This window comes from Lethenteron reissneri, chromosome 44, assembly GCF_015708825.2.
Source record: "Lethenteron reissneri isolate LAM-NWPU_2019-01 chromosome 44, ASM1570882v1, whole genome shotgun sequence".
NCBI classification, from domain to species: domain Eukaryota; kingdom Metazoa; phylum Chordata; class Hyperoartia; order Petromyzontiformes; family Petromyzontidae; genus Lethenteron; species Lethenteron reissneri.
In genome coordinates, this window is record NC_083822.1 from 1,576,632 (window position 1) to 1,817,566 (window position 240,935).

General features: G+C 47.9%; 5 protein-coding genes across 5 annotated transcripts in view; 4 read left to right on the plus strand and 1 right to left on the minus strand.

Annotated features, from left to right (window-relative positions):
* ATP5PD (ATP synthase peripheral stalk subunit d) overlaps positions 1-3,485 on the plus strand; it is a 6,406-nt gene extending 2,921 nt beyond the window's left edge. Inside the window, exons 2-4 of the mRNA XM_061569703.1 lie at positions 997-1,068; positions 1,783-1,845; positions 3,214-3,485. Coding sequence (XP_061425687.1) covers positions 997-1,068; positions 1,783-1,845; positions 3,214-3,345 — 267 coding nt within the window. The 3' untranslated portion in view covers positions 3,346-3,485. The remainder of the gene's footprint in view (positions 1-996; positions 1,069-1,782; positions 1,846-3,213) is intronic.
* Positions 3,486-31,108: 27,623 nt separating this feature from the next.
* LOC133353673 (protein sister of odd and bowel-like) lies at positions 31,109-60,994 on the minus strand. The gene is made up of 9 exons (XM_061570103.1): positions 60,886-60,994; positions 58,088-58,626; positions 50,741-51,931; positions 49,770-50,185; positions 47,139-47,298; positions 43,592-43,773; positions 41,820-41,903; positions 38,930-39,016; positions 31,109-37,766 (listed from the first exon to the last, which is right to left on the minus strand). The coding sequence occupies exons 2-9, from the start codon at positions 58,618-58,620 to the stop codon at positions 37,516-37,518; spliced, it is 2,904 nt and encodes a 967-aa protein (XP_061426087.1). The 5' UTR covers positions 58,621-58,626; positions 60,886-60,994; the 3' UTR covers positions 31,109-37,515.
* A 2,717-nt stretch (positions 60,995-63,711) lies between these two features.
* On the plus strand, positions 63,712-199,605 carry LOC133353672 (von Willebrand factor A domain-containing protein 3A-like). Its single transcript, XM_061570102.1, is given in 35 exon segments — positions 63,712-63,933; positions 66,285-66,377; positions 74,655-74,779; positions 78,287-78,364; positions 80,547-80,601; positions 82,061-82,162; positions 83,762-83,868; positions 88,478-88,603; positions 96,627-96,735; positions 98,360-98,425; positions 100,774-100,905; positions 102,343-102,471; positions 102,473-102,485; positions 105,530-105,633; positions 108,023-108,103; positions 109,323-109,417; positions 113,693-113,812; positions 124,054-124,128; positions 125,890-126,019; positions 134,422-134,626; positions 152,345-152,415; positions 160,878-161,102; positions 162,801-162,924; positions 164,617-164,760; positions 172,950-173,047; positions 173,984-174,136; positions 177,729-177,837; positions 179,963-180,107; positions 183,692-183,836; positions 194,877-195,031; positions 195,694-195,797; positions 195,800-195,822; positions 196,213-196,310; positions 196,940-197,001; positions 199,472-199,605. Coding segments are annotated over 34 exon segments (3,600 nt in total). The 5' UTR covers positions 63,712-63,921; the 3' UTR covers positions 196,989-197,001; positions 199,472-199,605.
* Positions 199,606-206,617: 7,012 nt separating this feature from the next.
* Positions 206,618-233,752, plus strand: LOC133353674 (E3 ubiquitin/ISG15 ligase TRIM25-like). Its single transcript, XM_061570104.1, has 6 exons — positions 206,618-208,327; positions 223,962-224,057; positions 226,058-226,291; positions 228,113-228,135; positions 228,804-228,958; positions 229,644-233,752. The coding sequence occupies exons 1-6, from the start codon at positions 207,710-207,712 to the stop codon at positions 230,183-230,185; spliced, it is 1,668 nt and encodes a 555-aa protein (XP_061426088.1). The 5' UTR covers positions 206,618-207,709; the 3' UTR covers positions 230,186-233,752.
* On the plus strand, positions 215,833-221,701 carry LOC133353677 (uncharacterized). The gene is made up of 2 exons (XM_061570107.1): positions 215,833-216,895; positions 220,701-221,701. The coding sequence occupies exons 1-2, from the start codon at positions 216,035-216,037 to the stop codon at positions 220,713-220,715; spliced, it is 876 nt and encodes a 291-aa protein (XP_061426091.1). The 5' UTR covers positions 215,833-216,034; the 3' UTR covers positions 220,716-221,701.
* Positions 233,753-240,935: the final 7,183 nt, after the last annotated feature.

Here is a 240,935-nt window from a genome sequence, read left to right on the forward strand (position 1 = left end):
TTGTAATTATTGTCATCATCATCAATAGAAAGTCAGTTTGTAGGGGGGGTAACGCATTTGCCGCTTGTTGCAGAGACAGCCCTGTATCGCGGGAGTATTCACAATAAAATTACTACGCGCCGTCTGCCTCACAGTGGACGTTAAAGATCCCAAGTCCGTCATTTGTAGAAGAAGATCCAAATTTGCCATGCTCGAAAAGTTGACCCCGCACAATGCAGTGAAACCCGGATTTACGTCCTCTCCCGCTCTGCGTACTTTCGCTGTAACGCGCTCGGCTTATTGATACCCAGTCCCGTTTTACGTACTGTGGTCCTTGCCATAGCATGCTCGAGATTTACGAACTTAACCATTAGACGCCACGTTTTTTTACTTTGTATGGAGAATATTCTGGCGGCAGATGGCGCCCGAACATTGGTGTCCCTGACTGGCTAAAGTCGCTTCATATTTTCTTCCCCGCATACTGTACTTTTATAGCGACTTTTTATACCGGTGTAAGCATTTTTTATTTTATTTTTATAAACGACGAATAATCATTGTAGACATAGTTAATATATCTTAATGTATCAATAATATACACTTTTCACACCGGAGGTTGTTACAGTACAGATGCGCAATGGCTTACTGAGCGTCCTCTATCTGGGTACAGCCTATACCACGTTACGATCCACGAGAAATGCTTCGATTTAGGTACCCGTGATTTACGTTCTGATTTTCAGGAACGCATCCTGGGCGGAAACCGGTGTATGCCTGCACTCAGTTGGGATTATACGTGGCGTCATCGCCCACAACTACAGATTATGTGAATTGTGGTGCCTTCTTGATAGCTCTGCGTTTATAGGAATGGAGTGAATACCAAATGCTTTGATAATCATAATGTTTTATTGAAATTACATCTGTATGGGTTCTAGTCATATGTATTTGCATGCATGCATGTGCTAATATTCACTTGCTCATGAGTCTATAATTCACTCTGTTTTCACCTTTTCTTTGTTTTAGTTCAATGCTTTTAAGGTCCCTGAGCCTGTGGACAACTACTCCTCAAAGATCGCGATCCAGGAGAAGGAAGCCGTGAGTGCCGTTACTTTCACGCGTGCATTCACTATTTATCTATTAACCCTTTCCCATTCCGGAAGAAAAAATAAAAATGAAAAAACTTTATTGGTACCTGAGGCTCCCAAAAGGCCACGCGGGAAGGTGTGCGGCACAGTTTTGGCACCGACTATCGTAGAGTGCGGCGATCGTGTTTGCTACGGTTCTCCGTGGTGAGTAACAACGTCCTTGAAAACAACGGCGCTGCTACGCCTCTCTAAATAAAGTTAACACCAAGCTGCTCTCATGTTCTGAGGTTCAGCACCACACCCTGCTGCTTGCGGACGTCTTGTTATTATTGTTATTATTATTGTACAGGCAAGACCAACACACACGAAGGGATTGTTCTTGCCATAGGTGTTAAGGATTACAGTAAAACCAGGTGTGACAGTGCACACCTGTGATACTGTGCGCTGGTAGCAAGGGTTGGTGGATCACATAGCACTGTGTAACTCCCAAACCGGCAAACCGGAGAGGCGACGGGGAGGTGGTCGCGGTGCACAAAAGGGAATTCGTGAACCCATCTCTGAGGGCATTAGAGTGTTCTCTCCTTATGGTGCGTAGATCATCTCGGGCTCCTCGGGTTTCTGAGACTCGCAGAAAGAACTGCTGGATTCAGGACTGTTGTTTGGTGCTTCGTGAGACTATTGTTTTTACGACATCCCCCACCCCCCCCCCGTGGATCGGTTTCAGGATAAATCGGCACAGGAATACATTCAAGCTTCCAAACAGCGCATTGCTGGGTACGAGAAAGAGGTAAGCATAGTGCCCAGGTAAATTAGAATAACAAAACAAATAAAAAATGTACTCTCTCATGGTTAATATATAATTTCAATGATGTCATCTTGCTCTATTTAAGACTGGACAGAAGATAGAGCTCTTCACAGTTCTGGCAAAACCGCCAATGATGCTGGATGTAATTACCAGCAAAACGTTGTGCTGAAATTTTAAATGTTGTGGGTTTAATCTCCAACACACTGATAGGTTGAAATATTAACCGTTTGGCACGTTTTGTTTACGTGACAAACCTTACTAATTGGCTGTATCGGGTGGTGGCGAGTTTAACGACACATTTATATTTACGCGATCTTGCCCAAAAAAAACCTTTATTATGAATAATATTGGTCGAGAAAGCCTAAGTGTCAAACTGATATGTGAGTGATGACACCTATATAACAAGCCGGGTCAGGTGTGACATTCCAACTTCCTGGATTGCTATCACTTACTGGATTTTGTCCTGAACATCTCAATGTAGTTTCAAAACATGTTGTTAAATTTCGTTATGAGAATTGTTTAACTTACCAATGAGCTGAAATAATGATTATAATTGGCATGTTAAATACTTGTACAAGTGACAATTTATTTCTTTGGCTGTGTGAGTTGCTGGAGGGGTCTTAATGACACAAATCATTGAATGGTAAAACCAAAAAAAAATCTGTTATGAATAATATTGGCCTGCAAAAAACCCACCGTGTTAAATGTTTTAAGGCTTCTGTTGGGGAAATTTGACCTTAAATATATACATTAAAATGTGCAGTGTGAGATGTGGGGATTCTTCAATAACGGTAGCTGCTGGAGAGGCAACAGATAAGGAGGAATGTTACGCACGTGGCGTGTAAGATCCTCGCCATGTAATCGTCCCTCGTCGTTATAAAATGTCCGCAAGATGTAGACGCGATAACGCCGATGTGAACATGGAGCACAAAGCGATGCATCGGTGGGCTCATTGCCCAGCGCTTGGTTACAACAACGTCAAAAACAACTGTCGTGTGCAATGTGCATCTCCACGCCAAGGCGAGACGATTGTAGCAAGTCCGGAGCTTGTAATTTGCTGACGTTTTTAGTCTCTTCCAGGTCACTCTTGCAAAATTACTGTCCTTGTCTCTTAGAGTTCTCACCTGGTTCAAGAAAAAAATCAACTTGAGCGACAACTATGTTCGCTCAGTGTTTCACGTATGCATACTTATATTTGCGTCTGTAAAGATGGACCCAGGCGACTTAAAACGATATGCCTACGGTGTCGAGATGCAGGGCGGTTCTTTAAACATGATGTTGAGGAGATGGGTTGTTTTTTTATTGCCGGTGTTAATGACGAGAGGGAATGTTTATCTATTTTTTTTTAAGCTGGAGAAGATGAGAAACATGATCCACGTGGAAGAGATGACCATCGATGACTTAAACGAAGCCTTCCCTGAGACCAAGTTGGACAAAGTCAAGCACCCGTTCTGGCCGTTCAAGCCCATCTCCGCCCTCTAAAGGTGCATCCAACGAGCCGCCGTTTGTTTGAGAAATGTTGGCCCTCGGTGTGAAGATGATGGCACGTGGTAAATGTTCCATACCCTTATTAACTGTAAAATAAATTGGCATACGTCGTAAAAAATAAAGATGCAACCAGATGTCGTTTCTTGTTTTCTCTTTGTTGCGTTTTGATTTTTACAGGGTGAAACGCTTTGTTTGGTGTGACAACACTGGGTGTGCTTGTGTGTGTGAGATTCAGAGCAAAAATGTATTAAAGCCAGTCTTGTTAAGAAGCAAGTGATTTCCTTTTTTTAATGGGCAATCGTGCCTTTGCAATTGTAGACAGCTAAACTCTGGAACTCCTTCCCCTTCGAGGTCACAAGTTCCGAGACAAATCTTCAAACCTCGACTAAGAAAAACATGTTTAAAATGAATTTCGATTTAAAGCTTTCGTGACTGCAGGGATTCATCTTTTTGGTTCTTTCGGTAAAGTCACGTAGAAGGGAAATAATAAAATAATAAAAATAAAACATAATTAAATAAAATTCTCACGACGTTTCGGCCACAACGCAAGCAGCTGTCCTCAGGTGAAGAACAGGGTTGTCGGAAAGACAGCGTCCGAATGAACACTACTAAGCTTGGCAGCGTATATTTAATCTGGGTTAGAGAAGGAGAGCGCCTTGACAAAGGAATTTACATATCAACAGAGGAATTTAGCATGTTTATGGAAAATGCAGATATGGGATTAGTCACTACTTGTGCAATGTGTAGATGGTGGGGGGGGGTCTCAAAGTCATATTATGCAGCTCTTTACTATTAAAATTTCCTTCCCTTTATTACTGCTAATCCTACTTCTTCCCGTTATGACTGCTAATCCTACATAATACACGAGCATAATATAATGTTTTATTTTTATTATTTCCCCGTTTAAAATGGCTTTCTCTAGTTATTTTCAAACATCTTCTTTTCCTGGTGGATGTTAAATTATTTCTGCCTTTTTCACGCATAGCGTCCTGAGAATGGTTGTTTCAGTGAGCCCTTTTAAGTTTTAAATTATTATGATTTTTATCAAGGGTGAGTCTATCCATAGGACCAACCACTTTTGTCTTCCCTATAAAAGTGGCACTAATTGCATCGATCCCAGAGGGACAATAGGCTGAGGAGTCAACCCCCCCCCCCCCCCCCCCATATGAGGATTTGAACTCAACATTCCGATTGCAAGAAGCTTACTCTAGGCTGGCAACGTTTAAATGGTGATTGCGTTGAGCACTGCAAGCTTGAGGGAGAAGCAGTGGCGAGGAGATGTAACTCCCTCGCCTGGTACACAGGAGGTCATGGGTTTGATCCCGACCCTGACGCCTGCTGTATATTTGGAGTTTGTGTATCCCCCGTGATTCCGTGGATTTTTCTCCAGGTCCTCCGGTTTTCCCTCCACATTTAAAAACGTGCATTTGGAGTATTTGGCTGCTCTAAATTTCCACAGGATCAGCCACTTTGTTGAGCTACCATTTGTGGCCATGTCGCTTCTGAAAAACAGCTATATAGCACAGTGGGCCTTACCTGGTAAAATAAAAGTTTAGTTTGAGTGGCTCTTATTCATATTGAACTTCTTTCGCACCATACGTAGCCAACCGTGCTAATCGGATGTGTGAAGGAAGGACAACGAACTAAACACAAAAAGCAGTTTTAAAGAAATGTGATTTAAAAGTACGTAGCTCCCAGTGGCTTCCTCATAGCGGAAGAATGTTCCAGAAGGCTCAGGAACGCCAGTTGAAAAGTAACTTGCTGTTTTATAAGCAGACGAGATTTTGAGGGAGTTTGTGATCAGCGTTTCATGCGGCCACCGCTGATGATACCCAGATTATGGTTACACATGCACCACGTCAATTTGAAAATTCAGGGGAGCCTCGCATCACGCGCCGCACGCATTACCTGAAAAGAGACGCCCATTTTCCTCGCGTCTCCGATGAGCGTGGTTAGCTACTTACGGTGCGAATGAAGTTCAACATATATTTCCCATTGAGAATATGGGGGATGCGTTACTGAAGAAAAAGTTAAGTTTCATTATTTTATGCCTGGATTTACAAAATACTAATAAATGTGTGGTGAGTTCAACTGAGTCGCAGACGCACTTCTTGGAGGCAACACATTTATTATACCAAACTCTCGGGGTTAACAAGATAACAGCCTATGGTGGTGGACCACCAGGCTAACTGTGCTAATTACTCTGTAACTTAGCTACAACAGACCAGACCCCGGCCTGGGTCCGGGTCCACGTGTTGGTGATTCTTCAGGACGTTGAACGTAGACTTCTTCAGGATACAACAGCAACGCCGAACCCCGGTCCCTCTGGAGACCCGGCTTATATCCTCCCTGGTCGTGACTGGCTCTGCCCTTGCCACGACCACCTCGAATCCTCTAGCAGGATCTCGCCCCGACACGTGACCACCCCTCGCCCCCCACTTGGGGCCCCTGTGTATACTTTACCAGTCACGTGTCCTCCGGGGTAAACCAGAGTGCCATGGCCTATAGTAACTCCATTCCCTGGCCGACACTCTCACACCCCATCCTGTAGGGGTCTGCACTGCACGCCAAGCGTGGTGCCACTCAGCGCGATGACTCAGCGCTCACCGAGCCCCTCTGGGGCCAGTACTACACCCACATATACGGGGTGTCCCCGATGTGAGTACATCGCACGCCGTGCCTCTCCAGGGACGGCATTACACAGTGACACCCCCCAATGTCACTACATCACACCCCCCCCTTCGTAGCACTCAGTCGTCCCGGCTGTCAACTCCCTCGTAAAACGAACAAAGCGAATAAAGTGACAAAAAGTGAGTAAAACCCCAATGTGTGCCTCAACAATAACAATTACCAAATAAATACCCCAGCCCACCTATACAATACTGTATATACACTCATCTTCTTGGTTCTTTCGGTAAAGTCACGTAGAAGGGAAGTAATAAAATAATAAAAATAAAACATAAAACAATTCTCACGACGTTTCGGCTACAACGCAAGCAGCCGTCTTCAGGTGACGAATGAGACACTATCCACAAATGTACAGTAACAGACGGGGAACAGGGTGGAATTACAGAATAAAGCAAGGGAAGAGAGTGAGTAGAAACAAAACAATGCAGTAAAACACGAACGCTCGGAATCTCCTCCATCACCAACATCTCCCACCCTCACCGTGTAACAACACCCACAAGCACAATAAAGGCTAGGTTCAGCCAATAACCGATACGGCGTGCCAAGTGCGGCAACCAACTGATGGTGTGGGAGTGTGTGTGCATGGGGATGGGCTCCCTCTCCCTGGAGGTCCGGGGGGGACTATGCAAATGTCCCGTTAAACACGGCTCCTCACGAAGAGCAGTCGGCCGGGTTGGCGGGTTTTCCTCCCGAATCCAGTAGAGACGGTGCAGGCGGCGGCTCGTGGGATGTTAGACGCGTAGCACCTGAGGACGTGATCACATGATACCTCAGATCACCGGACAGTCTGACACTCGGCCCCTACGGTGTGGAGATGGATCGAACTCACGCGGAGCGATTAAAGGGCTTGAGGCGTAAGGGATGTACAAATCAACTCGGCCGACCCAAGCGAATCTGAACATACTGGTTGAACGACCCGAATCATCAACCGGCCCCCTCCAAGACAGAGGTCAATGTCATTGACTTCTCCAAGACAGAGGTTCTCTGCAAGCCATCTGGCTATCATGAGAGATTCGTTCATGAGGCGATCCACATATACAAACAGAGACAACTACACTATGGGGACCTCATTTGCCAGTAAAAATATGATAATTGGTTCTTTACCCTTCTATCTGGCAACAAAACTGACACCTTTTTGCATTCTCTTGCACATTATCAGAGTTATGTCTTTTGTTTGTATTTATGACTGCAGGTATTGCGGTCTATGCAAACATGACTCCTTGCAAAAAGGTGTCAGTTTTGTTGCCAGATAGAAGGGTAAAGAACCAATTATCAAACAGAGACAATTTCAACCGAGAAGATGGATTCTGGCTTAGCAATCATTGGAAGGACGTAATAAACCATTTCGGATTTTAACTGATTGTGTTCACGTTTACGGTGACTCTCAGACCGCGTTCCACTCACTGGCATTGTATTCTCCGCAGAGAATGGATTCTTTGCTCTGCTACTCCCCCATTCTCATATTTCGTTGCTGCCTCTTAGTATCTTTCACACGACGGTCAATGGTACAGTGTATAATAACAAATAGTATAACATTTATATGCTTAATACAATGTACAAAGTAATATATAGTATCGTAATTGTATAGTGAATATATATCAGTGTGATATACATTAGGGTGGGTAGAATAATACATAGTGTAATATAGGGTGGTGTATAGTAATACAGTATATAATTTAATGTTGGGTTTGTCTATGGCAGCATATAGTACTGTGAGACCTGTTTGATGCTAGGGAAAAAAGTTTAGCTGGAAGCATATTATATTTTTTGCGACATAGAATTGTAATGTATTACTTACTGTTAGTAGCTCAGCTTATTGGAGAGTATATTTAGTATACTGATGATACTATGAAGTTTATACTTTAGTTTTTTACGTGGTTGTTTGGTTGCTGCAGCTGCATACTATTCACATTCCTTCCCTTTGTTGGTGCTGCCCCTGCCCCTGCCCCCTCCCTTTGATGCTGCTAATCCTGCATAATGCATGGGCACAAAATGACTTTGAAAACCCCCCGCCCACCTCCCACGCATTTCACAATTAGCACTATTCGCATTCCTGCATTTCCCATAAATATGCTAAATTCCTCTTCAAATGCAAATTCGTTTGTCAAGGCTCTCTTCCTCCTCCCTCACAGCTTAAATAGACACTCCAAGCCTAAGACGTGTCATTTAGACTCTGTCTTATCGACAGACATGTTCTTCACCTGAGGACGGCTGCTTGCGTTGTGGCCGAAACGTCGTGAGAATTATTTTATTATGTTTTATTTTTATTCTTTTATTACTTCCCTTCTACGTGACTTTACCGAAAGAACCAAGAAGATGAATCCCTGCAGTCACGAAAGCTTTAAATCGAAGCATTTATCTAATTACACTTGCACTGCTCACATGGGTTGCCCCTAGCAACGCACACACGATCGGCACAAATTTAAATTCGCCTTACACATGCAGCAAAAACACACGAAACACGTACATTCTTCACAGTGCGATGTCCTCTTCTCCCCACCCCACCCCAATCATACCCCAATGCGTCCTCAAACTACTATACAGCCGCTACATATCATTCTTAGAGCGCTTACATGCCATTATTGTTGTGTGGCTGGGGGGCGCGGCCCAGCCCCCAGCCTGCCAAGGTGACACTTCGAAGGGCCTGGAAATGTAGGCGAGCCTGGGGGCTCTCCACAGCACTAGGCCTCACCACGGCACTGTCTGCTTACTACTTTGTGCTATACATTCGATATATACTGCTATACAGTCGGCATGTACTACTGTAGTGTAGCAGGTACCACCGCAGTCACTATGCACTGCTGTAATCATTTCAGGTACCACCACTATACTCTTTGGTTCTTTCGGTAAAGTCACATAGGTGAAAAAATAAATTAAATCACGACGTTTCGGGCGCAACACAAGCGCCCGTCATCAAGTAGGACAACCACAGCAAGAAAACAATTGCTGAAGTGGTCAAGAGAGCTGCAGAAAATTATTTATTTATTTTTTCACCTACTTGACTTTACCCAAAGAACCAAAGAGTATGGATCCTTACAGTCACGAAAACTTCAAATCACTGTCGCTTGCCCTGCTGTAATCATAGCAGGTTACACCACAGTATGCACTGCTGTAGTGAAAGCAGGTACCACCAACGTTGGTATGCACTGCTGTAGTGAAAGCAGGTGCCACCACAGTATGCACTGCTGTAAACATAGCAGGGACCACCACAATATGCACTGCTTTAATGATAGCAGATACCACCACATTCAGTATGCACTGCTGTAGCTAAAGCAGGTACCACCAAAGTATGCACTGCTGTTATCATAGAAGGTACCACCAGTCAGTATGCACTGCTGTACTGATAGCAGGTACCACCACAGTATGCACTGCTGTATTAATAGCAGGTATTACCACATTCAATTTGCACTCCTGTAGTGAAAGCACATACCACCACAGTCAGTATGCACTGCTCTGGTTATACCAGGAACGACCACTGTCAGTATGCACTGCCTTTGTAATATCACGTTACACCACAGTCACTAGGCACTGCTGTAGTGATACCAGGAACCACCAAAGTCGATTTGCACTGCTGTAGTTAAAGCAGGTACCACCACAGTAAGTATGCACTGCTGTAGTGATAGTGCATACCGTCGATGTGTGTGTGCGTAAGCCGATGTGTATGTGTGTTAGTCAATGTGTGTGCGTGGTGTGCGTGTGTAGACAACTACTATTTTTACATTAAGTTACTTCTTTTCACAAGAATAATGCCTGCGTCTAATTCCATGTGTGCGTGTGGGTCGATGTGCGTGTCTGCGTCGATGTGTGTGTGTAAGTCGATGTGTCTGTGTGTCAGAGTCGATGTGTTTGTGTGTGAGTCGATATGTTTGTGTCAGTCGGTGTGCATGTGTGTTGGTCGCTGTGTGTACGTCGCTCCATGTGAGTCAGTGTAAGTCCATTTCTTTCTGTGTGTTTGCGTGTGATTCCATGTGTGTGTGTCTGTACGTACATGTGTGTGTGTGTAAGTCCATGTGTCCGGCAAAACAACCCCCTACCTCCTCGCGGTGCCGGACGGGCAACGCTGTCGTGGATAGGGCTGTGGGTGGGAGGGCCAATTCCGATTGGCTTTTCACCTCATGGCGTCTGTGATCACCACAGTGGCTAAATGGGGGCTCTAGACGGGTGCGAGGGGCTGCTAACGCCTCCATCTTCAATAAATTACCACTAAACCACGTGAAACATATTTAATTAATAAGCTTGTGCCGGAGGCTCCAGGGGGACAGGCGTTTATGGCATCTCCTGGCCAAACCCCATCTGGCGGAGCCAGGAGGTTGAATCTCAACCCTCGGCGCTCCTCCAGAAACAATAAAAAGCCACTACGTGTGGCCACGTGGAATGTTCGAACGCTCACTGCAGAGGAGAGGCTGCCACTCCTCTGTTGGGAGCTGGACCGGTACCGACTGGATCTCTGTGGCGTTCAGGAGATCCGGTGGACCTGCTCTGGCTCCTGCCACCATGAGGGGTGGACAGTCATCTACTCGGGGCAAAAGACTGCCAAACAACAAGGTGTGGCTCTTCTTCTGAACAAAAGAATGAAGGGGGCCTGGGAGAGTGGCGGTGAGGTGTGGGAAGCTGTAAGCCCCAGGCTACCGAAGACGAACATCCGTGGAGGGATGCAGGCAAGGCTGATGAGTCAGATGCCTTCTATGACCTCCTGTCACAGGTGCTGGCTAAATTGGCCCCTCGGGATTGAGTCATCTTGTTGGGCGACTTCAATGCCCGAGTTGGTCATGATGCTGGCACCTGGTCTGGAGTGATTGGAAGGCATGGGCCAGCTCAGCTCAATAAAAACGGTAGGAGGCTGCTAGATTTTTGCGCAGCCCATGAGCTTGTAATTACCAACATGCTGTTCCGGCATCGGCGCATACACACAACATCATGGATGCATGCCGGTTCCAAGTGTAATAAAGCTCGTTGAGGCGACTTCTGGAATTCGTCTTTTATTCAACTTATCTTACAGTTACTCCACGCTACTGCTAGGCAGCGTGAAGGGACAGATATAGAGAGACGCACTGCCACGTGGCAACTCGGAGCCCCGCTCCCGCGTGGCCTCCCCCCTCTGTGCGTTCCCGTTCTGACCACGTGTCGTTCGTCTCCACCCCTATTTAATACCCGGGTCACGTGGTACGTTTCCGCCAATCCTCGTTAGCCTGCATGGAATGTTCCAGGCTCCCTCGTCATCTCCCGGGACCACGCCCCTGACTCATCTCTCCATTGGCTGTGGCCAAAGCCAGCAGAACCAATCCTTATAGCTGTCACCTTTCGATCACGTCAGGGCCATGCCCTCAGGCTTCCCCCCCCATTGGCTGTAAACCAGGACCGGCAGAGCCAATTACCATGACGAGTTGTGATACGTCAGTGAGCCGGATATATCCTAATATTACACAAGCAAGAACATCTGCTGGACTACATAGTGACGGACCAGCGGATGCGAGCCCATGTCCTTGACACCAGGACCCACCGTGGAGCTGATCTGCCCTCTGACCATCGACTTGTCATCTGTAAGATGCACCTGCCATTCTTCCACTCTGGTGGTGGGTGTACACCCAGGACCCCATTCCAAACTAAGGTGGCCTGGTCTCAGCTAGGTGATGGAAGTTGCAAGTTAGAATTTCATCATCGCTTGCGGCTGGGGTTGGCATCGTCCCCCACTCCTCCTGATGTCGAGGGTAAATGGGCGAGGTTTAGGGCTGTGACTCATGCAGCTGCAATGGCTGCTTTGGGCATGCGGTCCAGACCTCCCCAGAGACCCTGGCTAATAGAGGACGTGTTCAGGATGGTTGAGAAAAAGCGACAGGCCTAATCTCATCGGCTACAGCATCCCACGTCAGAGAATGAGGAGGCTTACCGCAGCCTTCGCATGGATGTTCGGAGAGCCGTGAGGAGCTGCAAGGATGGGTGGTGGTCGAGGAGATGGAGTCTGCCTCAATGGTCTGGGATCACAAATCCTTATTTAACTCCATCAAAAAGTAACCTGCAGCGCCACACCTATTACCATCATTAGGGGGGAAAACCACCATTTGCAGATTTGCTGAGCATTTCTGTGAGGTCCTGGGGGAGGGGAAATCCCTCAGCCAGGAAGACATCGTGGCACAAAGTGGGGATGACCCTGCTGAGGCTGCGGTGCCTCAACTAATGGAAGAAGTCACCCCCTGTGAGTGGCTGGCTGAGGTGCCATGTGTTGAGGAAGTACTGAAGGCGATCCAGAGTCTGAGACCAGGAAAGGCACTGGGCAGAGATGATCTCCCAAGCGAAATGCTGAGGGAGGGTGGCGTTTGTGCACAGACTGCCCTACATGACATCATAACAACAGTCTGGACCACTGGACAGGTTCCGCAAGACTGGAAGGATGCCTTGGTGGTCCCCCTCTTTAAAGAGGTGGAACCGCACAGACTGTAACAACTACAGGCGAATCTCATTCCTCAGTGTACCGGGAAAGGTCCTGGCAAGGATTATTCAACATTGCCTTGCTAGACACGCTGAGGAGAGGCTTGCAGAGCCCCAATGCGGTTTCAGGAAAGGGCGGTCCTGCAAAGATGCCATATTTTCTGTCTGTCTGCTACAGCAGAGGTGTAGGGAATTCCAACAAGACCTACATTTCTGCTTTATTGACCTGGTCAAGGCCTATAATACCATCAGTAGGCCTGGGCTCTGGGTTATTCTTCGTGTTTTCGGAGTCCCTGACCCTCTGCTAACGATCATTAAGGACCTTCATGATGGTGAGCGGGCCAGGGGAAAACTACGTGGCCGGAAGTCAGAGCAATTTTCTGTACACCTTGGGGTGCAACAGGGATGTCCTCTGGCTCCCACATTATTTAACATCTATTTTGACCACGTAGTTCGTGAAGCCTCCAAATGCTGTAACGGGGGAATTTCCATTTGGTACAGATATAATGGGAGGCTGATCGATGCCCGGGTGCAGTCAAGGGATGGCTCCCTATTGGTCAACCACATTATGTATGCCGATGATTTGGTAATTGCTGCTCATTCAGAAGAGGAGCTGGAGACGCTACTGCTGAAACTGGAGCGTGCCACTAAGAGGTGGGGCCTTGTTGTATCTATGCCCTGTTTTCCGTTATTAATATTAAGAATAATTAAGAAAAAAAAACTATTTCTCTTTTTATTATATCTATATATACCTTTTAATTAAATAATGAAAACAACCCACTACAAACACACTAGGAATCTGTGAAACGGCCATTAAACTGGTAAGAAGTCGGTGACAGAGAGGTCATAGACATCCAGATGGACAAAAGATGTATGGACTAACCTCCCAAAGACATCTGGAGATGCACAGATAAGGTGCAGAGCAAACAACGGTTGAAACTCGCGTTTTCTTAACGTTTTCCTTACCGAAAAGTAGAAACTTAACATAGATAATTAACCAACAAACAATAATTTTATTATTAGTAATTCCCTTATATTCACCGCATACATATTATTTAGAAGTATATGTTTCCTATCTACACGACCTTCCGAAAAACTAAAGAGTACGAATTCCAGAAAGCTTAAGTGCATGTGCACTTAACCTCAGGACATAAAAAAAAATTAACTCAGAATAAAACACCAATTTCTGGAGAACTAAACTGGGCGAAGCCCCAAGGTAATAATGTGACGAGGAGCATTACGAATATTCATTAAACATAGAAGAATGATAACCACGATACTAAGACCGAAGGAACTCATAAAATATAATTCAAGAATAAATGTAACACACAGGACCACATAAATGTATTGCAAACATCTCCTCAGCCACCTTTGTCTTCCAGCGGGGTCTGACAAGCAAGGAGGGAGCAAAAAGGTCACAAAAGGGGGGGTTTGTGCTGACATTGGTTGTTTTCTCTCGCAAGAGACGCGGAGAGAGGAGTGGGTGCTCGCGTGTTTGAGTTAAGCACGGCCACCTTTGTCTCCCCGCAGCACAAACAGATGGCCCATGAATACTTGGAGGGTTAGGAAGGTCGCGAGGAGGGGACGCGGTGATGTCTGCTTATTCTCGCTCTGTTTTAGTTTGTTTTTCTCTCGCAAAAGAGAGAAGAGGGTGATCACGTTTTGAGCACAAACAGCAAGATTTACACACGCAAGCAAAATAACATTCCCCACCCCTCCTCCCAGAATGGTTACACCGCTGGGTCTTTACTAAAAAACACGCATACGACACACGAAACACACGAACGCAGATGTGTTCAACCCACAGAAAGATATATGACGGCCTTCAAACAACTCGGGAAGATTGAGTGGATTTTCTGAATATAAGCCGGGGAAAAATCCATTCAACTCAGATCGCCAGGGGCTCTGAGCCCCACATCGTCCGGGCCACGGGCCCCACCAGAAATCGTCAAGAAGTTTTCGTCATCCAGAATGACGAGGTTTGCGGGGTAGCGACGTGCCGCTACAAGCCGAGGTCTGCACCACCTGAGAAGAATCGCTACCCTGAGTCGCCGAGTTGCGAGTGAAGCCAACAAAGACGCCAACGTCCACCCTGCCACGAACGAAGCATCGCTACTCGTCAGAGTGACGACCAGCGAACAACCCGCAGGAAAGGTGGAGATCGCCAAGCGTGCGCCACCGTGCGCCACCGTGCGCCACCGTGCGCCACCGTGCGCCACCGTGCGCCACCGTGCGCCACCGTGCGCCACCGTGCGCCACTGTGCGCCACCGGGCGCCACCGTGCGCCACCGAGCGACACTGTGCGCCACCGGGCGCCACCGTGCGCCACCGAGCGACACCGTGCGCCACCGGGCGCCACCGTGCGCCACCGTGCGCCACCAGGCGCCACCGTGCGCCACCGAGCGACACCGAGCGACACCGAGCAACACGAGCGACCGAGCATCTTCAAGGACAGCATCGTGCCAACTCGTCATCGAGCAGTGGAGAGAGAGAGAGAGCAAAAGCCGAGCGACACGCCGAGCGAGGGAGCAGCACGACTCGATGCGGCCACGCCCCACCCAGAGGAAGCTGGCCGCTGTTCGTATCCTCCCACACCACACAAGCTAACAACACAACTCCCGACTCTAAGAATTAATTAATATTACAAGGGGACAACGCACACACAGCACGCACACGAATAAGACTTTAAAAGAAAAACTGTCTTTGCATTTCAAAAAGGGTTGCCATTTCGAGGTGGTGCGTTCAATATCAACTGATCGTGCAAAGCAGTTGCTGCCGTCGAGTTACATGAATAAGAAATGTTTTAGTCATTCATTTTCGTTAACTGCATAATCGAGTTACATGAATTTATTGACGTATACCTGCTTTCGCATAAGAGAGTGTCATGTGCTTGTTTAGAATTAAAATTACTTAACACCAACTGTTCGAGTGCTTCTTTCCAAGTCCATGCAAAACTATCTTATTCTTGATAACTGTATCCTGTGATGAGATCTGAACCTGGAGACCTAAAAATAACAAACACACTAAGATAATCGGTAAACGTTTAATCGATGATAATCGTGTTATCCTGATTGATATAACCCTGGATAAACGAAACCAAGCCTAATTATCATAACTGCACACAGTAACATAATCGCAAGCATCCGCATAAATTACTACGATTATCTCCGTGATTATCATAATTTATGCATATAATCACACACATTATCATAATTTATGCATGTTAATACACACATTAACATAATAAATGCGATTTGCGCATTTTTCGGAAAATTATTAATTTTTATTATTTTTATCAAAATTTCATAACCCAACACATACAACATAATGGGTGGCTCGTCCGGGATCTCTCACAGACAGTGTTTTGCATGGATGATGGAATGAATCACCACGTGTTAACCAGAATATCGGGACCAAACATTGCATTGTGATTGTAAACGGGCGTAAAACAAAAAAAAACGCCCTCTGAGGTTAAAATCCAGAATAGCAAGTTGAAACAAAGACAGTGGAATTTAGATAAATCATATCGAACCGATTGTATCCTGTGATAAATGGTGTTAGAGGTACGCACTCTGAATCGGAAAATAACAGAATAGATCGAGCAAAAACTGACCACACTCTGTGAGATAACTGTTTTATATGCACTCTGAAAGGAAATGTCAAAGTAACTCTTGCCATACTTAAGATGCTAGGATTAAGAATAATATTTGAATGGGTTACGGGATACTGGGAACTCGTATTGAAACATACCGACCGATCTGTTACAAAGCAGTACAGTCAGAGAGACATATGGGAAGGGAGCTGTATCGATAACACGAACACACCTCGGGGGAAACTAATTGACTGGATAAAATGTAACGAAGGCGAACACGATGCAAAAACTGCAGAGAAGGCAGGACAGGACTCATACCTTCTCACACAGGCATACAGACAGGGATTGTGGAATGAGGAAAAATTTGGAAAGGAAACGGGAGAGAAATCGTCTCTAATAAACGAGGAGAAATGTCCCCACACCCTCGAGAGGGATGAGAAATCAGTGCTCGCGACACCAGCGAAACTCACAGACGTTGATCCACAGAATAAATATGGAAGTAACAGTAAATCACACTCTTGGGTACGTGGACAGAGTCCAGGGACTAATCGCACAAAAATTATGGATATCGAACAAAAAATCCTTGACAAAGGGAAACCCTCACAATTCGAGAGAAGGGATGGAGAGATACATATGCAAACAAAAACATGTGAGACTGACAACTTCACAGATAGAGGGAGGAACAATGTTAAAGTAAAGTCGACAGGACATGCTCCACTAAGGGCAGAGGCAAAAACTGAAGGGAAATGGCAACACGAGCGACACGGCACTGGGCGCGCACACAGAAAATGCACACCGCTTAATCACGCCCGACACAGTACAGATCAAAGTGACAGATTGCCTGATGATAACTTGTTTGATGATGACGCTGTCGGAAATCAACTTTCGGAATACTTATTCAACAGTAAAACCCTTAAATTGATGGACAAGGCTCTAGTTAGAATTCCCGATTTTGATCCACACAATAAGTCTATGGATATCCACACACATATCGCAACAGTAGAAGAGGAGGCAATGATTAGAGGGCTGAGGAGACGGGATGAAAAAGCGAGTTTGTTGAAACGGAGCTTACATAAAGAATCTATCCCATGGGTAAAGTCACTGCCACACAAGGTTAGAAATGATTTTAAACAACTGAGCCTGGCAGTGATTCGGAAGTTTGGAGAATATTCGACACTCACTGAGGGGTTTTATGCTGTAAAATCGATGACCCAGGGCATGGACCAAGATCCACGTGACTACCTCGTACAATTTAAAAGAGCGTATTACGCAGGCGATGTGAATCAATACCACGAAGGAGATAAAATGTTCAAAATTATGTTTTTTGAATCCTTGAGCCCAGAGATTACAGAAAGGGTGAGAATGGTTTTGAATCCAGAAACCGCATCCTTACGCCGCATAGAGAGCAAGGCGTACATGGCATGGTTATACAGAGCTAAGAGTCATAATTCGGATCCAGAACACAGGGAGAGGGATAAGGAACCCAGCCTCTCAGAGAGAAATAAAAATCACCGAGCAGTCCCACGATGCAGGGAGGAGCAAAAACGCACGCACACATGGCAAAATAAACCAGAGAGAGGTTGGCACGAGAATGAGAGCGGCACAAAGCCGAACATTCAGGAGAATCACAGAATGTGGAGGCCAAAGGCAGAATCATATCAACACCCCATGCCCCGACACACGCAAGGTCAAAATTACCCACAGGGATGGCGAAGTAACGATCCAAAAAAAATTTGGCACCCAAATGGGAGAAACACTGGGCCAAAAGTGTACGAGAATCGTAGGAGGGAGAGGTTCAGAACAGAACCATATCAACACCCCATGCCACGACACACGCAAGGTCAAAATTACCCACAAAAATGGCGAAGTAACAATCCAGGAAAAATTTGGCACCCAAATGGGAGTAACACTGGGCCAAAAATGTACGAGAATCGCAGGATGGGAGGTCAAAAACAATCAGTCCAATTACGACCAATTCCTCCACCGGCTATACCAGGAGGGAATAGAGGAATAACACAGAATGCGGTCCAAATACATGATAAACAACCCACAGTGAGCGCGAGCGAGCGGCCAACACGCGCCCCACCCGCCGAGGTTTTGTTAAACCCTGAGCTCAATGAGGAATACAAGCAGGCTGCAAGTGACAGGGCGGGCAAAAACGCGGACAGTGCTCCCGTAAATGACGCGCGGATCGAATACAAGGACAGGGTTGCATTGAAGTGTGATCGGACAGTAAAAAACAGACAACAGAGACAAAAACAGACAGCAGGGACACGCCCTGAGGAGTGCAGGCGCGAGCCTTTGAATGAAAAATATCCAAGGGAAACCAAAATTTATGCGGATCGGAGTGCTGAAATGGAGACGAATGTTCATGACATATCGGGAATGGTGTTGAAATCTAACACACTCGTAAAAACAAAGAGGGCAACATTACGAGACACAGAATTAAATCGACACACTGACTCGGCAAATGTGCATGTAATCGCAGAGAGAGCGAATACCACGAACCAAGTGTCAAAGTGGGTTGTGTGCGCGAATTATGATTATGTACAGCACAATTTTTCACCACACACTCCCACGACGCGAGAGAGTGAGAGAGGAAACTACAAAAACGAACCCGATCGAATTATCAAAGTGATAAGTGGTAAACCAGGCAACATGAGGAAGGTAACGCATAAATGCGTTCGAAACCGCTACCTAGCGTTTCCCAGGATTTAACAAACACAAAAATGAATATTCGTCGGAGTTATGATGTATGAGAACCATGTAACTGGTGATATCGATGTTAACGTGTTGTTATTTTCTTTGCTTAATTCAAATGTAACCATGTTAAGCAAAAACAAAAATGAATATTCGTCGGAGTTATGATGTATGAGAATCAATGTAACTTGTGGTGTTGATGTTAAACTTTTGTTTTATTTCTTTGCTTATTTCAAATGTAACCAGGTTAAGATTGTAATACGTACGCGCGCATTGTAAGAATAACCGCCGAGAGTGAGGGCGGCTGATGGATTTATAACAAAACAAAAAAACAGGGCATTTACTTTGTTTGAAAATTCGCCAGTGGCCGAATCAACCACTGATAATTTTCAAAAGGGCGGATTGTTGTATCTATGCCCTGTTTTCCGTTATTAATATTAAGAATAATTAAGAAAAAAAAACCTATTTCTCTTTTTATTATATCTATATATACCTTTTAATTAAATAATGAAAACAACCCACTACAAACACACTAGGAATCTGTGAAACGGCCATTAAACTGGTAAGAAGTCGGTGACAGAGGGGTCATAGACATCCAGATGGACAAAAGATGTATGGACTAACCTCCCAAAGACATCTGGAGATGCACAGATAAGGTGCAGAGCAAACAACGGTTGAAACTCGCGTTTTCTTAACGTTTTCCTTACCGAAAAGTAGAAACTTAACATAGATAATTAACCAACAAACAATAATTTTATTATTAGTAATTCCCTTATATTCACCGCATACATATTATTTAGAAGTATATGTTTCCTATCTACACGACCTTCCGAAAAACTAAAGAGTGCGAATTCCAGAAAGCTTAAGTGCATGTGCACTTAACCTCAGGACATAAAAAAAAATTAACTCAGAATAAAACACCAATTTCTGGAGAACTAAACTGGGCGAAGCCCCAAGGTAATAATGTGACGAGGAGCATTACGAATATTCATTAAACATAGAAGAATGATAACCACGATACTAAGACCGAAGGAACCTCATAAAATATAATTCAAGAATAAATGTAACACACAGGACCACATAAATGTATTGCAAACATCTCCTCAGCCACCTTTGTCTTCCAGCGGGGTCTGACAAGCAAGGAGGGAGCAAAAAGGCCACAAAAGGGGGGGTTTGTGCTGACATTGGTTGTTTTCTCTCGCAAGAGACGCGGAGAGAGGAGTGGGTGCTCGCGTGTTTGAGTTAAGCACGGCCACCTTTGTCTCCCCGCAGCACAAAGAGATGGCCCATGAATACTTGGAGGGTTAGGAAGGTCGCGAGGAGGGGACGCGGTGATGTCTGCTTATTCTCGCTCTGTTTTAGTTTGTTTTTCTCTCGCAAAAGAGAGAAGAGGGTGATCACGTTTTGAGCACAAACAGCAAGATTTACACACGCAAGCAAAATAACATTCCCCACCCCTCCTCCCAGAATGGTTACATCGCTGGGTCTTTACTAAAAAACACGCATACGACACACGAAACACACGAACGCAGATGTGTTCAACCCACAGAAAGATATATGACGGCCTTCAAACAACTCGGGAAGATTGAGTGGATTTTCTGAATATAAGCCGGGGAAAAATCCATTCAACTCAGATCGCCAGGGGCTCTGAGCCCCACATCGTCCGGGCCACGGGCCCCACCAGAAATCGTCAAGAAGTTTTCGTCATCCAGAATGACGAGGTTTGCGGGGTAGCGACGTGCCGCTACAAGCCGAGGTCTGCACCACCTGAGAAGAATCGCTACCCTGAGTCGCCGAGTTGCGAGTGAAGCCAACAAAGACGCCAACGTCCACCCTGCCACGAACGAAGCATCGCTACTCGTCAGAGTGACGACCAGCGAACAACCCGCAGGAAAGGTGGAGATCGCCAAGCGTGCGCCACCGTGCGCCACCGTGCGCCACCGTGCGCCACCGTGCGCCACCGTGCGCCACTGTGCGCCACTGTGCGCCACCGGGCACCACCGTGCGCCACCGAGTGACACTGTGCGCCACCGGGCGCCACCGTGCGCCACCGAGCGACACCGTGCGCCACCGGGCGCCACCGTGCGCCACCGTGCGCCACCGGGCGCCACCGTGCGCCACCGAGCGACACCGAGCGACACCGAGCGACACGAGCGACCGAGCATCTTCAAGGACAGCATCGTGCCAACTCGTCATCGAGCAGTGGAGAGAGAGAGAGAGCAAAAGCCGAGCGACACGCCGAGCGAGGGAGCAGCACGACTCGATGCGGCCACGCCCCACCCAGAGGAAGCTGGCCGCTGTTCGTATCATCCCACACCACACAAGCTAACGACACAACTCCCGACTCTAAGAATTAATTAATATTACAAGGGGACAACGCACACACAGCACGCACACGAATAAGACTTTAAAAGAAAAACTGTCTTTGCATTTCAAAAAGGGTTGCCATTTCGAGGTGGTGCGTTCAATATCAACTGATCGTGCAAAGCAGTTGCTGCCGTCGAGTTACATGAATAAGAAATGTTTTAGTCATTCATTTTCGTTAACTGCATAATCGAGTTACATGAATTTATTGACGTATACCTGCTTTCGCATAAGAGAGTGTCATGTGCTTGTTTAGAATTAAAATTACTTAACACCAACTGTTCGAGTGCTTCTTTCCAAGTCCATGCAAAACTATCTTATTCTTGATAACTGTATCCTGTGATGAGATCTGAACCTGGAGACCTAAAAATAACAAACACACTAAGATAATCGGTAAACGTTTAATCGATGATAATCGTGTTATCCTGATTGATATAACCCTGGATAAACGAAACCAAGCCTAATTATCATAACTGCACACAGTAACATAATCGCAAGCATCCGCATAAATTACTACGATTATCTCCGTGATTATCATAATTTATGCATATAATCACACACATTATCATAATTTATGCATGTTAATACACACATTAACATAATTAATGCGATTTGCGCATTTTTCGGAAAATTCTTAATTTTTATTATTTTTATCAAAATTTCATAACCCAACACATACAACAGCCTTACCATCAGCCCCACCAAAACTAAGCACCTGCCTGGGTATTTTGTACCATCGGATACTCCACCCCCACAACTCCCAATCGGTGATGGGGCAGTTGTGGAGAGAGTGGAGAGTTTCTCATACCTTGGCAGTGTGCTCATGACCGGCTCCGGTTTAACAGCAGAGGTCTCACTCCGAATCAGTCGAGCGGCAATATCTTTTCATTGGTTGCATAATGCTGTTTGGAAGCTACCTGGTCTGTCGCTCCGCACGAAGCTTCAGGTCTTTTCGGCCACGGTCATTCCCTCCCCTTTCTACGCTTGCAAAACGTGGACCCCCCTAATGGAGCATCTTCGCCGGTTGGAAACATTTAGGCTGGCCTGCCTACGATCCATCCTGGGTTTAACCAGGCTGGATTGTGTGAGGAGCTCACAAATCCTTGAAAGATCTGGGCAAAGTCCCATCGGTGAGCTTCTCCGGCAGGCAAGGCTGCGCATGCCCAGCCACCGCATGCCTAAACAGCTTTTGTTCGGCCAGATAGAGGGGGCTAAACGGGCGCGGCACAGGCTAGAGAAGAGATGGAGTGATGTGGTACAGGAGGACGTGGAGCTGAGTGGACTTGCCGATGACTGGTACCACCGGTGTCAAGATCGGCCTCAGTGGAGGAGGCTCGTGAAGGACGCTACTGGGCAGTTGGAGGCAGTCGCCCTCCAACAACAACAGAGAGCGAAGGAGCGACGCTCACAACGAGCGTAGCGCCGGGTGGCTAAAGCACAGCAAGTTGGCACAGTAGGGGGCACAGGTGGTGCATCAGCCAGTCATCTCAATCATCTCAGTCAGTCGACCTGTGGCACCTGGGTCTGCCCCGTGACCTCCTGCCAGCGGGCGTTCGACACTTCACGTGGCCTCAAGGTGCACATGGCCTGGCACAAGCGTGGTGGTGACGTCACTGCCACTTGGTGGCGAATGGCGGTTGTTGTTGTAAGTCCATGTGTGTGTGGCTCTATGTGCGTGTGTGAGTCCATGTATGTTTGTGTGGGAGTCTGTGTGTCAGTCGATGTGTGTACGGCAATGTGTGCATGTGAGTGACAGTCCATGTGTGTCTGTAAGTCGATGTGTGTGCGTGGCTTCATGTGTGTGTGTAAGTCCCTGTGTGTGTGTCTTAGTCGATATGTGTGTCTTTGCAAGTCCATATGTGTGTTTGTGTAGGTCAATGTGTGTGTGTGTGAGTCTATGTACCATCGGACACTCCACCCCCACAACTCCCAATGGGTGATGGGGCAGTTGTGGAGAGAGTGGAAAGTTTCCCATACCTTGGCAGTATGCTAATGACCAGTTCCGATTTAACAGCAGAGGTCTCACTCCGAATCAGTAGAGCCACATTATCTTTTCATCGGTTGCGTAACGCTGTGTGGAAACTACCTGGTCTATCACTCCGCACGAAGCTTCAGGTCTTCTCGGCCACGGTCATTCCCTCCCTTCTCTACGCTTGCGAAACTTGGACCCCCCTAATGGAACATCTTCGCCGGTTAGAAACATTTAGGATGGCCTGCCTACGATCCATCCTTAAACAGGCTGGATTGTGTGAGGAGCTCACAAATCCTTGAAAGATGTGGACAAAGTCCCATCGGTGAGCTCCTCCGGCAGGCAAGGTTGTGTTGGCTGAGTCATGTAGCCTGCATCCCCAGCCACCGCATGCCTAAACAGTTTTTGCTCGGCCGGATCGAGGCTAAATGGGCGCGGCACGGGCTAGAGAAGAAATGGAGTGATGTGGTACAGGATGACGTGGAGCTGAGTGGACTTGCCGATGACTGGTACCAGCAGTGTCAAAATCGGCCTCAGTGGAGGAGGCTCGTGAAGGACGCTACTGGGCAGTTGGAGGCAGTCGCCCTCCAACAACAAGGAGGGCGGAGGAGCGACACTCAGAACAACAAGCGGAGCGCCAGGTGGTTAAAGCACAGCAAGTTGGCACAGTAGGGGGCACGGGTGGTGCATCAGCCAGTCATCTCAGTCAGTCGACCCGTGGCACCTGGGTCTGCCCCGTGACCTCCTACCAACAGGCGTTCGACACTTCACGTGGCCTCAATGTGCACATAGCCTGGTACAAGCGTTGTGGTAACGTCACCACCACTTAGTGGCGAATGGTGGTTGTTGTTGTTCAGTCTATGTATGTGTAGTGGGTTCGAATTAGGTGCACACACACAGTTTGGAGTCAACACTATTTATTAGAACGGTAAGTAGTATAACACTGTACATAAGGTGGTGACCACCTTCCTCAACTCACTAACACTCTGGAACACTTTACAGCGTGACCCAGGCAGGCAACGGGCTGCCTGGTCACGGACGACGACCCAGGGACTTGAGGACCAATTATGTCGTCTTCACTTCGGGGTTGAACAGCCCCGCTCTGTGTTCACACCCCGCTTATAACCGCTCAGGCGTGGCTGGCTCTACCCAGAGTCCTCCACCACGTGACCCTCCAGGCTCCCCCTTGGGGCCCCTAGCCCTCGTACGGGCCGACACAGTAGTGACGTCTTATGTCACTACATCACCGCCCCCCCCCCTCCCTGTATAAACACACAGCCGTCTCGGCTGTAACACTACTGTGAAACATTGAAAAGGTGTGCCTCCGAACCAGTAACATCAATAAATAACCGGCGACCGATAATAAATACATCACGCAATATAAACAAAATCGACGAGGGTAAAAGGAGGGGAGAATGCATGGAAAATGGGGAATTAACAACAACAAATATACATGGAAATGGGCTAACCTGCTTACTCCCCAGCACAGCCTCCCCGTGTAAGAATCACACATTCACCGACATGTGAGTGTGGCCGTTGGAACGACGGCAGAGGCAATGAGCAAGGTGTGTGACAGCAATATAGAGCAGCCTGTCTTCAATGAGTCCATGTGGCCGGGCCTCCCAGGGAAGGTGCGCACGCACCCCCTGGAGGCCCTGGAGAACTATAAGCGGCCCAAAGGGCATGGCCCCTCCCTAGGAGTCAAGAACAGGAGGAGCAGGAGTAGCTGACGTATGCTCCACTCCCTTCCCCCCAGTCCACAGTCGGTCGGCACAACCGGTGACTCCAAGGTGCCTCTCCACGAACACTCGCCTCGGCTCGTTGGACACGACAGTCACCTGGCCCCTGGGCAGTGGGGATGAGGGGATTCTGGCCGGCGCGAGAGAAGAGAAAAAAAGAATAATAAACGGATTCAGACGCGTTGGATGCACAACCAACACGGCCACGAAACCAAATATGTACACCTTCACCCACACAACACGGATGGCAGGGTTCCCCGACCCACAGCTACCATTCCATCCACTAGGTTGTGATTGAGCGAGGACAGAACAACTGCCTAGCGCTCACGCACTCACACACCTCAATACGGACGTCTTCCGACATCCTGGTTCGAGACGTCATGTGTCAGAGCCAACCCATGTCCTGGGGCGAAGAAGTCGCGCTTCAGGGACGCCCCCAGGATCTGCATTTTAGGTAAAGAAAAGCATTTGGCGTGAAAGTTGGCCTAAATGACGACCGCACGCGTGATCCGCATCTCCGCGGCCTCCTGCGCTGGTATGAAATGGCGGCTGCAGGCGCGAACAGCATCTCCGCGGTTTTCCGCGCTCACACAAAATGGCGGCCACACACGCGAACCACATCTCAGCAGATTCTTGCGCACATACAAAATAGCGACCGTACACACGGTTTCCCGCGCTTGCACAACTTAGCAGCCCTCCCTTGAGGCCCAACCCAGACATCTCATGCCACTCTGTATCACTCCCCGCCTTTCCGACGCGCACGCGTCGGCCGTATCGGGGGAATTTAACCCAGTCTCTCTCCAAGACTCGCATTGCAGCATATAGCTGTACCGACCGAGCTGAGACGACCCATCGTTCACTCACTGCACAACATGCACCCTAACAACTGAGGGATACAGTCCCAACGTAACAGGACAACTACACCTGAACACTACGAATTTCTAGCCCACTGTTTCAATGCGCCTCGGAGTGTCTCAATCACCGGGCCGCCAAGGCGAGCCTACAGCTCCAGACGCACCATGGAGGATCTCAACCTCCGAGCCGTCAGGCCAAGCCGTCAGCCATAGCATGACGGGACCACACTCTCCGAGCCATGTGAGCGCACAGCCCACTAGGCTAGACATGCCACGGAGTGTCTCGATCTCCGGGCTGTCAGGTCAAGCCGTCATGACGGGACCACAACGTTCATGTTAGACACGCAACACTCACTGGGCAATCCTGGTCAGGATCTGCGCCCCAAGATAGGCGACAGCCAGCACCACAATTCCAAATCCCTGGCAGCATGTCACCATCTCAATTGAAATGCTCCATACCAATGACGGCAGAGCCACAAACCAAGGCAGTCATCCCCCACACAATCGCAATTTAACACCATCACAACACATACAATTTGAATTAGGATCCCCCACTGAACTGATCTAATGCCGAACAGGTACGCACAATTTGTGACGATCCCGAATACCCAATGGTCACAACAATACACCTCAAATCCCGTATCCGTACACATCATCTCCGAGACTCGCATTGCAGCATGCAGCTGTACCACCCGAGTTGAGAGAGCAACGCAATTTGGCGGAAATTAACAGAAACGCACCCCCATCCATGTAGAACACAAGGGGCAATCCCGCACAAAAGACATCATCTGTGCAACAACGGACAGGAACCAACCAGTGAGTTTGAAACACACCGAACCTGTCATTTCAAAATCCCCTTCAACATTAACCATGGGACTCAGGGCATTTAAATTTTGAGAGCAAAAAAACTAGAGACAAAACCCAAGAATCGCCGAATTGAGTAATACAGTATATGTGTACGACTGACGCGACAGCTTCTTTGTCTCGATTTAAAGCTTTCGTGACTGCAGGGATTCATCTTCTTGGTTCTTTCGGTAATGTCACGTAGAATGGAAATAATAAAATAATAAAATAAAACATTATAAAATAATTCTCACGACGTTTCGGCCACAACGCAAGCAGCCGTCCTCAGGTGAAGAACAGGTTTGTCAGAAAGACAGCGTCTGAATGAACACTACCAGGCTTGGCAGCGTATATTTAAGCTGCATTTCCCATAAATATGCTAAATTCCTCTTGATATGCAAATTCCTTTGTCAAGGCGCTCTTTCCCCTCCAACCCAGCTTAAATATACGCTGCCAAGCCTGGTGGTGTTCATTCAGATGCTGTCTTTCTGACAGACCTGTTCTTCACCTGAGGACGGCTGCTTGCGTTGTGGCCGAAACGTCGTGAGAATTATTTTATTATGTTTTATTTTTATTATTTTATTATTTCCATTCTACGTGACTTTACCGAAAGAACCAAGAAGACGCCTATAGTTCACATCTCCTCCGTCGGCATCACCCAATGTCCCTCCATTCTCTCCAACGCACAACTCCCCATCCACATCACTCAATGTCCCTCCGTTCGCTCGCTCCGCTGGCTTCGCTCGCTCTCCCTCTGCTTCCCTCCTCCAGCGACCTCCCTCTCTGCTTTCTCCCTCTCTCCAGTTCGGTCGCTCTTTGTTCTCCCTGCCGTTTTACTCCGTCGTAGCTTCTCCTCCAAGGTCCGTTACTCCGCTGCTATCCTATACTGTATTCTCTTTATCCGTTGCTACCATCACTATCTCCCTCTGTCCACTGCTACCTTATACTATAAATCTTGTCTACTGCTACCGTATACTATACTTTCTTGTCTACTGCTACCGTATACTATACTTTTTCACCTGCTGCTCCGTCTCTTCCTCTATCTGTCTCTTGTCCCAGGCACCAACCAACTCCCGTTTCTCCCCACGCTCTTTGCCTTTATCCCCGAACCAATTTGCCCCAATCAATTAGATCATCCCCCGCTTCGCTACTCGCCCCCGGCCCCCAGCGTCACGTGATGTTGTTGTTGTAGACACCGCGGCGCCAATCTCAGACACACCTCTCGACCAATCACCGGCCTGCGTCCTCGATTACCCCGAACACCTGCAGGCCTTCCCTTAATTACCTTACCACCTTAATTGGCACAATAACAACAGTATGGCGCCCCGGTCCCTGTGTCCCCATTTGCCCTCACTGTTCCCCCGCGTGACCGTATTACAACCCAACGCGTGACGTGTGTTTTCTTAAGTCCTACATATGCAGTCCGCATATAGTCAACCATCTCGAGCAATGCTCCATACAGCCCCGTACATCATTCCGTACATCGTCAACAAGCTTAACTCCGTAACAACAACCAAAAAAATGTCACAACACGAATCATTAACACGGCAACCCACGGGATATTAAGGGAGCTCGGGACACCTGACGGAACAAAATTAATCATTAACTGGCCCCTCAAGATAAACAATCCCAACGCCGTAATTAAAATGAACAATGTTACACGCGGACACCCGACACGAACGCCGCGACCAGACGCAACTTATAGAAAGCAAATTGACGCCCCGCAACCCGGCGAGAAAAATAAACAAAAAATAACACGAACCCCAACCCGGCGCACGCAAGGATGGATGAAGTGTTAATAGGGGCCGGGTGTGTGTAGTATCACGCATCGCCTGGCAAGCTGTGAAGAGCAGAGGGCAGCTAGGTGGAGTACCGGGACGCCCCGAAGAATCTTGCATGGTGAGCGCGGCCTCCTCTTGCGAACCGCAGCCGCCACTCGCACTCGAGCAGAAGACGGGGGCGCCACCTGAACGTGTGGAACTCCCCCTCCACAGGCGTTGATGTCAGCGGGAACGGCATTTTAGCGGGAACAGTGCCCCGGCCAGCCGCCGAAATGGCGGCCCCTCTGCGTGGCCCTCATGCCCGGGCTTCCCCAGCAGTGACAACGGCGTCCTCTCCCCGCGGCTCCGGCGCCCCTTCCCAGATGGTGGTGAAGCAGCGGTGCGATGCCAGTCCTGCCACTCCGTGTGCAGCGCCATCACTCTCACTGTCACCGGGGCTGCCATCCCCGGGGCTGTTCGAAGGATGGTCGTGACGCCGTCCTCGTCGCACGAAGGCGTCCAGGTGAGTTGTTTTCCTCGTGTGCTCATTTTACTACCCTAGGATAACACATAGCAATATTTATTTTCCCGCAACTTCTTGACACCAAATGTAGTTCGTTCGAATTAGGTGCACACACACAGCTTTGAGGGAACATTATTTATTAGAACGGTAAGTAATATAACACTGTACATAAGGTGGTGACCACCTTCCTCAAATCACTAACACTCTGGAACACTTTACAGCGTGACCCAGGCAGGCAACGGGCTGCCTGGTCACGGACGACGACCCAGGGACTTGAGGACCAATGATGTCGTCTTCACTTCGGGGTTGAACAGCCCCGCTCTGCGTTCACACCCTGCTTATAACCGCTCAGGCGTGTCCGGCTCTGCCCAGGCCACGCCTCCCTTCCCCAACCTCTGGGAAGGTCCGGGTCCTCCACCACGTGACCCCCCAGGCTCCCCCTTGGGGCCCCGAGCCCTCGTACGGGCCGACACAGTAGTGACGTCTTATGTCACTACATATGTAAGTGTGAGTCGATATGTGCGTGTAAGTCTATGTGTGTGTGAGTCGATTTGTGTGTGTAACTACGTGTGTCGAAAGTCTATGTCTGTGTGTGAGTCCATATGTGTGTGTGTGCGTGTAAGTCCATGTGTTTCTATGTGTGTGGGTCGATGTCTGTGTGTAAGTTCATGTGTGTCTGCCCTTTTCGCCAGGGCAACGCCGGGTACTTACCGCTAGTAAGAAATATTTTTAAACTTTTGAAAAAAACATTTTTGAAAGCACATATTTTATTTATAAATGTAAATTTTCATTATAACTTTTTTTTCTCGAGTACGGTAATTGTGAAACGCATGGCGTACGCATGAAGTGTCCATAAAAGGTGAATCGTGTAACTGAGAACTTGTGCTATGAGAGGGAGGCAAGCGCCTTACGCGAGGGATGGCCGAAACAGCCAACGTATCCGGGCTTCATTTATCTTGCTGAACAGAGATGTTAACTACCTCGCCTGGTATACAGAAGGTCGCGAGTTTGTTGGCGATGCTGACGCCTGCTGTATATATCGAGTTTGCGTGTTCTCCACGTGGTCGCGTGGATTTTTCTCCAGGTCTTCTCTCCACAGGTAGAAACGTGCGTTTCAGAGTATTTGGCTATCCGCATGAGCCACTTTGTTGCGCTATCATTTGTGACAGCCAGGTCGCTTCTGGCAAACAGCCATATAACTCAGTGGGTCATTAACTGGTAAAATAAAAAAAAAGTGTTTATGGTTTAAAGCCAAAGCGAGAGGTGGAGTGGATGTGGTGTGCCGGGTCTGGTCATCATTTCCGAGTTGCAGATGTCTGGCTGTAATGAAGCCCTGCTTGTTGCGTGTGTAGTGATATGGAATAGGTAACCACACCTTGTAGCGCTGGCTGCTGGCAAAAAGCTCAGCTGCCATGGCAACCCTGTCGGCTAGAGGTGGCGGGGTAGGCGGGAGGAAGGGATGTGGGGACGGAGGAGGTACGGGAGAAGCCCGGGAACCTTCTAGGGGGTTCTAGAAGGGGGGCGTAGCCAAGGGGGGACGAGGTTGCGCTGGGGGGATATAAGGGGGACCCCGGAGAGGACTCAGGGCCGTTGTTGGAGTGGACCCCTGGAGCCCGTCAAGTCCCATCAAGTCAAGTTCCGTTAAGTCTCGTCAAGTCTTCGTCATCGACAACATCGTCTTACCCTGGTCTCATCGTTGTGGGTCACGCAGCCCGTTGCTGTCCTGACCTTACTATAGTATTCTCAGTGGCTGCGAATGCTATAAATAGAGCGCCTCCTGATATCGTGTCTCTCTCGCCTGTCACTACACGTGTACCGAGGCAGTTCCTGAAGGCAGACGAGGAATTCGGTGCGCGAGAGCAGGTTGGAGTCTTTTTGGCAGACATCTCTTATCTACTGCTGGCCGATCGCCCCATCGTGTTATTGCCATGCCCGATTACGGACTGTCAAATGACCTATCTACAAAGCCTTAAATTGAAGCACCAATCGTAAACGTGACACGCAGACACCTCCGATTAGCACGGATGGCTATGTACGGTGCGACAGAAGTTCAACATATCAACATCTATAAGCCGCTAAAACTCAGGTCTGATTACGGATACGTTCAGCACAAAAAAACAAGTTGTGGCAATTGCTACGTTATAAAACTCCACTATCTACGGTTTAACGCGGTCTGTGAACGGCATCATTGTTTACCGTCAATGTATTTCCTTTTCATAGCATTTAGTTTGCAATGATGACACCTGCACTCGAGCAAAGGTTTTTTTCATCATTTCGTAGACCAGGTTACTCCTTTTTATTCAAGCATTTGTTTTATTGATTTATAACCAACAACATTTCTTGCCTATAAAGTAGCACAGCTTCAAAGGTACTTGATTGAAGGTTACACAAACCTTTTGGGATAAACCGGCATAAACACAACGTAAACACATCGTACGTGCACAGGCACAGTCTCACACAGCCGATCAACTCAAATGTATCGCTCCGATGATTACAATGAACCAAGTGCAGGGTGATCCATTTATTGTATTGATCACAGAGAGATGATGGGCTGAGTCAACCTCCATCCAGGATTTGGTTGGCGAGATGTTAACTCCCTCGCCTGTTATACAGAAGGTCGTAGGTTCGATCCTGACCGACGCTTGGAGTTTGCATATCTCTCTCCCCCGTGGTCAGGACTTTTCTCCGCGTTTAAGAGTATTTAAGCTGCGATAAAATTCCACATAAGCCACTTCGTAGAGATATCATTTGTGGCCAGGTCGTTTTATAGCTCGAATGGGCCTTATACCTGGTACAATAAAATAACATGATTTAAATTAGTTTCATTTGATAGACCGACAACACCCCGACCGAGTGCCCCATTCTGGTTTGCCAGTTCCGATGAAACCCCCGATTGCTCAACACATTCTTACCCGCCCAAAACGGACACCGTTCACGGCAGGAAAGCGACCTTGCTCTGCCGGAGCAGCCCTTAACGCGCGACATCGATCCCGACAGCGATACCATCCACGCCTCGCTCCCCGTGCGGCAGCGTGCGACTGGGTTACAAGGGGAGGTTGCGTTGGATGGACCACCCCCAACACCCTCCCCACCGCCCCCACCCTCCCACAATGGAACAAATTGGGGTTTATAATCAACGATTTTTGGGCTTAGATCGCGTTTATTTATAAATGTGTCGTAACCCTCCACCACCCGACACGGCCAATCAGTAAAAAATGTGTCACGTTGACAAAGACAAATAGTTCACTGCTTTAGCCCACCGGTGTGTTGAAGCAACAACATTCACAATTTGAGTACGACGTTTCGCTGGTAATTACAACCAGCATCATCGGGCAATTCGCCAGAGGGTTACGACACATTTATAAATAAACGCGATCTAAACCCAAAAATCGTTGATTATGAATAACATTGGTCGCGAAAGCCTACGTGTTAAATTGGGGTTTGGCCCCCCTTGCACGAGCTGCGACGCGCGCACGCGTGTACGATTGTCTGTTAATGGTTATCGGAATTTCGCATTTGAACGTAGCTGCTGCCCCCCACACATTTGGAACCTGCCCAGTTTCGTCTCTTGGCACATCTCCGTATGTGTGTGTCCTCATTTAAACTATCCATTAGATTTTTTGGGTTAGATCGCGTAAATATAAACGCGTCTTTTAACTCGCCACCACCCGACACAGCGAATTAATGAGGTTTGTTAGGGAAACAAAACGTGGAAATTCGTTACTAATTGTAAATGTTGTTGTAGCTTTACTCTCCAACACACAACCGGTGTGCTGTACTAGTAACGAATTGGCATGTTTTGTTTACGTGACAAACCTTACTAATTGGCCGTGTCGGGTGCTGGTGGGTTTAACGAGATATATATTTATGCGATCTAATCCAAAAAACTATCTTATTGATTTCGTTGGTCGCGAAAGCCTCATGTGTCCAACCAAAAACAAATCATACTGGCTAGGTTGGCAAAGTGCACCAGGCGAGATGTAAAACAATAACGTACACTGTATTGAGATCGGAGCTTCGCATTCAAATGCCGTTTTCTTAATACAAAAAATATCCCTATTATTTTAGTGGGGGGGGGGGGGGGGGGGGTATCTATAAATGGATCACCCTGTGTTTCAAACTTCAAATGTACAACGAAGCAGATCCTACCATCAAAACTGATGCATTCACCAAACCAGATGCATTAACCGAGGTTTACCCGAGTTCATAGCGGCCCTGAGAACGATTGTTAAAGGGCGCTTTATAAATTTAAAATATTAGTCATTCACGTCGCATGCACGGGTCAATGTACAGTTTGAACGAGTTTCTTTAGCTGTATTATAAGCGGTTCGCAAACCATTTGGCATTCCGTCAGGTGGCACTACACCGCGTTGTTAAACCGCTCTCCCGAGTCCCGAATGATCAATACGGTAGGGTCCCTCGGTTAACGATGTTAATGGGTTCCACGAAAACCCGTCGTTAATAGAAATAATCGTGAATCGAATGTAGGAAATGCACATTTAGAGGGCTCCATTTGTTCCGAGACGATCAGAAGTTGACCTTTTTTTCCCACCCTAAAAATATTCTTTGTAATATTAAAACACGCAATTTTAATAAATAAACGTTATAAGAACATGTTAAGTATTAAAGAGAGCTGTGTTTTTCCATAAACAACACACATCAAACATTGAAAAGCCAGCAGCCAGTTGCTCCCAAAACGCTCATCGTAAGGGGACGTCGCCGACTGGCTGAGGTCTGCTGCAGAGCCCACTTTAGGAGCGCTTCGATTGGCCGAAATTGGCGGGGCCACGTGACACCGTAAAACAAAAACGTTAATCGAAAATGTTCCGTTAATAGAAACAATGGGGACCCCTTACGGGGAGAGGCGGATCTTTAATCAAAATCTCGTTAATCGATTGGCATGGTAAACCGAGGGGGCTACTGTACAAACGACCTTGGATGCTATCAAACGGGCTCAATGTATGCCTCAAAATGCCCACGAAGAGACCGCTACAGGTACAATATTGCAAGGGTTCCTAGCACCATTCCAACACCGCAAGGCAAGGTATAAGCGGCCCCCCGCTGGGCTCAAAGAACGGCTACAAAATGCAAGGTCAGAATATTTGTGGGGGGAAATAAAAAATATTAATCACCTTCATCGTTTTCTGTAATTCAATAAACGGCTCCCGTTGATGACATGCGAGATAGTTGCTCTCTCTGGTCGATGTAGTGCAATGACTGGCGTGTTATCGTGCCAAAACGAGTCTCGGTAGGGACATTACCGGCCCAAGTGTTGTTGCTTGATACCCCGTCGAGCTGAAGTAACTTCCGAATGCCGTACTATTAAAAAAACTTTGGCAGTTTTTAACATTGGTGATATTTTTTATGTAAAGTATTCGCTGGCTTTGCACGAAAGGATTACATAGCTGTCAACCCATACGGTTTACCCCATATTCTTGTACAGGGAAAATTAATTTTCAGGTCCATACGGTGTACAGCCGTTTCAATACGGGAAACAACAAAATCACGTCTGTTTGTTTTCTCCCTTGTGATGGGACTTTATAGGATGAACGTTGAAATGTATAAGGGCACGGGGTGACCAATAAGGCCTGAATTGGTCTGTAGTAAGGTAGGCAACTGATAAGGGATTGACAGGCATGGGATGATGGGCGCAGGTCAAGTGTACCTCCAAATGACAACCGAAAAACAAAGCATGGTGAGAACATGCAAAATGAACAATTATTTAACAACAAAAATTGTTAAATAATTTTCCTATTTTGACACAAAAGCATTGGGCGAAATTGCCGTGAGCAGTTGGACTGCAGTTTTACGTTTAAGACGACACAATACCGCAAATGATGCAGTGCCACTTGATTTTAGGCGATCACCTATCAAAACTACTAATGTAAAATCATACACAAGTCAGTATTTTTTTTTTACAATCTAACCTTGTTTTACTTTGGTCCAATTATAAATACATTCTATCTCAATGAACTGTTTACGTTAAACATGCAAACCTTCGCAACCAATGGTTCACGATCGATGTTTGGGTCAGACTGCTTAAGTATGTTTGCCGTACATCATCCTCCACCTGACGCGGCCAATTCATAATAAAGTCGTCGCACGTGAACGAACGTCCAAACTTACTACTGCTTGAGCATGGCGGTGTGTGAGCGAACAATCCACAACATTTATAACTTGGTACAAGGTTTCGCTGCTAGTTACAACCAGCATCATCTGAACACTTTCAGGATTTCTGGCAATTGCCCGCCGCTTGTTCACGTAACTTCATTAATTTGCTGTCGGGTGCAGAAGGGTTTACAACACACATTTTCCCTTGAGAGCTGTTTTTTGTTGTGTTTAGTTTGTTGTCCTCCCGCACCTCCGATGAGCACGGTTGGCTACGTACGGTGCGAAAGAAGTTCAACAGACATAACTACACGGTCTAACCCAAACATCAAATATGGACTGTATACGACATAAACAACTAATTGTACGCAATTGATAATTCTGTGAAGTTGATTATGACGAGCCAAGCGGTTTCCTCCATATAAGTGGGATCGCAATGCTGTCTCCACAAGGTCCTGGCTCGTCGGAACGCAACGGGGGGGGGGGGGGGGGGGATTTCACGAGTTTCTCTCAGACCTCCGTGATCCACCAACCCCTGCCTGGCAGGCTTGCGCCCAACGAGTGGCCTCGCTCTGCTGAGCCAGCGAGTGTAAATCAAACATTCCTATGGGTTCAGACTACTCTATAAAATGAGCAATATATTAAATATATCCTTTGATTACATCTTACTTAAAAAGTTGTAGTCCTTTATGTCCTCATTTTTGTATGCGTACGGTGCTGTTTGAATTGCATACTTGGAGGTGCATTCAGCTCAGTGATGCTACCCGTCTTCCTCCAAGATGACATGAACTCTTATGTATGTGTAGTACAGGGTGCGTCAAATTTTTGTTTAACACTTCTGAGAATTGCAACAATACCACAAGAAATGTGCCTCCGGGCTCTGGAAACCATCTGGAGAAGATTCCAGGCATGTGTTGACAATGATGCGAACAAATGGAGACTGACTTTTTGAAGCTATTAACATACATTTGTTATTATTCCATTAAAAACAATAGTCCCATATAAGTGAAAATATTTTTTTGAAGCACCCTGTACATTGAGGGAAAACAAAGTTATTTTCCTGCGACAGTAAACTGCGTGAAATCATAGCCAGGATATAAAAGAGCACACAACCTTTTATTTAAATTCACGATCGTTTGCCTAAATTAACGCCTTCCGAGATCACCGAATTCTCGGCACCTGCATTGGCAGCGCTTTCCCATCACGTCAGGTGCTGTGCACTTGGCATCCTACAGAGAACATCTGACGGGCAGCCACTTCACCTAATGCGCAAAAAGCGCTTGAAACTCTGCCGCGTGCAGTGTTGTCGCGCGATCGGGGGGGGGGGGGTCTCTGCCCCAATAGGTGGCATTCATTGTTCGTCTTCACGAAAGGATTATTGCGAAGCCATATATCGTGGTCACACATTGTGTATACACACATTCCCAGTTGATAAAAAGCAGGCATCATGCTCTCCATGCATCACTGGCGAACCGGCTAAGGAGCAGCAAGGGGCGAGCTGCAACCTCGCATTAAAAATACCAGACCAGCTACAAAGACGACGACCTCAATTGAAACAAATGTTGAATTGTAAAAGATGCACGATAAATATATAACGTCCTATGTAGAAATTACTTCCTTCTACATATGAAGGCATGCAAGGTCTTTACATGCCAAACATTACATTACTGACCGAGCGTTTGGCAAAACATGGGAAATATTAGTGAGCACAAGAGTCTCTCATTTGTTATTTACAGTTTTTCAACAACTGAAAAAGTTTGGTCCGAGAGCGTAAACCGTCAGTCATTTCAGAATTTGCGGGTGAAAAACTTTAACTCGGTAGATTTGTTATTCTGCAAGGACAATGTATGCTAATCTTGGAAACTAACCTTGGAATGGGGACTGACATTCGTGTGGGACGTTGGAGATCGTAAAAAAGAACAACGCTCAAATTTTCAATTTCCTAACAGTGCTTCGCGCACCACCGCGGCTACAAAGCACGAAACAAGCCAACGGCTCTCTCGCCGCCCACAAGAACGTTGGCGTTTTAACGGCAGCGCGTAGAGGCGGATGCCAGCGTGTCCCCGACGGCACAGATCTACAGTGCCACGCCAGGAATCGGCACCGCCGCACGCATGACCCCCCCCAAGCTTCGCGGGCGAGAGACTGCCGCGCGTGGGGTCTCTCGTGCCGCTCGTTCCGATTCCGCTTTCATTTGGCACTCACCAAATTGTAAATGCTGTGGGTTCACTCTTCAACACACCGGGTGTGCTGAACTAGTAACAAATCGGCACGTTTTGTTTACGTGACAAACCTTACCAATTGGCCGTGTTGGGCAGTGGCGGTGTTTAACGACAGGGATCTAACCCAAAAAAAAACCCTCTTGTGGATAAGTGCTGCACGTTTGATCCCAACTTCAGTCCTGTCCTATATTAAATACGAACATTTCCGTAAAATCACGCATTGCAAGTTTTCACATTGAACCACGTTTGTTTACATTCCAAAAGGCGAAGCCTTGTTTCGTACACCGGCCATTTATAAAAGGAAAAAAAATGGTTTTTAGTTTTATTTCAATGCCGACGTTGAATCCGTGCCTGTGCCGTAGCCTGGCGCGTACACTCAGGCCTGGTCGCAGTACAGCTGTGAGGCGAGGTACACCAGGTGGGCGTTGGCCTCCCCCGTCGTGATGGTCACAGACGCCTGCCCTCCTCCGCCGCCGTCTGTGACGATCACCTCCGTGGGAAGGTGGGATGTTGTCATGGCAACCAATTGCTCTATGGGTAGAATATCGGCCTCAGATTTCGGTTCTGTTTTCAGGTATGACGTGGAAGAGTCCTCCATGTCGGTCTTCTTATTGGAAAAATTTTCACCTGTGGAAGAAAAAAATTCGAATCAGATCTGCATATGGATATACATACGGTTTAACATGTAGGCTTTCGCGACCAATATTATCCATAATAGGTTTTTGGGTTAGATCGCGCTAATATAAATGTGTCGTTACACCCGCCACAGCCAATTTGTAAGGTTTGTCACGTAAATAAAATGTGCCAATTAGTTACTAGTGCAGCACACCGATGTGTTGGAGAGTAAACCCACTACAACATTTACAATTCGAGTACCATGACGTTTCGCCAGTAATTACAACAACAACCAGCCTCATCAGGTGACTGCCAAATCTAGTTGTCACCTGAAGGCTGTGTTGGATTGTGACTGGTTTAATGACACATTTATATTTACGCAATCTAACCCAAAAAAACCTCTATTATGGATATATACATATGTTGTACTTTTCCGCACCGTACGTAGCCAACTGTGCTAATTGGAGGTGCGGGATAAAGACAACAAACTAAACACAAAAAGCAGTTTTAGAGAAATGTGTTTTCAATCGAGATGATTTAAAAGTACACACAGCTCCTGTGGCTTCCTCATATCGAAAGAGCATTCCAGAAGGCCGCAGAAGTGCATCTCAAAGCGCGCGATACGGTAACTGTCTTTGTTCGATGGTTAGCCAAAAGCCACTGTGAGGATGACCGGAGTTTGCTTGATGGTTTATGCAATAAACATCACCTGAAAGTGTGATCTGTATGATAGTGGTGTGGGTCCTGTGATTACAGTAAATCATTTCCTTTGAAGTTGCTATTATTCTGATGCTAGTTTACCCTGCTAAAGGCACCACGGTGGCGAGATGTTAACTACCTCATCTGGTGTACATCTTTCGGATGCGCATCTGTGGCCGTCTGGAACGCTCTTGCTTACGATATTCGGCTCATTGGAGCGATGCACTTTGAAATCAACATCTAGATTGACAAACTAATTTCTTTACAACTACTTTTTGTGTTTAGTTTGTTGTCCTTCGATTCGCATGGTTGGCTATGTACGGTGCGAAAGAAGTTAAACATATACACGTATAAGTGTTACAGCTCTGCAACACTGCCGCCCTAATGCAGCGTTCGAAGGTAAATGTTTAGAAAGCCGTGTATGCTGCGCTGGTTTTATGTTCACCATTCAATCCTTGCAGCCTACGCCAGCTTACCCAAATGCACGCGGTTGAGGTGCTTGCGCAGATTTTTTGCATCCGTGTACAAGTTTCCACATATTTCACAAATAAACGGCCTCTCGCCTGCAGAAAACACAAAAATGTTACACATCTGTATTAATATACAAACAATGCTGCTTTAAGCTAGTGACCAATGTTTAAAACCATAAATATCAGTGAATTGCGGTTAAGATCCCAAGTGGGAAATAAAAATACTATAAACTGGTTGGTGAAGTGGAATTGCTATTAAATCTTGATTTAAAGCTTTTGTGACTGCAGGAATTCATATTCTTTGGGTCTTTCGGTAAAGTCACGTAGAAAAGTTCAAAGTAAATAACAAAAATAACAAATAACTACGACGTTTCCATCGCAATGCAAGCGGTCGTCATCAGGCTGAAAAATGAGAGGAAAGCTGCTGAAGCAGACTGTTTTAAGGTTTTTAAATGGGTGTAGCCCAAGGGTCATAAACGAAGTGGGCGGGGCAATTGATGTTAATGTATGATCGGAGGGCGACCTCCACAACGAGTGCGCGGAGATGGCCATGTTAATGTGAGAGAAATTAGCATGTTAATGTCAGATCCTCAATTTGAATCCATCTTCTCGGTTGAAGTTATGTCTATGTTTGTATATCTGGATGGCTTCATGGACAAATCTTTGGTGGTATCCAGACGGCTTGCAGAGCACTTTGGTATCGGAGAAAACAATATCATGAGAGCCCTCAGCGTTGTAGCAGTGATCAGCCACGGCGGAAGAGTTCGTCCTGCCGTGTTTCAAATCTGCCTTGTGCTCGCGAATACGGTCTGATACATGTCGTTTCGTTTCCCCCATGTAACAATCACCACAAATGCAACTCAGTTTGTAGACCCCAGAGTACTGCTACTCAGGAATGACATCTTTTACAGATGGGATCAGATCACGGATTTTGTGTACTGGACTGAATCGGACCTGGATCTTGTGTTTGTTTAAGATTTTGGAAATCTTTTTGGTAATGCCTGCTATGTAAGGTAATGTGATGGTTCTGATCGGAGTCTCAGGGGGTTCTTTCTCCATGGTTGGAGAAACAGCTTTGCGGATGATACGGTCCGAATATCCATTCATCTTAAGGATCCGGTGTACATGTTCTAATTCACTGGCCAGGTGGTGTTGGTCAGAAATGCAGTGGGCCCTATGGTGTAGTGTTTTGATGAGGGAATTCTTCTGTGCCGGATGGTGGTGGGAATCAGGTTTCAGATAGGAATCTGTGTGGGTAGCTTTCCTGGAGACAGAATGTCCCAAAGAGCCATTAGGCCTCCTCTCAAACAGAGAGGAGGCCTAATGGCTCAAACAGAGAGGAGGCCTAATGGCTCTTTGGGACAAACATAGATAAAATAGACATAACTTCAACCGAGAAGATGGATTCAAATTGAGCAATCATTGGAAGGATGCTATTAACCAAGTTAAACATTAGCTGCCTTATAGTTTGTATTCATATCCGCATCTCCAGTATTTTACTCCCAGCCCTGCTCACTCCCATCACTTAGAAATTTGCCGTACAGTGTTTCGAGCCTGCAGAGCGCTCCCCCACCCCCCAACATGTCACAACTTTAGGTCGTGCTTTAGCTTTTAGGACCATCCTTGCCGTTCTCCTCCAGCCCACGCCCCGTCCCCACACTCACCCTGGCTCCTCCCCCCCCCTCAGCTAAATAATCCCTTGTCACAGTCATCTCTTTGGCATACTTCAGCGATTGTTTTCGCTGTGGTTGTCCCCACCTGATGATGGACCGAAACGTCGTGTTTTGTTTTATTTTATTTTCTCTACCTAAGTGACTTTACCGAAAGAACCAAGAGTATGGATCCTTGAAGTCACGAAAACTTCAAGTCTAGAATAGCCACCTCCGCACGCTCGTCGTGGAGGTCGCCCTCCGATCTGACATTAACATGCTTATTTCTCACATTAACATCAACAGCCCCACCCACTTCGTGTATGACCCTTGGGCTACACCCATTTCAAAATCTTTAGAACAGTCTGCCTCAGCAGCTTTCCTCTCTTTTTTCAGCCTGATGATGACCGCTTGCGTTGCGATTGAAACGTCGTAGTTTTTGGTTATTTTCTTTGAACCTATCTACGTGACTTTACCGAAAGACCCAAAGAATATGGAATTGCTATTCTCACTGTCTATCATGATAAAATAGTTAGAGGCTTAAACAATCTAGTGCTGGATGACGAACTTCCCATGCTGTACCAGCAATGTGGATTTCATTTTACAATACTTCTCCATTCTGGTCAGCGTGTGTGTAGAGGGGGTTGGGTGGTGGTGGCCAGAACGAGTTTATATTTGCGCCATGATGACCAGATGTTAACTACCTCGCCTGGTATACAGGAGGTCGTGGGTTCGGTCCCGACCCTGACGCCTGCTGTATTTATAGTCTGCGTCTCTCTTTCCCTGTGGTCGTGTGGATTTTTCTCCGGGTCCTCCGGTTTTTAACTCTCCACATTGAGAATCAACATCATGTGTTTAGAGTATTTGGTTGCTGCTAAAATTTTTCCACATAAGCCACTTTGTTGAGCTATCATTTGTGATCAAGTCACTTCTGAAAAAGAGCTACATAGCTCAGTGGGGGGGTCTGACCTGGTAAAAAAATATTTCTAGATTTGAAGCTTTCGTGACTGCAATGATTCATATTCTTAGGTTTTTTTCGGTAAAGTCACGTAGGTAATAAAAAACCTAAGAATACAAAAATATTTACTTATTTCAGTTTTTATTATTTAATTTGTATCACTCACCGCCGATATTATTCGTAGCTGGGAATCAAACTCAGGTCACCAGGTTCACAGTGCAGTAGTGTGCTAACCACTGACCGTGCGGCCATTTATACACATATGTTCACAGTCATTCAACAAACTCACCAGTATGCGAGCGCGAGTGTTTTTTTAACTCCCCCGAGGAGCAAAAACATTTCCCGCAGGTGTTACATATGTAGGGCTTTTCACCTACGCAGGGGTAACAGGATATTGTTTACACTGCATTGGTTAAACAACCACTTGTAAACTCGTACAGTACAACAAAATAAACTCCCACATTCAAATGAGCTGGACAGGACATTGCTGGACCTTCACCAATGTTCCAAGCCAGTGGTGGAAATTCCACATTCCCTTGACAAGGGCCAGTATCTCCACTTACATGTTACAAAGTGGTCCTCGTTTTAATTGGCCCGGATTATTGCTAAAACCATTTTTTAAAAGATTAATATTTTTTACAACAAAAGTAAATACATATAAATGTTGAAAAAGACAATGACAATATTCAGCTAAACCGGAAGCTGATTAAATCACGAAGACAAAGGAAACTGGATATAAAACTAGGGTTTTTGCTTCCTCATTCAAACTGTGCCGTTGGTCTCTTCTCATGACATCAAGATACGTCTCCATATGGGGCTCTCACATTCAGCACCACCCGAATTGAAGAATGCCACCCTGCCCCCAAAGGAGAACATTACGTAACTTCTTATCCATACGAGGGGAACCAATCTTTGCAGACCTAGGGAACAGTGCTCGTTGGCGTGTCAAAACCAACATTCTACAGAGAACATGAAAAATAAAATGATTCTGAAAATATACGTACAGTAGAACCCCTCTTAATGACCACCCCTGTTAATGACTAATCGGTTAACGACGGGCCTCCATAGAGCCCAATGTGTAGTGTATAGTGTAGTGTAGAGTAGTGTATAGTGTAGTGTATAGTAGTGTACTGCCTCCATAGAGCCCAATTTGTTCGCTTACCGACCATTCCCCAGTTAACGACAGGCTGTTGTACGTACAGTAAATATTAATGCGTGTATTTATTAAGCATGTTTATTTAAATATTGTGTGTTTACAATGTTGTTGGTATCTTTATGTGTTAATATCCATTGTTTCAATATTAGAACGTAAGTTGTTTGGGTGAAAAAGGGTAACTTTCGATGTTGTCGGAACAAATTAATCCTTTAACGTGTACTTCCTATACTCGCTTAACGACCAAATCACTTGATGACTCCTTTCGTGGAGCCAATTACCGGCGTTAAGAGGGGTTCTACCGTATATTACTTCATCAAATCGTGTTCTCAAATCGTCTTGGCCCAGTCAGAGATTTGGACTGAGACCAACTCCTCAAAACAATCAAGAACCCGGCTTAACCACTTTCCCGTTCCGAGACGTCTGTAAGTCACAGTGTGTGGCGGTGTCCCATTCACCGCTGAACCACTGAACGCGCGACCGGTAATTTTTTATTTAGCGAGGCGTAGTAGTGCCGCTGTTTTTAAAGACGTTGTTACTCACTGCAGAGAACCGTAGCAACACGACTGCCGCACTCTACGATAATCGCCGCCAAAACTGTACCGCACACCCTCCCGCATGGCCTTGTGGAAGCCTCGGTACCGATTAAGTTATTTTATTAAAATGTTTTATTCCGGTTTCGTTTTGATGATGTACACATACGCACGTCATAGGTTACGGAATCGGAAGAAAAACTGATGACGTACACGTACGCCTGTACGGGAAGACAGGCTGGCCGGGTCGTTCCTGCCGTCGTCCCCTTCTAAGAGGCAGAAGAAAAAGAGGAAGAAGGAGGAGAAGGTGAAGAGAAAGAGGAAGAAGTTGAAGAAGAAGTTGAAGAGAAAGTTAACAGGAAGAAGGCGACGCACCGGTGTGCTTGCGCGCGTGCGTGATGAGCGAGCTGGACACGGCGAAGGTCCTGCCGCACACGTTGCACACGTAGGGGCGCTCGCCCGTGTGCCGGCGCACGTGGTAGGTGAGCGTGCTCGCCTGAGCGAACCGCTGCCCGCACGTGTCGCACATGTACGGCTTCTCTCCGCTGTGTTTCCTGCTGGCAGGGGAACGAGATGGCCCCTTAAAAGTTGTTTGCTTTTACGAAACGGCGCTTTTCATTGCATACATTTAATCATCGTATTTTGCATTTATCGTTATCATGTATGTACGTATGTATGTATGTTGAACTTTCGCACCGTCCGTCGTCAACCACGCTAATCGTGCGGGGGAAGGACAATAAACTAAACACAAAAAGCAGTTTAAAAGAAACGAGTTTTTCAATCTAGATGATTTAAGCGTGCATAGCTCCAGTGTCTTCCAAATATCTTCACGATTCATAGGCACACAACCCCGTAGGTGTCCCCTGCACATTTCGTCTTGTAGTGGCAGTATGCTCAAGTGGTGCCACATCTTTCTGGCAAAAACCTCTCTGATGTCGCCGTTAATCCATTCTCTATTTGGTCTTCCCCTCTTCCGGTTAATTTAAGACTTTAATTTTACATTGCGTCATTCATGGCAAAAGTATCCTACACCGCTGTACATTAATTATATATAAGGACTGAATCCCGTACACATGGTTGGCTACGTACGGCGCGAAAGAAGCCCAACGCACACTCACACCGAGCAAATGAAAACCCCCTACTACTACTACCAAGCAAAATCAAGAAGGGAATACACAAATTAAGAAATGGCACTGAAACAGAAAGCACTAACAAACAACAAAAAGGTTATTAGAATCAAACCCCAAAAAATCAGTCGTCCATTACGGCGCTTAAATGCCTCAGCATTTCAAAACACCTCGCATCACGTCTCGAACATTAGAAGGACAACCCTGGTCGCTGCTGTCCCTGTGCGGAAAAAGGGGACTTTTCCACCGGCTTGTGAGCAGGCTTTAGTTTTCCAGGCGTGGTGCTGGGGAAAGGGGAGGATGATTGCCGCAATTCAGAAATTTTCGGGGCGACATTTTTGGGAATTTGGCAAGTTTGGACGATGGCACCAGCGACACAATGGCCTACTCGTATCCAACGACGGTCACGGGTCCTTTGACGTGCGGTGAACCAGTGGTTATCAACGATTAGATGAACTGTCGGATATGGCTATTGTTCACAATTGCACCCAAGAAAAAAATAAAAACATATTAGTAAAAAAAAAATTAAACAAAAATTTATATAAATAATAATAAAAAATAAAAACCTCCATTGCGAAGCAAGCGGGGCCAGTGCATCGTGTGCATGATTTACCCGCAGCGTTAACCAGGGTGGCCTGCTGGAAATGAAACGTGAATCTCTGCAGCGAACGGCGAATGCGCCGCTCCTGCTGTTTGAGTGCCCGCTGACACACTATTTTACATGCTTTTATTTAACTCACTCTGTCTGTTGTTGTCGTTGTCGTATCCTCAAATCTTGTAACTCAATTTTAACCCACTTCCCAATGCGGTATCGACTGCAAACTTGGTATACTTATGTCATACTGATGACAAAACTATATTTTATAAAAAATAAAAAAGTATTTTTAAACATTCATTTTTATATGTTATGTTTCGGCTTGGGTCTAATTTTCCATGCTCAACTGATGTTAGCTGTAAATCACCACGGTCCCTTACGTTATGGCAAGCTTTGCGGCCACTTCCTGGAGTCGTGGAGTTCTGCCATTACGAGTACAGTACATTTATTAAAGCGTGTTTTTTGTAAAGTATTTTTAAATATTACTTATTTCAATGTCAAGACGCTTCTCATTAGATGCCATTTAATCAATGGAATACATATAGCTTGGGAGTATCAAGGTAAAAAAAATGTTGCAATCAACGCTTTGAAATACTGTACAAATATTAAATATTAACTTTTTATATCAAATGTACTACGACGCAGAGGCGCGCACACGAAGGGGACGAGCATCTCTTTAAAATATTCACGCGGCCCAGTTCATGCATCCCTGGTGCCGTTTGACAGGCCGGTAGTGGTGGTGGTGACGGCTTAGACCATTGCCTTGTACAGGACAGGCGAGGTTGTTAACATCTCGACCACAGTGCCGACATGTTAACTTCCTCACCTGGTATACAGAAGGTCGTGAGCTCGATTCCGACCCTGACGCCTGCTGCATATTTTAAGTATTCATGTTTCTCTCCCCGTGGTCGTGTGGATTTTTCTCCGGGTCCTCAGGTTTTTCCCTTCACATTTAGAAACATGTGTTTATCGTATTTGGCTGCAATACATTTCCACGTGAATAGCCACTTCGTTGCGCTATCATTTGTAATAGCCAGGTCGCTTCTGAAATAGAGCTATATTGCAGCAGCAATGAGGGAAATCTGCAGAACTCTGGAGAAAACTTGCGCTTAACGGAACATAAACTCCATGCAAATAGACGCCCGAGTCAGGAATCAAACCCATGCCCTTCTTGCTGTAAGGTGCAAAGTGTTACCACAACGCCAACCCTGTTGCCCCAAAGGTGTTCATGTAACACTCACGTCAACGGGATATTCTACAGAACCAGAGTAATGCCAAGTGTTGAATAACGCGGAACGGAACTGCGTGACCGTAGTGAGCGAACATGCGAGCTCTGATCTGTCCGTCTAAATATAAACTTGTCATTCATCCCGCCACAACTGTGTTATCACCTGTGTTGTTATCAACTTGTGATCACCGTTGTTATCACCTGTGTTATCACCTGTGTTGTTACCAACTTGTGATCACCGTTGTTATCACCTGTGCGCCGTTGACATCAAACAACCTGCATCTTCCGAGGAATCATCCTCCTGAATTCCTCAATATCACCACTTCTATCATCATAAAAGCATCAAAGGTAATAAAAAAAACACATCGCTGTTAATTATTTATTTTAAGTGATTGTTATTAATTATTTACAATTTCCCCCCCATGTTCACTCGAACCAGGAACCGTAACTCCATTTTTCCCCAGTGGAACAAGGTTTTCTTCATTCGTGAATTCTGCATTCGCGAGCGTATTCACGAGCGTAACCCTTGCAGATAGAGATGGTTTAATGTACTTACATAATTAAAGAGGGCATGGTTGCAGCCGAGTCACTGAGTACCGTTTAGCACATTTATCACATCTTAAAAAACAATATTTATTTATTATTATTATTCCCAGGGTAAGGCCCACTGAGCTATGTAGCTCTTTTTTCAGAAGCGACCTGGCCACAAATGATCGCTCAACGAAAGTGGCTTATCACGTGGAAATCTACAGCAGCGCGTATCTAAATATGGAGGTAAAAACCGGAGGACGCGGAGACCGGAGGATTCGACGACAGGGAGAGAGACACCGTGGACACCGTGATCTCCGAATATACAGCAGGCGTCAGGAGCGACATCTAACCCACGACCTCCTGCATACCAGGCGAGGGAGATAACATCTCCTCGCCACCACGTCGGTGAGTGCTGCAATTATCATGACCCGCGATACATACCTCACGTGAATCTTCAGGTTGCTGGATGTGGCGAAGCGCAGCCCGCAGACGTCGCAGCCGTACGGCTTCTCGTCCCCGTGGTGCATGCGGGTGTGAAACACCAATTGACACTTCTGTGCGAACGCCTTTCCGCACACTTCACACACGTAGGGCTTTTCACCTGCGCGCGTGCAACACACCAAGGCGTGGACCGTTTTTGCATGACATTTACGAAATGAAAGTCGCCTTGTTCAATGCGACAGCTGCTGTGTCGGTGGAGAGCATTTTTAAAATGCAAATGTGTACAATGAGCTCTGCTATCCCAGGTGACGTTTTGGGGATGTGAGAGAATATAGGAGGGGGGTCGACTTTTTTGAAATTCAAGAAACGGAGCAGGAGTCCTGAAGACTTGATTTGAAGCTTTCGTGACTGCAGGAATTACTCTTTGGTTCTTTCGGTAAAGTCACGTAGAAATAAAATAAAATAAATAATAGAATACGACGTTTGATTGCAACACAAGCAACCGTCATCAGGTGTGAATGCAAGCTCGGAGAGAGACAAATATACAGAGAGAGAGACAAACACAGACACGGAGAGACACACACACAGACATGCTAATTTCTCTGCCCCAACCCCCCCCCTCTCTCTCTATTACCCTGTCACAGAGGCATTGTTTCTCTATCTCTGCGTGCGTGTCTCTCTCTCTGTGTTTGTCTCTCTCTCTCTGTGTCTCTCGCGTTTAATTCTGAGGGTTGTGCAGGCTTTGTTGCCATCATTATTGACTCGGTAATTTTCTGACCGCAGCTCGAGTGAGTGAGTTGTGATAGGTATGCGGGTGCGGGCGATGTGCGTGTTTTTAAAAATGGTGTAAGTGGCGCATTTTCAGTGGAATGTGTATGCAAATGCTGTGCTAGTGGAGTTAGAAAGTGACGTGTATATGTGTAAGTTCTGTGTGCATGCGCGTGCGTGTGTGTGTACGTCGTGAGGAGCGGTAGTGCAGCTGTTAGCGCGCTGCGCTACGAAACTGGCGACCCCAGTTCGATTCCGGCTCACGGCAAACACCAGTGAGGATTATCTTAACGGTCCTGGGCCTCCCCTAGGTCGACTCAGCCTTAAATGAGTGCCTGGTGCGGTGTGTGTAGTGACCATCACCACTGGGCGGCCGTGTGTGGTGCTGGCCACCCATCCCCTCATGTGCCATGCCGGCCTTGATAGGTGCTCGCTAACAGCACTTGCTCCGACAATCTGTTCAGGCTATGTGGGGGAATATTTGTCTTTATGTACGTCGTGTAAGCGAGTGGTGTGCGTAGACCATGTCTTTGTACTACCTTCATCATCTCACGCCTCGTGGGTCAAGTTACGTGACCAATGGTGGAGCCAGGATATTCAGGTAGGGGGGGAAACCCCTCCAGCAATGAAAAATGATAGAGGAGTTGTTAGTAAGTAAGGACTTATCCCTTGCTTTTTATTTGACGCGTGTGCGGCGATGGCGCAGCCATCGATCAAGGGTCGAATTCGAACCGTGTGTGATCGGCATCGCACTCACTGAAGGTGAATGCCTTCAGGGAAGTCGTATACTGTATACGCAACTGCGCACAATTCTGTGAGTCACTTATAACTGCTTTGCCGTTATTTATTGCCAATTATGGACTCAGACTATTGTCCTATCATCTCATAGAGTCCCAGGCACATAATAATACTGTAAGCTACACGGTAGCAGTGGGGGTCGCAAAATACCGATTTATTACTAATAAACACCAATGATCCGACCGAAATTAGGGATTTCGATCGGATCATTGGGGGGGAACGTGCCACCCCACCCCCCCCCCAACTGGCTCCGCCAGTGTACGTGACCATACTTCACCACGCTGGTCAGTGCGGCTCTGTGAAGGACCATAGACGTACAGTGCAACAATGGCTTTTGCCGCGACATTTTTTCATAAAACTGCGGTACTGCAGGTGCCCTCAAATGCACTCAGTGCCCAAGCCAGGGAGAACAACACTGCAACGTCATAGGTATTAAACATTTACCATTTCCCCCCCCCCCCCCAACTCGTACCAGGAACGGAACCCCAGTTTTCGCGTTGAACAAGGTTTCTGCATTAGCGAATTCTGCATTTGCGGGCATTTTCACGAATGTAAGTCCCCGTGGATAGTGGGGAGGGTTTACCATACTCAATTTAAAGAGGGCATGATTTCAGCCGAGTCGTTCATTAAAGTCTGTTCTAAAACGCTAATTGGACATATCGCTGCCTCTGCAGACAGCTTCGCCCTCAAAATGTGAAAAGCTGCGCCGCTGCAGGTGCCCCCAAATGCACTCAGTGCCCAGACCAAAACTTTGGAGAACAACACAGCAACGTCAAGCGTCAACAGTGAAAGTAAAACCTTTCTTTTCTGATATCCGACACAGACGAATGTATTGAGAGCCTGCCAAAAAAAACAAACAACCGTGGTGGTGCTGGTGGTATCATAACGGCGGTTTCTTCCTCGTCCCACATTTACATGCCCTAATTTTTTTTTTAAGACTTTTCACACGACCGTTCTCCGGCTCGAAGGAACGGGGCCGAGTGGAGTAAAACGCTGCGCTGCCGGGGTGAAATCGTTCAGTACACCCAATGCAAAGGGGAGGGGGGGGGAGAGGCCAGCTCGCACCTGTGTGTATCCGCATGTGGGTCTTGAGCTGGTTGCCCTGCGTGAACGCCTTGTCACACAGCGAGCAAACGAATGGCCGCAGGCCCTTGTGGATGCGCGCGTGGCGCCGCAGGCTGCTCGGCTCCGAGAACTCTTTACCGCATGTTTGGCATATGGGCTTTCTCCTGGAAAGGCGCACGCTGGCCGGGTCGTTCCCACCGTCATCTCTTTCCAAGCCCGTAGGCGTCCACGTGTCCGGCCAGCCGCCCGGCGCGTTTTCGTGCCGGCCGGCCTCCTTGCTGGCCTCCTCGCTGGCCTCCTCGCTGGCCCCCGGGGGAATCTGCTCGGGTGCCTTGCCGTTGCTTGCGCAGCTGCTTCCGGTCATCTCGGAGGTGGCGTGTTCGGCGTCCGAAGGTTGGGTCGGAAAGCCGGCATCCCTGAAGAAAAGAAAAAAAAGAAAATTCGCATGTGGTTAAAAGATAAGTAGAAGTAACCGCAATACATTTCTACGGCTTTTGTTTTTTTCACACAGCCGCCGAACTCGTAGGCACAAAAATGTCAAGCGGCCCGGCAAAAAACAGCGCTATCAAGGTTGGAAAAGATAACGAGTCAACAAGTTTCCTGAAGTGCGTGAGATTATAAGAGCTTGGGGAAAAGACACAATGGGAGGGAATTCCAAAGTGGAGTGGTGTGAGGCCAGAAGCAGAGAGAGATGAACGTCGTGACCTGTGGTGTAGTGCTTGAAGTGTGGATGTGATGAGAAACCATCTGGTAGACCAAGACGCTTGAAAGGAAGGTAATGTTATAGCGACAGAAAACAAGCTATATTCCGAAATATGCATTTTCACTTGAAGAATGGCTCTCCATTCATTGTCGACGGTAGAGAGGCGGTAACGTATGCCCGTGCGCGCGGCATTGTCGAAAAAAACAGATTTTTTTTGACAGAATGAATTAAAAGCGGTGTGTAATTTTTTTTTTTTAACAGCACCCACATCCAGCTCTCCTTTTCACCGACGTGCCCCGTGGGGGCCCTTGCGGAGGCCGGGGTGCTGTTTGTGCAGCAGCGCCCGGCGGCCTCCCCCGCTGGTACGCTCCTCTCCACCGCTGCCGCCGACACTGCCACCTTGGGAGCAGCCACACGCCGGATTTTCTTGCGCGCTGCCTTTCTGTCGGAAGCCACCGTGGGGCCCCTTTTGCCACCGCTTTTTGCACAGCGTGGCCTCTCGTACCGCCCTTCCGAACTCCCGTCCGATGACCGATCGGATACGCTCGAAACGTCCCGTTCCGCCTCGGCACCGTTCCCTGGCCACAATTCCGACGTCGTCGTCTCCAATCTTTGCGCCCGCCTCCTGCGGTTCGCGACGTTGGCCCGGTTGCGTCTGCGGAAGCTGGGTCGCTGGCCTGGAGACGACCAGCACAGATCGGTCTGCTTCACTGGCAGGCGTTGTTTACGCTGGTTTTTACGCGCCTCTCTCTGTCCCGACGCCGAACTGTTCCCGCCATCACTCAATGTCGTGTCTCCTGCTCCATCCACGCTTCTGCATTCTGCTTCTGATGTCTGCTTCGATTCCCTTTCATCTACTGCTGCCACGCTTTGAACATCACCCACATGACAAGTCAGAGGCGCGGGTGCTGAATCATTTACCATAGCACCTTTTACGACATCCGTTACGCTGCCGTTGCTGTTACGAATCCCATCGTGCTCAAACTCTTTGAAGCTGTTCTCCACCAGTCTCCCGGTTTCACCGGTGCTCTGCGCCGGGGTATCGGAGTGCTGCTCATCTTCCAGTTCATCCGAAGATAATGGTGGTGATGAGTGGCACGGCGACAGAGAGGACACCGGAGTAACGGCTTTAGAAGCAGCGTCTTCTGCCGATGCCGCCACAGGGCTCAGACCCTGCTCCGCGCTTTGGCGAAGCAGAAGCTCCTCCAGCGCGTCCGAGCGCGGCCGGCTTGGCACGGCGAATCCACGCCTTCGCGAAGACGACAACGCCGACGCCACCGGTACCCACGCACCATTGCTGGACGTAACCGTCGTCGCTGCTGCCTCCGGGTGGGAGGGGCTGGGTACATTCTGCTTGCACGTGGGAATCTGTCCGTCCATCCCTTGCGTGCGCAGGAGCGTCGTGAGAGCTTCCACCTGCATATGAAGCGCCGCGGACTTCAGCTCCTCGGCACTGCACCTACACAATGAGAGAGATGGGAAGACCGTTCACGTGGTCTCTACGCATCAGGGGTTTCTTATTCAACTATAAAAATAAATATAGCTGCTAGTTTACATCGATTCAAACCTTACATCAAATCGTATGTCAGATATCGTTCACCACCGATGTTAACCAGAGCCTGAGCTTTAACTCAGGTTGTCTGTCGGGTTTAGGGTTCAGTGCACTAACCGCTGCACCACCGCTCCCCCCAATGATGTTGGTGTCTCACTCTTGGTGCTATTAGGCTACAGGGTACCAGTGTTCACCAGGGGCCGAATAATATCCCATGCGTATGCACGTAAAAGACGTGTAACAAAAGGTAAGATTGGAAAAAGTTTTAAACATAAAGATCACTTCAAAAGAAAACAATATGAAACATTACATGCTCAACAATAAACTAAAAATCATGAAGGAAATAAATCGAAATAGTAACACTCAGCATTAAATAACAAGTGGGAAGGTAATTAAAAGCAAGATAAAGTATAAAAAAATAAGAATAGGTTTACCCTTTCTGGCAATATTACAGGTGTTAAGATGTTCAAGTAGAAACCTTTTTCAAGGAATCATATCTACATTAACCACACATACTCATGGTGAACATGCAAACCAGAGAACGCCAAAAAACGCCAAAATGCGTTCTCTGGTCTGACACTGGTGAGACTAGGCCCGAAAGAAGGATTCTCTGATGGAGACCAATCAGTTTCAAAGACAATGCATATATTATCAGAGCATGTTGTTTGCATGTTTCACCACAAGTGCCGTGTGTGGTTAATGCAGACTTGATTCCTTACAAAATGTTTCTATTTGGTGTTTGAACATCTTAACATTTGTTTTATTGGCAGAAAGGGTAAAATCTATTCTTATTTTTTCAAACTTTGATACTGGCTAAAAAGATCCCATTTTTTAAAAATATGGATGTATAGTGACTTTAAAAAGTTTACGAGAGCCCTTCCCCTAAAAGAGGCACCCCCCCAAGATGTGACATCCAACACACAGCCTTTTGCATCAACCACTCACATTTGTTACGATGAACCGAGCCAGAATTTACAAAGCGCAAACTGTGTAAGATCAACATGGCACAATGGCCGATGACGTTGTGGATAACAATGTTGATGCCACATCATCTAATCATAGCCACGTGTCCCGAATTTGTTTAACTCTATATCCAAAACCAACAAGAGATGAGAATAGGGTTTTCCCCTTTTATCTGGCAACAATACAGGTGTCAAGTTGTTAAAACACCAAACGGATGTCTGCATTAACCACAATACTTGTGGCCAAAAAGCAAAAAAAAAATACTCTGATAATATATGCATTGTCTTTGAAACTGTTTGGTCCACATCAGAGACAGCTTTCTTTTGAGCCTCGTCTCAAACGGTGTTAGACCAGAGGACGCCAAAAGGCGTACAGCACAAAGACAATGCACTATCAGAGTAATGAGAGCTCGGGGTGAGCATCTACATCATGGGACCTCCTTTATCTGGCAACAAAAATAAACAAACTAACAAGCTTAAAAAAAATGCAACCGTCATTATTTTCTATAAACATATTTCCCAAAAAGAACATTTTAGAGAGAAAAATAAACAGTAAAAAAATGTAATACTCTTTGGGTCTTTCAGTAAAGTCACGAAGATTGAAAAATAAAAATCACGACGTTTCAATCGCAACACAAGCAATCGTCTTCGGGTGACTCCAGTGGCCCGGGTGCTGCTGCGGGGTCCACTTTCTGCCCTGCTTCCTCCCCCCCCCCTTCTCTCTCCCCCCTGCAGCCGACCTCTCCAGTGCTGCCGCGGTGGCCCACTTTACCCGGGTGCTGCTGCGGGGTCTACTTTCTGCCCCGCCTCCTCCTCCCCCCTTCTCTCTCCCCCCCTACTGCCGAGGTCTATATAAACTCGTGCCACGGCAGATCTCTCGCCTATTTCAGCAGTTTTTTCTTGCTGTGGTTGTCCCACCTGATGACGATTGCTTCTGTTGCGATCGAAACGTCGTCATCTATTATTTTTCTACCTACGTGACTTTACCGAAAGAACCAAAGAGTATGGATGCCTGCAGTAAGGAAAGCTTCAAGTCAAGATTGAAAAAAATGCAGCAGGCGAACTGCTGAGGCAGGAGAAATATAGCGGGAGACCTGCTGCAGCAAGAGGTTATATAGGCCTCGGCAGTAGGGGGGGAGAGAGAAGGGGGGTGGGAAGGAGGCGGGGCAGAAAGTAACAGGCTAAATGTCTCACTAACATAGCCGCTGCTCCTTTTTCCTCCATGTGGCGGTGGTTCTCGATGTTTAATAGGCTGAATGTCTCACTGGCATGGCCACCGTTGCGGTGGTTCTCTTGCGTTGACATGCTGGTCTCTCAGTGCAGCGGCCAACGCCGCAGCTTTTGTTGCCCACGAGGTGGCGTTGTGTCCGGTTCTCTGACACTGACATGCCAATCTTCTAATTAACATAGCTGCTGCTGCGGGAGCCATCTCACATTGACATGCTAATCTCTAATCTCTAGCAATGCAATAGCCCCCTCTTCAGCACCGTAGTAGTGGGGTATATCAGGCTCTCCGATCTTACATTTACATGCAAATTACACTCTTTGGTTCTTTCGGTAAAGTCACGTCGAAAGAAAATAAATTAAATAATAATAGAATACGACGTTTCGATCGCAACACAAGCAACCATCATTGGGTAAGAATGAATGTGAAAAAAAACATAGTAAACTTAGAAATATAATGCAATACAACACAGAGAGTCGGCTATCACAACAGTCAACACCCTACCTGGTTGATTACGTTCTTCCAAAGATTGCTAAATTTGAGAGAGAGACAAAACACAGACACGGAGACACATGGACAGACACACAAGCAGAGAGAGACACACACATAGACAAACAGAAAGAAAATGCCTATGTGTCAAGGCCTTAAATAGAGCGAGAGTGGAGGGGATTGGGGTAGAGAACAATGAGAGTTGTGTGGAAACGTCATGATTTTTCTATCTATGTGACTTGACCGAAAGTAGTCACGAAAGCTTTAAGTGAAAAAATGTAATCTTAAAAAAATCCAATGTGTCACACACTGGTTCCGCGGTGCAAAGTGGAGGGAGTTGCGACCCTGCATCGCATCCACGTTCACTCCACGGTGGGAAATAATGACAACGGCCGCACCTGCCGGGAACATAAAAACGACCCTGATGCCCGCTAGAAAATTGAAGTGATGAGATATAAGCTTACGTGCTGGATTGAGATAGGTTCTCACCACCCATGCCATGGTAACGGTAGCTAGAAGATATTAACTACCTCGCCTGGCATACAGGAGGTCGTGGGTTCCATCCCGACACTGAAGCCTGTTTATTTGGAGTTTGCATGTCTCTCTCTCCCCGTGGTTGCGTGAATTTTTCTCCGGATCCTCGGTTATTCCCTCCATATTTAGAATCAACATGCGTTTAGAGTATTTGGCTGCTGTAAATTTCCACATAAGTTACTTTTGTTGAGCTATCATTTGTGTGTGGCTAGGTCGCTTCTGAAAAATATCTTTATAGCTCAGTGGGGCCTTTAAAACATAGTTTATACTTACATTGGTTTTTTGATAATTGAGAGCTAATTGACCTCGACAGTGGATTTTTTCCGTTGCACTGAGTGCCGTGCAACACTTGTTCACATGGGAGAATGTCATACCCATCGGTTGTGATGTCACGAGTTTGACCTCGTGTTCCCCCACCTGAAACGCTGCAATAATGGCTAGACGGAGTCACCCAATATCACGAAGTAAATGCTAGTATTGAACTCTGGCCCTAAATATGTTTTTCTCGGTCAGGTAATTAAAAAAAAGTTTCAATCTACTCATCACAATGGTACAAACCGTGCGAAAATGTATACATGCAATTAGCCATACTGAGCTGCACATGATTGAATGTTTACATTCACAAATATCCCCCTGTTATCGACTAAAATCCTAGATTGTTGGATCAGATAAAAAAAACATAAATCAGGAAGATGTCCACATAAGACATATACAAAGAGATGTTCAGCAAGAAAAAAACACACACGCACCTACACAAAGAATTCCGCTTGTACAAATACCCATAGCAATGTATATTGCCACTCACAAATTTAACTGCCATGTAGCCAGCACATTTTAATTAGAGCATGTGATATCTTCGATTATATTTACGATTATTTGCAAACTAAACAATGAATTAATATCGTAATATGGGTGTGGTTTTGTAATACTTTCAACACTGATTTCCGATTGTATTTATGACTCGTTCATAGAGCCTGTCTTTGCCAGGCAAACGTTTTCAATAAATATAATGAAGCTGATGTGATTTTTTTACAATTTGTATCTACGATCAGAAACGAACAACTCCAAAAATGTGTATTTTTCCAGAAAAAAACAAAAAAAAATTGTTGACGACTTGATTCAACTTCTATTTAAAGACGTACCCATCGGAAACCGCTCAATGTAAAGATTAAGTTGTTTTATTAGAACGAACATTTAATTGACGTAATGCTCTACGAGGGGAAGCTCCTATCTTTTACCGTTTTCTAATTATTCAGATTTGACCATCATGAAATGCATATTCATTCAATCAAAACCACTTGAATACAAAATATCTCAAAAACAATAAAAGATAGAACCCAATGGTTCTTGCATTAACTTTATTTGCTGTTTAACACTCTATGAAATGAAAACAACCCGGCAATGTTATATTTTGAACGGTTTCTGAATGACACGCACAAACATGTTTATGGGCACTTAAAATCGAGATATGGGGGGCTTAAAACGAAAAATCTCGGATTTTCAGATTTCTCCTGTTGTTTGTATCCTAAAAGCTACCTATGTACCATATTTCAGCTTTCTACCTTGTCGGGAAGTACCGAAGAGGTTTTTGGGACATACAGATTAGGGTCTTTATATAGAAGATTATATGCAACCTAAACAATGAATATCATATATATGTGTGTGTGTGGTTTTGTAACACTTTCCAACATTCTAGATTTGAAGTTTGCGTGACTGCAGGGATCCACACTCTTTGGTTCTTTCGGTAATGTCACGTAGGTAGAAAATATGAAATAAATTAAATCACGACGTTTTGGGCGCAACACAAGGCAGATCTGAAACATGGCAGGACTAATACCTCCGCTGTGGCCGACCATTGCTATAATGCTGTGGGCTCTCATGATATTGTTTTTTTCCGAGACCAAGGTGCTCTGCAAACCTTCGGGCTACCATCAAAGGTTTGTTCAGGAAGCCATCCAGATATATAAACATAGACAATGTCAACCGAAAAGATAGATACAAATTGAGAAATCATTGGAAGGATGTTATTAACCAGGTAAAACCTTAACTGCTTTATAGTTTGACTTCATATCCGCATCTCCAGTTTCTTAAGCCTCCTACCCCTCAGCCCCGCTCACTTCCCAGCCCCGGCATTTTGTTGTACCCGTGTTGGATCTTGCACTTCCCAGCCCCCGACATTGTGCTTTACTCGGTGTCAAGCAGACACTCCTCCCCCATTCCCCCTACCCCCACCCTATCTAGCTCTCCTCCCTGACTCCTCCCCCCCTCCTACTTATATATAACTTCTTGTTACCAGCAGTCTCCTCTTGCCCATTTCAGCAATTGTTTATTGCTGTGGTTGTTCCACCTGATGACGGGCACTTGTGTTGCGCCCGAAACGTCGTGATTTAATTATTTATATTTTATACCTACGTGACTTTACCGAAAGAACCAAAGAGTATACTTTCCAACACTCTGTGGTGTTTATTTCGCAATAATGGTGATGCTTGTGCCATGCATGCTGGAAGCAGTAGATCATCCTCCAAGCCATGATGAGACAACAGCATCTCTAATGAAGAGGGCACGGGCACCCATGTGATAAATTTGGCTGGTTTCTACAGGATAAATGCTCAAGAGCAACACAAATTTACTACTGGACATCTGTACAAAAAAAGCTTTATAACTCATCAGATTCCTCCAGTATAAATAAATATTCTGATTCCAATTACATATTAACTTGTTTTACAAGTTATTTTGCAAACCCCCATTACAGACCGAGCTAATTTGTTGAAAGCATTCAAAGGATGTTATCTATACATAGCATAAACAATACAGAGCGATGGTGAGTAATTATGAAATAATCACGTCCCTTACCCATTCAGCCTAACTTGTCCAGAATAGATGAAGTCCAAGACGGCAGCGATGGCGCAGGGGCTTATGATGTTATTGTTCAGAGTGACCACAGCGATGCCAGAGCCACTCTGTGATCCAGTCTTTGTTGCCATTGCTCTTCTCTGACCGCTCATCCCAGCGGTGTCCTCCATTCCGTTGGCCGCACCATTATCGAAGCGCGAATCTCCTGTCGACGTGGCGCTTTCTTGAGCCATAATAACACGACAGTTACCGTGCGTGTACGTATCTGCTATGTTGCTTCCTGAAGGAAAAGTGTCCTCCTTGGGCGTCTGTCCTCCCCCGTTGGGCGGCGTGTGTAGCTCAATGATCCGCGATGGGAGGCTGTCAGAGACACCGCAGCACAGCGCCGCCAGATGGGGACTGAAGGCAGCGAGAACAGCGCGGTGTGCTGGGAATGTGGTTCCCCCGGAAATTTCAAACATGCAGTCACATAAATCTCCGCGGGCACGCTGCGCACGGAGCTGTGCTAACAGTGACATCGCGTGTTCCTCCATCTCAGCCTGTGAGGTTGACAACAAAAAAACAAAAGAGTGGTCAATTATCATTACAATGAGCATCACTGTCAGCAGAAATGACAGTTACCTTGTGATTGTAATTCATTACAAAAATTACATAATTACAATTGAAATTGAACCCAGGTCTGCAGAAGATATATTCCACTGTCGGATAACTTTCAGCCGAAATATGAATATGCATATTCGAAAAGTTTTGCTGGATGGCTGGCTACTTGTTTGATGTCACCGCCCCCATCTGCGTGATGACGTCACTAACATCCCACAGCGTTCGGCCAAAGCTCCACTCTGGCCGTGTATCCCGTGCAAATGAGTGGGCCGTGCTAGTTTTGTAACAAATACTATATATACAGTATAAAGATACGAAATGTTTGCTGCTTAACATCTGGGAATAATCGTGGATCAAAAATCCAGAGCGGCTCAAGTGTTTACGATTAGGTGAAGGTTGAAAGCATTTCTTTCTCTTAAATAAATCTTATAACGTACATATGCAACCAGGAACAAATTATATTATCGTGAGCTGCAGAATACGTCGAAGTAACTATTCCTTGTCGCATGTTTATAAAATGATTTAAGGTGGTGGAAGGGTTTAAAAATGTACTGATATGTATGTTCACATAGGGGGTACGACGCATCATTAATAATTCTGTGCATTCCTAACGTCTATAATCTGGGTTAGCTACAGTATGCTCGGAGTACACACGTACGTTTAAGTGCATTTTATATATAGTTTACCTTTTGTCATAACTCTGTAATCTGGTTAATATGGAAAATCTTTACTTACAAGTTCACGCATACTTTGCCAATTGCCTTTACAGTCTGTTTTTACTCATAAAGGGGGAACTGAACCGTACATGTACACGTTCATATGAACAAAGCAAACAATGAGTAACATTTTCCTAACCATACGCTTAAATTACACTCAATCTGGGAAGATTTAAAAGGGCGCTTTTGTAGTGCGCAGTTGGGTTTTAATTTAAAAAAATGGGGTTTGGTTTACGAGGTTTAGATTTTGACTTCGGAGTCGTGAGTTACTAGGGTTGGAGTGGGGTTGTAAGCGAGAGTTTTGTGGCTTGGGGTCATTTAGGTGCACTGGTGGCATTCTGGTCCAGATAATTTAAATGGCCACATGTCATAGCTGTCAACCCATATGGTTTACTCCGTATTGTACAGGGAAATAGAGTTTGCAGGGCCATACAGCGTACAGCCGTTTCAATAGCGCAACTAAAAATGTATACGGCCAAATAAAAACAAAAGTTGTTTAACCATTCGTAATTTTCTGTGTTTATTTCTGTACATTTATAACATGAGTGTGTGCATCCACATATCAAGCAAGCAGCAACATAAGTAGTATTGACACCAATGATCAAAATGAATACATAAAACAGTTTTTGTTTAGTAACCCAAATGTTGTCTATTTGTTTGTGTTCTCCCTTGTGATGGAACTTTGTAGAATGAACGTTGATATTTATAGGGGCACGGGGTGACCAATAAGGTCTGAATTGATGTCATTAGGTTCAAGTTAATTTTTTTTTAGGTAGGACACTGATAAGGGGTTGACAGGTATGGAATGTGCAGGGAACACACACATAATTAAATGAACACACTGTAATCATTTTAAAAGTCACACACAACTTAATTGTATCACAATTCACGAGCAGTTTGTTTCTCGGTAGCTGAGGGTGTTGATACGGGTTTGAGGGGAGACATTGCTGCGATGAGTTCACTTGTGTTTAAGATCCTGAGTGTCGCGTGACTGCGATCAGCGGGGGTGAGAGGGGGAAGGGTGTTAGGATCAAGTGCGCTCCGTGTCGTGTGTTGTTTCAAAGCGTGACAATACGTGTAAGAGATGCAAACGGGAGTGTTGACAGCGGGGGTAGCGCAAGACTGCGGGGGTCGGAGCCTCTATCACTTTGCTTTATATATTCATACATATTCCTCATGTTTGTTCTATGGATTATCCAGATTGGTTCGGACGTCAAAGGGCACAAATTCCGTACACGCGCTTAACCGGTATATTGCAGTTTAAAGCACGAGGCCCGGCTCTCGACCGATGCGTGCCCCTCGCCTGAATCATCCCGCCGCCTCTGGCCCGCTTCTTCGGGCTGTGCGCGCCATGCGAGGGGCCAGGCTCGTGCCACGGCACAGGCCTCGGCCCGGAGTCACAACAACCACCACCACCACCGACACTGCGTCTAATCGCGAGCTTCCCACCGCCACCCACCGCGTTCCATACGAGTCTTGCACCTTGTGGGTTAAATGTTCTCCGCGGAGATGAGATCGCCCGTTCGGCACAGGCACCGAGGGATCGCAGCCGCCTCGGAGTTTATCCGCGGCAGACTCCGGCAGGCACTCAGCACCTCGCGCGGTGGACACCTCAGGGGGGGGGGGGGGGGGTCCTTGCTGTGAGATTGCGGAATCGATTCCAATTTCCGGATCGAGGGATTCGAATCGGACCTCGCGATCGATTCTCTCGCGCGTGCGCTGCTGCTGTTCGTGGTAACCGATCGCGATTCTAGCGGAATTTGAATCGTTATTTAGATTAATCCGATGAGCTATTAAGCTCTTTGTATTTTTTTTACAGACGTCCAGTAAGGGTCAGCAAGTTATAAAAAACAACGCAAAACACTGACGGGAGTGCAACGGTATAGAGAAGCTAAGCAAGTCACTAAAACGGACGAGTAAGTAATACAATTCCGGATATAATTACAACTTAAGCTTCAAATAAAGTACATTCCTGCTGATTTGTCAACACCAAATGCAAGCTTGGCACAAAGCAGCGGCGGCTGCACTGTGTCCAAGAGCTGTGGGTGCCAAAGTCGAGGTCTGGTGGACACGAGAGGGCTTCAGGAGTGGAGAGTTCGTGTCGTGTTTGCTGTCCCTCCATAGAAGGAGAGTAGCTGAGCGGTTTTACTGTAAAGGGTTCCACAGGTGGTCTTGTGACACCCAACTAATGGACACCCCGAACATTGTCTTTCCTTTGAATGTTCGGGTCTGTTTTAATGAAAGCTTACAGACAAAAATATGAAGTTTTTGAGAATTAAATGTGGGGGTCACAAGATATCCGGACCACACTGCAAGAAAATCACCACAACACCCACCACAACACCCACCACAACCACAACACCCACCACAGCCACAACACCCACCACAACCACAACACCCACCACAACCACAACACCCACCACAACCACAATACCCACCACAACCACAACACCCACCACAACCACAATACTTACCACAACCACAACACCCACCACAACCACAACACCCACCACAGCCACAAAACCCACCACAGCCACAAAACCCACTACAGCCACAACACCCACCACAACCACAACACCCACCACAACCACAATACTTACCACAACCACAACACCCACCACAACCACAACACCCATCACCACAACATCCACCACAACACCCACCACAACCACAACACCCACCACCACAACACCGACCACAACCACAACACCCACCACAACCACAATACCCACCACAACCACAACACCCATCACCACAACATCCACCACAACACCCACCACAACCACAACACCCACCACCACAACACCGACCACAACCACAACACCCACCACAGCCACAAAACCCACTACAGCCACCACAACACCAATCACAACCACCACCACGACTCTCACAACCACGACCACCACTCTCACAACCACCACCACAACTCTCACAACCACAACTCTCACAACCACCACCACGACGACTCTCACAACCACCACCACAACTCTCACAACCACAACTCTCACAACCACCACCACGACGACTCTCACAACCACCACCACCATCACGACTCTCACCGCCACCACCACAACTCTCACAACCACCACAACGACACTCACCACCACCACCACGAAGACTCTCACAACCACCACCACCACAACTCTCATAACAATCACCACGACACTCACAACCACCACCACCACGACGACTCTCACAACCACCACCACTCTCACAACCACCACCACTCTCACAACCACCACAACTCTCACAACAACCACAACTCTCACAACCACCACCACGACGACTCTCACAACCACCACCACAACTCTCATAACAATCACCACCACCACAACTCTCACAACAACCACAACTCTCACAACCACCACCACTCTCACAACCACCACTACCACCACAACTCTCACAACAACCACAACCCTCACAACCACCACCACCACTCTCACAACCACCACCACAACTCTCACAACAACCACAACTCTCACAACCACCACCACCACAACTCTCATAACAATCACCACGACTCTCACAACCACCACAACGACTCTCACAACCACCACCACGACACTCACAACCACCACCAAAAAGACGACTCTCACAACCACCACAACTTTCACAACCACCACCACGACTCTCACAACCACCACCACCACTCTCACAACCCCAAACTCTCACCACAACCACCACCACCACGACTCTCAAACCACCACCACAACCACCACTCTCACAACCCCAAACTCTCACCACAACCACCACCACCACGACTCTCAAACCACCACCACAACCCTCCTCCACCACCACCACCGCCAATCGCGTCTCACGCTCGCGGCTTCCGCGGCGTCGCCAGGCAACGCGAGTCAACACGGGGAGTGAGACCCACGCAACCCCGAGTCGCACGCAACGCCGAGTCGCACGCAAAGCCGAGTCGCACGCAACGCCGAGTCGCACGCAACGCCGAGTCGCACGCAACGCCGAGTCGCACGCAAAGCCGAGTCGCACGCAACCCCGAGTCGCACGCAACACCGAGTCGCACGCAAAGCCGAGTCGCACGCAACGCCGAGTCGCACGCAACGCCGAGTCGCACGCAAAGCCGAGTCGCACGCAACCCCGAGTCGCACGCAACACCGAGTCGCACGCAAAGCCGAGTCGCACGCAACGCCGAGTCGCACGCAACCCCGAGTCGCACGCAACACCGAGTCGCACGCAAAGCCGAGTCGCACGCAACCCCGAGTCGCACGCAACGCCGAGTCGCACGCAAAGCCGAGTCGCACGCAACGCCGAGTCGCACGCAACGCCGAGTCGCACGCAACACCGAGTCGCACGCAACCCCGAGTCGCACGCAACGCCGAGTCGCACGCAACGCCGAGTCGCACGCAACGCCGAGTCGCACGCAACACCGAGTCGCACGCAACCCCGAGTCGCACGCAACGCCGAGTCGCACGCAACGCCGAGTCGCACGCAACATCGAGCCTAATAAACACGGGCAGCGAGTTCCACGCAACGACGAGTCTTACGCGGAGCATGGAGGAGAAGGTGAGTCTCGCTGACAGTAGAGTTGCATGTTTTCTCTATGCGATATTAAATGTAAGTGAGTTGAACTTCTGTCGCACCGTACGTAGCCAACCGCACAAATCGGAGATGCGGGGGAAGTACAACAAACTACGTCTCTCTGTGTGAGTCTATGGGTTTCTGCTGTGCGAGTCTCTGTGTGAGTCTATGGGTCTCTGCTGTGCGAGTCTCTGTGTGAGTCTATGGGTCTCTGCTGTGCGAGTCTCTGTGTGAGTCTATGGGTCTCTGCTGTGCGAGTCTCTGTGTGAGTCTATGGGTCTCTGCTGTGCGAGTCTCTGTGTGAGTCTATGGGTCTCTGCTGTGCGAGTCTCTGTGTGAGTCTATGGGTCTCTGCTGTGCGAGTCTCTGTGTGAGTCTATGGGTCTCTGCTGTGTGCGTCTGTGTCTCTGTGTGAGTCTATGGGTCTCTGTTGTGCGAGTCTCTGTGTGAGTCTATGGGTCTCTGCTGTGCGAGTCTCTGTGTGAGTCTATGGGTCTCTGCTGTGTGCGTCTGTGTCTCTGTGTGGGTCTATGGGTCTCTGTGTGGGTCTTTGGGTCTCTGTGTGAGTCTGTGGGTCTCTGAGTCTATGGGTTTCTGCTGTGTGAGTATATGAGTCTCTGTGTGAGTCTGAGTCTCTGTGTGAGTCTATTAGTCTCTGATGTGTGTGCGTCTGTGTCTCTGTGTGAGTATATGGGTCTCTGTGTGAGTCTATGGGTCTCTGTGTGGGACTTTGTGTCTCTGTATGAGTCTATGTGTGAGTATATGAGTCTATGTGGGAGTCTATGTGTCTCTGTGGGTCTCTGTGTGAGTATATGTGTCTGTGTGAGTCTATGGGTCTTTGTGTGAGTCTATGGGTTTCTGTGTGAGTCTATGGGTCTCTGTGTGAGTCTATGGGTCTCTGTGTGAGTATATGGTTCTCTGTGTGAGTGGTCTATGAGCCTGTGTGAGTTTAGAGTATTTGGCTGCTATACATTTGCACATAAGCCACTTCGTTGAGCTATGATTTGTGATTGCCAGGCCGCTTCTGAAAAAGAGCTCTATAGCTCAGTGGACCTTACCTGGTAACATAACACATTGTTTAGTTCAGTAATAGCTGCACTTGATTTCTGGGTGAGACCACTTAGTGATCTGACCAAATTTGTGTCGTTATGACCCTCCACTACTCGACACTGCCAAACACATTGTCACGTACGCAAGCGTTACACACGTACATTTTTTTTATTGTTTCAGCTCAGCGGTAAGTTGAGGAAAAATCAAGTAATTCCAAGTGCGGCATTTCACTGGAAACCGCATTAAACATCATCGGTCAGAATAACAATCCGGGAAGTGAGAACGCCTGCTCGTTGGCATCGCTGTATAACGAGTCGTGTGGACTATGCGTGTGCTCGCCAACACCACTTGCCCCAACAGGCTATTGACTTTACACGGGGGATCTTTGTCTTTGTGTGTCTGTGGAGCGGTTGTGGGGAGCGGTGGTGCAGCGGTTACAAACATGGAAACTCGGGTTCGTTTTTCGCTCACGGCCAACACCAGTGATGATTATCTGAACTGGTCCTGGGCAGGGGCGGTTTCTTCATTAGGGCGATTGGGCGACGCACCACCAATGTCATTCAACCACAGAGTCACGCTAGCCGTCACTGTCAGCCTCTGGATATAGTCCAATCAGCGTCATGTCACGTTCTGTGGAGTACCGCCTCTTTTGGGGCGATTTCACTCCGGCTGAGAATCGCCCCGAGTGGCCCCATAGACTTACATTCAAAGATGTTTTTTTTCGAACGGGGGCGCTCCAATGCATTCTCTATGGCTCCGGGAGGGCAAGCCCTAACGTGCTTACGTCATCATACGTGCTTACGTCATCATACGTAAGCACGTTTTATCCAACAATATAATTTATCGCTACCTAGTGGAATCTTTAATAAAATAAACTTGAGTGGTTTGTTTTAATAGTGAGTATATAAACAAACAAGATGTATTGTAAGAGTCACTTTATTTTCCATTAATATTAAAGAAGTGAAGTTGCCTTTACATGCTTAAGCTGTTAATTTATTCATTGCATGGGTGGACCTTATCCTTATCAATCATCCAGACATTTGCCCCCCCTGAGAGATTTTGCAGGAGCCGTCACTGGTCCTGGGCCTTCCCGAGATCGACTCAGCCTCAAATGAGTACCTGGTGCGGTGTGTAAACATCGTCACTGGGGAGACAAAGGCGGTCGGGCGTGGTGCTGGCCACCCACCCCATCATGTGCCGTGCCGGCCTTCGGAGGTGCTCGCTAACAGCACTTTTCCCAAAAGTCTGTCAAGCCTACACTTGGGATTTTTGTCTTGTGTGTGCAGAGGCCAGCGTGGAAAGATGTGGAGTCTGCAAAGGTGCAGCACGCCAACTCGGACCTGCTCGTGACTCACGTGAACCACACGCACGACCTCCTGGTGCGCTCATCATCGGCACCACAAAGTCACCGACACGTTCCCAGCAGATACCGTACATTGCAACAGATTGCATAGACTGCAACAGATTTCATACATTGTAACAGATTACATGCATTGTAATAGATTGCTTAGATTGCATACATTGCAACAGATTGCTTACATTACAACAACAATTGCATATATTGCAACATATTGCATACATTGCAACAAATTTCATATATTGAAACAGATTGCATATATTGGAACAGATTGCTTACATCGCAACAGATTAGATATACTGAATTGCCATACATTGCCTTACATTGCGACAGATTGCATACATTGCAGAATTGCAGAGCAGGCCGATAGCTGCTTTAGTGTTTGCTCCACCGCACCCCAACTGGTGTAGAGACGATTGCAATGAAAGTGAGCTCTGTCGCACGCGCTTCGTTTGTCAGGGGGATCATTGCGTTTCCAAGGTCTCTCTATTCGGGTTGTTAAAATAGTTGTGTTACCGGTAATTGCACGCGCAAGGGAGGTGAACTATCAGATGTTCATTGCTAACCACCCATGTCGGGACGTCCAGTCGTAGAGAAGGCTGCACAGTTAGGCTCTGTATTAATGAGCAACAGAAAGGTCAGGTACAACAAGTTAACTAACTATAACTATTAATTAACAAAAAAATATATTTTACCAGCTAAGGCCCACTGAGCTCTTTTTCAGAAGCGACCTGGCCACAAATGATCGCTCAACGAAGTAGCTTATCAAGTGGAAATATACAGCAGCCAAATAGTCTAAATGGGTGATGTTGATTCTAAATGTGGAGGGAAAACCCGGATGGACCCGGAGAAAAATCCTCGCGGCCACGGGGAGAGAGACACCGCAAACTCCAAATATACAGCAGGCGTTACGGTCGGGATCGAACCCAGGACCTCCTGTGTATTAGGCGAAGTAGTTAACATCTCCTAGCCACTGTGGCGCCCAAGCTCACTCAATAGCTGGAAAGCAACGCAGAGTGCGTGTGTGTACCCAGGGCAGCTATTGAAGGCAGTCCGGGATATACATTTATGAAATGAAAGAGGTGGACAGAGAGTGGGTTTGAGTGATTTTGAAAAACTTAAGTGGATAACACAACGCAACGTACTGTACCTGGATAATCTTTTTTTGTGTATCAGTGTACGTCAGCTGTTGCGACATGTCGATTAAAAATAGACATTTACAAAGACAAATGGAATAAACACTCAAAGGTGAATAAAGGAGCCGTGGAGAGATGCATGCTTGGAATTATACTGAGAGGCAGATGTAACATATAGGCCAGAGAAAAATAGGTACCGTACCTCGGGTAGCAAACCTCAGAAGTATTTATATGGCCAATAAGAATGCATTTTTGACAACTCACTCATTTCAAATGCTTATCATATAATTTACTGTTATATTGACCACGTAAAGATATTGGAACTATTAAATCGATGCCACACCACGGGTGATATTAACAAGGGAAACATCCGGTCTGGGGCAAATGGACTGACATAATGCACCCAGGTTAAATTAGATTTTTTTCTGCACTGCTCTGTTCACAATGTAGCACCCCCCCTGCAGTTGGGCACCACGGTGGCTAGATGTTAACTCCCTCGCCTGGTATGCAGGAGGTCGTGGGTTCGAATCCGGCCCTGATGCCTGCTGTACATTTGGAGTTTTCGTGCCTCTTTCTCTCATCATCATCACGGTGGCTAGGAGATGTTAACTCCCTCGCTTGGTATGCAGGAGGTCGTGGGTTCGATCCCGACCTTCATGCCTTCTGTACATTTGGAGTTTTCGTGTCTCTCTCTCCTCCCGTGGTTGTGTGGATTTTTCTCCAGGTCCCTCCGGTTTTTCTTGCCACATTTAGAATCAACGTTACGCGTCTAGGAGTATTTAACTGCTATAAATTTCCACGTGATAAGACATTTCGTTTAGCTGTCATTTGTGATAGCCAGGTCGATTCTGAAAGAAAACTGTATAGCTCAGTGGGCTTTACCTGGTAAAATAAAAAAATATATAGTATTTTTTTACGCGTATAGTTTGGAACGGGAGGTTCACCGATTGGGCTCTGCGCATTGGGCCTCCGAAACCGCTGTTGGGCAGTACAACAATGGGGTCTCTAGATGTCACTACAGAGCTGCTGCTGTCTCTTCTGTAGATGTCACTACAGAGCCACCGTGCAACCGGGCTTCACAACACCAGTCTGGGGAGGCACAGACATCAAACGGTTGGAAAATCCTGGCGGTTTATATTAGTATTGTCTTCTATACTCAAGTGTATATTATCTTATATAGACGGACTGCATAAAGCGCCGCATTCCTAGGCACTTTACAACTATTGCAAATTTGTACGTAAGGTGATCGTGGTTGAGATAAAGAGTGGGGTTGTCATTTATAGTGGTGGTGTTGCCGTGGTGACGGGAGGAGAGACGGGAGTGGTTAAGGAGGGGTTGAGGCAGTGGCGTCACTTGGGTTTGTGTCACTCAGTGTGGGTAACTCATGGTTGGTGTCACACCTCATGGACCTCCGCCCGTACTAGACCATACAGAATCCTTAGTAATGTTTTTTGTACTAATGTTACTCGTAAATCGTAATTCTCGTATATCACTGAATGTAATGGCAATAGCTGTGACGTAAACAACGAGCAAAATTAAAATAATACCTTCAAATTACAATATTTACTTGAATTACTACTTAATTCTCAAAAAAGTTATTGATATAGGTTCACATAATAATTACCACAATATTGTAGCTAAAACACCATAAAATTTGATAGAATCAGCGACTATAAAAACACCAGCAGCAACGAAAACAGCAGCGCGTGCAGACGAAACCACTTGACTCGAAGCTATGACCGGAGCGCATTAGAAGGTTCAAAAAGTAAACTAGCATAGAGTTTTAGCCTTGTAGGTATATTGTACATGTAATCTTGGTTTACAATATTTTTTGTTGTTGTTATAACTACAGTGAGGGAAAAAGTACATTTGCCCACTGACAAAGAAATTATCAGTCTATAATTTTAATGGTAGGTTTATTTGAACAGTGAGAGACAGAATAACAACAAAAATCCAGAAAAATGCATGTCAAAAATGTTATAATTGATTTGCATTTTAATGAGGAAAATAAGTATTTGATCCCCTCTCAATCAAAAAGATTTCTGGCTCCCAGGTGTCTTTTATACAGGTAACGAGCTGAGATTAGGAGCACACTCTTAAAGGGAGTGCTCCTAATCTCAGCTTGTTACCTGTATAAAAGACACCTGTTCACAGAAGCAATCAATCAGATTCCAAACTCTCCACCATGGCCAAGACCAAAGAGCTCTCCAAGGATGTCAGGGACAAGATTGTAGACCTACACAAGGCTGGAATGGGCTACAAGACCATCGCCAAACAGCTTGGTGAGAAGTTGGTGCAATTATTCGCAAATGGAAGAAACACAAAATAACTGTCAATCTCCTTCGGCCTGGGGCTCCATGCAAGATCTCACCTCGTGGAGTTGCAATGATCATGAGAACGGTGAGGAATCAGCCCAGAACTGCACGGGAGAATCTTGTCAATGATCTCAAGGCAGCTGGGACCATAGTCACCAAGAAAACAATTGGTAACACACTACGCCGTGAAGGACTGAAATCCTGCAGCGCCCGCAAGGACCCCTGCTCAAGAAAGCACATATACATGCCCGTCTGAAGTTTGCCAATGACCATCTGAATGATTCAGAGGACAACTGGGTGAAAGTGTTGTGGTCAGATGAGACCAAAATGGAGCTCTTTGGCATCAACTCAACTCGCCGTGTCTGGAGGAGGAATGCTGCAAGACCACCATCCCCACCGTCAAACATGGAGGTGGAAACATTATGCTTTGGGGGTGTTTTTCTGCTAAGGGGACAGGACAACTTCACCGCATCAAAGGGACGATGGACGGTGCCATGTACCGTCAAATCTTGGGTGAGAACCTCCTTCCCTCAGCCAGGGCATTGAAAATGGGTCGTGGATGGGTATTCCAGCATGACAATGACCCAAAACACATGGCCAAGGCAACAAAGGAGTGGCTCAAGAAGAAGCACATTAAGGTCCTGGAGTGGCCTAGCCAGTCTCCAGACCTTAATCCCATAGAAAATCTGTGGAGGGAGCTGAAGGTTCGAGTTGCCAAATGTCAGCCTCGAAACCTTAATGACTTGGAGAAGATCTGCAAAGAGGAGTGGGACAAAATCCCTCCTGAGATGTGTGCAAACCTGGTGGCCAACTACAAGAAACGTCTGACCTCTGTGATTGCCAACACGGGTTTTGCCACAAAGTACTAAGTCATGTTTTGCAGAGGGGTCAAATACTTATTTCCCTCATTAAAATGCAAATCAATTTATAACATTTTCGGCATGCGTTTTTCTGGATTTTGTTGTTGTTATTCTGTCTCTCACTGTTCACATAAACCTATCATTAAAATTATAGACTGATCATTTCTTTGTCAGTGGGCAAACGTACAAAATCAGCAGGGGATCAAATACTTTTTTCCCTCACTGTAACTACAAGGATATTTTTCTAAAAAAGAATACCTTTCTGCTGAAAAACTGCACAAAAATTGTATAGTCATTTTGGTGTCACCCCCTCTGATGGTGTCACCCAGTGCGGTCCGCACCCCCCTCGTGACACCACTGGGTTGAGGTAGGCCTGGTCATAGCTGGTTAGGGAGTAGCAGTGGGGGTAGTGATAGGGGTAGTGGTAGGGGTTAGGGCAGCGGTGGGCAAACTTTTTCACTCGCGGGCCACAATGGGTTCTAAAATTTGAGAGGGGCCGGGCCAGGAACAGATGGATGGAGTGTTTGTGTGAACTAATATAAATGACATGTAAAAATCATTACATGAAGGGATTTGGCCTTTAACAGGTAGCAAAGCATTTATTTGCAAGGAAATTTAACAAATTGCACGAACATGAACAATACAAAAACATGTCGTAAAGTGACTGATGAAACATCATGAAAAGATCTGAGGCCTGCGCCCAAACCAATTACCTCACTTGAACTTCTTTATTATCTACATTAACAGGTTAGAGCAGCCACGCAGGCTGTGTGATGGAGATTTGGCTCCAACCTCGCTGCAGCAACAGATCATCACTTTCAGTTTCAGTGGGAATAGTGTTGTTGATCTCCCATTTTTGCCAGTGAATCCAAGTCTGCAGTTATTTTGGTTGTGGCAATTCTCAGGATAGATCTGAGGTGCTGATCCGTTAACTTTGATCTGTGACGGGCTTTGTTGGCGTTCATGACGCTGAATGTCTGCTCATACACATAAGTCGAGCCAAACAAAGTCAGTATCTTCTGTGCAGTCCTCCGGAGGTTTGGAAACGTGGCTCTGTTAAGTGAAGCATAAAAGTCATTCAGTTTAACAGAGTTGAACTTCTCCTTTAGGACGGAGTCAGACTGAAGATCTATCAGTTCCAACTGCAGCTCCTGTGGTGCTGTTTCAGGGTCTTGTGACAGGGGACAGGACACCAGCTGAAGTGACTGTTCAATGTTTTCGAAATCAGAGAACCTACGGCAGAATTCTCCGTGCAGGTCCTCAAGCGATTTGCTGTATTTTTTTGCGTTTCGCGGTGCCTCTTCCTGCATGGCAAGTGTGGGGAAATGAGCGAAAGATTTGTTCGCAATTTGTCCGGAGAACAAAGTGAGCTTGGATTTGAAGGCTTTCACATGTTTGTACATGTCGTGAACAAACTGATCTTTCCCCTGCAGTTTCACATTCAGCTCATTCATGTGTGAAAATATGTCCACAGCAAACGCAAAGTCACTAAGCCAGTTCTTGTCGCTTAGCTCAGGGAATTCGTCAGATTTCTCCATCAACTCCAAAAATGCGATGATGTCCTCTTTCAGCTCCCACAATCGTTGTAACACTTTCCCCAAACTTAAACAGCGGACACCAGAGTGGTACAGCAAGTTTTGATGATCCGCATCAGTTTCCTCCAGGAACGTAATAAACTGACGGTGCTGAAGTCCCCTTGCTCATATAAAGTTCACAAGTTTTACGACTGGATTCACGACATGATTAAGCTGCAATACAGACTTACACAGGGATTCCTGATGGATGATGCAGTGAAGGAAAATAAGATCCTGGACAGGGTTTTCCTCTTTCAATTTATCCTGGATTCTTTTCAGCAGCCCAACATTTTTTCCAGTTAAATTTGGCGATCCATCCGTTGTGACATTGACAAGTTTACTCTGAGGTAGCATCATTCTTTCGATGACAGCAGATACCTGGTTATACAAGTCCTCTCCTCGCGTTGTTCCTTTCAGGGACTCCATGGTCAAACACTCCTCTGTTATCGCAAAACTGTCGTCAATGCCTCGGATAAAAATGAGGAGCTGAGCAGTGTATTTTACGTCCGTACTTTCATCCAGTGCTAGTGAATATAATTCAAAGGAATCAGACTTTTTGTTTAATTGACTGGCTATATTTTTATCAATCAGTTCCACACGGCGAGTCACAGTCCTGCGTGATAAACTGACTTTTTCAAATTAGCTTTTGATCTCCGGACACAAGATGTTTGCTGTCTGTACCATGTATTCTTTTACAAACTTGCCTTCGGAGAAAGTGGTAATGAGTGGTAATGTTGGTGAGAAGAAGTTTTTAAAGAAAATTTAAATTGAAGTGAAGAAGGAAATTATTGAAAAGTTTGTATAATTAATGATTTTTCAAACTATAATTATGTTTTCTGTGCTTGAAACTCTTTAAAAACTGTGCGGTCTAGAATGGACTCGTGAAATTCGGAGAGAACTCGGAGTTAAGTTTTGTTTGTTTTGTTGGATTACACAAAGTGCGCCATCTAATGGGGAAATGGGGGCATTACAGGAGGAAGGTAAAATTTTATTTAATAATAATATTTGGACAAGTTCGGCGGGCCGGATTAAAAAGCCCAACGGGCCGTATACGGCCCGCGGGCCGTACTTTGCCCATATCTGGGTTAGGGTATGGGTAGTTATCGGGGTTGGGGTAGTGATCGGGGTTCTGATAGTGATAGGGCTTAGGGTAGTGATAGGGGTTGAGGTAGTGATAGGGTTTGGGGTAGTGATATGGGTAGTGATATGGGTTGGGGTAGTGATGGGGGTTGGGGTAATGATAGTGATAGGGGTTGGGGTAGTGATAGGGGTTGGGATAGTGATAGGGGTTGGGGAAGTGATATGGGTTGGGGTAGTGATAGGGTTTGGGGTAGTGATAGGGGTTGGGGTAGTGATGGGAGTTGGGGTAGTGATAGGGGTAGTGATAAGGGTTGGGGTAGTGACAGGGGTTGGGGTAGTGATAGGGGTTGGGGTAGTGATAGAGGTTGGGGTAGTGACAGGGGTTGGGGTAGTGATAGGGGTTTGGGTAGTGATAGGGGTTGAGGTAGTGATAGGGGTTGGGGTCGGCCTGGTTGTAGCTGGGAGGTGGGGCAGGGAGTAGCAATAGTAGTCGGATGGGGAAGGGAAAAGAGATGGGGGTTGTTTTAAGGGAGTGTAATGAGAGAGCGCCACCTAAGGGACAACCAGGGGTTTTGGATAATAACTGCTGGGTTACTTATATCCAATTAGAAGGAAGGGTTCCATCTGGGCCAAAGCTCGTGGGTATGTACGGGAAATATTTGGAAGATTCCACGAGGGGCGTGGCTCGAAGTGGAGCCTAGCTCCGCCGAGAGCAATATAAGGAGAGGCGGTGAGAGGACTTGGGGTCGGTGTGGGAAGCCTGGTGTCCGGACTGCATCATCGCCTACCTCTTCTCGCCACCGGCCAGCGAAGTCCTCTCTCCTCCCAGCGCGCCGCCAGCCAGCGGCGAGTGTGGAGAGAGAGAGACGCGCCGCAACGGTGGACGAGGGAGTGTGCGCGTTACGGCAAGGAGAGAGAGCGAAGCCATCCGGAGAGAGAGAGCGGAGCTGTGCAGTCCTTGTTAAATAAAAGACACAAGTCAGCAGTCGTCGTGGATGTGCTTTATTACAGGAGGAACAGAAGCCGGTAATAGTAAAGACGATTGTCCTATGTGCAGTGGAAGTTTGTTTCAGTGAAGGGGAGCAAGAAGGGTGAAGGAACGAGGTTGAGACTCAGCGCGGGGGCGAGGGAGGTGCAGAAAGTAGATCGGGAGCGCGCGCTGTGTGAATGTTATACAATGTAACAGTTGTTATGCTTCGAGACGTAATCCAGGATACCAAGCTCGTGCCCCAAGGTGCAGGCGCGGTGCAACGCCCTCCGTTTAGCAATCCGCAAAGGCCCTCTCGTTGCGAGCTACTGCGGACGCGTTTTTTTGTTTTGGGTGCCTGTGACAGAGAGCTGAGGGGATGGAGGTTTCGTGCAGCGACCGACAGAACTCGGCGCAGTGGCTGAGAATGCGCAGCCTGGAGAGCCACCGCCTCACCCTACCGCACCTCCTGCACAAGGGCACCGTCGTCGCGTACGCTCTGCACAACCTCGACGCTGTTGCCACCGCCACTTTCACGCCAACTAAATTGCAGCCCCTTGACATTCCACTGCGGGCTGAAGCAGGATTACTGAGTTCTTCCACGGGGTTCTTTAATGTTATTCACTGTGGTTATAATGCACAAAACGCTGCTTTCAGACACCCTATGACCATATCTGTCATCCCCAATTCAGACCTTATTGGTCACCCCGTACCCTTATAAATCTCAACGTTCATCCTATGAAGTCCCATCACAAGGGAGAAACACAGACATTTTTTTGCCCGTACTGAAATGGCTGTATGCCATATGGACCTGAAAACTCAATTCCCTGTACAACAATACGGGGTAAACCGTATGTGTTGACAGCTATGCATGACCAAGGCCGTATTATCCAATAAGCCACAGTAGGCACGATGCCTAGGGCCTACGAAAAAAAAAATGTCACCATGGTTTTTTTTGTATGATAAAACATGTAACCAAGATATATTTAAATATCAAGAATAGGCAACTGTACATACTAAGAGGCAGAGTCAAGTAGATGTCAATAGTTTTTTCTCATAAGGTGAGAGCGAAATTAACACCGTAGATGAACTTTCGGAGACTTTTTTCATTGCAAAATTATCAATAACATCCAAAGGTGTTTTTGCACAATCTCATTCTCAATAGAGAGCAGTGCAAGGGAAGACAAAGGCGTTGTCGTCTGGACGAAGTTACACATGAGACAATCGAGTGACAGCGGCGGTAGTAGTGACATGGGGCAGCAGCAGTATCAGCTGTAGAGAGTTAGTGCTGAAGGCCGACAAGAACCTTAATCAGGGCCTCGGCTAAAGGCCTTCCACTATTCCACGTTGGTCGTGACGGGTGGGTTGACCTTAAGTTAGGTCATCCACACTGGTCAATCGTGGATTGGTGAATTCAGGGGAGAGCGTTGAGCTGTCACCGCTGACACTTGGGTTCGAATCTAGGCAGCTGCTGCCATGTGATGAAAGTTTAGTTTGCAACCGTAGCGAGTCGATGGCCTCAGCCCAGTCACCGATGACTGCCAAAAAAAAAATCCCATCAACATTCAACTTAGTTCTGCAACTTCATTTTGTGTACATTCCTGTTCTGAGAATTAAAACATAGATTTTGACGTACGCATCACACAGCAGAGCGGGTGGGAAAGTGCTGTGGTCTACCGCTAGAATGAATGACAGCAGATTGAGACTGGTGATGGAATGGCAGCCAAAGGAGGGAGCACTCCATACGTAATATGGATTGTATGTGGCACCGCAGGACCGTGAGGGATAGTGGTGATAATCAGAATCAGAATATTTATTTATACTGCAGGAGGAATCTGATGAGCTTTAAAGCTCTTTTTCACAGATGTCCAGTTGGGGCACAGGGTCAGAACGTTACAACAACAAACAATACAAAAACACGATAGCGGTACAAAGTATGGGAAATGTAAGCAAATCACTAAAAAATTATACTAATAAAACTAAACTTGTGTTTTACCAGGTAAAGCCCACTGAGCTATTAGCTTCTTTTTCAGAAGCGACCTGGCCACAAATGATAGCTCAATTAAGTGGCTTATCATGTGGAAATGTATAGCAGCCAAAACTAAATAACCTAAACGCAAATTTCTAAATGTAGAGGGAAAAAACAGGACCTGGAGAAAAAATCCACACAACCATGGGGAGAGAGACATGCAAACTCCAAATATACAGACTTCAGGGTCAGGATCGAACCTCCAACCTGCTGCAAAACAGGCGAGGAAGATAACCATTGGATTGCCAATGACGAATTCCACTCGGAGACACTAATACGTAGCGTGTACAAGTGGAATTCACACTGTGCAAGTTGCAGAAACAAGTTACGGGACAAGTTACATACTGTGCGCGTTACAGGACATTTCATACATTATTTCCACGCTGCCCATTCCCTCGTCAGTACCCAGTACCATGTTGCTGACATTGAAATGCCCCTGAGTGCTAGCGACCATGACGTTTAACTCACCTATGCCCTGCCTGTGTGTGAACTTGCCTGCTACCTTAACAATCACCCATTGTACTTCCACATCGCCAGTGGGCACGGTAGCAGTCATATACGGCAACAGACGACCGGTGACATCCAGACACGGACAGATCAGAGCTCGTAGGTTGGCTCACTACGGTCACGCAGCGCTGTTCTGCGTTATTCAACACTTTGCATTACTCTGGTTCTGTAGAATATCCTGTTGACGTGAGTGTTACATGAACACCTTCTGGGGCAGCAGGGTTGGCGTTGTGGTAACACTTTGCGCCTCACGGCAAGAAGGCCATGGGTTTGATGCCTGACTCGGGCGTCTATTTGCGTGGAGTTTGTTCTGTTATGCGCGAGTTTTCTCCGGAGTTCTGCGGCTTTCCCTCATTGCTGCTGGTATTCACCAAACATCTCACGCCGAAAATGTACCAGCAAGATACTAAACTATTTTTTATTTTTACCAGGTAAGGCCCTCTGAGCTATATAGCTCTTTTTCAGAAGCGACGTGGCCACGAATGATACATCAACAAAGTGGCTTATCATGTGGAAATGTATAGCAGCTAGATACTCGAAACGCATGTTTTTATATGTGGAGGGGAGAACCTGGAGAAAAATCCACATGAACATAGGGAGAGAGAGAGAGAGAGAGGGAGACGTGCAAACTCCAAGTATAGAGGCATCGTCAGGGTCGGGATGGAACCTCCTTTATATCAGGCGAGGTAGTTAAAATCTCGCCACTGCAACGCCCAAATTGGGATTACATAACATCGCCCCCCTTCTGCAAAAACATTGCAGCATCCTCCTGAAAAAGAGTCTTGAGACTCTGTGAGGCTTTCCGGATGACCCAGCAGAACATTAAAAAAGACATGTTCCAAAAAGGTGCACATTTTTGTGATGACATTAATTCACAAAGGCCTCCCACCATGTCTGGCCAGTGCTCGCCGAGCTGCACTGGCTTCCGGTTGCCAAACGAATTCGTTATAAGGTCGCAATCCTTACACACAAAGTGCTTGCCACAAATGAATCACAACACCTTGGTGATCTCGTTAAGGAATGTAAACCATCACACAACCTCTGGTCATCCTTACAGCGGCGGCTTTTGGCTGGCCATCAAACAAAGACGGTCACCGCATCACGCGCTTTCAGCGGCCGTCTGGAACACGATGTTAGGAAGCCACTGGAGCTATACACTTTTAAATCATCTAGATTGGAAACTCATTCTTTTGACCCGCTTCTTGTCTTTTTGTTTATTGTCCTTCCCCCAGCAAGTTTGGCTACGTATGGTGCCAAGAAGTTTAATGTAGATAGATTATAAAAGTTAGCTGGTAGTAAAAAAAAGGAAAGACTGTGCTTGCAATACTTTTTCTGACTTTTTATTTTTAATTACATATGCATCCAGTTTGCTGTGTGACAGCTCGTGCGCCTGCAATGCCGCCGATGAACCGGGCGGCGGGTGAATCTTCTGCGCTGTCATTTCCTGTTTTGTGTTTCAACAGGAGCCCTGGGCCAGACATGCAGGAGCATTTACACTTCAGTGCTGCTGTCATTGCGGAGTTCGAAACCAAACTGCACCAGTAAGTGAACTGCATTTGTCTTCAACTAAATCGCGCATGATTAGGCAGTGATACTCATAAGCCGTCTGACATAATTTGTCTAATTTTGCATGACGTTCAATAATGTGTTGGACAAAAAAAAATGTTGCGACAGACAATTTTCTGTATGAATGGCAATTTGAACCCTTTCCCGTTCCAATAACATACTTGTCATCGGTATAAAAAAAAGAATATATTTTGTCCTTTCTGGCAATAAAACAGGAGGTGTTAAGATGTTCAAACACCAAATAGAAACCTTTTGCAAGGAATCAAGTCTGCATTAACCACACGTACTTGTGGTGAACATGCAAACAAACGTGCTCTGATAATATATGCAGTTTTTCTTCCGATTCCGCTCCGGTGACGTATATGTACACATCATCGGAACGGAACCCGAAGAAAAACAAAAAATGAAAAAACTTTATCGGTACCGAGGCTCCCACAAGGCCGCGGGGGAGGGCGCGTGGCAGTTTTGGCACCAGCTATCGTAGAGTGCGGCGGTCGTGTCGCTACGGTTCTCGGCGGTAACGTCTTTAAAAACAACGGCATGACTACGTCTCTCTAAATAACATTAACGTCGAGCCGCTCGCGCGTTCCGAGATTCAGCGGTGAATGGGACACCACCACACCCTGCGACTTGCAGACGTCTTGGAACGGGAAAAGGGTCAAGAGCATATTTAATATTGTATATATATACACACAACTTTCTACGATAAATCGTACATAAAGCCACGTTATTGTGCTGATGTCCAGTTGATTGCTTGTTTTGATAATCATCACCAGCTCCATCAATCCATTATCATCATCCATGGCCAGTGATTGTGAAAGGCTTAGATGAATGGAGGCATTGCCTGCACAACTCCTTTTATTCATGAAATGGCTGCAGACAGTCGGGAGTTTCCGTGGATACATTTTGGCCGTGCATTAGTTTTTATATATGTTTGTATATTTATATATTTTTTTGTGAAACAAAGCATACCCGATTTATGTCTCTCCCTTTGATGACGTTTCGCAAATCTGTCGTCGCGTTATTATGAACACCGCTACCTGATTTGCGTCACCTCCACCCCACTCACGTCGCTGACAGCATCATTGTTCATCCTGTCTCGTTATCTGTAACCTCTCAGCCTTCGCCTCCACCTGGAACTGCTTTGCGTCGCGCTTAAAGAAATATACTGAACTGTAGAGTACAATATATTATTTATGTACGGTATTTTTATTTGTTTTTATAGTGAACTGCATCTTATTGTACTCTAAGTAATTTGTGTTTAAGTTTACTGCGTTGAGTGCGGTATTTTTGGTAATGTAACGTTGTGGGTACGTCTAGGATGAAGACGCGAGCATTAACACAACGCGTCACCGCAAAGCTTCCATTGTCTTCGATTTGATTGATGTCGCTTCGATATTCCCCATCGAGGTCGCAGCTTTCAGGAATGCACCTTCCCCCCGGATTTAAACCGGGGTGCTACTCTTCTGTATTGGCAGTGGTGCACAAGCAACTAACTCAACATATTTGTAAATAACACTGCCTTAAAAAGAAGAGATTTATATTTTTAAGTAAACTCTTTATTTTTGTAAGGCGGTATTTTTTTCATTAAATATGGCTCGCCATTACCTGCGAGGTGTGGAGATGTGGCTCATTGACAAGTGCGATGAGGTGACAGAGCGGAGCACTGCGGTTATGGTTAAGGGCAAGTGCCGGTTAATACGTGTTAACTAGTTACTAGCCGGAAAGCCTCTTCACGATCGTCTTCATTGATACGTTGTACAAAACATCGCACAATGTGCCTTTGAAAAGCATTATGGGCACAACATGATAATTAATGGTCAATCATTTCCAAAAAATAATTAAAATCAATTATTGGCTGAAAGATACAAATATTATTGTTCGTCAAAGTGATCCTGGCTCAATCGAGCGTTAAGGTGTTGCTCGTTTCCTTTTTACAACCCTGAACCAGTGATGGAAATTCCATATTCCTATGATGATTTTATTCATAGAACAAGTGTTGACTTCAAATGTCACGACTGTGACTGTACCAAAAGGAGTTATGCAAGTAAACATTACATTTCCCTAACACGTTTGGATGTGCGTAGCGATAATCATTAACGTGAGTGCGATTGAGTGCATCGATCCTCACCGTCCAGTGTTGATTTTTATTTTCAGGATGATTGCCCTTTATCATCAGAGGATCAAGTGGCTGTTGCAGGACAGCAGGAAGGTACTGTGTATTAAATGTACACCTGCTTCCTGTAACAGGCAGAGGGGATGGGGGAAAGCGCTCGCCACCGTGTATCCAAACGTACATGCAGCACGCCTATCCCGTTGCGAGGGCCGTTTGGGAAATGTTCACGATTCATTTGGTGAAGCGATGGCAGGCAAGGAAAGTCAATAAGCTTGCAGCTGTGTCGCACGAGGCCTGCTATTTTGTCACGGCTGACAACAAACGTCAATAAATAAATAAAATACCTGTTGAGACCTCTGGAACATCATGTTCATCGTGATAGAAAGATACACTTCCCTTCTATGTCACCATCATTATCAGCCATTGTCTTTCACACCGATGGATGAGAGCCCCCATTTGCCTCTGTCGTTTTTTATGGTCCTACAACGCTACACACTACCTAAAACTATTTACGCAATTTTTATTTTTACCAGGTAAAGGCCCACTGAGCTATGTAGCTCTTCGATTTAAAGCTTTCGTGATTGCAGGGATTAATCTTCTTGGTTCTTTCGGTAAAGTCACGTAGAAGGGAAGTAATAAAATAATAAAAATAAAACATAATAAAATAATTCTCACGACGTTTCGGCCACAAAGCAAGCAGCCGTCCTCACCTGAGGACGGCTGCTTCTACGTGACTTTACCGAAAGAACCAAGAAGATATGTAGCTCTTTTTCAGATGTGACCTGACCAAAAATGATAGCTCAACGAAGTGGCTTATCACGTGGAAATTTACAGTGGCCAAATACTCTTAAACGCGTGTTCTTGATTCTAAATGTGGAGGGAAAAACCGGAGGACCCGGAGAAAAATCCATGTGTACATAGAGATATTCATGCAAACTCCAAATATACAGCAGGCGTCAGGGTCAGGATCAAACCCACGACCTCCTGTTTACCAGGCAAGGTAGTTAACATCTGGCCACCAATGCCATCGTGAATAAACCAACTCATAATAGAGATGCATTGTAATTTATCTGACTACATTAACCCCCCCCCCCTGGTCTTTGCACCTGATTGACTCACAGTGACGACATCACATTTACTCCCACCTCTATTTAAGACCAAAACAGGAGGATGATTTATCCACATTTTTGGCTGTCGCCTGATGATGCTGGTTGTTGTTGTAATTACCGGTGAATTTACACGGTACTCGAATTGTAAATGTTGTAGTGGGTTTACTCTCGAACACAACCGGTTCGTGCTGAACTGGTAACTAATTGGTACGTTTTGTTTACGTGAAAAGCCCCTTACTAATTGGCTGTGTCGAGTGGTGGTGGCGGAGTTTAACGACATGTTTATATTTACGCGATCCAACCTAACAAAAAAACCTCTGTTACAGATAACAATCAAGTTTGTTGGCGGTGGACGGTGTTACTACATCAATTATGTGTTCTCTTGCGTTTCCCCGTGCCCCCCCCCCACCGCCCGCCCCCTGCCGGTCACGTTTGGAACCGTGCAGTTGTTTGGCCTGGTGCAGGGCACTCGCGTGGCCGTCATTGTGGATGCGTCCGATGCTAACTGCGTACCCGGACGCCTCGCGGATCTCAGGACGTCGCTTCTGGTAACCTCTCTCGACGAGCACAGCCAAGGAGAGTTTTGTAACTTTCACGCATTTTGCTTTTTCGGCCCGGGTTATGACAATTTTGCGTCGGGATAACGTAAAGCCTTGCCCCCCCCCCCCCCCACTTTTCATCGGGGGGTACCCTCCAAACCGCCGCCGTGTGTGGGTCATTGCGACATGAACCAGGAGCAACGTGGTTGGATTCACTCGTCGTCTTCGAGTGCGTGGCTGCATCGCCTCGGGCTCCAGACGGGGTTTTTCTTCAACCGTGCGGTCTGGCAGAGCGGCCTTCACTCAGGTTGCCGACTGCGAGGGTTAAAACCCACAATTAAATTCTGAGTTGATTTCCAGTTCGAAACGAGCATTTAGAGGCACTGCTCGTCTCCCCGTTTGCAGCCACGAGTCAGCGGTGGAAATTCCCCATTCCGATGGCAGGGGTGAGTCTCTTCATGAGACAATAATAATTAAATTCATGAAGCGCCCTAAAACAACTGTTCTCAGGGTGCTATGCATGAAAAGGCGGAAATTGTTAAACATCAACCGAGGAAAGAAGACGCGAAAAAGACGTTTGAAAATAACTGAAGAGAGAAGGCCAACCACTGTTGACTTCCCCCACAAAGTATTGCCTATTTTATTGACCCCGAGAGGGATGATGGGCCGTGTGTCAGCCCCCAACCAGGATTCGATACAACACATTCAAAGGAACTTGTTTTTGTCTGAATGGGCTGGTTTCATCAGCTTGTTAAACATTTTAAAATCTGGTCTCAGTGGTCAAACGAGTGAATAAATAACCGCCATTGATGAGAGCCCATTGAGACAATTCACCCGGGGGTTTCTTTTCGGGCACGTTGATGGAGGAAAATGTCACGACGTTGAAACAGGACCCGAAGTTTCCTTTTCCCACTGAGTGAAGCCCATTGAGCTCAGAAGCTGTTTCCCGGCAAAGGGCGACTCGGCCGGCAGACAAACGTCAAAGCAGCGTGTGGAACAAACCGCACACGTGCCTGTGCATAAACGGCGCTATTCTAGTGCTGTATAAATGCGTTATACGTCAAGAAAAAGGTTATTTGAAAATTTAAATCTATAAATTATACAATAAACTTTTTTATTTAACTAAGTAACGCCCACTGAGCTATGTAGCTCTTTTTCAGATGTGGCCTGGCCACAAATGATAGCTCAACGAAGTGGATTATCGTGTCGACATTTACAGCAGCCAAAGAGTTTAAATGCATGCTTCTAAATGTGGAGGGAAAAATCGGAGAAGGACCCGGAGACAAATCCACGCGAACACGGGGAGAGAGACACTGCAAACTCCAAATATATAGGTGCCAGGGTCGCGATCGAACTCACAACCTCCGGTACACCAGGCAAGGTAGTTAACATTTCGCCGCCGAGGAACCAAAGTGTCAACAGAAAAAAAAAATGAATAGTTATCACCTTCACATTTTAAATACAGCACATCGAGTGTGGCGTCACGCGTGGTGTCTTGAGTGCATTGCCGTCGTGAGCTTGGTTTGCGAAGTGGAATTACCTGCGTATGTGGGTGTCATGCTCCTGGAGTGCGATTGTCGATGCATTCCTGTGCCGATGTCACCACAGCAACTGGTGGATGAGCAGCTGTGCTACAGGAAGCAGCTGTACCTGCTGAGCTGTGGAAGCAAAGAGAAGCCACTGTGGGACACGGCTCGACACGTCAACCTGCGCATGTGAGCTCGCCCGCGTCACTCCGGGATGTACAGGCATCCAGCTAGAAGTTAGAAAGCATCCCAGCTTGAAGCCACGGTGGCGACATGTTAACTACCTTGCCTGGTATACAGGAGGTAAACTATAACCAGGTAAGGCCCCCTGAGCTGTAGAGCTCTTTTTTAGAAGCTACTTGGCCACAAATGATAGCCCAACCAAGTGGCTTAGCACATGGACATTTAAAGCAGCCAGATGCTCCAAATGCACGTTTCTAAATCTGAGTGGAAAAACCTGAGGACCCAGAGTTTTCATGGGTTCGATCCCGACCCTGATGCCTGTATATTTGGAGTTCGCATGTCTCTTTCTCCATGGTCGCATGGATTTTTCTCCGGGTCCTCCTCCGGTTTTTCCCTCCACATTTAGAATATCACGTGTTTAGAGTATTTGGCTGCTATACATTTCCATGTGATAAGCCACTTCGTTGAGCTATAATTTGTGGCCAGGGTGCATCTGAAAAAGAGCTACGCAGCTCAGTGGGCCTTACCTGGTAAAATACAAAATTGTTTAGTTTAGATTCAGTTTAGAAGTTGATTTCCTCAGTAAAGCCCGTAGAGCTAAGAAGCTCTTTTAAGTGTGACTCAGTCGGCAGACAACAAAGCAATCCACAATTACAGATACAAATTATGTTGTAATCTTACATTCACACTGAAACATGAGTGATTTTAATGGAGTCATTTTAAATGAGGACAGAGATAACAGAATGCCAAGAGATGAAACTAGGGTGGGGTTCAAAACACTTTTGGGCAGCAGCTACATTGAATGCTTTTGATACAAATTGGGTGCGAAATATGACCATCTGTTATCTGGCACGTGATTATCTGGCTTCCAACATTACCCGGCGGTCCCGGGCTAATCTGTAACCAGTCTGGCTATCGGTACCGCGTGCGTGACAAAAAAAAGTAGCTATGCTTGATTCCATGTCAAATATTATATACACAACATACAACTTAAACAATTAATATACTGCATGTATATCCATCTTTCGTGACTAATAACTACAGTAATAAAAACAGAAATTATACACGGTGCGATCCGGCGAAAAGTTGCGTGCAATTCGGCGTTCGCCGGAGCACCGGGCCTGAAGGCTGCATCACTCCGGCGATTGTCAAACACGCTTGGTTGTGTTGATACAAGAGCATCGTGGTGCTACGTGCATCATCACAACATGATGCAGTTTTTCAGATTGGAGTGGTAAATACAGTACAGTAAATACGTGAACCTTTTACAGTCATTTTGGTCTACTTGTATGTTTATGACAATTTCACATGGCAAAATGTTAAACACTAGCAAATAAAGATATACACAACACCTAAAAACGTAATGTCATCCAAGAATGTGCAAAAATAAGCAATTTTAAATGATGACGGGTGATCATCCGGCGTTTTTGGAAACCCGGCACCCCTCCCCCCGAAACCGCCGGATAATCATCGATGATCGTCGACGATCGACTGTGTGAATAAACAATCAGACGCGGGCCACAGCTTTTTAGGAATGTCCGATGGTAATAGCAACAACAGGTCAGACAAATACAGAGTGCGGATCTACGGACAACAGCCTTGTAAAATGAAACATATCCCGGCTACGCTGCGCACTGCGTCATAACAACAACAGCCATTCACTGCCCCTTTGTCAACTCATGGATGGATGAAGATTCCCCCATGCCGTTGTCGGACATGGCTGCTCGTGTGGCCATCCATCACCCCTAGAGTGGTCAGGGCGGATTAGTGTGGAGGGAGGGGCGGGCCCAGGACTGGTGCAGAACTATCACTCGCCACCGATGTTAGCCCTGGCCGTGAATCGAACTCGGGTGATCGGGCTCAAAGCGCAGTGCGCTAACCCACTGCGCCACCGCTCCACTCTGCTTGCACATTGCATGACCGTGTCATGACCGAAGCATGACCGAGGCAACAGACCACTTACCTGACATAGCGTGCGTGCGTGCGGAGAGTCTGGAAGTTAATCAAGGCGTCTGATTGGTGCAGGGAGGCCTCAAAGCCGATGGGTTAGGGTATGAGATTCAAAGGGGATTGGAGGAGAGATTCAAACGTAAAAGGCGGGAAACGAGGGTTGATTGGAGACGACCATTGGAGGACGAGGATTGGCTGAGTGAAATGGGCTGAGCGAAGCTTCCAGAAAGGGGGCTCGGAGGATATAAAAGGGGATAGGAGAGGCGACGCTTTGGGGAGAAGGGGAAGTTGGTGCATCAAGAACCGAAGTACGGGCTTCGGGATAGTGCCGTGTCCGAATAAAGGCTCTTAAGTAACGAAGAAACCACGTGTGTCGCACGTTATCACAACTGTATAAAAAAAGGTCAAGTTCTTCATATCCAGTAGAATCTGATATTCCAGAACTTTATGTGTAAACATTTATTAAATAGGCTCACGATGCATTACTAAAAACAATCAGTCTCACTTATTGCTAAATGTTTTCTGGAGTAAACTCATGGAATGATGGTTGCATGACGTCATCATTTTATTAGCTCGTGTAACTTAACCGCTTATTTCTTCGTGTAATTGACAACTTGTGCGTTATAATAAGCACGAGAGATTATAACGGTAAGACATGTTCATGGCAGGCTTATGTTTTGGTTAATTGCAGTTGAATAACTTCTAATCTCAATTTACGCTGGAAGTACTACAGCTAAGCACAAGCACGACACAGTAAGATTGCGTAACAAAATGCGAAGTTATGAAATTTGATCTCGTAGTATGAATACAAAATATAATATCGCGGCAACCCGAGTATGTACACGAATGGAACCCTGCCTCATTGAGTGTGAAGGACTGCTTAACTCGCAGGGAAGGAAAACTGACACCCATCAAACGTTATAATAAGAGTTATTATAGTTAAACTGCAGTGAGATGTACAGAAAGGTGATGAGACGGTTTGAGGGTAAAAACATATTAAGAGGCCGTCACGACAAGCGAGGGTATAAAGTGGACAGACGTAAACTGAACTTACTCGGCTGGAATGAAAATAAGTGAAGCGAAGTGCAATGACACGCTATGAAAATAAAACTGATATAAACTGCAGTATGTTAATGCTCATTACAGCCAGATTCGTAAACGAAACACATTTGTAAACAGTAAATAAAATGAAGCTTGTACGTGCTAACACATGTAGCTGTATGTATGTTGAACTTCTTTCGCACCGTACATAGCCAACCGTGCTATTCGGAGGTGCGGATAGACCTTTAAAGGAATTCATTGGCGATGATACACGCTTTTACAAGTGATGATTTCCTTTTTCGGTCACTCAGTGATGCAATATTCTGATTTAATCTGCCATACGTGGTCAAAGTAAAGTAAATCCTTGGTTTCATTTATTCACTGTGCCTTTCGGATCCTGCAATACAAATCGGTTATCGTAACGTAATTATATTGAGCCGTTCCCGCACAACGATTTAACTTGTAGCCTATCTCCAGCCCGCTGTGAATGTCATCGTGCCACGTGTTACCGATGGTGGCTCTCAAATGCCATTCTGCGAGCGTACACTTCGGATGATATACTGTCATCGACTTCCGAATGAAAAATTGCCACAGATTTTTACAAACGATGCTGTCAACCTTATCACGCACCGAAAGCACACCGTGGCCTTTTTTCCCACGTAACATCTTAAAGCACACGAGAATGTGCTTGGCTTAACTTCACGACAGAGTCTCTTAATGCAGTGTTAACCCCTCTCCCATTCCGATGACTTACGTATGTCATAACTATTGATACCGAGGCTCCCACAAAGCCATGCGGGAAGGCGTGTGGCACAATTTGGCGCTGGCTATCGTAGAGTGCGGCGGTTGTGTCGCTACAGTTCTCTGTCGTGAATAACGTGTTTAAAAACAACGGCAATTCGCCTCTAAATAAAATTGACGCCGAACCGCTGGCTTGTTCCAGAGATTTAACGGTGAATGGGAAACCCACCCTGCAATTTGCAGGTCGTCTCAGCGGCACGGTGGCTTGGGTTCAATCCCGACCCTGATGCCTTTATATGCGGAGTTTGTATGTTCTCCCCATGATCGCGTGGATTTTTCTCCGGATTTTCCCTACACATTTAGAATTGACACGCGTTTAGAGTATTTAGCCGCTATAAATTTCCACATGGTGATAAGGCACTTTGTTGGGGTATAATTTGTGAGAGCCAGGTCACTTCTGAAAAACAGTTACATAGCTCAATGGGCCTTACCTGGTAATATAAAATAATTTATAGTTTACCTCCTATATACCAGGTGAGGTAGCTAACATCTTGCCATTATGGCAAGATATATAAGTTAATACCTCAGTGGGCTTTACCTAGTGAGATACATTTCTGTTTAGTTTTATTTGTATATTTAAAAAAAGTAATTTTTTAACCTTTCCTATACTTTGTATTCTTTTTTATAGTCCCGGAAACGGGAAAGGGTTCATTTCCAACAAAGAATGCGTGCATATAGCTTCCATCGTGACCATCATCCCTCACGCCCCGGATGTCATTCTGCGGCGAGCTCCTCGTGCATGGCAGCGATTGCGCGACGCGTCTGTCTTCGTCTCACGATCACGCTCAACGCGCCCTCCTCCCCGCGTGTGAACGCCCTGCAGTGTGAACGAGGCACGGCAGTGGGCGAGCGAGCTGGCGGGCAGCGGAGGAAACAACGTGCTGGCCGCGGTTAAACGGGCGCTGTGCGCTCCCGACGTCTCCTCCGTGCTGCTCGTCCTGGGCTCGTGGTGAGGAAATCGAGAATGGGGGTTTCACTCCTGTGGAGCTGACGGAGTCACGGTGACTGCGGTGGCGTGATTGAAGGGTGCTTGGCCCCCCGGGGGGTTTTCGATGTTGGTAGTTTAGTTTTCTGGTGACTAGGGGACGATTTTATCTTGGTTTGAAACGTCCCTGTGGATTTTCAGTTTACATCGATCGGATTTTTTTTTACAGATTGGGTGAACGGGCCACGGAGATTCATTATCGCTGTTATGAGGTGGACCCCTGTGTGTGTCCGTAGTTTTTTTGTAGGGTCCTCACGTTGTAGTGGTTTTGTGTTTTGAGTTTTATGGTGGAGATTTAAGAATGTTATGCCAGCAAAATGTCGTTCATGAATTGCAAGGCAGCCGTGTCGAATTGGACGATTGACTGCCTTACGAGCTAGCATTTTCTCCAGGCCACACGATTCTCCATCAAATTAGGAGGAGAGTGAGAAAGTAAAATACAGAGTATTAAATGTACAACTCTGTAATGTAGCTACAGTGATAGGTGCTCAGAAGCTCCTGGAGAAAACCTGCCATGCTTTGCATGCCCTCTGATAATTATCAGGCTTAGAATATACCTTCGCATGCCCAAGTGATAGGCCTACTTCGTTGGGCTATGATTTGTGACCAGGTAATTTCTGAAAAAAATATTTGTAGCTCAGTGGGTCTTACCTGGTAAAATAAAAGTAGTTTATAGTTTACCTCCTGTACCCCAGGTGAGGTAGTTAACATCTTGCCACCGTGGAAAGATAAATAAGTTGATACCTCAATGACTTTTACCTGGTGAGATAAAAGTTCGTTTGGTTTTATTTGTATATTTTAAAGTGATTTGTTTACCTTTCGTATACTTTGCACTCGTATTGTATATCAGTATTGTTTGTTGTTGTAATGTTCTGACCCGCGCCCTCTACTGGACATCTCTGAAAAAATAACTTTATAGTCATCGGGTTCCTCCTCCAGTATTAAATACATCTGATTCTGATTATCACGATTCTTATATCAGCCTGACTGAACGAAGGCAAACACGGGAAAAGGCGCAGCCCCTGCAATTGCTCTGGAGTGCCCCGCTTCAGGGTACTGAGGCTGACTCCTCCACGCTGACGAGAGACGTCTCGAAAGGGGCGGACGTGCCCACGCTTTACCCCATCACGCACACCACTTTACAGTCGACCGGCGTGCTCATTAATACTGCTGGATGTGAACCCCTAACCCTGAGCCTTTTACTTGGAGTGGGACCGTGGCCTTCTCTCTCGAGCAATCCAACAGTATTCCCTGACCCTAACGTTTGCCCGCAGTAGAACCGTGACGTTCCCTCCCTAGCTGTTCACCGGCATTCCCTGACCTCTAACCCTGACGCTTACCTGGAGTATATTCGTGACAATCCCTCCCTAGTGGTTCACCGGCATTCTCTGACCTCTAACCCTGACCCTTACCTGGAGTATATCCGTGACAATCCCTCCCTAGTGGTTCACCGGCATTCCCTGACTTCTAACCCTGACCCTTACCTGGAGTAGAAACGTGATCTTCCCAATATAGAGGTCCACCAGCAATCCCTGACCCTAACCCTTACCTGGAGTTAGAATTGTGACCTACCCTCCCTAGCGGTCCAACAGCATTCCCTACCCCTGACCGTTACCCTTGCCTGGAGTAGAACTAAAACAAATACTGCTGAGTGGACAGAGAGAGGAGGAGGGGATTTAAGAACTATTTTACTATTTTTATTTCACCAGGTACGGCCCACTGAGAGATATAGCTCTTTTACAGAAGCGACCTGGCTATCGCATACAATAGCTCAATGAAGTGGCTTATCATCATCGTGTGGAAATTTATAGCAACGAAAAACTCGAATCGCATGTTCATTATAAATGTGGAGGGAAAAACCGGTGGATCCGGAGAAAAATCCACACGACCATGCGGAGAGAGACACGGGGTCGGGATCGATCTCATGACCTACTGCATACTGGGTGAGGTAGTTAACATCTCGCCACCACGGCGCCCCTATCAGACACAGACACCATTGGATACATGTACACCATTAGTGTTTCTATCAGGGCCCTGCTCAAGCATCACTAAAGCCTTCTCGTGTGCACCTCGCACACAGAAGGGAAACGACCGTCTCTCGGCCATGAGATCGTAGAGCGGTGTTCTTCACTAATTTTCAGAGGGGGCTACTTTTGCTGATAAGACAGCATCAGTTTGTTGGCCGCTACACATTCGAAACCATTGGTGACAGCAGGACGACGTGGTGATGGGGGGGGATTTTCACACTTCCGTATTGTCGGGAGGCCGCGTGTCAGGGGCTGGCACTAAAGGCCACTCAGGGACCTTGCCAGTGGCCCCGCGGTGGCCTTGCAACAAACGCTGCCATAGACCCTCGCAAAGTTCATGCTCACTTTACACCCCTTGTGGAAGTGTACCGTATGATGGGCAGCATGTTTATCCATAATAATTAGCCAGTGCCCACTTCAGCATCAGCCACGTGTGATGGGTTTAATAATAATGCAATTTATAACGCGCGCAAATTTGCGGATGTAACGGCCGCAACTCAGAGGCGCGGAGCCAAGCTCAGAGTCGCTCGAAAGCATGGTTATAGAGGTAAGTTTTTAAGTCTCTCTTGAAGGAGGTGATTGAGGTGATGCTGCGAATGTGCAGAGGGATAGCTTTCCAGACTGTTGGGGCTGCCACCGAGAAGCGGCGCATAGACATGACCATCCTGGATCTTGGTATCAAGAGGAGGTCGTGAGTCGCGTTGCCAGGCATCTGCCGTGTACTGAGCTGCAAGTTGTCAATAATGAAGAAAGGTACGGCGGGCAGGCAGATGTAAAGGCAACGTGGCAGAGGCAGGCGATCTTGTATATGAACCTACTGGCGATGGGTAGCCAGTTGAGGGCACGGAGACAGGCAAGTGAGTCGAGACGGGGATGAGTGTGGCCAATGACGTGTGGTAGGTTGTTTTGTAGTCTTTGAAGTTTTTTTAGGTTGCCAGTGGAGGTCCGGACTAGGACGGAGTTGTAATAGTCAAGGCGAGACCCAACTATGCAACATGCCAATGTGTTGGCAATTTCAGTAGAGATGAGAGGACGTAGGTGTCTGAGAGCCTTGAGGTGAAAGTTACATAAACTGATGATATGGTTGGTTTCACGGTCGAAGGATAAAGTTTAATCTAGGATGCCACCGAGGAAGCTGAAGTGAGCGGTGAATCTGATGCTGTGACCGAAGATGTGTATGTGTGTTGGGAGTGCTGATGAGTTGAGACGTTGCTTGGTACCTAACATGATGGCCACTGAATTTTTCGGATTAAGGGCTAGTTTGTGTGCAGTGAACCACTGTTTCAAGGCAGTCTGGACCACCGGTCATCCCATTCAAGTCCATTTGCTTTCCTTCACAGTCAACATCTTATCTTTAACGTGTGGGTGTATGTTCTCTCATTTGTTTCTTGTCCTGTATCTCAGTCTAATTCCAATTCATGCACCTCCACAATTATTTTATTACTTTTTAAAAACTTATTTTCTTTCTTAATTTTCTCTGCTAAATGTCAACGTGTCTGCTCTTAATGTCATGCAGGTGATAGATGCCAATGTTTTATTTTTATTTTTGTCGGCACATTCGAGTGTTTGTTGCCTTGCATTATCACATTAAAGAGACGGAGGAGAGTGCACTGGAGTGCTTTAAAAAAAACGACACATCACGATGAAAAGCAACAATTAATTTGGAAAACTGCGGATTTTTACAAATTGTCTTGTCAGGATAAAAATCACCTACGCAATAAAAACCCTTCTGCCACGACCGAGCGAGCGACCAACTGAATGACCGACTGACCGACCGACCGACTGACTGATTGACGTAAATGCTGCGAAACTGATTGCCAAAGCAGCTTAATGTGTAGTAAGTAAAAAAATTGAAATTGCTGCATGAGGAAAACATGAACATTTCCTCTCTCAAAATTTTCACGGAGCCAAGTTTTGCACTGTTACATGCCAGCGCTTCTTACGGGGCTCATAGAGGGAAGGGCCACTTATCCGTGGAAAATATGGCATCTGCGCACGGGCAACATTATTCTTCAGAAACACAGGGGGTGGAGGGTGTACACGAGTGAGCTAACAGCGTGTGTGTTGTTCTGCGAGACGCGCCACATCCACCATCAGAAGGTAACGATGCCATGAGGGAGGAGGATGGAGGATGAGGAATTATTTATATTCATTATTAAGGCGACAGAGCGAATTGCTTCATTCATTCATGGGGGGGGGGGGGGGGGGAGGTGGGGATGATCGGTGGCTTGCACTCTCGCGATGAAGCAGGGAGGCCCAAGTGATTCACAATAGGGAGACTGCAATAACCCATAAGTTGAATGGGGTCCAAAACATTTGCAGGATAGGGACAAGGTCTGAGTGATTTACAGAGAGTATGGAGTTTGTGAGGGGCGGAGGGGGTGGGGGGGGCAGCTGAGTGATTTGTGTGAGGAAGGAGCCGCTGCTCGGGTGACAGGTGAATATGTGAGGAATCCGTTTTACATTTTACCGCTTAAAGTGAGTTGTTAATGTGGGGACGGCGACCTGCGGGGCTCCGGAGCCGCACGCGTTGGCTCTTGAGGGACTGCAGTGCGGCTCTTGAAATAAAATAGGCTCTCCTTCTTCTTTTGGTTTCCGACCCCGAACCATGGAAGTCCAATTCACCATGGAAGTCCAATTCACCATGGGAGTCTAGTTCACCATGGAAGTCCAGTTCACCATGGAAGTCCAGTTCACCATGGGAGCCCAGTTTACCATGGAAGTCCAGTTTCCCATAGGAGTCCAGTTCACCATGGGAGTCCAGTTCACCATGGGAGTCCAGTTCACCATGGAAGTCCAATTCACCATGGAAGTCCAATTCACCATGGGAGCCCAGTTCACCATGGAAGTCCAGTTCACCATGGGAGTCCAGTTTACCATGGAAGTCCAGTTTCCCATAGGAGTCCAGTTCACCATGGGAGTCCAGTTCACCATGGGAGTCCAGTTCACCATGGGAGTCCAGTTCACCATGGGAGTCCAGTTCACCATGGAAGTCCAATTCACCATGAGAGTCCAGTTCACCATGGGAGTCCAATTCACCATGGAAGTCCAATTCACCATGGGAGTCCAGTTCACCATGGAAGTCCAGTTCACCATGGAAGTCCAGTTCACCATGGGAGTCCAGTTTACCATGGAAGTCCAGTTTCCCATAGGAGTCCAGTTCACCATGGGAGTCCAGTTCACCATGGAAGTTCAGTTCACCCTGGGAGTCCAGTTTACCATGGAAGTCCAGTTTCCCATAGGAGTCCAGTTCACCATAGGAGTCCAGTTCACCATGGAAGTCCAGTTTACCATGGGAGTCCAGTTTACCATGGAAGTACAGTTCACCATGGAAGTCCAGTTCACCATATAAGTCCAGTTCACCATAGAAATCCAGTTCACCATGGGAGTCCACTTCACCATGGAAGTCCAGTTCACCATGAGCAGGGGTCAGCAATCTGCGTCTCCGGAGCCACATGCCGGCTCGTTACGGACCGCTGCTGCTTCGTGACGTTATTATCTATTCACGAAGGACTCGCCACCGTCTCAAATAGAATTCGATCAAAAATAAACTCCTTTTAAAAAGTGTTTTAAAAGCAACGGTTTTATTCAACGGTTTGTTTAACTCAGGTCGAGAAGTACGTCAATAAAGCCTGAGACACGCGGCGCCTGCCTTTTGTGCAAGCCGATTCCACAGTTTAAGGACCGCGGCGTTTTTAACCTACACATATATATATAAATAATAAGGCGCCCATACAAAATGTAAATTGCTTTAAAGTAGCGAATTAATTGATTAATTTTGATATAGGCATGCATTGTCACCGGATCTGAGTACGTATGCAAAATGTGGAATTGATTGGACAACGGGAAGTGGATGAAATTTTGATTACAAGATTTGACCACGGCAAACAGAGGAACCAAGTTAAGTAAAACCGTTGAAAAATGTCCCTTCTTGTTACGCGAGTTACGACGTTTCGATTGCAACACATTGTGTTGCAATCGAAACGTCGTAATATGCTTTTATTTTAATTTATTATTTTATCTTTAGACGTGACTTAACCGAAAGAACCAAAGAATATTAATTTTCCTTAGTGCTTGTGTTTCCTCTGTACTCTGAAAACCCTACCATGAGATATCTGCAATAGTTGCTCTCTTCTTCTTCTCTTCACAAATCAACTTGTAACAGGAAATAGCATTGTGAACAGCTGCCGACACCTTAGCAAACATTTCAGTGTTTGGGTCCTAAGACTCAAACCAAGCCGGTGCTTGACACCGAACAACCACCGCCACCTATTGCGCGGCAGTTGAACTTACGACTCTCGGTCCGAACAGGCAACTGGACATATGGGACAGGTTTGTATCTCTGAAAGTTCGTAAGTCAAATGTTCGTAAGGAGGAGTCCCTGTATGTGAAACTCGCGAATCCAAAACCCGCGCAGGGAGAGTGGTTTAACTGTACTCGGCCCACTTCCTCAACTCGTGTGTGTGTGTATATTTGATTTCCTCGTGGGGAACGGTAGATAGTGGTTACCGCACTGCATGACAAACCTGGTGACCCGGGTTCAATTCCCGCTCACGGCCAACACCAGTGACGATTATCTTAGCCGGTCCTGGACCTTCCCAAGGTTAACTCAGCCTCAAATGAGTACTCGGTGCTGTGTGTATAAGTATCGCCACTATGGAGACAAAGGCGGCCGGGTGTGGTGCTGGCCACCCACACTCTGTTGTAACCCTGCCGGCCTTTCAACGTGACTTTACCGAAAAATCCAAGAATAGGGTTGATATTGCAAATTTGATGCATGAGCGATATAGACTGATTTTTGTAACTGTTGCTTGAAGCTCAATACATGTTGTCAATAACACTGTGGCCTTTAAAAGGAAAAATAAAATATATAATAGGTGACATTTCGGGCTACGGCCCTTCCTCACAGCTTACAAATATTTAATTTCTAATTTAATTAGTTTTATGTGTAGAGGAGTAATTTGGGGACGGGACGTCATGCGCGCTGTCCAGTGCGATGACGTCTTTGGACGTGACGTCATGTGCGCTGGGCAGGGCGATGACGTCATGTCTCCTCTAGGTACCTAAGGGGGACCCCCGTGACGAAAGCGGGGTCACTGCGGGAGCCCGGAATAGAGAACGGTCGAAGAGCCAGGCAGGGATAGAGCTCAAGGAGTCCGGAGAGAAGCCGGCAGTCGTCATAGCAGGTGCTGCTCTCCTCGGTCGGTCGGTGTTGGCTGAACCCCCGATCCGACTTGAGGGAGAGAGCTCTGGAGCGAGCCGAGCTAAGAACAGATCGAGTGAAGGGTCGTGTGAAGGACCCAGTATAGGACCCCTACCCTTGGGGAAGTGATCTAAACCCTTAATAAATAACCGGTGCAAGCCCTTACCTGAAGACCTGCCTCTGCGTCGTCATTTGCACCTCAACATATTTGTGATTAAGGACCTCCTGCTTAAAACGTCACCGACTATATATATTTCTATTTAAGGCCGCAGTGTTTTTTGACGGACGTGTTGGTTTGTTTTTGTGTTGATTGTGCTTGTGCACCACTGCCAACGCGAATGCAGCGCAGCAGCAGCAGCGTCACAAAACTATTTCTCACTCTCGCTTTTTGCCACGGCTACTGAACGGCTTATTACACGCTTTTTCTTCGCTTTGTCAATTGTATCCTCAAATCTGGCAACTCCATTTTTACCCACTTCCCAATGTGGTATCGACTGCAAACTTGGTATACTTATGTCATACTGATGACAATACTATATTCTATCATTAAAAATAAAAAAAATTTATATTTTGTTATGTTTAGGCTTGGGTCTAATTGTCCACGCTCAACTGGGCTGTAAATCACCATGGTCCCTTATGTTATGGCAAGCTTCGTGGCCACTTCCTGGAGTCGTGGAGTTCTTCCATTACTAGTACGGTACATTTAATTAAAGCATGTTTTTAAAAAGGTTTTTTTAAATATTACTTATTTTGGCAGCCCTGACCAGAGTCCCGAGCTGGTGTGTTGCTACGTGGAGGAGAGTCTGCTGGGCAGGAGTCTGCCCTTTCACACGGTGGCCTTCGACTGCAGCAGCCACGACGCTCAGGTGCCGCATGCTCGCTCGCTCGCACGTTTGTCCACTCAGTCGCTCAGTCACTTGCACGCTCAGTCGCTCGCCCGCTCGCCCGGTCACTCTTCCATGCCGTAGCCTCAAGGAATTATCGCATGGTCTTGTCACACACTGATGGCTACTGGTGTCAAACACCAGTTGCTTCCAAAAAGACGCAGTGTTAGCTAACCTGCTTCCGTTTCTCCATTTAAACAACCCCCATCGCTTTTACCCTAGCCCAGCATCATCATCCTGCTGCTACTGCTACTCCCTGCCCCCCAGCTATGACCAGGCCTGCCCCTACTCCTATCACTACCCCAACCCCTATCACTACCCCAACCCCTATCACTACCCCAACCCCTATCACTACCCCAACCCCTATCACTACCTCAACCCCTATCACTACCCTAACCTCTGTCACTACCCCTATCACTACCCCAACTCCTATTACTACCCCGACCCCTATCACTACCCCTATTACTACCCCAACCCCTATCACTACCCCTATCACTACCCCAACCCCTATCACTACCCCAACCCCTATCACTGCCCCAACTCCTATTACTACCCCAACCCCTATCACTACCACAACCCCTATCACTACCCCAACGCCTATCACTACCCCAACCCCTCTCACTTACCCAGCCTCCATCACTACCCCTATCACTACCCCAACCCCTATCACTACCCCAACCCCTATCACTACCCCAACCCCTATCACTACCCCAACAGCCTATCACTACCCCTATCACTACCACAAACCCTATCACTACCCTAACCCCTATCACTACCCCTATTACTACCCCAACCCTCCCTTAACCACTCCCACCTGTTCTCCCGTCACCATAACTACACCCCGACTTTTAATAACCCCTATATTTATTTCAACCACGATCATCTTACGTAAAATTTTATAATCGTTCTACAGCGCCTTGTAAAGCACCTCGGAATTAGGTGCTATATATAAATCTTTATAAGGTTAGATAATTACGACACAGATACATTTCCTAACATGGAGAGACACACGGATTAGATGAAGTGCAATTAATAATTCATAAACCGGTATTTGCATCGTCGCCACTATCAATTTAAACTCTTCTTCTTTCGTATGGATTAATAGCGGCAGATTAATAGATGTAATTGTAGATGTTGCTATCCACTCAGTTTCCTGTTCAGATGCAAGAGTGGATCTCGCCCATTCCTCCTTTAAAGGAGTGAAGCTAGCAGCAGCGGCGGAGTGTTTACGATGGTGGTCGATGGTTTGAGATTCGTGGCCGCACCGCTTGCAGGCCGCCAAATCTTTGACGGTGCCATTTGTGCATCGGCTGGTCGCATCCGCCACGTGCCCGGTCCCGATTCTGTCGATGGTCGACCATTGGCGGCGTGGAAGGTTGAAGCTGGGAAGTTCGACGGTCGAAGTGTCCTGCATTAGATGATTCTCTTTGATGTCAGTCGCAGTACAGACTCTCGCTTCCACCTCTCGCATTCCTCTGTGTTTGTGGCGTAGAGTGAGGCCGCTGCTGCGATCCAGAAGGGGTGGCGTGATTTTTAAGCGTCAAGAGCGGACCGAGTTACGTCTCGCGTTTTTTCAAACCTAACACTCGCGATGATTTGCTTGCAGACGCTGCTGGGACGGTTGGCCAAGATGACGGGAGGCCGGTACCACTGTTACAGCTCTGGCAGTCAGGTGATCAGAATAAAAACATTTATTCATGCTGGAGGAATCCCATGAGCTATAATTCTTTTTTCACAGATGTCCAGTAGGGGCACAGGGTCAGAACGTTACAACAAACTATTTATAAACATTACAATAGTGCAGAGTACAAGAAATGTAAACAAATCACCCAACACATACAAATACAACTAAGCCATCTCTCATCCTGGAGGCAAAGCCTGCTGAGTTATCAACTTATTTTTCAGAAGCAACCTGGCCACAAACGATAGTAGCTCAACAAAGTGGCTTATGATCGCCTTACACTGCTGCGTTCCCCAGCACTCGGGCTCTGCTCACAAACAGCTCTTGTGCTCACCGGTCCCAACACAAAAAATCCATTGGTAAATTCCAAAACGTCAAAGTTCCATTTGAACTCATTTGGTGGTACACCGGCAGTGGTGCGTGGAATACCTTTTTGTTGTTGTTGCAATACATATTAATTTTCCCGCGATTCACAACCCCCTACTGTGTCAACATCGGTTCTCGTGATGCCGAAGCGGTGGCAAGACGAATGTTTACATGACCGGCTGTAACATGAAGCTTCACACGACCTTTTGCCATATAGCAGCACCCAGCCCTGATGACGATTGGCTGGCTCCATGCTCCAAAGGCAAAAGATTTGACTCCTCGTGCCCTCGACTTGGGTTGATGGTCATTCCTTGATTCATTTCCGGAATGATTTCTTGGGCGGACCGTGGCATCAAATGATTACGACTCGTGGTGGTGGTGTCACCGCCACGCGTTCGAATGGGAAAAACGGCTGCTGAATCTCAATCTGGCAACGTCTGACGGAGAGTCCTGCAGCTCACTCAGGGGGCAACAGCGACATCGTAAGACTGCTTTATGAGGACCAGTGTGTTGTTATGCTGCACCGGTGTACCGCCAACATGTCCATTTACCATTGCACGTTCTTACGTGTAAAAAAAATAAATAAATACAGAATATAGAATACAGGGAGAATCATTTTGGTGTGCCTTCAAGGATAGCCTGGTTATCCTTATATACAGACACTAGATGAAGATTATAATAATAAAAATAATAAGCTTCATCCTTTCCAGCAATAATACAGGAGGTGTTATGATGTTCAATCACCAAATAGACACACCTATTGCAAGGCATCAAGTCGTAAAAAATGTGAACAAACATGCATCGCTAATGTACGCGTTGTCCTTTAAACTGATTGGCTTACACCACAGTCAGCCGCAATGTGGATTTGATGTCTTGCAAAATCGGTGTGCCTATTTGGTGTGTGAACATCTTCACACCTCCTGGATTGAAGCCGGAAAGGATAAAGCCTATTATTTTTTTCATCATCTTGATACTGGAAAAAAGGGTTCCATAGACTAGATGATGAAGCCTTGGTCTATTTATAAGGGTTTTTTATTTGCTGCAAAAAGTTTGGTTTTGGTGTTAAAGGCAGGCTCTGAATATTTTTTTTACAGAACTGGATATCTATGGGACCTTTTTTGCCAGTATCACAACGGTGAAACAATAATAATTATAGGCTTTACCCTTTTTGGAAATTAAACAGGACATGTTAAGATGTTCAGAGACCACAGACAACAAATATTACAAGGCATCATCAAGTCTGCAAGGCATCAAGTCTAATACCCACAGCGAGTGATGAAGGACCACTGCCCGACCCGACACATCAACTGCTATAAATATCAGTAATAATAGAGTTTTTTTTGGGTTAGATCGCGTAAATATGAACATGTCGTTATATCCACCACCACCCGACACAGCTAATAAGTAACGTTTGTCACTTAAACAAAACATGCCAATTCGTTACTAGTTCAGCACAAACGGGTTGTGTGTTGGAGAGTAAACCCACTACAACATTTACAATTCGAGTATGAATAACCCAACTAATAATAGAGATCCATTAGAATTTATATAACTACATTAACTCCCCCCCGCCCCCCCTCTGCTCTTTGCACCTGATTGGCTCACATCGACGACATCACATTTATCCCCCCTCTATCTTAGACCGAAACAAGAGGAGGATTTATCCACAACTCTGGCTGTCGCCTGATGAGGCTGGTTGTAATTACTGGCGAAACGTCACGGTTAATCGAATTGTCAATGTTATAGGGGATTTACTCTTCAACATACAACTGGTTAGTGCTGAATTAGTAACAGATTGGCCACGTTTAGTTGACCTGACAAACCTCGACACATTTATAATTATGCGATCTAACCCCACTGCCAAATGCGGTCTCACCAAATAAAAAACACTCACCATGTTCGTTTTTTGCGAGCAAGAGAGAAACGCTCAGCGTTTGCCGCGTGCATGCGCCGCATCGATTCTGCTTCAACAGGAGGCGATGTACAGCAGCACAGACATTAAGTTGCTCGTGCAGGAGTCGCAGACTGCGATGGACATCCTGGGCAAGATTAGAGAGATGCGGCAAGGGATTCTGGGAGAGACCATCGTTAGCATCATGCAACAGGTGAGTGCCACTATTTCGAGGTCTGAGAACGCCTGCTGAAGGATCCTTAAAATGATGCACTCTCACTGTGACCAGATCACCCAGAATGCACCCAGTCTCATAGGATCTCAGAAGCTTCGCAGGGTTCAGGCTGGATCGTGCTTGATTGGGTGACCACCACACATGGGTGCTGTAGGTCCGATGTGGAACAGCATTGTCATCAGAGGGCATCACAGTAAAATCCATTGTTCTACTGTACTATTCCCATACATCTATGCCCCCCCTCGTTTTCACAAACTTGTATGGTGAAGTTCAACATATATACACGTATGTACGGTAGCGTTTGGTGGGACGCGAGACAGGCATTGGAGTGGTCTCCGTGAACACCTCAGGCCAGATGATGGGAGGCTGTCAGGGCATATTGTGGAGGCTGTGTGCCGACTGCTGAGCAGCCATGGGATCTGGCAGAGGGTAGAGAGTGTTGGTAGCGACGTGTGGTGACATCAATGCAGTGGTGCAGTCGTAACGACATCAGCTCAGCAGGGTGTGAATGAAGTTGAACATACATACAGGCGTACCTCAGTATAATTGCTCCTTAGGGACCAGAGCACCGCAATAAACCGAAAATATCAGTAAAGCAAGTCACATGCTTTTTTTTCACCTACGAATGCATATAAAAGCCTTAAAACATGTTTAAACTACACTATATTCAACACGCAATGCAGCTACAGTATGCCTAACTAAACGATGCACGTAAATAAATATAAAAGTTTAATTATGCCGACTCACTCGCTAAGTTCACATGCAAAAAGCGGGAGTTACAGATGATGATAAGCCAATCAGATTGTAAATGTACGTACGTGATTATTCATTCAATCTTATTCTCTTGCTACGTTGAGAATCTTGAGATGCGACATTTATCTTGAGATCTGATGAAGCGCAATAAAGCGAGGTGCGCCTGTACATTTGTCACTTCGCACCTAGAGGCTATTATACATCGCGGCCTCCTCTTGCCCCAAATTCATCGTCATTAAGTTGACGGTCTCGAATATTTAATGCCGCAGGGGGCACTCCCGTTTCTCGCAAAATACAGCCGCTACAGCTCCGTAGCAGTAGTAGTACCTCTTTGCAATATTAACGTTACAGCTCTATAATTAAATTCAAATAAAACGTCCAATGTAAATTAAATCTTTGACACTGTTGTTGAGAACAAATCTCACCGGTGGTGGTCGTCAAGGAGGGCCCCCCTCAGCTCGTAGCTTTGGCCACCGGTGGGACTGGGGGGGGTGGTGGGAAAGGCACCTTCCTCGCCTGCCTGGCTGCCACCCCACGCTAAGCTACGCCACACGCACCGACGGCTTTGAGCCACGACGACGGTGTATACTTTTTTATTTTTTGTCGTGGATCGATTTTGCGCGGAGTTGATTTGAGCGTGGAGAGGGCACCGCTTTGCTGCAGGTTTCCCTGGAGGCGGAGCGGCTGCCAGCGTCGCGCTCGCTGCCACGGCCACCCGGCCACGAGAGTCCCCTCGTCCTGGCGCCGGCAGCCACCTTCCTGCCCAGCACCTCGGCTCAGTGGCTTCAGCTGGCACGGCCTCAAGGGTGAGGAACAGGGTGGGGGCTCTGCGTGACTCTCGCGACTCTCGAAGCGAAACCTACCTTCGGGATGATCTTGTGGCGCAGTTGCAAAATGTGGCGTGGTTAGATCGCGTAAGTGATAAATGTGTCGTTAAACCCGCCGCCACCCGACACAGCCAATCGGTGAGGTTTGTCATGTAAACAAAACGCGCGGATTAGTTACTAGTTCAGCACCACACCGGTTGTGTGTTGGAGAGTAAACCCCACAACAACATTTACAATTCGAGTAACCGTGACATTTCACCGGTGATTACAACAACAACCAGCTTCATCAGGTGACAGCCAGAATTGTGGAGACATCTTCCTGTTTCGGTCTTAAATAGAGGTGGGGGGTAAATGAGATGTCATCACTGTGAGCCTATCAGGTGTGAAGACCAGAGGGGGGTTAATGTGGTCATATAAGTTTGAACGGATCATGTTAATCTGAGAAAATGCAGTACCTATTATTGGTTGGGTTATTCACAGTTAATCAACATATACAATGCATGTACATTATGTTTATCTCAGTGTGCAGAGAATATGTAGTATTTTCATTATCGTTATCATCATCAGTCATGACCAGTCCACTGCTGAATGAAGGCCTCCCTGAGCTAATGCCACCTCCCACGATCCTGCAACAATCCATCCAGCACCTCCACACAAACGGATTTATTTTAGAGATCTACAAAATATCGATAACTTTAATTTAGAAACATTTATAATCGTTTACATCGTGAATAAAAAGCCTCTACATCACACGTAGGCATCAGACTTGCTCACTTTTATTTGAGGAGTATCAGGTACCGATTCCGTGTTTCTGCCAATTACCATAACTTTGCTCACTTCGAGAAACGAGTTAACCCTCATCTATTACAACTTCAAAAGTGCTGTTCATTACTGGCTGTTTGACGTTTTGGACCTTTGCACGTGTGCTAAGCAACTGTGATAACAAAAATAAATGGAATAAAATATAATTTTCATAGGACTTCCCATCCTCACGAATACAAATATAAAATGTGCGTTACATGAAGTGTACGTTGTTAAAAGTAGACATCTATGTGTGTGTCAAAGACCCATTCTGAGATTCTTAAGAGAGAAACGACCCGGTCGTTGTTTTATCCAGAAATGGTGTCCCACCTCGTCGAGAGAGGTGGGATAATCAAAAGATTCCGTCCCGAATCGTGGTTCCACGTTTGTGATGCTCACAGCAGCAGTGGAACTCTGTGGGTCGAGCGACCCCAAAGCATCGTCCGCCCTGGGAAATTCACTCAAAACTATATATTTTTACCAGGTAAGGCCCACTGAGCTATACTTTCAAAAGTGGACCTGGCCACAAATGATAGCTCAAGGAAGTGTGGAAATGTATAGCAGCCAAGTACTCTAAACGCGTGACGTTGATTCTAAATGTGGAGGAAAAAACCCCAAGGACCCGGATAAAAATCTACGCGGGGAGAGAGACACCCAAACTCCAAATATACAACAGGTGTCAGGGACGAGATCGAACCCACGACCTTCTGCATAACAGGCGAGGTAGTCAACTCCTCCTAGCCACGAGGAGAGTCACCGCCATCTGCCGCCACCCTCTTTTCAAATTTGAAATTGACCTTTATGTCTCTTTGACGCTGTGAAAGCAAATGTGTATTACCTTACTTTGATTTAGTAAGGTAATACTTTTTGGATTATTGAAGGGTTTGTCTTTTATCCAATAGCTACTATTAGGTAATTATTCTTATTCCAATTTAAAACTGATTATCAGAATAATTGTTTTTTTTTATCCATTCTCAGGCTTCTCTGTGTGCCATGAAGAAGGGCCTATTATTTTAGGTACATACTTGCTTTCTATTAAGGCAGGGTGTTAGTGATGAATGCATAGCGTTTTTTAGCACGCGACACGCATGCCAACCAATTACAAGTTGTTACAAACATACAGTACCAGCCTCCTGTGTACAGATTGCAACTCCTCGCATGGGCTGCACAGAAATATTCCGCAACAAAAGAACATGACTCAACAAATCTCTGACATCGTTAAACTGTGAGATGTTGCAATAGCAACCACATCCAATCATCGTTTTATTGAATTTGGACTGATACCAATTTAAGAATCACTCCTCACCATTTCATTAGCTGTGATAAATGTGGCCGTATAGCATTTGGCCGGTAACTGGACGACTTGGCAGAATCTGGCCCTTACAACGAATTGCTATAATCCGACAGTCACGACTGCACAGTGAAGATTTATTCATGGGCTATTTTGAAAAAAATCTTGATATAAAAATCAGATTGGCCTCGGAATTGAATTCTGTTTGGGCAGTCTTCAGTGGTAGCAGCCATCGATTGGATGCATGCAGACGTGCCAAGCGTCCTGCATGTAAGAAGCTAAAATGTAAAATCGTCGCGATCATGCCGTTGGCTGGCCTGTGAGGGTTTGGCTCATTTTTAATATCGGATGAGTGAGGAGTTCTGATTCATTTTCTCTCCCATGCAATTCCTTCAATACTTTTATAGGACACTGATGCAGATTTTATCTTTTAATCGTTGCTTTAACGGCGACAGAACAAAGAACGATAACTCTATGCAGAATACGATGGATCTTAACAAGATTTGGAATGTGTTAACTGCGCCTTGATTTGTTATGTGTGCTATTTACGCACTTTGCATGAGGACGCGAACCAGCTCTAGCGGATAATAATTTCTTGACAACCAACTCATCAAAACTCTCTGGCGACAGCAACAGCACACATTTACATAACCCCGCATGGGCGACGTCTGAAATATAACGACATTCAATGTCACCGTTTGTGTGTTGAGCTGTTGTATGCTATCCATATAATATGAGACCGTGTGTTGTGTACATGTAATGTGTTTTTCATCACATTTGAAGAAGTCAAGCGGCCAGCATACGTTACGGCACTGTCAGAGCTGTAACGTATAAGAGCGGGAACGCGTTTCTTCAAGCAGAGTAAGGTTATCAGGGGGCTTGGTAAGAGACGATGGGAGAGAATCCCTAAGCCATGACTCTTGTCCCACAGGGCAGAAGCTGGGCCTGTACCAGGTGCTGGCGCCCAACGCGTTCTCCACGCGGCACGGGTTCGTGCCGATCCTGCAGAAGAGTGTCACAGCCACGGTGCACGCAGTGAGCGCCCCCCCACTTCGTCTCCCAGTCGTCACATCCTGCCCACATCTCCCCGTCTCCCCTCCTGTCTCCCCCCCTCGCCCCCCCCCCATCTCTTGTCTTCCTCCCCCCCGTCTCCCCCTCCCCCGCCATCTTTTGTACCCATCTCCCATCTCCCCGTCTCCCATCTGCCCCTCTCCCCATCTCCCCCCTCGACACCAACTACGACGCGATCCTCACCCTAGCCGCTTCTCAGACACTCTGTGTACACACACACACCTGAACAAGAATCGTTATTGCGACTGGAGGAGGAATCTGATGAGCTATGAAGCTCTTTTTCACAGATGTCCAGCAAGTCACACCAATCTTAAACATACGACCAAAGACTTCTCACTCTAAAATAACAGTTTACACGAAACCGTGAAGTTGCAATCATTTACTCAGTTATTTTTAGAAAATTAAACCTAGTAATTGGATGCATCTGTTAGATGCATGTGTCCTTGTGTGTGTGTCTGTGTGGGGAGTGGTAGTGTAGTGGTTAGCGCGCTGCGCTATGAACCTGGCGATCCGAGTTCGATTCGCGCTCACGGCCAACACCGGTGACGATTATCTGAACCGGTCCTAGGCCTCCTCTAGGTCGACTCAGCCTAAAATGAGGACCTGGTGCGGTGTTTAAACATTGCCACTGGGGAAATAAAGGCGGCCGAGCATGGTGCTGGCCACCCACCCCCTCGTATGCCGTGCCGGTCTTCATAGGTGCTACTCACTAACAGCCTTAGGGTTTCGATTTAAAGCTTTCGTGACTGCAGGGATTCATCTTCTTGGTTCTTTCGGTAAAGTCACGTAGAAGGGAAATAATAAAGTAATAAAAATAAAAAGAATATTTATTATTTTATTATTTCCCTTCTACGTGACTTTACCGAAAGAACCAAGAAGATGAAGCCTTAGGGTTGTTTTTTCGTGTGTATGTGAGCTTATGTGTGTTTACATATATCTCTAGAAACTAATATATGCATGTATGTTTTAGTCACCTGATGTTATGGTTATCCCACTTTGCTACTGCTGCAGCCACCCTGGTTCTATTCTTGTCGATGCATGACAGTGGCATTTGCTGTATGGTATCTGGCCTGGCACGGAGTTCGCCTAGGTTGACTCAGACTAAAGTGTCTGCCCGAGGCTGTTTATCAACAGTTATGATGACGTGGCATACTTGCGATGTGTGTCTCAATAGATGCACTGCTCCAGCAGTTTTATAAAGAAGTGTCTACCCATACGGTTTACCCGTATTCTTGTACAGGGAAATTTAGTTTTTAGGTCCATACGGCATACAGCAGTTTCAATACGGGCAAGATTTTTTTGTCTATTAATGTTTCTCCCTTGTGATGGGACTTTGTATAATGAACTTTTAGATTTATAAGGGCACGGGGTGACCAATAAGGTCTGAATTGGTCTGTAATAAGGTAGACACTGATAGCCCCTTATAAGGGGTTGACAGATATGATTTTATGAATACCGTACAGCATTAACAGACGTTGCTCAAAATATGTGTCTCGAAAGTGCGTGTGATAAAGGAGGGCGGCGCGGTGGCGAGATGACCCTGACGACTGTATATTTAGACTTTGCATGTCTCTCTCCTCGTGGTCGTGTGGATTTTCTCCGGGTCCTCCAGTTTTTTCCTCCCCATTTAGAATCAACATCACGCGCTTGAGATTATTTGGCGGCTATACATTTCGACGTGATAAGCCACTTCCGTTGGGCTTGTGATAGCCAGGTCGCATCTGATAAAGAGCAGCATAGCTCAGTGGTCTCTACCTGGTAAAAAATTTTATAGTTTAGTTTTTAGTTTATTATTTACAACATATGAAATTAATATGCAAGTGATAATGTGATGTTCCATTTGAGACAGTGGAGCAAACAAACTTCACAGACAAGACGTGTGGTGCTTTCAGATGCTCTTCTGCGGCCGTCTGGAATACTCTTCCTACCGATATTAGGAAGCCAATGGGAGCTACGCACTTTTAAATCATCTACATTGACAAAACAAATTACTTTCAAAACACCATTTTGTGTTTAGTATTGCTTTCCTTCCCCCACACCTCCGATTAGCGCAGTTGGCTATGTATGGTGCGAAAGACGTTCAACAGACGTACATGCATGCAATAAAAGCAATACTAGATGTTGAAGTGAGAAGCACACTCATTATTGAATAGAGATGCGATCGTGCCTGTCAAATTGATGGACGCCTCCATACGGCCGACCAAGCAGGGCGTCCGTGTCCTCGTTTTGGCGATGGCTCGTTTCTCCGTGACTTGTTGTGATGGGAGGATGGCAGGAATGCCCCCTTTGCGTGACAGCGTGCGCACGGTCGTGTGTGTGTGCGTGTTCACTGGAACGCGTTTGTGCATTTCAGAAAGCAATGACGCAGTTCGAATGGCACAATGGAACGGTGAAAAACATGCACGTGGATCTCCCGACGCTCCACAACTACCAAGTACGACAAATAACGGCTGATTTCTACACGCCGCCTTGCAGTTCACCGATACCATGGAACCTTTGGAATCCGTTGACAATCTCTCGCACCCTGTTGACCTCTTCACTTGTGCGCGCAACCCGTACGACGTACTTCGTCTCGTTCTTCTGGCCGCGGTCTTCGCCTTTTTTTCCAAGTTGCTGCAGTTGTTGATCTGAGTTCAGGGGTCGGCAAACTTCCAGAGCCATTTTTTTGTTTTTGTCTTTGACCAAAAGTTATGAGAGCCGTATCACACCACGCAGCACACCACGCATCACACCACGCAGAGCTACTTGTACACATCAGACACAGCAGGTATACAGCAGATGACAACACACATTCTGACTTAAAAAAACAAAATAGGTGATGGAATAAACTGTTGTCTATTTAGTTCTTGTCCTCCCTTAGTTATTTTTGAACGACACAGTTTGGCTGTTGCACATTTTGTCGTGACCAAGACATTCCACTGTGACCCCATTCCCTGCCATATTTAATCAGTTATCTTTACGTACAATTGTGTTTAAGATTTTTTAAAATATATATGGCTGCCCGCAAGGGGGCAGCCAAAGAGCCGCATGCGGCTCCCGAGGCGTAGGTGACCGACCTCTGATCTAGTTCACGATCTAGTTAATGATCTAGTTCATTATCGAGTTAATGATCTAGTTCATTATCTAGTTAATGCTCTAGTTCACTATCTAGTTCATTATCTAGTTAATGCGAATTTCACGTAGTAAACTAATTTAAAACACAAAAAACATACAACAACACCTAAAAACATGTCATCCAAGAATGTGCAAAAATAAGTTATTTTAAATAATGATGAGGAGTGATTATCTGGCGTTTTTGAAAATCCAGCACCCCCCCTCCCCCTCTTCAGATAATCGATGATCTGCATGATACAAATCTCACAGGTGCAGCCTCGGCCCATTAAAGCAGAACCCACACATCTCGGCAGCCCTAAAGTAACTGATGACCCATCGCCCTCTTACCCATTACCCAAAACACCGAAGTCAATCGTGAGCAGACAATTTAGTCGCTTACCACACATACACACACACACGCGTGCGCGCGTAAAACACCACCAGAGTTTTGTAACACGGAGACTGATGGGAGACGTATTTGGGCTGATGGGAGCCCTGGCCCGCTTTGGACCACAAATGCTCTTGTGTGCACACGCCTCTCTCTCTCTCTCTCATCACAGAAGCGGCTGGGCCAGGCCGTGAGGACCTACGAGCAACGCGTCAGCTGGCTGTCGTCCGGGAGTCGTCGCATCTGGGGCACAGTGTGTGAGATGAGGTGCGCACGGCCGCGGTGAACGCTTCTTCTCAAAAAGTTATTACAAAGTATCCTTCCGTCTATTGCGTGTGTAGATGTAGTGACATGGTGCGGGCCCGGGAGGGCCGTGGCGTGCGATGTTCCTACGTCACTGTGTGGGTTGCTGTGTGAGACTGGCTCTCGCACAGCACGGCGTGCGATGCACCGTCATCGCCTACACCCCGTAGATGGGTGTAGTACCAGCCCTAGCGGGGCTTGGTGAGCGCTGGGATAGCGCGGGCACCACGCATGGCGTGTAGTGCGGGCTCCTACAAGGGGGAGCGGGAGAGTGTCAGCCCAGGGACAGGGTTGCCCCGGGCCATGGCACTTCGGTTGACCCCATAGACACGTGATCCGGACTATGCACAGAGAAGGCCCCAGATGGGAGGGCTAGGGGGTGATCATGTGTCCAGGGAGAGCTCTCGAGGTTGATGGAGAGTGAGCTAGAACGCTCGAGAAGTAGGGCAGGGCCGAGGGCGGAGCCGGCCCCGACCCGGGAGGATATAAAGTGGGTCCCTGAGAGGTACCAGGGTCACTTCGTTCTGCAAGCTGGAAGCTATACAGTGAGGGAAAAAAGTATTTGATCCCCTGCTGATTTTGTACGTTTGCCCACTGACAAAGAAATGATCAGTCTATAATTTTAATGGTAGGTTTATTTGAACAGTGAGAGACAGAATAACAACAACAAAATCCAGAAAAACGCATGTCAAAAATGTTATAAATTGATTTGCATTTTAATGAGGGAAATAAGTATTTGACCCCTCTGCAAAACATGACTTAGTACTTGGTGGCAAAACCCTTGTTGGCAATCACAGAGGTCAGACGTTTCTTGTAGTTGGCCACCAGGTTTGCACACATCTCAGGAGGGATTTTGTCCCACTCCTCTTTGCAGATCTTCTCCAAGTCATTAAGGTTTCGAGGCTGACATTTGGCAACTCGAACCTTCAGCTCCCTCCACAGATTTTCTATGGGATTAAGGTCTGGAGACTGGCTAGGCCACTCCAGGACCTTAATGTGCTTCTTCTTGAGCCACTGCTTTGTTGCCTTGGCTGTGTGTTTTGGGTCATTGTCATGCTGGAATACCCATCCATGACCCATTTTCAATGCCCTGGCTGAGGGAAGGAGGTTCTCACCCAAGATTTGACGGTACATGGCCCCGTCCATCGTCCCTTTGATGCGGTGAAGTTGTCCTGTCCCCTTAGCAGAAAAACACCCCCAAAGCATAATGTTTCCACCTCCATGTTTGACGGTGGGGATGGTGTTCTTGGGGTCATAGGCAGCATTCCTCCTCCTCCAAACACGGCGAGTTGAGTTGATGCCAAAGAGCTCCATTTTGGTCTCATCTGACCACAACACTTTCACACAGTTGTCCTCTGAATCATTTAGATGGTCATTGGCAAACTTCAGACGGGCATGTATATGTGCTTTCTTGAGCAGGGGGACCTTGCGGGCACTGTAGGATTTCAGTCCTTCACAGCGTACTGTGTTACCAACTGTTTTCTTGATGACTATGGTCCCAGCTGCCTTGAGATCATTGACAAGATCCTCCCGTGTAGTTCTGGGCTGATTCCTCACCGTTTTCATGATCATTGCAACTCCACGAGGTGAGATCTTGCATGAAGCCCCAGGCTGAGGGAGATTGACAGTTCAGTTGTGTTTCTTCCATTTGCGAATAATCGCCCCAACTGTTGTCACCTTCTCACTCAGCTGCTTGGCGATGGTCTTGTAGCCCAATCTTGTCCCTGACATCCTTGGAGAGCTCTTTGGTCTTGGCCATGGTGGAGAGTTTGGAATCTGATTGATTGCTTCTGTGAACAGGTGTCTTTTATACAGGTAACAAGCTGAGATTAGGAGCACTGCCTTTAAGAGTGTGCTCCTAATCTCAGCTCGTTACCTGTATAAAAGACACCTGGGAGCCAGAAATCTTTCTGATTAAGAGGGGGTCAAATCCTTATTTTCCTCATTAAAATGCAAATCAATTTATAACATTTTTAACATGCGTTTTTCTGGATTTTTTGTTATTATTCTGTCTCTCACTGTTCAAATAAACCTACCATTAAAATTATTGACTGATCATTTCTTTGTCAGTGGGCAAACGTACAAAATCAGCAGGGGATCAAATACTTTTTTCCCTCACTGTACGTCCTACGAGGCATCAGCACGTGAGGGTCCGACTCTTCGTCGCTGTAACTCCTACGTATAGTGTAGTTAGCTGGGTGGTCACCACCCCAGGCTGTATCTGGTAAAGGGGCAGTTACCCCTTTGTATTTACGTGTTACAATACATGTGTTGCCTCTGAAGAATAATGTATGTGACTCAGTTGGACTCACTACATATATATTCAGATATCTCGAGCATAGCAAAGCGGTCAGCGCAGTTGGCTACGTACGGTGCGAAAGAAGTTCAACATACATACATCCACCGACCCAAGTTCGATTCCCGCTCACGGTCGACACCAGTGACGATTATCTGAACCGGTCATGGGCTTCCCGTAGGTCGCCTCAGCCTAAAATTAGTACCTAGTTCGGTGTGTAAACATCGCCACTTGGGAGACAAAGGCGGCCGGGCGGGGTGCTGGCTATCCGCCTCCCCGTGTGCCATGTCGACCGTCATAGGTGCTCGCTTACAGCACTTTCCCCAACAGGCTATTAACGGCTATATGGGAGATCTTTGTCTTTGCCCACAGGGTGGCTCAAAGTAAACACACATCGGATTATTATATTTATTTTAACAAATTACATTTGACTGTTTAATTTAATAAACATTAATTCCTGCATGAATTATCTTGTGAAATTAATTTTAAGATTACAGGTGTGTAACCTTTGAACATTCATCAATTATGTTTGTCTCAATTAATTTAGCGCTTGATTTGAGGTGACCTCACCGAAAAATATATATAATGATAACAGGTAAAATTTTAAAAATAGGTTTTTCCATTTTTGCTGGCAACAAAACTGAAACCTTTTTACGAGGAATCATGTCTGCATTAACCACAATACTTATGGTCAGAATGCAAACAAAAACTTACTCTGATAATAAATGCATTGTCCTTGAAACTGATTGGTCTACACCAAGTAAAATATTAACTTAAAGAATAAATAATTACAATGTTTTAAATGCCAGTGTTAAGATAACTGAAATAACCCTACATGTCCTGACTTTTTGGGCCACCCTGCGTATTTAGAAGTGGTGAATGTTAGAGCTTTGTATGCTGTTGACACGTGTAGCTTAACACTATTGTTTGTACATGAGAGCTGTCGTCATACAAAGCCATCCCACCCACAGGGTCAGGCTTTGATGTCAGTTGTCCATCATGAAGCAAACTTCCCCTTAAAATGTATTAGACACAATTGAAGAGTAAGCTTCAAAGCATGTCAAATTCTAGACAGTCCCCCAGTTGCCCTTAATTACAGCATGCTTAATTGTATGCACCTCTGAGGTACACTCAGCAAACAAATCTCTCTCTGATTAACACGTTGTAGCAGTAGGCTTTTTGCGACCAATATAATTCATAAGAGGTTTTTTGGGGTTAGATCGCGTAAATATAAATTCGTCGTTAAACCCGCCACCACCCGACACAGCCGATTAGTTAGGTTTGTCACGTAAACAAACGTGCCATTAGTTACCCGTTAGTTACTAGTTCAGAACACCAGTGTGCTTAACTACCCCCCCCCCTCTCTGCCCCACCCCCCCTCTCTATTTAAGGCCTCGACACAGAGGCGTTGTTTCTCTGTGTGCCTATGTGTGTGTCTCTCTCTGTGGGTCTCTGTGTTATCTCTTTCTGCTTGTGTGTCTGTCTATGTCTCCATGTCTGTGTTTTGTCTCTCTCTCAAATTTAGCAATCTTTGGAAGAACGTAATTAACCAGGTAGGGTGTTGACTGTTATGTTAGCCGACTCTCTGTGTTGTATTGCATTATATTTCTAAGTTTATTCGGTTTGTTTTCTCATTCATTAGTACCTGATGACGATTGCTTGTGTTGCAATCGAAACGTCGTATTCTATTATTATATAATTTAATTTCTTTCTACGTGACTTTACCGAAAGAACCAAGGAGTAATTCATGCAGTCACGAAAGCTTTGAATCTAGATACATTTATATTTAGGCAATCTAATCCAAGAAAAACTTATATTATGGATACCTCTGTCTTTTAATCAAACGGTTGTTAAAGTGCAGCTTTGGAAGAGACACTGCGAATCTGATATTCTCAGACGTACCCAGGAAATTGACAGGGTGTGATATGTGTGTGTGTGCACAGGCTGGCAGTGCTGGTGGACCTATCCGAGATGAATGCCGATTACCTGGTGCATGTCCAGCACTCGATGCGTCTGCTACTGCAAACGCAGCTCACTGGCAAAGAGTCGTTCAACATCATCACGTGGGTCGCACACTCGCACCCACAGATACGCATATAAACTAAAACTGTAAAAACTATATATTTTACCAGGTAAGGCCCCACTAAGCTATACAGCTCTATTTAATAAGCGACCTGGCCACAAACGATAGCTTCAATGAAGTGGCTCATCGCGTGGAAATTTACAGCAGCCAAATACTCTGAACGCACGTTGATTATAAATTTGGAGGGAAACACCGGTGAACCCAGAGAAAAATCACGCGACCACGGGTAGAAATACATGCATGCGTTGGGGTCGGGATTGATCTTTTTTTTTGGGACAAATTCTACACGGCTTGTGCATGCGTATGTCAGATTCGGACACAGTTTGTTATGTCTGTGAAGTGCCGTGCACGCCGCTGTTTTAGTGTTGCGTTTGGCAGCTGCGGGGCACGGCAGCATCGGTTGCTCACGCAGAGTGAATGAACGCCCCCAATCCCAGTGAACGCCCCCCACTCCCAGTGAACACCCTCACTCCCAGTGAACACCCCCACTCCCAGTGAACACCCCCATTCCCAGTGAACACCCCCATTCCCAGTGAACACCCTCACTCCCAGTGAACACCCCCATTCCCAGTGAACACCCCCACTCCCAGTGAACACCCTCACTCCCAGTGAACACCCTCACTCCCAGTGAACACCCCCATTCCCAGTGAACACCTCACTCCCAGTGAACACCCTCACTCCCAGTGAACACCCCCACTCCCAGTGAACACCCTCACTCCCAGTGAACACCTCACTCCCAGCGAACACCCTCACTCCCAGTGAACACCCTCACTCCCAGTGAACACCTCACTCCCAGTGAACACCCTCACTCCAAGTGAACACCCTCACTCCCAGTGAACACCCTCACTCCCAGTGAACATCCCCTCTCCCAGTGAACACCCTCACTCCCAGTGAACACCCCCACTCCCAGTGAACACCCTCACTCCCAGTGAACACCCCCACTCCCAGTGAACACCCTCACTCCCAGTGAACACCCTCACTCCCAGGGAACACCCTCAATCCCAGTGAACATCTCCACTCCCAGTGAACACCCTCACTCCCAGTGAACACCCCCACTCCCAGTGAACACCCTTATTCCCAGTGAACACCTCACTCCCAGTGAACACCTCACTCCCAGTGAACACCTCACTCCCAGTGAACACCCTCACTCCCAGTGAACACCCTCACTACCAGTGAACACCCCACTCCCAGTGAACACCTCACTCCCAGTGAACACCCTCACTCCCAGTGAACACCTCACTCCCAGTGAACACCTCACTCCCAGTGAACACCCTCACTCCCAGTGAACACCCTCACTCCCAGTGAACACCCCACTCCCAGTGAACACCTCACTCCCAGTGAACACCCTCACTCCCAGTGAACACCCTCACTCGCAGTGAACACCCTCACTCCCAGTGAACACCTCACTCCCAGTGAACACCCTCCCTCCAAGTGAACACCCTCACTCCCAGTGAACACCCTCACTCCCAGTGAACACCCTCACTCCCAGTGAACACCCCCTCTCCCAGTGAACACCCTCACTCCCAGTGAACACCCCCACTCCCAGTGAACACCCTCACTCCCAGTGAACACCCCCACTCCCAGTGAACACCCTCACTCCCAGTGAACACCCTCACTCCCAGGGAACACCCTCACTCCCAGTGAACATCTCCACTCCCAGTGAACACCCTCACTCCCAGTGAACACCCCCACTCCCAGTGAACACCCTTACTCCCAGTGAACACCTCACTCCCAGTGAACACCTCACTCCCAGTGAACACCCTCACTCCCAGTGAATACCCTCACTCCCAGTGAACACCCCACTCCCAGTGAACACCTCACTCCCAGTGAACACCCTCACTCCCAGTGAACACCTCACTCCCAGTGAACACCTCACTCCCAGTGAACACCTCACTCCCAGTGAACGCCCTCACTCCCAGTGAACACCCTCACTCCCAGTGAACACCCTCACTCCCAGTGAACACCCTCACTCCCAGTGAACACCCTCACTCCCAGTGAACACCCTCACTCCCAGTGAACACCCTCACTCCCAGTGAACACCCCACTCCCAGTGAACACCTCACTCCCAGTGAACACCCTTACTCCCAGTGAACACCTCACTCCCAGTGAACACCTCACTCCCAGTGAACGCCCTCACTCCCAGTGAACACCCTCACTCCCAGTGAACACCCTCACTCCCAGTGAACACCCCACTCCCAGTGAACACCTCACTCCCAGTGAACACCCTCACTCCCAGTGAACACCCTCACTCGCAGTGAACACCCTCACTCCCAGTGAACACCTCACTCCCAGTGAACACCCTCACTCCAAGTGAACACCCTCACTCCCAGTGAACACCCTCACTCCCAGTGAACACCCTCACTCCCAGTGAACACCCCCTCTCCCAGTGAACACCCTCACTCCCAGTGAACACCCCCACTCCCAGTGAACACCCTCACTCCCAGTGAACACCCCCACTCCCAGTGAACACCCTCACTCCCAGTGAACACCCTCACTCCCAGGGAACACCCTCACTCCCAGTGAACATCTCCACTCCCAGTGAACACCCTCACTCCCAGTGAACACCCCCACTCCCAGTGAACACCCTTACTCCCAGTGAACACCTCACTCCCAGTGAACACCTCACTCCCAGTGAACACCTCACTCCCAGTGAACACCCTCACTCCTAGTGAATACCCTCACTCCCAGTGAACACCCCACTCCCAGTGAACACCTCACTCCCAGTGAACACCCTCACTCCCAGTGAACACCTCACTCCCAGTGAACACCTCACTCCCAGTGAACACCTCACTCCCAGTGAACGCCCTCACTCCCAGTGAACACCCTCACTCCCAGTGAACACCCTCACTCCCAGTGAACACCTCACTCCCAGTGAACACCCTCACTCCCAGTGAACACCTCACTCCCAGTGAACACCTCACTCCCAGTGAACACCTCACTCCCAGTGAACGCCCTCACTCCCAGTGAACACCCTCACTCCCAGTGAACACCCTCACTCCCAGTGAACACCTCACTCCCAGTGAACACCCTCACTCCCAGTGAACACCTCACTCCCAGTGAACACCTCACTCCCAGTGAACACCTCACTCCCAGTGAACACCCCCACTCCCAGTGAACGCCCTCACTCCCAGTGAACACCCCCACTCCCAGTGAACACCCTCACTCCCAGTGAACACCCCACTCCCAGTGAACACCTCACTCCCAGTGAACACCCTCACTCCCAGTGAACACCTCACTCCCAGTGAACACCTCACTCCCAGTGAACACCTCACTCCCAGTGAACACCCCCACTCCCAGTGAACGCCCTCACTCCCAGTGAACACCTCCACTCCCAGTGAACGCCTCCACTCCCAGTGAACGCCCTCACTCCCAGTGAACACCCTCACTCCCAGTGAACACCCTCACTCCCAGTGAACACCTCCACTCCCAGTGAACACCTCACTCCCAGTGAACACCCTCACTCCCAGTGAACACCCCCACTCCCAGTGAACGCCCTCACTCCCAGTGAACACCCCCATTCCCAGTGAACACCCTCACTCCCAGTGAACACCCCCATTCCCAGTAAACACCCCCACTCCCAGTGAACACCCTCACTCCCAGTGAACACCCTCACTCCCAGTGAACACCTCACTCCCAGTGAACACCTCACTCCCAGTGAACACCCTCACTCCCAGTGAATACCCTCACTCCCAGTGAACACCCCACTCCCAGTGAACACCTCACTCCCAGTGAACACCTCACTCCCAGTGAACACCTCACTCCCAGTGAACACCTCACTCCCAGTGAACGCCCTCACTCCCAGTGAACACCCTCACTCCCAGTGAACACCCTCACTCCCAGTGAACACCTCACTCCCAGTGAACACCCTCACTCCCAGTGAACACCTCACTCCCAGTGAACACCTCACTCCCAGTGAACACCTCACTCCCAGTGAACGCCCTCACTCCCAGTGAACACCCTCACTCCCAGTGAACACCCTCACTCCCAGTGAACACCTCACTCCCAGTGAACACCCTCACTCCCAGTGAACACCTCACTCCCAGTGAACACCTCACTCCCAGTGAACACCTCACTCCCAGTGAACACCCCCACTCCCAGTGAACGCCCTCACTCCCAGTGAACACCCCCACTCCCAGTGAACACCCTCACTCCCAGTGAACACCCCACTCCCAGTGAACACCTCACTCCCAGTGAACACCTCACTCCCAGTGAACACCTCACTCCCAGTGAACACCCCCACTCCCAGTGAACGCCCTCACTCCCAGTGAACACCTCCACTCCCAGTGAACGCCTCCACTCCCAGTGAACGCCCTCACTCCCAGTGAACACCCTCACTCCCAGTGAACACCCTCACTCCCAGTGAACACCTCCACTCCCAGTGAACACCTCACTCCCAGTGAACACCCTCACTCCCAGTGAACACCCCCACTCCCAGTGAACGCCCTCACTCCCAGTGAACACCCCCATTCCCAGTGAACACCCTCACTCCCAGTGAACACCCCCATTCCCAGTGAACACCCCCACTCCCAGTGAACACCCTCACTCCCAGTGAACACCCTCACTCCCAGTGAACACCCCCATTCCCAGTGAACACCTCACTCCCAGTGAACACCCTCACTCCCAGTGAACACCCTCACTCCCAGTGAACACCCTCATTCCCAGTGAACACCCCCATTCCCAGTGAACACCCCCACTCCCAGTGAACACCCTCACTCCCAGTGAATACCTCACTCCCAGTGAACACCCTCACTCCCAGTGAACACCCTCACTCGCAGTGAACACCCTCACTCCCAGTGAACACCTCACTCCCAGTGAACACCATCACTCCAAGTGAACACCCTCACTCCCAGTGAACACCCTCACTCCCAGTGAACACCCCCACTCCCAGTGAACACCCTCACTCCCAGTGAACACCCCCACTCCCAGTGAACACCCTCACTCCCAGTGAACACCTCCACTCCCAGTGAACACCCTCACTCCCAGTGAACACCCTCACTCCCAGGGAACACCCTCACTCCCAGTGAACATCTCCACTCCCAGTGAACACCCTCACTCCCAGTGAACACCCCCACTCCCAGTGAACACCCTTACTCCCAGTGAACACCTCACTCCCAGTGAACACCTCACTCCCAGTGACCACCTCACTCCCAGTGAACACCCTCACTCCCAGTGAACACCCCCACTCCCAGTGAACACCCCCACTCCCAGTGAACACCCCACTCCCAGTGAACACCTCACTCCCAGTAAACACCCTCACTCCCAGTGAACACCTCACTCCCAGTGAACACCCCCACTCCCAGTGAACACCCTCACTCCTAGTGAACACGCCACTCCCAGTGAACACCTCACTCCCAGTGAACACCCTCACTCCCAGTGAACACCTCACTCCCAGTGAACACCTCACTCCCAGTGAACACCCCCACTCCCAGTGAACGCCCTCACTCCCAGTGAACACCTCCACTCCCAGTGAACGCCTCCACTCCCAGTGAACGCCCTCACTCCCAGTGAACACCCTCACTCCCAGTGAACACCCTCACTCCCAGTGAACACCTCCACTCCCAGTGAACACCTCACTCCCAGTGAACACCCTCACTCCCAGTGAACACCCCCACTCCCAGTGAACGCCCTCACTTCCCAGTGAACACCCTCACTCCCAGTGAACACTCTCACTCCCAGTGAACACCTCCACTCCCAGTGAACACCTCACTCCCAGTGAACACCCTCACTCCCAGTGAACACCCCCACTCCCAGTGAACGCCCTCACTCCCAGTGAACGCCCTCACTCCCAGTGAACGTCTTCACTCTGTGTAAGAAGTGCAGCTGACTTCCTGTCCGAGTTGTATTGCACTTTCGGCATGGTAACAAAAGATTTGAGTATAATTTGAAAATAAATCGTGATTTGACATTTGTTGTTGTTGTACAAACTTTATCTCTGCCTTTGCACTCGACGAGGGCAAATGCTTCCGAGTTTGTGTACAATTTGGTGTGGTCTGGGACTGTTTTTGCTGTTGCTTTACTGCCCTTTCTGAAGCTTTGGAATTGATGATGATAATAATTATCTTATTCTTGGTTCTTTTGGTAAAGTCACGTAGAAGGGAAATAATAAAATAATATTAATATAAAACAATGAGAATTATATATTAATATTATTTTATTATTTCCCTTCTATTTGACTTTACCGAAAGAACCAAGAATATGAATTCCTGCAGTCACGAAAGCTTTAAATCAAAATAATTATCTTATTTTTAAAAGGGAAATTTGTGGATATGTGTGTCTGTTCGAAATGTTTAGCATACTTCCCAACATGCTACAAACTTTAAATTTGGCACGTGTGTAGCTCCCATACTGAATACAAACGTATAAAAATAGGCTTTTGTATTTTGGGGGGGGGGTGGGGAATGACCATGAAGTGTGTGGCATCAACCCGCATACAGGACTGGTGAGAATCGATATCTGGTGAGCGTTTGTGGTATCGATTAAACGGGAATAGGCCGATTCTAAAGAAATCTACAACCTTCGATTCCTTTTTTTCTTCTTCTTCTTGGTTCTTTCGGTAAAGTCACATAGAAGGGAAATAATAAAATAATAAAATACAATTCTCACGACGTTTCGGCCACAACGCAAGCAGCCGTCCTCAGGTGAAGAACAGGGCTGTCGGAATGACAGGGTTCGAATGAACACCACCAAGCTTGGCAGCGTATATTTAAGCACGGGTTAGAGGAGAGCGCCTTGACAAAGGAATTTACATATCAACAGAGGAATTTAGCATATTTATGGAAAATGCAGATATGGGATTAGTCACTACTTGTGGAATGTGTAGGTGGTGGGGGGGGGTCTCAAAGTCATATTATGCTCGTGTATTATGTAGGATTAGCAGTAATAAAGGGAGGAAGTAGGATTAGCAGTAATAAAGGGAGGGAAATTTTAATAGTAAAGAGCTGCAGCAGCCAAAAAAATGTGATTCCTTTGTTTTTTTTCTCACTGCGCGTTGGGTTTCATTTTAATTAACCGGATAATGATCAAAGTTTTATTTAAATGTATCATTACATTGCTTAAAAAATATATAATAATATGAATTATAAAGAATAGGGTTGTGTGCAAACTTTACATGTAGTTCGTTAAACGTTTTCCCGTCTTAACTGGGGTTTACATTTGTAACTTAAAAGTAGTTAAATTGACAATTTAGTACTATTAATTATTATATTACTATGCTGAGCGCGCGCCAAAGCACGCATCTTCGCATGCACGAAACGTCGTGGTTTTCATAGCAACGCACACGCGCGATCGGTGAGGGACGGGGAAAAATTCTCATTTGCTTTGATGCCAAAAAAAAAGACACAACGCTGAGGTAATTCTTCAAAGTGTGATGTTCTCTTCTCCCCCTCCCACCCCAATGTGTGCAGTTACTACTATAGTCAATATATACTGCTGCAGAGTTGGTAGATGCGACTATAGAGTCCGCACGCCGGGTTTTTACAATAGCTTCGTATTTGTGTATGTATATGTTGTGTTTTTAAGTTTTGAGAAGTTTTTAAATATATTTTTCCCCCGGGCAACGGCAGGTACTTCCAGCTAGTTCCATGTATATAGCACTTTTCATCAAGGATCTCAAAGCGCTGTGCAGGACACAGCAGCAGCAGCAGAAACTCAGCATAAAACGAATTCTATTTTAAACATATTTTAAGAATCCATTTACTAAATTAACTAAAAGTCAAATAAGGGGAAGCATATAAATAGGTTCTAAGACGCGTTTTAAAAATGTTCAAAGACTCAAAGATCGTGGAAGAGCATTCCATCGTCTGGGGGCTACACGGGGAAAAATCTCGGTCACCCATAGACCGAAGAAGCCTCAACCTGAGAATGGAGAGAAGATCTGCATCATCCCCCAGATCTTAGGGACCTTGAGGGGACACATGGGGGTGCAGCATGTCAATGATGTAAGCTGGGGCAAGATGGTTTTGTAAGTTAACAATAGGATTGTAAGCTGTTTTTAATGCGAAACTGGAAGCCAGTGCAGGGAGACCACAGCGGGTGTACGATGTGAATAAGGTGTTCTGGTTAACACCCTAGCAGCCACATTATGAACATGCTGCAAATATATCAGCACCTTCTTAGCCACGTCAGGGAGTAAGACATCGCAATAGTCTATGCGAGATAAGATGATGCAATTTGAACATATGTCTAGATTTGAAGTTTTCGTGACTGCAGGGATCCATACTCTTTGGTTCTTTCGGTAAAGTCACGAGGAGCCAGGGAGGAGAGATAGAGAGGGGGGTGTGGGGTAGGGGGAGTGGAGTGCTGCAAGCTAGAGGGATATAGCCTCCTGTTACAGCAGCCCTTTTGCCCACTTCAGCAATTGTTTCTAGCTGTAGTTGTCCCACCTGATGACGGATGCTTGTGTTGCGCCCGAAACGTGATTTAATTTATTTTATACCTACGTGACTTTACCGAAAGAACCAAAGAGTATTGAATGTGAATGTGTTTTATTTATTCCAGGGGCGCCACGTTGGTTGTGATGTTATCTTGCTCACCTGGTATGCAGGAGGTCGGGGCTTCGATCTCGACTCTGATTTCTCCACGTTTAGAATCATGTATTGAGATAATTATTTAGATAATTTTGCTGCTATAAATCTCCAAATTATATGACACTTTGTTGAGCTATTATTTGTGGCCAGGTCGCTTCTGAAATATAAGTTAATACCTCAGTGTGGTTTGCGTGGTAGGATGGGGATGGTATAGTTTTTTGTGTGTGTTTGGGTAATTTGTTTACCTTTATTGTACTTTGCACTACTTTTTTTGTATTGTTTGTTGTTGTAACGTTCTTACCCCATGCCCCTCCTGGACATCTCCTGGACATTTGTGAAAAAGAGCTTTATAGCTCATCGAATTTTCATCCTGCAGCATCAATAAATATTCTGATTCTGATAGCTTCGCACTGCAGCGTCTGTGTGTGCTCGTGTAAATCCAAACGCACGTCGTGACATCCGCGCGGGATGCCTCTGGTTGACTGCCGTAGAATCAAACACTCGTGGAGGGAAAGAGACAGATTCCTACTGCGGCGTTGCATATATAATTGAAATGTTCCAATTGTGGACAAAAAAAAACGCCAATGGAGACACATTGGTTCCTGACGGCTTTAAAAACGTGGATTTATTGAGCCTAAAGTTCACGTTGCAATCCAATCTGGAAGTGAGAGTTTAAAGCCAAACATTCTAAATAGTGTGCTAATTACATAATTATGTATGGGGCCGTCCATAAATAACGTCACGCGATTTTGGACGATTTTTAACCCTCCCCCCCCCCCCTTCGTCACACGGCGTCACAAAAAGTCAGACCCCCCCCTCAAATATGACGTTACAAAGCTCTGCCCCCCCCCCCAAACCATATTTTCAAATCGCTTTAACTATTGTCATTGTAGTGTGTATTTAATGTGGCGATGCACTCTGATGTTGTAGGAGAAAACATTTGTTAAAAAATCAATTTAATTAAGTAGAACGTGTTGTCTATATTTATTCAAAGTTGCGCATTTTGATGTGACGTCACATTGCTCAAACCCCCCCCCCCTCGTCACACATCGTCACAAATGTCTGACCCCCCCCCCCCAGGTGCGTGACATCATTTATGGACGGCCCCTATGTATGTTATACATTTTTACTGTGAATAACCGAACGAATAATAGATATCCATTTTAATTTATATGACTACATTAACCCCCCTTCTGGCCTTCACACATGGTTGGCTCACAAGTGATGACATGACATTTATCCCTCTGTTTAAGACCGAAACAGGAGGAGAATTTCTCCACAGCTCTGGCTGTCGCCTGATGATGCTGGTTGTTGTAATTACTGGCGACATGTCACGGTACTCGAATTGTAAATATTGTTGTGAATTTATTCTCCAACACAAAACCGGTGTGCTGAACGAGTAACTAATTGGCACGTTTTGTTTACTTGAGAAACCTTACTCATTCGCTTTGTCGAGTAGTGGCGGGTTTAATGACACATTTATATTCACACAATCTAACCCACAAAAAAACCCTGTTATGGATACTTCTCATTCGTTTTAGCTATTTAAATATAAAGTTCCTGCTACTGTGTTGCACGGTTACAAAAGAAAACATTTAATTATTCAGCCTTAACGCCGTGAGTTTCAAGTCTGATTGCATTGATGATAGCTACATTGTGGACGTGCCCGTGTGTGCGTGTGCGCTACCCACAATAGCTTCGGGAAGGAAATTCAAGCCTTTCGTCCTTCGCCGGTTCCCCCAAGCCCCGAAAACCTGCAGGCGGCCTGGAGGTGGGTCCACAGCGCGCGCGCCTTGAAATCAGTGATAGCTACCTTGAAGAAGCGGTGGAGAATGAGAGCTGTCAAACGCACACACACGCCTCCTCAAACACAGCTGAGGCAGACGTCACAATGCGCTTGATTTGCGGCTTTCTAATGCGAGCGCTTTGCCTTTGAGGTGAAGGTTCGCTGATTCGAGTCACCCTGACTGATTCCTTTGTTAGATGATGTTGATTTTGCTATTTTACTTCTACGCAACCAAATGGTGTCTGTCATTTATATATAAAGAAATTGTCGCTTAACCGTGTCCCTCGCCATAGGGAGCCCCCACTTACACCGTCAGTGTGGGCGCTGTGAACGCCCTTCCTGTGGGGAGGAAGCGTTGGGGGCGGTAACGCGGGGGCCCAGCGGTAGCATGCCGCCACGGTGGACTACCTCGCCTGGTATACAAGAGGCCGTGGGTTCGATTCCGACCTTGACGCCTGCTGTATATTTGGAGTTTGCATGTCTCTCATCATCATCACGGTGGCTAGGAGATGTTAACTACCTCGTCTGGTATGCACGAGGTCATGTGTTCGTTCCCGACCCTGACGCCTGCTGTATATTTGGAGTTTGTATCTTACTCTCCCCGTGGTCGCATGTATTTTTTTCCGGGTTCTCCGGTTTTTCCCTCCACATTTAGAATCAAAATGTGTTAAGAGTATTTTGGCGGCTATACAATTTCCATGTGATAAGAGCTGTCATTTGTGGCCAGGTCGCTTCTGTAATAGAGCTACCAGGTAAGGCCCACTGAGCTATCTCAGTGGGCCTTACCTGGTAATAATCTAAATATCGTTTATTTTAGTATAGTTTATTATATAGTTTGGTTTTATATATATATACAAAAAAATATATAGTATAGCGTATGAATTTGCTGTGGTTAATACTGCAGTAGCGTACGAACCATAAAATACTACTCCCCGTCCGCTTCACAGTGGACGTTAAAGAACCCATGACATCATTTGAAATTAATAGACCATTTTTGTGCCGCTATCACGATCCAAATTTTTCCCAATATAAAAAAAATTGCCCGCACATTACTGAATTGGGATTAAATAGCATTATCATCGTCATCATCGTCTTCATCATCGTCTTTTACTGGCAGACTAATGCACATTGTGTCTGTGAAACACTGCACCTTCGTGATGGCCTTGCACTATGAGAATGGCGCGAGTACAGAATTATTTTAAACATATCCACAATAGAGATTTTTTTTGGGTTAGATCGTGTGAATATAAATGTGTTGTTTAACCTGCCACCACCCAACACAGCCAATTACCAAGGTTTGTCACGTGAACAAAATGTGCCAATTAGTTACTAGTACAGCACACCAGTTGTGTGTTGAAGAGTAAATCCACAACATTTATAATTCGAGTACGACGTTTCACCAGTGATTATAACAACAACCAGCCTCATCAGGCTATAGCTAGAATTTACTATCCAACACACCAGTGTGCTGAACTAGTAACAAATTGCCATGTTTTATTTACGTCACAAACCTTACTAAATGGGCTGTGTCAGGTGGTGGCAGGTTTAACGACACATTTATATTTACGTGATCTAATGCACGAAAAAAACTTCTTATTATGGATAACGTTGGTCGAGAAAGCCTACTACTACGACTACGTGTTAACTTTATTATCAACGGTCGTCCAATCGTGAGACCGGCCGCGAGCGATCACCGACGTGTGAAGTGCGCGGCAGCATCAGCCGTGGTTGTGGATCTCACGGCAGCTGGGTGCTGGAGTGGCGGTGCGGGGGTGGCCGGGACTTACTGGGTGCACTGCGCCTGGTACTGGAGGACCCTGAGGGGCTTCCTGAGGGCATCTACGTCTTCACCAGCGGTGTGCCCGACCAGGATCTGGTATGGCGGAAACCGTCTTTTATTTTGTTATTCGTGTTGCTATTATTATTACAGTTGATTATCGATTTATCCAGCACGTGATTATCCGGCTGCTTCCAAAATTATCCGGCGGTCCTGGGGAGATCCGGCGAAACCGGCAAAACTGCTCCAAAGGTTGTACCAAGTCCGGCGGATTGGCACCACGTGCATGGCAAAAAGAAGGAGCTATGCTTGATTTCAGTGTCAAATATTTTTCCAGTACATTATACACTACATACATACAACTTAAACAATGAATATACTGCACGTATATACATCACCCCATGATGCAGAGTCTTCGAGATTGGAGTGGTAAGTACGGTACAGTAAATATAGTCACGTTTTACAGGAGGATATTTATTACTTGCCTATTTGTTTATTTATGCCAATTTCACATAGTAAACAAGTTTTTTAAACACTACAAAAAAACATAGACACCACAGTAGCTAAAAAAAAGCTATTTTAAATAATGATGATGAGTGATCTTGGATTTTTCTAAATCCGGCACCCCTCCCCAAGCTACCGGATAATCGGTGATCGACTGTATTATGATTATTATTATTGCTTCGCCTGTTTATCCAGGAATACCTCGCCGAGTTCTCAACACTCAGTAGTGGGGTAATGTTGCTTATGTGCAATTGAGTAAATTGAACTTTTCAGCATTGGGATTGTTTGACTAATACCAGTTACGTAGTATGTTTTTGTTGTGTTGCTTGTTATGGGAGGAAAGCGGGGGAACCCAGAGGAAGCCTGTGTAGAACAGGGGGGGGGACATACAAGCTCCACACAGAGGCACCCGAGTCTTCCGCAATCATCTTTATATCTTTCGTAGACAGTTCCTTTAAGGTGCTTTTCAGCGTTTCATGGAATTCTTCAATATCCTCTTCTGCGCTCTCCAATGTTGGTGCGTATATTTGGACAGACGTATTTTTAGGGGTTGCCCATTAAATCTTGCTACAATTGCTCTTGGACTAACAGTCTGTATCCAAATAATGAGGCTTTGGCTTTTGTGCTCAACAAGAACTCTAACTTCTCTGGTGTTCGCTTTATCCTCCCCTGACCAGATCACTTCACCCCCGATAATAGTTTTTTTACCCTTTTATCTGGCAACAAAACTGACACATTTTTTACAAGGAGTCATGTTTGCATTGACCACAATATCTGCGGTTATAATGCAAACAAAAAACACAACTCTGATAATGTATGCACTGTCCTTGAAATTGATTGGTCCACACCTGAGACAGCTTTTCTTAGAGCCTAGTCTCACATGGTGTTGGACCAGGTGATGCCAAAAGGCACACAACTCAAAGACAATGCACCATCAAAGTTTGAGAGCTCGGGGTAAGCATTTACACCATTGGAACCTCCTTTGCCAGTAGCAAAATATGATAATTGGTTTTTTACCCTTGTATCTGGCAACAAAACTGACACTTTTTTTGTTGCCAGATAAAAAGGCTATAAAACATCTGTTATGGGTATTGGCCAAAAAACATCTGAAATGCTGTAAAATTTAGTACAAATCACTCACTTGGGATTACACATGGCAGGACTGTTCTGAAAAAAAAATTTCGAGACTCGGTGAGGCTTTCCTGGGGAATAAAAATAACAAGGGAGAGGAGGCCTTGGGCTAACTAGCCGTGCTGCTTGGAGTAAGGCCACTGCACCAGAGCGGCGGAATATGGTAGTGCAGGAAGTACGCCATCAGGAGGAGGCTGCAAGGTGGGCCAAGGCAGTCTCTCTTGCCAAACAAGGACAGTGGACTCGATGGGACAGTGTGGAGAAGAGGAAGATCAGCTGGAAGGATCTGTGGGCCATGGAAGCGAGGCGGTTGAGCTTTTCCATCAGAGCAACATATGACATCCTTCCAACACCAGTTAATCTTCACCAATGGTATGGTGAAGATCCGGACTGTGCCCTCTGTTCCATGCAAGCCAACCTCAGGCACATTCTTACAGGGTGTAAAACAAGCCTCACCCAAGGACGCTACACTTGGCGTCACAACCAAGTCCTTAAAAACCTTGCGTCCGCCCTGGAGGACAAGCGAGCTGCCACCAACTCCCTACCACCCCCAGCAGCATCACACCCCTTACGGACGACCTTTGTCCGCGAAGGGGCTAAACCACCGAAGAGCGGCTCTACACCAATAGAGCGAGACCAGCTGCGCTTGGCCCGCGACTGGAAAATGCTAGCTGACATTGGCCGGCAACTTGTGTTTCCTCCGGAGGTCGCAACCACCACCCTAAGACCTGACATGGTGCTCTGGTCACATTCGCTCAAGAAGGTCTTCATCATTGAGCTCACAGTACCCTGGGAGGACTCAGTAGATGAGGCTTATGAGCGAAAACATCTGCGCTATGCCGATCTAGCTGCCGAAGCACGGCATCATGGCTGGAACACAGAAGTCCGACCAGTGGAGGTGGGCTGCAGAGGTTTTGTGGCAACATCTACAACCAGACTGCTTAGAGACCTGGGAATTAAGGGCCAGAGCCAGCGTTCGGCAATCAAAGCTGTATCGGAGGCGGCAGAAGGCAGCAGTCAGTGGCTCTGGATGAAGAGGAAAGACCCCAGCTGGGCCCCAAAGTGAGAGGGCCAGGAGGTATGCAGTCAACAATGCTTGACTCAGGGAGGAGGACGCCCCTGCCATGCATAGTCCCATGGGATGTTGGCTACCAACAACAAGGCAACTCCTATGACTAATTGGGAATGGGACGCAAGCGTAGGATTGATCACCCTGTCGCTGGCCGCCTTTGGGGAGGGTGTATAGTATGAAAGGCCGAAACACCCTAGGAACCAAAGGGTCACTACTGACGATGCGCTCCCCAAATTTCACCAGGCTCACTGTTCATGAACTCTTGGAAGTGCTTGCACAAAGGATAGTAACATCTCATCCTGTGTTCTTTGGAATCTGAATATCTGGACTTGTCCAGTGACTGCTGAGAAAGATCAGCTGACAACAGGGGAAAGTCCTTGTGGCGGCACGGAGAGACGGTTGACAGGAGGGAATAGACCCCACTGGGACAGTCATGGGTTAGCTTCCCATTTCTGTAGTTTCCCATGCTTCGCAGTATGTTGGAAACACCCGATTTAGCTACAGAAAGTCAACATACGAGAATACCCCTAGAGTCTGCGAGAGCGGGGGCGGAAGATGACTCATCGACTGACAACATGGTAACGACTGGACCGGAAACGACTACGAGTAATGAGAGCACAGCACAAGAGAACACCACAGCAACTGCCACAAGTTCCGCTGCAACAGCAGGCCACAAACAGATGCAGGTATGTGTCTGTGGTTGGAGGAAAGTTACATCACACCATGGGTTGAGGATCCACCAGGGGAAGAAGGGGTGTTTGGGTAAAGAGAGACAGAGGCCTCGCATTGATTACTTTCTGCGAAAGCGATCAAATCAGTCGAATGAAGCACAGCAACTGGACGCAAACCATAGTTTGCAGTGCATCAGTACCACTGTCATGGAGGACGTAAACTCAAGCACCGAAGTAACAACTGAGGTGGAACCAACAACAGGAGTGGAACTCACCCAGCCTCCGAGACCTGCAATCGAGAGGAGACTACCAGGGCACAGACCGTATGTGAAGTGGCCTGGCGCCATTGACAAGAAGTTGTGGGAAACAGTGAATACTGACCTTACCTTGACCCTCGAGAAACTTCGAGGCACTGTGGAGAAGAAGTTGGAGAGGATGGGGGACATCATCTATGAGTACGGAGCAGAAAGCTTTGGAGTGCAAGAGGCAAAAGGCGGGAGAAAGGTTCCAACCCCACCAGTTTCCAGGAGGCAACAAGAAATCAAGTGCCTCGTTCAAGAAAGGAGACAGCTTAAGAAACAGTGGAAGAAAGCCTCGGAAGTGGAAAAGGAGGGCATAGAGGCACTTCAGGCTGACATCAAAACCCGGTTGGCATCCCTCCGTAGAGCAGAGAACCTACGGAAGCGCAGAAGGAAGAAAGAACAAACTAGAACTCGATTCTATAAAGATCCCTTCAAGTTCCTTAAAAGTCTCTTCACGAAGGAAAAAAGTGGAGTTCTAAAAACAACAAAGAAAGACCTAGAAGAGCACCTGAGAACAACAAACTTTGACTCAAAGCGACATGAACATCTGGCCATCCCATCAGATATCCCACCCATTGAACCCCCGGAACATCATATTGAGACCAGCCCTCCGACATGGAAAGAGGTGGAAAACACAGTTCGAAGGGCAAGAACAGCATCAGCCCCGGGGCCAAATGGAGTCCCGTACAAAGTGTATAAGAACGCACCAGACGTCCTGAGGTTCCTCTGGAGGCTTATGAGAACAGCTTGGCAAAAGAAGATAATACCCAAAGTGTGGCGTAGGGCAGGCGGGGTCCTGATCCCTAAGGAGAAGGATGCAGTGAACATTAGCCAATTCCGCCCAATCTCCTTACTGAATGTCGAGGGTAAAATCTTCTTTAGGATCATTGCCCAGAGGATGGCCGAGTACCTGCAAAGGAATGCGTACGTCGATACATCTGTACAGAAGGCAGGAATATCAGGGTTCTCTGGCTGCTTGGAACATTCCAGCATGATCTGGCACCAGATCCAAATGGCCAAGGTGGAGAAAAGGGACTTCCATGTAGTCTTCCTCGACCTCGCCAATGCATTTGGCTCTGTGCCCCATGAACTCCTGTGGTCTGCCTTCAGATTTTTCTACATACCGGACACCATCACAACCCTGGTGAAGTCGTACTTTCAGGATCTGCAGTTCTGCTTCACCACCTCAGAGTTCACCACCTCATGGCAATGCCTGAATGTAGGTATAATGGCGGGATGTACCATTTCTCCATTGGCATTCATAATGGCAATGGAGGTTATCATCAGATCCTCAAAATGGGTTGCTGGTGGACAGCGAGTCGACTCTGGTTTTCGCCTCCCTCCACTCAGAGCCTACATGGACGACATTACAACATTGACCACCACTGTCCCATGTACCAGGAGACTGCTCAGAAAACTCGAGGAGAACATCAGCTGGGCCCGTATGAAGATTAAACCATCCAAGTCACGCAGCATCTCGATTGTGAAGGGAGTACTCTGTGACCTGAAATTCTTCATCGGAGATGACCAAATCCCAACAGTGTCTGAGCAGCCGGTAAAAAGCCTTGGAAGGTGGTATGATGCAAGCCTGAAGGACAAAGACCAGGTGCAACAGCTGCGCAAAGACATCAGTAGTAGCCTACAGTCCATCGACAACACCCAGCTACCTGGAAAGTTAAAGGCCTGGTGTCTGCAGTTTGATCTCCTACCCCGGGTGTTGTGGCCCCTAGCAGTGTATGAGGTTCCAATCTCAACAGTGGAGAAGATGGAAAGAGGAGCCACGAGCTACTTAAAGAAGTGGCTCGGAGTTCCACGATGCCTTACCACCATAGGCCTCTATGGAGATGGTGTCCTCAAGCTGCCCCTCACCAGTCTAACCGAGGAATTCAAGTGTGCAAAAACCAGGCTCCAGATGACACTGAATGAATCTCGAGACCCAGTGGTGAGCAACAACGCGCCGACCTTGGCAACTGGGCGCAAATGGAGGCCAGGAAAAGCAGTCCAGGAGGCAACAGCAGCCCTCAGACATGCTGACATTGTGGGTCATGTTCAGCAAGGGAGAGGAGGCCTTGGGCTAACTAGCCGTGCTGCTTGGAGTAAGGCCACTGCACCAGAGCGGCGGAAGATGGTAGTGCAGGAAGTACGCCATCAGGAGGAGGCTGCAAGGTGGGCCAAGGCAGTCTCTCTTGCCAAACAAGGACAGTGGACTCGATGGGACAGTGTGGAGAAGAGGAAGATCAGCTGGAAGGATCTGTGGGCCATGGAAGCGAGGCGGTTGAGCTTTTCCATCAGAGCAACATATGACATCCTTCCAACACCAGTTAATCTTCACCAATGGTATGGTGAAGATCCGGACTGTGCCCTCTGTTCCATGCAAGCCAACCTGAGGCACATTCTTACAGTGTGTAAAACAAGCCTCACCCAAGGACGCTACACTTGGCGTCACAACCAAGTCCTTAAAAACCTTGCGTCCGCCCTGGAGGACAAGCGAGCTGCCACCAACTCCCTACCACCCCCAGCAGCATCACACCCCTTACGGACGACCTTTGTCCGCGAAGGGGCTAAACCACCGAAGAGCGGCTCTACACCAATAGAGCGAGACCAGCTGCGCTTGGCCCGCGACTGGAAAATGCTAGCTGACATTGGCCGGCAACTTGTGTTTCCTCCGGAGATCGCAACCACCACCCTAAGACCTGACATGGTGCTCTGGTCCCATTCGCTCAAGAAGGTCTTCATCATTGAGCTCACAGTACCCTGGGAGGACTCAGTAGATGAGGCTTATGAGCGAAAACATCTGCGCTATGCCGATCTAGCTGCCGAAGCACTGGCATCATGGCTGGAACACAGAAGTCCGACCAGTGGAGGTGGGCTGCAGAGGTTTTGTGGCAACATCTACAACCAGACTGCTTAGAGACCTGGGAATTAAGGGCCAGAGCCAGCGTTCGGCAATCAAAGCTGTATCGGAGGCGGCAGAAGGCAGCAGTCAGTGGCTCTGGATGAAGAGGAAAGACCCCAGCTGGGCCCCAAAGTGAGAGGGCCAGGAGGTATGCAGTCAACAATGCTTGACTCAGGGAGGAGGACGCCCCTGCCATGCATAGTCCCATGGGATGTTGGCTACCAACAACAAGGCAACTCCTATGACTAATTGGGAATGGGACGCAAGCGTAGGATTGATCACCCTGTCGCTGGCCGCCTTTGGGGAGGGTGTATAGTATGAAAGGCCGAAACACCCTAGGAACCAAAGGGTCACTACTGACGATGCGCTCCCCAAATTTCACCAGGCTCACTGTTCATGAACTCTTGGAAGTGCTTGCACAAAGGATAGTAACATCTCATCCTGTGTTCTTTGGAATCTGAATATCTGGACTTGTCCAGTGACTGCTGAGAAAGATCAGCTGACAACAGGGGAAAGTCCTTGTGGCGGCACGGAGAGACGGCTGACAGGAGGGAATAGACCCCACTGGGACAGTCATGGGTTAGCTTCCCATTTCTGTAGTTTCCCATGCTTCGCAGTATGTTGGAAACACCCGATTTAGCTACAGAAAGTCAACATACGAGAATACCCCTAGAGTCTGCGAGAGCGGGGGCGGAAGATGACTCATCGACTGACAACATGGTAACGACTGGACCGGAAACGACTACGAGTAATGAGAGCACAGCACAAGAGAACACCACAGCAACTGCCACAAGTTCCGCTGCAACAGCAGGCCACAAACAGATGCAGGTATGTGTCTGTGGTTGGAGGAAAGTTACATCACACCATGGGTTGAGGATCCACCAGGGGAAGAAGGGGTGTTTGGGTAAAGAGAGACAGAGGCCTCGCATTGATTACTTTCTGCGAAAGCGATCAAATCAGTCGAATGAAGCACAGCAACTGGACGCAAACCATAGTTTGCAGTGCATCAGTACCACTGTCATGGAGGACGTAAACTCAAGCACCGAAGTAACAACTGAGGTGGAACCAACAACAGGAGTGGAACTCACCCAGCCTCCGAGACCTGCAATCGAGAGGAGACTACCAGGGCACAGACCGTATGTGAAGTGGCCTGGCGCCATTGACAAGAAGTTGTGGGAAACAGTGAATACTGACCTTACCTTGACCCTCGAGAAACTTCGAGGCACTGTGGAGAAGAAGTTGGAGAGGATGGGGGACATCATCTATGAGTACGGAGCAGAAAGCTTTGGAGTGCAAGAGGCAAAAGGCGGGAGAAAGGTTCCAACCCCACCAGTTTCCAGGAGGCAACAAGAAATCAAGTGCCTCGTTCAAGAAAGGAGACAGCTTAAGAAACAGTGGAAGAAAGCCTCGGAAGTGGAAAAGGAGGGCATAGAGGCACTTCAGGCTGACATCAAAACCCGGTTGGCATCCCTCCGTAGAGCAGAGAACCTACGGAAGCGCAGAAGGAAGAAAGAACAAACTCGAACTCTATTCTATAAAGATCCCTTCAAGTTCCTTAAAAGTCTCTTCACGAAGGAAAAGCAGTCCCCCTCCTTAACGCTCTTCTGTTCCTCTCTCAAAGCCTCACCTCTTCTCTATCATCGCCCATTCCCTTCCTCTTCGCTCCCCTTCCCTTGCCCCTCCACTCCTTGCCATCCCTCCCCTGCGTGCCCTCCGTTGCGGTCACTCACTCACTCCTCGGCCCCCCTCGCACCGCCCCTTTGCCATCTTAACCACTACCGTTGTCGTGACCGCTTTTTAAAAGACGTGCAAGCGCCTCGAGTTAAGGCACTCTCTAGATAAATGTAAAATAAAATCAACAACAATGCGCCACTGAAACATATTGCGAATAATGGCACCCCCTGTCGACTGTTGTGGCAATGCAGGCGGCCGTGTGCGGCTATGTGGAGGAGGCCAACCTGGGCCAGGAGGTGCGGCTGCACGCCTGCCTCTTCAGCGCGGGGGGAAGTGGCAGCGGTGGTGGCGGCACCAGTGGCCCCGCCTGCTATGCCAGCGGCGCGGAGACGGCCGAGGCTCTGCGGGCGTTGGCACGCGCCGGCAGGGGCCGTTTACACTGCTTCAGCGAGCAAGGTGCCATGTGCACGCGCGTGTGTGCGTGTGTTGGCGTGTGTGCGTTGCGTTGTCTGGAAAAACAAACCCCTACCTCCTCGTCGTGTCGGACGGGCAACGCTGTCATGGGCAGTGCTGTGGGGGGAGGGCCAATTCCAATTGGCCTTTCCCCTCATGGCGTTTGTGACCACCGGCCAAAAGGGGGCTCTGGACGGGTGCGAGGGGCTGGTAACCCCTCCACCTTCAATTAATTACTGCTAAACCACGACGGAAAATTTTAATTAATAAGCTTGTGCCGGAGGCCCCGGGGGGACAGGCGTCTATAACGTCTCCTGGCCAAACTCCATTTGGCGGAGCCAGGAGACTGAATCCTTACCCTCGGGGCTCCTCCAGAAACAACAAAAAATCACTACGTTTGGCCACGTGGAATGTTTGAATGCTCACTGCAGAGGAAAGGCTGCCACTCCTCTGTCAGGAGCTGGACCAGTACCACCTGGATCTCTGTGGTATTCAGGAGGTCCGGTGGACCGGCTCTGGCTCCTGCCACCATGAGGGGTGGACAGTCTTCTTCTCGGGGCAGGAGACTGCCAAGCAACAGGGAGTGGCTCCGCTTCTGAACAAAAGAATGAAGGGGGCGTGGGAGCGTGGTGGTGAGGTGTGGGAAGCTGTAAGCCCCTGGCTACTTTGGGCTTGCCTTCCCATCAACCAGAGGCGTGGAGCGGTGGTCGTGGTTACTTATGCCCCCACTTGAAGACGAACATCCGTGGAGGGATGCAGGCAAGGCCGATGAGTCAGATGCCTTCTATGACCTCCTGTCACAGGTGCTAGCTAAAGTCGCCCCTCGGAATAGAGTCATCTTGTTGGGTGACTTCAATGCCCGTGTTGGTCATGATATTGGCACTTGGTCTGGAGTGATTGGAAGGTATGGGCCAGATCAGCTCAATAACAATGGCAGGAGGCTGCTAGATTGTTGTGCAGCCCATGGGCTTGTAATTACCAACATGCTGTTCCGGCATCGGCGCATCCACACAACATCATGGATGCATGCTGGGTCCAAGCAAGAATATCTGCTGGACTACATAGTGATGGAACAGCGGATGCGGGCCCATGTCCTTGACACCAGGACCTACCGTGGAGCTGATCTACCCACTGACCATCGACTTGTCATCTGTAAGATGCGCCTGCTATTCTTCCACTCCAGTGGTGGGTGTACACCGAGAACCCCATTCAAACCCTTAGTGGCATGGTCTCAGCTAGCTGATGAAAGTTGAAAGTTAGAATGTAATCATCGCTTGCGGCTGGGGTTGGCATCGTCCCCCACTCCTCCTGATGTCGAGGGGAAATGGGCGAGGTTTAGGACTGTGGCTCATGCAGCTGTAATGGCTGCTTTGGGTACATGGTCCAGACCTTCCCAGAAACTCTGGCTGACAGAGGAGGTGTTCAAGCTGGCTGAGAAAAAGCGACAGGGCCACTCTCATCGGCTATGGAATCCCATGTTGGAGAATGAGGAGGCTTACCGCAGCCTTCACTCGGAGTTTCGGAGAGCCATGAGGCGCTGCAAGGATGGGTGGTGGTCGCGGGTTGCTGAGGAGATGGAGTCTGCCTCAATGGCCCTCGATCACAAATTGCTCTTTAATTCCATAAAAAGTAACTTGCAGCGCCACACCAATTACCATCATTAGGGGAAAGAACGGTGATCTGATCCAATCTCCGACCCCCAGGAACAGGTTTGCAAATTTGCTGAGCATTGCTGTGAGGTCCTGGGGGAGGGGACATCTCTCAGCCTGGATAACAACGTGGGACAAAGTGGGGATGACCCTGTCGAGGCTGCGGTGCCTGTGAGTGGCTGGCTGAGGTGCCATCTGTTGAGGAAGTACTAAAGTCGATCCAGAGCCTGAGACCAGGAAAGGCACCGGGCAAAGATGATCTCCCAAGAGAAATTCTGAGGGAGGGTGGCGTTTGTGCACATACTGCCCTACATGACATCATAACAACAGTCTGGACCACTGGACGGGTTCCGCAGGACTGTAACAACTACAGGGGCATCTCCCTCCTCAGTGTACCGGGAAAGGTCCTGGAAAGGATTATTCAACATCGCCTTGCTAGGTACATTGAGGAAAGGCTTGTGGAGCCCCAATGCAGTTTCAGGAAAGGGCTGTCCTGCACAGATGCCATATTTTCTGTCCGTCTGCTACAGCAGAGGTATAGGGAATTCCAACAAGACCTACATCTCTGTTTTATTGAAATGGTTAAGGCCTATGATACCATCAGTAGGCCTGGGCTCTGGGTAGTTCTCCGTGCTTTCGGAGTCTCTGACCCTCTGCTCACGATCATTAAGGACCTTCATGATGGTGAGCGGGCCCGGGTAAAACTACATGGCCGGGAGTGGGAACCATTCCCTCTACACCTTGGGGTGCGACAGGGATGTCCTCTGGCTCCCACATAATTTAACATCTATTTCGACCACGTAGTTCGTGAAGCCTTCAAATAGCTGTACTGGAGGAATTTCCATTTGGTACAGATACAATGGGACGCTGATGGATGCCCGGGTGCGGTCAAGGGATGGCTCCCTATTGCTCAACCTTGTTATGTATGCCGATGATCTGGAAATTGCTTCTCACTCAGAGGAGGAGTTGGAGGTGCTGCTGCTGAACCTGGAGCTTGCCACTAAAACGTGGGGCCTTACCATCATCCCCACCAAAACTAAGCACCTGCCTGGATATTTGTACCATCGTACACTCCACCTCCACAACTCCAAATTGGTGATAGGGCAGTTTGTGGAGAGAGTGGAGAGTTTCCCATACCTGGGCAGTGTGCTCTTGACCGGCTCTGGTTTAACAGCAGAGGTCTCCCTCTGAATCAGTCGAGCGGCATTATCTTTTCATCGGTTGCGTAACGCTGTGTGGAAGCTATCTGGTCTGTCGCTCCGCACGAAGCTTCAGGTCTTCTCGGCCACGGTCATTCCCTCCCTTCTCTACGCTTGCGAAACGTGAACCCCCCTAATGGAACATGTTAGCCGGTTAGAAACATTTAGGCTGGCCTGCCTACGATCCATCCTGGGTTTAACCAGGCTGGATTGTGTGAGGAGCTCACAAATCCTTGAAATATCTGGACGAAGTACCATCGGTGAGCTCCTTCAGCAGGCAAGGCTGCATTGGCTGGGCCATGTAGCCCGCATGCCCAGCCACCGCATGCCTAAACAGCTTTTGTTCGGCCGAATCGAGGGGGCGAAATGGGCGCGGCACGGGCTAGAGAAGAGATGGAGTGATGTGGTACAGGAGGATGTGGAGCTGAGTGGACTTGCCGATGACTGGTACCAGCGGTGTCAAGATCGGCCTTTGTGGAGGAGGCTTGTGAAGGACGCTACTGGGCAGTTGGAGGCAGTCGCCCTCCAACAACAACGGAGGGCGGAGGAGCGACGCTCACAACAACGAGCGGAGCGCCGGGTGGCTAAAGCACAGCAAGTTGGCACAGTAGGGGGCAAAGGTGGTCCATCAGCCAGTTGTCTCAATCAGTCAACCTGTGGCATCTGGGTCTGTCCCGTGACTTCCTGCCAGCAGGGATTCGACACTTCATGTGGCCTCAAGGTGCACATAGCCTGGCACAAGCGTCACTTAGTGGCAATAAAACTCACCACAGTGTAGGTCAAGCAATATTCACCACACTCCAGGTCACAACAACACTCACCCACTAACCACATTGCAGGTCACAACAACACTCACCCACTCACTCACCACTCTCCAGGTCACAACAACACTCACCCACTCACTCACCACACTGCAGGTCACAACAACACACTCATTCACCACACTCCAGGTCACAACAACACTCACTCACCCACTCACTCACCACACTGCAGGTCACAACAACACATTCACCCACTCACTCACCACACTCCAGGTCACAACAACACTCACTCACCCACTCACCACACTGCAGGTCACAACAACACTCACCCACTCACTCACCACACCGCAGGTCGCAACAACACTCACCACATTCCAGGTCACAACAACACTCACTCACCTACTTACCCACTCACCAAACTGCAGGTCACAACAACACTCACCACACTGCAGGTCACAACAACACTCACTTTAAATTTCGATTTTAAGCTTTCGTGACTGCAGGGATTCATCTTCTTGGTTCTTTCGGTAAAGTCACGTAGACGGGAAGTAATAAAATAATAAAAATAAAACATAACAAAATAATTCTCACGACGTTTCGGCCACAACGCAAGCAGCCGTCCTCAGGTGAAGACCAGGTTTCTGTCGGGGAGCAGCCGTCCAGGTCTGTCGGGGAGACAGACCTGGTCTTCACCTGAGGACGGCTGTTTGCGTTGTGGCCGAAACGTTGTGAGAATTATTTTATTATGTTTTATTTTTATTATTTTATAACTTCCCTTCTACGTGACTTTACCGAAAGAACCAAGAAGAACACTCACTTTCTCACTCACCACACTGCAGGTCACAACAACACCCACCCACTCACTCACCACACTGCAGGTCACAACAATACTCACCTACTCACCCACTCACCTCATTTTTCGTTCTGCTTTTTTACTTGCATTCATCCACTTTGGAATTCCCTCCCATCGACTTTTTCCCATAATCTTAAAACAACCTTTTTAATTTCAAGGATAGTGTTAACAAGTTCTCTATTACAACCTTTATAGTGCTGTCTTTTTACTGCTCGCCTCATGTATTAGTGTCTCTGGGACTGTGCCCAGCAACCGTGTTCAAATAAATCTATTACACGTTCCCTCTACTCTTACTGTGCTAATTAACTTTTTTAAACACGAACAAGCATGTAAAATGACGCCTTTTGTAGCTTACACTTGTTTTCAAGTAACAAATAGCCCACGCAGAAAACCCTCCTCTCTATCCGCGAGGGTCACGCTCTTGAAAATACTGGCGAATGCAGAAAACCTTCTTCCGTTGGGGAAAAATGGGATTATGGTTCCTGGCACGAGTGAACATAGGTGGAGTAAATGGTAAATGTTTAACAACAATACTAAAATAAATAACAAATGATTATCACTGTGTAACAATTTTTTTTATTTAGTTTTGTTCCTGGGTAGCAAGTGTTATTTCCTAATTGCTTATGTAATTTTTGCATTACTTTAGTATAAATACATGTTCATTTTTATTCATATGTTGTTTTTTGCTGACTTTATGTGAACGAAAAGACACAAATTCGCCCGTTTTCTCATTGAAAATAGGTACATTTCAAAATATTACTGTCCTGGTCACAAAAGCAAAGTTTATGGGGAATAATAACCATTTTCTATACTATTTAGGCATAAGCAATTACGAAATAACACTTACTACCCAGGAACAAAAATTGTGTTATATAGTGTTATGAATGTGTTTTTAAAATTACCTGTTGATGATGATTTGACGATGACGATGGAGTTGATGGTGATGTTGAGGAATTATGCAGGATTAGCAGCATCAAAGGGAGGGGATATGGGGAATGCAGGTATGTGATTAGTACTACTTATGCCCGTTGCTTCCTCTTAGTATCTTTCACACGACGGTCAATGGTACAGTGTATAATAACAAATAGTATAACATTTATATGCTTAATACAATGTACAAAGTAATATATAGTATCGTAATTGTATAGTGAATATACAGCAGTGTGATATACATTAGGGTGGGTAGAATAATGCATAGTGTAATATTACAATGTATAAGGTTTAGGGTGGTTCATAGCAATACAGTATGTAATTTAATATTGGGTTGGTCTATGGTAGTATATAGTACAGAGTAGACTCGTGTGATGTAAGAGAATAAAGTTTGGATGCAAGCATATTATATATTTTTTACGACGTAGAATTGTAATGTATTACTTACTGTTAGTAATTCAGCTTATTGTAGAGTATATTTAGTATACTGATGATACTATGTAGTTTATACTTTAGTTGTTTAAGTTGTGGTTTTAGTTACTGCAGCTACATACTATTAACACTCCTTTCCTTTATTAATGCTACCCCTATCCCCTCCCTTTGATGCTGCTAATCCTGCATAATGCACGTGCATAAGTAGTACTAATCACATACCTGCATATCCCATATCCCCTCCCTTTGATGCTGCTAATCCTGCATAATGCACGGGCATAAGTATTACTAATCACATACCTGCATTTTCCATATCCCCTCCCTTTGATACTGCTAATCCTGCATAATGCACAGGCATAAGTAGTATTAATCACATACCTGCATTTCCCATAAATATGCTACATTCCTCTTGATATGCAAATTATTTTGTCAAGGCGCCCTTTCCCCCCTTCCAACCCAGCTTAAATATATGCTCCAAGCATGGTGCTGTTTCATTCAGACGCTGTCACCTCGACAGACCTGGTTTTCACCTGAGGACGGCTGCTTGCGTTGTGGCCGAAACGTCGTGAGAATTATTTTATTATGTTTTATTTTTATTATTTTATTACTTCCCTTCTACGTGACTTTACCGAAAGAACCAAGAAGATGTACAGTACAGTAGTAACATAAACTCACCTGGAAACGCGCTGGCTAACGGGGCTCTGGTTAGCCACTTAGGATAAGGGAGTAAACCCTGATAACATCCCGGGTGGATACCAAGTGGCCACCTCGGTGGGGTGGATGAGCTACGGTCCAGATGGCCAACGGCATATGGCGGAGGAGCCACTGGATGTCTGGTGCTTCAGGACAAGCCTTCCAATCGTTATTGGTGTTTTCCCTCGTCATTGGTTCTTGGTTAAGCCCCGTGCGGTAGCTTGTGTGCAACAGACACTGCACTTAAATTAATTCATGCACTGGCACCCTCCAGGGAAACTGTGCCATCGCACCACCACACTACACACCTAAAGCCCTTGGGCGATTGGCAAGTGGCGAGCGGGGCAGGCCTATGCAGCTCGAAGCTCCTAGTCACAACCCAGCACCAAGGCGGCAGCTATTAGGTCGTCATGCACTCGGATTAGGCAGGAGTGCATCCCGGCAGCTGTAGCTGTGACCAGAGGTCGCAAACGGGTTTTGATTCCTTACCCGTACCCATACCCGGCCGCACCAGGGTCGCAAATGGGTACCCGTACACGGCCGGGTATGGGTACCCGTACCCTACCCATACCCGTACCCTACCCGAATGAGTGACAAACGGTTACTCACCAGTGACTCACGGCCTACCCGTACCCGTACCCGGCCGCACCAGGGTCGCAAACGGGTACCCGTACCCGGCCGGGTACGGGTAGCCGGGTATCGGGTAGGGTACGGGTATCGGGTACCCGGTTGCGACCTCTGGCTGTGACTGAGCAACCCACGAGGATCCACTCTGCTCACCCCAAATATAGCCTGCCTAGTAACATCCTGTCTGGCTTACCGCGACCAGAGGGAGCATCAATAATTGCAGTCGAAAAAAAAAGAAATATAACCTAAACATTGGATCCTGGAATGTCAGGACCCTCACAGACAACCCAAACTCGCAACGTCCAGAGTGCCGAACAACTCTTGTGGCACACTAGCTGAGACGATTTGATATCCATATTGCCACCCTCAGCGAAACCTGTCTGGCGGATGAAGGCCAACTGACCGAGCTAAGTGGAGGCTACACCTTCTTTTGGAAGGGTAAACCAGCGCATGAACGACGCCTGCATGGTGTAGGGTTTGCAATAGACAACGTGCTCATCAGCAGCTGAAGTGAGCTCCCAATTGGTATCAATGAGCGTTTTATGCCCCTATGCCTGAAACGCGCAAAAGACCAACATGAAACCATCATCAGCACTTATGCACCAACACTGGACTCTGAAGAAGACACTAAGGAGACCTACTACAGCCAACTCAACCAAATCCTTCAAAGTACACCAAAAACTGACAAGCTGATTCTCCTCGGCGACGTCAATGCTAGAGTTGGGAGAGACCATCAAATGTGGAATGGTGTAATTGGTAAAGAGGGAGTTGGAAAGTCCAACTCCAATGGTCACCTTCTTCTTATAACCTGTTCTGAGCACGACCTAACAATCACCAATACCCCATTCAGGCAGAAGAATAGCCTTAAGATCTCCTGGTGCTACCCTCGATCACACCAATGACATTTACTGGACTACGTGATTGTCAGGAAGCTTGACAGCACAGATGTCCGCATCACTCGTGCCATGATCAATGCAGACGATTGCTGGACTGACCACAGACTAATTCGATTAGTGATGACTCTCAAACTAAACCACAAACACCTCAACCGACCAAAACTACAGAGGAAAAGAATCAATGTAACCAGACTAAAAGATGCAGCAGTACAGGCCCGACTGAAAGAACAACTAGTTCAAAGACTCAGCACCAACCAGGCTTCAGGAAATGTTCATGAGTACTGGACACAACTGAAGACGGCAGTTATAACCAGCTGTGAACACACCATTGGCTACACAAGAAGGAAAAATTGTGACTGGTTTGATGACGACCAGGAAATCACAGGCCTCATTGACAAGAAGCAGAAAGCATTCATCACTTGGCAACAACACAAACAGTCTAGACAGAAAAAACAATCATATAAGGAGGCCAAATCAGAAGTACAAACTAAAATCCGGGAACTGAAGAACAACTGGTTCAGAAACAAAGCAGAAGAAATACAACATCTTTCAGATTCCAATAACCCACATTCATTTTTTAAAGCAACCAAAGTCTTATATGGACCATCAAAACAGGGCCTTGCACCACTTCAGTCTAAGGATGGAACAGACATCTTCAAAGACATAAATGAAATCATCTCCCGCTGGCAGGAACACTTCAGCACTTTTTTCAACTGCAACGCTATTGTAAACGCTTATATATTCAGTGAGATTCTGCAACACTCTACCACTGAGAATTTAGATGGAGAACTAACGATGCTTGAAGTGGCTAAAGCTGTCAATCAGATGAAAGAGAACAAAGCTAGTGGGCTAGACCAGATTCCTGCTGAGATTTACAAACATGGAGGACAACGCCTACTAGAACACCTGCACTCCCTCATGGCCAGGATCTGGAATGATGAAGACCTTCCCAACGAACTGAAAGATGCCATCATTGTCACCACCTTCAAAAAAGGTGACAAGTCAGACTGTGACAGCAACAGAGGAATCTCTCTTCTTGCCACTACTGAAAAAATACTGGCAAGAATCCTACTTAAAAGACTTTTACCACTTGCTGAAAAACTTCTTCCTGAATCGCAGAGTGGCTTTTGACCTGGCAGGGGAACTTCAGACATGATCTTCTCAGTCCTGTTACTCCAAGAGAAGGTCCAGGAGCAGAGACTACCATTGTACATGACCTTCTTTGATTTGACTAAAGATTTTGATTCTGTTAATCGTGATGCACTATGGAGAATCCTTCTGAGATATGGCTGCCCAACAAAATGTGTTAACGTACTCCGTCTGTTGCATGATAGTATGAAGGCTGTCGTCCTCTCTGATGGTAAAACCTCAGAGCCAATCTAAGTAAGGACCAGTGTGAAGCAAGGCCTCGTTATTGCACCAACTCTTTTCTCCATCTTCCTGGTGGCAATGTTTCATCTGACAGAGAACAGACTTCCCAGAGGCATAAATATCACATATAGGACAGACGGGAACATATTCAACATCAACCGTTTCAGAGCCAAGTCGAAAACATAAATCACATCCGTTATTGAATTCCAATATGCTGATGATGCCCAAGTCCGTGCCTGCTTCAAAAGCTGACCTTCAGGTCATCGTCAACATATTTACAGATGCTTACAGCAGGATGGGTCTAACATTGAATACCAGCAACACAAAGATCCTTTTTCAACAAGCTCTGGGAGGACACCTACCACCCCCTACAATCATTACCAACAATGCAATACTAGAAAACGTTCCCAGTTTGCCATACTTAGGCAGCCATCTCTCTAACAATGTCTTAATTGCTTATGAAATCTAACATCGGATTGCCCAAGCTAGTGCTGCCTTTGGCAAAATTAAGAACAGGGTCTCTGAAGACCACGACATTACCACCAAGACCAACGTGGCTGTATATAATGCTGAGCTCATTCCAACCCTCTTATATGGTGCAGAAACCTGGGCCACTTATCATAAACACGTAAGATCTTTCGAAATGTTTAATCAACGCTGTCTCAGGAAAATACGAAACATCACCTGGGACGAAAGACAAACTAATATCAGTGTCCTGGAGCGATCAAACTCATCCAGCATAGAGGCCATCATGATGAAGTATCAACTGAGATGGGCAGGTCACTTTGTGAGGATGAATGACTCGAGGCTTCCTAAGCAAATCTATTCCCAGCTCAGCGATGGATCACATGCCCCCGGTCAAAGGAAGCGTTTCCGTGACAATCATGGAGGGCCAAATATACCTCTCAATATTCTTCAATTGCAGATCCTTTCGAATGTGAGTCTCAGTTGAAAATGTAAACCTCGACACTGGGAAATGCTTGCAAACTCGTCTTGAGAGCTAACATTCTACTTGATTTTTCATTACATTACATATTTTTATTCTCTCTCAAAATGTAGGTTTTATTCAACCATTACACAATATCTCACATGGCCTGCGAAGTGACATTTCACGATTTAAAGTCCTGCGCGAACTGACATTTTCGTCGATAATTGCTTTCGCTGCAAAGGTCGAAATCACGTAAAAATACCAGAGCAGGGCAGTAGATGGCACAATGTAGCTATGAAGGGCTGGCATAAAATGTGGCCCTTGATCTGTGGCATAAGAAAAGTTATAACTTCTCACAACAACGTTTGGCTTCTCAAACCACTGAAAGTTAAAACATTCAGATACGAAACGCGCTTTAACAACGGGCAAGCCATAAAAAGGATGCAAACGGCGCTACGCCCCTGAAAGCTGTTGGCGAAGCCTGAATACGTGCAAAATGAGCAGAAACTCTCGGCAAGTTATATATAAACGTGAATATATAACTGCTCAACCCGAGATATTAATGCCTTGATATTTGCATTGCCTTTTGTGCTGTTCGCCTTGTGGCGTTGTCATACCTGTCAACCCCTTATCAGTGCCTACCTTATTACAGACCTTAACGTTCATCCTACAAAGTCCCATCACAAGGGAGAAACACAAACAAATAGACACAAATTATGTTTCAATTTAAAGCTTTCGTGACTGCAGGGATTCATCTTCTTGGTCCTTTCGGTAAAGTCACGTAGAAGGGAAGTAATAAAATAATAAAAAATAATAAAAATAAAACATACATTTTATTTTATTATGTTTTATTTTTATTATTTTATTACTTCCCTTCTACGTGACTTTACCGAAAGAACCAAGAAGACAAATTATGTTTTTTTTTACCCATATGGTAACGGCTGTACGCCGTATGGACCTGAAAACTCAATTTCCTCGTACTAAAATTTAGGCTAAACCATATGGGTTGACAGGTATGCGTTTTTCTCTGGTCTAACACCGGTGGTGAGACAAGGCCATAAAGGAGGCTGCAGCTCCAGTGTAGGCCAATCAGTTTCAAGGACAATGCGTCACAGCATCGGAGCGTGTTTGTTTGCATGTTTTATACCACAAGTATGTGTAGTTATCTTCTTGGTTCTTTCGGTAAAGTCACGTAGAAGGGAAGTAATAAAATAATAAAAATAAAACATAATAAAACAATTCTCACGACGTTTCGGCCACAACGCAAGCAGCCGTCCTCAGGTAAAAACCAGGTCCGTCGAGGCGACAGAGTCTGAATGAAACAGCACACGAGCTTGGAGCATATATATAAGCTGGGCGCATTGACAAAGGAATTTGCATATCAAAAAGAATTTAGCATATTTATGGGAAATGCAGGAATGTGATTAGTACTGCATATGCATGTGCATTATGCAGGATTAACAGCATCAAAGGGAGCTGCAGTTACTGCTGCTGCAGCAGTTGCTGCTGCTGCTGCAGTTTCTGCTGCTGCTGCAGTTGCTGCTGCTGCTGCAGTTGCTGCTGCTGCTGCACTTGCTGCTGCTGCTGCACTTGCTGCTGCTGCTGCTGCAGTTGCTGCTTTATCCATTTTAATATAACACTATGTATTATTCTACCCACCCTAATGTGTATCATACTGCTATATGTTTACTGTACAATTACGACACCATACATTACCCTGCACACTGCACCATGCCAGTGAGTGGAACGCGGTCTGAAAGTCACCATTAACGTGAACACAATCAGTTAAGATCCGAAATGGTTTATTACGTCCTTCCAATGATTGCTAAGCCAGAATCCATCTTCTCGGTTGAAATTGTCTCTGTGTTTGTATATGTGGATCGCCTCATGAACGAATCTCTCATGATAGCCAGATGGCTTGCAGAGAACCTCTGTCTTGGAGAAGTCAATGTCATGTGAGCCCACTGAATTGTAACAGTGATCTGCCACGGCTGAGGTGTTTGTCCTACCGTGTTTCAGGTCTGCCTTATGTTCACGGATGCGGTCCGAGACATGTCGTTTGGTTTCTCCAATGTAACTGCTACCACAGAGGCAACTTAGTTTGTAGACGCCAGGGTACTGTATGTCTGGAACCACATCTTTTACAGACGGGACCAGATCACGGATTTTATGTACTGTGTTGAATCGGACCTGGATCTTGTGTTTAATCAGGATTTTGGAGATCTTTTTTGTGACCCCAGCAATGTAGGGGGTAAGGTGATGGTCTTGAAAGGCTCCTCAACAGGATCCTTCTTGATGGTTGGAGTGATGGCTTTGCGGATTGTGTAGTCGGAGTAACCATTAGCCTTAAGAGCTTGGCGTACGTGTTTGAGTTCACTGGAAATGTGTTCATGGTCGGAGATGCATTGGGCTCTATGATATAGAGTCTTGATGAGGGAATTCTTCTGGGATGGATGGTGGTGGGAATCCGGTTTTAGATAAGCATCCGTGTGGGTGGCTTTCCTGTAGACAGAGTGGCTCATTGAACCATCAGGTCTCCTTTTGATTAGGACATCCAAAAAGGGTAGCTTGCCATCATTTTCGACTTCCATGGTGAATCTGATGGCTGGGTGTATGGAATTGATGTGGTCGAGAAATTGGTCTAGAGCAGGCCGGCCATGTGGCCAGATGACAAAAGTGTCGTCTACGTACCTCTTCCATAAGGTCGGGCGTAGAGTGGCAGTCTGGATGGCGTCCGTCTCAAATTTCTCCATGAAGATGTTGGCTACAACCGGAGATAGGGGGGAGCCCATTGGGGTGCCCTCAATTTGCTTGTAGAAGGTTCCATTCCAGGTGAAGTATGTATTGGTTAAGCAGTGTCTCACCAGGGGGGGTACCCCAGCATTCAGTCGGCTTGCCAAAGATACATAAAGAAGATACACCTCTTTGTCCCATTGTCTCTACTATCAACTCCCCCACTTACAAACTGGCTCGTTTTTTATCCGAAATCCTACGGCCTTTCACTGGAAAAACCACCTCTGCAGTACTAAACTCTACTGACCTGGTATCGACAATCAAGGGGATTGCCCTGTCCCCAGACGACCTGCTTGTCAGTTTTGATGTGGTTTCCTTGTTCACCAAGGTGCCTGTGCCTGACACCATCGCAATCATTGAAGACTTGGTTCATCAAGGACTGAATGCTGGGGTACCCCCCCTGGTGAGACACTGCTTAACCAATACATACTTCACCTGGAATGGAACCTTCTACAAGCAAATTGAGGGCACCCCAATGGGCTCCCCCCTATCTCCGGTTGTAGCCAACATCTTCATGGAGAAATTTGAGACGGACGCCATCCAGACTGCCACTCTACGCCCGACCTTATGGAAGAGGTACGTAGACGACACTTTTGTCATCTGGCCACATGGCCGGCCTGCTCTAGACCAATTTCTCGACCACATCAATTCCATACACCCAGCCATCAGATTCACCATGGAAGTCGAAAATGATGGCAAGCTACCCTTTTTGGATGTCCTAATCAAAAGGAGACCTGATGGTTCAATGAGCCACTCTGTCTACAGGAAAGCCACCCACACGGATGCTTATCTAAAACCGGATTCCCACCACCATCCATCCCAGAAGAATTCCCTCATCAAGACTCTATATCATAGAGCCCAATGCATCTCCGACCATGAACACATTTCCAGTGAACTCAAACACGTACGCCAAGCTCTTAAGGCTAATGGTTACTCCGACTACACAATCCGCAAAGCCATCACTCCAACCATCAAGAAGGATCCTGTTGAGGAGCCTTTCAAGACCATCACCTTACCCTACATTGCTGGGGTCACAAAAAAGATCTCCAAAATCCTGATTAAACACAAGATCCAGGTCCGATTCAACACAGTACATAAAATCCGTGATCTGGTCCCGTCTGTAAAAGATGTGGTTCCAGACATACAGTACCCTGGCGTCTACAAACTAAGTTGCCTCTGTGGTAGCAGTTACATTGGAGAAACCAAACGACATGTCTCGGACCGCATCCGTGAACATAAGGCAGACCTGAAACACGGTAGGACAAACACCTCAGCCGTGGCAGATCACTGTTACAATTCAGTGGGCTCACATGACATTGACTTCTCCAAGACAGAGGTTCTCTGCAAGCCATCTGGCTATCATGAGAGATTCGTTCATGAGGCGATCCACATATACAAACACAGAGACAATTTCAACCGAGAAGATGGATTCTGGCTTAGCAATCATTGGAAGGACGTAATAAACCATTTCGGATCTTAACTGATTGTGTTCACGTTAATGGTGACTTTCAGACCGCGTTCCACTCACTGGCATGGTGCAGTGTGCAGAGTAATGTATGGTGTCGTAATTGTACAGTAAACATATAGCAGTATGATACACATTAGGGTGGGTAGAATAATACATAGTGTTATATTAAAATGGATAAAGCAGCAACTGCAGCAGCAGCAGCAGCAAGTGCAGGCAGCAGCAGCAAGTGCAGCAGCAGCAGCAACTGCAGCAGCAGCAGCAACTGCAGCAGCAGCAGAAACTGCAGCAGCAGCAACTGCTGCAGCAGTAGTAACTGCAGCTCCCTTTGATGCTGTTAATCCTGCATAATGCACATGCATATGCAGTACTAATCACATTCCTGCATTTCCCATAAATATGCTAAATTCCTTTTGATATGCAAATTCCTTTGTCAATGCGCCCAGCTTATATATATGCTCCAAGCTCGTGTGCTGTTTCATTCAGACTCTGTCGCCTCGACGGACCTGGTTTTCACCTGAGGACGGCTGCTTGCGTTGTGGCCGAAACGTCGTGAGAATTGTTTTATTATGTTTTATTTTTATTATTGTATTACTTCCCTTCTACGTGACTTTACCGAAAGAACCAAGAAGATGAATCCCTGCAGTCACGAAAGCTTTAAATCGAAATATGTGTGGTTAATGCAGACCTGGTGCCTTGCAATAGGTGTGTCTATTTGGTAGGTGAACATCTGAACGCCTCCTGTGTTATTGCCGGAAAGGGGTAAAGCCTATCGTCTTGATACCAGCAAAAAATGATCCCGTAGTGAGTGGTGGAAGGGTTTACTGTTACACAGTCAAGCCTCAGTCTTGTGTGTAAATTTTTCATTAATTTCGCCTCCTGTGCTCATGGAGGAGGAAAAAAACAACACACAAAGCTGGCATGGCCATGGCAGAGCTAAAGGGTGCCACGGTGGCAAGATGTTAACTATCTTGCCTGGTATACAGGAGGTCAATCCCGACCCTGACGCCTGCTGTATATTTGGAGTTGCATGTCTCTCTTCCCGTGGTCACGTGGATTTTTCTCCAGGTCCTCCGGTTTTTCCCTCCACATTTATAATCAACATCACGTGTTTAGAGTGTTTGGCCAATGCTATAAATGTCACTCACTTTCTCACTCACCACACTGCAGGTCACACAACACCCACCCACTCACTCACCACACTGCAGGTCACAACAATACTCACCTACTCACCACACTACAGGTCACAACAACACACTCACCCACTCACCACACTGCAGGTCACAAAAACACTCACCCACCCACTCACCGCACTGCAGGTCACAACAACACTCATCTACTCACTCACCACACTGCAGGTCACAACAATACTCACCACACTGCAGGTCACAACAACACTCACTTTAAATTTCGATTTAAAGCTTTCGTGACTGCAGGGATTCATCTTCTTGGTTCTTTCGGTAAAGTCACGTAGAAGGGAAGTAATAAAATAATAAAAATAAAACATAATAAAATAATTCTCACGACGTTTCGGCCACAACGCAAGCAGCCGTCCTCAGGTGAAGACCAGGTTTCTGTCAGGGAGCAGCCGTCCAGGTCTGTCGGGGAGACAGACCTGGTCTTCACCTGAGGACGGCTGCTTGCGTTGTGGCCGAAACGTCGTGAGAATTATTTTATTATGTTTTATTTTTATTATTTTATTACTTCCCTTCTACGTGACTTTACCGAAAGAACCAAGAAGAACACTCACTTTCTCACTCACCACACTGCAGGTCACACAACACCCACCCACTCACTCACCACACTGCAGGTCACAACATTACTCACCTACTCACCCACTCACCTCATTTTTCGTTCTGCTTTTTTCCTTGCATTCATCCACTTTGGAATTCCCTCCCATCGACTTTTTTTCCCATAATCTTAAAACTGCAGGGATTCATCTTCTTGGTTCTTTCGGTAAAGTCACGTAGAAGGGAAGTAATAAAATAATAAAAATAAAACATAATAAAATAATTCTCACTGACGTTTCGGCCACAACGCAAGCAGCCGTCCTCAGGTGAAGAAACAGGTCTGTCGAGAAGACAGCGTCTGAAATAATAAAAAAATAAGTGCGGGTTAGGTAAGGGTCGCGAATCTGTGATTGATAATCTGTGTTTCAGCCACAGGCACACAAATAATCTTCGGTGTCTCAGGCACGCGCCTTGCAAGGAGGAGGTGGGGGGGGTTCGGCGAATGAGCTGCAAACATTCCGGACAAACCACAGAATCCATGGCCAAACGTCCGGTTGCGGTGATGGGAGCAAAAAAAGGCCATTTCAGAAAGCCACGTATGCTTCCGTAATGGCCTTATTTATGTGGAAATAGCAGGCGGATTTTTTTGCACACAGACATTTCCTTTTCTGTTTTTTTGGTAGTTCCAGTGGAGGGTTCCACACCACCATTGATTACACGGAGGAGCTATTTGATATTTCTGGCTTGGCCCTGTCCATGCTCTAATCCATTTTTGGAAAAAAGGCTTTTTTTTTACGGTGAGCACTATTATGACAAATAACGGGGAAACTTTAAATCAGTTTCTGCCGTGGTGTTCTTCCAATTTGGCGCGTTTCCCACAGAACATTGGCAGAAATATAGTTTTCACCAACATGAATCAGGGGTGCTCATGTTTGCATAACTAGCCCACGTTATGCAAGTGCAACGCAGACCTCAGAAGTGACAATCATGGATTCACAAGCACGACAGGAGTTTATTTTCCAAGCATCCGTGTGCGTTTTACACGTTTAAAATCACTCTTTATTGATGCCGCTTAAAATGGAGCAACGTGCGTTTGACCTCGCATAGAGAGAGTTTGCGCACCTTCGTCGTTGTTGCAGTAAACCCCTTTCAGACGACGAATCGAAAAAAATCTGTGACTGCTCGTTAATTGCGCAGGTTTTTTTTTTTAGAAAACCCTTACAAAGGTCAATCTAGATTCGAAAACCCTTACAAAGGTCACTTGCGCTATTTACGGGAGCGCTGGCGTTTTGTTTCTCCTCTTCCCGGGTTGCGTGCGCTTGCCCCCCACTCCGTGACCTCGGCGACGACGACAATGACACGGCCGTCCCCTCTCCTGTGCTGCGGTGCGACAGGAATCACGGACAGCGACGACATCCAGCTCCTGCTCGCTGAGATGGAAACGGCCGTCGCTTACTCCCGAAAGGTGCCATTTTTGCTTTCACTTTCGCTTTCACGATGACGTGCAAACAAGAAAAATTGTCAATGGAGCTGCGGTGTGTCTGTGTGCGTGTTGATGTGTTTTATTTTTTTAAGCTCACGTCTGTACATTTGAGGCCGTGAAATTATTTTGCCGATTGAGATGCGTGACTCTTGAGTGATGACCGACAGGAGAAACGCCGTCACTTTGGACACCGTTTTTTCGTCAAAGCTGAAAGGGAGACACGGACATAAAATTACAATTCACCCGGAACGAGCTTTTACATAAAATATATCTGCACACATGAAGAATGTAGCGTAAACGGTTTACAATACATTTTGGAAACCAATTAAAATTAAGCGCTACGAAACGAACATTTAAAACGGAGGTTTATCGTCTCAATATCATAACTTGATGGCACACAGATTCTGTGAGCAATCTAAAAAAATATAACTTCGCGGACCAGTTAACACTCGCAGACAAACTTGACGACACTATTTGAATCCTGTACGTTATGTTGGAAGAGAGCGCAAAACGGCCAGGCAGTTGGTGGTGAGATCCGCAGGAAAACCTATTGAGAATATCGGATAGCTTCGGTTGCAATTGTACGGCTTTACCGTGCAAGGTAGGATATTGTGGGGTCCGAGGACACTGAACTTTTATACGGAATCCAGCAGCTCGCCTGAAAGCGACAAGAGGGAGAGTCCTACACTGCTGCGTTTTGCGAGGCGACAGATTGTAGACTTTGTGGGAAACCTTGAGCGACCCAACGCAGTCCACTAGTATTGCCTCAAACAGGTCTGACTCTGCTCACGAGATGCCGAATGTTGAAGCCGGTGCCTTTGCCGGCTTGTACCAGCAATGTCGCTGAAGTGATGTGCTCCACGAGAAGGCGATTGTGTGGCTGACAGGATGCGTATTCGGAAGGACAGCTACGTGAAGGAGCCAAATTGTCCGCTTGTTTGTTCAGTGTGTTGTGATACTAAAGCTAGTGACTCCACTGTCACCCACAACATCAGTGACATTGTGGGCGTGTGATAGATTTCGAGCGGTGGCACATTGGTTAGCGCACTCCGCTACGCACCCGGCGACCAAGTTAAATTCCTACTCGCAACCAACTCCAGTGACGATTATCTGAACCGGTTCTGGGCCTCCCCTATGTCGATTCAGCCTCAAATGAGTACCTGGTGGCGTGCATAAATTTCGCCTCTAGGGAGACAATGGCGGCCAAGCATGGAGCTGGCCACCCACCCTCCGTTGTGTGCCGTTTCAGCCTTCATAAGTGCTTGATAACATCACTTGCCCCAACAGTCTGTTAAAGCTATATGGGGATCTTTGTCTTTGTATTTGTGTATTAGATGGTGAGCGGTGGCACAATGGTTAGCACACTGCGCTTCGAACCCAGTGACCAGAGTTCAATTCCCGCTCACGACCAATTAACATTGTCGAATTTTCGAACTGGTCTGGGCCTCCCGTAGGTCGACTCAGCCTCAAAATGAGTACATGGTGCAGTGTGTAAACATCGCTACTTGGGAGACGAAGGCGGTCAAGCGTGGTGTTGGCCATCCACCCCCTTCGCATGCCGTGCCGGCCTTCAGAGGTGCTCGCTAACAGCACTTGCCCCTAAAGTCTGTTAAGGCGAAACGGGGGATATTTGTCTCTGTGTAATTGGTGCTCAGCAGAATAAAGCACAAAGTGAAACACAGCTTTCAAATAACAAAAACTTTTTTCAAACCCAATTTTTTTTTTTTATCATAAACAAAAAAACATTTAACATGCTGAGCACAGCAAAGGGGGCAATGGGGGGAAATCAAATTTCCTGCAACTGATAACTACAGCACCAAACAAGCCGTGGTTATAAAGGATCTCAATGTGACTGAATCTCCAGATGCTCTCCAAAGATAGGGACCCAGGAGCAATGCAGGCGCTAGAGTGGAGGCGGTGGTGACGATGGGAGAGGCGTTTTTTAAAACTATGTACGTTGAACTTCTTTTGCACCGTACGTAGCCAACTGCACTAATCGGAGGTGTGGGGGAAGGACAACAAACTAGATGATTTTAAAGTGCATGGCTCCAGTGGCTTCTGTAATATCAGAAGGAAGAGCGTCCCAGACAGCCGCAGAAGCACATCCGAAAGCACGAAATGCAGCGACCGTGTTTGTTCGATTCAAATGTATATACGTGCAAAATGTTCATTATTTAAGTTGTTGTATGTAGTGTATAATGTACTGTATATAATATATGGCTGAAATCAAGGATAGCTACTTTTTGTTTAACGCACAGCTACTTTTTGTTTAACGCACATGGTGCTGATCGCCACACTGAGTTTATGCCTTTTGAGCGGTTTATTTCTCGCTTGGCCCGGAACCGCTGGATAATGTTGGAAGCCGGATAATCACGCAGAGCCGGATAATCGATGATCAATTAACTGTATTGTTGACATTTTACAGCAAGTCCCTCTTTGTGGTGGCCTGTCACTTCACACGTGATGGCTACAAATTAATTGTAAATGTTGTCGTGGGTTTACTCTCCAACACATGACCGGTATGTGCTGAACTAGTATACTACACTATACACTACACTATACACTACACTATACACTACACTATAATTGTAAATGTTGTAGTGGGTTTACTCTCCAACACACAATCGGTTAGTGCTGTAATAGTAACGAATTGGCACCACGTTTTGTTTAAGTGGCAAACCTTACTAGTTGCCTCTGTCGGGTTTGTGGCAGGTTTAACAACACATTTTTTATCATGCGATCTCATCCAAAAAACCTTAATTATGGATAATATTGGCGCACGCTGTGACTGTGGTTATGGCATTTGGCGGTGAAATGCGCGACAGTGTAATTTGTGAAAGTGAGGAAAAGCTCACGGTGAGAGATTGAGGAAAGTTTCAATTTGGAAAGAGAGCACATTAGTTCAAGTGCAGCGGTTAGCGCTACGAACCTCGCTCCACGTTATTTTTGTTGTTGCTCGCACAATCGCTGAGCACAGCCCCATCGAATGGCCCAACAATAATCACATCACCATCAGAGTTTGTCGTAAATAAGAGATGACACGTTTTCTTGAATTGAGTGACGTTATTATTACAATAGATTGAGTGTGGGTGAGTGGCAGGTGAGTGGATGTGTGGGGAGCAGTAGTGTAGCGGTTAGCACGCTAACTGCAACCCGGGTTTTATTCTCGCTCACGGCCACCAACACCGTTGATGATTATTCGAACCGGTCCCTGGGCCTCCCCTATGTCGACTTGGCCTGAAATCAGTACCCGGCGCGGTTTGTAATCATCGCCATTCGGGAGACAGAGGCGGCTGGGCGTGATGCTGACCACCCACCCCCTCGTGTGCCATGCCGGTGTTCGCTAACAGTAATAAATTATCTGTGTCTTTGTACATCCAGTCAGCGTGATTTCCTGTTCAAATGAGCATTGAGGCGGTCACTATCTCCTGTTTATAGCCCTGAGCTAGTTGTGGAAATTCCACATTCCCATGGTGTGGGAAAGTCTATCCATAAGACAGCTGTTGACTTCCCAACAAATTGGTACTAATTTTATCGACCCCCGGAAGGATGACGGGTATAGTGAACCCGCAAACAAGATGTGAAATCGCAACCATACTATTGCGTGATGCTCATTCTACCGCTGAGCAAGTCACCCGACCGGAGAGGAAAGAGTGCTGCACCTTCGATTATGATGGTTGGTGAAAGAAGTTCAACATACATACATCCTGAAAATGTACTTTTGTCGGAGCTTCCTCGAAGTCTCAAGTGAGCAGTAAATATCGGTGTAAAAGAACAACGCTTTGTGCAAAATAATTTGAGGCACATTTGTTGTTTAGTGAATTACAGCTGTAAGCACTGGCGGAGCCAGTGGGGGGGGGGGGGGGGGGGGGGTTTGGCACGTGCCCCCCCAATGATCCGATCGAAATCCCTCATTTCGATCGGATCATTGGGGTTTATTAGTAATAAATCGGCATTTTGCGACCCCCACTGCCACTGTGTAGCATATTATTACGTGCCAGGGACTCTATGAGATGATAGGACAATAGTCTGAGTTCATAATAGGCAATAAGTAACGGCAAAGCAGTTATAAGTGACTCACATAATTGTGCGCAGTTGCGTATACAGTACACGACTTCCCTGAAGGCATTCCTTCAGTGAGCGCGATGCCGATCACACACGGTTCGAATTCGACCCTCGATCGATGGCTGTGCCATTAATTACTAACAACTCCTATCATTTTTCATTGCTGGAGGGGTTGCCTCCCCTACCTGAAAATCCTGGCTCCGCCATTGGCTGTAAGACATCTTCCACATAACGAGGCAGAGAAGACTAGACACGAGGTTGCCAAAATTGTTAAGAATAGCAAAATACCAAAATGTATATTAGCTTTGGTGAAGCAAAAGCCTTAAGAGAGCTTCGATTAAATAAAGAAATTCAAATTATGGCGCTGATAAAGGCCGTACTACTGTAGTGATGTCCCGATCAGATTATGATAATCAAATTTAAGATTTACTGGAGGAAGATATCTATATTAAAATTCAACGAGATCCAACCAATACTTTAGAACACAAGACTTCTGCAATCATTGCAAATTCATTATTCCCCAAGACTAAGCAATACCAAATTAAGCCACGGGCCTCAAAACCACCAAGATTGTATGGGCTACAAAAAATGCATAAAATCGGTATCCCATTACGACCCATAGTAAGTACAATAGGCTCTGCCACATATAAATTAGCAAAATATGTAACTAAACAAATACAGCCCTACATCGGAAGGACATTTTCATTTATAAGAAATTCAGAACATCTTGTGAATGTTATTAAAGATATTAAACTTAACCCTAATGATATTCTGGTAGGTTTTGATGTTATTTCTCTGTTCACTAAGGTTCCAGTTAACAAGTCACTTAAATTACTTGATACACTGCTAAAGAAGACAGGTTTACCAGAAGATATTCCAAAACTAGCTGACCATTGTCTAAATAACACTTAAATATTGACTTTAAGCTTTCGTGATTGCAGGAATTCATATTCTTTGGGTCTTTCGGTAAAGTCACGTAGATAGGTTTAAAGAATTTAACAAAAAACAACGATGTTTCAATCGCAACCCAAGCGGTCGTCTTCAGGAAAACGGGGGTTACCTTCCAAAGGCAAACTATTTATAAGGGCTGGAAATGGGCGTAGCCCCAATGTCAGCAGCCAATGTTAATGTAAATTGTGGGCAGCCAACCCAACGGGGGTTGATTTTCCACCAATCAAAGGGCTGCCAGGTGAGAATTTGCATGTTAATGAGAGAGCATGTTAATGAAAAAATCCCAGAGCCGCAACCGGAGGGTAGTCGGCGCGCAGAGTGGCTGTGTTGGTGTGAATCCTGTGAAAGCGTGTGTGATGGGCGTAAAGCACAACTAACATCGGAAAGTGGTAGGATGGGAACAGCATAGCCAGTTATGACTTAAACTGGTTGATAACGTCCTTCCAATAATTGCCCAGTTTGTCCCCATCTTCTCGGTTGAAATTCTGTCTGTGTCTGTATATATGGATGGCTTCATGAATGAATCTTTGTTGATAACCAATGTGAGCCCACCGCATTAAAACAATGATCAGCCACGGCCGAGGTATTTGTCCTTCCGTGTTTCAGATCTTTCTTGTGTTCACGAACACGGTCCGAGACATGTCGCTTAGTTTCCCCAATGTAACTGCTACCGCAGATACAGCTTAGTTTGTAGACGCCGGGGTATTGCATGTCAGGAATCACATCCTTCACAGATGGGATCAGATCACAAATGTTATGTACTGTGTTAAATCGAACCTGAATCTTGTGTTTGCTCATGATTTTGGAAATCTTTTTAGTGACCCATGCTATGTATGGCAAGATGATGGTTTTGATTGGGTCCTCAGATGGTTCTTTCCCAACGGTTGGGGTGATAGCTTTACAGATTATGTAGTCTGAATATCCATTCATCTTGAGAGGTTGGTGTACGTGTTCCAGTTCACTGGCGAGGTGATGATGGTCGTAAATACATCGAACTCTGGTGTAGAGTATTGATGAGGGAATTATTCTGGGATGGATGGTGGTGGGAGTCAGGCTTTAGATATGCATCCGTATGGGTGGCTTTCCTGTAGACAGAGTGTTCCATTGAGCCATCTGGTCTCTTTTCGATTAGAACATCCAAGAATGGTAGCTTGCTGTCCTTTTCCACCTCCATGGTGAATTTGATGGCTGGGTGTATGGAATTCATGTGGTTGGGGAATTAGTTAATCTGGCCATGTGGCCAGATGACGAACGTGTCATCTACGTACCTCTTCCACAAGGACGGACGTAGAGTGGATTCCTGGATGGCACCTGTCTCAAAATTTTCCATGAAAACATTGGTGACAACTGGAGATAAGGGAAAACCCATAGGGGTACCTTCAACTTGTTTGTAGAAAGTTCCATTCCAGGTGAAGTAAGTGTTGGTGAGGCAGTGTCTTACCAGGGCCGGTACGGGATTTTCTAAAACGCCGGATAATCACTGCATCATCATCATCATCGTTATTTCAAATCACTTATAATTTGCACATTCTTGCATGGCATGTTTTTAGGTGTTGTTATATTTTTTGTGTTTTAGTTTACTATGTAAAATTGGCATAACTAAACATACAAATAGACAGAAATAAATATCCTGTAAAAAAATACTCTGTTTACTGTGCCATATTTACCACTCCAATCTCTAAAACTCTGCATGGGGTGATGTATATACGTGCAGTATTTTTATTGTTTAAGTTGTATGTAGTGTATATAATATTTAACACTAAAATCAAACATACCTACTTTTTGTCATGCACGCGGTGCCGATCGCCCGACTGGGTTACAGCCCTTTGGAGCGCTTTTGCCGGATCGGCCCGGGACTGCAGGATAATGTTGGAAGCTGCCGGATAAATCGCGTGGGTGCCGAATGATCGATGATCAACTATACCTGCAAAACAAATTTGAAAAAAAAAGGACAAGTCTTACCACCCAGTTCGATCTGGTACACACATCTTCTTTGTTCAAAGGAACCTTTCCCGGTGGAATATGTAACTTCAGTTCATACAAATGAAACGCTAAATCATTTTGCTGAAAGCTTTTGTGGTTTTTAGTTACTATTTTTTTTTCAATCTTGTTTTTGTCACATCTGCCCCTTAAATTAACATTTTAAGATATAGTTATTCATGTTTTGCGATCCTTCAATGATTGTGAATGTTATATAATCAATATTGCCACACAGGACGTGATCACCGTACATTTGAGGGAAGGCAACTATAGGTATAACTCGCAAACTGTGCACATTTATTTTTTATTTTGAAAGAAAAGACAGTCCAAAAAAACCCATCATGTTACTTGCATTTGTATATATTTAGCAAGGAGAGTGACAGTGGGTGGCAGGTGTAATGAAGACCATGCATAATAATGTGATGATAGCCATGTGTAGAAATGTGATAATTGTAATGGCAGCGATGATGTGATAATAGCAGCCTGGAGTCTGATGATGAATATACTGCGAACAGACGTTGACTTGCGACCGTAATATTTCAGAGCTGTTGCTCGATGTCTCTTCCTATCCCCTGCCCAGTGCATGATGTCTCTTCCTATCCCCTGCCCAGTGCGTGGTGTCTCTTCCTTCTCCCTGCCCAGTGCGTGATGTCTCTTCCTACCCCCTGCCCGGTGCGTGATGCCTCTTCCTACCCCCTGCCCAGTGCGTGATGCCTCTTCCTATCCCCTGCCCAGTGCGTGATGCGTCTTCCTACCCCCTGCCCAGTGTGTGATGTCTCTTCCTACCCCCTGCCCAGTGCGTGATGTCTCTTCCTATCCCCTGCCCAGTGTGTGATGCCTCTTCCTACCCCCTGCCCAGTGCGTGATGCCTCTTCCTACCCCCTGCCCAGTGCGTGATGTCTCTTCCTACCCCCTGCCCAGTGCGTGATGTCTCTTCCTACCCCCTGCCCAGTGCGTGATGCCTCTTCCTACCCCCTGCCCAGTGCGTGATGCCTCTTCCTACCCCCTGCCCAGTGCGTGATGTCTCTTCCTATCCCCTGCCCAGTGTGTGATGCCTCTTCCTATCCCCTGCCCAGTGCGTGATGTCTCTTCCTACCCCCTGCCCAGTGCGTGATGTCTCTTCCTACCCCCTGCCCAGTGTGTGATGCCTCTTCCTACCCCCTGCCCAGTGCGTGATGCCTCTTCCTACCCCCTGCCCAGTGCGTGATGTCTCTTCCTACCCCCTGCCCAGTGCGTGATGTCTCTTCCTACCCCCTGCCCAGTGCGTGATGCCTCTTCCTATCCCCTGCCCAGTGCGTGATGCCTCTTCCTACCCCCTGCCCAGTGCGTGATGTCTCTTCCTATCCCCTGCCCAGTGTGTGATGCCTCTTCCTATCCCCTGCCCAGTGCGTGATGTCTCTGCCTACCCACTGCCCAGTGCGTGATGCCTCTTCCTACCCCCTGTCCAGTGCGGTCAACTCATAAAGAGCCTCAAGCAGCGTGCAGGCCGCCCCCTCTCGGACGAGGAGGGGGAGCAGGAGGAGAGATCGGCAGCTGAGAGAGAAACCGACACAGGGGCAGGTGTGGAGAGAGTGGCGGCTATAGAGGACAAGAAGATGCTGGCCCTCAGGGAGCAGCGCAGCCCTGCCCGGCTCTTGCAGCCAAGGCCCACGGCTCTCTCTCTTGCCAGGGCGGTACGTTCCTCGCACTGAACACGCCAGCTTGTTACGCACTCACATTACTGGTTTCCCCAACCCACGTTGAATGCTTAGTCTGCCAGACTTGACTGTGTCATCTCATTGACACACACTGCAGGTCAAAACAACACACTCGCTCACCCACTCACCACACTGCAGGTCACAACTCACCCAGCCACTCACCACACTGCAGGTCACAACAACTCACCCACTCACCACACTGCAGGTCACAACTCACCCAGCCACTCACCACACTGCAGGTCACAAAAATTCACCCATCCCCCACACTGCAGGTCACAAGAACTCACCCACTCACCATACTGCAGGTCACAACAACTCACCCACTCACCATACTGCAGGTCACAACAACTCACCCACTCGCCGACTCACACAAATGGAAAACTCTCCAGTGTGCGACTGCGGTCATCCAGAACAGACCGTACAACGTATAACGACGCAATGTCCCAATCCACAAATACGAAGGAGACATCACAGTGATACCACTACTCCAATGCTACTGATGCAGTTATCTGGCTTGACCACCTGAATGTAAAATTGTAGTCCTTGGCTCTGCATCTAACATTAGCAGCCGTACAAAACAAGAAGAAAATGCATGGTGAGGATGTTTTATGGTGGTATTTTCCAGTGTCTTTCCATTTTTACTCTGAAAACTGGTGTAAAGGAAGCTTCTTTGAGCATGCGCATCAGGCCTCCGAGTCATCACATGGGGCTGCACGAATCACTGTGTAGATGACACACCACTCTTAATTGAGGCCAGACCACAGCACGGTCTCTTCGTGTGCAATGCTCCCGTCTGGTGTGATGTTATCTCCCACTCCTGGTATGCAGGAGGTCAATTAAGCGAAGGGCATCACAGCCTTTCCTAATATACACAGTGGGTGGGAGCTAGAGCAGGAATACACGATAGACGAGTTACTCACGGGTGCTGGTGTTGACTACCTCGCTTGGTATGCATGAGGTCGTGGGTTCGATCCCAACCCTGACTCTTGCTGTATATTTGAAGTTTGCGTGTCTCTCTTCCCATGGTCACGTGGATTTTTTTCTCCGGGCCCTCCGATTTTTTCCTCCGCATTTGGAAATATGCATTGATATTACTTAGATTATTTTGCTGCTATAAATGTCCAAAAGATGGGCCACTTTGTTGAGCTATCATTTGTGGCGAAGTTGCTTCTGAAAAAATAAGTTAATACCTCAGTGGGCTTTTCCTGGTCGGATGGGGATGGTTTAGTTTGTATTTGTATGTGTTTGGGTGATTTGTTTACCTTTCTTGTACTTTGCACGACTGCTATTTTATGTATTGTTTGTTGTTGTGACGTTGACTCCGTGCCCCTGACTGGATATCTGTGAAAAAAGAGCTTTATAGCTCGTCGGATTCCTCCTCCTGCAGTACATAAATAAATATTCCGATTCTGATATTATCCACTTGCATTGGAAACGGACACACGTTTTTCAACAGTTCAACAATCGTGATGGCGTACAATTGGACTCTCCAGTTGCGCACATTGTGCTGCGTTAGCGATGGGGGGCTTTTTCTTTGACGGAGGACATTTTATCACGAATACGTCTCTTGGCGAATGGCATTACAGTACCGTCAGAATACAATCACCTTCAGACCAACTTCTTTAAATGCGGGGCCTCGAGCGAGAGACGTCACAACCTGGCTGCCGTGTGCAGGCTGCGCGGGACGGTGGCGCTGGAGTTGGTGCTGGAGGTGGCGCTGGCAGGGAGGAGCCTGGCTCTGGAGGCCCCCTCGTGGGGGCGTGGCGGCCAGCAAGCGCCCGCGCTGTCATCCCGGCACGTGCGTCACGCCACACACCACTGCTGCTGGCGCTCACCTTCACCACGACAAGCACTGCACTGCTACTCTCACAACCACACACACCGCACTGATACCACCACAAGCACCACACTGATACCATCACCACCACAAACACCGCACTGCTGCTGATACTCTCACCACCGTGGCACCCCTCTTCGGACATGTCTGGTCGACGCGTCAAGAGCAGAACGAGTACCCTCGAGTTCGCTCTCGTGGGGGCTCTTCTACAAGCGGCGGCATCAGTGTGCACTTGCAGGCGGGTGGTACTTTCATCTTGCACGTGTAGATCACATCCACGGTCAATATCCCGGGACTGCTGTGAAGTGTGGCTTTTAAAGCGAGGGCCGGGAGGCAGCGCTGAGGCTAGGCCAGCAACATGGAAGGAACCCCTTCACATGAATGTGGAATTTGCATCACTGCTGACCAGAGGTGTGGACTCGAGTCATGTGACTTGGACTCGAGTCAGACTCGAGTCATGAATTTGATGACTTCAGACTCGACTTGGACTTGCATAACAATGACTTTGTCCCACCTCTGAGATGTGGACTCGAGTCATGTGACTTGGACTCGAGTCAGACTCGAGTCATGAATTTGATGACTTCAGACTCGACTTGGACTTGCATAACAATGACTTTGTCCCACCTCTGCTGCTGACAAAGCATTCTCTGGGGTGACACTGGTGGTGAGACTAGGCCATAAAGAAGGCTGTCTCTGGTGTAGGCCAATCAATTTCAAAGACAATTCCTATATTATCAGAGCGTTATTCTAGAATTATCAGAGCGTGTTTGTTTGCATGTTCACCACAAGTACGTGTGGTTAATGAAGACTTGATTCCTTGCAAAAGCTTTCTATTTGGTGTTTGAACATAATAACGCCTATTTTTTTCCCAGAAAGGGTAAATTCTAGTCTTATTTTTCATACTATAGCATTTGCAGTTGACCTGGGAACTGTCCAGTGCCGATTTGAGTGTGGGATTTTTAACAATGCCAATCTGTTTGTAGGCATGCAATGCTATCCATTGCATTTGCCAAGCTGCTTTAATGGCTATGCACGTGCGTGTGGTGCGGGAGTGTAGTAGTTAGCACGCTGTGCTATGAACCCGGCGATCCGAGTTAGATTCCCGCTCACGGCCAACACCGGTGACGATTATCTGAACCGGTCCTGGGCCTCCTCCCCTAGGTCGACTCAGCCTCAAATGAGTACTTGGTGCGGTGTGTAAACATCGGCACTGGCGTGGTGCTGGCCACCCACCGCTCTCATGTGCTATGTTGGCCTCCATAGGTGCTTGCGAACAGCACTTACCCCAACAGTCTGTTAAGGCTACAACAGAGGATATTTGTCTGTGTCTTGTTGTTGTGTGGGGATAAGTGTGTGTGTGGGGAGCAATGACACTGGTTTGCAGACTTCACCACCAACCCGGAAACCCGAGACCGATTCCCGCTCATGGCCAACATCGGTGACGGTTATCTGAACCCGGGCCTCCTCTAGGTTGACTCGGCCTAAACTTAGTTCCTGGTGCAGTGCGTAAACATTGCCACTGGGGAGACAAAGGCGGCCAGGCGTGATGCTGGCCACCCACCACCTCGTGTGCCGTGCCGGTCTTCATAGGTGCTGCTCCACAACAGTCTGTCAAGCCTATTACGGGGGGCGGATCTCTTTGTGTGTGTTTAGGCCCCCCAGAGTGCCCACCCAGAAAAGGGGCCTCTGCCGATAGACCCAGGAGGAGGAGGAGGGGATCAGGAGAAGGAGGTGGTAGACGCTTCTGTGGCTCCACTTCCCACAGTGCATTCTACACAGACGATGGAAACCACGTAGGTGAGTGCCGGCACCGGGGGGGGGGGGGGGGGGGGGTGTGCTGAGCCGAATGGCCGAGTGGTATTAACACTGGCTCGCGTCCACGTCCGGCCTCCTTGCTACGCCTCGTCTCGGTCGAAACTCCACCTGCCGTTACTCACGGCGTTCGTCATCCGCGCGCACATCCCCTGATATTTCAGTCATTTGTAACAGCCGAAGTGGTCAGAGCAAAATCTAAGAAAGTAAATCGTAAACTTAGTCGTCATTTGCGAAGGTCATCATGTACATAACCCTTTTTGGCCAACTGCTGTATATAAATGATAACATGCACAGCAGCAAAAGGCAGCAAGAATACCACCAGCTATTCTATTTTTTTATGAAATCTTTTTTTTTTATTACCAAGGCCCCACTGATCTATGTAGCACTTTTTCAGAAGCGACCTGGCTATCACAAATGATGACTCAACGAAGTGGCTTATCACGTGAAATTTATAGCAGCCCAAAAACTGTTAAACGCGTGTTTCTAAATGTGGAGGGAAAACCCGGAGGGCCAGGAGAAAAATCCACATGATCAAATGCACGAACTCCTGTATACCAGACAAGGGAGTTAACATCTAGCCACCGCAGTGCCCCCATACATAATTTGCATGTCAAGATGATGTCACCATTTTTTGTCAGCACGGTTTTGTCAGAGCCACGAGCTCAGGGTGTGAGATTGTTTTTGCCGTGGGCAGCAAAGGGCTTGAGATACGCTGATGCTGGCGGCGTGTGGTCTGGGACTGTTGTTACTGTTGTTTAAACTGCCTTTTGCAAGCGTGGGAATTGATGTACTCATGCAATTTGAAGTGATATAGTTTCCTACTTTTTCTTGATTTATTTAATGGGCACCACTGTGATGAGATGTTATTTTTACGCTGAAAACTGATTTAAGAGGAGCTTCTGCGAGCATGGTGCTCCACGGGTCAATGTGCAGGTGACAGACGCTACTCTTAATTGAGGCCAGCCCACAACACGGTCTCTGTGTATACAATGCTCCCATCTGGTGTGATGTTATCTCCCTCGCCTGGTATGCAGGAGGTCAATTAAGCGAATGGCATCACAGCCTTTCTTAATATACACAGTGGGTGGGAGCTAGAGCAGAATACACGATAGAGGAATTACTCATGGGTGCTGGAGTGGCCAAATGTTAACTACCTCGCCTGGTATGCAGGAGGTCGTGGGTTCAATCCTAACCTTGACTCCTGCTGTATATTTGGAGTTTGCGTGTCTCTCTCCCCATGGTCGCATATATTTTTTTCTCCGGGTCCTCCGGTTTTTCACTCCACATTTAGAATGATGCATCTAGATTATTTAAATGAGTTTGCTGCTGTAAATTTCCACATGATGAGCCACTTTGTTGAGCTATCATTTGTGGCCAGGTCGCTTCTGAAAAATATGCTAATAGATCAGTGGGCTTTAGCTGAAAAAATCGTTTAGTTCTATTTATATATTTTTAAAAGTCATTTGTTTACTTTTACTATACTTTGCATTCCTATCGTGTTTTTGCATTTGTAAAGTCGTGCTTCGTGATGCCCTGTGGTATTGTAGACTCAGACGGAGACCAGGGTCGAATATTCAGGGCTGCTTGTCATTTATTCACGCCAACATCCGCACTCTTAGTTCCGTCACGGGTACTCACGACTCCCTGTCTCTTAGCCCTCTCTCCCGACTCCCTCGACCTTCGTCCAGGCTACCTCGTACCCTTCCACCCGTATCCTCCTTTGTCTCTCGGCCCAGGAGCCTTTCTACCTGCTACCTGGCTCCTCGCTCTCTGCTGGCTCTCCTTTGTCTCTGACTCATCTCCCCTTCTGTCCAGGTTCCCCTTTCAGCCCCTTAGCCCGGGCTCCTCTCGTTTACCTGGCTCTCCTCCTTCTACCTGGCTCCCCCCTCTAGCAGACGTCTCACTCTTTCTACTTGCCCTCCTCTCTCGCCCTTCTGGCACTCCCCTTTTTGCTTGGCCCCCTTCCCGCGGTTACCCCTCGTTGGGTCACCGCAGTACTCCTCTACACATTGTTTGTTTTTGTAACGTTCTTACCCCATGCCCCTACTGGACATCCGTGAAAAATAACTGCATAGCTCATCAGATTCCTCCAGTATAAATAAATATTCTATTCTGATTCTGTCAGTTTAACATGTAAGCTTTCCCGACCAATATTATCCATAATCGAGTTTTTTTGGGTTAGATTTCGTAAATATAAATGTGTCATTAAACCCGCCACCATCCGATAGCCAATTAGTAAGGTTTATCAAATAAACAACACCGGTGGTGTGTTGGAGAGTAAACCCACAACATTTGTGTCGGGCGGTGGTGGGTTTAGCGATAACCCAAAAAACCTCTATGAAAGGATTGGATTGTGTGTGTGATTGTGTTTGTGTGTGTGATTGTGTGTGTAATTGTGTGAGTGTGTTTGTGAGTGTGTGTGTGATTGGGATTGTGTGTGTGTGATTGTGTGTGATTGTGTGTGTGATTGTGAGTGTGATTGGTGCCAGACGGTAACGCTGTGGTGAGCAGTGCCATGGGGGGAAGGCCAATTTCGATTGGCCATTCCCCTCATGGCATTTGTAGCCACCACAATGGCCAAAGGGGGATCTGGACTGGTGCGAGGGGCTAGTATCCCCTCCACCTTCAATTAATTACCACTAAACCATAAAAACAATATCCAACAAAGCTTGTGCCGGAGGCCCCCGGGGGACAGGCGTCTATGACGGCTCCTGGCCAAACCCCATTTGGCGGAGCCAGGAGATTGAATGCTTCCCCTCGGGGTTCCTCCAGAAACAGCAAAAATCCACTGCGGGTGGCCACGTGGAATGTTCGAACGCTCACTGCGGAGGAGAGGCTGCCACTCTTCTGTTGGGAGCTGAACCGGTACCACCTGGATCTCTGTGGAATTCAGGAGGTCCGGTGGACCGGCTCTGGCTCCTGCCACCATGAGGGGTGGGCAGTTCTCTACTCGGGGCAGGAGACTGCCAAACAACAGGGGGTGGCTCTTCTTCTCAACAATAGAATGAAAGGGGCGTGGGAGTGTGGCGGTGAGGTGTGGGATACTGTAAGCCCCAGGCTACGTTGGGCTCGCCTTCCCATCAACCAGAGGCGAGGAGTGGTGGTCGTGGTTACTAATACCCTCACTGAAGATAAACATCAGTGGAGAGATGCAGGCAAGGCCAATGAGTCAGATGCCTTCTATCACCTCCTGTCACAGGTGCTAGCTAAAGTGGCCCCTCGGGATAGAGTCATCCTGTTGGGTTACTTTAATTTCCGAGTTGGTAATGATGCTGGCACCTGGTCTGGAGTGATTGAAAGGCATGGGTCATATCAGCTCAATAACAACAGTAGGAGGCTGCTCGACTTTTGTGCTGTTCCGGCATCAGCGCATTCACACAACATCATGGATGCATGCCGGGTCCAAGCAAGAACATCTGCTGGACTATATAGTGATGGGAACAACAGATGCAGGCCCATGTCCTTGACACGAGGACCTACCATAGAGCTGATCTGCCCAATGACCATCGACTTGTCATCTGTAAGATGCGCCTGCCATTCTTCCACTCGGGTGGTGGGTGTACACCCTGGACCCCATTCAAACCCATAATGGCCTGGTCTCAGCTAGCTGCTAAAAGTTGCAAGCGAGAATTTCATCATTGCTTGCGGCTAGGGTTGGCATCGTCCCCCACTCCTCCTGATGTCGAGGGGAAATGGGCGAGGTTTAGGACTGTGGCTCATGCAGCTGCAATGGCTGCCTTGGGTACATGGTCCAAACCTTCCCAGAGACCCTGGCTGACAGAGGAGGTGTTCAGGCTGGCTGAGAAAAAGCGACAGATCGACTCTCATCGTCTACAAATAACTATTTAATTCCATAAAAAAAGTAACTTGCAGTGCCACACCTATCACCATCATTAGGTGAAAGAACGGTGATCCAATCTCCAACCCCCAGGAACATGTTTGCAGATTTGCTGAGAATTTCTGTGAGATTTTGGGGAGGGGAAATCCCTCAGCCTGGAAAACATCATTGGGCAAAATGGGGACGACCCTGCTGAGGCTGCGGTGCCTCAAATATTGGAAGAAGTAGTCACCCTCTGTGAGTGACTGGCTGAGGTGCCATCTGCTGAGGAAGTACTGAAGGCGATCCAGAGTCTGAGACCAGGAAGGGAGGGTGGCGTTTGTGCACAGACTGCCCTACATTACATCATAATAACAGTCTGGACCACTGGGCAGGTTCTGCAGGATTGGAAGGATGCCCTGGTTGTCAGCTTCTTTAAGAAGGGAGACCACACAGACTGTAACAACTACAGGGATGTCTCACTCCTCAGTGTGCCGGCAAAGGTCCTGGCAAGGATTATTCAACATCGCCTTGCCAGGCACGCTGATGAGAGGCTTGTGGAGCCCCAATGTGGTTTCAGGAAAGGGCGGTCCTGCACAGATGCCATATGTTGTCTGTCTGCTACAGCAGAGCTGTAGGGAATTCCAACAAGACCTACATCTCTATTTTATTTATCATTAAGGACCTTCATAATGGTGAGCGGCCCGGGTAAAACTACGTGGCCGGGAGTCGGAGCCATTCCCTCTTCACCTGCGACAGGCATGTCCTCTGGCTCCCACATTATTTAACATCTATTTCGACCACGTAGTTCGTGAAGCCTTTGATGGATGTACCGGAGGAATTTCCATCTGGTACAGATACAATGGGAGGCTGATCGATGCGCAGGTGCAGTCAAGGGATGGCTCCCTATAGTTCAACCATGTTACGTATGCCGATGATCTAGTAATTGCTGCTTACTCAGAGGAGGAGTTGGAGGCGCTGCTGCTGAACCTGGAGCATGCAACTAAGTGGTGTGTTGTATATGCTGGATTATGAAATTTTGATAAAAATAATGAAAAGTAATAACATTTTAAAAAAATGCATAATTCGCATAAATTATGCTAATGTATGCATACATTATGATAATCATGGAGATACTCGTATTATTTTTGTGAATGCTTGCGATTATGTTAATGTGTGCAGTTATGATAACGAGGCTTAGTTTCGTTATCCAGAGTTGTATCAATCGGGATAAACGATTATCTCTGATTAAACATTTATTGATTATCTTAGTGTGTTTATGTTATGTTAGGTCTCCAAATTCATATCTCAACGCAGGTTACAGTTCTTATGAATAAGACAGCTTTGCATGGACTGAGAAAGAAGCACTCGAACACTTGGTGTTAAGCAATTTTAATTCTAAACAAACATATGACACTCTAATATGCAAAGGCAAAAGTATACGTCAATAGATTCATCGGCAAAATTATGCAATTAACGAAATAAATGGACTAAAACATTTCTATTTATGTAACCCGACGGCAGCAACTGCTTTGCACGATCAGTTGATATTGAACGTACCAACTTGAAATTGCAACCCTTTTCGAAACACAAAGATAACTTTTTGAAAGTCTTATTCGTGTGCGTGTTGTGTGTGCGTTGTCTCCTTGTAAAATTAATTATTATTTTTATAGCCGGGAGTTGTGTCATTAGCTTGCGAGGGGTGTGGTAGGGGTTATACCACCAACAGCCAGAGAGGTTCCCTCTCGCTTGGGCGTGGCCGCAGCGAGCCCGTCCTGCTTTCTCTCTCCACTGCTAGATTGAGCGGCGTTGGCACGATGTTCGCCATCGTGGTGCGCGATGATTCCGTTGTCGGATAGCGCGCAGCTCCTCCACCGCTGGATGACGAGTTGGCACGACGCTCGGTGACGCCGGGGTGTGCTGCTCGTGCGCTCTCTCTCTCTACTGCTAGATTAGTGGCGTCGGCACGACGCTCCTTGAGGAAACTTGGTTGCTTGGCGCTTGATGGCGCTCTCTCTCTCTCTTGGTGGCAGCTCCAGGCTTCTCCACTGCTGGATGATTGTTGAGTCGGCACGATGCTCGCCTTCGGCGGTGCCCAATAGCGCTCGCAGCTCATCCGCAGGTCGTCAGTGCTGACACTCTTTCTCCCTTAGCGTGCAGCTACCAGCTTCACGCGGGTACTCGCTGATGCCTCTCCCGCCCTCACTTCAGGGGTTTCGTTGGTTCAGGTTCTCTCACGAGAATGATAGCTGGAATTTCGTAAGCTTCACTTGCACTTAACCACACCTCGCCACTTCGTTCTGCGAGAAACGACACCGGCCATCGGTATCGGTGTTTGCTCCCTCACGACGCTCCGCCAGCCGGAGCACGGCTGAAACCCAGCCTCGACCCAGGCTGAACTCAGACTTCTGCCCTAACGACCCCTCGTCGTCCCATCTCTCCTCGAGGCACGACGCGCCCGAACTCAGCCTCCCTCGCAATGCTGCGTCGCAAGCCGAGTTGCAAGACTGAGCACGACTCGAACCAGACTGCACACAGACTTCTGTGCGTTTGTGTTTAAAACTCAAAAACGTGAACCCCTCCCCTCTGCGCATCTCTTGCGAGAGAAACAACAACAGAAAAACAGACGTCCCCCCGACCCCTCCTCGCGACCAGAGAGGTTCCCTCCACGGATTTATTGCGGGCCTGTTTTCGTGCCGAATCGTGGGAAGACAAAGGTGGCCGAGGAGATTTTGACGTTTGTTGTTGTCTATCTGTATTCAGGGATTGCACTGTTTTACTCGAGTTATATTTTAATATCCTGATGTTAAGTGTAACTAAGTTTCCACTTAAGCTTTCTTGACTGCTGGAATTCGTATTCTTTAGTTTTTAGTAAGGTCATGTAGATAGAAATATACAATACAAAATAATTTTTATGCGGTGAATACGAGTAAAATAAGGGAATTACTAATAAAAAGCCCCTATTGTAGGCTGCAGTCTTATACCGTTGGTTGATTATTTTTGTTAAGTTTCTACTTTTCGTTAAGGAAAACGTTAAAGAAAACGCGAGTTGCAACAGTTGTTTTTCTCTGCTCTGCACGTTATCCGTGCATCTCCAGACGTCTTGGGAAGGTTAGGCCATCGACCTTTTGTCCATCTGGGTATCTCTGACCTCTCTGTGCTCCGAAGTCTTGCCGTTTAATGGCCTTCCACTTTTTTTTTTGGTGTGGCATGCGAGGGTTAGCGGGTTGTTTTCATTATTTAATTTAAAAAATGTGGCCTAATTATTCTTAATATTAATTTTTGGAAATAGGGGCATAGATACAACAGGTAGGGTCTTACTATCAGCCCCACCAAAACTAAGCACCTGCCTGGGTATTTTGTACCATCAGGCACTCCAACCTCACATCTCCCAATTAGTGAGGGGGCAGTTGTGGAGAGAGTGGAACGTTTCCCCTATCTAGGCAGTGTGCTCATGACCGGCTCCAGTTTGACAGCAGAGGTCTCGCTCCGGATCAGTCGAGCGGCATTATCTTTTCATCAGTTGCGTAACGCTGTGTTGAAGCTACCTGGTCTGTCGCTCCTACACGAAGCTTCAGGTCTTCTCAGCCACAGTCATGCCCTCCCTCCCTTCTCTATGCTTGCGAAACGTGGACCCCCCTAATGGAACATCTTGCTGGTTAGCAACATTTAGGCTGGCCTGCCTATGATCCATCCTGGGTTTAACAAGGCTGGATTGTGTGAGAAGCTCATAAATCCTTGAAAGTCCCATTGGTGAACTCCTCCAGCAGTCAAGGCTGCATTGGCTGGGTCATGTAGCCCGCATGCCCAGCCACCGCATGCCTTAACAGCTTTTGTTCGGCCGGATAGAGGGGGCTAAATGGGCGTGGCACGAGCTAGAGAAGAGATGGAGTGATGTGGTACAGGAGGATGTGGAGCTAGTGGACTTGGCGATGACTGCGACCAGGGATGTCAAGATCGGCCTCTGGAGGAGGCTCGTGAAGGACGCTACTGGGCGGTTGGAGGCAGTTGCCCTCCAACAACAACAGAGAGCACAGAAGTAATACTCACAACAACTAGTGGAGCGCCGGTCGGCTAAAACTCAAAAAGTTGGCACAGTAGGGGGCACAGGTGGTGCATCGGCCAGTCATCCCAGCCATTCGACCCATGGTACCTGGGTCTGCCCCGTGACCTCCTGCCAGCGGGCGTTCGACACTTCACGTGGCCTCAACGTGCACATAGCTTGGTACAAGCGCCATGGTGACATCCCTGCCACTTAGTGGCGAATGGCGGTTGTTGTCGTTGTGATTGTGTGTGTGATTGTGTGTGTGATTGTGAGTGTGATTGTGTCCACGCGTGGCGGTGCCGGGAGCAGGCGTTGTGTACAAGAGCTACGCGCAGAACCGCAGTGTCAGGAAGGCCGTCCCGGACGTCACTCTCCCGCCAGGGGAGGACGCTCTCTCCTCCAGCCAGGTGAGAGCAGTGGACCCGCCCCCATGCTTCAAGAGCTGCAGAACATTTAAACAAAATCGTTGTCAGCACGCCCTCCCATCGTTGCAGGTATGGGTGGATACATTGTCAAAAAATAGCCGCTCTAGAACATTTGAGTGTGCAAAATTAACGGGCAGGGAGGAAGCTATTCACCAAACCCCGAATCCCTTCATGGCTTCTCTTCCAGTTGGGCATTGAATTATAATCAATGTTTATAATCAATGCCCAACTGATAATAATCAATGCCCGAATCGTTCATTCGGACATTTATCCACCCCTCCCCTTCACCCCCACCCCTTTCCTTCACCCGCCATACCCCTCCCCTTCACCCCCCCTACCCCTCCCCTTCACCCCACCACCCCTCTTCACCCCTCCTCTTCACCCCCACCCCTCCCCTTTATCCCCCACCCCTGCCCTTCACCCCCCCATACCCCTCCCCTTCCCACCCCAACCCCTCACCTGCACCCCCACCACCCCTCCCCTTTTTTCTACAAGTGAAATGCTACCGGAGATTTGCATTAACGAGCTTTATACTCCATTGGATTCCTCCACCATAAACACATTCTGATTCTGCTAACTTCAAAAAAAGATTGTATCAAAGAATGTCATTCACAAATGAGCAACAACCTGAAAAATATAGCCACAAATGTATATTTCTTTAAGTCATATGTACACATTACAATCTGGAGACACGAATAGCATATCTACATGCGCGTGTATACATTTGGAATACAGTAGGTGCTTTGTTACACTGTGCACTCCTGTGGCGTTTGAGATAAAACATTTTTTGTCAATTTCATTGGCGCTTCCAATCACATTCTGCACTCACCCTGTTATCTCTCACCCCTTTTGCTATCTGTCCTCGCTCTAATCTACGCCGTATACCCCCCCCCCCCCCCTACCGTAACCCCCATTCAGTGGCTCAAGAGGTTTGGTTTGAAGAAGCTACGTCTGGATGTGGAGAGGCTCATGTTGGGACCGGACTGCAACCACCGCCAGACTGTCGTGCGCTCCCTTCGCAAGAGCATCTCCGCCAAGTACTGCAGCATCTTCCCCAGTGTGCGCATCAATGTAAGAACCTGTGAACGGCTCCCTCCGTTGCCCTCCCCTACAGAGAGAGGGACAACAATTCCTCTATGGGCTTTGCCAAACAATCAACTACTATGGGCCTGAAAAAAGGCCCACTGAGCTATGTAGCTCTTTTTCAGAAGCGACCTGGCGATCACAAATGATAGCTTCAATGAAGTGGGCTTATCATCACCGTGTGGAAATTTATAGCAGCAGCCAAATATGCTAAATGCGTGACGTTTATTGTAAATGTGGAGGGAAAAACCGGAGGGCCCAGAGAAAAATCCACGTGACCATGGGGAGAGAGAGACACACACGCAAGCTCCAAATATACAGCAGGCATCAGGGTCGGGACCACACCCACGATAAGCGCCGTTTCAAGCAACAGCCCTTCGTCATTCCATGTAAATTAGAGGCAGCAGAGAGATTGAGTGGATAATAAGGGTTACACCAATTTGGTACCTGGTCTGGTCAGGGGCACCTCTAGGTAGGCTCAGCTTAAAGTTAATAGCAAGTGTGGTGGTATTAACATTGACAAACGAGGAGATGAAGGCCCATACCACCCCCGCATGTACAATCCGGGTCTTCATACGTGCTCTCGAACACCATTTGTCCCCTTTCTTAAGTCGGGTTTCATCAATAAATACACACATCGTTTCCATGACAGAATTAATAGAGGAAGATAAATGAATAATACAATGATTGAAAAAGGTAAGAAATATAATTTCTAATATTTTTTTTATTTTAAAGGCTTTGAGCTAAGTAAGGAATAAAAAAGTGCAATATTTAGTCTTAAAAAGTGCCAGTGGTAAAATACACCGTTTCCCACGAAACACTAAATTAAAATCTCGAATAAAAATTTAACAAACATATAAATGCGCCATCACGAACAACAACAGTACACTGGGAAAAACACAGTAATACAGATAAGACATGCAGGGAAAATCATATTCTCAATTGAGTCTTTATTGCCAACGGAAGAGTTGTCAAATGAGCAATAAAAGCCTGTAACACTTTTAGGCTTCTGTCGCTCGTGAATCTTGCGTTGGCAATGCCGACTCTCTGCGTACCGCCAGATCCCGATGTCTCTCACGACTCCCACCTCCGTGACTGCACCACTGCCAGTCTCGTAAATCCGTTACGCTTCCACTGAGCGCTCCCTTTTTAAGCGCGGCCTCATTTGTGATCGCACCCCGTTCGCCGTTGGGTCTGGCCTTAAAATGCAGTCATATCTGGAATGAGTAATTATGTGCCATCTTTTTCCGTTATTTTGGCAAGTAGAATTTTTGGTTTTCTTTGCAGTATAAGTTGCAATTTGAGCTGCAAAAAAAAGTTAGAAGGCCAACTTTCAAATGGGTTACAGTAGCATTGAGATACATTGCTACTGGCACGGGTGGTTCATCACCACAGAGACGTTCTTGACAATAACATAGGGTTGTACGATCTGGCACGCGAGTACCAATCCACTAAGGGTCATGATGGATCCCCCATGTTGTTTATTTGGCAGTCTGGCAGCACCGGGGTTTGCATCTCCACTCTGGCTCGCACCGGCTTGTTATTTTATTATTACAAGAAAATGCCCAAGTTTTAAAGCGATTGAATATTGAAACGGAACGTATGAATGTCCACGTTCATGTCTTCACGAACTGCCTCTCACACATCGCCCTGCCGGTCGGCCCAGTGGTGGTTAAAATTAAACTATTTTTTTATTTGACCAGGCAAGGCCTACTGAGCTATTAGCTTATCTTTCGTAAGAGACCTGGCCACAAATGATAGCTCAACGAAATGGCTTATCACGTGGAAATTTATAGCAGCCAAATACACCAAATGCGTGTTGGTTCTAAATGCGAAGAGAAAACCGGAGGACGCGGAGAAAAAAATCCACGCAATCACAGGGAGAGAGACACGCAAACTCCAAATATACAGCAGGCATCAGGGTCAAACCCTCGACCTCTTGCATACCAGGCAAAGACGATAACACCACAACCGTGGTGCCCTTTAAATAAAAAAATAACGCATATAAGTAAAAATTGTATTACTACATAAATTCCGAAGCCTGGGAAAGGCAGTAAAACAACAGCAAATACAGTCCCAGATCACACCAAGACAACACACAGTCCCTCAATAAAATTATACATTGAACTCTTTGGTTATTTCGGTAAAGTCACGTAGAAAATAAAATCAAATAATAATAGAATACAAAGTTTCGATTGCAACACAAGCAACCATCATCAGGTAAGAATGAATGAGAAAAAACAAACATAGTAAACTTCTGCTTGATTGACAAACAGAAAGACAGCGCCACTACTATCGTGTGTTTGTGTTGTTTGTTGTTGTAACGTTTTGACCCCCGTGCTCCTTACTGATCATTTGTGAAAAAGAGCTTCATAGCTCATCGGATTCCTCCTCCTGCAGTATAAAATTCTGATTCTGAACCCCGACGCGGCAAACGAGAGCTCGCTATTCCTCCCCACGTGAATTGGTCGCCCCTGGCTCCACCCTTTCCATGGGTTTCCACCGGGATCCCTTTGCTGTGCAGGCGTCAAACAGAGTAGCAGCGCGCTCGTAAGCCGGTTTCCATTCCCTGCATTTTCCGGCCGCGCGCCGAACAGTCACAACGTCAACCACCCTTTTTGGCGCAGGGGCAGAAAGCCCACGGCACCATTGTTCCATGTCGTGGCGAATTGCTTTGCCGTTCGTTTGTGAATTTGTGATTTAATGCAAGTGCTGAAATGTATTGTCACAATTCATTAAACTCATTTTAATTCTTAGAAACGTTTGCATTTAGTTTTTTCCACTGGTACAACTATATAAATGTGTTTTTATTAGCAGTTACATTCGCTAGATTAGCCAGGTTTATCTAGCCTGTTAAATTTCCTTTTATCATTCTTTGCGGAATAAGACAACACTTAAAAAAAAGTAAAAATTTCAGCAATGCAGATGTGAACAGAGTAAACAATTGACATCAGATTAAATATATTTCACTGTCAACATAGGGGAGAAAAAGAACACGAGGCTAATGAGTTCCAGTGTTTAGCAGCGAGGCCATGGGGAAGCGTCATGCGTGGTCACGTTGCCCATCAGCAAGAACCACGCTGATACCAAGGGGGCAGGAACACGAGCAGACCTGTGACCTCTATGCCATGCCATCTGTGACCTCCATGCCACCTGTGACCTCCATGCCATGCCACCTGTGACCTGCATACCAAACCGTTATAATGCGGAACGCGCTCCGTTATAACATGGTTTCTGAGCGGCCGATGATGAACTACTTTCTTGAGCGGTACAGCTGAGAAGTGCAGTGATACGGTACGCGGAAAGATGCAGTAACGCGGCGGCGTACCCTCAGTTATTTGTCCCGCCATCGTGCTGTGCGTGCATAGTAGTAGTTCGTATCTGGGCAAACTTTATCGTTACTACAGAATTCATGGGGGAAATAGTTTTCACTGAACGCATTTTCCACTGAGTGCTGCCCTTTTTTTTTTAGGTACGCATCTACCGCCGGCCAGTTAAACAGGGAGACTCGCCGTGCGGACTGTCGCCTACGAATGCACGGTGTACACGTGCGCGCGTATGTGTCCTGTCGCCGTGCCAGGGCAAAGTGCGGCACCTGCAGTTTGGGCTGCACGAGCTGGAGGAATACGCGGAGGTGCTGCAGCGGGTCCTGCGGCGCTATCTTGCACGCCTCCACTGGCTCCTGTCCGGTAGCGCAGCGCCGCCATCCCGCACGCGAGCTGCACGCACAATACCACGACGACCTACCCTTATTTTATTTGTTTTATTGGGTGCAATTGTGAACAATAGCCACATGAGACATAATCATTGGATCACTGCAGCTCAAAGAATCAGTCCCGGCAAGGCGTTTCTATCTGAGGCGCTGGCAAGCCAAAAACCGCACCGCGGGTCTCGTGGATTTTGCTCCCTGGGTCCCTCCGGTTTTATTTTCCCTCCACATTTAGAGTCAGCATTTGAGAGTATTAGGCGGCTGCTTGTTCACGCGATGATGAAAAGCCACTTCGTTGAGCTGCCGTTTGTGATATGGCCAGGTTGTTTCTGAAAAAGAAGCTAATATAGGTCAGTGGGCTTTACCTGGTAAAATAAAAATAGTTTATAGCGACCATTCACAACTAAGTAGTGGTTATCATGGCACGTTTGGCCAGGTGAGGTGCACTCTGAAGCCAAGTGAATTTGGAGAAGGCTCACACGGGCAGGCGGGAGGTCGCGGCACAGTGTGTGGTTGTGGGTTAATAGATGGGGGGGCAGGGGGCGGTGACTGGCACAATACATTGCTCATGGTTTCCATTGTGCCACCTTTGCTGCACTTTCACATTCCCAGTGCTCTGCTCATTGTTGCATCTCGGTCCTCCATTCTTGGTGAAAGTTTTGCTGCCGCAAGCTTTCCAGTCATGGTTATTTATCGATATCGGTTATTTTATCGACCTCCGCAATAAACAGCCAAAGGACACCACTGACACCTGCCTTGTTGTCTTAATCCATGCCACATCAATTCAGGCCTTCCATGCAACCAACCACAGCAGACTCAATTATTCGCGCTAATGAGGGGGAGGACGGCCGCAGATTATTCAAAAGCGTGGATAATCCAAAAATATCTATTTTTTGCGGATCTCTATGCCAAAAACAACTAATATTGATAAAAAATTATGTTTACGCTAAGAAAATGTAGTTTGTTAAAATATTAATTTGTAGTAAAGAAGATTCGGCCCACTAAGTGGACAGCAGCAGAGCCACGCCAATCAACATCAAACTTCACCGACTGTTGTAAAGATCTGAAACTACTATACTGTAGAGGCAATCACGTGGATTTCGGATTTTCGTAACACATATTTCTTCATGTGACTTGTAATAAACATTTCCAAGAATAACAATGTGGAACTGTTTTCAGATTATTAATTTGGGCTTAATGGGAAATACATGAGTTATTAATTTACGTCAAAATCTCAGGTACGCGTTTAATTCGCAAATCAGATAAACCGCACGTGAATAATCGAGTCTACTGAAATATATTATTGGGAAAGCCACATGACAGCCAACAAAGCTTCGCTAGCCTAAGCAGTCCACAAGTGAGAGAATATACATTTAGATCTTCCAAGGTATCTAAGATCATAAAACTAAACTAAACATTTTTATTTTCAGAAGCGACATGGCCACAAGTGATAGCCTAAACGAAGTGGCTTATCATGTAGAAATGTAAAGCAACCAAATACTCATACATGCATGTTGATTCTAGATGTGGAGGAAAGCACCGGAGGAGGACCCGGAGAAAAATCCTCATGACCACAGGGAGAGAGAGACATACACACTCCAAATATACAGCAAGCGTCAGGGTTGGGATCGAATCCAGGATCCTCCTGTATACCAGGCGAGGTAGTTAACATCTCGACAACGTGGAAGCAGCCAGCCTGATTGGTTCAACCGAGCACGTGGTGCTTCGTGACGGTGGCCCATGGTTTGAGAGTGTAGAAAGGGCAGAGAGAGAGAGCGTTGCCTGTGACCTAAACACCCAGAAATTGTATGGAAATAATAATCAGCCAATCAACCCGAGTTCGGTTCCCACTCACGGCCAACAGTCATTTCAACCGGTCAAACCATTCCTGGGCTTTCCCCGAACTCGACTCAGCCTTAAATGAGTACCAGGTGCGCGATGTAGATAAATATCGGTACTGGGGAGACAAAGGCGGCCGGGCATGGTGCCGGGCAACCCACCCTCCGGCCTTCACGGGCGTGGCTGCCACTCGCCCCAACAGCCTGTTGGAGGCTACAGCAGGGGGCGACCTCACGTCTTGGTGTTGCGCGCTCGCTGCCATGCAGGCAGCCGTTGCGTGTTTGGCGTGGTGCTGGAGGCGAACGTGTGCCTGCTGATCGACGTGTCCGGCTCCATGACGCCTCACCTTTGCGAGCTTCAGAAGGAGCTCGCCAGCCTTGTCTGGGACCAGCTGCGTCACCGCTGCACCAGGTGCTGATTGTTACGGCTGCCCCCCCCCCTCACCCTTTTGTCGCTCCACTGCTGGTTTGAAGGCCACCACCGCGCCATGGTCCATTGTGTGTCTGGACCGCACCTACAATTAGCACGGTTGGCTACGTACGGTGGGAAAGAACATATATAATCACATACAGAGACCCCATAGACTCACACAGACACAGAGACTCAACTCAGAGACGCATAGTTGGTTGTGCTTCCCCTGCACCTCCGATTAGCACGGTTGGCTATGTATGGTCTCACCCAGAAAAACCTCTATATTATGGATGATATTGGTCGCGAAAGCCTATATGTTAAACTGGTATGAAAGAAGTTCAACATATGTACGTATATATTGAAAATAAATGGCAGAGATGAGAAAAGTCTAATTTGGATTTGAATAGTCACATGGGCAGCTGTTAGATAACAGTTTGTGGCTGATTTTGTATGCAACCAGCAATGAGACAGACACGTGATTTAAATTCACAAAGATCACCTCCGGCGGTGTCTGAAGCATTTTACTTACGACCAAGGTCTCTGCAGCCTCAGGCAGCTCATGCCTAGCCTCTGGTTACGCTCCGATGCCTCCAGCCACCATCGTTCCACCCCACTGCAGTATTTTGTTGGCGACAATCGGCTGGCATTCCAGCCTGCTATGGCTCCACCAACCCCCCCACCTGTGCGACAGGGATGTCCTCTGGCTCCCACATGATTTAACATCTATTTTGACCACGCAGTTTGCGAAGCCTTCAATACAGTGAGGGAAAAAAGTATTTGATCCCCTGCTGATTTTGTACATTTGCCCACTGACAAAGAAATTATCAGTCTATTATTTTAATGGTAGGTTTATTTGAACAGTGAGAGACAGAATAACAACAACAAAATCCAGAAAAACGCATGTCAAAAATGTTATAAATTGATTTGCACTTTAATGAGGGAAATACGTATTTGACCCCCTCTCAATCAGAAAGATTTCTGGCTCCCAGGTGTATTTTATACAAGTAACGAGCTGAGATTAGGAGCACACTCTTAAAGGGAGTGCTCCTAATATCAGCTTGTTACCTGTATAAAAGACACCTGTTCACAGAAGCAATCAATCAATCAGATTCCAAACTCTCCACCATGGCCAAGACCAAAGAGCTCTCCAAGGATGTCAGGGACAAGATTGTAGACCTACACAAGGCTGGAATGGGCTACAAGACGATCGCCAAGCAGCTTGGTGAGAAGGTGACAACAGTTGGTGCGATTATTCGCAAATGGAAGAAACACAAAAGAACTGTCAATCTCCCTCGGCCTGGGGCTCCATGCAAGATCTCACCTTGTGGAGTTGCAATGATCACGAGAACGGTGAGGAATCAGCCCAGAACTAGGGAGGATCTTGTCAATGATCTCAAGGAAGCTGGGACCATAGTTACCAAGAAAACAGTTGGTAACACACTACGCCGTGAGGGACTGAAATCCTGCAGTGCCCGCAAGGTCCCCTCTTCTCAAGAAAGCACGTATACATGCCCGTCTGAAGTTTTCCAATAAACATCTGAATGATTCAGAGGACAACTGGGTGAAAGTGTTGTGGTCAGATGAGACCAAAATGGAGCTCTTTGGCATCAACTCAACTCGCCGTGTTTGGAGGAGGAGGAATGCTGCCTATGACCCCAAGAACACCATCCCCACTGTCAAACATGGAGGTGGAAACATTATGCTTTGGGGGTGTTTGTCTGCTAAGTGGTGAGGGCAACTTCACCACATCAATGGGACGATGGACGGGGCCATGTACCGTCAAATCTTGGGTGAGAACCTCCTTCCCTCAGCCAGGGCAGTGAAAATGGGTCGTGGATGGGTATTCCAGCATGACAATGACCCAAAAAACACGGCCAAGGCAACAAAGGAGTGGCTCAAGAAGAAGCACATTAAGGTCCTGGAGTGGCCTAGCCAGTCTCCAGACCTTAATCCCATAGAAAATCTGTGGAGGAAGCTGAAGGTTAGAGTTGCCAAACGTCAGCCTCGAAACCTTAATGACTTGGAGAAGATCTGCAAAGAGGAGTGGGACAAAATCCCTCCTGAGATGTGTGCAAACCTGGTGGCCAACTACAAGAAACGTCTGACTTCTGTGATTGCCAACAAGGGTTTTGCCACTAAGTACTAAGTCATGTTTTGCAGAGGGGTCAAATACTTATTTCCCTCATTAAACTGCAAATCAATTTATAACATTTCTGACATGCGTTTTTCTGGATTTTTGTTGTTGTTATTCTGTCTCTCACTGTTCAAATAAACCTACCATTAAATGTATAGACTGATCATTTCTTTATCAGTGGGCAAACGTTCAAAATCAGCAGGGGATCAAATACTTTTTTCCCTCACTGTAGCTGTACCAGAGGAATTTACATCTGGTACAGATACAATGGGAGGCTGATCGATGCCCGGGTGCGGTAAAGGGATGGCTCCCTATTGCTCAACCATGTTATGTATGCCGATAATTTGGTAATTGCTGCTCACTTAGAGGAGGAGTTAGAGGCGCTGCTGCTGAACCTGGAGCTTGCCACTAAGAGGTGGGGCCTTACCATCATCCCCACCAAAACTAAGCACCTGCCTGGGTATTTTGTACCATCGGACACTCCACCCCCACAACTCCCAATTGGTGATAGGGCAGTTGTGGAGAGAGTAGAGAGTTTCCCATACCTGGGCAGTGTGCTCATGACCGGCTTCGGTTTAACAGCAGAGGTCTCACTCTGAATCAGTCTTTTCATCGGTTGCGTAAAGCTCTGTGGAAGCTTCCTGGTCTCTCGCTCCGCACGAAGCTTCAGGTCTTCTCAGCCACAGTCATTCCCTCCCTTCTCTACGCTTGTGAAACGTGGACCCCCCGAATGGAACATCTTCGCCGGTTAGAAACATTTAGGCTGGCCTGCCTACGATCCATCCTGGGTTTAACCAGGCTGGGTTGTGTGAGGAGCTCACAAATCGTTGAAAGATCTGGACAAAGTCCCATCGGTGAGCTACTACGGCAGGCAAGGCTGCGTTGCCTGGGCCATGTAGCCCGCATGCCCAGCCACCGCATGCCTAAACAGATTGAGGGGGCTAAACGGGTGCGGCACGAGCTAGAGAAGAGATGGAGTGATGTGGTACAGGAGGATGTGGAGCTGAGTGGACTTGCCGATGACTGGTAACAGCAGTGTCAAGATCGGCCTCTGGAGGAGGCTCGTGAAGGACGCTACTGGGCAGTTGGAGGCAGTCGCCCTCCAACAACAACGGAGAGCGGAGGAGCGACGCTCACAACAACGAGCGGAGCGCCGGGTGGCTAAAGCACAGCAAGTTGGCACAGTAGAGGGTACAGGTGATCGTCTCAGTCAGTCGACCTGTGGCATCTGGGTCTGCCCCGTGACCTTCTGCCAGCGGGCGTTCAATACTTCACGTGGCCTCAAGGTGCACATAGCCTGGCACGAACGTCGTGTTGACGTCACCGCCACTTAGTGGCGAATGGCGGTTGTTATGTGTCTGTGTGCTTGTCTACACGTGTGTGTGTGCATGTGTGTGTCTGTGTGCATGTGTCTGTGTGTGTGTGTCTGCGCGTGCGTGCGTGTGCGCAGGTTCAACATGGTACGGTTCTCGGGCGACGTGGCATGCTGGCAGGAGCGGCCGGTCGAGGTGACGGACGAGTCGTGCCGCGACGCTGTGCGCTGGGTCTCCTCCCTGGTGGCGCACGGCGGCACCGACACGCTGGGGGCGCTGCGGGTTTGCACGCATCCACACACCCACACGGAGTGCGACCCCCCCCCACCCACCCCGTTTTCTGAGCCATGCGAACCGGTGTCACGGGTATCTTCCATCACCAGTTGTGTTACATAACGGTGGTGGACGTATCCCCATCACCCGGGATGTACGTACATATGTATGTACGTATGTATGTTTAACTTCTTTCGCACCATACGTATCCAACCGCGCTAATCGGAGCTGCGAGGGAAGAACAACAACCTAAACACTATAATTAGTTCTAAAGAAATACATTTTCTATTTAATATAGTGGTGGTGTAAAGTAGTTTAGTGTATCGTAGTATATAGTGTAGCGTAGTGTATTGTGTAGTATGTAGTGTATAGTGTCGTTTGTATTGCAGGGTAAGTACAACAAACTAAACGCAAAAAATCTAGTTCTAAAGAAATGAGTTTTGTGATTCTAGATGACGATTTAAAAGTGCATATCTCCCAGTGGCTTCCTCATATCGGAAGGAAGAGCGTTCCAGATGGCCGCAGAAGCGCATTATTGCTAATGTGCATTGTTCTCCATTAACGCGGTGGTAGTTTCTCAAGACCACCGCGTTACGGAAAATTCGCGATATAATAAAGCGCCCCAAACGGTGGCCGTCTCTGTTCAATGGCCAGCCAAAAGCCGCCACTGCTGCGAGGGTGAAGCTGTGAGGGCAGCGCTGTCAGCGCCGCGACACGACTACATTTGTCATGCCAGTGCTAATATTGTCACGCCGCACGAGATATTTATATAAGGTTATTGCAGACCCCCCCAGGACGGATTAGGATATTTGCCAACAGTGTTGTGGTTCACGATCAGAAATGAAATGTGTGCTGTTAGACGCATGTAGCCTTGACAGACTTTTGGGTCAAGTGTTGTTAGCGAGTACCTAAGAAAGCCGGCACGGCATACGAGGGGTGGGTGGCCAGCACCACACCTGGCCACCTTTGTCTTCCCAGTTGCGATGTTTACACACCGCACCAGGTCGCACCAGGTACTCATTTTTGAGGCTCAGTTGACCTAACAGAGGCCCAGGACTGGTCCAGATAATCATCACTGGTGTTGGCCGTGAGTGGGAATCGAACTTGGGTCGCCGGGTTCGTAGCACAGCATGCTAGCCACTCCTCTACCGCTCCTCCTTTTGACAGTTCGACAAAGACAAAGATCCCCCATATAGCCTTAACAGATTTCTGGGGCAAGTGCTGGTCACAAGCACCTATGAAGGCCGGCATGGCACACGAGTGGGTGGGTGGCCTGCACCACGCCCGGCAGCCTTTGTCTCCCTCGTGGCGATGCTCACACACCGCACCAAGTACTCATTTGAGGCTAAGGTGACTTAAGGGAGGCCTAGGATCGGTTCAGTGAATGGTCACTGGTGTTGGCCGTGAGCGGGAATCGAATTGGTGCATAGCACAGCGCGCTAATCACTTCACCACCGCTCCCCCTGTTCACAGTTCAATGCACACGCGCACACACACGCACACACGCGCACGCACGCGCACGCACGCACGCGGACGCACACACACGCGCACACGCGCACACACGCACACACACGCACGTATACGCACACACACAGATGTTTCCCATGCATGCAACCATACGGTCACTTAAAGGTGCGCATTACTGCACAAGTACGTATGAAGACGGCAAGTGTACAACAGTGAACATTTACATCCAGCCCAGTATGTATAGTCACTCCGTTAATGTCATTACGCATTTCGAAAGAACAAACGGATTCTCACAGAGAGGCTTTGAAGAAAATTTTGAAAAATAAAGGGATGCTACGGTAGTGCGACTGTGACCATGAAACAGATGCGCTGCTGCGGTTGTTTGGAATGGTCTTCCTTCCTGAGATTAGCAAGCTACTGGGAGCTGTGCACTTTTAATTCTAGATTGACAAATTCATTTCTTTAGAACTGCTTTTTGTGTTTACTTTGTTGTCCTCCCCACCGCACCTTCGATTAGCATGGTTGGCAACGTACGGTGCGAAAGAAGTTCCACACACAGTAAACCTTTGTAGTCTTCGCTTCAATGCAGGAATAGCGAAACTGCACGAACTCCCTCCTGGAGCCCTTTCGTGGCCAGCAGACGTCGACATTGGTATTCAGCTCTCCTGAACTACATTGCCATCACACGCAAGAAGAAGAAGTCGAAGCCCAGTAAACAAGTTAACCCCGTATACATACCGGGGTTCTTATTCATAGTGATGCACGGTGACTGCCAAACTTGTTCTGCTGTTGCACAACTGCAGCCAAAAGCATTTCCCCCCCCCCCCCCATAGATCTGGGAAGGGGTCATTTAAGGGAATGGTAACACATTTATCTATGTTAATTATGTTAATCATACCCTCATACATATGCATGTATCTGTAGAGGTGTAATTGCGCATGGCTACGAAAGGTGTCGTGTGATTATGCATGGCCACGGATGGCCAACAAACACAAAGGGCGGGGTTACGGCCGTACACAGGGGTGGCGCTCGCACCGACGTCCGCATGTACATCCCCCACGGGCCCCCCTTGGGGGTAAGTCCTATAAAAGGTGATGAGCCGAAAGGCTCGGGAGTCGGGACTCAGCTTTAACCAGAGAAGAACGAAGACCTGCTAGTATAGGCCCCGGAGCTCCCCTGGCTCGCTGTCCTTCTAAGGGCCGACCAGGGCAAGCCGGTGGCGTGGCCCCGAGAGCCCAGACGAAGCTGGTCTGGTGACTCAGGGAGCCGGGATCCCAGCTTAACCAAGCTGGGACAGATAGCCTCCCCTAGTCCCGTAGTGGAGGAGTTGGTATAGGCTAGAGGGGTTAGCTGTCGAGAAATCCCTGTAGCCAAGTGACTTGTAATAACTGTGTTGGTGTAATAAATAAGTGTGCCTCCGATCCTGTCGTCAAGCCTCCATATATACTTACTACATCTGGGGTCAGAAGTAAACGTCCAACGATGGACACACGAGGGACGACACGTACCAGGGAGTCGGAGATGGAAGACGCCGCGGCCGAATCACCACCAGAGATGGCCAGGGTCGAATCGGAGCAGCCGGGGCCGAGTACGCCCGCGCCGCTACGACAGGAGGAGGGGGATGCGTCGGCCGAAGGACTCCGGCTGGCCCACTCCCGCCTGGCGGACCTGCTCTACGCCGCGGCCGCCGCGTTGGAGGAGATCACGCGGCTGGGGGCTGGAGGAGCAGCGCGGGTCGACGACGGCAGCCGGCGCGGGGCGACGTTTCCCGCCACCCCGACGCGGCTCGCGGTCAAATTTCCCGCCATCTCTACAGTACGAGCGGAGGGCGGGGCCGGCCCGCGTCACGTGTCTGCTGAGCGCCAAGCACAAGCCGTGACATCATCAACGCCGGCCGGCGCGTCAACATCGGAGCGACCGGCGATGCCATGTGCACGGCCCGCCCACACTGTATCATCGGCGGGGAGCGACGGAGAGCGTTCTGCGGCCACGGACGCCGCCTTACAACAGCGTCTGCCGCCTCTTAAAGAATTTGTCGGCGCTGACGGGGACTGGGGCGGCTTCAAGAGGCGGTTCATCGCTCATCAAGAGATGGCGAACTGGTCGGACGCCGAGGCTCTACGCGCGCTGCCAGCGATGCTGGACAACGACGCCCTGGCTACCCTCACCTCGGCGCCGAGGGAAAAGCGCGCCACTCTACACCTGGCGTTGCAGCTGCTGTCAGCCGTCTATGGGCCGCCTTCGGACTGCAGGCAGCTGTTCCACGATCGGAGTCGGGGCGCCAACGAGTCACCCCTGGCCTTCCGGACGGCTCTCCTGGCTCTGGCGAAGGCTGCTTTCCCAAGGATGGACGAGGAAGGAGTGGATGCCATGGTGGCTGAGAAGCTGCTGCTACTCGCTGACGAGCTGGACGTCAACGTCCTGGCTCAGGACGACGCGGAGATGTCGTCCCTGCTGGTCGCGCGCCACATCCACGGGGGCTTGCGGTCCCTGCGCCGAAAGGCGGCAAAGGGGGCGGCCGGCCATGCCATGGCGACCACCGCCCTCCCATCGGAGGAGGTCTGCGGGGTGGAGCGGCGAGGGGAATGGAGATCGGCGGCACCGCAGGCTCGGAATGGACCGAGTCGCCAGGAGCAGCCCAGGACATCGGGGGCGCTCACACGCTGCTACAACTGTGGCCTGCAAGGCCACGTTGCGTCAGGATGCCGGGCTCCCCGTCAGCGCGGGGCGACACCTCGCCAGGACGCCACGCCGTCTCCTCCCAAGCTCCAGCAGAGAAATACGGCGAGTCGCGGCACCTCACACGTTTGGCCCACACACACATCCGACACACACTCACGCGCTCAACTAAACAGGGCTCCAAATTCCCCGTCCGTCGCGCGCGATTGTTCGGTAATGCGGCGAGCGCTCCAACCGGGTCAGTGGTCGGAGCTCGCCCATCGTGTCGTTGCTGCGTCGGCGGGATCATCGGTCGTGGTCGGTCACATTGATGGAGTAGAGGTGCGGATTTTAATTGACACAGGGGCATCGGCGACCATTATATCTGATTTGATTTATAACATCCTTCCCGTTCAAAGTCGTCCCTTGCTCCCTGTTGACGTGCCGTGCTATGCCGCTAACGGGGGCTCTCTGGGCATTATTGGCCAAATCCGCGCCACTATCTGCATTGAGGACATTAAATTATCCGGGCCTGTTTTGGTTTCCTCCTCACTCGCGGTTCCGTGCCTGTTGGGGACGGATTTTCTGGCCAAAATGCCCATCCGCATCCTTATTGACCAAGGGTGCATTGAGCTCCCATCGTGCCGACGCGTTACATTTCTGTCTTCCCCCGCCACGGAGCGTCGGGCGTTTGCCACCGTGCAGGCGCTCGTCACAAAAACTGTGCGCGTGCCTCCGGGGGCCCAGATGCTCGTCCCTCTTAGGTTGCGTCGGCCGTTTGATGAAGGGGTTGCGGATCGGGGGGTCTTGTTGGGTCCATCTCGGGCCGGGGTCAATGGACCCGATTTGCTCGCGGCTCAGACTATGGTGCGAGGGGATGGGGACCCCTTCATTGCAGTCCTTAATGTGGGATCGCGAACGGCCGTGGTTCCTCAAGGGACCGTGCTTGCCCACGCAACGCCGGTGCCCTATGAGGAACCACTTGTGGGTCACGTATCCACCGATCCTCCGTCGCAACCGCATTCGGACTGTGATGACGGATGGCTGGATGCGCTTTGCGCGGGTTCAGTGGACCTGTCCGACTCGCAGCGCGCGCAGCTGCGAGTTCTCCTGAGCGAATTTGCTGACGTTTTTAGTCAACACAAATTTGATATTGGTTGTACTAAATTGCTGCGACACCATATTGACACGGGTGACAGCGCGCCAATCCGCCAAAATCCCTTTCGGTTGAGTCCCGCCGAAAAGGATCATGTCAAATCGGCTGTTGATGACATGCTAGCCGCCGATATCATTTCCCCTTCCAACAGCCCGTGGGGCGCGCCGATCGTTTTGGTGAAAAAACACGACGGCTCACTGAGATTTTGTGTCGACTTTCGCCGTCTAAACAAAATCTCTGTGGCAGATGCGTACCCGCTTCCTCGGATGGATGAGTCGCTCGACGCCTTGGCCGGTGCGCGATTCTTTTCCACCCTCGATTTGCTATCTGGATTCTGGCAGCTTCCTCTGGATGACGAATCGAAACCTAAGACTGCTTTTCGTACACCGCAAGGTCTCTTCCAATTTAACCGCTTGCCGATGGGTTTACATTCTGCGCCGGCAACTTTTCAGCGGTTAATGGAATTGGTCTTGGCAGGTTTGCAATGGGATTCGTGTTTGATTTACTTAGACGATGTCATCGTCTTTAGCAAATCCTTCGAGGAACACCTCCAGAGGTTGCGTGCTGTTTTTCTCAAAATGCGGGCTGCCAATTTGAAATTTAAACCACAGAAGTGCCATTTACTCCGCGAATCGGTGCGATATTTGGGTCACATTGTTGGGCGCTCGGGGATATCCACTGATCCCGCCAAAACGGAATGCGTCAGCTCCTGACCGACTCCCACCTCTGTGGGAGAGGTCAGGAGTTTCATTGGGTTCGCGTCGTATTATCGGCGATTTGTGGCTGACTTCGCTACGATTGCGAAACCATTGCATGCCTTGACGTCCAAGGGAGTCAGGTTTCATTGGGGGCCGGAGGAGGAGGCTGCTTTTCGCGCCCTCAGAAATGCTTTGGTGGGGGCTCCGCCGTTGAATTACCCGGATTTTTCACAACCCTTCTTGCTCGATACAGATGCAAGTAACACGGGCATCGGGGGCGTGCTGTCCCAGCTCATTGGGGGCGTAGAGCATGTGGTGGCTTACGGTAGTCGGGTACTGTCTCCAGCCGAACAGCGGTACTGCGTTACCCGTCGGGAATTATTGGCGATTGTTTATTTCGTTCAGCAGTACCGCCCGTATCTGTACGGTCGGCGATTCACCGTCCGTACAGATCATGCGGCCCTACAATACGCCCTGCGGGTTCAACAACCATCGGGCCAGTTGTCTCGATGGTTGGAGATTCTCCAGGACTATGACTTTGTCACCACATATCGTAAGGGTCTCCGCCACACGAACGCTGACGCCCTGTCGCGATTGCCACCCACTTCGGAGTGCGCGTGCCTCTTGAGTTCGGGCCGTTGTAGGCCTCCGAACGTCACCACCGATTCGGTCCTCGTGGCCGCTGCCGATGCGCCTTCGGTTTCGGGTCCTATCGAGCAAGAAGGGAGGGATTCGTTGCTGGGGTTGTCGGTCGCGGAATGGGGACGCCTCCAAATGGAGGACACCTCCCTCCTCGCTCTGCGCCGTCGCGCCGGGGGGGTTGGCCAGGGGGTGGAAAACGTTGACTCGTGGGGGTTGTTCCAGGGTCTTTTAATGCACTGGGATGGAAAAACCCGGCGCCAGCGGCTTGTGGTGCCTGCTGCTTTAAGGGGTAAGGTGGTATGGGCTGTTCATGAGCGGCTTCTGCACTTGGGGGTTCACAAGACCTTTGCCACGCTCCAGCTGGATTTCTTCTGGCCGGGCATGGAAAAGGACGTGGGGGATCTCTTGGGGTCATGCACGCAATGCGCGCAGAGGAAGCCGCCTGCGAGGGGGTCCAACCCTCCGCTGCAGTCCATAAAAGTTTCCCGGGTTAACAAGCTCGTCGCTCTGGACATACTTGGCCCATTTCCCGCTACGCCCAGGGGCAAGAGGTATTTACTAACGGGGGTTGAATACTTCAAGAGATGGCCTATGGCCTGGCCCCTGGCGAACCAGTCGGCAGCAGCCATCGCGGAGGCCTTTGTCCAGGGCTATGTCCTCGACAAGGGTGCTCCGGAACGGCTGCTTACTGACCAGGGTAGGAATTTTTCTGGTAAACTCCTACGTGAGGTGTGCGACCTCTTGGGTACGGAGAAGGTTCGGACCTCTCCGTATCACCCACAAACTGACGGGATGGTGGAACGGCTGCATCGGACCATCACGTCCATGCTGTCCCAGCAGGTGTCGGTTTCCCAGACGGATTGGGACCTACGTATAGCCGGTGTGTTGCAGGCCTACAGAATGGCTCCCCATGCGGCCACCGGATTTTCCCCTTTCTTTTTAATGTATGGGCGCGAAATTGACCCCCCTGTGGCGACCCAGCTGAAGCTCTCGGCGCCCCAGGCGAAGTCTAACTTGTCCGAACACGTTAAATTTAACATCGCCAAATTGTCTGAGGCGCGGGAAGCGGCCGTGCTAAATTCAGAACTCCGCCAGAAGGCGAACGAGAGGCTTCGGTTGGGGCGGGTGCAGGTGGTCAAATGGGAACCAGGGGACAGGGCGTGGTTGCACTGTCTTCAGGTGCCGCTGGCAACCTCGTCAAAGTTGGTACGGCCGTGGCGGGGGCCAGTGGAGGTCGTGCAGGTTTTGCGGCCGCAATGTGTTCGCGTAAAATGGGGGAGACGCCGGTGGTATGTGCACCCCTCAAGGTTAAAACCATTCGTCGCGCCGCCCCGTGGTTCACACACACACACGCATGGCCAAACGTGTGAGGGTGTCGCCGACTCCCCGTCGTCGCTGCACTCGCCTAACCTGACGCCAACTGTTCCGTCCCCAGGTGAAACAGGAGTGACGGGCCCACGCCCACCAACCCCTCCCGGAGGGGTCGGGGGTCACTCGACAGCAACGCCTGACTCTCTTGCACCCGGACCGTCAACGACCGTCACTGAGCGCGCCAGGACGGGCCCTTGTGACGGGCCCGCCGCTAGAACGCGCGCCAAAACGCGCAGACTTTTGTGAGGTCGGCCGTTGGGGGGCCTTGCGGACTATGGGGAGGGTGTTGTGAGGTCGGCCGTTGGGGGGCCCTGCGGACTATGGAGAGGGGTGGTCTCCGGTGTGTATATATCTGTTGGTTTTGGGGTGCTCATTCAGGGAGGGCGCGTCGGGATATTTTTTTTTCTCTCTCTCTCTCTCTCTCTTCCTCTTGTTGTTCTGTTTAGGTTCTCTTGTTCTTGTTAGAAATAATTTACGCGAGGCACACACACGGGGGTTTGTGAGGGATACACCTTTATTCTGATTTTTTTTGCAGCCAGGGACGGCTGCGAGCTGTACAGGGGGGGGGGGGGTGATGTAGAGGTGTAATTGCGCATGGCTACGAAAGGTGTCGTGTGATTATGCATGGCCACGGATGGCCAACAAACACAAAGGGCGGGGTTACGGCCGTACACAGGGGTGGCGCTCGCACCGACGTCCGCATGTACATCCCCCACGGGCCCCCCTTGGGGGCAAGTCCTATAAAAGGTGATGAGCCGAAAGGCTCGGGAGTCGGGACTCAGCTTTAACCAGAGAAGAACGAAGACCTGCTAGTATAGGCCCCGGAGCTCCCCTGGCTCGCTGTCCTTCTAAGGGCCGACCAGGGCAAGCCGGTGGCGTGGCCCCGAGAGCCCAGACGAAGCTGGTCTGGTGACTCAGGGAGCCGGGATCCCAGCTTAACCAAGCTGGGACAGATAGCCTCCCCTAGTCCCGTAGTGGAGGAGTTGGTATAGGCTAGAGGGGTTAGCTGTCGAGAAATCCCTGTAGCCAAGTGACCTGTAATAACTGTGTTGGTGTAATAAATAAGTGTGCCTCCGATCCTGTCGTCAAGCCTCCATATATACTTACTACATATGTACGTTGCACTTCTTCCACAAACGTACTTAGCCAACCTTGATAATAGGAGGTGCAGGGGCCGGGAAAGGACAACAAACTAAACACAAAAAGCAGTTCTAAGGATCTGAGTTTCAATCTAGATGATTTAAAAGTGCACGGCTCCGGTGGCATCCTAATATCGGAAGGAAGAGCATTCCAGACGACCGCAAAAATGTATTATTGCTATGTACAGCTTGAGTTCCTGCAACGCGGTAGTTGTGTTTCTGAAGAACAGTGCGTTATGGAAAAATCGCGTTATAATAAAATATTTAATATCGGAGTAAAGCACTGTCCGGGATAACACGTGAGAAATGCATAAGAACTCCGGAAAAAGACTGAGGCGCGTGGGTAGCATCTAGAAGCATCCAGCAGCATCCCAATTCATTTTGTGATGCTGCGCCGAGGCAGCCGTACACCCGCTTATTCCTACTCACGCAATGTAATTCCGTTCGTTCAATTGCGTTATATACAATTCACCATCCGTGTTGTAAAAAAATGCGTTCCCAAATACGTTCATTGCATTATACCAATTAGCATCATGAAAACAACACACAGCGTTACAGGAGAATCAAACTGTACGATAAAATAAATAAGTAGACCTTTCATCTCTCCACGTACGGGTAACGTTTGTTTAGTCCACCGACCTTCAGGGCTCCTTGAGCAGCCTTCCCTCATTTAAAAAAAACGTGAATTCATATATTGGGTTTGGAAAGCCCAACGGCTGATAGGACTAAAAGATTCAAATCCATTTTCAGGAGGAAAGAAGCGTGGGCGGTGAATTGACGTTGCGGTGTTGCCTGTACAACAATCATTAACAACGCGCGCATCCACAGCCATTGACTTGCCCATCCGCACGTGCGTTCGTGCGTAAAGAATGCCTAATTTTTTTTAATCGTGAAGAAAACCTACTCTTGTTTTTTTTGCGCTTTTGAAAAACCCGTGACATCTGCCACGATCCTCTCTCTCTACAAAAAGCGTTTGTGGCATATCCCCCCCCACCCTTCCTTTATACATTCATTCATTATCCTTTCTTCAAATGTTACCGACCCAGCAAAGCTACGCATTGCTCAAAGCAATTACACCCAGCGGCGGGGGGGGGGGGGGTCGTGGTGCGATATCGTTATAGACGAGAGTGCTTGTATCACAAGTCAGTGTGTAGTGCACATAGCCTGGCACAAGCGCCCTGGTGACGTCACCACCACTTAGTGGCGAATGGCGGTTGTTGTTGTAGGGCGTACAGCTGGTGCATCTGCCAGTAGTCATCTCAGGTAGTCAACCCATGGCACCTGCTGGGTCTGTCCCCGTGACCTGCCATCAGCGAGCCTTCAATAAATCACGTGGCCTCAAAGTGCACCTGGCCTGGCACAGGCGCCGTGGCGACATCACCGTCACTTAAGTGGCGAATGGCGGGGTATTGCTATTAGCAGGTTGCCAGTCAGCACCCATGCCCGGTGCTGACCGCATGGTATCATTTAGGCATCGGGCCTGGCTGGCTCCACAGGCACAGCGAGCACCGCGACCTGCGATGGGGGAGGGAGGCGGATTCACAACCAGCGACGCTGCCGTATATCCCACCATTTTCATGCTGGCCGCATTCCCCGGGCACCAAGTGTGCAACGCTGATTGCGCTGGCACAGCTGTGCATGAGAGAAGACGACTGCCATGCCTTCCGCATCGCGCGCGTGTGCCCTTTCTCGGTTTTTGAAAGCGGCAATAAACGAGATGCACTGCTCATTGCGATGCGCAGTGACGTTGCCGTTATGAAAATTTAGCATTCTGCCAGCTCCGCCAAAATAAATATTCTCTGGATCCGATTGCCGGCCGCGGTGAAATGGCAAAACCCACCGCCGGATCGTGACGAAGCGCACGGCAGCCACGCCGCTCAATCCGTTCCGAGCCCGTTGGTGGTGCGCGCATCCGCAGGCGGCATTCTCCCAGGAGGGCGTGCGGGGACTCTATGTGGTGTCGGACGGCCGCCCGGACACGAGCGGAGACCTGGTCCTGCAAGAAGCGAAACGCCTCGGCGGGGAGCACGGCTCCATGACCATCCACACCGTCGCCTACCACTGCCACGATCCGTACGTGTGGATCCTCCTGCCCCCACCGCTACCCCGACCGTAACTCCGCTCCCTGCACGGGTTCTTGTCTACACCTTCCTCGTTGTGGAATTTGGGGTAAAATGTCCCGAGCCGAATGCATTGGTCCAATTCGAAGTGAATTTTCCTGTTTTACAACCCTAAGGCGGTGGTGAAAAGTCCTCATTCCTATGGTGGCGTGGAAATTCCCCATTCCTATGGTTCAGGGGGGCGAGTCTATACACAGCACAACCACTGTTGACTTCCCCACAATGTGGTTCTCACTTTCATGACCCTGCAGATATAATGGGCCGAGTCAGCCTCCAACCAAGAATTGAAACTCGCAACCTTTCGATTGCGAGCCGCTCGCTCTAACGCTAAGCTACCTGGCCGAAGACGCAGGATGTGTTCACGGTATTGTCGGTGATGTGGGTGATGTGAGCATTGTGAGCATTGTGAGTGTTATGGAGCGATGTGAGCATTGTGAGCGATGTGGGTGATGTGGTTGATTTGTGCGATGCGGGTGATGTGAGCGATGTGGTTGATTTGTGCGATGTGGGTGATGTGAGGGATGCGGGTGATGTGAGCGATGCGGGTGATGTGAGCGATGTGGGTGCTGTAGCCAATGCGGGCACTGCATCTGTGCCCCCTCTCCCACCCTCCAGGTGTGCGCGCCACTTCCTGCGTAGGCTGGCCCTGGGCTCAGGCGGCCGATTCCACTCGTGGCCGGCCCCCGCGCCGGACGCCCAACTGGCCGCTCACCGCATGCTCGCCGGGGCTTCAGCGACGAACACGTGAGAGCTCGGTGGCGGCACGTGACGACGACGACGATGATGTTCGCGCATCTACGCTCGTCATCGCGCGCGTCTTACGCATCCAAAATAATATTAATGAACCAAACTTTGTATTTTTATTTTACCAGGGTAAGGCCCACTGAGCTACATATAGCTCTTTTTCAGAAGCAACCTGGCCAATGAAGTGGGTTATCATCACGTGGAAATATATTGCAGCCAAATACTTTTAATGCTGTTCAGTGTGCGTTGGTAATGTCCTGCGTACACAACCGGAAAGCTACGAGAATCGTGAGATCATCAGGTCAGTGGCGCTGTAAATCCCCAGCTGCCCAGACCCTGATTGCCACCGTCCCCACCACCACTCACTTCCCTCTCTCCGTGTTGGCCTAGGATCCCATCCTGCCGGCGTTCGAGGGAGACGACCTCAGGAGGCTGGCTGACGAGATTGCTCGCGCGCGTGCACACCTCACCCAGGCGCGCGACTTTCAGTGAGCAAACGCGTGGACACGTGCATGGACGCACACGTCACATGTGGCAATGTGGCGTCCACCCGGGCATGGGGGAAAATCCCACCATGTGGGTCCCCCCCCAACGCCATCGAACTAAACCGGAAGTGTTCCATCTTACACCACCGTGCCGTTGAAGCGCGCGGGGGCCCCCCAAAGCGCGGGGCCTGGGGCAGTCGTCCCAATTCGCCGTGTACCCTCGGGATGGGCTCTGCCTTCTATTATTTAAGTCCCATTTAAACACCTTATGGATTACTTTGGCCTTTAATTGAGTTGACCTTGGTCTGGGTGTCCTCCGTGTCTTGTTTGGTTATTTTTTTGCTTTTCTTGATTTCTTGTATGCACGTTGAACTTTTTTTGCACCGTACACAGCCAACCGCGCTAATCGTCGGTGTAGGGTTTGGATGCGTACACGTGCTACACATTCGTATTATTGCATCGTGAGATGCCATTTTGTATGAATGACGCCTTATAAAAAAACATTGTTATCACTGTACACAATAGGTCGCATAAGCGATACAATTAAGAAAGCTGCCATCTCTGGCTTCGCTGCTCGCGTTGCAGTGTTTCTGCTGTGCGGTGGTGATCTGTGTCTGGCTGTTGTGATGCAGAGTCCTTCTGCACGAGAGACGGACAAATGAAACCCCGGCTAAGGATTGACATGCGCACACAGGTAATGCTGATATACACAACAGATACACGCAAATACCACTTAACATGCACACACATATGCAGTGAATATTACACAGTGTTCATTTTGCTGGGAAGCCACTTTTAAATCGAGATTGAAAACTAATTTCTTTAAAACGGCTTTTGCGTTTACTTGTTTGTCCTTCCCCCCTGATTAGCACGGTTGCCTACGTACGGTGCGAAAGAAGTTCAACGCGCATATGTACAATTCACTTTTTTTTTGTAGGCGTACTTTATTCAAATAAACTTTGTTGAAAGTGCATCTCCTTGCATTTAATTGCGTTTTAACAATAGGAATTAAAAAAAAACACGCACAGTTTTTATTCACTCTCGGAGAGAGAGAGAACGAGTCTGGGGGAAAGCAGCCAGATCCAGTGCCAACAATTCCACAACCTCTGTGGGTCATACATTGGGATGATGTCTCACCAACTATGTTCATGAGTGTCCAATGTGGAAGTTTATATTCTCAGAGGCTATCTGAGATGGCCTGAGACTGTGAGAAGAAGATCGTCATGCATTTTCAGCGACCACCCTTCTGAAAAATGCACTCAACAAACGCCTCCATAACTGGAGTTATCTGACTTTACCGAAAGAACCAAAGAGTATGGAGTTATCTGATCTGGTTATAGTTAATGTGCAACGATGCTCATGATTAGCTTTAGTCGAAGTAACTGTGTCATGCAGTAAACGCCCAATGTGTCTCGCTCGGCTCATTACCCCACAGTTTCAGATTTACTGCTGGTCATGTCATGTCCCTCGGAAAAAACAAATACAGGCGGTCTGATTTACGAAGATCCACATCTACGACGTTTTTATAACGCCACCGTCGATAGATTTATGACGCAGAAACTTGACTTACGACACATCTTCTGACACAACTCCGAACGCATTCAAACGGAGTCTGTGGGTCTGGTTTCCGATGTGATTTGGCGTGGAGCTTTTGTTCTTCCCGAGTGTTTTTTGTGGACGATTACCAATTAAACCCTGTTAGATGCGGCTGATAAAAGGAAAAACACATCGGCTAGTGATGTATCCACTGTTTCTACCGTCTGTGGGGAAAATAAGGGTCTGATTTACGACGACGAGGTTTCGAGGAACGCGTTGTGACGTAAAAGCGGGGACCGCCTGTCGTATTAACGTTACGTTTGCCAGGCGGCGATGATCGAGGCTGCACATGAGGCAGCGTGGCAATGAATCGCGCGCGTCATCCACGCGCGCACACACACATGCACACAAGTCCCTTCTACACATAACAGAAACACTTACAAGGGATTGAACGAACATCCCAAATGGAACTCACAGTCAAGTGTGTTAAAACTAAACTACAGTATTTTTATTTTACCAGCTAAGGCCGCACTGAGCTATATATCTCTTTTTCAGAAGTGACCTGGCCACAAATGATAGCTGAATGAAGTGGCCTATCAAGTGGAAATGTATAGCAGCCAAATACTCGAAAGCACCTGGAGAAAAATCCACAGGACCACCGAGAGACACGCAAGCTCCAAATATACAGCAGGCGTCAGGGTTCTGATCGGACCCACGATCTCCTGCATACCAGGCGAGGGAGTTAACATCTCGCCACCATAGCGCCCCCATTGCTCCCATTATACCCAGCTTTTACTCTATAGTATTTGGGAAACCGTTGATGTTCACAATGGCTTTTCACCTCATTCTGTTTTGATATCGTCATAACACCTCTCTCATGGGATGGACAGCATCTGGTCACTGCGTTGCTTCATGGTCGCCTTCCCATGCATTAATATAAAATGTATCTCGCATTTAGTTTTGCCTGCGGAGATCAAGGATACAAAGCAGATTGGCCTTTCAGCCAATATAGTAGCATCGTCATTGTCGTCTATCTACTGCTCGATAAATGCATCCTGACACTCATGTTTTCGCGATGTCACAATCCGTGCAGAAAATCAAAAGTTACCGCCCTGAAAAGAGCAATACTGTATTTTTGTGTGTATGCGTATTCCTTCTCTTTGTGGGGAGTGTCGGAGCAATGGTTAGCACGCTGTGCTACAAACCCAGCGACCCAAGTTCAATTCCCACTCACTAATAATTCCCGCTCACCATAAATTGGTGAATATTTGAACCGGTTCTGGGCCTCCCCTGGGTCGAATCAGCCTCAACTGGGTACCTGGTGCAGTGTGTAAACATCGTCACTGGGGAGACAAAGGCGGTCGAGCGTGGTTCTGACCACCCACTCCCTTGTGCCATGCCAGCCTTCATAGGTGCTCGCTAACAGCGCTTGCCTCAAAAACCTGTTCAGGTTATACGGGGGATCTTTGTCGTGTATGCATTAGCCTGGGACCTAGCCTGGGACCTCGCCTGGCACAGGCGCTGCGATGACATCACCACCACTTTGTGGCGAATGGTGGCTGTTGTTGTGTATGCATGAAACCGTTTTTCTCTGTACAGCCATCACAGAGGGCTGTGTCAATCCACAGGAGGAAGCGTCTGGGAGGGGACGGGGGGCAAGAAAGGTGGAGTCTCCGAAGGTCACCCGGCATGAAAATCAAGTCACACATTGATTTCTGCAAACCCACACCATCCATATATAGATCCATCTCTCCCAGCGCACACGTAAGGCTCACGGCAGGTTCATGTATATTTGTAAATTTGTTTTCGTGTTTTATGCGTGTGTGTACTACACGTAGGGCGCCGCGGTGGCAAGATGTTAGCTCCCTCGCCTGGTATATGGGAGGTCGTGGGTTCGATTCCGACCCTGACGCCTGTATACAGGTAGTCCTCTACTTACAATGGAGATGCGTTACGACGACTCCATCGTAAATCGAAAATATCGTAAGTCGAAGATGGCCTAGCCTACCCAGGAGTCTTAAAGAATGGTGATAATTTAGCAAAACAGAGTAATTTACAGTACCGTATTGTATAAACTATATACTGTATGTATTTATTAATTACAATACTGTATTGCACAGTAAAATGTAAAGTAAAAAAACAGGTAAATTCTTAGCCTACCTATATGAACTGCAATTTAATAGAAAGTTTTTTCAGGAAACAATCCTATCTGTATAAAAACTTTTAACATGCATTGAACGTATCGTATCGTGGTAACCCTAAAATTAAATCGCTAAAGCTACGTATCATACATGCATTGAACGTATCGTAACGTATCATATTGTACTGTACTCACCAAGATTATGTCCGCCGTCTGCATACTTGAACGATGTTAGGTTGTTGATGGCAATTTTGTCATATCACTATCGCCATCGTAAGATCGAAATATCGGACCATCGTAACTCGGGGACTACCTGTATTTGGAGCAGAGGTGGGACAAAGTCATTGTTATGCAAGTCCAAGTCGAGTCTGAAGTCATCAAATTCATGACTCGAGTCTGACTCGAGTCCAAGTCACATGACTCGAGTCCACACCTCAGAGGTGGGACAAAGTCATTGTTATGCAAGTCCAAGTCGAGTCTGAAGTCATCAAATTCATGACTCGAGTCTGACTCGAGTCCAAGTCACATGACTCGAGTCCACACCTCAGAGGTGGGACAAAGTCATTGTTATGCAAGTCCAAGTCGAGTCTGAAGTCATCAAATTCATGACTCGAGTCTGACTCGAGTCCAAGTCACATGACTCGAGTCCACACCTCTGATTTGGAGTGTTTGCATGTTCTCCCCATGGTCACATGGATTTTTCTCCTGGTCCTCCGGTTTTTCCCTCCACATTGAGAATCAACGTGCACTTAAGAGTATTTGGCTGCGAAAAATGTCCACGTGTTAAGCCACTTTGTTGAGCTATCATTTGTGATGGTCAGGTCGCTTCTGAAAAAAAAGCTCTATAGCTCAGTTGGCCTTATCTGGTAAAATCTAAAAATGTGTTTAGATTAGCACGGCCTTCTTGATTGTCCAAAACATATGACATGACCACACCGGCAATTTCACAACCGTCTAGTCATGTTAACATCCACACACAGATTGCGTTTATTGTTTTAATATTGCACCTCAATGCAGTTACTCTTTACCAAACAGTGTCCATCGCATTGGACAATTAAGAAACTAACAGCGAGCTCTCAAGTAATATTCGAGGTTACGCACGTCTAAATTGTAAGACATTTAAGAGGCATGAAATTTTATTCTGAAATTGCTAATTGCACCTGACAGGTCTTTTTTGTTGTTGCTTATAGAGTATTAAATAAAGAGACAATTACTCAAACGATAAGATTATACGTCATGCTTATTATAGCCCTGCCAATCACCCTAATGGGCACGATTTAACCATTACTATGTATCACCCACTGATAAGATTATGGTTCTCCTGAAATATATATTTTAAAAAGCCTTCAAATTAATTATGAGCAACAACACAATAACGCGTGCGCTTATAGGTAATTTCAACTAATTGGAAGTCAGCGTTCGATGGGCGCCATGTTGGCGAGATGCTAACTACTTGACTGGTATGCAGGTCGTGGGTTCGATCCCGACCCTGACGCCTGTATATTTGGAGTTTGCGTGTCTCTCCCCGTGGTCGCGTAGATTTCTTCTCCGGGTCCTTTGTTATTTTTTCCTCCACATTTAAAATCAACGTGCGGTTAGAGTATTTGGCTGATATAAATTCCCATGTGATAAGCTACTTCGTTGAGCTATCACTTGTGATAGCAGGTCGCTTCTGAAAAAGAGCTACATAGCTCAGTGGACCTTACCTGGTAAACAATTTTTTTCCCAGAAATTTGGCAAGTGAGTGGGTCAAGGTTAAGGTCCAGCAGATGTGATGTTTATATGCTGGGAAACTGTCATTTGGAAAAACCCTGCCAGATGTATCACCCATCCTTGACTCCCCCCTTTCCCCCACACCCATTCCATTACCAGCAATAGATAGAGTCATAATGGTGAAGGTAACGGAGCAGTGCTGTCTATAATGAGGCCAACACCGGTGCTGTACACAAACACAATGTTGCCTTGCTACTGCTGAAACATATTATTAAAAGGGGGGCACATTCAGGGTTGCGATGCTGCTGGTCGCTCGGAGATACATTACATTTGCTGTGTACATGCCCCTGGTTGAGCTCATGGCGTATTGTGAAAATTCCCACGATGCCGTGCGCACAAAACATTTATGATATCGTCTTCTTTCGTATTAATTAAAGGCAGCAGATTAGAGATGTAATTTTAGAATTGTTATCCACTTAATTGTCTATTAAGAAGTAGAGTGGATCTCGTCCATTTCTCTTTTAAAGGAGTGAATACAGCAGCAGCGGCGGAGTGTTTACGATGCTGTCGATGGTTTTGGGATTCGTGGCCGCACTCTCGCAGGCCGCCGCATCTTTGATGGGCCGTTTGTGCATCAGGTGGCCGCGTCGGCCATGCCCTGTCCCGATTCGGTTGATGGTCGACGATTCGCGCACGATATAGTGCATTTTGTGGTCCGTATGCGTGCTTTTCCGGAGTATTGTAAAGAATGGACAAAAGCACAAGATATCCTTTTACACGCTGACGTTGGTTCATTATTTAAAGGTAATTTTCTTCTCGAACCCGGTATTTGGGGAGAATGAACTACTTAGGGCGCACTCCCTGGACATGCAAAGTCTTACTCGTAGTTTTCCTCTAACACCGAGTGTTGTTTTCATAAGGCGAATTGGACATAACGCGACAAATGTATTAGGGAAATGCATTTTACAATGCGGATGCGACTTGGATATAACGCAAATCGAGTGAACGGAACTACGTCGCGTGAGTAGGAATATGCGGTCGTAACGGCTACCTTGGCGTAGCATAACACAAGGCATTTGGATGCTGCTGGATGCTAACCACACACCTCAGTCTGTTCGGCCTGTGTACACATCTCACGTGTTACTGCAGACTGTTGCTTTACCCTATATTATATACTTTATTATAACGCGATTTTTCCATCATGCGGTGTTCTTCAGGAACGCAACTACCACCGCGTTGTAGGAGAACAGACCCGTATGTTGACGTGCCTTCTGTCATGACTGTTGATTCGGGTTGAATAAAAACAAACAAGAAAAGTCATTGTCTTCTTGTTCAAATGAACATTCACATTCAACATGATGGTGCACATCTCCTTGACAACAACGGAACCCCTCGTGGAAGTTCCTTACTCCTGTGGCAGATGCGATTCGCTCCGTCAAGTTATTACGTTTGGCCTCTCACAAATTGGAATGCATCTTTATTGACCAAATAGTCGATGGGCTGAGTCAACCCTCGGGGTTCAATTTGAACTCGACCACGAGTCGAAAGCGCTACTCACAGTGCCGCCAGGCTGGTCAAAATACTGTAAATTATGAAATTTTCATATGGTTACGTTTTTTTGATTTGCAATGATAAGTTGTGACCCTTTTTTCAGCTTAAAATTATTTTAATATTAAAAAGTTTTCGTTGCATCTCCAAATATCACTGCTATCCACAGTTGTTACGGATGACATGATGAATTTGCCATTCGGTGCAGGGTATTGAATTGCATCATCATGGGCCGTCTTTCGCGGGTAGTCGCAAAGATGACACGTCGTCAAACATCCCACACCATCATCGTCATCATCTGCAGCTTTAAACGATCCTCCGAGTTATTCTACCCTTCCACAATGTGGATAAGGGTCACGCATTTCGAAATGCCACTCAACGCGCACGCATACTGATAGCGCCCTGTGCAGCAGCAATGGCACCAATGGCAATTATCTTCTTCCCTCGTTGATGGTAGCAGCAGCAGCAGCAAGAGCTGCGTTCGTAGAGCAGCAGAGTACATTCGGCTCATCTGTTGCTTCGTGTTACAACAGTCATCACAATCACCACCCCAGGGATGTTTCAACCTTGCAGCCCGATCGGATCAGTCACTCTAACCCCAGCGGCTAACCAGCCGATCATAAACTAAACGGCAAACATTGATTTTCGAGTTGTTAAAATAAACGGCAAAGATGACAAAATATCAACGATCCATTTAAACACGAGAGCGTATAATGCGAAACCGCGAAGGCTACAGCGAAGATTGATTTGAGCAGATTGTTCTTCACGTGTCACTAACATGCACTGGCCGCGCTCCACTCTAGCGACATTAATGATGCTGCCTACCCCCCGGGACTGTGCGTTTAGCCTCCCCCGTGTAAGGGAGGCGTGCGGTGCTCTTAGCATCGTGCTGGACTTGTTGCATTCCCAGTGCTCTCACGTACCATCCATAAAGGGCACACGCTGCTTCACAGAAGTAATTTCTCTTGAAAAAAAAATCTATTTCTCAGCTGAAAAGATGATATAAATTGATTAAATATTTAAACAGCATCACATTTCCACCTTGAAATACCTATATCGAGACCATTATATTGAAGGGATTTGTCTTAAACGCAATTACTGTTTATGACTATCTCCGTGATACATTGTACATTTACGATTAATCTTTGTTGCTATATGTTCGACGGCCGGCGGCGTCACGCAAATATTACACCTTATAGTTAATACAGCAATAACCCAATTTATGACTCCCCCTTTAACGTCGTATTTAATTACTTTATGGTGAACTTCTTTTGCACCGTACGTAGCCAACCGTGCTAACTAGAGGTCCTGTGTTGCAAATCCGTACTTGCCCAAACAGTCTGTTAAAGCTACACGGGGGATCTTTGTCTCTGTGTGGATCATTGAACACAAGCACAGGAACCACCTGCCGCGCCACGTGTCACTGGCGTGCAGGTGTGCGCGTAGCCACCAAAGCGGCAAAACTCGGGAAGCAATTTTCTGTTTATTAAGGAATGAAAGGAAAGAGAAGAAAAAAAACCTGTTAGAAATGTAAATGTGAGTGTGCTCGTCGTGCCACCGGAGTCACGGCTTTCCGCGCCCGCGGCTTGGTTTGGAAGGCCGACTGACTAGAGTGGAAAATGAGTTACGGACTGTTCGTGCATAAATGTTCCTTTTGAATGGGGGAAAGCTATTTATCTATTTTTTTATTTTACCAGGTAAGGCCCCACTGAGCTATGTAGCTCTTTTTCAGAAGCGACCCGGCCACAAATGATTGCTCAACGAAGTGGCTTGTGAGGTAATCTATAGCAGCCCAAATACGTTGTTTCTAAATGTGGAGGGAAAAACTGAGGATCCAGAGAAAAATCCACGCGACCACCGGAAGAGAGACACGAAAACTCCAAATATACAGCAGGCGTCAGGGTCGGGATCGAACTAACGACTGTATACCAGGCGAGGGAGTTAACACCTCACCACCACGAAGGTGTCGATAGTGGTAATCACTCACCTATGAAAAACATATTCAAGATTATTTTTTATTTCACCAGGTAAGGCCCACTAAGCTATTTAGCTCTTTTTCAGAAGTGACCTGGCTATCACAAATGATCGCTCAACGAAGTGGCTTATCGTGTGGAAATGTATAGCAGCCAAATACTCTAAACGTGTGATGTTGATTCTAAATGTGGAGGAAAACCCGGAGGACCCGGAGAAAAATCCACGCGATCACTGAGAGAGAGACATGCAAACTCCAAATATCCAGGCGTCATTGTCGGGATCTAGCCCACGATGTCCTTGTATACCAGGCGAAGGAGTTAACATCTCATAGCAACTGTGGCGCTCATTTCGTTTGCCTGCCCGCTGGACCGTTACAACTTATCTAAGAGCCTTTAAACATTCATACACAGAGAGAACACGCGTGCCTTACAATTTCGAGCCACGTTAAACATTTGCTCCTCGGAAAATGCATTTCCGACTCACGTGACTCGCACCAGCGTTCTACTTATGACCTGTTGTGGTGCGGTGATGATGACGATACACCACAAGGTATCCTCTAAGGTCAGTGGTTCTACCGAGTGTTACCCCCCTTGCCTGACCCAACGTAGTTCTGAGAAATAAATGTAGGAATAATGAAGGTCAATATTCGAATTGTCCATTTTGTGAGGTATAACTTAACTGGCTAATAACTGCAAGCGAATAAAAAAAATCAACGCACACTTGAAAACCACATTGTTTAAGATCAATGAGTTTAGAAAGGTATTTGATATCGTTCTAGGTTACCATGAGGATTAACATTTTTAAATCGTAGTTATTTTACATTGGCAGATTCACACGTTGATTATTCACCGATGACTCTCGCGTATGATATAATTTCACCTCGAGTACAAAAAGAACACCCGGGACATTGTTATCACGTTAGGGGCCATCCATTTAGTACGAACGCAAAAATCTGTCAAAACTTGACCCCTCCCCCTCCCTGTAGGCACGCGGACTTTTTACACCCACCCCCCCCCCCCCCGAATCCTATAGAACGGCCGATGTTTAATCCACGCAGAACGATCAAGGATGAATAATATTAACGTGTTTAAGCCGGACTATCTAACATTTGAAGGCCAATGTAGACAAATTATTATCGAGGCTTCACCCCCCCCTTTCTATGCGTACGTTGTCAGTAGACCCCCCCATACGCAAGCCACGCATTTGGATTACCAAATGCGTACGGACTCAATGGATGTCCTCTAACCCCCAGGGGTCCTGTTGAGAAGCACGACTCTTGAGAGGTTCCGTGGCACTTTCATTGCCGGCGATAATGATAATAATGCGATGGTGATAATGCGATAAGGATGATAATAATGCGATCCCGATAATGCAATAATAATGCAATAATAATGCAATAATAATGCAACAATAATGCAATAATAATGCAATATTAATGCAATAATAATGCAATAATGCTAATGCGATATGATGCGATGACGATGGTAATGCGATATTTGCAAGCGCTGCGCTCCACCGCCGCGGCCGCCACCAAGAACCCCGTTCCCTGCCAAGTTCGATTCTAGGCGGTGGCGCTCATTCGTGGCGAGCGATGATGAGAACCTCCCCCCGTGTTGGTGCTGTAGGGGGTGTGTTTGGTGTCTTTCCGGGTTTTACTGTATGCTCGTTTGTGTATGTGTGAGGCAGTTGTTTTCACGTGAGTGTATGCGTTTTGTGTGTGTTCATGCGAGTGTCACGAGTTTGTGTGCGAGTGAGTTTGTGAGTGTTTTCATAGCAATGTGTGCGCTGTTCGTGACTTTGTGAGCCTTGTGGGGCTGCTGGAGTCGGGAAGAGCTTCGCTAGAGGCCCTCCCTGCCACTGCGGCTGCTGCTGTCGTCCGGTTTCGGTTTGGGGACTTCAACTTCCTCCTCAAGCGCCTCGCCTCGACCGCCCGGGTGGAGAGGGCATTGGAGGGCAGCCTCTCAACCCACAACGGCCCTCCACATCTCGACCACTCCGGCATCGCCTCTCTCATCTCGACCACTCCGGCATCGTCTCGCCGAGACACCTCGGGCCAGGTTGAGGAATCCGCCGCGCGAACCCCGCGCCACTTCTCCCCGCGCGTCCACCAACGACTTGGAGCCACCACCACCTCCAAGTCGCCCTGGTGACTTTGACTCTCCTCTCTCGCCTGTCACCACCAACAAGTCGCCCTGGTGACTTTGACTCTCCTCTCTCGCCTGTCACCACCTACAAGTCGCCTTGGTGACTTTGACTCACCTCTCTCGCCTGTCACCACCAACAAGTCGCCCTGGTGACTTTGACTCTCCTCTCTCGCCTGTCACCACCTACAAGTCGCCCTGGTGACTTTGACTCTCCTCTCACGCCTGTCACCATCAACAAGTCGCCCTTGCGACAAACTCGCCGTGATCGCAACTCACTCTGGGTGAGGGGGGTCTGGGGGACCGGCAACGTTGGTGTACTGAGTTCGCCACGACACCGCCCGCCCGCGATGGCCTCGAGGTTGAAGCAGCTGGGCGAGGAGTTGACGTGCGTCGTGTGCATGGAGGAGTTCGCGGAGCCCGTGACGCTCGGTTGCGGCCACAACTTCTGCCAGGGCTGCATCGAGCGCTGCTGGGAGGCCGAGGAGGGCGCCGGCGCAGCGCTGTCGTGCCCGCAGTGCCGCCGACGTTTCGCGGCGCGTCCCTCGCTGCAGAAGAACACCGTGCTCGCCAACGTGGTGAAGCAGCTGGCGCTGCGGGATTGCTTCGATGACAGCCCCCCGCCAATGTTGCACCGCAACCACCAGCAGCAGCAGCAGAAACCGCAGCAGCAGCCGCAATGCGCCCTGTGCCTTCCGCAAATGCGCGCGGCCGTGAAGTCGTGCTTCACCTGCGACCTCTCGTTCTGCGCCGAGCACTCGCTGCCCCACTCGACGGCCGCCTACGGCCACCACGTGGTGGTGGAGCCCGCCGTGGACGTGGCGGCGAGGAAGTGCTCCGAGCACGGCGAGAGGCTGCGCTACGTGTGCCGCCAGGACGGCGCGCTCGTCTGCGTCGACTGCACCACGGTGGGCGCGCACAGGAACCACGCAGCGGTGAGGGTGGAGCAGGAGGACCCCGTGCTCAAGGTGAGACGGAGAGAGAGGGTGGTGGTGGTCGGGTGGTTAATAATGGTCGTGGTGATCGGGTGGTGATGCTTCAAATCTAGAACGCGTGGTGATGGTTGTTGGTGGTGGTTGGGTGGTTGGTGGTGGTAGTGGTGGTGGTTGGTGGGTGGTTATGGTGTTTGGGTGGGTGGTGGCCTGGCGTGGTGCTGGCCACCCACCCCCTCGTGTGCCATGCCGGCCTTCATATGTACACACTAACAGCACTTGCCCCAACGGTTTGTTAAGGCTATACGGGGGATCTTTGTCTTTGGTAGTGGTTGGTGGTGGTAGTTGGTGGTGGAGCGCACGGAGAACGATTTCGGTTGGAACTCGCCAGGCGAGAGCAGTGGATAGAGCCTGTCGCTGGGATGTCATTGAGTTGAGTGACATCAGTCACTCAAACGTCACTTTGCAATGGTCCAATGAGCACGGTTGGGCTACGTGCGGTGCGAAAGAAGTTCAACATGATCGTACATTCATCATCACTCTTATGTACGTATGTTGAACTTCATTAGCACCGTCGGTAGCCCAACCATTTCTGCCGGACTCCGATGGCCCCGTGCGCTGCTGTTTGAAGGCGCAGACAGCCCTGCGAATTCACCTGCTCACGGCCACTCGCTGGAGCTGATTAGAGCAGCTGGCCAGGCGAAGGTTCCATCAATTCACGTCAGCATTGTACAGGTCGGTCCAGATGTCTCGTGACCCACCGTTGAATTCTCTAAAAACGTAATTTTTTTTAATAGGGTTTATTTAAAACAGAAATGAATATGCAAAGGAAAAATATTGTTAGGGGTCCAATTAATTGGGGGTCACAAGACCCATCTGGACCAGCTTGTACACTTGTATCGCGTTAGTCTGTATTGGCCAGTGGATTTTGACTACGCAGAGTCTCTTTATAGCCCTCACAGAGCCACTCGATGGCCTCTGACACCACGCACATTCCTCCCAGTGGGAGTGAAGGCACCGGCCTGGCGCTCCGCAGGTGTGGCCTCTTCACCTGAGCCCCCCCCCCGCACCTCTCCGATGAGAACGGTGGCTCCGCACGCTTGCGAAACAAGTTCAACGTCCTGTGTACATACCTTGGGTGGAGCAGCAAAACCAGTTGCGCCGTCTTAACCATTTGCGAATTTTACTTTTTACCGTTCGGGTGATGTAATCGCACACAACAACAAGCCGATTGCTCACTGAACATTTCTTACAAAGTTTTAGAGACCTAAGATTAATTTTCCTGCTGAATCATTGCAAGCGCCAGGGCCTCGTATCTCACCAACGCAGGCGGTCGTGTGTGTTGAGTCAACGGATGGAGGCTGGGTGACACTGCCACAAACACAAAGATCACCCGTTTAGGCTAAACAGGCTGTTGGGGCAAGTGCTGTTAGCGAGCACCTATCAAGGCCGGAACAGTACACGAGGGGGTGTTTGGCCAGCACCATGCCCGACCACCTTTGTATCGCCACTGCACCAGGTACTCATTTGAGGCTGAGTCGACCTAGGAGAAGCCCAGGACCGGTTCAGATCATCTTCACTGGTGTTGGACATGAGCGTGAATCGAACCCGGGTCGCCGGGTTCATAGCGCATCACGTTAACTACTACAATACCGCTGATGTTAACTACCTCGCCTGGTATGCAGGAGGTTATACTGGTAGGAACCTCCTGGTTACACCAGCCCACAGGGGATTATTGTGTCCGTCCGTCGTGCAGGAAGGGGCTGGGTGGGGAGGGGCTGGGTGGGGAGGGTGGGGTGGGGAGGGGCCGGGTGGGGGGAGGGGCTGGTCACCCCGTGGTGCCCTTATAAAACTCAACGTATAACCTACTCACGCCGGCTTGTGCCCGCCCTCACAGTCGGCCATATTTGCGGAATACACCACGCCCGTTGACCCTGGCCATTGACCGAGCAACTCAACGTTCCTACCAGCTCCCTCCGCAGGAATGTGTTGGGTTTGATCCTGACCCTGAAGAAAGTATACAGTATTTGGAGTTTGCATGTTCTCCCTGTGGTCGTGTGGATTTTTCTCCAGGGTCCACATGAGCCACTTCATTTAGCTATCATTTTTTCACAGCCAGGTTGCTTTTGAAAAAGAGCTGTACAACTCAGTGGCCCTTACCTCGTAAGATAAAAATGGTTTTGTTTTTAGTAAATGCATATGTATGTAATGCGAGCATAAATGGGGTTTGCTGCTGGCCTCTGGCTCAATCACACGGCCCGGGGTATTGGGGGGCGGAGCCCAGTATGGGGGGCGTGTGGGAGGGGCCGCCGTTTACTTCGGCTCCAATTGGAAGCGAGGTGAATGGGGGTGGAGCCAGCAGGGCAGTACGGGAAGGCCGGATCTGACGATCCGGAAGGGGAGGAGTCAGGGTTACGTGGGGGAGAGGATATAAGTGGGAGCTCGGAAGAGATTGGGGGAGTTGCGGAGTAAAGAGGCTGAGCCACGTTGGGTGGTGAGAGGAGATCCGTGCCATCGGCCACGTGGCCGAAGGACCTTCAGTACGCCGTCGGCCAGCGGTGTGCGGAGTGCGGCAGTGGAGGAGCTAACGGAGGAGCGTGCGTGGGCGCGCGCGAGGAGACGCTGGTCCCCTGTCAGGACTAGCGGGGTGTGAGGAAGAGTGGAGGAGCTGACGAGGGAGCGCATGCGGGGCGCGTGTGAGACGACGCTGGTCCGCGGACAGGACCAGCGGAGTGCGGAGAAAGAACCTAAATAAAAGACCAACGGAGACCAGCAGTGCCTGACGGAGTCTTTTATTACACGTACATATGCATTTACAATCTGCCTTCAAGACATTGCCTACACTGATAAGCTGTGGGTGTGTGCATCGGTGCCTCCTCCGCGCGCGTGAATACGGGACACACATGCGACTCGACACAACCCTAAATAAATTCTCCGCAGGCTGTTTTCACCCCCACCCCACCATGTTTAAGCAGTGCAGGGTCAGAGCGGTGGGGGTCACGTAATGAGAACGGACCATTCAATCCCCCCATTCCTTGTGGCCAGTGCTTCCCGCTTTCACAGACTCACTTGCCGGGAGCACAGCGCACGCTAAGTCGTAACTCCCTATCGCCGTTCTCAGCGTATCTTATTGTGCTGGCGATTGCAATGTTTGTTATCGCCTCCCGCACTCACGGTGGAAAGCAGCGTGTCCAGCCATATCCCACCGCGGTGTGAAACTGCAGCCGGCCCCGTGGCATCACGAGGCCTGCTGCAGCTGCCCCCGTGGCATACCGAGGCATACCGAGGCCTTTTGAACATCCAAAATAGTGCAGCTATAAACTAAACAAATCTTTTTATTTTAACAGGTAAGGCCCAGTAAGCTATATAGGGGCCGTCCATAAATGACGATGTATGACGAGGGGGGGGGGTGTTGAGAAATGTGACGTCACATGAAAATGCGCAACTTTAAATAAATATAGACAACACGTTCTACTTAATTAAATGAACGTTTTAATAAATGTTTTCTACAACATCAGAGTGCAGCGCCACATTAAATACGCACTACATTGACAATAGTTTAAAGCGATTTTAAGCATGTTTTATTTTTGGGGGGGGGGGGGGCAGAGCTTTGTGACGTCATATTTTAGGGGGGGTCTGACTTTTTGTGACGCCGTGTGACGAGGGGGGGGGGGGGGGTCAAAAATCGTCCAAAATCGCGTGACGTAATTTATGGACGGCCCCATAGCTCTTTTTCAGAAGTGACCTGGAAATTAAAAATGATAGCGCAATGAAATGGATTATCAAGTGGAAATTTATAGCAGCCCAGAAACTCTTAAACGCGTGATGTTGATTGCAAATATGGAGGGAAAAACTGGAGGACCCGGAGAAAAATCCACACGACCACGGGCAAGGAAAAAAGCAAACACCAAATATACAGCAAACGTCAGGGTCGGCATCGAACCCACGACCTCTTGTATACCAGGCGAGGTAGTTAACATTTCTTAGCCACCGTGCTGCCGCCTACTTCTTAGTGGAAGGCAGTGAGCTGGGCAGCGCCCCATCTCCATTGGCAGTCCCCCTGACGCAGTAGTGGGAACTCTGCAGCATTGGTGGCAGGGACCGGTTTTAATAATTATCTCGAATCACTGTTCCTCGCAGCAGCGGCTTTTGGCTAAGCTATTGAACAAAGACGGTCGCCACATCGCTGCACTTTCAGATGCGCTTCTGCGGCCATCTATAACGCTCTTCCGATATTAAGAAGCTACTGGAGCTATGCACCTTTAAGTCATCTAGTTTGAAAACAAATTTCTTTAGAACTGATTTTCATGTTTAGTTTGTTATCCTTCCCCCGCACCTCGGATTGGCACGGTTGGCTATGTACGGTGCAAAAGAAGTTAAACATACATAGGCTGAGTTGACTCCTGAACGGGATTTGAACTCATGACCTGGTTCCGAGACTCGCGCGCTGCCACAGCACAAGCATCTGGCCAAATGCAGTCTGGTTCTCCCTCAACACCGCGTGTTGTTTTCATAATGCCAATTGTATATAACGTGATGAATGTATCAGGATTTTTAAAAATATATATAAACGCGGATGAGAATTGGATATAATGCTATTAAGTGAATGGAACGATGTCGCACGGCTAAGTATCACACAAAGCATTGGGATGCTGCTGGATGCTTCTAGATGCTACCCATATGCCTCAGTCTTTGTTCGGCTTGCGTATGCATCTCACGTGTTATCACGGACTGTTGAATTACCCTATATTATATATTGTTTATTATAATGCATAAAAAAAAACACAGTGTTCTTCAGGAATGCAACTAGCACCGCGTTATAGGAGAACGGACCGTAATAATAATAATAATATCGTCATCATCATCTCATTAAAAACGTGTGTGGTGCAGCAATTGTAGGGTGGTTCACATACTGCACTCTCCCTTCCTCACTACTCATCCCCTCCCTTCCTCACCACCCACACACTCATTAGTTCAGCCCACCGGTGTGTTGGAGAGTAAATCCACAACATTTACAATTTCAGTACCGTGACGTTTTCCTGGTAATTACAACCAGCCACCATAATTCTGGTGGCCGGTTAAAGACACATTTATATTTAACGCGATCTCACCCAAAAACATCTTTATTATGAATAATATTGGTGGCAAAAAGCTATGTGTCGAACTTACCTACCTTCATTTTGCATCACAGCCCCCGTGGACCGTCCCGGACCACCGGTGGTGCGGGAACCACACTCTGAAAACCACTGCCCTCTAGCTTATTGCCATCGCCAGTGAGGATTTTATATGATGGTATTTACGGTTCACACGTGGCAGAATTGTGCACCCTGTCTGTGTGTATCCATGCTGCTGGTTTCAGGATGTAACCGCTGCTCATATTCGTCGTTCGCTGAAAAGTAAAACGGTGCAGGTTCTGCGCCGTCACCCTCCACTGTCAATCGTCGCCATCTTCATTCGGCGGCTCATGGTGACCCCCGTGATCGTTCCGTGCACTGGGACAGCGAGATTTGGACTTTCGCAGCTTTGCAGTCAGGGGTCCATCGGCCTGGATCTCACTACCGCTGCGTGTTCGAGACTCTTTTAAGACATTGAACAAGTTCAGGAGAAAATGCGAGAAAGAACTCTTTAATCGTGCTTAGAATGTGTGAATATTGCGCACTCGGGATAACCACGGGTTATAAAAGTTGGTGCATTTATACATGTACTTATTTACTCATGGCATGTTTATACTCGGAGTTCAGTTGTAAAACAGCTGGATGGCTCAGCGGTTGAGAGAGCAGAAACGTGCGGTTAGAGAATTTGGCTGCGAAAATTTCCACCTGATGAGCTGCTTCGTCGATCTGTCATTTGTGGCCAGTTCGCTTCTAAAAAAGAGCTGTAGAGCTCAGCGGGCCTTACCTGGTCAAATACAACACTAGTGAAGTTTAACTTGCAGTTTAAATCCTGATTGGAGTTATACTGGGCCCATTGTCCCTCCAGGGTTGATAAAAAAATGAGTAGCACTCTCCTGCCGTAACGTAGAAGAGCAGTCAGCCTCAATTGTCTGTTGGGTTGTTATTTTTTTTTCACGGTTCTGTTCGTTTGAGGAGACGCGAGTGTGTGGCGCGCACTTAAACACCCGTCGTGTGAGCTCTCTCAGCTTCCCGCACCTGCAGCTTTGCCCTCAATTCACCCGCCCAGCCAGGAGCCTGCCGAGGGGCCATCTGTCTGCGATTTGAAGTTGGAAGTACGGTAATTAGACGTATTATAATGGTTCAAAATAACGGCTTGTCAGGATGTTATTATTTTAACATGTTGCTTGTGCTAATTGGCCGTTTGTATGATCACCAAGCTGTCTTTGTTGATGTTGTTTTTTTTGGCTCCCCGTAGAAATGTGCCTGTAAATGGGTAATTTACTTCCTTCATCGCATTAATTGGGGAATGTGAAGATTTCTCTATGCAGCACATATACTAAATAAAAACATTGGGGAAATACTTTAGGTGACTGTTTTATTGCATAAATATATATCTATATATATTTTACGAATATAATTTGTCGCGCGCAGAGTTGCATATTTTGCCCATCAAGCGATGCGTTTGAGATCCTAGCAACGTTTGTTAAATTGAGAGCAGAGTAAAAGCCCGCAGACGCTGTGTGTCCTGGGCTGTCAAGACAGCCATCTGAGGCCTTGGGAATGATAAGAAAGCTAAGGTCACCGTTATGTGTTTACACTAAAAGTAAACTTTTTTTATTTTAATATGTGTAGAGGTGTAATTGCGCATGGCTACGAATGTTGAGGTGTGATTATGCATGGCCACGGATGGCCAACAAACACAAGGGGCGGGGTTACGGCCGTACACAAGGGTGGCGCTAGCACCGACGTCCGCATGTGTATCCCCCACGGGCCCCCCCTCGGGGGCGAGTCCTATAAAAGGTGATGAGCTCGAGGGCTCGAGGTCGGGACTCAGCTTTAACCAGAGAAGACGGAAGACCAGCTAGTGTAGGCCCCAGAGCTCCCCTGGCTCGCTGTCCTTATAAGGGCCGACCAGGGCAAGCCGGTGGCGTGGCCCCGAGAGCCCAGACGAAGCTGGTCTGGTGACTCAGGGAGCCGGGATCCCAGCTTAACCAAGCTGGGACAGATAGCCTCCCCTAGTCCCGTAGTGGAGGAATTGGTATAGGTTAGAGGGGTTAGCTGTCGAGAATCCCTGTAGCCAAGTGACCTGTACAACTGTGTTGGTGTAATAAATAAGTGTGCCTCCGATCCTGTCGTCAAGCCTCCATATATACTTACTACATCTGGGGTCAGAAGTAAACGTCCAACGATGGACACACGAGGGACGACACGTACCAGGGAGTCGGAGATGGAAGACGCCGCGGCCGATTCTCCACCAGTGATGGCCGGGGTCGAATCGGAGCAGCCGGGGCCGAGTACGCCCGCGCCGCTACGACAGGAGGAGGGGGATGCGTCGGCCGAGGGACTCCGGCTGGCCCACTCCCGCCTGGCGGACCTGCTCTACGCCGCGGCCGCCGCGTTGGAGGAGATCACGTGGCTGGGGGCTGGAGGAGCAGCGCGGGTCGACGACGGCAGCCGGCGCGGGGCGACGTTTCCCGCCACCCCGACGCGGCTCGCGGTCAAATTTCCCGCCATCTCTACAGTACGAGCGGAGGGCGGGGCCGGCCCGCGTCACGTGTCTGCTGAGCGCCAAGCACAAGCCGTGACATCATCAACGCCGGCCGGCGCGTCAACATCAGAGCGACCGGCGATGCCATGTGCACGGCCCGCCCACACTGTATCATCGGCGGGGAGCGACGGAGAGCGTTCTGCGGCCACGGACGCCGCCTTACAACAGCGTCTGCCGCCTCTTAAAGAATTTGTCGGCGCTGACGGAGACTGGGGCGGCTTCAAGAGGCGGTTCATCGCTCATCAAGAGATGGCGAACTGGTCGGACGCCGAGGCTCTACGCGCGCTGCCAGCGATGCTGGACAACGACGCCCTGGCTACCCTCACCTCGGCGCCGAGGGAAAAGCGCGCCACTCTACACCTGGCGTTGCAGCTGCTGTCAGCCGTCTATGGGCCGCCTTCGGACTGCAGGCAGCTGTTCCACGATCGGAGTCGGGGCGCCAACGAGTCACCCCTGGCCTTCCGGACGGCTCTCCTGGCTCTGGCAAAGGCTGCTTTCCCAAGGATGGACGAGGAAGGAGTGGATGCCATGGTGGCTGAGAAGCTGCTGCTACTCGCTGACGAGCTGGACGTCAACGTCCTGGCTCAGGACGACGCGGAGATGTCGTCCCTGCTGGTCGCGCGCCACATCCACGGGGGCTTGCGGTCCCTGCGTCGGAAGGCGGCAAAGGGGGCGGCCGGCCATGCCATGGCGACCACCGCCCTCCCATCGGAGGAGGTCTGCGGGGTGGAGCGGCGAGGGGAATGGAGATCGGCGGCACCGCAGGCTCGGAATGGACCGAGCCGCCAGGAGCAGCCCAGGTCATCTGGGGCGCTCACACGCTGCTACAACTGTGGCCTGCAAGGCCACGTTGCGTCTGGATGCCGGGCTCCCCGTCAGCGCGGGGCGACACCTCGTCAGGACGCCACGCCGTCTCCTCCCAAGCTCCAGCAGAGAAATACGGCGAGTCGCGGCACCTCACACGTTTGGCCCACGCACACATCCGACACACACTCACGCGCTCAACTAAACAGGGCTCCAAACTCCCCGTCCGTCGCGCGCGATTGTTCGGTAATGCGGCGAGCGCTCCAACCGGGTCAGTGGTCGGAGCTCGCCCATCGTGTCGTTGCTGCGTCGGCGGGATCATCGGTCGTGGTCGGTCACATTGATGGGGTAGAGGTGCGGATTTTAATTGACACAGGGGCATCGGCGACCATTATATCTGATTTAATTTATAACATCCTTCCCGTTCAAAGTCGTCCCTTGCTCCCTGTTGACGTGCCGTGCTATGCCGCTAACGGAGGCTCTCTGGGCATTATTGGCCAAATCCGCGCCACTATCTGCATTGGAGACATTAAATTATCCGGCCCTGTTTTGGTTTCCTCCTCACTCGCGGTTCCGTGCCTGTTGGGGACGGATTTTCTGGCCAAAATGCCCATCCGTATCCTTATTGACCAAGGGTGCATTGAGCTCCCATCGGGCCGACGCGTTACATTTCTGTCTTCCCCCACCACGGAGCGTCGGGCGTTTGCCACCGTGCAGGCGCTCGTCACAAAAACTGTGCGCGTGCCTCCGGGGGCTCAGATGCTCGTCCCTCTTAGGTTGCGTCGGTCGTTTGATGCAGGGGTTGCGGATCGGGGGGTCTTGTTGGGTCCATCTCGGGCCGGGGTCAATGGACCCGATTTGCTCGCGGCTCAGACTATGGTGAGAGGGGATGGGGACCCCTTCATTGCAGTCCTTAATGTGGGATCGCGAACGGCCGTGGTTCCTCAAGGGACCGTGCTTGCACACGCAACGCCGGTGCCCTATGAGGAACCACTCGTGGGTCAGGTATCCACCGATCCTCCGTCGCGACCGCATTCGGACTCTGATGACGGATGGCTGGATGCGCTTTGCGCGGGTTCAGTGGACCTGTCTGACTCGCAGCGCGCGCAGCTGCGAGTTCTCCTGAGCGAATTTGCTGACGTTTTTAGTCAACACAAATTTGATATTGGTTGTACAAAATTGCTGCGACACCATATTGACACGGGTGACAGCGCGCCGATCCGCCAAAATCCCTTTCGGTTGAGTCCCGCCGAAAAGGATCATGTCAAATCGGCTGTTGATGACATGCTAGCCGCCGATATCATTTCCCCTTCCACCAGCCCGTGGGGCGCGCCGATCGTTTTGGTGAAAAAACACGACGGCTCACTGAGATTTTGTGTTGACTTTCGGCGTCTCAACAAAATCTCTGTGGCAGATGCGTACCCGCTTCCTCGGATGGATGAGTCGCTCGACGCCTTGGCCGGTGCGCGATTCTTTTCCACCCTTGATTTGCTATCTGGATTCTGGCAGCTTCCTCTGGATGACGAATCGAAACCTAAGACTGCTTTTCGTACACCGCAGGGCCTCTTCCAATTTAACCGTTTGCCGATGGGTTTACATTCTGCGCCGGCAACTTTTCAGCGGTTAATGGAATTGGTCTTGGCAGGTTTGCAATGGGATTCGTGTTTGATTTACTTAGACGATGTCATCGTCTTTAGCAAATCCTTCGAGGAACACCTCCAGAGGTTGCGTGCTGTTTTTCTCAAAATGCGGGCTGCCAATTTGAAATTTAAACCACAGAAGTGCCATTTACTCCGCGAATCGGTGCGATATTTGGGTCACATTGTTGGGCGCTCGGGGATATCCACTGATCCCGCCAAAACGGAATGCGTCAGCTCCTGGCCGACTCCCACCTCTGTGGGAGAGGTCAGGAGTTTCATTGGGTTCGCGTCGTATTATCGGCGATTTGTGGCTGACTTCGCTACGATTGCGAAACCATTGCATGCCTTGACGTCCAAGGGAGTCAGGTTTCATTGGGGGCCGGAGGAGGAGGCTGCTTTTCGCGCCCTCAGAAATGCTTTGGTGGGAGCTCCGCCGTTGAATTACCCGGATTTTTCACAACCCTTCTTGCTCGATACTGACGCAAGTAACACGGGCATCGGGGGTGTGCTGTCCCAGCTCATCGGGGGCGTAGAGCATGTGGTGGCTTACGGTAGTCGGGTACTGTCTCCAGCCGAACAGCGGTACTGCGTTACCCGTCGGGAATTATTGGCCATTGTTTATTTCATTCAGCAGTACCGCCCGTATCTGTACGGTCGGCGGTTCACCGTCCGTACAGATCATGCGGCCCTACAGTACGCCCTGCGGGTTCAACAACCATCGGGCCAGTTGTCTCGATGGTTGGAGATCCTCCAAGACTATGACTTTGTCACCACATATCGTAAGGGTGTCCGCCACACGAACGCTGACGCCCTGTCACGATTGCCACCCACTTCGGAGTGCGCGTGCCTGTTGGGTTCGGGGCGTTGTAGGCCCCCGAACGTCACCACCGATTCGGTCCTCGTGGCCGCTACCGATGCACCTTCGGCTTCGGGTCCTATCGAGCAAGAAGGGAGGGATTCGTTGCTGGGGTTGCCGGTCGCGGAATGGGGACGCCTCCAAATGGAGGACACCTCCCTCCTCGCTTTGCGCCGTCGCGTCGGGGGGGCTGGTCAGGGGGTGGAAAACGTTGACTCGTGGGGGTTGTTCCAGGGTCTTTTGATGCACTGGGATGGAAAAACCCGGCGCCAGCGGCTTGTGGTGCCTGCTGCTTTAAGGGGTAAGGTGGTATGGGCTGTTCATGAGCGGCTTCTGCACTTGGGGGTTCACAAGACCTTTGCCACGCTCCAGCTGGATTTCTTCTGGCCGGGCATGGAAAAGGACGTGGGGGATCTCTTGGGGTCATGCACGCAATGCGCGCAGAGGAAGCCGCCTGCGAGGGGGTCCAACCCTCCGCTGCAGTCCATAAAAGTTTCCCGGGTTAACGAGCTCGTCGCTCTGGACATACTTGGGCCATTTCCCGCTACGCCCAGGGGCAATAGGTATTTACTAACGGGGGTTGAATACTTCACGAGATGGCCTATGGCCTGGCCCCTGGCGAACCAGTCGGCAGCAGCCATCGCGGAGGCCTTTGTCCAGGGCTATGTCCTCGACAAAGGTGCTCCGGAACGGCTGCTTACTGACCAGGGTAGGAATTTTTCTGGTAAACTCCTACGTGAGGTGTGCGACCTCTTGGGTACGGAGAAGGTTCGGACCTCTCCGTATCACCCACAAACTGACGGGATGGTGGAACGGCTGCATCGGACCATCACGTCCATGCTGTCCCAGCAGGTGTCGGTATCCCAGACGGATTGGGACCTCCGCATAGCCGGTGTGTGGCAGGCCTACAGGATGGCTCCTCATGCGGCCACCGGATTTTCCCGTTTCTTTTTAATGTATGGGCGCGAAGTTAACCCCCCTGTGGCGACCCAGCTGAAGCTCTCGGCGCTCCCGGCGAAGTCTAATTTGTCCGAACACATTAAATTTAACATCGCTAAATTGTCTGAGGCGCGGGAAGCGGCCGTGCAAAATTCTGAACTCCGCCAGAAGGCGAACGAGAGGCTTCGGTTGGGGCGGGTGCAGGTGGTCAAATGGGAACCAGGGGACAGGGCGTGGTTGCACTGTCCTCAGGTGCCGCTGGCAACCTCGTCGAAATTGGTACGGCCGTGGCGGGGGCCAGTGGAGGTCGTGCAGGTTTTGCGGCCGCAATGTGTTCGCGTCAAATGGGGGAGGCGCCGGTGGTATGTGCACCCCTCAAGGTTAAAACCATTTGTCGCGCCGCCCCGTGGTTCACACACACACACGCATGGCCAAACGTGTGAGGGTGTCGCCGACTCCCCGTCGTCGCTGCACTCGCCTAACCTGACGCCAACTGTTCCGTCCCCAGGTGAAACAGGAGTGACGGGTCCACACCCACCAACCCCTCCCGGAGGGGTCGGGGGTCACTCGGCAGCGACGCCTGACTCTCTTGCACCCGGACCGTCAACAACCGTCACTGAGCGTGCCAGGACGGGCCCTTGTGACGGGCCCGCCGCGCGGACGCGCGCCAAAACGCGCAGACTATTGTGAGGTCGGCCGTTGGGGGGCCTTGCGGACAATGGGAGGGGTGGCGTCCGGAGTGTGTGTATATATGTTGGTTTTGGGGTATTTATTCGGGGGGGGTGCGTCGGGTTATTTTTTTTCCTCTCTCTCTCTCTCTCTTCCTGTTGTTGTTCTTGTTAAGGTTCTCTTGTTCTTGTTAAAAATTACGCGAGGCACACACACGGGGTTTTTGTGAGGGATGCACCTTTATTCTGATTTTTTTTTTGCAGCCAGGGACGGCTGCGAGCTGTACAGGGGGGGGTGATGTAGAGGTGTAATTGCGCATGGCTACGAATGTTGAGGTGTGATTATGCATGGCCACGGATGGCCAACAAACACAAGGGGCGGGGTTACGGCCGTACACAAGGGTGGCGCTAGCACCGACGTCCGCATGTGTATCCCCCACGGGCCCCCCCTCGGGGGCGAGTCCTATAAAAGGTGATGAGCTCGAGGGCTCGAGGTCGGGACTCAGCTTTAACCAGAGAAGACGGAAGACCAGCTAGTGTAGGCCCCAGAGCTCCCCTGGCTCGCTGTCCTTATAAGGGCCGACCAGGGCAAGCCGGTGGCGTGGCCCCGAGAGCCCAGACGAAGCTGGTCTGGTGACTCAGGGAGCCGGGATCCCAGCTTAACCAAGCTGGGACAGATAGCCTCCCCTAGTCCCGTAGTGGAGGAATTGGTATAGGTTAGAGGGGTTAGCTGTCGAGAATCCCTGTAGCCAAGTGACCTGTACAACTGTGTTGGTGTAATAAATAAGTGTGCCTCCGATCCTGTCGTCAAGCCTCCATATATACTTACTACATATGCAAGGCCCACTGAGCTCTATAGCTCTTTTTCAGAAGCAACCTGGCGATCACAAATTATAGCCAAACGAATTTGCTTACCAAGTGGAAATGTATAGCAGACAAATACATACCTCGGTATATGACCGCTTTGGAATACGTCGAATTTGGTATACGTCGTGTTTTGTTGAGAAAATAAATGTCTTGCGATACGACGTCTTGTTTGGGATACGACGCGCTTGCTAGAACTTGTATGGGTCGGGATGAGTCACAGCGTACAGTACCCGCATACACAATACTGTTATGGCTCTAACAAGCCGTAACAGTATTGTGTGGAATGACCAGACAATGGCACACTTCAGGAACATTCTTAGAAGAAGGCAAAAACAAACTTCAATGGACAGGTTTTTAGTAAAACTCAAACCAGGTCCAAGTCAAGAAAAAAGACAGAAAAGTGAAATAGAAAAAACCCCAGAATTTCAGCTTGCTGAAGTTTTAATGGAAGGGGACTCTCCTTCCAAAAAATAACATCTCCTCCTCCTCCCCTTCCTCGCCACCATCCTCGTAGGCTATCAACTCCTCTCAGCAAGGTAAAGTGATGTAAAAATAAAAATAAACTGATTTTAATTTATTTATGCATTTATTTTTATTTCTGTATGCATTTTAGTAATAAGTAGTGTCTAAATTATTTTATACAACCCCATTAATGTATAATATGCCATATAAAATATAATTTCTTATACTCTGCAACGGATTGTTTCCTTTCCCTTTATTTCTTATGGGAAAAATTCGTTTGGTATACGTCATTTTCGGTATAAGTCCTACCTTCTGGAACGAATTAACGACGTATACCGAGGTACCATTGTACTCTAAACGCATGTTGATGCTAAATGTAGAGGGAAAAACCGGAGGATCCGGAGAAAAATCCACGTAACCACGGGGAGAACATGCACACTCCAAATATACAGCAGGCATCATGATCGGGATCAAAACCGCGACCTCCTGTATACCAGGCAAGGTAGTTAACATCTCGCCACTGATGCCACTTGCATACGTTCAAATACAACGTCGAAGCAGTGCCATTGCCTGGAGTGCTTTGGGAAATAACCTGGCCGTGATTTTAAAGTATTTTTTTTACCCTTCTCATTAACGAGGCTTACAATCGCGTTAAATAACTGTGGGACGCAGCCGATGAATGCTGTTGAGGTTGTGTCTTTTGTTTGAGAGGCAAAACACCGGTTGGGGTGACCAGCTGCCGTCCCGCACGTGGAGATGCATTCAACATGGCGGAATTTGGATGACAAATAGGAAATGGGTCCACCACTGGGTCCCCCACTGTTTTTTTCAAAATCACATCGGTTGGTCCACAAGGAGGTGGCAGATGGGGGCGTGCCACCACCACCACCACCACTGACTGTGATGGAGGTTCTTTGCGTTTGGTGCACCGGCATTCATCGTGATGGCTGCAACACAGTCTTTGTCAAAACACAGCACAAAAAAAATGCCTTTCACCAGCAGCGTCCGTTCGGCGAACTCTCTTCGTACGTCACAACGCCCAGCTTGATTAATGTGCAGCCCATAGCTTATGTCTGGACTGCTTTTGTATCATTGTCCTGGCTGATATCGGCAGAGCAGCCTGCCACGGTGCCACGCGAGTTCTTATACATCCATCAATATAATAATCATTATAATGCTATATATCATAATGTATAGATCTCTATCATGCCACTGCTGGATAAAGGTCATGGGGGTGGTTTGACCAGACTTCATGCTGGCTTGAAGTCTAAAGTTGGGGACCGAAGGAATATTCGGGTTGGTGAAGAGGGGGGTGAGGGTTCAGGATCCGGTTCAGAAGCCACTCGCCAGTGATGTTAGTCGTGGCTGGGTTCATAGTGGCAACACTCTAAACGCTGCACCAACCCAACAGATAACTACTGCGATTTAGCATATGTATGTTGATCTTCTTTCGCACCATAAGTAGCCAACCACGCTCAACGGAGGTGTGAGGGAAAGACAACAAAATAAACACAAAATGCAGTTCTAAATAAATGAGTTTGTCAATCTAGATGATTTTAAAGTGCATAGCTCCCAATGGCTTCCTAATATCGGAAGGAAGAGCGTTCCAGACAGCCACAGAAGCGCATCTACAAGCGCCGTGCAATGATGTGGCGACCGTCTTTGTTCAATATCCAGCCAAAAGCTGCCGCTGCTGCTGTGAGGATGACCGGAGTTCGCGCGATCATGGTTTATGCTCCTTGATGAAATCTCTGTCCAACCTTTATTTTCAGAAAGCTCTAAGGGACAAGCTGGACGCTTTGCAGCATAAAATGAAAGCAATAAAGGACAACAAGCTGGAATTTTCGGCCAGAGACCGCGACATGAAGGTAATCGCTCTCCTTTCAAACATCTCTCAGCCACAAGTAACACCCCACCTTTCCGACAGATGAAACCCGGACATATTTCTCATTTATTTTTAGAGCGCCTTAGCTCAAGGCGCTTTTACAAAGAGTGATTTATCAGGTAAGGCCAACAAGTGATAGCTCAACGAAGTGGCTTATCACGTGTAAATTTATAGCAGCCCAAATACTGTAAATGCATGTTGATTCTAAATGTGGAGGGAAAAACCGGAGGACCCGGAGAAGAATCCACGAGACCAAGGGGCGGTGCAAGGGTTCGAGGAATGAGTGACTGCAACAGAGGGCACACGTGGGGTCACAAAAGGATTAGAGGGGAGGGACAGGATGGAGTGGGAGGGGCGAGGAGAGAGAATGGTCTGTCAAAGCTGTGCAGTAAAACTGCGATTAAGTTGAACAAGATGCCAGTAGCAGATGTCGGTACAAAATCAATTCCTGCTGCACAAACGCCAAACCCTGGACTGTACCGGGTTGCACGCAGGTGTTGGTGACAATCCCTACACAGCTGCCATCGTTGCAGATGAGTTCTTACTCTCCATAATAAAGTAATTTTTTTGGGTTAGATCTCGTAAATATAAATGTGTCGTGAAACCTCCAACCACCTGACACAGCCAATTTGTAAGGTTTGTCACGTAAGCAAAACGTACCAGTTAAGCTTTTGTGACTGCTTCTCTCTCTCTGCACTCCCTTCTCCCTCTCCCTCTGCACTCTCTTCTCTCTCTGTGCACTTTCTTCTCTCTCCCTACACTCCCTCTTTCTGTGTATGCACTCCGTCTCTCTCTCTTTGGTATTCCCACTTGTCGCACGGTTGTGTATTGGATAGTGTTTAGGGAATCGGTCTAATTTTCAGTGATTGGGGTAGTTCTAACTGAACAATAATACCGACTGACATAAATATATAAGAAATATAGAATTATTTGACTTGGTTGGTGAGTAGGCCATGCAGCTCCAGTTTTCTGATGTTTTATATAAACGTAGGTGACTACCCTGTTACTGACAACAGTGGTAGTTTATCCATCGAAATGGATAAACATTGCGTGTGCTTTATTCTGATGAGGTGTTTATTCCGATGAAGTTTGATCCCAACCCTGACGCCTGCTGCATATTTGGAGTTTGTGTGTCTCTCTCTCCCCGTGCTCGCGAGGATTTTTTTTCCGTGTCCTCCGATTTTCCCCTCCACATTTAGAATCAACATCACGCATTTTTGAATATTTGGCTGCTATAAATTTCCAAGTGATGTTGATAGGCCACTTTGTTGAGCTGTAATTTGTGAAAACCAGGTTGCTTCTGAAAAAAAGCTATACAGCTCAGTGGGGCCTTACCTGGTAAAATAAAAATAGCAAAAAAAATCGTTTCCTCTGACAGAGGGAGCAACGCTCGATTTCCTCAACGCCCGCCCTGCAACGATCACGCCTCGGGGGCCATGGCCCCCCTATCGCGCTGCATTGCGGAATTTATTAAAAAAAATGACGAACTGTGTAAACACAACTACAGTGACAAAGTTATTTATTTTGCATGAAGCCATTATTGCTATAAATGTTTTTATTGAATCCAATAAAAACAATCTGACACTTGTAATATATTGGCTTTTAAATTGTTATAAATAAATAAATAAATGTTATTTAAGTGATGGCATGTCTTGTGTGAGTCACAGTATAGCCTGAAGGTCTTTTTAAATGTATATTTTCTTTTAGATTTGTCTTCTTTACTCGAATCACATTCAATTTATCAGCGTTGCAGCCTCCTTTGTTAAGTTCTTCAATCAGTTCTTGAAATTCAATTCCATTGGTTGCAATAACGGCTGCGCCATCGGAAAATCCAGACCTGGTTAATAATACTTTTACCTAACATTTACGTTTCTGCCTTGATGATGGTTCCCGCTTGGGCGTTGCTGGGGGGGAGAACGGACATTCATCGTTCGTAATGACTCCCCTACGCATGCCCGCGCATTCGGTCTTCTCCTGCGACAGACTGCTTTCACGGCCCACGCGGGCAAGGTGGAAGGGAGGCAGAAGGACGTGAAGGCTTTCCTCGAGCGAGAGACGAAGGCTGCAAAGCAGGCGCTGAGCGGCGAGCAAGCCAAGGCGCTGCAGAAGACCAAGCAGGACGCCGACCACCTGGACGCACGCCTCGCTGAGATCCAGGCGCTGGAGGCCGCCGCGCGCCAGCTGCTGCAGACGACGGACAGCTTGTCGTTCGTGCAGGTGAGAGGACGCCCTGTGCAGCAGCAGCAACATCGGTGTGCAGATGCTGAGAGAGAGAGAGATCCGCAACAATTGCCCGTCGTCTACTCCACGAGGGGGCCCACGCTAGCAACGCACTGTAGTCAACGTCTCGATGTTTTTGCTAATCCGTCCCGTTTTGCTTATCCCCCGCCGAGGCCGGCGTTAACCCTTCTCCCGTGTTTCGAGACGACCACAAGTTGCAGGGTTGGTGGGTGTCCCGTTCACTGCTGGATCTCGGGAACGCGCGAGCGGTTCAGCGTTAATTTTATTAAGAGAGGTGTAGTAGCGCTTTGTTGTTTTTAAAGACATTGTTAGTCACCGCAGAGAACCGGAGTGATACGACCGCCGCACTCTACTATAGCCAGCGACAAAACTGCCACACACCCCTCCCGCATGGCCTTTTGGGAGTTCTCATTATCTCCCTGCCTCACTCCTCCGACCTGCGAAAGTCTCCTGCCATCATCCGCCATATCCTTGCACCAAGCTGCTGCTCAGACCCTCATCCGTGGCTTTCATCATATCCCGAATCGATGACTGCAACACTCACTATAATGGAGGTTTTTTTTTGGGTTGGTTCGCGTAAATATAAAAATGTAAATGCGTCGTTAAACCCGCCACCACCTACCACAGACAATTAGTAAGGTTTGTCATGTGAACAAAACGTGCCAATTAGTTAACTAATTCATTACTCACCGGTTGTGTGTTGGAAAGTAAACCCACAACAACCCACCTCCAACACTCCGGTGTGCTGAACTAGTAACTAATTAGCATGTTTTTGTTTACATGGCCTTAGTAATTGTCTGTGTCGGGTGGTGGCGGGTTTAACGACACATCTATATGTGAGCTAACCAAAAAATACCTCTTATGGATAATATTGGTCGCGAAAGCCTACTACTACTACGTGTTAAACTGCACACACTCTCCTCTGCAGCCTCCTCAAATCCCTCACCTCCTACCTGTAGAAGATACAAAATGTCACGGCTTAGACTTCCCACTTCAACCCAAAACCAGGGTTCACATCACTCCAGTGCTCCAATCCCTCCACTGGCTTCCAATGCTTATCCCGGATCAACTTTGAAATCACATTCACCATCCTCAAGACTTGGCCCCTTCCCCTCCCATCTCACTCTACTCCCCCTCCGTACACTCTCTGCTCCACCAAACAAGGCTTTCTGTCAAAGCCCCCCCCCCACCCAATGAAATTTTACTGAGTGGGAGGTCGCTCATTCTCCTCCGCTGACCCCAAAGTCTGAAATTCCCTTTCCCCCCCAGCCATCTGTGCTGTCAACTCCATGCCCCTGTTCAGGTCCAGGCTCGCAGACCTTCCCCTTCCTTTACCCTTTCCGTGAAATAATATGACCACTGATTCCGTACACCATCTGGAGATGCAGTCGCATTGTGACACCAATAGGAATCCAAATTTGTGCAACTTGTGTTGTCATTTACTTAATCAGGACAAGGCATGGCCGACATGGCAACCTGATGCACAAATGGCGCATCAGAAGATTAAGCGGCCTGCGAATTGTGCGGCCATGAATCCCAAACTGTGGCCTGCGTCGGAAACAATCTGCCGTTGTCTTCACTCCTTTTTAGGAGGAACGGATGAGATCCACTCTTGCTTCTGAACAGACAATTGAGTGGATAATTAATCTGAAAATTACATATTTAATCTGTTGCTATTAATCCATTCGAAAAAATATTTACTTTATATCACATGATACTATAACCAACGTGATGCATTACATTTTATTGAACAATGCATTTTGTGTGTTATAATTAATAATGTCTTTGTTTTTTTAGGAATATCCAATACATTCTCAAAGGTAATTATTTCACATTTTCTCACTAATTGTGCCATGTGTGTGTTTTTTGGGGGAGGAGCAAGTGGCACAGTGGTTAGCGCACTGCGATAAGACCCTGGTGACCCGAGTTCGAGTCCGAGCCATGGCTAACGTCAGCTGCTCTGGATGATGTCTAAACCGATCGTTGTCCCCTACTTGCACCACAACGCGCTAACCGGCATGAAGTACGGTTAAACAACTGGCCCGATTAAAAATGTTCGCGAGGCGGCCCTTCATTCAGCAGTGGATGGACGAGAGGCTGTGAATGATCCAACGTTCACCTTCACACAAAGACAAAGATCTCCTGTATATCCTTAACAGACTGTTGGGGCGAGTGCCTTTAGCAAACACCTATCAAGGCCGGCACAGCACATGAGGGGGTGGGTGGCCAGCACCACGCCCAGCCGCCTTCGTCTCCCTAGTATCGATGTTTACACACCGCACCGGGTACTCATTTGAGACTGAGTTGACCTAGGGGTGGCCTAGGACCGGTTCAGATAATCGTTGCACGATCCACCAGGAGTGATAGACAGAGCTAAATGACTGCACGTGCGTGCACGTGTGTGTGTGCGTGTGTGCGTGCATGTGCGTTTGTGCGTGCATGTGCGTGCGTGTGCGCGCGTGTGTTTGCCGTGCGGGTCGTGGTGCAGGATTGACGTGGCGCTGGCGCAGATCCCAGACAGGGTGGAGCCTCCTGCCCTGGACGAGCGCGGCATCACAGAGCACTTGGCGTGGCTGGACAACATTTTCGCGCAGATGGACAAGATGCAAAAGACGAGAAATCTCTACCCGTGGAGGATGTTCAGTACGTGTGAGCGACGTGCAGTTCGCAAATTGAAGTGTCTGTGCATTTAAAAATAATTTTAAGCTTTCAGCAGTGGTGTTTGGAGGATCCTTGCCATCGTTTAATTCACTGTGCCCCCGTACTGAGATGATTTCCTCAAGTGGTTCTCAACCTTTTCTGTCTACTGCACCCCTTGTTGAATTTAGTTTCAACCGAGTATCTCCTTGCCTGACCCAACATTGTTCTAAGAAATAAATGTATGAATAATGATCATAAATATTTTAACCAATTGTCCATTTTGTAATGCCATCCTAACTAGCTCACAACTGCAAGCGTATAAAAAAGAAATTCAATGCATGCTCTGCATGCGTGTGACGTCATTTATTCGCGCTTGCTGGTTACTCTTGGACATCACATTGTTTACGATCGATGAGTTTAGAAAGGTATTTTATATCGTTGTAGGTTACTATACGGATTAAAATCTTATCGTAGTTATTTTATATTGGCAGATTCATACATGATGATGATTCACCAATGACTCTCATGTACAATATAATTTTACACGTTTATAAATCACCTCACGTAACCCCCCTGGGACATTGCCACGTCAACCCCCCAGGGAATTCGTGTCCCCTCCTCCCCCCACGTGAGAACCACTGGTGTAAACCGAACTTAAAACCCTTGGCTTTATTTATTTTTTCCGCAGACAAGCGCAAGCTGGTGATGGACGTCAGCACTGCACATCCCAACCTGCTGATTTCCAAAGACTACCACATGGCAACGTACTCGGAGGAAGTGCAGGACTACCCGGACAATGCCCAGCGGTTCGAGTGCGTCCTCCAGGTGCTCTGCTCGGAGAGCTTCTCGTCGGGCCAGCACTACTGGGAGGTGTACGTGAAGTGCGGCGCTCAGTGGGAGGTGGGCGTCGCCTACGGCTCCATCGGCAGGAAGCGGCACAACGAGAGGAACGTGCTGGGTAACAATTCCGTGTCCTGGTGCTTCTCGCTGGCCAACGGCGAGTTTTCCGGTTGGCACAACGGCAACAAAGTGGTCGTCGACGTTCGCCAGCCGCTCGAGGTTCTGGGTGTGCACCTCGACTACGAGGCCGGCACTATCGCGTTTTACAATGCGCAGTCGATGGCGCTGCTCCACTCGTTCACGGGCAGCTTCGCGCAGCCCCTGTACCCCGCCTTTGGCGTCTACCCTGCCTCGTCGCTTGCCCTCTGTGATTTTGGGCTCCTCTTCTAAAAGTCACGAGGACGATCACATTTTTTTTAACGGTCGCTCTCAACAGCTGCACGGCGGGGCAGACCTCGCTTAGCGCTCTGTACGCGCTTTCCCGGAGGAGGGAGCGCTCGTCGATTCGGTGCTAAAAACAGGGGGCCCTCAAACCGTCAAACTGTTGTGCGTACGGGGGGGAATGCGTTCCCGACACACCGGAGTTATTTCTTTCGTATGAGCAATATATATACGAGGGGCTTCATTGGTCTATCGGTAACATCTCTAATAATAATAATGTAGACGATAAATGTTATTTCGTGAAAATAATATTAAAACATCATCCATGAAGTATTATGTACTGTACTCATGACTGCATTCCAGTATACTACTACATGGCGGTGGTGGGGGGAGTCAAAGCGCTCCCAATCTGGGTCATTCTCAGAGAAGTGCTCTAGGAGACCTCCATGGTCTTAGCGATGCCCTCGGTCTAAATGTCTGTGGTGAGGTTTCTTTTAGGATGAGCCTGAAACTCTGATTCCTGGTCTCGTGAGTTCTCACCTGGCTAAACAAACCGATTTTTTGTTGTTTTTGTTTTCATGTAATCGTGACCACAATTTGTGATAATCGAATCACGGGGGGGCGGGGTTGGGTGGTGGTGGTGCTGATTGGCTCAGAGCCATGCGTCGCTCTTATTGGCTGAGCTAATGATGGGGGTGGGGGGACGTTTTCTCGGATGACCCCGTTGAACCGTTCTCGCTCAAAAAGCGCTTTGTAGATTCGTTTACTTTCATTTTTTTTATTTTCATACAACATTTTCTCAAATACAAAAAGAGCTCTAACGAATCGTCGTTCTATGGGGGGACGTGCTAAGCGAGGTCTATCCGCACGTTACTGTGATTGTGAATATAACCTCGGTGTGTGTTTACTACAATGGGACCAATTAATCGGCGCCAAAAATGGAATCGAATTTGAATTTTAACCGAGATAACTCATTTTGAAACCAAATACAACTAAAACCTTTTCTCATGAGATTTTTTAATTCAGAGGGCAATACCCACATTCTGAAGGATGGCCAAACATTATATAGTATGGCCAAACATTCTATATAATGGCCAAACATTGTAAAAGCACGGGCAAACATTGTTAAAGTATGGCCAAACATTATAAAGTATGGCCTAACATGGCCAAGCAGCTGATATGGTGTGGGTATGACTTTGTCAAAGGTCTGGATTGACAAAGCTGTGCAAATTCATTATTATTCAAACGATGGGGTATTCATATTTATGTGATCTAACACAAAAAAACCTTTATTCGTGAATACCATTTGGTCGCTAAAGCCTACGACTACTTCTACGTGTAAAAATGTGCGTGATGACTTTGTTGATGTGGGGGAGGGTTAATTTTTTTGGCCGAAAACAATGCGGCAAGCCTCAAGGTCACAGCAGTTGGCAAATTAGTAAATATTTCTCTGAAACAGATTTCGTGCTGAACTGCAAACAAACGTGGGCTGATACAGAATTATTTTGCAGCCAATGCACACGCGTTTGGCTTTCAGACACTGGGTTCACCGCGGGCGCTCATCGTTTTTTTTGTAATCATTAAACATCAACATTTACACAACCAAGAGGATAACGCCTCGTGTGCAGGATTAAAAGCATTGATTTTTTTTATCCAGACATTCACGTGTGAGTGTGTATGTTGAACTTTATTTGCACCGTACGTAGCCAACCATGCTAATCGGAGGTGCGGGGCAAGGATAAACTAGACACAAAAAGCAGTTCAAGAAATAGTTTTCAATGTAGATGATGTAAAAGTGCATACAGTTCAAGAAATAGTTTTCAATGTAGATGATGTAAAAGTGCATACGTACTCATTCTCAGAGGGCACCATGTGGGTGGGACTGTGTGTCCCCCTTGCTTGATTGAAACTGTGAATAATGTTGAATTGAGCCGTAATTACATAACATATAAGTAATTCATGTAAAGTGAAGGACAGATTAATATGACCATGGTTCAGTGCATCGAGTCTGTGTAACTTCACCATTTGCGCAGCAACATTATTCTGAATAGCTTGTGCCAATATTCACGTTTAATCATGGTCAGCATTTGTTTCTCCAACAAGAAAAGGAACTACCAGGACTTTAAAATGTATGTTTTTTTATTTTCTTTAAATGGATGTATGTTAATCACATCATCGATCTTAGACAAAAAAGTGTAATGTTTTATTCACTATGAAGTGATGGAGACAGTGTGATGGGTGCGATAATCTGTGTGCTTTCATTTTTTTTAAATGTCCCAATCCGACGGTGCATTACCAAACTTGTTTTGTTTGCAATGTATTTTCGTTCGGTGTGCAATGCTTGCATCATGTTTCGTTCGACATTGCAACTTTCCACGTGGCTCTTCTTCATAGCAAATTCACTGTGCGTGTGGTTTGCAACGGTAACGCGTCACAGTGTGAAGGAGAGAGAGATGAGAGAGCGAGAGAGAGATGGGGTGGGGGAGTTTCAGAATCTGAATCAGAATACGTAGTTATACTGGAGGAATCTGATGAGCTATAAAGCTCTTTTTCACAGACGTCTAGTAGGGGCACGTGGTAAAAACGTTACTACAACAAACAATACAAAAATATGATAGTGCAAGATACAAGAAAGGTAAACAAATCACCCCAACACATACATAAAACTAAACCATCCCCTTCCTAGCAGGCAAAGCCCATTGAGATATTAACTTATTTTTCAGAAGCAACCTGTCCACAAATGATAGCTCAACAAAATGGCTTATTACGTGGAAATTTATAGCAGCAAAATAATCTAAATAATTCCAATGCATGTTTCTAAATGTGCAGGGAAAAACCAGAGCCTGGGCAGAGAGCATGACAAGTGTGGGTGGCGAGATGTTAATTACCTCGCCTGGGATAAAGGAGGTTGTGGGTTAGATCCAGACACTGATGCCTGCTGTATATTTGGAGTTTGCATGTCTCTGCCCGTGATCGTAATAATTTTTGTATCCGGGTCGTCCTGTTTTTCCCTCCACATTCAGAATCAACATCACGCAATTATATTATTTGGCTGCTATACATTTCCACGTGATAAGACACTTGTTTGAGCTAACATTTGTGATAGCCAGGTCGCATCTTAAAAAGAGCTACATGGCTCCGTAGTGGACCTTACCTGGTAAAATAAAAGAAAGCGTTTAACAAAAACCATGGTCATTGGAGGTGCGGGGGGATGGGACAAATTAAAAAAAAGCACTTTTAAATAATGAGTTTTCAACCTTGAGTTTTCAATCGAGAAGGAAATTAGTTTTCAACATGTGGGTACAAACGGGCATTCAGCTTGCTACTACCTGGAAAAAGAAAAAATTGTAATCATAGGGTGGATGCTGAGAGTATGTGTAGGAGGAAGAGTGGGCGATTAAAAGAGCCCAGTGGTCAGGCATGCGAAGTGAAGGGTTCACGATCATGCTCCAGCGTTTGGATGTGGAGTTGCATGTTCGGCGTTACGCATCACACAGACAGCGGTTGACGGTGCACGTTATCTCTTTTTACGGACCTTACCGTTGGCGTGGTTCAAATAAACCCACCCTACGCTGAGAGAGACGTTTGCGTGTCCATCACCATGATCGTCGCAGCGGTCGTTTGCATATGCGTCACAGTGCTGATGTTGGACGCAGCACAATCGCGGTATGGCTCAATACATGGTGGCCCAAAAGTCAAGATACAGGGTTATTTAATTTTTTAACAATGTCATCAAAAGTTTGTTTATCTTCAAGTTAACACTTTACCTGTTATCCTACTCGAATTGTAAATGTGGGTTTACTGAACTAGTAACTAATTGACATGTTTTATTTACGTGAAAAACCTTACCAATTGGCTGTGGCAGGTGGTGGCGCGTTTAACGACACATAGAGATGAATCCCTGCAGTCACGAAAGCTTTAAATCGAAATTTAACGACACATAGTTACGCGATCTAACCCAAAAAAAAACTAATTTTGAATGAGAGAAAATCCACCGGCCCTACGTACTTTTAAATAATCTATATTGAGATACTCTTCCTCAGGAGTCTTGAACTAATTTCTTTGGAACTGATTTTTGTGTTTAGATTTAAACGTGCACACAACTCCAGCGACTTCCTAATATTGGAAGCAAGAGCGTTCTAGACAGCTGCAGAAGCGCATCTGAAAGCGTGTGATGCGGTGACCATCCTCTTTGTTTGATGGCTAAGCCAAAAGCCGCGTGATGGTTTATGCTGCTTGATGAGATCAGCGAGGTGCTGTGGTTCACTTGTGGCAAGCACTTTGTGTGTAATGAGTGCAATGTATTCGTTCGGCAACCGGAAATAACCAACTAGATGGATTGTATTTTCCACATAGAGTTTAAGATAAGGTAGGCATCGGTATCAGAATTCAGGGCCGATGATCGTGTTGAGGACAAGTTCTGTTTGACAATCATTATTTTGAGGTAGTTCCTCCTCAAATGAGATTTGAACCCAGAGCCGGTGGTGGAAAATCCACATTCCCATGACAGGGGTGAGTCTGTCCATTGGACAACCACTGTTGACTTTACTACAAACCAGTACCGATTTTATCTACCCTGGAGTGGTGATGAGATGATTCAGCTCCCCAGGAATTGAACTTGCAACCTTCCGATTGTGAGACATCTCGCTCTACCGCCTACAGCACCGTAGTTGAGGGGGGAGGGAATTTGAGTTTATTAATATTACAACAAAGATATTTTTGTAGCCTAAACAGACTATTGGGGCAAGTGCTGTTAGCGAGCACCTATGAAGGCCGGAACAGTACATGAGGGAGTGGGTGGCCAGCACCACGCCCGGTCACCTTTGTCTTCCCAGTGGCGATGTTTACACACTGCACCCGGTACTCATTTGAAGCTGAGACAACCTAGGGAGGCCCAGGGCCAGTTCAGATATTCGTCACTGGTGTTAGCCGTGATCGGGAATCGAACCCGGGTCGCCGGGTTTGTAGCGTGGAACGCTCACCGCTACACTACCGCTCCCCCACACACACTACCACTGCTACACACAAACTACCACTATACCTACACTACCGCTCCCCCACACACACACGACCACTATACTTACACTACCACTGCTACACACACACTCCCACTATACTTACACTCCCACTGCTACACACACACTACCACTATACTGGACTTACACTACCGCTCACACAACAACAACCACCATTCGCCACTAAGTGGCGGTGACGTCACCACGACGCTTGTGCCAGGCCATGAGCACCTTGAGGCCACGTGAATTGTCGAACGCCCGCTGGCAGGAGGTCACGGGACAGACCCAGGTGCCACGGGTCGACTGACTGAGATGACTGAGATGACTGGCTGATGCACCACCTGTGCCCCATACTATGCCAACTTGCTGTGCTTTAGCCACCCAGCGCTGGAGGATGACTGCCTCCAACTGCCCAGTAGCGTCCTTCACGAGCCTCCTCCACAGAGGCCGATCTTGACACCGCTGGTACCAGTCATCGGCAAGTCCACTCAGCTCCACGTCCTCCTGTACCACATCACTCAATTTCTTCTCTAGCCCGTGCCGTGCCCGTTTAGCCCCCTCGATCCGGCCGAACAAAAGCTGTTTCGGCATGTGGTGGCTGGGCATGCGGGCTACATGACCCAGCCAACGCAGCCTTGCCTACCGGAGGAGCTCACCGATGGGACTTTGCCCAGATCTTTCAAGGATTTGTGAGCTCCTCACACAATCCAGCCTGGTTAAACCCAGGATGGATCGTAGGCAGGCCAGCCTAATTTTTTCTAACCGGCGAAGATGCTCCATTAGGGGGGTTCACATTTCGCAAGCGTAGCGAAGGGAGGGAATGACTGTGGCCGAGAAGACCTGAAGCTTCGTGTGGAGCGACAGACCAGGTAGCTTCCACACAGCGTTACGCAACCGATGAAAAGATATTGCCGCTCGACTGATTCAGAGTGAAGACCTCTGCTGTTAAACTGGAGCCGGTCATAAGCACACTGCCCAGGTATGGGAAACTTTCCACTCTTTCCATAACTGCCCCATCACCGATTGGGAGTTGTGTGGGTGGAGTGTCCGATGGTACAAAATACCCAGGCAGGTGCTTAGTTTTGGTAGGGCTGATGGTAAGACCCCACCTCTTAGTGTCTCGCTCCAGTCTCAGCAGCAGCGTCTCCAACTCCTCCACTGAATGAGCAGCTATTACCAAATCATCGGCATACATAACGTGGTTGACCAATCGGGAGCCATCCCTTGATTGCACCCGGGAATCGATCAGCCTCCCATTGTCTGTACCAAATGGAAATTCCCCCGGTACAGCTATTGAAAGTTTCACGAACGAGGTGGTCAAATTATATGTTAAATGATGTGGGAGCCAGAGGACATCCCTGCCGCACTCCAAGGTGTACAGGGAATGGCTCTGACTCCCAGCCACGTAGTTTTACCTGGTCCCGCTCACCATCATGAAGGTCCTTAATGATCATGAGCAGAAAACCCAGTGCCCAGTACCTACTGATGGTATCATAGGCCTTGACCAGGTCAATCAAGCAGAGATGTAGGTCTTGTTGGAATTCCCTACACCTCTGCTGTAGCAGACGGACAAAATATGGCATCTGTGCAGGACCGCCCTTTCCTGAAACCCCATTAGGGCTCCCGCAAGCCGGTCCTCAGCGTGCCGAGCAAGGTGATGTTGAATAATCCTTGCCAGGACCTTTCCCGGCACACTGAGGAGTGAGATGCCCCTATAGTTGTTACAGTCTGTGTGGTCCCCCTTCTTAAAGAGGGGGACCACCAGGGCATCCTTCCAATTCTGCGGAACCCGTACAGTGGTCAAGACTGTTGTTATGATGTCATATAGGGCAGTATGTGCACAAACGCCACCCTCCCTCAGCATTTTGCTTGGGAGATCATCTCTGCCAGGTGCCTTTCCTGGTCTCAGACTCTGGATCGCCTTCAGTACTTCCTCAACAGATGGCACCTCAGCCAGCCACTCACAGGGGGTGACTTATTCCAATATTTGAGGCACCGCAGCCTCAGCAGGGTCATCTCCACTTTGTGCCAAGATGTTTTCCTGGCTGAGGGATTTCCCCTCCCCCAGGACCTCAGAAATGCTCAGCAAATCTGCAAACCTGTTCCTGGGGGTCAGAGATTGGATCACCATTTTTCCCCTAATGATGGTAATAGGTGTGGCGCTGCAGGTTACTTTTTTGATGGAGTTATATAGTGATTTGTGATCACGGGCCACTGAGGCAGACTCCATCTCCTCAGCAACCCATGACCACCACCCATCCTTGCAGCGCCTTACGGCTCTCCGAACCTCCGAGCGAAGGCTGCGGTAAGCCTCTTCATTCTCTGACGTGAGATTCTGTAGCCGATTAGAGTGGGCCTGTCGCTTTTTCTCAACTATCCTGAACACCTCCTCTGTCAGCCAGGGTCTCTGGGGAGGTCTAGACCGCGTACCCAAAACAGCCATTGCGGCTGCATGAGTCACAGTCCTAAACCTCGCCCATTTACCCTCGACATCAGGAGGAGTGGGGGATGATGCCAACCCCAGCTGCAAGCGATTGACATTCTCGCTTGGAACTTTCATCAGCTAACTGAGACCAAGCCACTTTAGGTTGGAATGGGGTCCTGGGTGTACACCCATCACCAGAGTGGAAGAATGGCATATTACAGATGACGAGTCGATGGTCAGAGGGCAGATCAGCTCCACGGTAGGTCCTAGTGTCAAGGACATGGGCTCGCATCTGCTGGTCCCTCACTATGTAGTCCAGCAGATGTTCTTGCTTGGACCCGGCATGCAACCATGATGTGTGGATGCGCCGATGCCGGAAGAGCGTGTTGGTAATTACAAGCCCATGGGCTGCACAAAAATCTAGCAGCCTCCTATCGTTGTTATTGAGCTGATCTGGCCCATGCCCTCCAATCACTCCAGACCAGGTGCCAGCATCATAACCAACTCGGGCATTGAAGTCGCCCAACAAGATGACTTTCCCGTTTGGTGACTTTAGCCAGCACCTGTGACAGGAGGTCATAGAAGGCATCTGACTCATCGGCTTTGACTGCATTCCTCCACGGATGTTCGTCTTCGGTGGGGGCATAAGTAACCCACGACCACCACTCCTCGCCTCCGGTTGATGGGAAGGCGAGCCCAAAGTAGCCTGGGGCTTACAGCTTCCCACACCTCACCGCCACGCTCTCAGAAGAAGAGCCACGGCCTGTTGTTTGGCAGTCTCCTGCCCCGAGTAGAGGACTGTCCACCCCTCATGGTGGCAGGAGCTAGAACCGGTCCACCGGACCTCCTGAATGCCACAGAGATCCAGGCGGTACCGGTCCAGCTCCCGGCAGAGGAGTGACAGCCTCTCCTCCGCAGTGAGCGTTTGGACATTCCACGTGGCCACACGAAGTGGATTTTCGTTGTTTCTGGAGGAGCCCTGAGGGTAAAGATTCAATCTCCTGGCTCCGCCAATTGGGGTTTGACCAGGAGACGTCATAGATGCCTGTCCCCCCGGGGCCTCCGGCACAAGCTTATTAGTTACATATTTAAGTCGTGGTTTAGTGGTAACTAATTGAAGGTGGAGGGGTAACCAGCCCCTCACACTGGTCCAGAGCCCCTGTTTAGCCACTGTTGTGGTCACAGACCCCATGATGGGTGAGGCCAATCGGCATTGGCCCTCCCCCCACAGCACTGTCCACGACAGAGTTGCCCGTCCGGCACCGCGAGGAGGTAGGGGGTTGTTTTGCCGGACTATATACACACACACTACCACACACATACACTACCACTATACCTACACTCCCACTGCTACGCACACATATTCACACATATACAGTGAGGGAAAAAAGTATTTGATCCCCTGCTGATTTTGTACGTTTGCCCACTGACAAAGAAATGATCAGTCTATAATTTTAATGGTAGGTTTATTTGAACAGTGAGAGACAGAATAACAAGAACAAAATCCAGAAAAACGCATGACAAAAATGTTATACATTGATTTGAATTTTAATGAGGGAAATAAGTATTTGACCCCTCTGCAAAACATGACTTAGTACTTGGTGGTAAAACCCTTGTTGGCAATCACAGAGGTCAGACGTTTTTTGTAGTTGGCCACCAGGTTTGCACACATCTCAGGAGACATAGATGGCAATTCCACCTCCTTTAGATCCTCGGTCAAGCCGAAAAAGGTTGTAGTTGTCAATCGTAATCTGCAAATCATTGACGGCAGGAGTGAGAAATGTTTCTGTTAGGCAAAAAATGTCCGGGTCAAGATTTGCTACTTCTAGTTTTAGTTGACTAAATTTAATTATAAGCCCTCTGATGTTGACATGTAGAACACCAACACCTTTTCTGCCAGAAAAATCTACAGAATTGTATGAGTTCTTTACATTTGGGCCAGGATGAAGCTCAATACCACCCAGAAATAAGAAAAGTAGAATTAATAGTTTGCACAGGTATTTTCTGTGACAGGATGAAGAGCGACGAACCTTGGACGAATAGCAGCAGCTCGCAGATGGTGTTATTTTTAAGAGCAGAATGAAGTTTGGAAGGAGTGCTGGTGAAGTAATGGACAAAGATAGGGTTTAAAAGGATACAATGATGGAGTGTATAAGTGTCTATAAGTTGTTTCATTAGCAGGTGTAGTGGCAAATTTAGCAATAAGTATTGACTCGAAGTAACGCGGGTAGCCGTTTGTAGAGTTGAGTGTGGCACTAGATATGGCCGGGAGGGACAGTAGTAAGATACACAGCAGGAGAATTGACATCTTTAAAACACTAAATTTAAACACACACACAGCTCACTCACAAGCAGCTCACCCTCACCCACTTTCACGCACAGCCCACACCCATGCAGCACAACGCACACGCGGCCGCACACACCGCCGCCATCTTGCTGCTGTTGTTGTAGCCGCTGCTGCTGTTGTTGTTGCAGCTGCTGTTGTTGCAGCTGCTGTGGTACAAAGCTCGGAGTACCGTATTCATGTGCATCGCGACGGTGATCATTGGCACCAATTTTTTTGGACGTAGCAACAGCAGGTCCTCTTCTCTGGTCAGGGAGAGGAGCGAACCCTATGTGCGATGAGGTGGGCTCCTCGTTTATGATGTGGGTGGCATCCGCCTCCGTGACGTTAACCCGGGCATTTAGTACCAGCAACAACAGCAATGGTGTTCATGCAGTCTGTTGCCCTTCAAATGCGGTGGTAGTTGCGTTACTGAAGGACGTCCCGTTATGGAGATATTGCGTTATAATAAATCATGTAATATGGGGTAAAGCACAGTCTGCGATGAGACGAGAGATGCGTATGCAGGCTAAACAAAGACTAAGGCACGTGGGTAGCATCTAGAAGCATCCACCAGCATCCCAATGCCTTGTGTGATGCTGGGTTACTCGTCCAACGTAGTTCTGTTCGCTCGATCGCGTTATATCCAAGTTGCATCTACGTTATAAAAAATGCGTTCCCAAATACATTATCGCGTTATATCCATTTCGCATGATGAAAACACACGGCGTTATAGAACAGACTTTATTATGATATTTTAAGGTATCCTACATTTGTTTTAACCGTGTTGGAAAGGTGATCAAAGTTTATGATAGAGTAAATGTGAAGTTGATGTTATAATCAGTAATTATATTGTTAGATGTACAGTACTGTCAATGTTAACAGCCACTGAAATATACATCACAAAATGTGCACCGACACAACTACACACTGTACAACCGCTCAAACACAACTAAAAACATGCACAACGACAACAACACGAACAACCACACGAAC

Coding starts and splice junctions, on each gene's coding strand:
- LOC133353677 (XM_061570107.1), top strand. CDS start 216,035: ATGCCATGTGCACGGCCCGCCCACACTGTATCATCGGCGGGGAGCGAC.
- LOC133353674 (XM_061570104.1), top strand. CDS start 207,710: ATGGCCTCGAGGTTGAAGCAGCTGGGCGAGGAGTTGACGTGCGTCGTG. Junction 228,136..228,803: donor TATCCAATACATTCTCAAAG/GTAATTATTTCA, acceptor GTCGTGGTGCAG/GATTGACGTGGCGCTGGCGC. Junction 228,959..229,643: donor CTACCCGTGGAGGATGTTCA/GTACGTGTGAGC, acceptor TTTTTTCCGCAG/ACAAGCGCAAGCTGGTGATG.
- LOC133353673 (XM_061570103.1), bottom strand. CDS start 58,620: ATGGAGGAACACGCGATGTCACTGTTAGCACAGCTCCGTGCGCAGCGT. Junction 43,774..47,138: donor AACCTGAAGATTCACGTGAG/GTATGTATCGCG, acceptor TTCCCCTGCCAG/CAGGAAACACAGCGGAGAGA. Junction 41,904..43,591: donor GCACGCGCGCAAGCACACCG/GTGCGTCGCCTT, acceptor ACCCCTGCGTAG/GTGAAAAGCCCTACATATGT.